Source organism: Myxocyprinus asiaticus, chromosome 29 (assembly GCF_019703515.2).
Source record: "Myxocyprinus asiaticus isolate MX2 ecotype Aquarium Trade chromosome 29, UBuf_Myxa_2, whole genome shotgun sequence".
In the NCBI taxonomy this organism is placed as follows: Eukaryota; Metazoa; Chordata; class Actinopteri; order Cypriniformes; family Catostomidae; genus Myxocyprinus; species Myxocyprinus asiaticus.
This window is the reverse complement of record NC_059372.1, coordinates 38653491-38923241: the sequence shown is the minus strand read 5'-3', so window position 1 is coordinate 38923241 and position 269751 is coordinate 38653491. Positions and strand designations below refer to the sequence as shown.

Here is a 269751-nt window from a genome sequence, read left to right as displayed (position 1 = left end):
ATAACAGGATAACAAGACAATAAACCAATGAAAACAAGACACATGAACATTGAGGGAAAACAGGACATCACCTGACTAGGGAAACATAACATGAAACAGGAAATAAACTTTTCAAAATAAAAGACATGAAAAACATGAATCAACAAAATACACGACAACATCCCTCTCTCTGAGTTACTTACATTTTCTTCTCAACACAATTGTAATACAAGATGGAAGGAGGATTCACAACCATTGCATTTATTTTTTTTTATTTTTATTTTTTGTAAATATAACTTTATTTTCAAAACATGTTTTTTATTCTCAACATCTAACTTAGAAGGTTGTGGTAGACTGCCCATGCCTTCTACTGAGTGTGGGGATTATTCTGCGCCATTGAAAATCACTTTGTTTCCCCGAAGCACCCACTAACCCTCCACTAGTCCTTTAGGTACTTTGGAGGATCTCTTTCTCTAATAGAGAATCACATCCTCAGCTCTGGGGAATTTGAAAGAACAGGAACTTGCCTTTGACTTTGTCCTTAGCCAGCAATGAAGTCTAGTTTTCAGGTTCAGGTAATTCAGGTCCTTTTTCATGTGACACCACTGATTTGGAAACCAAATGTCTTCAGTTGTGGTGCAGGATACCCCGGGGTGAGTCCACGAAGTAAGATCTTGGAGTCTCTGCCAGTGTGAGCACTGTAGCTTTTTCTTTTGTCTTTTTGGTGTTGACACTTTGCAATGAAGTGTGGAACATTATCTGTAATGACTACCGTTGGGATACCGTGTCACGCAAAGATGATTTTGAGATGGTCTATCAATGGCGATGATGTCTCAACATAGCTAGAGAAGTAATATATTACCAGCAGAAAGTGGTTGTCTTGCCACTGAAATAGACCAACCCCAACTTTTGCCCACAGTCTAACTGGGATGTAAGTGGGAAGCAGTGTCTCTTTGGAATGTGTGTGCTCGCGTGAGCAAATGTCAAACCTCTCCACAATCTTCTGGAGCTGTGCACAAACTGATTGTTTTGCCTGCATTTGACTGTGCCCTGGTGTACCATGTGTAATTATTGAATTATAATTTTTATTAATTATATTAATTTTTTAAGTTTTGTATTAATTTGGGGATTACTAGTCTACTACTGTACCTTTCAGCAACAGTCTATTTTCACAGTTAGCTCCCCGAAAATGGGTAGTACTGTTGCACCATGGCATCCACTCTGTGTTTACTTGGCCACCCATCACCAGACTGATAACAGGTTCAGCCTCCTAATGCTGCTGAATTTCCAGAAACATTTTCTCTCTTGCAGATAAGATAAGACTGTGTTCACATATAAGTTTATCTCCTCCTCATTTTGTTTGTCTCCTTTCTTGTTTACAGGGTCTCTGGAGAGAACATCAGCAGTGGCACTGTTTTTGCCTGGAACGTGGGAGAAAGTGTATGTGAATTTCATAAGTCTTATGTGCAGTCTTTTAATGTGTGGGGGCAGTTCGTCTAGGTTTTTCCCTCCTAAGAGAGTTACCAGGGGCCTGTGGTCAGTCCTCACATGAAAAGGAAGTCCTACCAGCACTTACTGGCCCACGTAATGGCTAGAGCCCCCTTTTTCAATTTGTGCATATCTACATTTTGTGTCTGTGAGAGCTTAAGGTGCGGACGCTATGGGTTAAGGCTCTTTAATCTACTGTATTTGAAGCAATACCGCTCCCAGCCCAAATGAATAGGCATCCGTGGAGACAATTGTGGCTGCTTTGGGCTCATATAGAGCAAGACTGGGTGGTGTACTGAGCTACCTCTTTATGCCAAGAAATGCTCTCTGCTGTGACTCTCCCCAGGGCCAAATTTTATCCACTTTTTCCGCAGTAGATCTCTTAGGGGCTGTGTCTTTTCAGCAAGATTTTCCAAGATAAAGTGGTTTATCATTCCTGAGAATCTCTGTATTTCACTGGTATATGATGGCTTGCACATGTGTGTGACTGCTCTCGCCTTATCAGGATCTGCATGAACACCTGACCCATGAACGATCTGACCTAGGAATTTCACACTTGTCTTGGAGAAATCACATTTCTCATTAAGTGGCACTCCTGTTTTTATAGATTTTCCAGTTCTGCAAAGATATGCTGATCATGCTCTGTTTGAGTTGCACCAGACAAAAATATGTTATTCATGTGACAGAGAACCCCTTTCAGGCCCTCTAGTATATGCAACCTTCTTTTTTGAAAGTGTTCTGGTGCTGAATAAATTCCTAAGCACATCCTGTTGAAGCAGAACATTCCAAATTGAGTATGGAAGGTTGTGAGCAGGGAGTTCTGTGATAACAGGATCTGTCAGAATCCTGAGTTTGCATCAAGTTTAAGGGTGTGTTCACACTTGTAGTACGGTTTTCTTGGTCCTCTTGGTCCGGACCAAAAAAGAAAATGATACATTTAGTCCTGGTTCGCTTAGCGTTCACACCGGCATTTTTAACACCAAACCTAACGATGCAAAACCAAAGGCATCAGGAAAAAGTCACAATCTGATTGGACAGTTTTTATGGCATAAATTTTGCGACGGAGCTTGCCGATCATCCAAAACAATGCTGGCTGCTGGGCGAAATGTGCTCGTTATATTTATATATGTATATATGGTGGTATTTTTACCAGCTGAGAACAAACAAAGAGCTAATAAAATGTATAAAGGAGTCAAAACAGCAACAGGAATTCCTCCGTTGTACACACAAACGAAGATATGCTGCAAGGACGACTGACGGTGGTTCCGACGCCTGTACCGAGCTGTAATGGGCAACACAGCTCCTATGATGAGAAGAACCAGGTATGCTTGAGGTCAGTATTAGGCAGATTACTTCCTGTTTTTGGTCCGCTTAGACGTCTTTGGTCCATGCTGCGTTCATATATCAATCGAACCTCACCAGAGTTCATTTGGAAGCAGACTGAGACCCACTATTCAGGCGGTCTCAGTCCGCTTGTTTGGTGCGCACCAAGGTTCGGATGGCAGCATTCACACTTGTTCAAATGAACCGCACTAACAGAGCAATCGCACCAGAGTTTGTTTTAATCGAACCAAACCTGCAAAGTGTGAACACACCCTAAAAACACTTTCACTCCCTTCAATTGGCCAAGTGTATGTTCCACAGATGGAAGTATATGTCTTTCACATTTTACTGCACTGTTCAGTTTTGTTAGTTCCACACATATACTGTGTGTACTGCACCACTGGGTTTTGGGATGACCACCATACCTGCACACCAGTCTGTTGGTTGTTCCACTTTGGAAATCACTCCTAGCTGCTGCATGCATTCCAGTAGCTTATTTTACTTTTGGTATTAGTGGCAGTGGAATGTGATGTGGGGTGTACAGTGAAATGACTTGGCATCCGGTTGTAGAGCAATCTTATTCTTGCCCTGTCATTTAACAAGACTCTCGAATAATTTGGGGAACTGCCTCTTTACTGACTCACTGCTGTCCAGATTTATTGTCTATTCTAGCTATTATTTTTAGTGCTTGGATTGTACTTTCAGTTTTAACAGCCAGGGAGTATAATTTAGGCCTGTACAAACAGTGCCAAGGAATGCAATGTCTCCCTCATCTGCATTATCAGTCACATTCACTTCACTGATAGTCCCAGACCTGCAAACTTTGGCATAATATCCATTCTTTCTGCAGTGGCCGCAATACACTCTTTATCTGGACAATGTTGTTTGCTGTGGGATGGGTTTTCTCGAATCTTTTGCACAAAGTGTCCTTTTCTGTTTGTTTTCCTGCATCATTCACTGCATTATCTCCTTTAAAGTTGTATTTTAGCACCTCTTGTTGCTTTTTCACCAACTCTCTTTGGTCAACATGACTGACAGCATTCTCTAACGGTTTTGTTCAGGGTCCATCTGGAGTGGCTCCAACAGCTTTTTGTCTTTCAATTCTACAACTAATATAATGATTTCACTTTGCAACTATCCATAGCTGCAGTGCTCAGCCAGGCAATAAAATGCAGTGATTGTTTGCCGTTATCCCCACTTCCTGATACCTCATATTAAACTTTGCACATTCAAAGATTACATTTAGTTGTACCACAAAGTGTTCATTTAATTTCTCTTTGACAATCTCATACTCACTCCTTTCCTCTGTTGTTAATTGCAACAATGTAAAAATGTCCTCTGCCTTGTCTCCCATGGTGTTAATGAGCGTATTCACTTGGTTTTCCAGTCCAGATGCAACTCTAAATCTCTCAAACCTTTTAATCCAGTTCGGCCATTCCTCAGGTTTTGTGAAGTTGAACTTTTGCAGTGGGGGTACTTGAAACCGGTCCATCTCACTGCTCCACTATGGTTTGTCACTCTTCGCATGTGGTGCACTTTTTCTGGACTTTCAGTTACCTGTCTTTTCCATGGTGGTAAAAACTCTCAGACTCTTGCATCACCTTTTATAAGCATAAATCTGACACCATGTTGTGTTAGGATGGCTATCATAAAAGGTTTTTCAATCTTCGTAAGAACCACGAAGACAGGACTCTATCTCATTCACTACAACATAAGCCATGTTCTCCAACAGAAACCACCTTTAACATCATTTAATCCGTGCGTGAACCAGCTGGCTGGTGTTTTTACGGACATTTTCAACCTTTCCCTCTCTTTGTCTGTAGTCCCCACATGCTTTAAAACATCCACCATTGTGCCTGTACCAAAACAATCAAAAATAACTTGTTTAAATGACTGGCGTCCTGTTGCTTTGACCCCCATCATCAGCAAATGTTTTGAGAGACTAATCAGAGATTACATCTGCTCTGTATTGCCACTCAATCTTGACCCGCTGCAGTTTGCTTACCACAACAACCGCTCCACTGATGATGCCATTGCATCTACAATACACACTGCTCTCTCCCACCTGGAAAAAAAGAACACTTATGTGAGAATGCTGTTTGTAGACTACAGCTCAGCATTCAACACCATAGTGCCCTCCAAGCTAGATGAGAAACTCCGGGCTCTGGGCTTAAACAGCTCGCTGTGCAGCTGGATCCTGGACTTCCTGTCAAGCAGACGCCAGGTGGTTAGAATAGGCAGCAACATCTCCTCATCACTAACCCTCAACACTGGAGCCCCGCAGGGCTGTGTTCTCAGCCCACTCCTGTATTCCTTGTACACACATGACTGTGTGGCAACACATAGCTCCAATGCCATCATTAAGTTTGCTGATGACACGACGGTGGTAGGTCTGATCACTGACAATGATGAAACAGCCTACAGAGAGGAGGTGCACACTCTGACACGCTGGTGTCAGGAGCACAACCTCTCCCTCAATGTCAGTAAGACAAAGGAGCTTGTGGTGGACTTCAGAAGAAAAGACAGAGAACACAGTCCCATCACCATCAATGGAGCACCAGTGGAGAGAGTCAGCAGCTTCAAGTTCCTGGGTGTCCACATCACTGAGGAACTCACATGGTCCGTCCACACTGAAGTCGTTGTGAAGAAGGCTCATCAGCGCCTCTTCTTCCTGAGACGGCTGAGGAAGTTTGGAATGAACCGCCACATCCTCACACGGTTCTACACCTGCACTGTGGAGAGCATCCTGACTGGCTGTATCTCCGCCTGGTAAGGCAATAGCACCGCCCACAACCGCAAAGCACTGCAAAGGGTGGTGCAAACTGCCAGACACATCATCGGAGGTGAGCTTCCCTCCCTCCAGGAAATATATACAAGGCGGTGTGTGAAAAAAGCTCGGAGGATCATCAGAGACTCCAGCCACCCGAGCCATGGGCTGTTCTCACTGCTACCATCAGGTAGGCGGTATCGCAGCATCAGGACCCGCACCAGCCGACTCCATGATAGCTTCTTCCCCCAAGCAATCAGACTTCTGAACTCTTGATCTCCCACGATCAAAATACATCAGCACTGCACTTTATTACCCTTACTCTTATATCTCACACCGGACTGTCATAAATTATATTATTATTATTATATTATGTTCTCTCTTAACAACTGACTATCAACCGACAGCCAGAATGTCAATACAGTACAATACTGTACATTCTATATATATATATATACACTTTTTTTATATATATATTTGTATTTTTAATTTTTATTGAATAATGTGTATCTATATAGTAAAAAAAAACAAAAAAAAACAGCGTATTGTATACTGTACAGTGTATGTTATTATTTGTATATTGTTGTGTGTAATTATGTGTATATCAGACTTTAAATTGTGCTGTGTTAATTTGGTGTTATTGTAAATTGGTACTGTCTCATCACTGTCACGACTGCTATGTTGATCGGAACTGCACCCAAGAATTTCACACACCATTGCACTTGTGTATATGGCTGTGTGACAATTAAAGTGATTTGATTTGATTTTGATTTTTCCCTTACATGGTGTAATGAAGACAGCATTTGCGTTTACATTAAGTTTCAGAAAGCCACTTTCTGCAAAACCCTGGAATAAGCTGTTTTCTTAAGTGCATGTAAATGTGGCCAAAGACTTAACAAAATGAAAGATATATATGGAATGAAAGATATAGAAGCCTTAGCAAAGTCAAATGATGTCCGTTCACACAGCAAACTAACAAGGAACTTACTTCTAATCACAGGTAAAAAGTTGTAGTTCCAGCCACACAACTTTGTGATGTTGTTTGCGAACATTCGTTGGAACTAAGGTTTTGGGGAACACAAATCGTTGAACTATGTTGGTAATGATGGAACTTGGACCATAGTTGGCTAACAAGGCTTTTAGGAAATGCACTCCAGGTCTGGAAAAACAAGCTCAAAATAAGAGACTTGCCTTAAATGATTAAATTTTTTCCTGTGTGAAGATTGATCAGCATTGAAGTATAGAAAGCATTGTAGCCTATATAAAATAACATAAATGTATTCTTAATATTAAATAAATCCCAGAAAATAATTAAAATATTTCAAATAAACAACTGGCCATCTAAAATCAATTAATAAATATCTCTCCTGCACGCACACACTGCAGGGCATGTATGGGCTTAACACTGCCTTATATGGGCAGAATTATATTTATTCTTTTAAACCTTGGTGTACCCACAGAGAGTGCATGCACAAACCATGGAGCTAAGTCCTGAACCAACTTTATACTATTTAATAGCCAACACTGGGGTAAAACAGAAGGGAGTACACACTCATTGCTCTTGTCTTTTTAGATCTAGCAAGCCATATGAAACCGAACATTATCACAAAGTAAGGCCAAAAATCAAGCATGGCATCAGTTCAGCCAGGTCAAGTGAGTAAAGCTGATGCTCAGCTGATCATGATGTCTACCAGTACAATTCAGACACTTATCAGAGTGTCTGCACTTAACACCATCCTCAGCTCCACCTCTTGCAGGGCAGCTGCCTTTTAGTTTTTCTCTACATCTGTGTCTTGTCGTACTGTGCTCTAAGTCTACAATTGATTGCTAGTTGGAATTTCTGTCTTCAATGTGATATTGCGCCTTGTTCTTGAATTATCAACTTGATATACAGTATTTTAAGTTCTATTAAGTGTACATTTAACCTATTATACAAATGAACAATTGTACCATGTAGCACTATTAGAAATGTAAAAGAAATGGAACAATGTTGTAATACATTTTCTGGATCTGTTCTGTTACCCCTGGGAGGGTTTAATTGCTGCACTCCTTGCTCTGTCCATGCGCTGCATGGATGGGCTGAGAATTTTCCCAGAACAGAACCGCCAACACCAACAGATTGCTTTAATTGTCCATAAGTGAGTAAAGTATTCATTCAAAGTATTCAAGTCAAGTTTTCATTTGAACGAAGTGGTCCTGACTGAAAAAAAAAAAAAAAAACTAAAAAAAACTGTATGGATCATTTATTTTAATAACAGGTCTGCTTAGTTAAAATCCAGCAGCATCAAACCTGTATTAATGCAGTACATTTAACAATAATTCAGTGAAGACTTAGAAACAACTGAGAAATTCCTAAGTGCGGTGAGAGGTCTATACTCAAATCAGCATTGCCCCTTGCAACAGTAATCACTGGCACAGCCCAGGTGGATGAGACACACCTGCAACTCATCTCCCTCATCAAGAGAGGGAGATTTAAGTGAGAAGAAATGCAGGAGAATGCTCTCACTCCTTTACGTGGTGACTAACATTTGCTTCTCTTAGTTTGCCCACAGGAAGTGACTGAAGCTGTACTCTCACGATACACTAACTCTACGGACTTCCTCACTCATCCACCCTCACAATCGCTTGCACGGATTCAGCGATCACACTCACCTTCATAGACTGTGTTGCTCCCCGGATCTTCTCCCTACACCAGCTCACGCTCACTTTAAATCTGTAAATAAAATGCCCTCCGTTGTAATTTCACTGTCTCCCTGTGTGTCATGTCTCATTACCCTGCAACACTGGTGGAGAATTGCAGGTTTTTCTCCCTGACACGAAACAGTGATTTACACCATTTCATCTGTTTGCTGCAGGTTCAGCCTTCTCTCACATGGTGGAGGAGTTCTTGAGACAGCTTGCTGGAGTCACATTCCGCCAACAAGGGATCACGGAACAACTCGCTGCCAGTCAGCATCGCACTGAATAAGAGCTTGCTCACCCTTGCGCAGAGGTGCTGGTGGCTGTGCCCTGCCCTGAGAGGAGACGTGATGCCCAGCTGTTTTTGGTAAAGCTTACAGAACAGGATGATGTTGAGGCATATTTACATACGTTTGAAGTGATAGTCGAGCAGGAGAGATGGGAGACCGAAGAATGGGCGCGTATCATAGCTCCCTTTCTAACGGGAGAAGTGCAGCGGGCTTACTACTCTGGCCGATTCCACTGATGTGTATCCAGAGCTGAAGTGGGCGATCCTTGCCTACATTAGGGAATTGGGTAAGACCCAAACGCAACGGGCAATCTACTTTACAGCTCCGTGTTACCGGGTTGGTGGACATTTCCGTGCCAGCCTGGGGGTCCACCAGAGGTGATGGGAGGCGTCCCTGAGCAGCTGCGCCCCACTGTAGCCACACTAGGAGCCATCAAAAACGGCCCCCCAAAAAGCAGTTCAGCGATCACGCACAGGGTGGCAACACCACGTCCCATGGCAGGTGTATAGCAATGGGTGATTTCTCCATTCACATACATTGCAGGTGGACACCCGGTGGGTTAGGGAACACCCCCCAATGTTCCACAGACCGTGTATTTGTCCCTTTACCTGCTATTTGGGGGAAGAGCCCCCCAGTGTCAGGCTCCGATTGGCTGATGCCAGGAGTGTGTCTGGGAGGGGGCAGGACTGTCCATAAACAAAGTATTTGTCCACTTACTAAGTATATTATGCCATTTCATCCCTGTGGGGCCCCGGACCCCAGGGGTGTGTCTGGGAGGGGGTGGGGCTGTCCATAGACAGATTATTTGTCTACTTACCAAATATATTATGCCACTTCATCCCTGGGGGCCCCGAACCCCGGCGGTGTGTCCTTGAGGGGGCGGGGCTTCCATAAACAGAGTATTTTTCCACTTACCAAGTATATTATACAACTTCATCCCTAAACACAGGAAGATCCCACGTGCAATGTATTTAATGTCTGCCAAATACTAGTTTTATGGACATTTAATTTAAATGAATTTAGTTATTATTTACAATAAATGTTATTGATTGAAACACCTGTTTTGCACTCAGGGCATACAAATAAAAATATATACATAACTTTTAATTCTAAAATATATACAACATGTATAAAACAGGACTGTCCACAAAGAATGTATTTGGCGGCAATTGAATACATTGCAGGTGGGACCTTCCTGTATGACTTGATGTCCTGAGGACTTGATGTCCACCAACCATGTCTTCTACACCAATTACATACATTGTAAATGAGATGGTCCCTTGTGCAATGTATATAATGGGTTCTGAATACCTGGTTTGTAGACATCAATTTTTATAAGGTCCATAATCAAAATATTGAATAAAAAAACATATTTAGGTGGCTTTATGACTCCCCCTGAAGAGTATAGACCTTTTAAAACTTCAATTGCTTACTGTCCACGAAACATTTTTGAATGCTATACATGCAGGTGGGAATTTCACTCTCTCCCTGTGAGTCATGTCTCATTACCCTGCTACACTAAGCAAAAACAACATTTTGAAAAAATAACTCCTCTAAGAGCTTTGCATTTACATTTAATCATTTAGCAGATGCTTTTGTCAAAGTGACTTTTTTTTGTATATTAAGTGCAGCTTAAGTGCAGTAGTAAGTGCAATTAGTGTGGGTTGGTTAAGTGCTCACAGAACAGATGGTTCTTGAATGTTGAGAAGGTAACAGCAGATCGTGTGGAGGTAGGGAAGTTCATTCCACTACAGAGGAGCAGAGAAAGTGAAAGACTGTGAAATAGACTAAGCCTCTTTGTGATGGGACCACCAGGCATCGCTCGTTCATAGACCTCAGAGAGCGAGTTGGAGCAGAGACCTAAAGAAGTGAATTGTAGTAAGATGGTATGGTTCCATTGGCTGTCCTGAAAGCCAGAGTCAAAGCCTTGAATTTGATGCGGTCAGCAACAGGTGGCCAGTGGAGTGAAATCAGGAGTGGGGTGACATGAGCTCTTTTTGGCTGATTAAAGACCAGACGTGCTGCTGCATTCTGGACCATCTGCAGTGGCTTAACTGTGTTAGCTGGAAGGCCATATTAAAATTAACAGAGCTTGGACCAGGAGCTGTTTAGCATATACAGACAGGAAAGGTCTGATTTTCCTGATGTTGTAAAGCATGAACCTGCAAGACCCGGCGGTTGATGAGATGTGTGCAGTGAAATTAAGCTGGTCATCCACCACCACTCCCAGGTTCCGGGGCTGTTCTGGTTGGTGTTATTGTAGTTGAACCAAGATGAATAGTGAGGATGTGGTCAACATATAGGTTGGCTAGAATCATGAAGAGTTCTGTCTTGGCTAATTTGAGCTAAAGGTGTCATTCCTTTATCCAGCCCGAATGTCCAAGAGGCAGGCAGAGATACGAGCAGAGACAGTAGGGTCATCAGGCTGGAACGACAGGTAGAGTTGCGTATCATCTGTGTAGCAGGGGTAGGAAAAGCCATGTGCCTTAATGACCGGTCCAAATGATGTTGTGTACATCAAGAAGAGGAGGGGTCCAAGCACTGATCCGTGAGGAACCCCATTGTTCAGCTGGTGTGTCTTGGATATCTCTCCTCTCCAGGAGACCTTGAGAGATCTGCCAGTGAGATATGACTCAAACTATCGAAGCGCAGTTCTTGTGATGCCCAGGTCAGAGAAGGTGGACAGGAGGATCTTGTGGTTCGAAGGCAGCAGACAAGTCAAGGAGGGTTGCAGGGTTTCAGCTACTGACAAGAGGGCAGTCTCTGTTGAGTGTCCTCTTTTGAAGCCAGACAGATGTCTGTGAGTAGAGTCAGAAGTCAGAGAAGTAGTAGGATTTTGTGGAGAAGGATAGAGAAGAGATGAGAAAGTTGAAAATAGTTTATAGGAATCTGAAGTGATACTGATCTTGTTCTGGTAATAATCAATTTTAGCAGAAGCTCTTTCCGCAGCCCTCAGCTCAGTTTGTGATCAAGTGTCTCTGACAGCCAGGGGCTGGAGTGTGTGGCATGTGCTGGCCTAGAGGTAAGAGGACAGACAATATCAAGGCAAGAAGTTAATGTTGAGAAAAGTGCATTTGTAGCTTCATTTAAATCAAGTGAAGAGAAATGGTTAGTGGAGGGAAGGGATGCCTAGACTATGGAAGATAAGTGAGTGGGTGAGAGAGAGTGAAGGTTGTGATGGAAGGAGACCATAGGTGGAGTAAGAGGTAAAGAAGAAGGGAGAGTAACAGAAAACTGGATGAAGAATTGGTCAGAGATATGTAGAGGGGTAACAAGGGGATTATTGGAGATACAACTATGTGTAAGGATGAGATCTAGCTGTTTTCCTGCTCTGTGAGTTGCAGGGGTGTGCAGTCTTGTAAGGTCAAATGAGGTCAGAAGAGCTAGAAAGTCAGCCACTTGAAGTTTTTCCGGGTTGAAGTTAAAGTCCCTAAGGACCACCAGTGGAGTGCCGTCCTCAGGGAATAAGGACAGCAATACATCTAGCTCTTCAACATAGTTGCCTAGTTGACCTGGGGGGCAATAGATGACAAAAAAGTGGATTTTAGCAGGATTAGTGTCAGTAATGGCATCGGTATCCAAAAGTAATGTAATTGCAGAGAGAAGAGAGCAGAGTAAATTTCCATGAGTTTGAAATTAGCAAACCGGTTCCCCCACCCCACCCAGTCAGACGAGGGGTGTGGGTGAAAGTGAAGTCAGCTGAGAGAGCTGAGGGAGTTGCAGTGTTGTCTTTGCAGAATCATGTCTCAGTCAGAGTCAAAACATTGAGTTTTGACTGACTGGGAAAGGCCAGAATGAAGTCAGCTTTGTTGACAGCTGACTGGCAGTTCCACAGTCCAACAGAGATGGAGAGAGGTGTTAAATGACCTAAGGTGCTCTGGAGTGCGTAGTCTATAGCATGTGCGTGTCGATCTTCGCCTACATGAGACAACAGGAATGTACTGAAAACACATTTTACAAGTAGATTAAAGAATAACTATGAGAAAATGAGAGAATGGGCAAAACTTAGCATAGTGGCTGGCTCCTTGTCGGTGTCCTTGCTCGGTGAACTTGACACAGGTAGACTCGCAGGTCTTTACCCAAGATATGTCTTCACACGAAGAGGGCTGCACACAAGGGATGCCGCTACTGTTTTCTCACTACTTTATAGCTACATCCACTAAAACCTGGTATAGACCTTCAGACTGTTCTGAAATAGTGTGCTATCTCTTTTATAATTGATCAGACATATGGTTTTCACACAGCAGAGAATAAAAATAAAAAAACTGAAAAATCCCATAGACTCACATTGAGGGATATTCAAACAATTCAAACAGAAAGTCAAAAAATTCAAATGTAAATAAACCCACAGAAGTACTTTGATCTGCTTTAAGTTGCTCTGTCTATATTATCTATCTATCTGATGGTTTATCTATCTATGTGATGATCTCTCTCACTATCTAGCAAGCTAGCTAGCTGGTGTTTTGTTTTACTGTAATGTCTGTATAATTATCAGTCTTCAAACTTTTAAAACTTGTTTACATTTTCAGAAAAGAATTTGTCCAACCAGCATCAAGTTTGTCTTAAACTTTTCCTTTCTACTTATTATTTAATTTTTTACTATATCTGCTGACTGCCCTTTTTCACACAACATACATTTTAGGCTACAATCCCTTAGGGTAAAAGTACATCTGTGTGAGAAACATTTTGGATCTTGAAAATATTGCAATAATGCTGCATTCCAGACGAAGTCAGAGGTGGGAATATCCAAGTTGAAATGTCCCACTTAGTGCATTCCAGTTTGGTAGAGCTCCACTCATGTGAAACATTTTGTGGTCCACAATGGCTTTTTATACTGCGTGGCGACCAGGTGGGGAGAAGAAAAGCACCTTCTAGTAGTTCCCTGCTCCAAAACAGAGGCAGTACTCATGCTAGCTCATGCACATCCCATGGCAAGACACCTAGGAGCAGAGAACACTTTACAAAATCTGTGTGACCGGTTTCACTGTCCAGGAATGGACACAGGGGTACAACATTACTGCCGAAGCTGTGAGACATGCCAAAGGAACACTCCCTGGAAGCTGCCACCAAGCCCCCTGGTCCCACTGCCAGTCATTGAGGTGCCTTTCGAGCACATAGGCATGGATCTTGTTGGGCTGCAGCCAAAATCCACCCGGGGGTATGAGCACATCCTTTTAATTGTTAACTATGCTACAAGATATCGCAAAGCAGTTCCCCTCCAAAAAGCTACATCGGTGAATGTCGCCAAGGAGTTGTTCATGCTGTTTAGCCAGGTGGGAATACCAAAGGAGATCCTTACAGACCAGGGAACCCCATTCGTCTCCCGGCTGATGGCAGAGCTGTCCAAGATGCTGCAAGTCAAACAGCTCTGCTCCTCTCTATACAGACTGATGGGCAGGTGGAACGGATCAACTAGACTCTGAAGAGGATGCTCCGATGCTAAAACTGGGACCTCATGCTCCCTGTGCTTTTTGGAATCTGAGAAGTTCCCCAAGCCTCCACTGGTTTCACCCTGTTAGAACTGTTGTTCATTAGGCAGCCTCAGGGCCTTTTAGATGTAGAAAAAGAGGTGTGGGAACAACAACCCTCCCCGCACCGCTCTCTCATAGAGCATGTAAGAGGCATGAGGGAGTGGATCGACAGAGTGATGCCACTAGTTCAGGAACATCTGAAGGAAGCTCATCGTGCCCAACAGTGGGTCTACAACCATCCAGCTCAGGCACATGAGTTCCAAATAGGAGACCGAGTCCTTGTCAAACTGACAAATGTTAACTGCAAATTCTTGGCTTCTTGGCAGGGACAGTACACTGTGGTGGAATGGTTGGGACCCATGACCTATAAGCTGAGAAAGCCGGGACGACGACGGGCCGAACAGATAAATATATACATTTGTTGAAGCAGTGGGTGGAGCCTAGGAAAAACCCCATGCTACTCGCCAAGGAGGAAACACCGGTGGTAGATCTAGGAAGCTATCTGTATTCGGCCCAGAAGAACAAATTGGTGAACATGGTCCATCATTTCAAGGACATCGTTTCCCCAGAGCCTGGGCAGACTAACGTGATCTCACAACAACCGTACACCTCCTGTAGTCGTCATTAGGCAGCAGCCCTACAGGGCCCCAGAAGCTCACCAGCAGGCCATAGTGGAGGTAAAACAGATGCCGGAGCTAGGAATTAAAGAAGCCTCCAAAAGCCTGTTGTCCAAACCTATAGTAATGGTCCCGAAGAGCGACGACACCTTACGTTTTTGCAACGACTTCAGGAAACTGAATGATGTGTCAACCTTTGACAGATACCCAATTCCCTGAGTAGATGAGTTAGTGGAGCAGCTGGGGCAGGCCCAGTTCAGATCAATTCTAGACCTCACCAAAGGCTATTGGCACGTACCATTGGCTCCAACCACCAAGTAGAAGACCGCCTTTTGTACCCAATCAAGACACTGGTAGTACTGGGCCCTTCCCTTCGGCTTACATGGGGCACCGGATACTTTCCAGAGAGTGATGAACATCATTCTGCATCCCCACCGCCAGAATGCAGCAGCTTACCTAAGCTGGGAGGACCACCTTGACTGGCTTCGTAGGGTGCTGTCGACACTGTGCTGAGCAGGACTCACTGCCAACCCACGGAAGTGTCACCTGGGACTAGAGGAGGCACGGTACCTGGGATGCAGCATCGGCCGAGGGTTAGTATTGCCAAAGGAAGACAAGGTGGCTGCTGTCCAGGACTACCCTCGGTCCACCACCAAGACTCCGGTACATGCTTTTCTGGGGTTGGCAGGGTACTATGGGTACTTTTATCCCAGGTTTCTCTTCTGTAACCTGCCCTCTCACAGATATGACCAAGAAGGGACAGCCTGAGAAGTTGCAGTGGACAAAGGAAACAGAAAGGGCATTTCAACAACTCAAGAGGGTGCTGACATCTCAACCGGTCCTGCACACCCCAGACTTCTCGCTGCCCTTCATCCTGCAGACAGACATGTCATACATCAGCCGGAAGCTAATCTCGGCAGACACCCAGTATGCTGCGGTAGAAAAGGAGGCACTGGCGATCAAGTGGGCAATCCTGGAGCTCCGATACTACCTATGCTCCATTACAATGGATGGCCAAGGCGAAGGACACCAACGCTCATATCACACTGCTATGTAGAGGGGTAACAAGGGGATTATTGGAGATACAATTACGTGTAAGGATGAGATCTAGCTGTTTTCCAGCTCTGTGAGTTGCAGGCGTGTGCGGTCTTGTAGGTCAAATGAGGTCAGAAGAGCTAGAAAGTCAGCCGCTTGAGGTTTTTCCAGGTTGAAGTAAAAGTCCCTAAATACATCTTGCTCTTCAACATAGTTGCCTAGTTGACCTGGGGGGCGATAGATGACAAAAAAGTGGATTTTAGCAGGATTAGTGGCAGTAATGGCATGATATTCAAAAGTTGTGTAATTGCAGAGAGAAGAGAGCAGAGTGAATTTCTATGAGTTTGAAATGAGCAAACCAGTTCCCCCACCCCACCCAGTCAGATGAGGGGTGTGGGTGAAAGCGAAGTCAGTTGAGAGAGCTGAGGGAGTTGCAGTGTTGTCTCTGCAGATCCATTTCTGAGTCAGAGCCAAAACATTGAGTTTTGACTGATTAGCAAATGCTGGAATGAAGTCAGCTTTGTTGACAGCTGACTGGCAGTTCCACAGTCCAACAGAGATGGAGAGGGGTGTTAAATGACCTAAGGTGCTCTGGAGTACGTAGTCTACAGCATGTGCATGTAGATTTTCGCCTACATTAGACAGCAGGAAAGTATTGAAAACACATATTACAAGCAGAATAAAGAATAACTATGAGAAAAAGAGATTGGGCAAATCTTAGCATAGTGGCTGGCTCCTTGTCGGTGTCCTTGCTCGATGGACTCAACACAAGTAGACTCGCTGGTCTTTACCCAAGATAGGTCTTCACACAAAGAGGGCTGCACACAAGGGCTGCCGCTACAGTTCTCTCGCTACTTTTAAGCTACAGCCACTAAAACCTGGTATAGACCTTCAGACTGTTCTGAAATAGTGTGCTATGTCTTTTAAAATTGATCAGACATTTGGTTTTCGCACAGCAGAGAATAAAAAATAAAAATAAATAAAAAAACGGAAAAATCCCATGGACTTACATTGACGGAATGTTCAAACAGTTCAAACAGAAAGTCAAAAAATTCAAATGTAAATAAAAGCACAGAAGTACTTTGATCTGCTTTAAGTTGCTCTGTCTATATTATCTATCTATCTGATGGTTTATCTATCTATGTGATGATCTCTCTCACTATCTAGCAAGCTAGCTAGCTGGTGTTTTGTTTTACTGTAATGTCTGTATAATTATCAATTTTCAAACTTTTAAAACTTGTATACGTTTTCAGAAAAGGCTTTGTCCAACCAGCATCAAGTTTGTCTTAAACTTTTCCTTCCTACTTATTATTTTATTTTTTTACTATATCTGCTGACTGCCCTTTTTTTACACAACATACATTTTAGGCTACAATCCCTTAGGGTAAAAGTACATCTGTGTGAGAAACAAACTGACATTTTGGATCTTGAAAATATTGCAATAGTGCTGTGTTCTAGACGAAGTCTGGAATGAGGTGGAATATCCAAGTTGAAATGCCCCACTTAGTGCGTTCCAGTTTGGTAGAGCTCCACTCATGTGAAACATGCACAAAACTATGATGAACACAAAAGCATGAAAGAGCAGCGATTTTAATCTGGTCCACTGGGTTGTAAGATGTAAAGTTAAAGACCTTTCATTATCTAGAAATTTGCATGCAAGGAAGACTGCATAAATAGTAAAGGGTGTGAGAGATGCTGATATACTGGTTCTGAGATTTTTATTTTGTTGTTTGACAAACTTAGGGTGTGTATCGTTCAGCAGTCAGGGCACTGATGTCATGTAAATAAGTCTTTTAGAAAAGCTTTGTTGCCCATACTCACATGAATGCTAAAAAATCTGCTTTCAAAGTCAGAAACAAATGCTTTGATGATGTTTTTGCAAAATAAAATAAAAAAATCCCCATGCCCCTGGACCCCCTACTAAATAAGATTACACTATTTAATTTGATGGGGAACCTGTGTCTCAGTACTAATAAAGGCCAACAACACTCCTTGATTTGTCAAAATTTAAACAGACATTTAAATAATTCACAGTTCAATGACTGTCAAGTAGAACATGATTGAAAATAATCTGTGGTATTTGTACAATGCTAAACACCAAATATTCTAACATCTTTAACATTTATTTACGTGTATTATGTACATACCAGGGGTGGGTAGAATAGCAAAAAACTGTACTCAAGTAAAAGTACAATTACTTTTATATATATATATATATATATATATATATATATATATATATATATATATATATATATTATGCAAGTAGAAATAAAAGTACTACCATAAATTATTACTTGAGTATGAGTAATAAAGTATCCAATTATAAGAGTACTCAATTAGTGAGTAACTCGTTACTTTCACAAATGACATAATAGATGTGAACTCCCCTATATTCCAATACATAATACACATTTAACATGTATTACATAATTATTATTATTATTCATGGAAATTCTGTCATCAATAACCATCATGTTGTTCCAAACCCATATGATTTTCTTTCTTCCATGCAACAGAATAAGGAAATTTTAGGCAGAATGTTAGCCTTGGTTACCATTTACTTTCAAAGAATGTGTTTTATATATATATATATATATATATATATATATATATATATATATATATATATAGAAAGTAAATGATAACCGAGACTGTCAGTCCCTAACATTCTGTATAACATATTTTGTGTTCCACAGAATACAAAGGGTCACACGGGTTTAGAACATCATGAAGGTAGGGAAATGATGATGGAATATTAAACCACTTTAAAGGGGTAGTTCACCCAAAAATGAAAATTCTCTAATCATTTTCTCACATTCATGCCATCCCAGATATGTATGACTTCCTTCTGCAGAACACAAATTATGATTTTTTGAAGAATATTTCAGCTCTGTAGGTCAGTACAATGCAAGTGAATGGGTGCCAAAAAATTTTGATGCTCCAAAAAGCAAATGCAGTCACCATAAAAGTAATCCATACAACTCCAGTAGTTAAATACATATCTTCAGAAGTTACATGATAGGTGTAGGTGAGAAACAGATCAATATTTAAGTAATTTTGTCGCCACCCCAGTAAGGGGCGATATGCAGAGAAGAATGTAAATCACCAAAAACAAAAGAAGAAGAATGTGAAAGTGATCTGTTTCTCATCCACACCTATCACATCACTTCTGAAGATATTTATTTAACCACTGGAGTCTTATGGATTACTTTTATGCTAATTTACGTGATTTTCAGCTTTAAAATATTGGCACCCATTCACTTGAATTGTATGGACCAAAAGAGCTGAGAAATTCTTCTAAAAATTGTAATTTGTGTTCAGCAGATGAAAGAAAGTAATACACATCTGGCATGAGGGGGCGTAAATAATGAGAGAATTTTCATTTTTGGGTGAACTATCCCTTTAAGGGATCTTGTCAGATCTGGATGAATTTGTCAATAAGAAGAGAGGTTTTGAAACCTTTCTAGTAATTATTATGGTGAAAACGTGAAAATGTCCCACAGGGACATTATATATAATGCTGAAATATAAACCAAAGCAAGATCATGTTTTATTAATGCCTTTTGTTAATTTCGCTATTTCATAGCTTTTAGTTCTTAGTTCAGTGTAGTTACAGTTTTCAGTGTCAAAAGAATTTAGATAATTAGTTCTGTACACAGTACCACCACTCCCTAAACACAGAGTACGCAGCCTGCGTAGGGCACCGCGAGCAGAAATGCTGTCTGTTTGCGCTCCAGTTGTCAATTACACGTTTGGCAGAGCAAAACGACAGTAAAAGTAAAAAGTACCCACTTTTAAACCTACTCTATAAGTAAAAAAAAATTATAAAAATTTACTCAAGTAAATGTAACGGAGTAAGTGTAGCACATTACTACCCACCACTGGTACACACGCTCTGTGCGTCAAGTGAGAGGAAGTGTAATCGAGCTTCAAATCATGGTCGTCAAAGCGACTGCAGATGTCAAGATTATAGTGAAAAAGGAGTTACATTTTGATCTGTTTTCACCCAAAACCGACTGTATCACCTTTATGTCCTTTTTGGAGCTTTAACCTCCTTAGACCCCTGCGTAACTGCTGTGTGCATTTTCCATTACCCTTTTTGATTTGTAATTAGAAGCCCCTAAGGAACATGCAAAAATAATTGATGTCCACATTTGTGGACAGTGAAATTTCAAATAATAACAAGCTATAATTTTTATCAAATTGTTTATTATGTATTCATCATCTGCAGCCCGAAACTTAACTTTAAATAGGAAGTTTGAATTGAATGCACTTAGCTGCTTAGAGAGTTATAGTATGCTCCCTTGCTCCTTATTTAGTAAATGATCTCACCTCCAGTGTGCTGTCTGTCTGCACTGGTCTCAGAACAGTTTAAAATGCACCTTATTTTCATCTTAACTCCATATAAAGCCTCTGAAAGCAAAATTTTCCAGTTTTTGGATGCATCCTTTGATTCTCAATGTGACAATGCACAGTGAATATACAGTATTTTAACAGAAACTGATCATACAGTCCACGAATTTGGTCAGTGTGCCTTTTCGTGATAAATCACTCAAAAAATGGCATATCGTATGAAACTAGAGACTCAAATCTTTTGACTCAAACAGGTTTCAATGTACAAACTTAATTAGGTTTCTTACCAGATGTAATGTTGCCGTTCCAACTAAACACAATCTTCACTGTGATCGGCCTCATGTTGTTCAACCATGCAAAGAGTAAAAACAATTTTTAATAGTCCCATCTCGATTTAATTAGGAAAACATTTGTCATTAAAAAGGTTTTTCTCTGACAAAGTTTCACCATCGTTTACTGATAAATGATAAACTTGTTTACCTGCATCGCTACTCTTGCAAAGGCAAGTTAGATCCAGCAACTTCGTTAAGATTTCAACATCTCTGAGGGAGGGAGGAAAACATTTGTCATTAAAAAGGTCTTTTTCTGACAAAATTTCACCATTGTTTACTGATAAATGATAAACTGATAAACTTGTTTACCTGCAGTACTACTCTTGCAAAGGCAAGTTAGAGCCAGCAAATTTGTTAAGATTTTAGCATCTCTGAGGGAGATAGATAGATAGATAGATAGACAGACAGATAGATAGATAGATGATTGACAGACAGACAGACAGACAGGCAGACAGATACTACTGCACTAATACAGCATGTTCTCGTTTCTTTAATCATACAATATGTTACTAGTAGCTGATTAGCTTATTTTACAAATGTCTGTCAGTAGCATGGTAGGGGTTGAATAAGGACTGCTAAAACTCCCTTTGCTTGTGTTAACTTGCCAAGCCTGTTCTGTGCTCAGAAACCTTAGACAACAATATTATTGTATGAGTGCCAAGCAACAGCAGAGATATTATCTGAAAATGCAGTCATCTCATTACTGGTAATTAGGTGTCTTAAACTGAAAATATTTGTCATCATTTACTTTTCAAAACTGTTTCCAAATAATTTGATTAGTAGCAGTTAAAACTTAATGGACTTACTGAATTATTATCATTATTTTTTTTTTTAAATGACAGTAACAATGGAAGCATTCCCATGTCCTTGCAAAACCTTGTCACACAACGCTCTTCATTTTGTGGACAGAAACGGAAAAATTCCCTTTTCTACACTGTAAGTATTTTCAACACACTAAAGTTGAAAACTTATGTCTACTTGCTTCCTTTAAGATTTAATTAAAACCAAAATGGCAAAAATACATCTTGCAGTGTTAAGTTTAACTTTGTCAACCACTTTGAATTTTTGATTACTGATGAAGTCAGTAATGAATTCATCTCTCTGTCCTTTATTGGTGATAAATTAGTAGTGCAACAAGCACACACAGCATCTCGTTCCCTCCTTTCAGGGAACCAAGGTTAAAGACATAAGGCGTAACCAAGGCGTAACCAAGATATTCCCTTCTTAAAACCGTCACTTAGACGCTGCGTCAGTAGCTGATGCTATGGGAATAATATACCATAACATCATACTACATATTTGCACGCACTAGATCAATGCCCACTAGCCATCCCTTCATATTGATAAATAGGGAGGAAGATGGGGAACATAAAAGTGTTCTGGGTAGTGAAACATTGGTAAGAAACTCTCTTTCGCATAGCAATGGTAAGTGAGGGAAAGCCAAGGTCAAACGACCTGCAACATATACAATGACACTAGCCAACAGGATAGTGAGACATTGATATATTAGCCCTCCTTCACAGTTAAATACTGGGAAGAGGGGGAGGACATATCCAAGTTCAGTCATGACACTTGTAAATGAAATTATTACAGATCATAGTTTGGATGAGCTCCAGTTGACCAAAACTTGGCTTAAACCGGATGAATAGTTTAAATGAATATACTCCCCCAGGTTATTGTTATGAAGGTGAGCCTCACCTGAAGGGTCGAGGAGGTGCAGTGTTGCTGCAATTTACAGTGAAGTTTTTGGTGTTACTCAGAGGACAGGGTATAAGTTTAAGTCTTTTGAACTAATAATGCTTAATGTGACACTGTCAGATACAATTAAATAATCTCTGTCATCTTTTATGCTTGCTACAGTATATAGATCACCTGGGCCATATTCTGATTTCCTTGGTGAATTTGCAAATTTTCTATCAGATCTAGTAGTTACTGTGGATAGAGCATTAATTGTTGGTGACTTCAACATTCACACAGATAATGAAAATGACACATTGGGATTAGCATTTATCGATATTCTAAACTTTCTTGGAGTCAGAAAAAATGTTACAGGACCAACTCATCGCCATAATCATATGCTAAATTTAATTCTGTCATTTGGAGTTGATATTGATACTATAGAAATTCTGCCGCAGAGCGATGACATCTCGGATCATCACCTCATTTCTTGTATGCTGCGATCAGATAATGTTACTCAATCTACACCATGCTATTGTTCAGGTAGAATTATTCTTTCGACCACTAAAGCTTCACTAATAATCTTCCAGATCTATCTCATACACTCAGTAAACCCCAAAGCCTAGAAGAACTTGATAAAATAACAGAAAATAAAAATACAGTCATCTCTAGCACTCTTGATAGTGTCACCCCCTTCGATTAAAGAAAATTTAAGAAAAAAGCCCAGCACCATGGTACAATGACCACACTCATGCTTTCATGAGAGCAGCTCGGAAAATGGAGCACAAGTGGAAGAATACAAAATTAGAGGTATTTTGCGGTGCATGGAAGGATAGTGTCTGTAGCTACAGACAGGCACTAAAAGCAGCCAGGTCAGCATATTTTAGCAAGCTCATAAAAAATAACCACAACACTAGGTGTTTATTCAGTACTGTGGCTAAATTGGTTAGGAATAAAGCCTCGACTGAGCTAGATATTCCGTCGCAGTACAATAGAAATTATTTCATGAATTTCTTTACTGATAAAATTGAAATAATAAGAAATAAAATTGGACTTATGCAATCGTCTGTCACAGTACCTCAGAAAACAGTGTCTCATAATTTCCCACATGAGCAACTTCAATCCTTCGCTGTCATAGTTCATGAAGAGCTAACAAAACTTATTGAAAAATCAAAAGCCACAACATGTATGTTGGATCCAACACAAACTAATCTCTTAAAAGAGATATTCCCTGTAATCACAGAACCTCTTCTTAATATTATTAACTCCTTGCTATCCTTAGGACATGTCCCAAGAAACTTTAAAATTGTAGTTATCAAACTGCTTATTAAGAAGCCACAGCTTGATCCTGGAAAATTGGCTAATTATAGACTGATTTCAAATCTCCTGTTTATGTCGAAAATACTAGAAAAGGTAGTGTCCTAGAAATAGTATATATGAACAGTTTTAGTCAGGATTTAGGCCCCATCACAGTACAGAGACTGCACTTATCAGAGTTACAAATTACTTGCTCTTATCAGCTGATCGTGGCAACATTTCTCTTCTAGTGCTTAGTGCTGCCTTTGACACCACAGATCACGACATTCTCTTGAATAGGCTAGAGAATTATGTTGGCATTTGTGGACTTGCATTAGCATGGTTTAGGTCCTATTTAGCAGACTGCTACCACTTTGTCTGTGTAAATGAGGAATTGTCAAATCAAACAAAAGTTAAGTATGGAGTGCCACAGGGATCAGTTTTAGGGCCTCTGATTTTCTCCTTATATATGCTTCCCCTAAGAGATATTATCAGGAATCGTAGAATAAGTTTCCACTGTTATGCCAACAATACCCAACTTTATATTTCTTCGAAACATGACGAAATTTCACAAGTGAAATTTCATTAGCAGAGTGTATTAATCAAATCAAAGACTGGATGGCCAGAAATTTCCTTCTACTCAATTCCAACAAAACAGAGGTACTAATTATTGTACTAAAAATCTCTAAAAATACTTGGTGGATGTCCTACAAGTTCAATAAATAAACTTAAATTGGTTGAAAATGCAGCAGCTAGAGTGCTGACTAAAACCATGAAATATGATCATATTAGCCCCATTTTATAATCGTTACATTTGCTACCTGTTAAATTTCGTATTAATTTTAACATTTAGCTAACAACAAGGTCTGCTGGAACCAGAAACATTTATCATGCTCTATAACTCTGCAAAAAATTTAATGGCATCTACGCTAATATTATTCTATTTGTTTCACTGTCTCAACCTCGGGATTCATATCCATGTATTCATATTCATCGGACTCCACTGCTATGTGTCTCTGAGTGATGATGACTAAACGCAGCCAGCCAGACATCACTTCAGTCTATTACGATGGACTTCAGGGGAAGAACTGATGCCAGCTCCAACCATAATACATGGGATACTTCATGTGCCACTGCCTGAACCTTGGATTTAGGAGACACCTCACCAAAATGATCTGCTGGTTGAACTGTGATGCACCTCACAGATCTTTATGTTGGGCCTCATGTATTCAGATAGAAGACAAAGGCAGGCCTAACACAGTCGTAAAACCTAACTCAGGCCCACAAACCAAGTCATAAATCTTACTGATAAAAACCGTGCCAAAATCAAACAAAGGGAGTCCAAAACAGACTACAAATCCCATGAAGCCTTGCTCACTAAAGGATCGAACTCTCAACTCCTATTGGATGAGGCACACGACAGAACGCACCTCAACCATGACATCATCAGGAGTAGAAATACCTCTGAAATGCTTCCGGGATTTGCTTCCAGCAACTTTGCTCGCCGTGCGTAGACGCAGCTCATCACTGCTCTCAGGTGTAGCCTCGTGGCACAAGGAAGTAACGTACGACTTGAAACTGTGGCCATACAATCTCCATCTCGCTGGATGAGTTGAGATTACTCTGTGTTCCACCGAACACTCTAACGGATCTGAAGGAGACTGCTGAGCAACCGCATCTTCATCCGTTTGCCTGCAGAAGTGAAAGATTTCTCTTCCATCTTCAATCAAGTCGACGCTGCTGATTTCTCCACCAGCCCGCCGAGAATCAGCAGTCGTACCGCCCGCCGACAGAGCGAGGAAACGGCCTCCCGTCATCACCCGAGCCTCGAGGAACCGAGTCGGAGTTAAAGGACGGATGAACACACTTTCTGCGTCCTCATGCGATTTAAGTAAGAGGTTTAAGTCTGGGCAGAGATAGAATATTATAGTGTGTTATTCTTGTGTATCAAGGTTATTGCTTGTACAGTTTACGGACCACCGAGTCCACTCATTGCGATGAATACTCAGGGTATTAATTATCACGAATGAGATTTGCTGTACTGTAGTCCAACCACATTGGACTGTTGTGAATTTCCGCCATGAGACCGGCAAACTGAGTTTATCCATTAAAGAACCAAAGACCGCGGGACAGTTTACGAGCCATCCACCGCGTCTCTGAGTGATAAACTAACAGCTGCTTTCTCTCCCACGACCGCGAAACCGGCTTTGGGGCCGTCACTTAATTCTCTCTCTCTCTCTCATACTAACTACACACACAAACGCGACCCCTCACAAACATTCTCGCACACATTTTTGGCTAGTAGACAGCTTTGTGATAAAGCTCAGCTTTATCCCTAAGCTATCGTACAAGCGGATACACGCGGTAACTGGTAGATGCCATTGACTGGTTTCTCTCCGCCCACATTCGCGGCCATATTCTCTGGCCGGAAGTCTCGCGTGACATACTCTCCATGAGAGTCACGTCCGCCATTTTGTGCACATCACTCCTTACACACACAAACACACACACACACACACACACACACACACACACACACACACACTCTCGCTCTCACACACACACACACACCCTCATGTGTTATAGGATTATTTTGATTTCCATATCTAATCATATCACTGTTTAGTCTGTTGTTGTAAGTCGGAAGTTTATTGACTGCATTGTATTAATTATTAATTGATATTACTGCATAAATAAATTTTGTTATATTACAAAGAGAAGTGTTTTGGTTTGTTTGCATACACCTGTGTCATGCTGACGGAGTCAGTGCTTGGATTCAAGCCTTCATTCATTGTTTTTTTTCTGAAAATCGATATTCTTCGGATGTCGATTTTCCTAAGAAAACAATCTAATATTGAGACTGTTATACTATCTGGTTATTAGTCCCTGATTCCAGGGTGGTGCCCCGGCAATATTAATCCTTATTAATACTCTATTGATTTTTGATAATTGATAATTAGCTTTGATGATTGTTGAATTTGAATGATCAATAAGCTATTGTTGATTTTAATTAATGTTTCATCGATGTTAATGATTAGTGATTATCTTTGATAATTGTTGATTTAAAGGGTTAAAAAAGCTAATATTGATTCTCATCAATGTTCTATTGATTTGAATAATTAATAATTATCTTTGATAATTATTAATTATTGCTAATAACCAAACCCACTCCTAAACGTAGCACACTACATTTACTGGAGCCCCATATGAGGTTTTAATGAGTTAGATTCAATTTTTTAAATATTAATTAATAACTAAAGAAATAATTACCAATTATTTCTGATAGTAACACTGATCTAAACAACAAGTAAAGCCCTACATCTGCCTGCATCTCCTTGCACATAAATAACTAATATTGGCATTATATTCATGCTGGTTAGCCAGAGGGGAACTGGCCCACACAGTGAGCCTGGTTTCTCCCAAGGATATTTTTCTCCATTAACCAACATCTTATGGAGTTTTATGTTCCTTGCCACAGTCGCCTTCAGCTTGCACACTGGGGTTCTAAATACAATTACATTTAATAATTTAATTATTTTATTTTATACACAATTTACAATTATATTTAATCAAACTACACAATGATGACTCTAAGACTTTATAGATATTACACTTTTAATGTTCTGTTAATGCATGATTTTCTGTAAAGCTGCTTTGAATCTATGTGTGTTGTGAAAAGCGCTATACAAATAAAAATGACTTGCCTTGACTTCTTGGAATGAAGTTTTAAAATGTTTATTATGAAAATGACAGTTAGTAGGTTTAGTCTTGGCAGGCTAGATCTGCTTACGCTGCTGCTTCTGCAGAGCAAGTACAAAGACTTGCTAATGCTAGACACGCTATAAAAAGCATGTAATTAAATGCTGCTGCGGCTGAAACAAGACATGCACATGTCCTCAACAATGCAGTTAAGCTGCAATAATGGAAGACCCTTCAAGCATTTATAAATTTTTGAGCTTCAATTATATCTTTTGAATTAGGTCTGATATAACGTTCATAGGCAGCTGAAGACCATCGACCCATTTCTATTATCGTGGTGGTGGGCACTTTGGATGCTGCTGTCGGAGCTGCTGCGATCCTAAAAGAGTGGGGGGTGTAGGCCTCAGGATTGAGGCCGACAGAGTTGCTTCAGTTTGGAAGCAAACCAGGAGCTCGGCATTCGTTTGCTGTCAGCCATGAGGAACAGAAGATCATTGGGTAGGGCCGATTGCTGGGATTGTAGATAGCGGGACATGGAAAGCAGAGGGCAAAACATTGTGTTAGTCTTGGCTATGACAATGGGGGGTTCCTTTATTAGATTTGTCAGTCTTAGTGTGTTTTAACCTATAGGTGAATTGGTGATTATCTAAAATGATATCAGACATGGTGAGATCATGAGCTGGGTTATTTACTGGAAGGACAGAAATGGAAAATGCTGCACACAAGAGAGAAACATAAGACCATGCTGAGTCATATGTCTTTAAAGTAGAGTGTGTCATCCCAACCTCATATAGTGGGCAGCTACCATCATGCAGGAAGAAAGAGGTTGTAATCTAAGACTGTTTGGCAGAACAGAGGGCAATTCATTTCGACTGGTTGAGCATCTGGGCAGAGAGCACAGAATTCCTGAAATGTAAAATGTGAAAGAGCGTTAGCTTTGTCGTTATTTAGATCTGGAATGTAAGAAGCTTTCAAAATGAATTTTTTTATGACACATGTCCAACTAAGATTCCTAATTAGTCTATTAATGGAGGGAATAGTGGAACAACCTTTGTTTATTATGTGAACTGCTGCCATGTTATCGCAAAAAACTGTAATTCTCTTCCAATGTGTATTGAAGCAAACAAGCCCAAAAGCGCAGGTCTGACTGACAACCCTTATTCAGGACCAGTTTGTCGTGAAGGTTAGGGATGGATTTAGACAAATCTAGAAGTCTGAAAATGAAAGAGCACCCTTGAGATATATAGTAATTCGCATGGCATAATTTAGATGTCCCGGCAGCGACAACAAATCTTGTTTGGTTATGAAACCTGCTGATTTGAAAGATGACATAATCTGACAGATGCGATTGAGTTTATCTAGTGGAAGACAGGCTGTCATGGACAGGCTATCGAGGGTAATGCCCAGGAATTCTAACGATGTGGTAGAACCAGACACGTTCACAAGTCCCTGAGGTCCAAGTCAAGTCTCAAGTCTTTGAGGTGGAGTCCAAGTCAAGTCTCAAGTCTTTGAGGTGGAGTCCAAGTCAAGTCTCAAGTCTTTGAGGTGGAGTCCAAGTCAAGTCTCAAGTCTTTGAGGTGGAGTCCAAGTCAAGTCTCAAGTCTTTGGTCACAAGTCCAAGTCAAGTCTTTTTTTTTTTTTTTTTTTTATTGGCAATAGTTCTTTATCTGCAGCTGGTTAGTTTAATAAACACTGTATAAGGCTAATTACATTTTGACCCAAAGAGGATATTCTTTTGCCTGAAAATGCTATTTAATGTTATCATATTGGACTAAAAGTTACTGACTTTGCTCACACGGGGTTTCACAACTTCCCAAAGAAATTTGGATAATTTTTTACATTTTATTAGGGGTTTGTTCACCTCATTACACTTATGGTGTTCCCAGTCAAAAATGACCGGCCTACTAAAAATTGTTTATAAATCTCTCATTATGACATATTATCACCAAATATTGGATTAAATCTTTTGTCAACTTGTTTTCTTTCAATTAACATAGCTTTTGTATTTCTTTTTGGAACTTATTGATCGCAGGCCTCATTGACCTGAGCTTATACACCTCTGTTTTTGAGTGAAAAAAAGCATTATTTGTGGATAAGTTTGGCAATATTAAATAAAATATGAAAACATTCTGTACAATTTATCACACTAGTGTGCTTTAATGTTTAACCAGAATTTTTTTTTTAAATGCATTTATTTTGTACAAAATGGCACAAAGTCACACTTGTGGTGTTCCCGGTCAAACATGACCAGCCTTTGAAAATTAATGGGGAAATATTGAAAAAAATAAGAGAACAATTGAATGCTCAGGAGCATGTTCATCATGTTCATGTTCACATATGTGCATGTGTGCTTGCAAACATAAAGGCCTCGGACATGTGCACATACACACACACACGCGCACATGCACACACAAACACACACATGCTCACGTGCATGCACAAACTCTTTTGAATATTACATGCTTTCTTTTTCAGAGATTAAATTTATCCTACCCTGAACTGCATCCAACATCTATTCAACCATCCAACACTACCCCCACCCCCCCACACACACACAAACACACAAACACACATGCTCACGTACACAGACAAACTCTGAGTTTTACATGCTTTCTTACATGTTTGTGTTCACATATGCGCATGTGTGCTTACAAACGTAGAGGCCTCGGATCTGTGCACGCACACATACACATGCGCACTAACACACATGTTGGTGTGGCTATCCTTATGAGGATAGTTTAATAATATTTTTATACTGTACAAACTATAGATTCTATTCCCTAACCCTACCCCTAAACCTAACTCTCACAAAAAACTTTCTGCATTTTTACACTTTCAAAAAAACATTGTTTAGTATGTTTAAGCGATTTGAATTATGGGGACACAAGAAATGTCCTCATAAACCACATTTATAGCATAATACCCTTGTAATTACCAGTTTGTAACCCAAAAAAATTTCCTCGTAAACCACTTAAACCTGCCCACACACGCGCACACACACACACACACACACACACACATGCGTGCACACATGAACACACACATACTCGTGTACACGCACAAACTCTTTTGAGTATTACATGCTTTCTTTTTCAGAGATGAACTTTTTCCTACCCTGAACAGCATTCAACATCTATTTATCCATCCATTATTACCACACCCACACAAACATGCATGCACACACACACACCAGAACTGTCTTTTCCCCACAGTGACCCCTCTCCAATAGAATCAATAGAATTGTGGTGTTCCCCGTCAACGATGAATGGGGAAGATAAAAAAAAAATAGGACTTTTGTTTTTAAATGCTTTTATTTTCTGAAAAGGGGCACAAAGTAACATTTGTAGTGTTCCATGTCAAATCTGACCATTGTGACAAAGAAAACTGGCCTAAGCCTATTTACACATTAACACTATCATATAAAATATTTCATGGAACACAGATACCAAGACGGTTCATTTTTATGTTATTTTTCTAATCAACAACAAACCAAATCAACGAACACCTGGTGGTTTTGTGTCTTCATGCACATGACTGACAATAGCTTTTTGCAAATGCCTTGCAAATGTGTGCTCTGCATTTGAAACACACAATGCTTATTGAAAAAAAGACCATCAAAGAAAGATTCTATTGGAGAGGGTCACTGTGGGGCAAAGACAGTTCTGGTGTGTGTGTTTGTATGTGTGGTAATGTTGGATGGACGAATGGATGTTGGATGTAGTTCAGGTTAGGATAAAGTTAATCTCTGTGAAAAAGCAAGCATATAATACTCAAGAGTTTGTGCGTTTACGTGAGCATGTGTGTGTGTGTGTTAGTGTGCATGTGTGTGTGTATGTGCATGTGCACAGGTCCGAGGCCTTTATGTTTGCAAGCACACATGCACATATGTGAACATGAATATGATGAACATGCTCCTGAATACTAAATTTTTCTCTTATTTTTGGTCTCCCCCATTCATTTTCACTTTTGATGGGGAACACCACAAGTGTGACTTTGTGCCATTTTGTACAAAATAAGAGCATTTCAAGACAAATTTCCTGGTTAAACATTAAAGCACAATAGTTTGCTAAATAGTACAGAATGTTTTCATATTTTATTTCATATTGCCAAAATTATCCACAAATAATTCTTTTTTTTCACTTAAAAACGGAGGTGCATAAGCTCAGGTCAGTGAGGCCTACAATCAATACGCTCCAAAAAGAAATACAAAACCTATGCTAAGTGAAAGAAAACAAGTTGAAAAAAAGATTGAATCCAATATCTGGTGATAATATAGCATAACGGGAGATTTATTAGCAATTTTTCATAGGCCGGTCATTTTTGACCGGGAACACCAAATTAGGTAAAAAAATTTCAACACAGCACAAGGGTTAAGGGATTGCCTTGTTTATTTATTTATGTCTAATAAAGTACGTTAGGTTTTACTTTAATCATGGATTTTATTTTTATAGAGGAAACAATCAATTAACCATCCATTTATTTATTTTGTTGCATTAAAAGAGAACAGATTTTACACAGAAGGAAAACTAGGTTTGTCCATAAATCTTTAGGGCTTTAAAGGCCTTTATTCTATCTCGCATTTGCCCTTATGAAAATGTACCATAGTTTTTATTATTTAAACTGTGACCATGGTTACCTCAAGTAAAATCAAGCATGGATCATCACTATCATGGTCAAATGTAATATGATTTCTATAAAACAAACTTTGGCATTTTTGTAAAGAAAAACAGTATCATAAACACATTTAAAACTATAAATACAAAATTAAAATAAAAACACTTATAAACTGCCTTATAAACTTATAAAGTTGAAACAAAAATGTATGATATTCCCTCACTTCCATAATGTAGCCTATTATAATTTAATAGAGCTATAGTAGTAATATAATAATTATTATGAATATATTTCTGCCTAAAATAATACAGTCAGTACAGTTAGTGTTACTATAGTAAATTCATGATAAAGGTGGTGATGTGTGAAAAGCCTGTTTTTTAAGTCTGTGCATGTCACAGTGTTTTCTCAGTGTCAGTGTCAGTGCTGTGTTGTTGGGTGGTTTAATGTTTGCTCACCAAGAGGTTTGCACCAGAGAATTCTGTGCCATATTCAAATGTTTCCGTGACTCACACCATGGTTCTCACTGGTCGTTGCAGTGCTGTAATGTGAGCTGTGAGGTTGAGAGCTCTGCGCTCGGGCTGCTTTGTCCATTATTTCGGGCAACGAATAGTGCTGTTTCATTCCACTTGATGCATATGCCATTTGATATCGCATTTGAAAACGGCAGCACATAAATGGAGAGAGAGAGAGAGAGCGGTGGGGGGGGGGGGGAAGTTGGCCAACTCTGTAGTCACGCCAGCGGGAAAAACAGTTGCAAAATGACTTGTGTTTTATCACGAGTCTATGATTTAGAGTCCAAGTCACGTCTCAAGTCAATTGTTTACAAATCCGAGTTGAGTCGCAAGTCATTTATTTGTGACTTAATTGAAACACAAGTTTCCATCTCTGGGTAGAACCAACCGTTTTCTCTTCAGATAGAGGTACAGAGAGATTTTGGAAAAGATCCTTAAATTTACTGATGCAGTGATCTGGTTGAGAGCTTGGGAAATCAACTAGCAAGAAATCATCAAGCAAGTGTAAGACGAATAGATGATAACATTTATTAAGAATAATCCAGCAAAGTGCTTCTGAAAGGGTATCAAAACATTTTGGACTACTGCAGCACCCAAAAGTTAAAAGCATGGCGAAGTATATTTTTGATCTCCACTTAATACCAAAAAGGTGCCATTGAGAGGGATGGAGGGGCATGACTTTCAAAACATCTTTTATGTCAGTTTTTGCTAGCCAAGCACCTTTACCTGCTTTACCTGCTGTTAAACTGAATTGCATGATTGACGGTAGCGTATCACAGAAAAAACATGTCTTCGGGTATGGGGCTGTTAATACTAGGAACTATGCTGTCATGCATTTTTTTTAAGCTAGTAGCTACACAGTCTTCAAGGAGAGTATGCCTAAGATTACCACATATAATGACTCAAACGGATAACCCGTAAACGTATTTAACATCAGCGCTATGTCCCATACCACCTGCACAGGGTAACGTGCTGGGTCCTTGACTTGGGAGGAACACCAGTTAACAAAAAAGCGCCATTTCAGGATGTAGAGCTGCCTTGTTAAAGGGGCTCTAGCCTGTAGTAAAGTGTTAAGCTCTGGCTTGGACAACCCCTGAGTGTCAGATGAGTCCTGTTCTGGGGCCAGACATGAAGTCTCCACAGCTACAACTAGGGATTCCAGATCGTGCCCGAGCTTATGTGAGCAAATCCCTCGAGGAAATTTCCCATGGAGGAGCATCTGAAACACCAAGAGCCAATATCGGGTGCAAAAAAAGTGCTGTCTATGTGGATCAGAATGTAAAAGCCTTGCACATCTGCCCAAAAAGCTCTCAGAGCCAGGAGGACTGCCAGCAGTTCTAGGCAGTTCTCGTATGTAACAAACCCAAATGGGCAATAGCAACCGCGGTGGCCATCGTAGCGGTAAGGCTACTCCCAGCTTGAATTTTGTCAAGCACTGGAGAATAGACTGAATGTGAGCATCAGTCAGATCTGCTGACATGGTCACTGAGTAGAGTTTCATTCCTGAGAAGGAAATCTGCCGACTAGGCACCAAAATGCTCTTCATCCAGTTGACTTCGAGGGCCAAGTGCGTAAGCAACCTGTGCTTGCACACTAGTTCCTCCGATTGCACTTAAAGCAGCCATTTATCAAGGTAGTTCAACACACAGATGCTGCTTAGCCTCAGCCGAGGGAGCACCATGTCAACACAGTTGGCAAATGTTCAGGAAGCCAGGGACAAGCCAAACGATAGAACTTGTTAACTGACATGCCGTCTCCTCGAAGGCGAATCTTAAGAATGGCCTGTGGTGAAGGAATATTTAAGCATGAAAGTATGCATCTTTCAGGTCAATCGACACAAGCCAGTCTACCGGACGAACATGAGACAAAATCTCTGAGTAACCATTTTGCAGTGTCCGGTTCAAGTGTGTCAAGTCCAGTATATACCACAGCCCACTGTTCTTCTTAGCAACCAGAAAATAATATATGTCGCACGCAGGCATGCTTTCTATAACATCTTTGGTGGGCAGACAATGTACAGTTGAAGTCAAAAGTTTACATACACTTAGGTTGAAGTCATTAAAAATCATTTTTTAACCACTCCACAGATTTCATATTACCAAACTATAGTTTTGGCAAGTCGTTTAGGACATCTACTTTGTGCATGACACAAGTAATTTTACCAACAATTGTTTACAGACAGATTGTTTCACTTTTAACTGACTATATCACAATTCCAGTAGGACAGAAGTTTACATACACTAAGTTAACTGTGCCTTTAAGCAGCTTGGAATATTCCAGAAAATGATGTCAAGTCTTTAGACAATTAGCCAAATCAAATCAAAATCAAATCAAATCACTTTTATTGTCACACAACCATATACACAAGTGCAATAGTGTGTGAAATTCTTGGGTGCAGTTCCGAGCAACATAGTAGTCGTGACAGTGATGGGACATATACCAATTTACAATAAACATCAGATTTACACAACACAATTTAAAACCTAATATAAACAATTACACAACACAATATACAAATAATAACATACAATGTACAGTACACAATACACACAATATAGAATACACATTATATGATAAAAAAGTATATATAGTATATATAAAATATACAGTAGGTTGTATTGTACTGTATTGACATTCAGGCTGTCGGTTATAGTAAGCTGCCAGTGTGTTGTTAAGAGAGAATATAATATAATAATAATATAATTTATGACAGTCCGGTGTGAGATATAAGAGTAAGAGTAATAAAGTGCAGTGCTGATGTATTTTGATCGTGGGAGATCAAGAGTTCAAAAGTCTGATTGCTTGGGGGAAGAAGCTATCATGAAGTCGGCTGGTGCGGGTCCTGATGCTGCGATACCGCCTGCCTGATGGTAGCAGTGAGAACAGCCCATGACCCGGGTGGCTGGAGTCTCTGATGATCCTCCGAGCTTTTTTCACACATCACCTGGTGTATATGTCCTGGAGGGAGGAAAGCTCACCTCCGATGATGTGTCTGGCAGTTCGCACCACCCTTTGCAGTGCTTTGCGGTTGTGGGTGGTGCTATTGCCGTACCAGGCAGTGATGAAGCCAGTCAGGATGCTCTCTACAGTGCTGGTGTAGAACTGTGTGAGGATGTGGCGGTTCATTCCAAACTTCCTCAGCCATCTCAGGAAGAAGAGGCACTGATGAGCCTTCTTCACAATGGCTTCAGTGTGGATGGACCATGTGAGTTCCTTAGAGATGTGGACACCCAGGAACTTGAAGCTGCTGACTTTCTCCACTGTTGCTCCATTGATGGTGATGGGACTGTGTTCTCTGTCTTTTCTCCTAAAGTCCACCACAAGCTCCTTTGTCTTACTGACGTTGAGGGAGAGGTTGTGTTACAGAGACGGAGAGTGAACTAACCTCTGTAGCTTCGGCCACGAAAGCTCTCTCCGCGAGGATGGTGTTATTTCCCTCGAAACGAGCATAAATGTATTTAGCTCATCCGGGAGAGAGGCAGCGGTGTTTACGGCAGAGTTTTTATTCCCTTTAAAGTCCGTGATGATATGAATTCCCTGCCACATGTTTCTAGAGTTGGTGGTGTTGAACTGTCCTTCAATCTTGTTCCTGTACTGACGTTTTGCTGTTCTGCTGTTTTTCGGAGGGCATAACTTGCTTGTTTATGCTCCTCCGTGTTCCTGGAATTAAAAGTGGAGGTCCGTGCATCAAGTGCCGCGTGAACATCGCTATTAATCCAAGGTTTCTGGTTCGGGTAGATCCGAATTGTTCTGGTCAGAACGACGTCCTCTACACACTTTCTGATGAAACACGTTACGCTATCAGCGTAAAGCTCGATGTCGTCATCAGAGGCGGACCGGAACATCTCCCTGTCCGCGTGATCAAAACAGTCCTGTAGCATAGAGTCTGATTGGTCCAACCAGCACTGGATCATTCTGATGGTGGGTGCTTCCTGTTTTAGTTTCTGCCTGTAAGCGGGCAGAAGCAGAATGGAAGAGTGGTCCGATTTGCCAAATGGTGGGCGGGGGAGGGATTTGTAGCCGTACCGGAAGGGAGAGTAGCAATGGTCCAAAACCCGGTCCCCTCTTGTGTTAAAACTAATGCGTTGGTGGTATTTTGGTGCGACTGATTTGAAACTCCCCGGAAAGTCCCCGGTCACAATGAACGCGGCCTCAGGGTGCGCGGTTTCCTGCTTGCTTATACTCCCATACAGTTCCTTGAGTGCCCGGTCTGTGTCGGCTTGTGGAGGGATGTACACAGCAGTGATAATGACCGCTGTGAATTCCCTCGGTAGCCAGAATGGTTGACACAGAAGCATGAGAAATTCCAGATCAGGAGAGCAGAAAGACTTGATAGAATGTACGTTCCTCTGATCACACCAGGATTTGTTGATCATAAAACATACACCACCACCTCTGCTTTTACCTGAGAGGTCTTTCGCTCTATCCGCTCGGTGCACGGAGAACCCTGCGGGTTCAATGGCTGAATCTGGAATCTCAGCAGATATCCAAGTTTCCGTAAGGCAAATAATGCAGCAGTCCCTCGTCTCTCGTTGGAAAGAGATCCACGATCTCAGCTCGCAGAGCTTGTTGTCCAGAGACTGAACATTTGCCAGTAGAATACTGGGTAGCAGGGGTTGATTTGCACGACGCCTTACTCTGATGAGAATGCCGGCTCTGTTTCCCCTTTTCCTTTTGCTTTTCTGCGGCCGGGCAGCCCAGACAAAGGGCTCCGCTGGTGTGTTTGTAAACAGCGGGACGGCATTGAGGAATTTGAAGTCCGGTTTACGGTGTGTAATTGCAGAACCAATGTCCAAAAGTGTTTGTCTGTCATACACAATAAGGTAGACAACATCCAAGACAAAAAACATAAGAATTGTAAACAAAATAAACAAAACACTACAATGTTGTATCGGAGCTCGCAACGCAGCAGCCATACTCGGCTCCATCTTGAGTCCTCCTATCAGAAGCCAATTAGCTTCTGATAGGAGGTTTACTGAACTGGAGGTGTACCTGTGGATGTATTTTAAGGCCTAACTTCAAACTCGGTGCCTCTTTGCTTGACGTCATGGGAAAATCAAAAGTAATCAGCCAAGACCTCAGAAAAAAAATTGTGGACCTTCACAAGTCTGGTTCATCCTTGGGAGCAATTTCCAAATCCCTGAAGGTACCACGTTCATCTGTACAAATAATAGTACACAAGTATAAACACCATGGGCCATCATACAGCTCAGGAATAAGACGCATTCTGATGAATGAGATGAATGTTGTTTGGTGTGAAAAGTACAAATCAATCCCAGAACAACAGCAAAGAACCTTGTGAAGATTCTGGAGGAAACAGGTAGGCAAGTATCTATATCCATAGTAAAACGAGTCCTATATTGGCATAACCTGAAAATCTGCTAAGCAAGGAAGATGCCACTGCTCCAAAACTGCTATAAAAAAGCCAGACTACAGTTTGCAAGTGCACATGGGGACAAAGATCTTACTTTTTGGGGAAATGTCCTCTGGTCTGATGAAACAAAAATTGAACTGTTTGGCCATAATGACCATCATTATGTTTGGAGGAAAAGGGTGAGGCTTGCAAGCCGAAGAACACCATCCCAGCTATGAAGCATGGGGGTGGCAGCATCATGTGGGGGTGCTTTGCTGCAGGAGGGACTGATGCACTTCACAAAATAGATGGCATCACAACAAAGGAAAATTATGTGGATATATTGAAGCAACATCTCAAGACATCAGCCAGGAAGTTAAAGCTTGGTCGCAAATGGGTCTTCCAAATGGACAATGTTGGGCCTCATGTATTCAGATAGAAGACAAAGGCAGGCCTAACACAGTCGTAAAACCTAACTCAGCCCCCCACTTACCAAGCCATAAATTTTACTGATAAAAATCGCGCCAAAATCAAACAAAGGGAGTCCAAAACAGACTACAAATCCCATGAAGCCTTGCTCACTAAAGGATCGAACTCTCAACTCCTATTTGATGAGGCACACGACAGAACGCACCTCAACCATGACATCATCAGGAGTAGAAATATCTCTGAAATGCTTCCGGGATTTGCTTCCAGCAACTTTGCTCGCCGTGCGTAGACGCAGCTCATCGCTGCTCTCAGGTGCAGCCTCATGGCACAAGGAAGTAACGTCCGACTTGAAACTGTGGCCATACAATCTCCATCTCGCTGGACAAGTTGAGATTACTCTGTGTTCCACCGAACACTCTAACGGATCCGAAGGAGACTGCCGAGCAATCCGCATCTCCATCCGTTTGCCTGCAGAAGTGAAGAGAAAAGATTTCTCAAAAAAGAAAGTCAACGTCAACGTCGCTGATTTCTCCGCCAGCCTGCCGAGAATCAGCAGCCATACCGCCCTCTGACAGAGCGAGGAAACGGCCTCCTGTCATCACCCAAGCCTCGAGGAACCGAGTCTGAGTTAAAGGACGGATGAACACACATTATGTATCCTCATGCGATTCAAGTAAGAGGTTTACGTCTGGGCAGAGATATAATATTATAGTGTGTTATTCTTGTGTATCAAGGTTATTGCTTGTACAGTTTATGGACCGCCATGTCTGCTCATTATTAATACTCAGGGTATTAATTATCACAAATTTGATTTGCTGTATTGTAGTCCAACCACATTGGACTGTTGTGCATTTTCGCCATCGCGGGTGAGACCGGCAAACTGAGTTTATCTATTAAAGAATCAAAGAATGTGGGACTGTTTACGAGCCGTCCACCACGTCTCTGAGTGATAAACTAACAGCTGCTTTCTCTCCCACGATCGCGAAATCGGCTTTGGGGCCATCACTTAATTCTCTCTCTCTCTCTCTCGTACTAACCACACACACACACGACCCTCACAAACATTCTGGCACACATTTTTGGCTCGTAGATAGCTTCGTGATAAAGCTCAGCTTTGTCCCTAAGCTATCGTACAAGCGGATACACGCGGTAACTGGTAGACGCCATTAACTGGTTTCTCTCCGCCCACATTTGCGGTCATATTCCCTGGCCGGAAGTCTCGCATGACATACTTTCCACGAGAGTCACGTCCGCCATTTTGTGCGCATCCCTCCTTACACACACACACACAAACTCTCACACACACACCCTCATGTGTTATAGGATTATTTTGATTTCCATATCTAATCATATCACTGTTTAGTTTATAGTTGTAAGTCGGCAGTTTATTGACTGCATTGTATTAATTATTAATTGATATTACTGCATAAATAAACTTTGTTATATTACAAAGAGAAGTGTTTTGGTTTGTTTTGCATACACCTGTGTCATGCTGACGGGATGTCAGTGCTCGGATTCAAGCCTTCATTCATTGTTTTTTTTTACCCGGAAATCGATATTCTTTGGATGTCGATTTTCCTAAGAAAACAATCTAATATTGAGACTGTTATACTATCTGGTTATTAGCCCCTGATTCCAGGGTGGTGCCCTGTCAATGTTAATCCTTATTAATATTCTGTTGATTTTTGATAATTGATAATTATCTTTGATGACTGTTGAATTTGATCAATAAGCTAGTGTTAATTTTAATTAATGTTTCATTGATGTTAATGATTAGAGATTATCTTTGATAATTGTTGATTTAAAGGATTAAAAAAAAGCTAACACTGATTCTCATCAGTGTTCTATTGATTTAAATAATTAATAATTATCTTTGGTAATTATTCATTATTGCTAATAACCAAACCCGCTCCTAAACGTAGCGCACTACATTTACTGGAGCCCCATATGAGGTTTTAATGAGTTAGATTCAATTAATTAATTTAAATATTAATTAATAACTAAAGAAATAATTATTAATTATTTCTGATAGTAACACTGATCTAAACAACCAGTAAAGCCCTACAACAATGACCACAAGCATACCTCCAAAGTTGTGGCAAAATAGACTATGGACAACAAAGTCAAGGTATTGGAGTGGTCATCGCAAAGCCCTGACCTCAATCCAATAGAAAATTTGTGGGCAGAACTGAAAAAAAAAAAACAGTGCGAGCAAGGAGGCCTACAAACCTGGCTCAGTTACACCAGTTCTGTCTGGAGGAATGGGCCAAAATTCCAGCAACTTACTGTGAGAAGCTTGTGGAAGGCTACCCAAAATGCTTTACCCAAGTTAAACAATTTAAAGGCAATGCTACCAAATACTAACAAATTATATGTAAACTTCTGACCCACTTGGAATGTGATGAAAGAAATAAAAGCTGAAATAAATCATTCTCTCTACTATTATTCTGACATTTCACATTTTTAAAATAAAGTAGTGATCCTAACTGACCTAAGACAGGGAATGTTTTCTACGATTAAATGTCAGGAATTGTGAAAAACTGAGTTTAAATGTATTTAGCTAAGGTGTATGTAAACTCCTGACTTCAACTGTACCTCTGAGAGTAAGACTGTTGCATCCCACTAATTACTGATTAGCAAATAGTGAACTACCACAGTAATCATTTTGCTGTTACTTACTGATTAGTTAGTAGTGACTAAAGAGTTGATTTAGTACTACTCATTTGTAATGCATTTATACCTGCATGTGTAGTTATCTATTAATCATGGAATAGTAATATACACTGTTACCCGCTCATCATTTACTCACCCTCATGCCTCGTATGACTTTCTTTTTCTGTGGAGCACAAACAAGGATTTTTTAAGGATGTGTGAGGTGGTTTTGTTCATGCTGAACAATTTAAGTCAATGGGCTCCAAAACGTTTAAGCTCCAAAAAGTACATCAAGGCAGCATAAAGTTAATCAATACCACTCGATTGGTATAATCCATGTCTCCTGAAGCGCTACGATTGCTTAGGGTGAGAAACAAAGTAAAACTTTTGTCAAAATTCACCAAAAATCTTCACTTCCTCCCAGCTCTATGCATGTTCATGAGAAAAGCTTGTTCACTCATCCTCATGCTTGATGCATGCTTATTTGCATGTTATCGTGAGGACTGACGTGTACATGATACAACCGGATGTTCTTGAGAACATGCAAATGCACAATGTGTCATCATTTAAATCAGCGTTTCTTAAACTATGGGTTGCAACCCAAACTGAAATGGCTAAAAGCTTATTCGTTCTGCTGAGTCCATTCTTCCATGCTCTTGTGCTGGCAGGGACTGTCTTTGGGCTCTTTTTTATGATTGTATCCAGGGTAGGAAATTAGCACCTGCCACTCATCGGATGCGGGTAATTTTGCTCATCCACCCGCCACTGTGGCATGTCACATGTAGACAGTGTCTCAGAGTGACATATGACAAGAAATGCTGTTTTACACAAAGACGTGCATTTGAAGAAGCACACTTGATTATATTTTGAAGAACAGATGGCTGAAAAGCCATCAATGTGCGTGTCTGATTCTCTGTGTTTAGAGGTTTTTTGGTGCTTACAAGCATGGCGCAAGCTGTCTCGTGAAACATGCACATATCACAAGTTCTCACTATTTCTTCCATGTCAGTCATCTAGGAACACTAGGGTCACGTGCTTATTCCTCCTGCTGGCTGGAGTTTGTTTTGTTGAGTATTTTTACTCATTTACATCATTTAAATTGGAATGATTACGTCCTCCGTTGAACTCATAACAGCCGGCTCACTGAACATATCTAAACGGTTTTATATCAGCTGGAATTTGTTTTGTGGAAGATCACACCTTTGAGACAGTTCTGTGAATGAATCTACACGTTCTTTGTGTTCATTCTTCCTATTGGCTGTGGTTTATTTTACAAAGTATTTTCTGTTATGTAATTTTGCCTCACAAATTTGTGAGGCAAAATTGAGCAATCCGATGGCAAAGTTGTCGTGGGCGTTCGTGGACCTTTTGAGTTTAGAGGGATTGTCGCCGGTTGGCGCTTTCATGCGCAGGGTTAATGTGCACGTTTTTCTTTTTTCTGTTTGTTTTGTTCGGGGGAAGTTCGGGGTTTGATTGTTTCACTAATGGGGAATGTGGTGTGTATAATTTTGTTTTTGACACACAATTTATTTTTTCTATTATATCAAAATATCAAATGTTAATATGAGTGTACTATCTCTCTCCACATGGAATGTAAACAGGTTGGGGCACCCCATAAAAAGAAGGAAGGTTATTACTTTTCTTAAACGTAAGAAATATGATATAGTGTTTCTTTAAGAAACACATCTCTCCCCGCAGGAAGCTGAAAATTTTTTAAGATATGAGATGGACATGTTTTTTTTAGTGCTGGCTCAAGTAAGAGCAAGGGAGTCATTATATTGATTAATAAACATCTACAATTCAAATGTCTCAAACAGACTAAAGATAAATTAGGGAGAGTCATTATTGTTTTAGCTGAAATTCAAGGGCAAAGGTTGATTTTGGCTAATATTTACGCACCTAAGGCTGATGATCATGGCTTTTTATAGATCTTGAAGGAATGCTGCAAACCGCTGGCACCCCTCATGATATAATATTTGGAGGAGACTTTAATCTTTTGATGGACTCAGTCCTTGATCACAGTGAAGCAAAAGTGTATAAACCCCCTAGAGCAACACTGACACTTCACAGGATGTGTAAAAATCTTGGTCTTATGGATATTTTGAGACTTTTTAACCCATCTGGTAGGGACTATACTTTAATTTCATCAGCCATAAGATTTATTCTAGATTAGATTTTTTTTTTTTTTATCCAAATCTCTCATTTCAACTGTTGTTGATTATTCAACTGGAAATATCTTAGTCTCAGATCATGCCCTGGTGAGTTTAGAGATGTTGCCATATACAGAGAAAAATAAATCATATAGTTGGCACCTTAATGTGTCCCTTTTGCAAAATCCTGATTTCCAACAAATGTTAAAGACTGAAATCAGTGTTTATATGGAGACCAACTGGTCCTCAGTATCCTCTGTGGGCGTGGCTTGGGAGGCACTTAAGGCGGTTCTTAGGGGTCGGATCATACAGTATGCCTCATTCATCAAAAAATCCAAAGCACGAGAACTCGTGGAGTTGGAAGAGAATATTAAAAGTGCAGAGGCAGAGCTGAAGCGCCATATGTCAGCTGATGACCTCAGAGAATTGACCTGACTGAAATATAGATATAATACAATTTTGTCGTGGAAAGTGGAGTTTTGGTTATTCAGGGCAAGACAGTCATACTTTGAGTGGGGTGACAAAACAGGGAATCTTTTGGCTAAATATATAAAGCAGAGAGAGTCTCTTTCTATCATTCCCTCAGTGAAATCTGCTGGTGGTGAACTTTTTACCACAGCCATTGATATTAATAATGCCTTTAAAGAGTTCTATCTTGATCTTTATAGTTCCACGTCTTTGTCTACTGATGAAGAAATTAGAAACTTTGTGGAACCATTAGAACTCCCTAAACTGACGAATGAGCAAAAAAACTCTCTTGATTCTGAGATAACCTTGGAGGAGCTCGACGAGGTAATTAAGTCCCTACCTACTGGCAAGGCTCCGGGGCCAGATGGTTTTGCCGCAGAATTTTTTAGATCCTATGCTACAGAACTGGCTCCACTTTTGCTAGAAGTTTATACTGAATCATTAAAGAATGGAAAGCTTCCTCCAACCATGACACAAGCCCGGATCAGTCTGATTCTTAAAAAGGACAAAGATCCAAGTGAGTGTAAAAGTTACCATCCAATCTCCCTGATCCAACTAGATGTAAAAATTTTGTCAAAACTTTTGGCTAACCGATTAAGTAAAGTTATGACATCACTTACACATATAGATCAGGTGGGGTTTATTCATTGCCGCAGCTCTTCTGATAACATCAGGCGTCTCATCAATATCATGTGGTCAGTAGCGAATGATCAGTCTCCGGTCGCTGCCATCTCACTTGACGCCAAAAAGGCATTTGATATGGTAGAATGGGATTATCTTTTTAAGATTTTGGAAATATATGGGTTTGGGAGTACATTTATTGGTTGGATTAAGTTACTTTATAGACACCCTGTAGCAGCGGTACAAACAAATGGATTAATTTCAGATTATTTTACTCTGGATAGGGGCACTCGGCAGGGTTGCTCTCTTTCCCCATTATTGTTCTGTCTTGCCCTGGAACCATTAGCAGCTGCGATAAGAAAGAAGGATGATTTTCCAGGGGTGGTGGCAGGAGGTGTGGCGCATAAGCTTCTGCTTTATGCAGATGTTATTTTATTATTTGTCTCTGAACCTACTAGATCTATGCCTTGCCTCCACAGAATTATTAATTCCTTTTCCAAGTTCTCAGGATACAAAGTAAATTGGTCTAAATCCGAAGCTTTGGCTCTGACAGCGTACTGTCCAGTAACGGCTTTCCAGCCGGGTGACTTCCAGTGGCCCAAACAGGGCATTAAGTATTTGGTGATTTTATTCCCAGCAAATTTGTCTGATTTAGTTAGTGTTAATTTTGACCCTTTAATAAAAAGGTTTTTGAGTGATGTGGGCAGGTGGGCTTCATTACATTTATCGATGATTGGGAAGGTTAATGTTATTAAAATGAATTGTATTCCAAAATGTAACTACCTGAAACAATTTCTCCCTGAAGATGTCCCTCTCTCTTATTTCAAGCAATTTGATAGCATAGCGAAGTCATTCATTTGGAATGGTAAACGTCCCAGATTGCATTTTAATAAGTTACATAGGCCGATAGACAAAGGTGGGCTAGGCCTACCCAAGATTTTGTTTTATTATTATGCGTTCAGTCTCAGGCATTTGGCTGATTGGTCACTTCCACCTGAGAGAGCCCCTCCCTGGTTTGTTATTGAACAGGCAGTTCTTGCCCCTATTTAGCCATTACAAAGCATCTCTATCAAACTAATCGGAAAAGTTAAGTTACACCCCATTATTTCGCATTTACACTCGGTATGGACAAAAGTGTCCAGATTGTTTAAATTGGACACTTATTTAAATGTTGCCACGAGCATATGGCAGAACCAAGATTGTGTATTGGCAAATCCCCTTTCTGCTGGCCATAGAGGATTGTGAGGGGGGTTGCTACACTCGGTGACCTATATGAAAGTGGAGTGTTGAGATCATTTGAAAACTTGGTCCAACATTTTGGGATCCCCAGACCTCAGTTTTATAGGTATTTACAACTGCGCCACCTGCTTTGTACTATTTTTGGGAGTAGCACACCCGCCCCTAAGGAGGCAGATGCTTTGGGAGAGGTGATTGCAGCTTTTGGAAAAGGTCATGAGGCATCAGTGTAATACTCCCTGTTAATTCAGGGTCTGGGGGATGGAGCCTTAACTTCTCTCAAGAGAGTATGGGAGAAAGATTTCAACTTGGCATTGGAGGAAGGAGTGTGGGCTAAAATTCTTAAAAACGTTAAGTCTGCATCTAGAGATGCAAGGGTGCGTCTTATACAATTCAAAATTTTACATGATTTTATTGGACCTCCTCTAGACTGTATAGGCTTGGTCTTAAAGACACACCCACCTGCTGGAGATGCCAGTCGGAGGATGGAGTGTAACGTATGCTGGAACTGCTGACAATGATGACGATGACGAGGACGTGAAGATGAAGAACCCAAGTGCAGTTTATTTTATAAGTGAACTCCAAAAACCCTAACCATAAACGTGATCTAACAAGAACATGGACTTGACTTGACTTGACTTGACTTGACTTGACTTGACTTGACTTGACTTGACTTGACTAACACATACCATCACATACAATACTCCACAAATAGACAATGCAAACATGAGGGCTTAAATACAAGACATGGGAGAACATAAACCAATGAACAAACAGAACTGATAACAAGACAATAAACCAATGAAAACATGACACATGAACATGGAGGGAAAACAAAAATCACATGACTAGGGAAACAGGAACACATGACATGAAACAGGAACTAGAATTTCAAAATAAAAGACATGAATCAACAGAATACACCTGACATGGAGACATGGCCCATGTTTTTTGGTGGTGTGTCGAGATCCAGAAATTCTGGCGGAAGGTTCAGAATTTTGTGTGCGACGTGGTGGGCACTCGGGTTTCGTTTTGCCCCAGACTTTGTGTTCTGGGTGATGGGGCGGTCATCAATGTGGGGGATGACCATATTGAGAACTGGGTTCTGACCTGTGTGATGATCGCCAGGCAGGTTATTTTGAGGGGTTGGAGGTCAGCTGGTGCGCCCCCATATCCGGAGTGGTGCACGGAGATGGGGAGGGTAGCGGCTTACGAGGAGGTGTCATTGGGAAGATGGGGTGATTTAGATTTGTTTGTCTGGAAATGGGGCAGGTATCTGGAATTTTTGGGGGGCTCTCGGGTGGGGTGTGGATAGAGTATTGTAGTATAGTTTTTAAGTGAGCATGATTATTATGTGTGTATAGGTATGTGTATGTATATATTTACTTATGTGTGACCACATGATTGTTTTTTGGGGAGGCGGGGTTTGGGGTTGGGGAGGGGGTTGGGTTGTGGGGTTTAATTGTTGTGTGTGTGTGTGTGTGTGTGTGTGTGTATATATATATATATTTATGTGTGTGTGTGTGTGTGTTGTTATTATAATATTTAATAAAAAATGTGAATTACAAAAAAATTTTGTTGTCTATGGCCACGCACAACAAAGTTTCGGGTTTGACAACCACTTTAAATGCAGGAGTGAATCTATGGAGATAGAATAGTTGCATATTAACATAAAAATGAAAAGAGATTTACAATTAAAAAGTTGGTTTACAAATAAATTGAATGAGGTCCACAAATAAATGTAAGGAGTTTCACAAAAATAAAGTAAATTCACAAATAAATAAAATGAGATTTGCAAATAAAAAAAAGATGAAAATATTTTTAACTCACAAACACAACTCCAGCATTCATTTGTGAATCACGCACATTTATTTGTGGATTGCGTCCTGTGCATTTGCAGATCGCTACATGCATTTGTCGATTTTGAAACAAATCTAGCGTCAAGACGTGCACACAAATCTACAAATAGGTGGACTCCACCCATCATCTACTCAGCCACATTACTCGGACCAATTGTAGCACATTCTATCTTCAACCAGTCAGGCTTTGTTTTACTATCAGGGCGGGACCAGAGTCACAGCGCTCTCATGAGCATGGAATCAGTTACATACAGATAAGCTCCAAGGCCGCAAACTTTTAAAGAAATGGACGCCATAAGATGAATACTGTGATTTAAGGTTTATATTTTAATAAAATGGTTGGCATAGCAGATCTTGTACACTGTGTAATATAGGGTATTAATTTATGGTTTGTGCTCCTAAGATAATCTAATATGATTCATGTTTTATAAAAGCACTATCTGTATTATTGATCTTTTGTAGTGTCTTGTAGTGTCTGTTTGGATCTGCCATGTAACATTAAGAGTTAAGGTTTTGATGACACATTTCAGTCAAGAAACTTACTCATACAGTCAGCCATGTTAGCTATTAAGCTAATGATCAGGACACTCTACAAATAGGCCATTTTCAGCTGTCGACATTTAACAAGACACTACACATGTTTATAACTGAGAGAAAATGATACAAACCTTAAATCACAGTATTCCTTTGATGACGTCTGTTTCTTTAAAAGTTTGCAGCCTTGGAGCTTATCTGCATGTGCTTGATTCCATGATCATTAGAGCTGTGACTCTGGTCCCAACCTGATAGTAAAACAAAGTGTGATTGGCTGAAGATAGAACGTGCTATGATTGGTCCAAGTAATGTGGTCGTTATCTGATTCCCAGATAGCAAGCACATTTGCGCCAATTCCAGCAGAAGTGCGGCACTGTCGGCTCAATGCCGATATCAGCGAATAGGTAACTGGCCAGAGCCGTGACGACTGTACACACCACTTCTGGCTGACAGGTGGCTTTTCCGATGTGGGCCAACCTCGGCTGAAAGCAGTTCTACGATGCAGATCCATACTCGCTGTGTAGTTGTGTATATCTACTTGTGGCCTGAGTCTGATACATCACAAGCGGCCCACTGCTAAAATTACGGAACACAGCCGACTGACGGATTTGGTGGTTAGTTGCAGAGCCCAGCTATTTTTGACACTCGGATCCTGCTTGGTGTGGATGCAGCAGGTATAACCTGACTCTATTTTGAGAGGATCAAAATCATTTGCAAAAGGTAAGTCATGGTACTTTATGTTCCGTTTCCAGTCTTGTTTTAACTGTCAAGTGAAGTGGAAAATAATTTTCTATATCTACAGTTGAAGTCAGAAGTTTATATACACCTTAGCCAAATACATTTAAACTCAGTTTTTCACAATTCCTGGCATTTAATCTTAGAAAATATTCCCTGTCTTAGGTCAGTTAGGATCACTACTTTATTTTAAGAATGTGAATGTCAGAATAATAGTAGAGAGAATTATTTATTTCAGCTTTTATTTCTTTCATCACATTCCCAGTGGGTCAGAAGTTTACATACAATTTGTTAGTATTTGGTAGCATTGCCTTTAAATTGTTTAACTTTGGTCAAACATTTTGGGTAGCCTTCCACAAGCTTCTCACAAGTTGCTGGAATTTTGGCCCATTCCTCCAGATAGAACTGGTGTAACTGAATCAGGTTTGTAGGCCTCCTTGCTCACACACACTTTTTCAGTTCTGCCCACAAATTTTCTATCAGATTGAGGTCAGGGCTTTGCGATGGCCACTCCAGTACCTTGACTTTGCTGTCCATTTTGCCACAACTTTGGAGGTATGCTTGGGGTTATTGTCCATTTGGAAGACCCATTTGCGACCGAGCTTTAACTTCATGGCTGATGTCTTGAGATGTTGTTTCAGTATATCCACATAATTTTCCTTCCTCATGATGCCATCTATTTTGTGAAGTGCACCAGTCTCTCCTACAGCAAAGCACCCCCACAATGTGATGCTGCCACCCCCATGCTTCACGGTTGGGATGGTGTTCTTTGGCTTGCAAGCCTCACCCTTTTTCCTCCAAACATAACGATGGTCATTATGGTCAAACAGTTCAATTTTTGTTTCATTTGACCAGAGGACATCTTTGTCCCCTTGTGCACTTGCAAACTGTAGTCTGGCTTTTTATGGTGGTTTTGGAGTATTGGTTTCTTCCTGGCTGAGCAGCCTTTCATGTTATGTCAATATAGGACTCATTTTACTGTGTATATAGATACTTGTCTACCTGTTTCCTCCAGAATCTTCACAAGGTCCTTTGCTGTTGTTCTGGGATTGATTTGCACTTTTCACACCAGACGATATTCATCTCTAGGAGACAGAATGTGTCCTTCCTGAGCAGTATAATGGCTGCGTGGTCCCATGGTGTTTATACTTGCTAACTATTGTTTGTACAGATGAACATGGTACTTTCAGGCATTTGGAAATTTCCCCCAATGATGAACCAGACTTGTGAAGGTCCACAATTGTTTTTCTGAGGTCTTTGCTGATTTCTTTTGATTTTCCCATGATGTCAAGCAAAGATTCACTGAGTTTGAAGCTAGGCCTTAAAATACATCCACAGGTCCACCTCCAATTCAGTACACCTCCTATCAGAAGCTAATTGGCTAACTGTCTAAAGGCTTGACATCATTTTCTGGAATTTTCCAAGCTGCTTAAAGGCACAGTTAACTTAATGTATGTAAACTTCTGACCCACTGGAATTGTGATATAGTCAATTTAAAGTGAAATAATCTGTCTGTAAACAATTGTTGGAAAAATTGCTTGTGTCATGCACAAAGTAGATGTCTTAAACGACTTGCCAAAACTATAGTTTTCTAATGTTAACTCTGCAGAGTGGTTAAAAAATGATTTTTAATGAATTCAACATAAGTGTATATAAACTTCTGACTTCAACTGTATATAGCCTAATGTTAGAGTGATAGCCTGTTAGGAGAAAGAACATATAATGTTAGAAAATCCATTCAGTCCTGGAGACTGTTACACCGACTGTTGTTGTGAATCTTTAGAAAAACATTCCTTAAATGACAATATATTAATTTTAGTTAGCTATCTAAATTTTACAGTGTCTACTGAACTTTATAGCTAACTAATTGACTTTCCACGAGCAGGGTTATATTAGCTATCTCGTTCTTTGCTGTCTCGTTAATTAACGTTAGCTAAATTATCTTGAATTAGCCAGCATTCTGTAATTAATCAATTCATTGATTAAATTAATTATACTTCATGGGAAAATTAAATCTTGTGTGGATTATTTTGTGTAGGCTCCAATGATGTTCGATGTCAAGGCAGTGTATCGTATTGCTGCCAGAAGTTAATGTCTTTGATTTTTCTACTTATGTTCATTAGATGCTGTCCGAAAGTATCCCTTGACACCGAGGGCAACAAATATAGAAATCGAGTCAGTAATGAAATGGTTACTGCAGCTGCATTCAGACCGCGAAGGAGAAAGGAAGAGACGCAACAAGGAGGAATAACCTGCCCTTACCATGCACTCACACATTTACATTTATAAAATCAGTAAATTTATCAAATTAATTGTAATTGATAAAATCAATAATTGATCAAATCAGTCAGTGAACTTTATTAGTAAACATCCCTGTTTTGAGTGTACAAGAGGTAAATATATCCACTCCATTCCCAATCTATTTCTGTTCTACACATTAAAAGATCTGTTTTATAAAAGGTAATTTATGCCATAAGTAAATGTATGCCTTGTTAAAAATAAATGAATGTGTTTAAAGTATTCACAGAGCTGCTTTTATGGGTTACAACATCATTTTGTAGCATTTTAATATTCTCTGAATTGACAGCTGATGAACGTAAAAATCATTCATTTAAAGGGATAGTTCACCCAAAAATGAAAATTCATTCAGTCATTTACTCACCCTGATGCCATCCCAGATGTGTATGACTTTCTTTCTTCAGAAGAACACAAACAAAGATTTTCAGAAGAATATCTCAGCTCTGTAGGTCCATAAAATGCAAGTGAATGGGTGCCAGAACTCAGAAGGTCAAAAAATGACATAAAGGAAACACAGAAGTAATCCATAAGACTCCAGTGGTTCAGTCCAGTGTTTTTGGAGCTACTAAGGTCTGATAACCATTTACTTGCATTGTATGGACCTACAGAGCTTAGATATTTTCTAAAAATCTTTGTTTGTGTTTAGCAGAAGAAAGAAAGTCATACTCATCTGGGATGGCATGAGGGTGAGTAAAAGATGAGAGAATTTTCACTTTGGATGAACTATCCCTTTAAACTATTTTGCACTTCTCAGTATTGACAACTCATTAACTTCAACAAAAATAAAAATCATTAATTTCAACTGTTCTGCATTTCTCTGTATTGACAACTCATGAACTTCAACAAAAATAAAAGTCCTTCATTTCAACTGCTTGTTGTCATTTTATTTGAATATGACAGCCCAGTTAACATCATGTGGCATTACCACCCACATCTGAACTACAAGGTTAATATTATCAGCTTTCTTTGGGCCACTGCTTGTCCACACCAGTTCCTCTTTCAATTTACACACTGTGGGCTGCATCTGGGCCAGAACCATTCATTTAACAGTCTCTAGACCAAATATGGGCCACACTCATCATTTCTACTTACAATAGTGCTTGGCCCAGATCTGGCCCACACCCATTAGTTCTGCTCACTTTATGGTGTGTGGGCCAGAAAAGGGCTGAGGTCCCTGGCATATACTGGGCCAGAACTAAGATAAGTATGAGGCCCACAAGTGGGCCAGACAAATTTTGCTAACTGGGTTGGCTTAAGTAGACGATGGATGGAGTCCACCTATTTGTAGATTTGTGTGCACATCTTGACGCTAGATTTGTTTCAAAATCAACAAATGCATGTAGCAATCTGCAAATGCAACAAATAAATGCACACGATTCACAAATAAATGCTGGACAAAGTTGTGTTTGTGAGTTAAATATATTTGTAACTAATTTTTTTTATTTGAAAATCTCATTTTATTTATTTGTGAATTCACTTTATTTGTGTGAAACTCCTAACATATATTTATGAATCTCTTTCTTTTTCTTTGTGAAGTCATTTCATTTTTGTGAAACTCCTTACATTTATTTGTGGATCTCATTCAATTTATTTGTGAACCAACTTTCTATCTGTGAATCTCCTTCCATTTCTATGTTAATATGCAACAATTCTATCTCCATATGAATCCCATAATCTCATTCAATGTACGTGTACGGTTCACAGGACTGACTCCCGCAACTGCGATGATTGACAAGTGATAACCTTAGCAACGGTGCAGCATCTCACGCCTGTGAACAAGACACATGAATGCCACCTGCTTAACCTGTTTTGTATTTGCTATTTTTGAGCAAAGAGATTACACACCACAGATGTATTATCATCCGGCAATGTTTAGCTAGCTGCCGTTTATGAAATGAAGTCTTTTGTTCACACACGTCTAAGCGGCTGCTGTTAAAGAGCGTGCATGCTCTTGCTGGACAGTAAATAGTCTCTGCTGTAATGTACCGGTTATCCCGAGACAGCAGGGCTGATGAGAGAAACTATAGAGGAGTGACAGTGACAGACTAGAAAATATGAATGAGAGAAGACACGCACATCTGTGAGGAATAGACGGACACATATCTCACATGCGCCACTGATCATGTAATTAACATTAACTAGTTGTTCAGTTAGGTTCTGTAGGCTACACACTACATAGAATTCATGAGGATGCGGTTGTTACTACCTGAATTTTTCGAGAGTTAAGTTGGTTGTAGAATATGGTTGTCACTCCCGTATTTAATTGAACTGTGTGTGTATAGAACAGGATTAAGCACTAAAAGGTGAACTGATGTCCATATTTAGTTGCCGAGTGTACGTGTGTAATCTGAATGCTGCATATTATTTCAGACCATCTCAGGATGAATGAACAGTTGAATCGGGATATGTGTCATAATTCAGTACAACCTCAGAAAAGGTACTTGAACAAGAAGATTCTCTTCTGTACCTGTCTACTCTTTAGACTCCATTTGAATATTGCAAAATTATCATTATTATAATAATTATAGCTTGGTATTATATGTTACAGTATTGTGCAAAAGTAATGTTTGGGAGTCTAAAATGTATTTTTCCTATTGACACACTAAAGCTGAAGATATAAATAACCATCTTAAGACAAATGTTTTTGTGAAACATCAAAGTGGCTGGTAAAATTGTGCATTCACCAACCATTGTGGCTGGTGGACAAAAAAGCTAATTTCATACCCTGATGGTATCACTCCGCCACATCATTTGATAGGCACACTCTCTCAAGCGAGGCGGAGGTGCTTTTAGTTTGGCAGAAACTATGTTTGCCATGATAAATGGCTTTCCAGTTCAGACTTGATGTAAATGATTTTATCATTTAATTAATCAGTGTATCCTGTCTTGTGTAAATGGCCTCTAAACTGTAAATCTACCCCAGACAGACTGAAAAACTAGATTGTAAAAAGATTGCTGAGGACTGGAGGCTAGTGATAGACTTCTGTTCAATGATATGAAAATAAACAGTAAATTAATTAATTGATGAATAATTTCATTTAAAAAAAAATAATTGATTGAGGGCCCTAAAAACAAGTAAAATGACAAATGGTGCATTGTTGGGCTATTTTAATAAATAATTACTTTAGGACAAAGTTATAATCGTATTTGTCAAATTGATAGAATTTCCGACCTGTAGTTGGTGCTGTCAGCAAACTTTGCAGGTTTTTGCAATTCAGAGTTGCAATGAAAGCTGCCAAGCAGGGCTGGGTGATAAAACTATCTCGACATTTATTGCGATAAAAAAAAAAATCCACGATATCGATGATACGCTTTTGAGTAATTTTTTATATTTAGCCTCTGTTCTACATCTAGACGATGAGGTATGTGACACTAAAACACAATCAGTTCACCTTTCTCAGACTGTATGAAGTTGCTAATGTTAGCTGCCTTGCTAACGATTAGGCTACGGCAGTCACCGCGGTTTGATTCCATCTGGACCAAAAGACATTATGTCGGTGGTTGCGCCCTCTCATCATCTCTAGTGAGCAGCGCGACAAAGAAACAGTGCTGTGCACACAAGATCTGATCTTTCTGCGCTGTATTCTTCAATATTTTTCTGTAGCACCAAACACGCTTCATTTATGCCCTGTCCTGCTCCGCATGCATTGCCTCTTTCCCATATGTGAGTAGACATGAAGAGCTGTATAAGTTAAAGTGGTTCCAGAACACCTTTAGACCATAATGTTTTTTTATTCTAAATTTAGCTGTATTAATCAGCATGTTACGAACCTTTAATTATAAACAAACTGAACATTCTGTTCAAATTTTGTGAAATTAATCAGATTAGGCGTAGAATATGCGATGGGGGGGGGGATGCAGGAGACATGTCCAAAGTTCGTCCCCAGCACTTTTACACAGGGAAAATGTGTTTACGCTGTGTCTTTCATACAGCAAATGTCTAAATGTGTAAAAAGTTAAAATTCACTGGTCAATCATGTAATTAATTCAATATAAAATTGTAACTGATCGTGAGCCTTAAAAATACATCTTATATATTTATGTTTGTTTTGCGCTAATCATTCTGTCCCCCTCACTTTTGAAATAATTGCTACTTCCCTGGATGTCGTCATCTCTTGCATAGATGACAAGGAAAGACAATAAAATTACTAGTTTGTAGCCTAGTCTTTGTCACTTAAATAAAAAAATAAAAATGGTCCATTCAGACTTTTACATTTTCGAAATTTTCTCACAGGGGATACCCCTGAACACCCATACAGTATCATTCCTCAGTCACAAGGGCTTATATGCCGTGAAGAATCCCGTGATATGGTACTATTGCAGGTTCTTTCTTTCTCCACCTCTCTTTAACTTTACATGATTTTTTTTTTTTTTTTTTTTTTGATTAACCTTTGGAAACATCATAACCGGTAACGCCGCGTCTCTGCTGTAGTTCCCTCCTCTCCCACCTCTACCATATGAGCAGTGTAGAAATACTGTGAGAGAAAGGAAAACTCTCTCAGTCGTATTAAACTGCACAGCGATCACATCATATCCCCTGCTTCAACATGAGGACCCTTCATGTCACTATTCTCCTGGCACTGGTGAGTTAATGGACTGTTTGATGTGAAACAGCTAGACCGAGCACACCTGCTCATGTTTGTCTTTGTGTCCAGGTCATATTTCAAGACAGCAAATGTTTGTTTCAGGAACTAAGCTAAAGTGCCTAACACACTGTAATAACCCAGGTGAAATCGAGGTTTATGTACAATGGATGGTTGAATGTGTTGTTTCATTAAAATATTAGCTAATGTGATCATTTGCCATGTGTAGATTACCACCACAATGAGAACTAAAGGTAAATTTAGGACATGCTTCAGTTGCTTATGTTGACTTGGGGGGTATATATTAGCATCAGTGGAGTGTGGAGGAATGTTTTCCTTTTATGTCTTTCATGACATAAGTACTGTACATTAGTACGTACTGAAAGAATTGTTTGCATTGTGAGGTTAACCTGGATGCCTTGAGGTCATGGTAAAATCCCAGGACAAGCAAATTGGTAAAAATGTGTTTTTTTAATTATGTGAATTTTACATTGGCAATAAAGAATCCTTTATGCAATATTAAATGTTCTCCACATTCTCTCTTTTGGCATCAATTAATCAACCTGTATATAATAATAATTGTTATTGAACCTCAACAAAGGTTTGTCTTATGTCCCTCCAACATCTACGGATCCCTTTCAGCTAAAAATTGAAATGTTTAAATTCTATAGATCCATGAAATTGAAATACTTTTACTATAAAGATGTTGTACAGAGACAAGATCAGCCAATGTCTGGGGATAAATCCTTTAGAGCTAAAAGTTATTTTTGCCCTCTTGTTAATAATGCAGCAATTGAAACTTTTTGTAATTTGGTTGATGCAGATATTGATAAAACTCTGAAGATACCCAAGCCCGAGTATTGTGGCTTGAAAGAGCAACAACTTTGATGCAGCTTCAAAAGAAACACGATGTAATATGGAAACCTACCGATAAGGCCAGGGGGTTGGTTCTAAAGGATAAAAACAACTATACCTATGAGATTAAATCACAACTTTCAAATTATATCTGTTACACGAAATTGGACTCAAATCCAACTTCAAATCCAACTTTCAAAAAAGAGATTGATGCCTTTTTGCATGATGCATGTGATAAAGGTTTAATTACCTCAGTGGAATTGAAGTATCTTATTAAGGATTTTCCAGTAACTCCTGTCATGTATGTCTTGCCTAAAGTTCATAAATCTTTGATTCATCCTCCTGGTCACCCTATAGTGGCTTCCAATGAAAGTCTTTTGGAACCCAATGGAATTCTTAAACCTTTGGTGGAACAACTTCCATCTTATTTGAAGGATATGGGTGATTTTATACAACAGCTAAAAGATGTTATCTTTGAAGGTTGGGATGCAAATATCTTTCTGGTCACATTAGATGTCGTTTCTTTATATACCAACATCCCGCATGATATGTGTTTGGAAGCTCTCAAGCTTTTGCTTGGGTCAAGAATTGATAAAACTCTACCATCTAATTTTATTCTTGACATGACATCCATGCTTCTTTTTTAGAATTTCTTCTTATTTGAGGATCACTATTATCTCCAGAGAGCTGTGATGGGTTCAAAATTCAATCCAGACTATGCCAGTTTGTTTATGGGTTTTCTAGAAGAAAAAAAAATTATATTTGGAATAATAACCCTTTTTCCAAATAAATTTTGATGTGGAAAATATAGGTCGATGAAGTTTTTTTTGCATTTTCAGGGGATCTAAAGAAAACTTTGAGGATTTTTTGAACTTCCTAAATAACATGGCTGATTCAAATTCAGTATCCTTTTTGGATACAAGAGTCTGTTTACATTTCGGATCAATATATACGACATTATATACAAAATCCACTGACAGAAACAGTATTTTGCATGCATCCAACATATTTAAAAAAACAGTTTACTATACACACAGTTTTTGAGTGTAAAGTTTATCTGTACAATGGAATTGGATTTTGAGACCGAGGTAGTAAAACTGTATAAGCAATTTCACCTCAGGGGCTATCCTAAAAAGTGGCTAGATTATGCTCTTTACAGAGTTCGTACCATTTCTCCTTCGCCCAAAAGCAACAGAAAAAACATCTCTGTGGTTTGTACAACAAACTTTTCTCGACACAGCCAAGAAATGTAAGAAATAATCAAAAAAACATTGGTATGTTTTAAAGAGCGATCCTATTTGTTCCAATCTTTTTCAGGATCCTCCACTTTTTGCACATTATAGATCTAAAAATATTAGAGATTTTTTTAGTTGAAGCAGACACTTTCACTTCATATAATAAGAATGATGGGCGATTGGATGAATCCATTGATTTATTTCCCATGTTTAAATTGCGCCGCATGTAAGAATAACAACAGAAAAATCAGCTTGTTTAGGTGCTGTATAACAGACAGCGTATACAGTATAAAACAGTTTGTCACTTGTAGTTCTAAGAATGTCATTTATCTAATTTCTTTTCCATGCAACAAACAATATGTGGGAAAAACCATTAGACAAATTAGAACACGTATATTTGAGCATATGAGAGCCGTGAGAAAGAAAGAAAAAATCTCCAATTGCACACCACTTTTTAGAAACTGGTCACTCGGTATCTGCTTTAACTTTTTTGTGGGGGGGGGATATAGAACGGATACTCCTATAGAAAGAATCCCGATGGATATTTCATTTAAAGTCTTTACATCCCCTGGGAATGAATGAAGATTTGTCCCTCAGCTCTTTTCTATAGGATTATTATGACGCATCTCTAATTTGCACATGCTTATGATTTGAATCATGGTATGTTTGCAAATATAACTATATACAGTTTACTTTTGGAAATATGTGTAGACATTTTTGAATATCGGGTGATTGTTGTACTATGCCTATGTTTTTGAATTATGCATGATCAACATTTGTGTTGACATAGTTGACATTTCTCGAAGTATAATGTATATATGACACAAAATATAATTCCTTACTGATTTGTATGCATACAACAATTCATCTTTGAATAATGAATATTATTGGTATATGGTTGTGATACAATAATATAATGGGTAATTTTGTATATGTAATTTTTCTAACTTCTTTATCTCCTGATATATACACGTAGATTCTTGATAACTTGTCTTTGTTACTTTAGTAATAAATGTGAATGCTATGTTATACCATATTAAGGGGCAATATATGTCTATAACATTTAGCAAACCTTTGTATATTTTTAAGTCTATTCTATTGGAAATATAAGCCCTTTCAGTACTTGGCGCAGACGTCTTTACAGCTTTTGTTCTGATGTTGGTTTACTATAATAATAATTGAAAATTATTTTAATGAGCTTTTTAGCAAAGATATACCTGAAATGAATGTATCATACAATTTTGTATTTAATACAACTTTTATTAATTTGGCCAAGATCCATTGAAATATGCTTCATTTATTTTAATACAACGTTAACATACTTAAGTTATATGAACAATTCCCCTGGAGAAACCTAGGGTTGATAGTATTGCTGAAAGGTTAAAATTACTGTTGTTGGTCTAATATGTATGTTAGGGTCATTTGGCCATGTTGCATAATAATTTTGATTTAAACAAAACCATTTAATTTAGTTGTTACCTCATGAAGCACATATTTTTAGATTATTTGAGAAATAAAAAAATAATTTTTAAAGTTTAGATTTTAGCCCCAGTCTCCCATATATAATTTTTTTTTTTTCATTACGGTAATGAGAACGTGTATAAAACATGTCCTAAACATGAGCCCCTTTCACACATGCAGACAGGTAAATTACAGGAAAATTGCCTGTACAGGTAAATGTTGTTCAAACATACCATCAATATGGAAATTTATTATACAAAATTGCCAGAGCAAAATTTAACAGTATTTTCAAAAAGGCTGTGTTCACACATGATCTCTAACCTTTAATAATAATAATTATTATTATTATAAATTATTATAATTATTATTATAAATTATAAAAAATTATTATAACCTGACAAATGCAGTTAATTGTCTGGAAAAGGCTATATGTGTGAAAAGGGCTATAGTCTTCCCTTTTTTAAGCACAACATAAAATGTCTTGCATGTGATGTTGGGGTGAAATATGACTTGGACATGTTATTGATGAATTTCATGAGATTCACTCAATGAAATATACACTCAAAAATATACTATATACAAAATATACACTCTTTGGCAGAACATGATTCAGTCATGTACAGTGGTTCCACGTGTTTGAAATATTTTTTCTTAACTTAAAATTACTATGTATTCTCAACTCAAACACTTTGTGTAAAAAGAACCTAGCTGAATTGGGTACCTGACGAGTCCCATGCAAAGCATGCTGGAAAATGGAAATCCCCTGTCCAGATTCATCAATGCTACATTAACACCACAAAAAGTATTCATGTAGTCTCAACTCAAATGGATTAAGTTAACTTCCATTTTACAAATTTAAATGGATAAAATGCAATTAAATCAAGTTGTGACAAAATATTCTAGAATTGTTTTGCATTAGTTCTAATGAATTAAATTGAACAAGCAGGAATTTTTTTTAAAAAAATTTATTATTATTATTATTATTATTATTTTTTATTTTAATTTTTTTTTAGTGTATTTTGGTTATGTGTTTTGGATAAGTCAACAAGATTGTGAATAGAAACCCTGGTGTAAGCTTATGGTCACTTCTTTTTAACTCAGTTTATCTGGACCATGTATGCATTGGCTGACACAGGAAAGATAAGACAGAAACGAGCTTGGATCATTGATTCTTTCTCTATTGAAGAAGAAAACCCTGGTCCATTTCCATATATACTAGGCAAGGTAAGTCACTGCTTTCAGTTAAAGATACTTAATCCAATTTTCAGTTACATTTTATTTGTATAGCACTATTGACATTACATATTGTATCACGTTAAAAAGATGGAAACAAAGATGTTGTTATAACATGTTGAAAACATTTTACAGTGTATTTATAGCATATAAGCATGCAATTGCATTTCACACTGCACTGATGGAAAAAATAATAGAGCAGTACAGTTTTTACACCTTTGCCAATGAATGCTTATTATAAATGATTGTGAAAATGTATTGTCAAATCGTTTTTATTTGTATAGCGCTTTTCACAACACACATTATTCAGAGCAGCTTTACAGAAAATTATGTTTCAACAGAAAAAGCTGTAATATAGTAATGTCTTTGAGTCATAATAGTGCTGTTTAAAAACAAAAACAAACAGAAAACATGATTGTAAATTGTGCCTTAAAATAAATAATAGAAAATAATTATATTTGTATTTAGACCCCCAGTGAGCAAGCTTAAGGTGACTGTGGCAAGGAACACAAAACACAATAAGATATTGGTTAAAGGAGAAAAACAAACTTGGTGGAATCCAGGCACTCTGTGGGAGTCAGTTCCCCTCTGGCTAAACAGCATGAAAATAATGCCAATATTAGTTATTTATGTGTAGTACAAGTCAAGATTTAAAATGAGTAAACTAAGTAAGTGTTAGGGGCCAATGTAAAAAAAAAAAAAAAGAAAAAAAAAAGATTGCGTATTAAGTGTAAGATTATTGACTAAAATCTTAGAATTTACATTATTATCTAACTGCGGAAATGCAAACAGATGCATTGTCTTTTGTTATTTGGCTGTTGAAGGCTGCAATTAATTGATTATCTACGTATTCTATTTTAAGAGTGTAGTCCATTCTGCAAGGTGATGCAGGCAGAGGTTAGTAAGGTGCACTGCAGTTTGACTGTAAGCTTGTGGCAGATTAATTTCCGGTGTTGTCCATATTAAGTCCAAGTTTCAGGCAGTGTCCAGTGAAGTATCCCATGTCTGATAGTTGGTGCTGGCATCAGTTCATCCTCTGTGAAGTCCATAGTAGTAGACTGAAGTGAAATCTGGCTGGCACAAGTTGCAGTTAGTCATCATCACACAGCAATACTTAGTAGTGGGAGTCGGACATTAGGCAGAACTGGAGTCAGACATCAGGCAGGACTACAGCTGGATCTGGCAGGCTATGTTAACCTCAGGATATGTATCCCGAGGTTAAGACAGGAAACAAATAGAATAATATCAGGGTAGATGCCATTCACTTTAAAACAAAGTTATAGAATATGAGACATGTTTCCCGTGCCGGCAGACCAAACTAATGCAGCATAACTTGATAGTTGATAGATAAATTAGGTGTATGCCTGGCTGAAAAGATGAGTCTTTAGTCCAGACTTAAACTGAGAGAGTGTGTCTGAGTCCCAAACAGGAAAAAAAATCTACCTCCTTTTGGGGATTTTGATATTCTAGATATTATTAACAGGCCAGAATTTTGCGATCTTAGTGAACATGATGGAATATAACATGATAGAAGGTCACATAAGTATTGTGGAGCTATATCATTCAAAGTTTGTGAGTAGTTAGAAGTATTTTAAAATGAATGAGAAATTTAACAGGTAGCCAATGTAGCGATTATCACATCTAGATGTGTTCATGTTCATGTTTTGTGTTTATGTCTTTTATTTTGAAAAGTAGTTCCATGTCATGTTATTTCCTGTTTCCCTGCCATGTCATGCATTCCCTGTTTCCATGTCAAGTCATGTGATCATCCCGTTTCCCTTTTGTTCTTTGTGTCTGTTTCCCATTGGTTCATAGTCCTTAAGTCTCATGTTTCCATTGTGTCGGAGTCAGGTACTGAATGTTTGTGTAATGTCGTTCCATGTCAAGTCAGGTCAAGTCCATGTTTTGTTCTCGTTCACGTTAATGAATAAACTGCATTATGGTTTTACACTTCATCGTCTGCCTGCCATTGCCTGCCATTGCCTGCCATTGCCTGCCAGCCCACGTTACAGAATACCTGAGCCCGACACAATGGAAACATGAGACTTAAATACATGGACATGGGAAACATAAACCAATGAACAAACAGAACTCTGAACAAGATAACAAGACAATGAGCATAAACCAATGACATGATAGAACCAATACCAAGACTATGAACCAATGGGAAACAGACACAATGAACATGAGGGAAACAGGATGATCACATGACTTGACATGGAAACAGGGAATCACATGACATGGCAGGGAAACAGGAAATAACATCACATGGAACAACTTTTCTAAATAAAAGACAAACACAAAATATGAACATGAACATGAACACATCTAGACATGACAGCGATGCTAAGACTGGGCTGATATGATCATATTTCTTGGTTCTAGTCAGCACTCCAGCTGCTGCATTTTGAACTAACTGAAGTTTATTTATGGAACTTGCAGGACATCATCCCAGTCATGCATTACAATAATCTAGTCTTGAGGTTATGAATGCATGAATTAGTTTTTCGCCATTAGAAACAGAGAGCATATGTCGAAACTTAGGACAAGATTGCTATCAAATATAACACCTAAGTTCTTCACTGTAAAAGACAATGTGACAGCACATCCATTGAGAGTCAAATTATATTTTAGCATCTTATTTTTAGAGGTTTTTGGTCCTATAATTACATTTACATTTATTCATTTGGCAGACACTTTTATCCAAAGTGACTTACAAAAGAGGAATAATACATTATAAGCGATTCATCAAGGAGAGAGTGGTACGAAAAGTGCTGCATTACAAAGTATCACTAGGATCAGAATAGTGGTATCCAAGACAGATTAAAGTGCAACAAGAATATATATAATTTTTACACTGGTGGCCAAAAGTTTGGAATAATGTACAGATTTTGCTGTTTCAAAGGAAATTGGTACTTTAATTCACCAAAGTGGCATTCAGCACCATAACTATTTGAAAAAAGTCATTTTTGATCAAATCTAGACAGGCCCCATTTCCAGCAGCCATCACTCCAACACCTTATCCTTGAATAATCATGCTAAATTGCTAATTTGGTACTAGAAAATCACTTGCCATTATATCAAACACAGTTGAAAGCTATTTGGTTTGTTAAATGAAGCTTAACATTGTCTTTGTGTTTGCTTTTGAGTTGCCACAGTATGCAAAAGACTGGCATGTCTTAAGGTCAATATTAGGTTAAAAATGGCAAAAAAAGAAACAGCTTTCTCTAGAAACTCATCAGTCAATCATTGTTTTGAGGAATGAATGCTATACAATGCTTGAAATTGCCAAAAAAAACTGAAGATTTTGTACAAAGGTGTATACTACAGTCTTCAAAGACAAAGGACGACTGGATCTAACAAGGACAGAAAGAGATGTAGAAGGCCAGATGTACAACTAAACAAGAGGATAAGTACATCAGAGTCTCTAGTTTGAGAAATAGATGCCTCACATGTCCTCAGCTGACAGCTTCATTGAATTCTACCCGCTCAACACCAGTTTCATGTACAATAGTAAAGAGAAGACTCAGAGGTGCAGGCCTAATGGAAAGAATTGCAAAGAAAAAGCCACTTTTGAAACAGAAAAACAAAAAGAAAAGGTTAGAGTGGGCAAAAAAACACAGACATTGGACAACAGATAATTGGAAAAGAGTGTTATGGATCTTAACCCCATTGAGATTTTGTGGGATCAGACTGTAAGGTGCGTGAGAAGTGCCCGACAAGACAGCCACATCTATGGCAAGTGCTACAGGAAGTGTGGGGTGAAATGTCACCTGAGTATCTGGAAAAACTGACAGCTAGAATGCCAAGGATCTGCAAAGCTGTCATTGCTGCACGTGGAGGATGTTTTGATGAGAACACTTTGAAGTAGTTTAAGAAGTTCTGAACATTTTTTTCAAATTGTAATAATAGTTTTTCATGTTATTAATGTCCTGACTATACATTGTGATCAGTTGAATGACACTTTAGTGAATAAAAGTACCAATTTCTTTCCATAAGATCAAAATCTGTAAATTATTCCAAACTTTTGGACACCAGTGTATATATTTATTTATTTTTTACAAGTGAATGGTTAAGTGCTCATGGAAAAGATGTGTTTTTATCTGTTTTTTGAAGACAGCGAGTGAGTCTGCTTCACGGATGGTGTTGGTAAGGTCATTCTGCCCACGTGATATAGTGAAACCGAAAGTCCGGGAAAGTGTTTTGGTGCCTCTTTGTGTTGGTACAACAAGGCGCTGTTCATTAGCCAACTGCAGGCTTCTTTTGGGAACTTAGCTCTGCAGAAATGATTTTAGGTATGCTGGAGCACACCCAGTGACTGTTCTGTATACCAGCGTCAGAGCCTTGAATTTGATACATGCATCAACCGGCAGCCAGTGAAGAGAGACAAGGAGTGGTGCAACATGTGCTCTCTTTGGTTCATTAAAGACCAGACATGCTGCTTTATTCTGGATCATTTGCAGGGGTCTAAGTGTGCAAGCAGGGAGGCCTTCAACGAGGGCATTACAGTAGTCCAGTCTAGTTATGACAAGTGACTGAAGAAGAAGTTGTGTAGCATGTTCAGAGAGGAAGGGTCTTATTTTCCTGATATTGTGGAGTGTAAATCTATATGATCTTGCTGTATTTGAGATGTGGTTTGTGAAATTGAGTTGGTTATCGATGGTTACCCCTAGATTTCTGACAGTTATGGAAGTCGTTACTATAGTTGAACCCAGCTGAACGGTGATGTTGTGTTCAATAGCAGGGTTGGCTGGAAAGATGAGCAGCTCAGTCTTCCTTGGGTTAAGTTGCAGGTGGTGTTCCTTAATTAGTAGTAGCAGGTGGTGTTCCTTAGTACCTCTGTTTTGTCGGAATTGAGAAGAAGGATATTTCTAGCCATCCAATCTTTGATATCACTGATATACTCTGCTAACTTGGAGAATTGTAAAATTTCATCGGGTTTTAAGGAAATATAAAGTTAGGTATTATCGGCATAGTGTCTCCCAGGAGAAGCATATATAAGGAGAAAAGGAGAGGCCCTAAAACTGATCCCTGTGGCACTCCATACCTAACTTTAGTTTGACCTGACAATTCCTCATTTACACCGACAAAGTGGTAGCGGTCAGATAAATAGGACCTAAACCAAGCTAATGCCTGTCCACAAAGGCCAACATAATTCCCAAGCCTATCCAAGAAAATTTCGTGATCTATGGTGTCGAAGGCAGCACTAAGATCTAAAAGCACTAGAAGAGAAATGCAGCCGCAGTTAGATGATAAGAGTAAGTCATTTGTAACTCTGATATGTGCAGTCTCTGTACTATGATGGGGTCTATATCCTGACTGAAATTCTTCATATATATATATATATATATATATATATATATATATATATATATATATATATATATTATTATTATTATTTTATTTATTTATTTTTTTTAATGAACAATAATCTGAGATTAAAAGCTTGGTCGGTATTGAATCTAACATACATGTTGTTGATTATGTTGTTTTGATAAGTTTGTTTAGCTCTTCCTGTCCTATTTGAGCAAAGGATTGAAGTTGCTCATGGGGAATAATATGAGACACTGTATTCAGAGCTGCTATTGCAGATTGTTGCATAATTCCTTTTTTTTCTTATGATTTTGTATATGTATAGATTAATGTAATGTGTGTTTGTATGTATGTGTGTTCCAGATTGAGCTCACTAGGGCTTATTTAGTGTCTTTCGAACTCCAGGGCCAGGGAATTGATAAAGAACCAAAGGATGTTCTCTCGATTAATAAAGATACAGGTGAAATTTATGTTCATGGGAAAGTGGACTATGAAGCTGTGGACAAGAGCAAGAAACTCAAAGTATGTGCTAACATTTATTTAATGTCATTTTAGGTGGCATTCACACAGGATGTTATTTTGGCGCATGTGCCATGAGATGCGTTTTATAGTTTTAGATATTTTTAACCGAACACTATGTCTTAAAAACTTAGTGCTCATGGTTCGAGAGTCAAGAAAACAGCAAGCCACAATTGTCAAAGACGTCTGTCTAAGGCGGTGGTTCTCAAATTGGGGGGGGCAAGGCCCAACAGAGGGCCTCAGTACACTTCCAATTGGCAAGATAATTTATATTAATAATATTTTTTTAAATCATATTCAAAACAAAATAACTTTAAAATTATCTACCATGACAACATTTTCTACCATACATAGCCAATATATAAGGTGGCCTTCATGCCAAGAAGTTTGAGAACCACTGGTTTAGTGCATAGATCATATATGTTTTTGAGACCATTTAAAAATAGCGCAGTGGAACGCAAGAATGCATCCTGTATGAGTGGCCTCCAACTCTTCCATATGTCATTTATTGAAATATATTGCAAGAAAGCCATGTTTTGACATTCATCTGACCCAATTACAGTTACAATTTGAAGCAAGAAACAAATCCAATAATGCATTGGACACAAGGTTTGGGGTTGAAATCAAGATACTGGACATAAATGATAACCCCCCATTATTTCAATCAGCCAAATATGAAGTAACTGTGGATGAGTCACATTTGCAAGGTAATCTATTATATCTTGCTTTCTCAGAAAAAAGTGGTACTGGTCAAGGGACAGTACACATTTTGTTCCTTTGGGCTGGGAATATAAAACATAACTTTTTGTCTCCTTAAGGGCAAACATATGTATCTAAACCAAGGGTACTACCCCAGTGTGACTTCCGTCTTACCTTAAACAGTACCATTTTTTTATTCATTTTTTTATTTGACCCCTTTTCTCCCTAATTTGGCATGCCCAATTCCCACTACTTGCTATGTCCTCGTGGTGGCATGGTTACTCACCTCAATCCGGGTGGCGGAGGACAAGTCTCAGTTGCCTCCACTTCTGAGATAGTCAGTCCGCGTATTTTATCACGTGGCTCGCTGTGCATGACACCGCAGAGACTCACAGCATGTGGAGGCTCATGCTGTTCTCCACAATCCACGCACAACTTACCACGTGCCCCATTGAGAGTGAGAACCACTTAATTGTGACAACGAGGAGGTTACCCCATGTGACTCTGCCCTCCCTAGCAACCGGGCCAATTTGGTTGCTTAGGAGACCTGGCTGGAGTCACTCAGCACACCCTGGATCGAACTCGCGACTCCAGGGATGGTTGTCAGCGTCAATACTCACTGAGCTACCCAGGCCCCCTAAACGTCATATTTACTTTCATAACCTCCATTTCCTGATGGAGGGAACGAGAAGTTGTGTTGATGTAGGGACACTAGGAGTCACTCTTGGGAATACCTCTGCTTTTTTGAAAAAAGGCCAATGAGAATTGGCGAGTGGAATTTGCATGCCACTCCCCCAGACATATGGGTATAAAAGGAGCTGGTATACAACCACTCATTCAGGTTTTGTGCTGAGGAGCCGAGACCAGGTCCTGGCCATTTCAGCGGGTAGTTCAGCATTGTGGCAAGAGGGACACAACATCTTGTTCCCTCCATCAGGGAATGGAGGTTACGAAAGTAACCATGACATTCCCTATCTATCACTCACTCAACGATGTGTTGAAGTAGTGACACTTGGGGTCCCTATACAAAACGCCACAACTAACTGAATGGTGTTATGTAAAGTGGCAGTGTATGACGGGCAGACTGCTGTGTGCCTCATAGCCAGCGCACCAGGCCATCACATAACTTCTCCTAACGCTCTTTATGAGCATCGAACAGCCTTCAGGAACAAGTCGACTGCCCAATGAATAGGTAAACTTAGGCCTCTTTTCCTTCTCTTTTCTCCCCAAAAAGAGTGGAATTTGTTAACTGACTGGGAGCCCTAAATGTCTACATCGGGGGGGTGTCACTCCCAAGGGGAAGACACTGCGGAGACCACACCCCGCCCAAAAAGGGGGGGGGGGGGTTACTTCAAGTGGAAATACATCACATGGTCTTACCAAGTCTTGTTGGAAGTATGTCATGTGGATGGTCGCATGGTAGGTCCTACCCAAGGGGAGAGGAGTTTCTACAAGCATGGCGACCCCAGAGGGCCCTCTGCTCAAGGAAGACGTAGTTTACCAAGAGGGAAATGATTTTACGGAAGATATAACACATGGGGTTACCTATGGGGAACCACCGCATGCGGAGCACCTACCTCAGTACAGGGCCTTACCAGCACACTTACTGAGCCGGCAGTGAGTTTCTCTGCAAACTCAACTGCCATAGGGCTAAGGAGGAAGTCATCCAGGGATCACAGTCTGTGAACACTACTGGGAGTCAAAAGCGCACGTCTTCCACTCAAGGGAGGGGAAAAGCACTATGCGCAAGTGGTACACCCGGCCAGCTGTCCTGGAACTTACCTGCTTGTGCCTGCCACTACACGGGATGAAACCAACTCAACCCGGAGATTGTAGAACCTCGCAAAGGTGTTGGGTGTTGCCCAGCCCGCTGCTCTGCAGATGTCTGCCAAAGAGGTGCCACTGGCCAGGGCCCAGGAGGCCGCCACACTCCTGGTAGAGTGGGCTCGTAACCCCAGTGGGCGATCCTCTGTTTGGAGACAGCGCTTCCTTTCCGCTGTCCACCAAAGCAGACAAAGAGCCGCTCGGAACTTCTAAAGCTCTGCATGCGATCCAAATAGATGTGTAGAGCTCGCACCGGACACAGCAATGCCAAGGCTGGTTCTGCCTCCTCCTGGGGCAGCGCTTGCAGGTTCACCACCTGATCCCTAAAAGGGGTCGTGGGAACCTTGGGCACATAGCCCGGTCGGGGTCTCAGGATCACGTGAGAGTAACCTGGACCGAACTCCAGGCATGATTTGCTGACAGAGAACGCTTGCAGGTCCCCTACCCTCTTGATGGAAGTGAGCGCAGTCAGGAGGGCAGTCTTAAAAGAGAGTGCCTTAAGCTCAGCTGACTCCAAGGGCTCAAAGGGAGCTCCCCGTAGACCCCGAAGGACTACAGAGAGGTCCCACGGAGGAACGAGGCGCGGTCTGGAGGGGTTCAACCTCCTAGCGCCTCTCAGGAACCTGATGATCAAGTCGTGCTTCCCCAAGTACTTACCATCTACTGTATCGTGATGAGCCAAAATAGCGGCTACATACACCTTCAAGGTGGAGGAGGACAGCCACCCCTCCAACCTCTCCTGCAGGAAGGAAAGCACCGATCCAACTGCGCATCTCTGGGGGTCTTCCGGAAGGGAAGAACACCACTTAGCAAACAGACGTCACTTCAAGGCTCCAGCCATCAGGGACGACGTAAACCTACAGGACCTGGACGGGAGTCTCAGGCACCCACAGCAGGTGGTGGCGCTCTGCGGACACAAGTGCACCGCGAGCGCCTTGTCCACCTGGGGGATCAACGAATACCCCCTGGCTGCTCCACCATCGAGGGTAGCAAGAGCGGGGGAGCTGAAAGACCAGGACCGGGCAGTAAAAGGTGCCTCCCACGATCTTGTCAGTTCCTCCCATGATCTTGTCAGTTCCTCATGCACTTCCGGGAAGAAAGGAACGGGGGTGGGGCGTGGTCATGGGTGGCACCCCGTGCCCAGGAACCGATCATCGAGCCGCGAGGGTTCAGGGGAGAGTGGAGGGTTCCACTCTAACCCAACGCTCACGGCCGCCCGGGAAAGCACGTCCGTCATTTCCGCATCGGCATGAGGCTGGGCGACTGTTCCCGAAGGAGGAAGCTGAGCCGAAGCCTCTGCATCAGACTGGACGAGCCCGCTCTCTGATGCTGTGCTCGTTAACTCATTGTCTTCCAGAGCTCAGAACGAGAAGTCGAACTCTCGCTGAGACGAGCCGCCAGTCTCGTGCGAGAGCCCGATCGGGGCAAGCGAGCATGCTGGGGAATGGGATGTCCGTGGGGGGATACCCGGCGGAGGTGGTCCCATTGATGTCCCCAAATCGCCCCCAGTGCTAACCGATGTGTCCTCAAACCCGTAGGTAGAAGGACCGGTGCGGGGAGCCGCTGGGGTGGCTTGCTTTCTAACAAACAAGATCTTATGAAAGCAAGCCGCGACCGCAATGTTACCATGGTCATGTTCTCGAACGATGTCTCCACATGGGCAGTGCCCAGACGCGTAAGACATCAATCGTGGCCATCGGAAGTGGAGAGATAACGACCGCAACCAGGAATAACACACAAACGGAAAGGCATCTTTAAAAAGATGCGTCTTTAAAAAGACATTCCGTGTGTGCCGCTCTTTCAGAAAGAAAATATTCTCTTTTAGAATATACTCTTTTAAATGTTCTGCCGAAGAGCCCAGGGGCGTTCTCTGCAAACCATAGATGGAGAGGGGGGAAAGCCACTGAAATGCACCGTAAGATCCAGCAGAGAGAGGTGAATGAACTCGACGGATGAATTCAGCTCAATGAATAGAACCGCTCGGCTCCAAAGAGAAAATCTGAATGAGTGGTTGCATACCAGCTCCTTTTATACCCGTATGTCCGGGGGAGTGGCATGCAAATTCCACTCGCCAATTCTCATTGGCCTTTTTTAAAAAAAGCAGAGATGTTTTGGGCTCCCAAGAGTGACCCCTAGTGTCAATACATCGACACAACGTTGAGTGTGTGACAGATAGGGAACAGTACCAATTTTTTATGTAATTTAATGTAATTCACTTATTCCTTAAACAATTATGATTTTATTAACCTTTATCTAGGTAAAGAGGTACTGACAGTGTTGGCATCTGATAAAGATGATCCGAGTACAAAAAATGGCACCTTATTTTTCACAATCAAGTCTGTCACGCCAAAGACAGACAATGCTGAGTTCTATATCCAACAGCAAGGAGAATCAGGGACAATTTATTTTAATGGGTGTTTGGATTACGAGGTATGAGCTTGTTTTGTCTTTCACAGAAGTTAATGAACCATGACTCTTTTTTGTGCCTTCAAATAGACCTGTTATTCCATTCAGAAAGCTTGTCTTGCATTTTGTACTTAAATACTTCCTAATTCCCACCTGAATAATATTTTTAAGTAACATTTTATTCAGACGCTAATTCTACTAAATTATTTTTTTTTCTCAGAAAGCTCAGAAATACACAATCCTGGTTGAAGCAAAGGATGACGGAGAAAAGATCAAACTTTCAAGTACATGTACTTTGATAGTCAAAATCTTGGACAAAAATAACAACCTTCCAGAATTCTCAGGCAAAACAGTGAGTTTCTCAATGGACTGGAAGATGACATGCTTTTATGCCTGCTATGTTCTGATATACTGGTTTTTATTACAAGGCTCTTTGGAGCACTTTCTTATATTTTTGTATAACAACCTTTAAACTGTATATTTAACTGTTGTCCCTGGCAGCAAATCAACTTCACTGTGCTAGCTGTAGCACTCCATGGTCTCTTTTCTTCTCACATAATACAATTATTCCAACTCAAATCAATATTCAATGTTTATTTATTTATTCATCTGGTAAGTAGCCATGTAATAAGTTGGATAACTTACTGTCAGCCCATGATCTGTGTGTTGTTTGTTTTTTAACTGACAGTACATTATCAATTACTTATCATTTATGTTCTAAGAAAGTTAACAGCAGGTTAGACATATTGGGCCCTATTTTAAGAGCACTAAGTGCAGTGCTATACCATAAGTCACACACGCAAAGTCAATGGTCATGGCTATGAAGTTCTGGTATTTTCGTGCAAGCATGCACTAAATCTAGGCGCAAGTGGGTTTGGCCAAATTGCGCGCAAAGTGTTAATGGGCTGGGTAAAGTGACATTTAATTCTGAGATTCTTCTCTGGCACCTTCTGCATCCTATTACATAGTTCATTCCCTGTCAAGCACCAGAGATATACTGTAAACAAAAACAGCACATTCATAAGAAGTTAGTAGTGTAAATGAACTGTATGCAATGAATCAGAAGAATAGAAATATGGACTTTTTTGCATTAACTGCGACACTGTTAAATGACAGGCATACTTCTATGACAGTGACACACGCTCCTTTTATACGCATGGAAAATGTGGTTCTCGTCAGGATTTTGATTTGTGATTTGTTAAATTTAAAGAGAATGTAAGTATAATTAATCTTTCGACTACTGACACACAATTCATGGCTAGTATTAACAGTGCCTGTATCGGAACACACTTCACATCTACCGGTCGATTTAGATTTTTTAAAAAGTCAATTCATTTATTGAAAAACGAAATGAAACCAAAAATATTTCTATATGCAAATAACACTGTGATGAGGAGGAGGGCGGGGCCAAGCTGTGAGTGTGCATGGCCAGCCACCAATTGGGCTAATCAGCTGAAGGAGGGATAAGGCTGAGCCGAATGCGGCAGTTCAGGGGAGAGAGAGCCACACGTGCCTGCCATGTTTTTATGTCTTTTTAAGTTTTCATAAAACATTATTTTGACTGTTCAGCCAGTTCCCGCCTCCTCCTTGCCCATTTTAAACCATGTTACATTGGTTCCGAAACCCGGGAAGGAGGAGGGATGCGCTGTTGTGGAGTCCTTGCCACTGCCATTCACCCAAAGGAGCAGCCGCGGTCGTCCACCTGGGGATGGAGGAAAGGCTGCCATCAGCGAGGGGAGGAGGGGCTCTCTGCCAGCCACCTGGAGTGGTGGAGCCACTGCCAGGGGTGGAGGGGCTCGCTACCGGCCGCCAGAATGTGGAGGGGTTGGAGGAATGGCTGCCATCCGCAAGGGGAGAAGGGGCTTGATGCCAGCCGCCTTGAGCAGTGGAGCCGCTGCCAGGGGCAGAGGGTCTAGCTACCAGCCGCCAAGATACGGAGGGGTGTTCCATCCGCCAGGGGTCGGAGGACTCGCTCCGGTCCACCCGGGGAGGAACAGCTGTCATCCGCAAGGGTGGAGGAGTGGTCGAAGACCAGACGACGATGTGTCTGGGAACCAGCGAGCAATTTTTTTTCTCTCTCTCCTCTCTTTCTCTCACTGTCGCTCCGCCTTGCCCTTTCCTATTTTCCCTTCCCTTGTCTTCGTCCCAGGTCTCGAAAGGCAAGGAAAGCCTGCCGGCAGGTGCAGCCGGAAGGGCAACACACCCCCTCCCTCGGAAAGGGTGGGGGGAAATATGTCATGTCGGGGGTTCCCTGGCCTGAGGCAAAGGAGGGAGGAGTGTGATGAAGAGGAGGTCAGGGTGGGCCTGGGCCGTGAGTGTGCATGGCCGGCTTCCAGTTGGGCTAATCAGCCGAGGAGAAGGATAAGGCCGAGCCGGATGTGGCAGTTCGGGAGAGAGAGAGCCACACGCAGCTGCAGTGTGTGTGTTTATGTCTTTTTAAGTTTTCATTAAACATTATTTTGACTGTTTAGCTGGTTCCCGCCTCCTCATTACCTATCTCTATACTGTTACAAACACTTCAAATGAAACAAAAATATAATCAAAATTGAACCAAGTCCAAACATTTTACTCTATCCAACTTCTTCCACCGGCCCCTTTTGCAGTGACTTAAAAATCACTCTACCACAACAAGTAGAAAAATACCAATACAAATTAGATCATAAATACAATTGTAAATATAAACATAATAATAATAATAATAATAATAACTGAAAAATAAACCATGAGCTAAAGGTAGTTTAACACACATCTCATAAATATTTGTTTCATAAAACGTCTACAGTAGTGATTGTCAGGGAAATGTGATGTTCCACTATATTTTCAGAGTTTGGAAATTAATTTTATTGCCACCTGCAGGTGGAATCTCCAGACTGCAAATGCAGGAACTGAGTCTGGACTTTGTGCTAAAAACAGACGTCTCTTTAAAGTGTTTTTGCACAATTACAGTGATGTGAAAAAGTATTTTTGTTTTCTTCTATTTTTGTTTATTTTTCATACTAAATTGTTTTAGGTCTTCAGACAAGATATAACATAAAACAAAGGCAACCAGAGTAAACACAAAATACAGTTTTCAAATATATATATATATATTATTTTATTTATTTATTTTATTGAAGCAAAAAATCCCTTACGAAAATCAAGAGTTCATGTCAAATTTGCCACAAACTTGCTCCATATTTGCAATTGATAATTTTCACATTCAAATTAGCTTTGCAGTAAACGTGCGGCAGATTGTCCATTGTTGCCAAAAGTTTGCCAAAGGTTCACCACTAAAGGCAAAGAGCTGCAAACTTCTGGCAAACATTTGCATGTGAAAATAACGAGCTGCAAATTTGCTGCAAATTTAAGGCAAGATAGTGGCTAGTTTCGATTTTTTGTAAGGAAAGATATCCAACACCTACAGTATATCACCCATGTGAAAAACTAACTGCCCCCTTAAACTTAATAGCTGGTTGTGCCATCTTTAGAAGCAACAGCTGCAACCAAATGCTTCCGATAACTGGAGATCAGTCTTTCATAACACTGTGGTGGAAAATTGGCCCACTCTTCTTTGCAGAACTGCTTCTTTGGCAGAGAGCAGATTCCTTCAACTATTGCAAGTTGCCATGGCCCTGAAGCAGCAAAGCATCCTCACACCATTACACTGCCACTACCATGCTTGACCGGATGTATGATGTTCTTTTTGTGGAATTCTGTGTTTGATTTACGCCAGATGTAACAGGACCCCTGTCTTCCAAACAGTTCCACTTTCAACTCATTAGTCCACAGAACATTCTCACAAAAGGTTTGAGGATCATCAAGGTGTGTTTTGGCAAAATTCAGATGAGCCTTAATGCTCTTCTGGGTTACCAGTGGTTTTCGCCTCACAACTCTTCCGTGGATGCATTTTTTGGCCAGTGTCTTTCTGATAGTGGAGTCATGAACAGTGACCTTTTTTTATGCAAGAGAGGCTATTTCTAGCAAGGTTCACTACTGTGCCAAGATTTCTCTTTTGAAGATAATGGCTCTCACTGTGGTTCTTTGGAGTCCCATAGCCTTTGAAATAGCTTTGTGACCCTTCCCATGTAATGTATTTCAATCACCTTTTTCTTAATCTTTTCTGGAATTTCTTAGTGGCATAGTGTGCTACTGGGTGAGACCTTTTAGCCAACTTCATGCTGCTGAAAAAGTTATATTTATGTGTTGATTTGATTGAACAGGGCTGGAAGTAATCAGTCCCGGGTGTGTCTAGTCCAGCTGAACCCCATTATGAATGTAGTTTCATAGATTTGGGGATTTAGTAACTAATACAAAAATACTTTGTCACACAGGCCCAGTTGGTATTGGATAACATTTTTGCTTTAATAAATAACATTATAATTTAAAAATCTAATTTTGTGTTTACTCAGATTGCCTTTGTTTTATGTTAGATTTTGAAACAATTTAGTATTTAGTAACAATTTACACAAAAACAGAAGAAATCAGAATGGGGGCAAATACTTTTTCACAGCACTGTACCTATTTCTCAGGAAAATAGAAAATTGCACTTTGCTCCACTTCATTTACATACAATACACCCACAGTTTGCGCGCATACACCCACAGATAGTGCGAACACTCCCACCCACACCCACTTGCGCTCAGTAGTGGTTTTAACCACCACACAAACCACGCAATTGCATGGGACCCCGGACGTTGGGGTGGGGCCATGGTAGGAAACCTCCGCAAAAAAATGCTTGAGGGGTGACATGATGTTCTGGGTACATGCAAACACGCTGTTAGTGCTCTTAGAGCGGTTCACGTTAGAAGCCGCCGGGGTTGGGACAGCTGAGTTTTTTTAAGTAGGGTTCGGGTTTCATCCGAACTTGTTTCGCGCACACGCTCTCACTCACAGATACGCACAAACGGATGAGTTAGGGGCCGTTCACACCGAACGTGTTTTTGCCTGCGTCTGCTCTGTTTTTCCATTGTTTTTCATGTAAACATGCTGGATGAACGTCCATACATACTGCACCGCTTCTCGCTGTTTCTTCAGTGTCTCACGGAGGACTGGCAAGTTTTTAGACACTGTGTCAAGTTAATAAGAGCTTCAGGTTTCAAAAATGCATGCCGAGACACCTGCGTTCTGTTTTAATCGTTACACTGTGTCTAGATTGTTGTTTTTTAGCACAGGTGTCACAAAGGTTTAACGTTCTGAACAAGTTCAGGTTGCAAAGAGGGGACTGTTACAATTTTTCACATTATTCCAGATTGTTCTGCAACAAGCAAAGTTTCAGTGCTTGATAAACTGCAATGTTTTTTTCCCTTCTGCTCTAGTGTGCCGAGGGGCTGCCATGCTTTGTATGTTTATTGTTACAATACGAACGTTGCCTACGATGCTTACATAAAATACAGCCTCAGCATCAGAATATAAGCTCCAGGTGAATGTAAAGTAAATCAGACATGAATGTATTACTATTGTATACAACAAATCCTCAAAGTAATAACAATACTGTATAATATTATAATGACAAACTGGACAACAATAAATAATTGTTAGGTTATAAAATTAATAAATAACAACTGAATTCCAAAATGTTACTGGGTGAAATAGTAGGTTTTGTACACACACAAAAAAAAAAGTTAAAATATATGTAGGTAAATATTGTTTTTTATCACTGTATTTTGGAAAAACTGGAAAACCTGCATTAATTATCTTTAACAAGATTTTTCTCTTATTAAACATTTTGAATGTACTTGGCTACAATGGTTGATAGGATGAATTTAAAATGATGATTTAAAATACATTTTATGTAATTTTTTAAGCAAACATTTTTGAAATGGGGTGCCAGCTTGGTCGGATGCATGGGGCCTCAGAAATCGTAAACCCGCCCTTGCTTGCGCTTTGCCTTGTCCTGAAAATTGTACTCAGAATTAGCACTCTTACAAATATTAGATAAGACATTGAGCATGGTTGTAGCACTTTGCACACTTAAGAGCCCATTGTTGCACAAATCTTGACAATATATTTTTGTTTTTAGGGCCCTGGGAAAGTTAAGGAGCGAGAGACTGGGTTTGAAGTTTTGCGACTGCAAGTAACAGACAAAGACAGCCCTAGTTCAGAAGCCTGGAATGCCAAATATACAATCCAGAATGATAAAAAACAGTTTTTTAAAATAGAAACAGACCCCGTTACAAACGAAGGCATTTTAACAGTTGTTAAGGTAGGCTGATGCCACAATTTAAGCAAACCTTCCCGAATTTAGTAAAGGATTTTCTTACTCACCCTCATGTTGTTCCAAACCTGTATGACTGTCTTTGTTACGTGGAACACAAACTGAGAAATTCTGAAGACTGTGTTGGTATTTCTTTCCCACAATATTTGTGGTATCCAGTTTAGTGAAGATGTGCAAATTTGTGTGTATACATTAATTTTATTATTTCTGTTTTCGGTTGCACTTTATTTTACAGTAGTGTACTTTCAGTATACTTACAGTGTACTTACCCAAGAAAGTATTGAGTAATATTAGGTAACTACATGTACTTAATATGGGTTACGGTGAGGGTTAGGGTTAGGTTTAGGCTTATTACCTAGTCATTACTATAGTTGTTGTAATTATATAGTACGTAAATATAGAACAGTTCTGTAAAATAAAGTGCTACCCTATTTTATTTGATTTCTATTGTCATTTTAATTTTGTTTAGTTTTAGTTTTTAGAGTTTTTACTCTGTGATTTTTATTTTGGTTCAAGTATTTTAGGGCTTTCAGTGTTAATGCATTTAATTATATAATTTAAATATGTTTAATGCTGTTATTTCTCAGTGCCATCTTGTCTAGTATATTTTATAATATGTTGTGTATCAAAAACTAAAATGGAAATGATTGCATTTCTATTTTATTTTAGTTTGTTTGATAGTCATTAAAATGTATTTTAGTTTTAATTTCAGTTTTTGCAGATATGTTCATCTTTATTTGATTTTATAGCTAACGAAAGTATTTTCATTTATGTTTTGTTTGTTTTTGTTAACGATAATAACACTGCTTCTCACTTCTCTTTTTATTATTTGGCTTGTTCCGAACACCTAGCCAATGGACTATGAGGAGCAATCATACCAAAATCTGACCATCAGTGTGCAAAACGAGGCTCCCTACTTCTATTGTAAGGTTAAGAAGCATGTACCTAATACCATGTGGGAGCTGGAGAACATCAAAAACCCTGGCACAAGTTTTCCAAACCTCTATAAGACCATTCAAGTGTCCATTAATGTTGAAGATGTCAACGACCCTCCAGTTTTTATACCCCCTTTAATAGAGGTTGTGGTAATGGAAAATATAAAAGTAGGCACATTTATAACAACCTTTACTGCTAAAGACATGGATGGAAGCCACATAAACACATTTAAGTAAGAGAAGCTGAAGCTGTATAAGACTAATAAAACTGTACTTTATGGTTGGGGGCCATAAATCACATATAAACAAAGATTAATTTATCAGGTCTTTCTTGTACTCTCAGATTTGTGAAAGGAGAAGATATTGGTGAGTGGATAACTGCTGATGCCAAGACTGCCCAAATTTCCACGGCTAAAATTCTGGATAGAGAGTCACCATTTGTGGTAAACAGCACCTATAGAGCAACACTGTATGCTGTGGATGATGGTAAGAACTGACATCTATAATCATGGTAGATGTTGTTATAGTCTGAAGTGTACCTGGCCATGTAATTAATTTTCATTTTATTTATAAACCACACTCACTGATAACTTTTTTAGGAACTATATGGTCCTAATTAAGTGCCTGAAGTGGTCTTCTGCTGTTGTAGCCCATCCGCTTCAAGGTTCGACATGTTGTGCATTCTGAGATGCTATTCTGCTCACTACAATTGTAAAGAGTGGTAATCTGAGTTAACGTAGCCTTTCTGTCAGTTCGAACCATTCTAGCCATTCTCTGTTGACCTCTCTCATCAACAAGGTGTTTCTGTCCACAGAACTTCAGCTCACTGTATTTTTTTTTTTTTTTTTGGCACGATTCTGAGTAAAGTCTATAGACTGTTGTGCATGAAAATCCCAGGAGATCAGCAGTTATAGAACAACTCAAAGCAGCCCGTCTGGTACCAACAATTATGCCACGGTCAAAATCACTGAGAACAAAGTTTTCCCCATTCTGGTGGTTTGATATGAACATTAACTGAAGTCCTGGTAGGTGGCACTGAAGTCCTGACCTTTATCTGGATGATTTTATGCATTGCACTGCTGCCACACGATTGGCTGATTAGATAATCAAATGAATATGTAGGTGTACAGGTGTTCTTAATAAAGTGCCCAGTGAGTGTATAATTAATTTCAGATACATGCAAGCATCGTCCAAAATTAGCACTCACTAGCACCTTGAAACACCTTTTCAAGGTTTACATTACTTTTGGTGTACATAACATGCATGAAAACTCTTGAAAGTTTGCACACACATCAGAGTCATTGGCCATTAGGGCTTGGCAAAGTTGTGGGGGGGGGGGGGGTGAATGCAGAGTGGGCTGTCTAGCACCGCCTAGAACATGGGCATGTTCGGGGGGCTCTGTAGCACATCCCTTTTGAGCTACAGTCACCAAACTTTGTACACATATAGATCTCATCAAGTCAGACAACTTTCGTGCTGACAGTCATAAGCTCTGCCCAACAAGAAGTTGGCCATTTTGGATTGTTTGAAAAATGCATGCTCTGGAATTCGAAATAATTCTTCCAGGGTTTTCATGTCACAGGTACAAAATGTGGGCGACATCATGCCAAGACACTGACCATGCTAAATTGTGAAAGGATTTTTGATATATCGAACGGTGTTGCTATAGTGACGTGATAAAATAACGTCAAACAATTGGAATATGGAAATGTCTCATATCTTCTGTGTGCATGTTGTTATTTACATCAAAATTAAGCCAAATGTTTGTTCTTGCAGGCTGATCACATTGATGTGGCTATTGCGGGTCACGGTCGTAGCGCCACGAACTGGCGGAAGGAAGTGTGTTACTTTTAACAGACTTTGAAATATCCCTATTATGTTAACCTAAATTGCTTCAAAATTTTTAAGAATAATGTCAAGACAGTGCAAATTTTAAATTCTGAAGGTGTTCTTGATATCTTAAATACTGTTGCCATGGCAACGCATTAAATGTCATCATTCCTTTTTGTGTATATTCACATGTTTTGAGGTATTTGGCATGCTTGAATTTTCAAGTTTATTGTTAATAAACATATTTCTTATTTTTTTATATTAATACAATTTAATAAAAATATCAAGTGAAATGTCAAAATACTAGAAAATCATGCCATATGTCTAACCCAGTTCTGAGTGGCAATTACAAGAAATGTCCAATAGAGGGCAGCCAAACTCCATTGTTGAATGATTCCCAACTCTCAGCCCTTTCGGATCTATAAAAGTGATCCCTCTTTCGTCAACTTCTCACACATGCGCAGTCTGTTATGTATGTCTAAATATGTGTAACTACATTCTTCAGTTAACTTTATTTATCAAAAGAATGGCAGATAAATTTAAAGATCCATTTAAGATGGCTAGCAAAATAACAACGTCTGTATCTTAGAAATAACAGCTTGTATTTGGGAGTCCAAATTGCTCCGAAACAGTGTGTCGTTCATTTGTGCTGATTTGTGTCATTAAAAGAAATACAGTGACTATTTATCTTCCTTAGAAATAGCATGAAACTTTTCGGGAGCAGTGACATCACTCCAAATCACTCCAAACCGGTGTCATTCGTTTGTGCTGATTTGTGCTGTTAAAAGAAACATCATAACATATTCCTTTATTTGTATTTAACAAGATAGCTTTTGGGAGCCGTGAAATTATTCCAAGTTTTTTCGCAAGTGAACAGCCACAGCATTCAGCTCTGAATGCATTTATTAGTTTTAATTCTGCTAGAAGCTGGCGCAACTTGTGTTGACGGTGTTTGTGTAATCGCATAGTCCTATATGTTAGCTAATATTCAAAATATTTATTTGAAATTTCAGCGCAATGTTTGAAATCATTTTGCGTGCCGTTCACATGCTTGAATGCGTTTGTTTTTGCATTAAAATTATACACAGAGCAAAGAGCAAAACGTATGTGTCTCGAGTAGTTTAACAGTTAAGTTAGTTTTAACTTGACATGGCATCTAAAAATAAAAACAAGCCGTCATAGATGTCTATCTAGCGCACGTTTACATTGAAATAATTTATAAAACAATGCAGATGGACACATAAACACGCATAAAACCCGCATTTATACAAATAATCCCTAACATTCACTTAAAATCCCCATTAGTTGTGTAATAAAATGTGATTAAAATTTGAAGTGCTATTAATACAGTAGGCTACGAATCTGAAAATGGCAATATATGCTGAACATTGGTATGCTGAAAGTAAGCGTTCATAAATGTTTTTACTGCTATAAAATTGTCAATTATGTACAGTAGATATATGCAATTTACACAATATGACAATATGACAAAAATGACAATTTTCATATATGTAACACGTTTTTAAACACTTGTGGAATTTAAATGTGTACATAAATACTCAAATATATGAACTCTAATAGTATTTGTTCGTATATGGCCAGTTGTGATTTCTCAGGGCCAGCAAAGCCTTCTCTGCTGGAATAAAGTGCGTAATAAATAAATATTTTTTCATTCTTTCATTCTCATTGACCTTTTTGCCAATGTATTTTCAATAGCTTTCCACTCCTAATTAATCTACAAAGGAATAGCAAAAAAAAACAAAATTATAATAATTTATCCAATTCCTCGATGCTTACAAGCAAAGTGTGACAACTGTTTCACAAATCGAATGCCCGAAGCCATGCTCGTTAGCTGAAGCAGTGCGTGAGTTTGAGCTCCACCCTGTCAGGCCTTCAGAACTTCCACAGAATCCCTCAACACTGCAGTGAATAGGCATCTAAAATTAGATTGTCAGATTCATCAGCCAATCAGATTGATTTATTTGTTCTTATAATAAGTGTGTGCTTTGTGGAAGTCAGGAACAATCCGAAGAGAGTCTGTTGAAGCTGGTGTGTTGCAAAGCAAAGCCCAGATGATATAGTCCCCGAGACGCAGGCAGAGACCGAGGAATCCTCCTCCACATGAACTGGGTACAGAACTGGCGAGGGTGACAGCAAGCAGGAAGGTAAACGCACCTCTACAGAGGGGCAACAAACACGAGCATGCTCCAACTACACAAGAGAGCACAGTTAACATGACAGTGAACAATAAATGGGCAAATAACAAGGTGACACACAAGGAATAAGTAGGGAGTGCAATAAGAGTGAAGCAGATGGTAACGGGTGAGAAAATCATTGCTGTTCCCATGGAAAAGCTGATTGCATGCCGGCTCCACCTTTGAGACACAAGGGAGAGAGAAAAACAAACAACAGTATGAGCCAGCACAAATGCTGGAACCATGACAAATAGTTGTTTGTTGGTAACCATGTTGGTATTTTTTGCTTTGAATATTTATTCTATGGGTGAACATGCAGTATTCTAAACTGTCCTACATTAATTTAGAGGCTATTTAAACAGTTGTGCGTATGAATAACGTATGGAGACTCAAATTTAATGTACTTAATTTATTTTGACAGAGAAAAAAATGCAACGACAGAATTGCAATGAAATTACAAGCCTAAATTACTTCTGTGCTCATATTAAAATCTACTTAGGCTATCTTAACACCTAATGCCATGAATTACATTTGTTAATTTAAAGCCGGTTTACGGATAAATAAAAATGGTAAATAAATTCATTACAATATAATCTTTAGATCTACATATTTTTTCAATAAATAATTATATTAAATTATAGCAAAACATTTTTAAATTACAATTAAAAATCGATAGATAGATAGATAGATAGATAGATAGATAGATAGATAGATAGATAGATAGATAGAGAGATAGATGCTCTGAATTCTCTGAACAGTTAAATAGTCCTCCTAGGTGATTCATGAGACTGTCACCACATTTAGACAACAATATGCCAAAACATCAAAGATGCTAAATTGTGAACAGATTTTTAAATATCGAATGGTGTTGCCATGGCGATTCACTAAATTAAATGCAAAAATAGGGAAACAGGAAGTGTCTCATATCTTCTGCGTGCATTGTGTGATTTAGATTAAAATGTAGTTGTATGTTTTTTCTTGGGGGCTAATCATATGGATGTGGCTATTGTGGGTCACAGTCATAGTGCCACCAACTGGCAGTAGGAAGTGTGGCACTTACAACAGACTTTGAAAAAGTTCTCTTACATTTAACCAAATTGCTTAAATTGTTTAAACACTGCTGATGGAAAATTTTGAAGGGATGCTTGATAGCTTTAATTGTGTTGTCATGGCAATGGATTCAATTATATGAAGTTGTAGTCAAACTGGAATGGTGGCATATATCTATTACTTTGTATGATTAGGGTCCAAGTTTACATTAATGTTGAGTTGTTGCTGTGTCCATCATGCATTTTTTCTGAAAGCCACCAAGCAGAAATGGACCCATGGTGCTTGGGCCCGTCATTGTTGCTTGCAGCTATATTTGTTCTTGTTTTTTTGTTGCTGTTGTTTTTATGGTAAGATTGTGAGCATACTTCCCGTTCAACTGGGAAAAATTTGTTCAACCCAGGAAACCACACTTTGGTGTTGATTTGGTGGACCCATGAGTTGCATATGTTGCATACCCAGTTTTTGCGACGTGCACTGACACGATAAGTTTATACTGGTCATGTTCCCGTTCAGAAAAAAAATACTTGACTGACTGTGAATAGTGCATTTCTCCATTAACTGAGAACTTTTGCGCAATGATGCATCTACAATACATAAATTGATGAGCCAAAACACTATGACCACCAGCTTATATGCAGTTGGTCCTTCACGTGCCACCAAAACAGTGCCGACCCACCAAGGCATGGACTCTACAAGACCCCTGAAGGTGTCATGTGGTATCTGGCACCAAGACATAAACAGCAGATCCTTCAAGTCCTGTAAGCTGCGAGGTGGAGCCACAGTGGATCAGACTTGTTGGTCCAGCACATCCCACAGATGCTCAATCGGATTGAGATCTGGGGAATTTGGAGACCAGGGCAACACCATGAATTCTTCATCATGTTCCTCAAACCATTCCCAAACAATGTGTCCAGTGTGGCAGGGCACATTATCCTGCTGAAAGAGGCCACTGCCTTCAGGGAATACCTTAAGGGGTGTACCTTGTCTGCAACAATGTTTAGGTAGGTGGCACGTGTCATATTGACGTCCACATGAATGTCTGGACCAAGGGTTTCCCAGCAGAGCATTGCCCAGAGCATCACACTCCCTCCACCAGCTTGTCATCTTCCCACAATGCATCATGGTCTCATCACTTCCCCAGGTATATGTCGCACACGTACACGGCAGTCCATATGATGTAAAAGAAAACAGGACTCCACCCCCCCCCCCCCCCCCAACATATGGAGAAATGAATGGAATTTTTTCCATCCAGGACTGTACACTTGTGATCTATTCCCGAACTCTGTTCATTTTGGACCTTGAATGTACAGATATTATGTGATATGGTAGTCAACTGCCCAACAACACCTCACTGTACATATCAGCCATGCTTCATTTCAGTGTTTTGCACTCTCTTTATATTCCTGTTAATTTAGTCTTGTTTTTTCCCTCTGCCTCTGATTGGCAGGTGTACCACCGCTGACCGGAACAGGAACTCTGATTATTCACATCAACGATCAGAATGATAACGTACCAATGCTGGTGGTTAACAATGTTGATATGTGTCTGTCAAAAGAGCCCACAATGGCCAACATCACAGCTGTAGATCCTGACCTTCCTCCATACAGCTCACCCTTCTACTTTGAGCTTCTGGGAGATGTTAAGGAAAAATGGAGGATTGATCCAGGTCATGGTAACACCGCCTTCTGCAGCCTTCACTAATTTAGCAGACCGACAATGAGACATTGAGAAGCTTAAAAGGTAACACTTTACAATAAGGTTCCATTTGTTAACATTAGTTTACAGCATTAGTTAACATGAACTAACATTAAACAATATTTTTAAAGCATTATTAATCTTGGTTAATGTTAATTTCAACATATAGTAATACATTTTTTAAATGAAAAGTTGTATGTTCACATTTAGATAATGCACTATGAACTTACATGAACCAACAATGAGCATTATAATTTTATTATCTATCATTAACAAATATTAATAAATTATGTAAAATAAAAATATATTGGTAATTGTTAGTTCATTAGTTAATTAGCATTAGCTAATGTTAATGAATGGAACCTTATTGTAAAGTGTCCTTGGAGCAGCACGTGATTTTAATCAGCAGAAATTGGTTGTTTCAGAGGCAGAGCAAGTTATCACATTTTGGTAGAAGATTAAGACAAACTTCTTTTTTGAATAATGTGCAGCAATGAATTGTGCACAATAAAACTATAAATGTGCATTAAAAAAGTAAAGAGGGTCCATTTTGTTTTCATGTTGACTTGCATTTTGTTGCTAGTGTTACTGTAAAAAAATTAATCTGTGCACGTAAAAAAACAAATTCTCCATAATCTTCTAGTAAAATGTAATAAATTGTTGCATCTCTTTAATGGCTTTCCTTTTCGGCTGACCAAGCCCTCTTTATTTTCAACTCTTGCCCTCCAACCACCTGTCATAAAAAACCACACCCAGCTAGCATCTAGTCCATCCTGATATGAAATGCCCACTTTTCACGATCCAATCAATTCGCAGCGGATAATATGAAGTCCCACTCTTAATTTGTTTCTCATCAAATATCCCATTTCACCTTGAAATATGCGTTAAAATACAGAAATAAACTAGGTTGTGAGTGCTGTTTCATGTTGACTTAAAATAAAACTTTAAAACCATTACCTTAAGTTAAGAACATTTAAGGTCATTACTTCTAAATTCATTTGAAAGAGAGTACTTTTCAATGATCTTTGCCATACTTGAGGTTGTTTTCTTTGTAGATTGCAAGAATTGGCTCTAATTTTATCATCTTTCTCTCTCTCTCTCTCTCTCTCTCTCTCTCTCTCTCTCTCAATTAAAGGGACAACTGTGAACCTTGTAAAAGAAAATAGTGTATATTCAGGCTATCACCTTCTACAGATCAAGATATCAGACCAGCAGGGATGTCATGTCATACAGAACCTGTCGGTCACAGTGTGTGACTGCTCCAGTAATCCTAATTGCCATGTCACGATGGTGTCGGGGGCCCGGATAGGTGCTGGTGCTGCCTTGATCTTTGTCATTGCAGTTTTGGTCCTCATAGGTAAGTTGTGGAATATATATTGGAATAAATTCACTAAACAGTTGCAGCACTTTGCATTGTGAGCTGTACCTCAGCACAAAAACCTGCGTATTATACACTAACCACCTTCAAACCAACTTAACAACGTGTTAAATAGCGCTATGAGCTGAAAAAGCGCAGCTCTGTAAGTATTTAAACTACATCATTGTCATTCTTTTCAGCACAAACATACTTTAGATGTAAATTAGACTTATTAGAGATTGTGCCTTATTAAAAAAATAAATAAAAAAATAAAAAAACGGCGCTACTTGCTTGGCATAAATAATTAATCATTAATCATGGCAGCAGCAATTCATCCAGTGATAATCAAATGATTGAGATGAACATCATAACCAAGCATGTATCCAGATGCGCAGTGTAGTCGAGCACACTTTCAGCATTTCAAAGAGCCCTCAATTAAGGTTGCTGGATCACAGCACTGGAGTGATAATGTACAGTCCCGGCAGAGTCCATAACCTAGCACTCAGAACTTACCCACATGACTGGAATTGTGCCATGCAATTCCTTGAGTGACTTTGCCACTAAAACATGTGCACGCAAATAAACTGCTACCAGGTCTGTGCAATTTATTTGTTGTGAATTTTTGTATTTTGTATAATTGTATTTTTTAAATGTTTTATTTCAGAATAACCCTAAGCCCTAATAATACATGAAACATTTTACAATTAATTATTTTCGAGCACAGCCTTATAAGGGTAATAAAGCTTTGCAAGAATTTCATAATTGTTAAAACCTGTCCCTCTATCCATCAATTCAAGGTGTGTTGTGTTGTCTTTCAAAACTACACTTAATAAATTTAGTAACTGGGGACACACCTAAAATAACAGAAATATGCTGTGAAAACCTGTATAAACCTGTGATAGCTTTGTTTTGAATAACACATGTGACAATTTTTAAATATTATTTTTATCAGCTAGCTTTTTTGTGTGTTTGCATCATTGCAGTGTGATAAATCCATTGTAGCATTTCATGTAAATGATGTGAAGAGACAGGTTGCAATGCACATAGATTTTCAGAGTTTTGATTTTTTTTCAAATAAATCACTACAACCTAGAAAGAGGTCCAAAAGTCCAGAGTCCAAATTTTTTCATTAAACCTTTATTTTTAATTTACTTTTTTGATTCTGAAAATGGTATGATGCAAAATGTTATGATATAAGAAATTTACCTTTACATTTATATTTATTCATTTGGAACTTTTATCCAAAGCAACTTACAAACGAGGAAAACTACATCATAAGAAATATTTAAGTTTCTGCACTATTTCTATGTCAATAATCAAATTTAAGCAAATTTGTGATATTGACCATGTTAAGTACAAAAAGGTCAGATTTCCTTGATTCGAAAGGTTTGGAAGACCCTTTTTGAAAGTTTTATGGAAATGCTAGGTATCACTCACAAGGTGTCCAGTGCATACCACCCTGAGAGTCAAGGTGCACTGGTACATTTTCACCAAACTTTAAAGTCTATGCTTCGAAAGTTTTGCCTTGAGTCTGGTCAAGACTGGGATGATTGTGTCTCGTTTGCCCTGTTTGCCATTCATGAGACAGTTCAAGAGTATTTGGGTTGTAGCCCTTTTGAACTTGTCTTTTGTGGTCCTCTCAAGGTACTGAAAGAACAGCTCCTTTTGGATGAGTCCAGTTCACAGACTACTCTGTCCGATTATATATCTAAATTTTGTGAACATCTTTTACTTGCTTGCTCTTTGGCAAAAGGGTCCTTGTTGTCCACCCAAGATTGCATGAAACAGTGATATGACAAGAAAACGTAATGGTTACTTGTGTAACCTCCGTTCCCTGATGGAGGGAACGAGATGTTGTGTCGATGTAGTGACACTAGGGGTCACTCTTGGGAGCCCGAGACACCTCTGGTCTTTGATAAAAGGCCAGTGAAAATTGGCGAGTGGTATTTGCATGCCACTCCCCCGGACATACGGGTATAAAAGGAGCTGGTATGCAACCACTCATTCAGGTTTTATGCTGAGGAGCCGATATAAGGTCCGGCCATTTCAGCGGGTAGTTCAGCATTGTGGCAGGAGGGACACAACGTCTTGTTTCCTCCATCAGGGAACAGAGGTTACACAAGTAACCATGACGTTCCCTATCTGTCACTCACTCGACGTTGTGTCGATGTAGTGACACTAGGGATCCCTATACGAAACGGCACAATTGGCTGAACTGTATTATGTGAACTGCTGGTGTGTGGTGGGCAGACTACTGTGTGCCTCATAGCCAGCACACCAGGTCGACACGTAACCTCCCCCAACATAATTATGAGTGTCGAACGTCCCTTTCTGGGGACAAGTCGACTACCCAAAAGATAGAGACAGGCTTAACCCAGTCGTGGCCTCTTTTCCCCTTCTTTTTTTCCACTCCCTAAAAAAGAAGGGGGATTATCCGACTGGGCCGCTAGGTCTTGTCGGGGGGTGTCCCTCCCAAGGGAAAGACACAGTGGAGACCACACCTCGCCCAAAGAGAGGGGGGGATATTTAAGTGGAAAAATACATCACTTTCCAACCATGTGGAGAGTCTTCAAGGTAGATCCTGCCCAATGGGGGAGGAGTTACTACAAACATGGAGACTGGGGCAGGGGGGCTCTGCCCAAGGAAGATGCAGTTTGCCAACAGGGAAACGAATTAGCGGAAGATATATAATCGCATGGGGTTAGCCTTACAGGAAACTGCCACATGTGGAGCATCTACCCCAGAGCAGGGCTCTTAGTTAGCACGTGTACTGGGCCGGCAGCAAATCTCTCCGAAAACTCGACTGCCACAGGGCTCGGAGGAAGTCAACCAGGGAACAAAGCTTGTGAACACTACTGGGAATTAATGGCGCATGTCTTCAGCTCCAAGGGAGGTGGAAAGCGCTATGTGCAAGCGATACACCTGGCCAGCTATCCCGGGCTTATCCGCTTGTGTTGCGTGCCACTAGCTGGGATGAAACCGGTTCCACCCGGAGGTTGTAGAACCTTTCACAGGTGTTGGGTGTTACCCAGCCCACTGCTCAAATGTCTGTTAGAGAGGCACCCCTGGCCAGGGCCCAGGGAGCCACTACACCCCTGGTAGAATGGGCTTGTAGCCCTACCGGGGCCAGCATGTCCTGGGCAACATATGCCATAGTTATGGCGTCAATGTGCCAGTGGCGATCCTCTGCTTGGAGACAGTGCTTCCTTTCCGCTGTGCACCAAGCAGACAAAGAGCTGCTCAGAGATTCTAAAGCTCTGCGTACAATCCAAATAGATACGTAAAGTGCACACCGGACACAGCGACGACAGGGCTGGGTCTGCCTCCTCCTGGGGCAGTGCTTGCAAGTTCACCACCTGGTCCCTAAAGGGGTGGTGGGAACCTTGGGCACATAGCCCGGTCAGGGTCTCAGGATCACGTGAGAGTAATCCGGACCGAACTCCAGGCATGTTTCGCTGACAGAGAACGCTTGCAGGTCACCTACCCTTTTGATGGAAGTGAGCGCAGTCAGGAGGGCAGTCTTGAGTGCCTTAAGCTTGGCTGACTGCAAAGGCTCAAAGGGGGCTCTCTGTAGACCCTGAAGAACTACAGAGAGGTCCAATGAGGGAACGAGGTGCGGTCTGGAGGGATTCAGCCTCCTGGTGCCTCTTAGGAACCTGATGATCAGGTCGTGCTTCCCTAAGGACTTACCGTCGACTGCGTCGTGGTGTGCTGCTGTGGCGGCAACGTACACCTTCAAGGTGGAAGGGGACAGCCTCCCTTCCAACCTTTCCTGCAGGAAGGAAAGCACTGATCCGACTGCGCATCTCTGGGTGTCTTCCCAATGGGAAGAACACCACTTAGTGAACAGACGCCACTTAAAGGCATACAGGCGCCTCATAGAGGGGGCCCTAGCCTGAGTGATCGTGTCTACCACCATAGGTGGTAGACCGCTTAGGTCTTCCGCGTTCCGTCCAGGGGCCAGACATGGAGATTCCAGAGGTCTGGGCCAGATGGTGCCCCATCCCTGAGAAAGAAGATCCTTCCTCAGAGGAATTCGCCAGTGGGGGGGCTGTCGCGAGGAGCGTGAGGTCCGAGAACCATGCCTGGGCGGGCCAGTAGGGTGCTACCAGGATGACCTGCTCCTCGTCCTCCCTGACCTTGCACAGGGTCTTTGCAAGTAGGCTCACTGGGGGAAAACGCATATTTGCGCATGCCAGGGGGCCAGCTGTGTGCCGGTGCGTTTATGCCGAGGGGGTCTCAGTCAGGGCGTACCAGAGCAGGAAGTGGGGAGGATTCTTGGGAGGCGAACAGGTGCACCTGTGCCTGTCGAATCGACTCCAAGTCAGCTGGACCAACTGAGGGTGGAGTCTCCACTCTCCCCTGAGGGTAACCTGTTGTGACAGCGCATCCGCTATAATGTTGAGGTTGCCTGGGATGTGAGTGGCTTGCAGCGACTTAAAGTGCTGCTGACTCCAAAGGAGGAGACGGCGGGCGAGTTGTGATATACAACGAGAGCGCAGACCGCCTTGGCGGTTGACGTATGCTACCGTTGTCGTGCTGTCTGTCTGAACTAACATGTGCTTGCCCTGGATCAACGGCCGAAACCTCCACAGGGCGAGCAGAATTGCCAACAACTCGAGGCAGTTGATGTGCCAATGCAGTCGCGGACCCGTCCAGAGGCCGGCGGCTGCATCCCATTGCAAAAAGCGCCCCAGCCCGTTTTGGAGGCGTCTGTCATGACCACGATGCGCCTGGAGACCAGTTCTAGAGGAACGCCTGCCCATAGAAACGAGAGGTCTGTGCAAGGGCTGAAAAGATGGTGACAGACCGGCGTGATGACCACGCAACGTGTCCCGTGGCGCCATGCCCATCTCGGAATTCGAGTCTGGAGCCAGTGCTGAAGCGGGGTGGCCACCGCCGAGGATGCCATATGCCCCAGGAGCCTCTGAAAAAGTTTCAGTGGAACCGCTGTTTTCTGTTTGAACGCCTTCAAACAGGCCAGCACTGACTGGGCGCACTTGTTCGTAAGGCGCGCCATCAAGTAGACTGAGTCCAACTCTAAATCGAGAAAAGAGATGCTCTGAACCGGGAGGAGCTTGCTCTTTTCCCAGTTGACCCGAAGCCCTAGTCGGCTGAGGTGTGAGAGTACCAGGTCCCTGTGTGCACACAACATATCTCGAGAATGAGCTAGGATTAGCCAGTCGTCGAGATAGTTGAGAATGCGAATGCCCACCTCCCTTAACGGGGCAAGGGCAGCCTCTGCAACCTTCGTAAAGATGCGAGGAGACAGGGACAGGCCGAAAGGGAGGACTTTGTACTGATACGCCTGACTCTCGGAATCAAACCGCAGTAAGGGTCTGTGTCGAGGAAGGATCGAGACGTGGAAGTACGCATCCTTCAGGTCTACCGCAGCGAACCAATCTTGATGCCGGATGCTTGCCAGAATGCGTTTTTGCGTCAGCATCTTGAACGGGAGTCTGTGTAAAGCCTAGTTCAGTACTCACAGGTCCAAGATTGGCTGCAACCCACCGCCTTTTTTCGGTATGATGAAGTAGGGGCTGAAAGACCCCTTCTTCATCTCGGCTGGAGGGACAGGTTCTATCGCACCCTTCCGTAGGAGGGTAGTGATCTCTGCGCAAGGTAGCAGCATTTTCGTCCTTCACCAAGGTGAAGTGGGCACCACTGAACCTGGGCGGACGCCCGGTGAAGTGAATCACGTAGCCGAGTCGGACAGTCCGGACCAGCCCTCGCGATGGATTGGAAAGCGCAAGCCATGCTTCCAAGTTCCGTGCAAGGGGGACCAAAGGGACAACATCATCGGACATACCGGCAGGTAGGGCCTTGTGGCGGGGCGGAGCTCAAGATGCCACACCACGTCGTGGCCGTGCTGAGTCTAAGGACATCGAAGCACTTACCTGGCTCCTTGTGACCACCCCTGGAACAGCCTGGGACGGGGGAGGAAGAGGCCTCTCCTCGTGACTCGTTGAGACTGTCACATCGGGGGTGGATTTGTGCCACAGCTGGGCGCTCAGGGGCAGGAGACCACCGCTGGAGCACCAAACCTGCCAAATAGAGTGGTGGTAGGTGGTCGTGATGATGGCCGTGCACACCAGGTACGTGACCCAGGGAACAAGGAAACCGCTCTTGCTGAGCTCTTGAGTACTGCAGCCACTTGGGCAAGCAGCACAATTAAATGCAAAAGGTAACAAAAAGATGGAGAGATCTGCTTACCAGCTCCAGAGCAGCAGGTTTCGTTGTCCCTGGGTCGCCTGTCTCAAGGGCGCTTTGAAGCCTTTCACGGGTTCTGGGCGGCCGTGAGACGGGTGGCGTCTGCTTCCTGCGGTGGGCTTCACGCCGGGGCCGGGCCGAAGGGGCAGGCTGCGGCGGAGCCGGTGCAGTCACCGCAGGGGGACGCCCTTGGCGATGAGTAGATGGGGTGCGGGATCTTGAGCCATGCCGGGGCAGGATATGCCGGCTAGCATCCGTCTACTGCTCTACCATCGAGAACTGCTGGGCAAAGTCCTCGACGGTGTCGCCAAATAGGCCTGCCTGGGAAATGGGGGCAGCAAGGAACCATGTCTTGTCGGCCTCGCCCATCTCGACCAGGTTGAGCCAAAGGTGGCACTCCTGGACCACTAGTGTGGCCATCGTCCGCCCGAGAGTGAGGTCGGTCGCCGAGCGCAGTTCCTGCATCAATCCTGGGGCGGAACTACCCTCGTGCAGTTCCTTTAGTGCCTTGGCGGACTTGCAGGAGAGCCATGGCGTGCAGGGTGGAGGCGGCTTGTCCAGCGGCACCGTAGGCCTTGGACGTCAGAGACAACGTAAACCTACAGGCCTTGGACGGGGGCTTTGGGCATCCACACCAGGTGGCGGCACTCTGCGGGCATAGGTGCATCGCGAGCGCCTTTATCCACCGGGGGATTGCTGAATAGCCCTTGGCCGCCCCACCATCGAGGGTAGTGAGGGCGGGGAAGCTGAAAAGATCGGGACCGGGCAGTAAAAAGTGCCTCCCATGACCTTGTCAGCTCTTCATGCACTTCCAGGAAGAAAGGAACGGGGGCGGGGCGTGGCTTTGAGCAGCGCCGCAAGCCCAGGAACCAATCACCGAGCCGCAAGGGTTCAGGGAAGAGCAGAGAGTTCCACTCTAGCCGACGTTCGCAGCTGCCTGGGAAAGCATGTCATCATCTCCGCGTCAGCCTGTGACTGGGCAATCGTCCCCGAAGGGAGGAGCCCAGCTGAGGCTTCTGACTGGACGAGCCCGCTCTCCGATGCTGTGCTCGAGAGCTCATCACTTTCGCGGGCTCCGAATAAGAGGTCAAACTCACCGTGAGACGAGCCGGCGGACTCATCCAGAAGACTGATCGGGGCAGACGAGCGTGCTGGGGAATGGGAGGTCCGCGGGGGGATACCCGGCAGCAGCAGTCCCATTGGGGTCCCCAAATCGGCCCCAGTGCTAGCCGTGCTGGCCTCATACCCGTGGGTAAAAGGACCGAGGCGGGGAGCCTCTGGGGTGGCTTGGTTTCTTACGAAGGCGAGCCGCGACCGCAACGTTGCCATGGACATGTCCTCGCAATGAGAACATGACCATCCACGAATGCTGTCTCAGCATGAGTAGCACCCAGACACAAAAGACAGTGATCGTGACCGTCAGAAGGCGAGAGATAACAAGCGCAACCAGGAATAACACACAATCGGAAAAGCATCTTTAGAAATACGCATCTTTAAAAAGACGTTCCATGTGTGCCGCTCTTTTAGAGAAATATACTCTTTTAGAGAAATATACTCTTCTATTTCTGCCGAAGCGACCAGGGGCATTCTCTGCAGTGCACCAGTGCAGAGGGGGAAGAAGCCGCTGAAATGCGCCGTAAGATCCAGCAGAGGTGAATGAACAGTCGTGGGAATTCAGCTCAGTGTCCATGACCGTTCGGCTCCAAAGAGAAAATCTGAATGAGTGGTTAAATACCAGCTCCTTTTATACCCGTATGTCCGGGGGAGTGGCATGCAAATACCACTCGCCAATTTTCATTGGCCTTTTATCAAAGACCAGAGGTGTCTCGGGCTCCCAAGAGTGACCCCTAGTGTCACAACATCGACACAACGTCAAGTGAGTGACAGATAGGGAACTGTCTCGAAGTTTCCACTCAGGGGACAATGTATTGGTTCTGTTGCCCATTCCTGGGTCTACATTGTCTGAGAAGATTGTTGGTCTTTTTGAGATCCAAAAGAAGCCAGTGATTATCTTGTAATATCTTGTGATATTAAGGTGAATGATGCCAGGCCAGTTAAGTAACATCCATATTCAATGCTACGAAAAAGGTAAATAATGAAACAAGAGGTGTATTATTTGTTGGGGAATGGTTGTGCAGTTCCATGTATTAGCCTGTGGTGTTCTTCTTGTGTTCTAGTGCCCAAACCAGATGGAACATTCAGGTTCTCTACCGTTATACAGTAGATGAGTAAATACTGTTACTGTGCCAGATTCTTTTTAATTGCCTTGTATGATTGTATCCACAATGTAGGCTCTGCCAAATATGTAAGTTAGATCTAATAAAAGAATATTGGCAGATTTCACTAACACATTGTGCTTCTGTAATCTCCGCATTTGTTACATCCGATACCTTTCTCCAGTATACTGTTATTCTGCTTGGAATGCGATATACTCCCACATTGGTTAACAGGATCTTCTCTGACATTCCTAACTGTACAGCTACGTGGACAATCTTGTTGTTTACTCTTCGGAGTGGTCTGAACAAGTTCAGATGTTAAGGCCCTGATTTACCAAAGGTTTGCATGTATAAAAACACACAAAAATGTCTGTTCAAAATAGTCTTTTAAAGGATTGCATCTTTAAGATGTGCAAAATAAAGGGTGGTGCCAATGTAAATGGATTGAATTGCACCCGCAAAGTGATTTAACAAGCCCGAAAATAATTTCAGAAATGGAAGCTGTGAGAGAAAATTAGTATGATTGAAAGGCAGGAATTTATCTGATTTGCGCTGTTTACCATGCTGTCATTGTGGCAAAACAGAGTGTATGACAGCACACACGTAACATAATCCACACAAAAACATATAATGATCACACAAAGTAGTGAGAAGAGAAACACCATGTTGCCGTAGGATGGCACCATCTTGGAAAAATGCTCTTGATATTCAAGGTAAGATTGATTAGGCCAATTAAAAAGAATACAACTCTGATAACTCTTGGATAAAAGTAGCCTGCAAACAATTTATGTCCAGATTATTATGTCGTATTTCAATGTTTTAAACATTGTTTTTAACTGGCAAATATTGCAAAAAAATTAAATTAAAAATATTTTAATTGGCGGTTCTCTCCAGTCCTGCTGGCCAGTATGCACCAGTACGCAAAACAGGTCACACGAAACATTCTCAAGTCATGCTGGATAACATGGATCATCAGGTTTTGCACAAACTTGTAGAGTCTTTGACAGCTTGAGTGCATGCTAGGGGTGTAAATCACAAATTTCATCATGATATGATACCTCAAAATCTGAGAGATCACACACAAGTGATCACCAATCATGTAATGACAGCTCACTTCATGCCTTGTGGAATGAAGTAAACTGGAGAATTGCTCCATGGCGGTTAAAAATAGAAAATTCTCATGTGGAATTCAAATGGGTCATATGTGCCATGATATCGAGGGAAGCCCACTTTAATCGTACATGTGAGCCACTCTATGCTATCCTGTCACAGGAGCTCACATTTCGAAGGAAGCTTGGTTGATGCATGCACACAGATAGAGCAGAGCGCAACTTCAGGAACATTCAACATTGCAACATTCCCGCGTACATCCGTGTCCCAAATGATAAGTATATTGAGCACTCATAAAGCTAGATGAATATCATAAGGTTGCTCCATCTCCTGAAAGAAATGCATACGGACGTGGCTGGCATGAGAGTGTCAAAATAACTGTGCATCTTAAAAATATATACATCTATGTTTGTATTCAAACATTGACAATCATTGGCTATTTGATCGATGCATCGATCCAGATAGATGGATCGTTACACCCCTAGTGCTGTCATTAAAGACTCCATGCAATCAAAACTGGTGTTTTGTGGCATTCAGTGAATGTTTAGTAGCTTTTAAGTTATATGCAGGTATGTGTTCAGTACCACCGCTTCTTATACGCATATTTATGTAGGGCACCAACTGCCAAGGATGGCACCATCTTTCACTCGGGGGACACCAGAAACAAGGGCATCAATTTGTCACGCGCCAGCCCGGTATGTGCTGGTGTATAGTACTTTAAATCAAAATAGTGACATGCCAAATAATACAAAATTCTAAAATGCATGTACATTTCAGTACCAATTTTCACTCAAATTGTTATTCTGATATAATATGTATATATACAGTTCATATCAAAATTTGCATACCCTGGCAGAAATTGTGAAATTTTGGCATTGATTTTGTATTTTATTTAAGGATAGTGCTCATATGAAGCCATTTATTACCACACAGTTGTTTGACTCCTTTTTAAATCATAATGATAACAGAAATCACCCAAATGGCTCTGATCAAAAGTTTACATACCCTTGAATATTTGACCTTGTTACAGATCAACAATTTTTTAAATTGCAATTAGTGTATAAATATTCAATGAGTTTGTTAGCTCTCACGTGGATGCACTGAGCAGGCTAGATACTGAGCCATGGGGAGCAGAAAAAAGTGTCAAAAGACCTGTGTAACAAGGTAATGGAACTTTATAAAGATGGAAAAGGATATAAAAAGATATCCAAAGCCTTGAAAATGCCAGTCAGTACTGTTCAATCACTTATTAAGAAGTGGAAAATTCGGGGATCTCTTGATACCAAGCCAAGGTCAGGTAGACCAAGAAAGATTTCAGCCACAACTGCCAGAAGAATTGTTCGGGATACAAAGAAAAACCCACAAGTAACCTCAGGAGAAATACAGGCTGCTCTGGAAAAAGACGGTGTGGTTGTTTCAAGGAGCACAATATGATGATACTTGAACAAAAATGAGCTGCATGGTCGAGTTGCCAGAAAGAAGCCTTTACTGCGCCAATGCCACAAAAAAGCCAAGTTACAATATGCCCGACAACACCTTGATACACCTCACAGCTTCTGGCACACTGTAATTTGGAGTGACAAGACCAAAATAGAGCTTTATGGTCACAACCATAAGCGCTATGTTTGGAGAGGGGTCAACAAGGCCTATAGTGAAAAGAATACCATCCCCACTGTGAAGCATGGTGGTGGCTCACTGATGTTTTTGTTTTATGATTGTGCCATTCTGTTATAACCGACAGTTGAATATGAATCCCATAAGAAATAAAAGAAATGTGTTTTGTCTGTTCACTCATGTTTTCTTTAAAAATGGTACATATATTACCAATTCTCCAAGGGTATGCAAACTTTTGAGCACAACTTTATATTTATTCATTAAAATAGAAACAATTCAAAATAGAATAATTTTCACCACTGGACTTTTGGACCCCACTGTATGTACATATATCGAAGGTTAAAAGAAATGATCTCTTCTTTTCAGCAATGTTCTTAATGGCTTTGCTGATCTCCTGCAAGACGGAGAAAAAAATGATTTTGATGGATGAGGGCCTTGGATATCTGGTCACAACGAATACTGAAAATCCTGGAACAGATTGCATGGTAATTACATCACATAACTGAGAGTAGCCGTTTGTCAGTAATGTTAGAATTTGTGACTTATTTCTATACAACACCCACTGTTGCCTTGGCAAGTACAGGATGACTTTCTATATCACAATCTCTTCACAAAGGTGCCTGCTGGTGTAAATGTCAATCAGACTGATTATTCCAAAGAACAGAACACTGTCAAAGTCTCTAGCCAAGCAAATGCAGTACAGAGCATACCATCAACTGTAAGTTACGTAAATTCAACTCTTATGTTAAGGAAAAATATTTTTCGTATTCATATTAATTTCTTAGGTTTGCACTTTTGGCAAGCTTAGCATGAAGGCAAAACAAAGTTTCTGGAAAATTCTTTCATACCAATTTGTGCATACATTTGAAGTCTGGAACCTAGATAAAGATCAATTCTGTTATAAATAGCATGACAGCAACATTTCTTAAGCTCAACAAAAAGTACTTATGATATTAATAAATAGCAGGGTTGCAAGAAACTCCTTAAAAAACTCTAGTGAGTATACTTTTACAGATATAAGGGAGTTGTAACTTGAACTGAATTGGCCACGCACCAGTGGTTGTTGAATTGGAGTGACAGGGAGGAATTTACTGAATCACAATGTAAAGAAATTAGAAAAATAATTTGTTTGGTCGAGTTGAATTTGACTAGTCACGACGTCATCATCTCCCCACTGGGTGGGGCAGAATTGCACTCCCCTACCCATTAAATTTCAGTATACAGTAGATTGATCTATGTTCGCTACAATGCAATGGGTTTTAGCTAATTATATGTAATAAAAAAGTAGCAATTTAGCTACATGTCATCAAGTATTAGATAGCGGGCTAGGCTGTGCCTGGGGTCCTATAGGTTGCTGTTGGATTGTGTGCAGTTTAACCCTAACCCTAACCTGCATACTGTATATCGGAGGTTACAGTCTTCCCTTGCCATCCTACATTATGGAAACCTGCATTTTTTAAATCATGTGAAAAGTGACTAGTCGATATTAGGCTGACAGTGTCGACTACATTAGTTAAAGTCGACTAGTCTGTGTAACCCCTAATAGATGGTATTTTAAACATTGTTTACTAATATAATTTTTTTTTATATAAATACCCAGTTTGGTATGTTGTATGATAATGCGTTTATGGGTGAGTCATACTAAACAATGAAATGTATTTACAACTACATTTACAGTGGTTATATTAATTTCTGTGAATTTAAATTAGAATTACAACTCTGTATCCTCAATTAAACCCTACATTTTCAACCTCAGTTAAAGTTTAGAAATTCAGTTGGAATTTAAAAAGCATTCTCAATTTATTTCTGAATGTCCCTCATAAATATTGTTAGAAATAGGGGACATTTACCAAGTTTGCAAATAACACTAATTACTGATCTGTAAGTTACTCAAAAAAAAGTAATATACTCAACATATCTACTCAACTAATTACTTCTCTAAAAATTGTAATCAGATTACTTTACTGATGACTTTTTCAAAAAGTAATCCAATTACTTTAAAGTGTTTCCTCCTTGTTCAAGTCATAAACTCAGCACCTCATATTTTTCCCTTACAAAGACTGTTAGGGAGCGTACGCCCTTCAACTGTCACAGAAAGCAAACAGACATACATATGAACATAATTCATGTTTTACATGTATTCTGCATAAATAGTATTATTATAGAAATTGTGAAACCCAAGTAATGCACTTAAAAAAAAAATTTCTTTTTAAATCAGCAACTGTAATCTGAGCATTTAAAATGTAATGTATCACACTACTTTTATTAATAAAAATACTCAGATTGCAGTAACCACAGTAACACTGATAATAATGATAATTTTCAGAATATCCAGGTTGTGTGTAAAGGACAACAGGCTGTTTCACAGGTTCAAATGCAAGTCCGCACTGACCAGACATTCCAAAGGTCAATACGCAGGGTGAGTATGTACTTCCTTTGTGGCTACAAAAATAGTTTTAATTGGTTTTTGGTACATACTTTAGTCATTTTCTTGTGCATCTTTCAGAGTTCCACAAGAAGTTCATACAGAGGAATTAGAAATGTTCAGGTAACAATACAATGACAGTAATAAACTTTTGTTACACCATATGCTCATCACAGCCTTTCTCACTCCATCTGTGCTGTTTTCATCCAGCCATCAAGTATGAGATCAAGTTTTAGGAGTGTCTCTTCCCAAAATGCCAATAATCCTTAGCTAAGGGAAAACCTCTTGGTTCTCATCAACCAGGTGATTATATGTCCCAAAGTTATATTTTTGTGACTTTGCCAACGTACACTACCAGTCAAAAGTTTGGGCACACCTTAAGCATGAGCATTTAGATAAAAATAAATCTTACCTTACACTTCACAGCAGATGCATTGGAGGACAGATTATATGTTATCAAAAAAATAATTGTATTTTTAGATGTTTATGATGATGATTTATTATGATTGAGAACATCTTGGTTACTGTCGTAACCTCTGTTCCCTGATGGAGGGAACGAGACGTTGTGTCGATGTAGTGACACTAGGGGTCGCTCTTGAGAGCGAACACCTCTATTCTTTTGAGAAAAGGCCAATGAGAATTGGCGAGTGGAATTTGCATGCCACTCCCCCGGACATATGGGTATAAAAAGAGAGGGAATGCCCACTCTCATTCAGGTTTTGTGCTGAGGAGCCGAGACAAGGTCCGGCCATTTCAGCGGCTAGTACAGCGTTGTGGCAAGAGGGACACAACGTCTCGTTCCCTCAATCAGGGAACGGAGGTTACGACAGTAACCAAGATGTTCCCCTTCTGTCACTCACTCGACGTTGGGCGCCATGCCCATCTCGGGCTCAAGTCTGAAGCGAGTGCTGAAGCGGTCTCATATGCATCAACCCGAGTGGCGTGACCGCCGCCAAGGAAGCCATATGCCCCAGGAGCCTCTGAAAGTGTTTCAGTGGAACCACTGTCCTCCACCTGAATGACTTCAGGCAGTTCAGCACCGACTGCGCACGCTCGCTTGTGAGGCGTGCTATCATTGTGACTGAGTCTAACTCCATGCCGAGAAAAGAGATGTTCTGAACCAGGGAGAGCTTGCTCTTTTCCCAGTTGACCCGAAGCCTTAGACGGCTGAGGTGCCTGAGCACCAGGTCCCTGTGCGCATACAGCAACTCTCGAGAGTGTGCTAGAATCAGCCAGTCATCAAGGTAGTTGAGTATGCGGACGCCCACTTCCCTTAACGGGACAAGAGCTGCCTCTGCGAATTTCATGAAGACACAATGGGACAGGGAGAGGCCGAAGGGGAGGACCTTGTACTGATACACCCGGCCATCGAAATCAAACCATAGGAAGGGACTGTGTCGAGGTAAAACCGAGATGTGAAAGTACGCATCCTTCAGGTCTACAGCCGCGAACCAATCTTGATGCCGGACGCACGTCAAAATGTGTTTCTGAGTTAGCATCTTGAACGGGAGTCTGTGTAAGGCCCGGTTCAGAACTCGCAGGTCCAAGATTGGGTGGTATGATGAAGTAAAGGCTGTAGAACAGTTCCCCCATTTCAGCTGGAGGGACAGGCTCTATCGCGCCATTGTGAAGAAGGGTCGCGATCTCCGCACGCAGGGTGGTGGCGTTCTCGCCCTGCACTGAAGTGAAGTGGACGGCGCTGAACCGGGGCGGGCGCCAGGCGAACTGAATTGCGTAGCCAAGTCGTATGGTTCTGGTCAGCCACCATGATGGGTTGGAAAGCATTAGCCACGTGTCCAAGCTGGGACGAGGGGCACTAAAGGGACAATCGCGTCTGACATACCTGGAGGTGGGGCCTCGCAGCAGGGAGGAGTAGGTGACGCTATTTCGAGAAGCGTTGCTTCGTGCCAAGGTGGCTGCATTGAGGGGGACCTCGAAGCACTTACCTTGCTCTGCGTATCCGGCATAGAGCAGGTTAGCGACTGAGGAGGAGGACCTCTTGGGTTGTCCTCTAGAGTCGTCACAACCGGATGGCCGTAGGCATAGCGCAGCTGGGCACGCGAAAGCGGGGGGACCACGTTCACGGGGCCCTGGCTGCGAGTGCTCGGTGTCTGGTCACTGGGACAACGGGGGTTGTGAACACCGATTATTTAACCCAGGGAGTGAGGAAACCGATCTTTTTTTGACAATTTGGCAAACAAAAAAGAGAAGGAAACAAAAGATTTACCTCCCGGCCCTCCACTGGGGTATGGAGTGGTCTGGATACCAGCTCCGTAGTGGATGTCTCGCTCCCCGGGTCGTCTGTCTCAGGGGCACTTAGGAGCCTTACGGGGCCTCGTGCTGGCCTGAGAGACTGGGGGCATCATCTTCCTTCCTGGGATGCCCTCAGCGAGCAGATGGGGTGTGGGATCTTGAGCCGCGCCGGGGCAAGATGTGCTGGATGGCCTCTGTCTGCTTCTTCACCGCCGAGAACTGCTGGGCGAAGTCCTCAGCGGTGTCGCCGAAAAGTCCAATCTGGGAGATGGCCACGTTGAGAAAGCGTGCTTTGTCGGTGTCCCTCATTTCAACCAGATTCAGCCACATGTGGTGCTCCTGGACCACAGGTGGACATCGCCTGCCTGAGTGCTCACGCCATGACCTTCGTCGCCCAGAGGGTGAGGGCGGTCACCGAGCGCAGCTCCTGCAGCACATCAGGATCAGGACTACCTACGTGCATTTCTTTTAGTGCCTTGGTCTGGTGTACCTGCAGGAGGGCCATGGCATGCAGGGCGGAGGTGGCCTTTCCAGCGGCACTGTAGGCTTTGGTCGCCAGAGACGACATAGTCCTACAGGCTCTGGAGGGGAGCGCTGGACGATCCCGCCAGGTGGCGGCATTTCGCGGGCACAGGTGCATCGCAACTGCCTTATCCACCTGAGGGACCTCCGTGTACATGTGGACCGCCCCGCCAACGAGGATAGTGAGAGCGGACGAATCCGGATGTCTGTTTCGGGCAGCGAAAGGTGCCCTCCACGACCTCGTCAGTTCGTTGTGCACCTCCAGGAAGAAAGGAACCGGGGCGTGGCCGTGAACGGCGCCCCAAACCCAGGAACCAATCATCAAGCCGCAAGCGCTCAGGGGAGGGTGGAGGGTTCCAGTCCAACTCGATACTCGCAGCGGCCTGGGCAAGCATGGCGGTCAGCTCTGCATCAGCCTCTGACTGGGCGGACAGACCCGAAGGTGGCAGCCCAGCCGAGTCCTCAGCATCCGACATCACCAGTGCGCTCTCCAATGCAGCGATCGAAGATCATCCTGCTCGCAGGCCCTGAAAGAGACGTCAAGCTGGCCATGAGGCGGGCTGGTCTCATTTCGAAACTGGACGGGAGCAAACGAGCGCGCTGGGGAACGGGAGGTGAGACCGCGTCCATTGAACTCCCCAAATCACCTCCAGTACCAGCCGGGCCGACCTCATACCCGTGGGAAGAAGGCGCAGCACGGGGGGCGGCTAGAGTGGCTTTCCCGCTTCAGAAGAAGGAAAGCCATGACCGCAACATTGCCATGGTCATATTCTTGCAATGAGAACATGAACCATCCAGAAAAGCTGCCTCAGTGTGATCGCTGCCCAGACACGTGAGGCAGCACCCGTGGCCATTGGAGGTGGAGAGATAACGACCGCTTCGAGGAATCACACAAAGACGGAAAGGCATCTTTATAAAGACCCATCTTTAAAAAGACGTTCAACGTCAATGTGTGTGCTCTAATAGAGAAAATATACTCTTTAGCAGGAATATACACTCTTATAACACTGTCGAAGCGCCCAGGGGCAAAATCTGCACTCGTCGTGCAGAAGGAGAGAAATCCACTGGAAATGCACCGTATACCCAACAGCATACGCTTCGCAAGAGGTGAATGGAACAGCAGTAGTATTCAGCTCGCTGATAGTACAACCGCTCGGCTCCGAAGAAAAAATCTGAATGAGAGTGGGCATTCCATCTCCTTTTATACCCGTATGTCCGGGGGAGTGGCATGTAAATTCCACTCGCCAATTCTCATTGGACTTTTCTCAAAAGAATAGAGGTGTTCGGGGCTCTCAAGAGCGACACCTAGTGTCACTACATCGACACAACGTCGAGTGAGTGACAGAAGGGGAACGCTATTGCAGACTGTGTGTGTGGCCATATTGTTTAAATCACAATGCAGCATGGGATTCTGAGTTTGATAAGCATAGAATGTTCTAAAAACCTATCCCTTCCACTTTTAGTGCTGGAAGTGGTAAGAATGTGTGACGGGTGGAACAGGAGAAGGCTTGAGTAGACTAACCACTTTACACATTTTTTGCTTGATGTCAGAAAACTTGATGTCAGCTCTGACGGTAACAGCTTTAAACTTTTATTTAGTTACTGTTTAAATGTTTGTAACACAAAAAATAAAGATATTGTGATGTTGAAAAGACTATTTGAGCAGCTGGTTCATTATGACAACCACTTCAATCCCTCTTTTGCTGGTAAACAGCAGCATGAATGCAGATCGCACCAGTTTGATTGTACGCCTCTGAGCCCAGCCTAGTGTAATCACACTATGTGCGAATCTGTGTCAGATCATATGTGCGAAAGGGTTAAAGGTAATAAGAAACATAAATTCAGTCAATTCAAGTCTATCCAAAATTTTGGCTGGTAGTGTGTGTGAAGCAAAAGGAATGGTGAATTTTTTTTAAGGCACCTTTCACTTTTTTTTGTATTTATCTCTGTAGAGACTGCTGGCTCTCCAAACTAGTGACAAGGAGCTTGATGTTTATGAGCCACACTGTTATGCGGATGAAGACAAATTTACGACCTCGGCTGAACTGGATGCAATCTCGATCCCAGAGAATGACTTTCATCCTGCAATGCTCAGAAATCTGGACACAGGTTCAACCACCTAGCAATCATCTCCAGACCTGACTTGATAGGAAGGTGGCAACTGTTTGTGTGGAAATATAGTGTTTTTATTTGTTTTTTAATATGACAATAAGATGCTGTATGAGAACTTGTAATAAAATAAAATTAATATCCAATTGTAAATGATCAGGGATGTCGGGTGCAAAATTACAGGACAAACTGAATGAGGGTCTTCAATGTTTTCTCTACTGTTATATGAGGATTAATATAAGTGATAAATATACTAGATTTGTATTTCCTGAAGCGAACAGCAGTGCTTGCAAGGTAGCAAAAGGTAGCTTAGGTTTTAGGCATTGGTTCTGTGTAAATTAAATGCCACATCAGAGCTTCTTTGTCGCTGACATTATGCTAAGACTTTAAAATAATTATTTATTTAAAGTCTGTGCTATTTGCCCAGGTAAATCCACATTGCCCTATTAACCTCTTCAGCTCTGCACTACTCTTCAGACCTGCCAGAGGGTCCCTGGGCAGAGCCAGATGTTCACATAAATAGTCGTTTGTGGTACCATTTAAAGGTGAGAATCCGAACATTGCACAGAACTCCATCACTTTTGCGCTGACTATTTTACATAAAAACAAAATAAGACCTGAAAACCTCCATGTCACAAATAAGCGCCACCCTATGGTAATGTAAGTATATAAATACAAAAATAAAAGCTTTTCAATAGCACTAAAATAGACAAATTGTGTATTAAATGAAAGCTCTCGTTCTCAGGAATGTGACTATGCAGTTATGTTTGGCAATTTTGTTGCTCAAACACCATTATTTGAATGATTATTGAGAATCACAAAGCAAAATATAATCTTTTTATGATGACAAAGACAAATGTCTCATGTCTGTTCTAATTTCTTCTTCTGCAAGCCCCAAGTAGCCACAAACTCTATATCAGCTCTTACCTTAGGCTGTTTTCTTAAAAAACAAACAATTTTTTACTTGTCTGTGAGCTTGCTTTGGTACTTAATCCAATGTTATGTCTCAGATGTCCAGAAAAAGCATGATAAACAAGTCCACTGCTAAATATGTTCTCAACAACTGAAGTATTATACATCACTGCAAAGCTGAGAATCACAGTTTTCCAATGACAGAGCCAGCATCAAAGGCTTTCAAAGACAGGATAAAATAAATAAATACATATATATTTTATTTTTATTTTTATTTTTATTTATATTTTTTTTTAATGGACCAACATTTTGCAGTTTGTACACTGTATGTGTGAAAGGTTTAAAAAAAAAGGAGGCAGCAGTCAAAATATGCAGCAGATCTAAATAAGTTTAAGCAGGAAAGAAGGGTAAAAATAATTTTATTTAATAAAGATATTTGTGCAGTTGGCAGAAATGATTCATCAAATTATAATCAAATGATGGAGAAGAGCATTATAACTGAGCATATGCCAAATGTACAGTGTAGTCAAGTGCATCTTCGGTATTTTAAAGAGATGATGGCTGGATCACTGTGCTTTACAGTGCTAGCAGAGTGTGCCAGATTGTGGTAGTCTTCCACAATATATGACTTAAAACCAGCCCGCAAGATTGGAATTGTACCATACAAAATTGTGTTCAGCTCAGATTTTGTGGCCGTGTTTGTGCCACTGGCTGATCTGCATAATTCCTTAAGTGAACCAGGCGCTACAGCAGTGCAGAGAGCACATGCAAATAATGATGATTTGTGCAATTCATTCCATTCTTTGTGAATTTTCCCCTCAGATCTCTTGTTGGCTATGCATATGGCAGATTTTCAAACTTTAATCATCGTTTTTTTTTATTTTTATTATTATTTATTTATTTTTAATAAAATTTACACACAAAAAAGAAAAAAAAAAGCTAATTTAAAGCTCAAATTATCTATATACCAAAGTATGAATGGAGTCTGTACAATGCAGTTCAGCCTTAATCAGTCCCTCCAGGATTTTGCAAAACATGGTAGATTTAACCACTCTGCGCATTATTTGCTGTATCTTGCAATTTTGTATAATCTCCAAAAAAAATTCACATAAACCACGAATCTGAGGTATTTCGACCACTTTTCTTCATGTCTGACAGCAGCAAAACAATTGTTCAAAAATCTTGAAGCAGTCGAGACATATCCAACTGCACAGCCCCCATTCTATCATCTATCATATAGTTGCCAACTATCCAGTATTAGCTGGGACATGGGTATATCAGCTGAAATACTGAGTGTGGTCTGCAGTGCGGTTCAGAGTTCATTTGGAATGCTCACCTAATGCACTGTTGCCCTCGTAGGCATAAAATTGTAATAAAAAATAATTAAAAGTCTGTTATTGAACTGATTCATATCATTGACCAATTACACGGGTTTCACCTTTTAAATGTATGGTATTTTTGTGTATATTTATTAATTCATTTATTTTTTTGCCTGCTAACTGCATATTTAATTATTATGCACTAAAACATTTACAGATAATTGCACTTACCTGCATACTATGATTATTTGTGGATTTTACTGTCAAAACAACACAACAAACACCATATTGATGCAAAAAATTCAGTCATTTTGGACTGCAATAATCAAGAAAAGGTACAGTACATGACTGCTTAATTAATTGCAGAGGTGGAATACTTTGGGTTAAGGAACAAATCCTAACCAGAATGTTTAAGGAATATAAAGCAATTGCAAGCACTGTAAGAATTTTATTTGATTAAAAACTCCACTGAGAGTAAAGAAAACACCTACCTGCAGGGGTGTAGATTTCTGGAATTTTTGGAACTACTTTTTTACACCACACAATCTGCCACTGATTGTAAGAAAGATGCGCCCAAACCTCCGTTACTAATTCGAAAACATCACTTTAAAACTAGTAAAAACAGCTTGGGCTGTTTCTAACAAGTAATTGGAGTAACAAGGACGTGTGTGTGTGAGAGAGAGAGAGAGAGCGAGAGAGAGAGCAACTGAGCATGTGTACCTACGTCTGTTCCAGTGATAAACAGTAATGAAGCTATTAGATTAACTCTATTCCTCAACTGTAGTGTAATAGTAATCCACTCCGATTGTGGAGTAATGCTGCCATACGTGCTATATGAATTATCCTAGAAGTATTTCACACATGTTCAAGTGTTTTGTTGTCGGAGAGAAAACATAGTTTCTTTCTTGTATATTTCTTGTGGAACTCTTATTTTGACACTGACACAGAAAGCATTCTCTCCTCCACCATGTTAAAAGTTAAGTTATCTACCAACTTGGAAACTTGTATCAGGTAGGCACCCTGAGTGTCTTACTCCATCTGTCGCAACTCTCTGCTGTGATCGGCAGTAATGCTGAAGCTGTTACTTTAACTCTATTTCTCAGCTATAGTGTAGAAGTAATCCAAGCGATCATGGAGTGAGAGACAATTCCAATGACTTCAAAGTAATTTGTGCACTGACACATTTTGTCAACGTCAGCTCATTTTGCTCATAACACACACAAGACACACAAGAGTCTTTTTCTGCCACATGCTGGCACAAATCTTTAATGTCACATGTATAAATTATTATTCACACATCTAGCTACTCTTACACATCTGCACTGAATTTAAGGCAGCTTTGTATACTTGTATACATTTTTCTGCATTCCATATCAGAACGGTCGACTGTGTTGCATTCAGCGCATGCACACTTTAACTGATTTGTGATACACTTACAGTACATGCAGAAGAGGACTCGTGTCATGAAAATCTAGACTGCACACAGACAGTCCATGCAGACTGTGCTGATCATGAAATATGCGTCACGCATAATCAGGTTTAGAGAGTAATGGAATACATGTAACGGGATTACCCTTTTTTAAAATGCAAAATATTAGTGACCGTATTCCACTACAGTTACAATTTAAATCGTTGGTAATCCAAATACAGTTACATTCAAAAAGTATTTTGATTACTGAAGAGATTGATTTGCAATTTATTGTCATTTGTTTCAATTAATGTTTAGACTATTTAACTGAAAAACATTTATCCATATAAATTATGCAGTCCAAACAGCGGTGAAACACTTTCTTAAGATGTGTTACATTCATACGAACAGAAAGAGAAGTAAGTTTGAATTAAGTTTGGCTAATTAAGCAGCAGAAATAAACCTTGTGTGAATTATCATGTGATCATTTAGCTTTATGCTGAGCTAAAATGCTTTTTTAAAATTTTTTTTACAAAATTTCTTACCATTTTACATGTACATGTTACCAGGCATGATCATATTTTTTTATCAAGAAAATCCACGTTAAAGAATTTTTTTTTTCCTATAGTAATGCCTTTGATATTAGGGCAAAAATCGTATTCTTGATGAGAATTGTTATATTGATTTTCTGTAAAAATATCCAAAAAATTCTTAGAAACTAGATCAATTTGGTTTATCTTGTTTAGAATCAACACTGCATAAGATATTTAGGTTTTTCAGAGAATGTATTTTTAACATGTGTATTTTATCTTACTGAGTTTTTATAGTCAAAACAAGTGAAAAAATCTACCAGTGCTGAAGAAGTAATCCAAAGTATTTAGATTACGTTACTGACCTTGAGTAATCTAACAGAATACGTTACAAATTACATTTTACAGCATGTATTCTGTAATCTGTAGTGGAATACATTTGAAAAGTAACCCTGCACATAATGTGCACGGAGCGATCATCAGTGTTGATAACCAAAGTATTCTTTGGCCTTTACACATTAGTTTGGAATGCTACAGACACAAGCGGATTGATACAAACAGTAAAGTGTCCCAGTTTCTTGTTCTACCACAAATTCAGATTGACAGTTTAGCAATGAAATAGGTTTTCAACAGACCTGAAACTGATCTCCAATCACATGCAACCAGAATTTTTAATCAAAACACACTCAAACAATTCAAAGTTATGCTTTTCTAGTTATATTTTCAGTTATTTTAGTTATTTGATCACATCCCAATATGGGGATGCACAATATAACTTTAATAATTAATTAACAAAAGTCAGTAAATATTTGGTGACATTGAAAAACTTTAGTTTTTTTACCTAAGAATGTAAACTTTCATTTCCTGTTTGGGTTGTCTTAACGTTTGTTCCACTAGAAATATTCAACAAAGAATGAAAAGTGTGCTAACCAACCCCACCCTTATGAAAATTGAGAGTTCATGGCAAATTTGCTGCAAACTTGCCGCAGATTCACCACTGATAATATTCACATGCAAATGAGCTTTGCGGCAAACTTGTGGCAAATTGTTCATTGTTGCCAAAGTTTTGCTGGAGGTTTACCACTACCGGCGAAGAGTTGCAAACTTCTGGGTAACATTTGCAGTGAATCAAAAGCTTATTTGCATGTGAAAATAACGAGTGGAACATTTGCTGCAAATTTGCGGCTAGTTTAAATTTTTTGTAAGGGCGGTTGCCCGTGTACACTACCATTCAAAAGTTTAGGGTCACTTATTCATTCTTTATTTTATTTTATTTTATTTTATTTATTTATTTATTTATTTATTTTATTTTATTTTTTTCATATTTTAGAATAACAGTAAAGTCATCAAAACTATGAAATAATAGATATGGAAATATGGAAATTATGTTGTGACTAAAAAAAATCCAAAATAAATCAAAACTATGTTATATTTTAGCATCTTCAAAGTGGCCACACTTTGCCTAGAATTTGCAGAAATGTACTCTTGACTTTTTCTCAACCAATTTTTTAAATACAATTTTAGTTTTGTAGTTAAATAAATTAATATGTTGGCACAATTATATTTGTGGCATATGCCTTCAGATCAAAAGTTTTTAAGATCATGAGAAACATTTCAGGCAAGTGACCCCAAACTTTTGAATGGTAGTGTATATACTGTATATACAATTCACACAATATGCAGGAAGCAGTAGGCTACAATTCTATTCCAAACATAGCTAAGCTCTTCCTAAAAGCTCAGATCAGCACATGTAGTCAGTTCATCTGGCTGGGATTCATTTCTAGAAGTGGCCTAAATACTGTTGTTATGATGCTGTACACAAGACGTTTTTGTTAAATGACAGTGTAGCTGAATACTACGATATATTCTCATAATTCAGCATACAAAAACCCTGTTGTGTTTCTATTGTAACACCTCCAGATTTTTAACCATAACAGCTTAAAACAACATGACTATTATCTAAAATATTCCTACTCAACACATTCAGATTCACAATCAAAATTTTGCATTGGACATCATGTGGCGACCCAACGCAGTACCAAAATTCTTTATGGTTATGGGATAACCCTTTAAACTCTATGGGGACGCTATATTGCAAAAGTTTACACTTAAAATGTATACATAAATCAGGCATATGAGGTATCATTGGAAAGCTTAGAATCTGAACTTTTCAGAGTTAACCATCACTTCTGCATTTATATTACATAAAATAACAAAATATGGCCTCAAAACATTTCCGTTTAAAATTAGCAGCCCCCCGCCCCCCCAGAGGTAATGGGGTATAAATATATATAAGAAAATAAAAGTCCTACACATAGCACTGAAATAGACAAATCATAAATCAAATGAAAGCTCTCATTCTTAGGAATGTGACTGTCCAGTTAATATTGCCCTTCGAAAGATTTTCAAAGGAATCACAAAGTGAAATATGATTTCTGTAAGTCTTCAAATATATACATCTCATTTATGCTCCAATAACTGCTGCTGTAAACCCCAAATAGCTAAAAAGTTTATATCTGCTTATACCTTAGGGAGTTCTCTAATAAATGAGCCTCTGTTTATTTGTCTGTGAGCTTGCTTGGCTCAATAATCTAATGTTATATCTTAGATGTCCAGAACAAAATATTTCATCCAGAAGGAAAGCATGCAAAACAAATCTATTGATGATAAAAAATAAAAAATAAAAAATAAATATATCAAGGTGAGGATTAAGCTTCTAGTCCACTCTAAGAAGCTAAGATATTCAATAAGGGTAGTGCTTGAACTGAAAATTAGACTGAATGTCTATGGACGAACACATCTTTGAGGGCTAAATTGCATTAGAGCGCCACCTACATTTCTGATCCGTATATTGTGATGGAATGAGATAGAGAAAAAAATCTTTTTTCTAGTGCTTTCTGCTATCTAGTGGAATAAAATAAGACTTTTCAAAGTGAGATTGAGTGAACAGAACCAGAATTACATGTTTACAAATTTAGGACAACAAAAAGAAAGTTCTTTTTTTTTTTTTTTCATAAACAATTCTATTTATTATAAGATTATAAACACATACAATATTATTTATGAATAATTGGAGTCTTTTTTTATTATTATTTGGGCAGTTCTCTGAAAAATGAGACCAATTTTTTGCAATTTGTCCAAAGTATGTGTGAATGGTGAGTTTTTAAATACGAGAGTGAAAAATTGCAGGCGGCAGTCCAAAAATGCACCAAAAATCATTAAAATCACACATTGAAATTTTTTAATATTATCATGAACTGCACAGGCCAAACAATTTACACAATTATTAAACATGGCATAGGCTGAATAGGAAAACAGACAAATTTGTAAAGCATAAACAACAGCAGAAGTGTAATTTACCAGTATAACACATGGAACAAACATTTGGCCAAATATTGTATTAGTATTTGTATTATTAAGAGATGAATATGGACTAAAATACCATGGAGTTTGATTGGATGCATAGACAGATTTTTCATTGCCAAGGTAACTCAGTTGTTTCTGGTATGGCCAAGTTTGCGAATATGTTGTAAAGTTAATAAAATTTTATATAGTGTATGCTGGTTGTATCTTCATGATTTCATGACGATGGTTTAGCTGGTATAGTACATTATTTGTCTACATGCCTTTTCGTTATGGAGATTACGTTAGCTACTGTAGCTCATTAAAACTCATGTAATACATCAATATATTACTCGTAGAATATATATATACAGTTGTGCTCAAAAGTTTGCATACCCTGGCAGATATTGTGAAATTTTGGCATTGATTTTAAAAATATGACTTATCATGCAAAACAACTGTCTTTTATTTAAGGATAGTGATCATATGAAGCCATTTATCATCACATAGTTGTTTGGCTCTTTTTCAAATCATAATGATAACAGAAATCACCTAAATGGCCCTGATCTAAAGTTTACATACCCTTGAATGTTTGGCCTTGTTACAGACACACAAGGTGACACACACAGGTTTAAATTGCAATTAAAGGTTAATTTCCCAGACCTGTGGCTTTTTAAATTGCAATTAGTGCCTGTGTATAAATAGTCAATGAGTTTGTTAGCTCTCACGTGGATGCACTGAGCAGGCTAGATACTGAGCCATGGGGAGCAGAAAAGAACTGTCAAAAGACCTGCGTAACAAGGTAATGGAACTTTATAAAGATGGAAAATGATACAAAAAGATATCCAAAGCCTTGAAAATGCCAGTCAGTACTGTTCAATCACTTATTAAGAAGTGGAAAATTCGGGGATCTTTTGATACCAAGCCAAGGTCAGGTAGACCAAGAAAGAATTCAGCCACAACTGCCAGAAGAATTGTTCGGGATACAAAGAAAAACCCACAGGTAACCTCAGGAGAAATACAGGCTGCTCTGGAAAAAGACGGTGTGGTTGTTTCAAGGAGCACAATACGACGATACTTGAACAAAAATGAGCTGCATGGTCGATTTGCCAGAAAGAAGCCTTTACTGTGCCAATGCCACAAAAAAGCCCAGTTACAATATGCCCGACAACACCTTGACACGCCTCACAGCTTCTGGCACACTGTAATTTGGAGTGACGAGACCAAAAGAGAGCTTTTTGGTCACAACCATTAGCACTATGTTTGGAGAGCGGTCAACAAGGCCTATAGTGAAAAGAATACTATACCCACTGTGAAGCATGGTGGTGGCTCACTGATGTTTTGGGGGTGTGTGAGCTCTAAAAGTCATGGGGAATCTTGTGAAAATTGATGGCAAGATGAATGCAGCATGTTATCAGAAAATACTGGCAGACAATTTGCATTCTTCTGCACGAAAGCTGCGCATGGGACTCTCTTGGACTTTCCAGAACGACAATGACCCTAAGCACAAGGCCAAGTTGACCCTCCAGTGGTTACAGCAGAAAAAGGTGAGGGTTCTGGAGTGGCCATCAGAGCTTCCTGACCTTAATATCATCGAGCCACTCTGGGAAGATCTCAAACGTGCAGTTCATGCAAGACAACCAAAGACTTTGCATGACCTGGAGGCATTTTGCCAAGACGAATGGGCAGCTACACCACCTGCAAGAATTTGGGGCCTCATAGACAACTATTACAAAAGACTGCACGCTGTCATTGATGCTAAAGGGGGCAATACACAGTATTAAGAACTAAGGGTATGCAGACTTTTAAACAGGGGTCATTTCATTTTTTTCTTTGTTGCCATGTTTTGTTTTATGATTGTGCCATTCTGTTATAACCTACAGTTGAATATGAATCCCATAAGAAAAAAAATAAATGTGTTTTGCCTGCTTACTCATGTTTTCTTTAAAAATGGTACATATATTACCAATTCTCCAAGGGTATGCAAACTTTTGAGCGCAACTGTATATATATATATATATATATATATATATATATATATATATATATATATATATATATATATATATTTTTTTTTTTTTTTTTTTTTTTTTTCATTCATACTTGAAAAGAAGTCTTCTTCATTATCTGGTGACTGGGAGGTGATCTCTCTTCTTTATGGTCTTTGATGTAGTCCTGACCTGAAATGTAACAATGCATTTTCCACATTCAAATTGTAAAATGCTACAGCATTACAAACACTACAGCAGTAGTAAGTATGGATAAACTAATGCAACTTGATATGAATGCAATGGTATGATTATTTAAATTATATATCCTTTTTAAAGAAGATTGCATTAGTAACTTAACAATGATCCTGCATTACCTTGCAAACTAATTTGCATTGGCAAGAGTGCATTTATGAGGCATTTGTGGCAGTTTTATTAATACAATATTAAAAATTACTTGATATGGCTATTGCCATTTGGGTGTACTACTGAAATGATGTAAGTTGTATGTCAATTTAGACTCAATAGGTTCCTGAGAAAATATAAATGTGTAGCTTTCTAAGAACTATCTTCATTTTCTAAGTTATTTTGCAATTACTTTTAACCAACTGGTGTCGAGGTGATTTCAGTGTAAGTTCACAGGCAGAGTAGAAACTATATAACTGGAATGTTCTACATTGTTCTAATGTTTGATGACCAGACAGAGTCCAAATACATTTTGTCTTAATTTTGAACAGTATATCTGTTGTTTTTTAAATGTTGTTTGTGCTATCTTTCTTTGATATATATGCCACTTGGTTTGATATTTTGTTGCAATGCAAAGACATTACTTTTAGGGCCATTGCATTTGAAGCATCAAGTCATTATTTCCCACCTTTACAGAAATGATTGATATTTGCTTCATGTCGAATATACAGACAGATTCATCAGCTTGTGGAGGATAAGCACACTCTCTTTAATGAATAGTTTACCCAAAATGAAAATTCTGACATTATTTACTCATTATAATCTCGCTCCAAACCCATATGACTTTCTTTTTTCAGTGGAACACAAAAGGTAGGTTTTTAAAAAGTCTTTACATGGTTTATTTGCCATATAATGTAAGCAAATAGTGGCTCCGGTTTGTCAAGCTCAAAAAATAAAAAAATTAAACCCACCACACTATAAAACCACAGTAAAAGTAATCAAATGACTCATGCACTATATTCCAAGTCTTCTGAAAGCAGATAATTACTTTGTGTGTGTGTAACAGAGCTAAATTTAAAATGGTTTAATGTCATCGACATAGGCGCCATATTTTATTTTGAGTTTCTTAATGATTTGAGAGTGAATAAAGACTTAAATTTCATTCTGTTCACTACACAAAGTGGTTGTATGTCTTCAGAAGACTTGGAATACCTTACAACCAGTGTTGGGTGTAATGCATTACTAAGTAATTACTGTAATTAAAATGTTCATTGAAAAAAAGGATTACTCTTAATTTTTCAGTAATTTAATTACAGTTACTTCTGATGTAATTGTGTTAAATACTGTATAGACTATAGAACAATTCATATAAAACAATAGTGAATTTAAAATCGAAATTTAACATCTAATGTTAAAATGTTTTCTAATTTAATGCTGCCCCCTTCAATTCTTTGGCCAGTTCATGAATAATTTATTAGATTTTACATGATTTATTTGAAAGAATTAAAAGAACAGTTTCATGTCTATCCTTGTATTTTTCATCTAGTTGAGATTGATCAGGGTTTTAGAAAGTAATTAGTAATAAGTAATGTAATTATTTTTCAGAGAGAGTAATTAGTACAGTAATCTAATTACACTGTAGAAGATGTAATTAGTAGTTAGTAATTAATTACTTTTTTGAGTAACTTACCCAACACTGCCTACAACGTACCCCAATAAATAGAAAATAGTTACATTTGGCAGATGCTTTTATCCAAAGCAACTTACAGTGCCCTGATTACAGGGACAATCCCCCTGGAGCAACCTGGAGTTAAGTACCTTGCTCAAGGACACAATGGTGGTGGCTGTGGGGATTGAACCAACAACCTTCTGCTTATCAGTTCAGTGCTTTAGTCCACTACACCACCACCACTCCAATTACAGTTACAATATGAGAAAAAAAGACCCATGTTACACAGTTTGCAATGTAACAGCTTCAATAGGCAAAAAGAAGAACAACGTGACAACAGTGTAGGTATGAGCTTTTTCTATGATATTGTAAATAGTATGTGGTGCCAATGATTCACCTAATATGCACATTTTCTGATCTATGTTAAAACATTTCACAAGTTATCAATAAGTTATACTTAGCAAGATAGTTCAGACTAACCTCAACAGATATTTTTTTGCATTTTCTGCACTGATTTTGTAGCCACACACATAAACTTGTATATTCTATTTACTTATTTTTATTTAATTTTATTATCTGTGTCTTGTTGTTTTTCTCTGTGCACTGGAAGCTTTTGTTGCCAAGGTAAATTCACTTTGTGTGTTAGCATACATGGCAATAAAGCTCATTCTGGTTCTGAAATACCCAAACTTCATGGCTATGGCAACTGACTTTGTGCAATGTGCCGTATTTCACCAAGCAGATCCAGTACGACATCCAAACACACACTAAATAAAACAAAGAATGTCAAGACTCAAGAGATAAATGTTACAAACACAGAAGAATACCATTGTGGTGTGCAGTTAACATTAAAGAGCAAGGCTTCACACTATAGAGCAAATTGTATTTTATATACAATACACAAGCGGCCATTGCAGACAGGTGTAAACAGGGCTGTAGCTATGCATTTTAGGCCTCCTGACTAATATACTGATCCCACAGTTCACCTTGTTAGCTATGGCCTTGGTTGTAAATTATTACAGGTTGTCATAAAAGTGAAAGTAAAGACTGACCTCTTGTGGTTACACTGTGAACGTTAGGCTTTTATCTTCCTGTATCTAGAAGTATCAAAATCAAATGAGGTACATTAATTTACATGAATTACATTAATTTATCATGGTTACATTTGAAATCTCTTCCACATGAAACAATAAACACAGTTATTAAACCAATCTCTGGTGTACTTAATTATGATTGTTTCATTTATAATTGGCTTTGGAGTTATTGTACTGAGAGTTAGGGGGTATGTGATTAACGAAACAACTTTATAATTCTCAATAATGTGAATTTGTTTACAGTTTTTAAAGTGTTCATAACGTTAGGCAATACAAAACACATCCTTATACACTAGATATATTTGAAGATTATGAAGGATGGGCTTTAATAGTGATGTCAGACTTGTGTATGTGAACACACAGCAAACAAGACAGTTAAAGGAATAGTTCATGCAAACATGCAAATTCTCTCATCATTTACTCACACTCATGCCATCCCAGATGTGTATGACTTTCTTTCATCAACAGAACACAAACACACACTTAGAAAAATATTTAGAGCTCTGTAGATCCATATAATGAAAGTGAATGGTGGCCAGAACTTTGAAGCTCCACAAAGCTCATAAATACATAAAGCAGTTCAGTGATTCTGTGTCAGTGATCAAGTGATGGGGAAATGACCTCTTAATGCTATTTGATGTACAAAATAAGCCCAGATGGAACTTGTGACAGAAATCTAGTTCTTTGCAGCCTCTGTAAAGTGCAATTTAATTACCACAGAACCACATCAAGTCCTAACTCTCACGAAAATGACACATTGTTTTCAAGCACTTTTCAGGTGGAGTTCAAAGCGGCGCTTGACACTGGCTTTGACGCCCTGAAGTGAATCATGAATGCGGTTTTATGATTGCTGTAACAAAGCGGATAGCCACAGTCTGCCGGTAGATTAAAATTGTGGAGGATGAGAGTTTAAGAGTTCCCTATCTGTCACTCACTCGACGTTGGTGTTGATGTAGTGACACTAGGGGTCACTCTTGGGAGCCCGAGACACCTCTGCTCTTTGATAAAAGGCCAATGAAAATTGGCGAGTGGTATTTGCATGCCACTCCCCCGGACATACAGGTATAAAAGGAGCTGGTATGCACCCACTCATTCAGATTTTCTCTTCGGAGCCGAACGGTCATGCTCACTGAGCTGAATTCCCATGACTGTTCATTCACCTCTGCTGGATCTGACGGCGCATTTCAGTGGCTTCTCCCCTCCTCTGCACTGGTGTACTGCAGAGAACGCCCCTGGGTGCTTCGGCAGAAAAACTAGAGAGTATATTTTCTGAAAGAGCATTTTTCTCCTCTAAAAGAGTATATATTTCTCTAAAAGAGTGCACACACGGAACGTCTTTTTAAAGACGCGTCTTTTTAAAGATGCTTTTCCGATTGTGTGTTATTCCTGGTTGTGCTCGTTATCTCTCACCTTCTAACGGTCATGATCACTGTCTTTCGTGTCTGGGCACTGCTCACGTGGAGACAGCGTTCGTGGATGGTCATGTTCTCACTGCGAGAATATGTCCATGGCAACGTTGCGGTCGCGGCTCGCCTTCGTAAGAAAGCGAGCCACCCCAGAGGCTCCCGCCTCGGTCCTTTTACCCACGGGTTTGAGGCCAGCGCGGCTAGCACTGGGGGCGATTTGGGGACCCCAATGGGACCGCCTCCGCCGGGTATCCCCCCGCGGACCTCCCATTCCCCAGCAAGCTGGTCTGCCCCGATCGGGCTTCCGGGTGAGTCCGCCGGCTCGTCTCACGGCGAGTTCGACCTCTTATTCAGGGCCCGCGAAAGTGATGAGCTCTCGAGCGCAGCATCAGAGAGTGGGCTCGTCCAGTCGGAAGCCTCAGCTGGGCTCCTCCCTTCTGGGTCGATCGCCCAGTCACAGGCTGACACGGAGGTGACGACATGCTTTCCTGGGCAGCTGCGAGCGTCGGTTAGAGTGGATTCACCGCTCTTCCCTGAACCCTCGCGGCTCGGTGATTGGTTCCTGGGCTCGCGGCGCCGCTCAAAGCCACGCCCCGCCCCCGTTCCTTTCTTCCCGGAAGTGCATGAAGAGCTGACAAGGTCGCGGGAGGCACTTTTTACTGCCCAGTCCCGATCTTTTCAGCTTCCCTGCCCTCACTACCCTCGATGGTGGGGCGGCCAAGGGTTATTCGGCAATCCCCTGGTGGATAAAGGCGCTCGCGGTGCACCCTTATGCCCGCAGAGCGCCACCACCTGGCGTGGGTGCCCAAAGCCCCCGTCCAAAGCCTGTAGGTTTACGTCGTCTCTGACGGCCAAGGCTTACGGTGCCGCTGGACAAGCCACCTCCGCCCTGCACGCCATGGCTCTCCTGTAAGTCCACCAAGGCGCTAAAGGAACTGCACAAGGGTAGTTCCGCCCCGGGATTGATGCAGGAACTGCGCTCGGCGACCGACCTCGCTCTCCGAGCGACGGAGGTCACGGCGCGGTCTCTCGGGCAGACAATGGCCACACTAGTGGTCCAGGAGCACCACCTTTGGCTCAACCTGGTCGAGATGGGTGAGGCCGACAAGACACGATTCCTTGCTGCCCCCATTTCCCAGGCGGGCCTATTCGGCGACACCGTCGAGGACTTTGCCCAGCAGTTCTCGATGGTAGAGCAGTAGATGGATGCTAGCTGGCATATCCTGGTCCTGGTAAGCACCCTACTGGTCCACCCAGACGTGGTGCTCGGACCTCACGCTCCTCGCGACAGCTCCACCCTGGCAAAATTCCTCTGAGGAAGGACCTTCTTTCTCAGGGAAGGGGCACCATCCAGCACCCGCGCCCAGACCTCTGGAATCTCCATGTCTGGCCCCTGGACGGGGCGCGGAAGACCTAAGCTGTCTCCCACCTGCGATGGTAGACACGATCACTCAGGCTAGGGCTCCCTCTACGAGGTTCCTGTATGCCTTTTAGTGGCGTATGTTCGCTAAGTGGTGTTTTTCCCGTCGGGAAGACCCCCAGAGATGCACAGTCAGATCAGTGCTTTCCTTCCTGCAAGAGAGGTTGGAAGGGAGGCTGTCCCCTTCCACCTTGAAGGTGTACATTGCTGCCATAGCAGCACACCATGACGCAGTCGACGGTAAGTCCTTAGGGAAGCATGATCTGATCGTTCCCTCAGCGGACCTCTGTAGTTCTTCAGGGTCTACAGAGAGTCCCCTTTGAGCCTTTGCAGTCAGCCGAGCTTAAGGCACTCTCCTTGAAGACTACCCTCCTGACTGCGCTCACTTTCATCAAGAGGGTAGATGACCTGCAAGCATTCTCTGTCAGCGAAATGTGCCTGGAGTTCGGTCTAGGTTACTCTCACGTGATCCTGAGACCCTGACCGGGCTATGTGCCCAAGGTTCCCACCACCCCTTTAGGGACTAGGTGGTGAACCTGCAAGTGCTGCCCCAGGAGGAGGCAGACCCAGCCCTGTCGTCGCTGTGTCCGGTGCGTGCTTAACGCATCTATTTGGATTGCACGCAGAGCTTTAGAATCTCTGAGCAGCTTTTTATCTGCTTTTGTGCACAGCGGAAAGGAAGCGATGTCTCCAAGCAGAGAATCGCCCACTGGCTCGTTGACACCATAACTATGGCATATCTTACCCAAAACATGCCACCCCCAGTAGGGCTATGAGCCCATTCTACCTGTGGTGTAGCGGCTTCTTGGGCCTTGGCCAGAGGTGCCTCTCTAACAGACATTTGCAGAGCAGTGGGCTGGGCAACACCCAACACCTTTGCAAGGTTCTACAACCTCCGGGTGGAACCGGTTTCATCCCAGGTAGTGGCACGCAACAAGCGGATAAGCCTGGGATAGCCGGCCGGGTGTATCGCTTGCACGTAGCGCCTTCCACCTCCTTTTGAGCTGAAGACGTGCGCTGTTAATTCCCAGTAGTGTTCACAAAACTTGTTCCTGGTTGACTTCCTCCAAGCCCTATGGCAGTCGAGTGTTCGGAGAGACTCACTGCCGGCCCAGTACACGCGCTAACTAAGAGCCCGGTTCTGGGGTAGGTGCTCCGCATGTGGAGGTTCCCTGTAAGGCTAACCCCATGCAATCTATATCTTCCACTAATTCGTTTCCCTGCTGGCAAACTGCGTCTTCCTTGGGCAGAGCCCCTCTCCCCAGTCTCCATGTTGTAGTAACTCCTCCCCCATTGGGCAGGATCTACCTTGAAGGCTCTCCACATGGTTGGAAAGACCATGTGATGTATTCTTCCACTTAAATATCCCCCCCCCTCTTGGGGTGAGGTGTAGTCTCCGCGGTGTCCTCCCCTTGGGAGGGACACCCCCCGACTAGACCTGGCGGCCCAATTGGATAATCCCCCTTCTTTTTTAGGGAGTGGAAAAAGAGAAGGGGAAAAGAGACCATGACTGGGTTAAGCCTGTCTCTATCTTTGGGTAGTCGACTTGTCCCCAAAAAGGGCCGTTCGACACTCATAACTGTGTTGGGAGGTTACGTGTCGACCTGGTGTGCTGGCTATGCGGCACACAGCAGGTCTGCCCACCACACACCGCCAGTTCACGTAACACAGTTCAGCCTTGTGGCGTTTTGTATAGGGACCCCTAGTGTCACTACATCAACACCAACATCGAGTGAGTGACAGATAGGGAACGTCATGGTTACTGGTGTAACCTCCGTTCCCTGATGGAGGGAACAAGACGTTGGTCCCTCCTGCCACAACGCTGAACTACCCGCTGAAATGGCCGGACCTTATATCGGCTCCTCAGCGTAAAACCTGAATGAGTGGTTGCATACCAGCTCCTTTTATACCTGTATGTTCGGGGGAGTGGCATGCAAATACCACTCGCCAATTTTTATTGGCCTTTTATCAAAGACCAGAGGTGTCTCGGGCTCCCAAGAGTGACCCCTAGTGTCACTACATCGACACCAACGTCTCGTTCCCTCCATCAGGGAACGGAGGTTACACCAGTAACCATGACGATTTAATGCCCATTGCAATGAATAAACAACCAATGGGGACTAGTTCTTTAATTAGTCAAACTCCCACTGAGACTTTGGGAAACGTTTAATGTTTCTTGAATTGGTGATATTTTAGTGCATTTCTATCTTTATACTGTGGAAGGCTTAGTTTAGAAAATGTCAATAAAGTATTATATTGTTACATATCTTTTTGTTTTCTTTTCTAAAATTCTTTCTTTCCCCTCATCAACATAGCAATAGTTATGGCAAATAGATGTTGGCTTGCCCTCTGTGTTTTCTTCATGCTGTTACATTCTTTTTTGTAATATTGCTACAAAATTAGGCCCCAAAACAAAACATTTGTAACTTTTGAAGGAGAGATAAACTGTTTAACATGATTTTAATTATTGCAAATAAAATTACAACCCTAAAACCAAACATTAAGACACTCAAGACACTCAACAAAAGCACTATAGAATAATTTCCTACCTAGTCTCATGAGAAAAACGTGACTATGCCACTCAGTGGACATTATGTTTGGAAACTGCAAAGAAGCATACAATGTGGCACAATTTTTGCTTTTGCAAAACTGTATGCATAGTTGCATTTGTCTTGTTTATATTCAATTAAATCAGCTTTTTAAACCGCCTTGAATCCAGTTCATTTATTGCACTGCTTGCAATTTAAAACAACCCCAAGACATTTGTAGTCTGTGACCATCTGTGTAGGCTCTGCTTTGATGATAGGCCAATTGATTATTGATTTCCTAGGTAATTACATAATGGCATGATTGACGTTCGCATTGAGATGTGTAATGTCCGCAAACATAAAGTTTCTTGACCAGTACTAACAAAACAATAACCATTTTTTGGACATGAGCCCATGGTAATACCATATTTTACCAGGTTCCATAAAAAAATAAAATAATAATAATAATAATAATTCTGCACTATTTTGAGGTTATTAAACAAATAAACATTAGCATAAATTTGACAAATGCAAAAGCTTTTTCACAAGTGGACTCAGACTTTTGAACCCCACTGTGCTACTTTGGAGTACCATGTAAATACCTTAATATATAAGTATGATAATTATTCAGAACCATGGAATATATCAAACTACATTGGTATTACCATCTGACATCATCACAGATGGATGTTTCTTCAACAAATCATGCTGAAGAATTAATTTAAATCAATATCAAATAATTGACCTGTATCTAAATAAATAAATCCATACTGACACACATACAGTATAGCGTCTGGTTTAACTCAATAATAAATATGTTTCAAAATGAAACATTAAGATCACATGATATTTACACCATCTAGTTAACCATTAACCCATGTAAAGTTCACCTGGATCTAACAGAAATATTTAAACTTATGAGGAAATGACTTCATGAAATGCATATTTATGGTGGAGAAGAACTGATATTCTACAAAACATTCAAAGGAAATGACATTGAGTCTTTTGACATTCGACAAATGCTTCTTTAGTATAATTGAAAGTGTGTAGTTGACATGACATGTCGAGTGACAGCGTTGTTTTGCAGTGTGACATGCAATAGCCTATGTCCTCTTAAAGGAATAGTTCACCCAAAAATGAAAATTCTCATATTATTCACTTACCACGATGCCATTACTGATGTCTATGACTGTCTTTCTTCAGTAGAACACAAATGAAGATTTTTAGAAGAAGATAGAGCTCTCTCAGGTCCTTATAATGCAAGTACATTTTCTTAGAATGCAAGTCACATTTATGATTATTGTCAGCATAGTCAGCATAAAAGTAATCCACACAACTCCAGTCAATCTATGAATGTCTTCTGAAGCGAATCGATACATGAATAAGTAAATTATTAGAACGTTATTAACTTTTAAAAAGCGCTTCCTGCCAGCAGCTGACGCATCATGTAGCTGTCGCATGATGTAAGTGCGTCTACAAGTTCACGTGAGAATTCGGAAGCGGTGCTTATTTACGAACGTCACACGAGAGTTCGGCCATTTCAAACAGCATCAGAGCCCTGGATGGAGCACTTATTTAAAGTTAAAAACGTTTTAATTATCGAATTGTTTCTTACATAAACCTATCAATTCACTTCAGAAGACATTCATTGATCGACTGGAGTCGTGTGGATTACTTTTATGCTGCCTAAATATGACTTTTGGACCATCACCCATGTACTTGACAGAGGACCTGACAGAGCTCTGTCTTCTTCTTCTTTCTCCCCAATTTGGAATGCCCAATTCCCAAAGCGCTCTAAGTCCTCGAGGTGGCGTAGTGTGCAGGTATCAAATTTAACATGCTTTATTCGTGGAAATGAGGTTTATGTGTGTTTATTTATAAAGCTTTATAAATGCACAATAAACTGAGGCTTTGTCCTTAATGATACAGTATATATATATATAGATATTTATATTATTATTTTATCATTTATATAATTTCATTACAAATGATATAATCAGTGTCACATAGGCCTAAAGTAAATATCACAAATTTGCTTACTTGTGACCTAGAAATGCTGTAGAATTGTAAATTATTCTTATTCATTCATCATCAGAAGGTTTTTTGTTTGTTAGTTGGTTACTTGGTTGGTTTGTTTTCATTTAATGGTGACTGTTGGCCTATTATCTGCCTGGAAGGAATATAAAGGGTGATTTATGATTCCAGAGATATAGAAGGATATCTCATACATTGTAAAATAAAAAAATAAATAAAAAGTATTTAGGGCTTTTTATAGCCTACTAAGGAAACTGAGGCACGTGCCAATCTAATTCCTTTAAACAATATAATGCTGTCCGTTTTAACATGATGGCATCTACATGGAGTAATATGTAACTGTTTAAATAGAGAGTTCTTAGAAACTGCAGCATAAAAAAAACATGCTAACTTCTCTGTGCCTTAAAGGGTTAGAAAATGTTGTCTTCATTTACTCAAACTTTTATGACTTTCTTTCTTGCGTGGATCACAAAAGGATACGTTTGGCAGGATGTCACCATTCAGTTTCACTGTATGGAAAAGAGCAGCTTGGAAATACTGCTAGATAACTCCTTTTGTGGTTCACCCAATAAAGAAAGTCACTTGAGTCATTTTTAGAATGACATGAGGGTGAGTAAGTGGTGACAAAATTATCATTTTTGGTTGAACTCTTCCTTAAAGAGGATAGATAGCCAATGTACATTGAAATTAATCTATTAATAGCAATGTGCATAGACCATCTGTCCTCTTAAAAGGGGTTGTTCACCCATAAAATGATCAACATTTACTCACCCTCATGTCATTCCAAACCTCTTTGACTTTCTTCCATGAAATACAAAAGGAGAATTTTTTATAATGTACCATCTAGTCGCTATTTTTCATGTAGTTACAATGCATGTCACAGTTGCATGTTACAATGCAAAAACAATTTACCTAAAAGTGAAAAATATTTGTTTGCCCCCTCATGTCTTTTGGAATTTATATTACTTTTTTCCTTCCTTGTTACAAGTTACATTTCCATGGAATGAAAATGACAGGTGACCTTTGCTGTCTAGCAACATTTTTAAGACCAAAAAAATGTTTGAAAAAAATTGCCATTTAAGTTTCAGTTTGTCACACAAAGCTATCATATGACTTCAGAAGACTTTACATATAGCCCACAAATCATATGGACCACATTTATGATACATTTATGTATCATAAATGTGCATCAGTCCCCATTCACTGTAATTGCATGCAACAGAGCGACCAGTACATTCTTTGAAATTTCTCCTTTTAAGAGTTGCACTGGGTCAGATGGGTTTGGAATGACATGAGGGTGAGTGGGATAATGAAAATGTTTTCTACACCAAACCATATGTCCAAATACTTTCTTTACACAGCTTCCATTTACTGAAACAATCTAAATATTTTTATTGTATTTGGGCCTCGTGTAGCATGAAATATTTTCTGCTTCCTTTCACTTGAACTATGTCTGGACTTTCCCTGCAAACTTTAAAGCATCGGTTCCTTACAAATAACCAGACAATTGGTTGTTAGATAGCAATGCATCTGTTTGAATGAATTTCCAGAGAAATTCTCTCAAATCATCCTCCCAGATTTGCTTTAAATACAGCCAACCTGTCTCACGTGCATTTATTTAAAGGCAAGAGGAAGCAAAGATCTTTAGCGGTCAATCTCACTGCTTAAAATGAGGGCTATTGGACTTGTTTTCCTTGTTGCAGTAAGTAACATTATTGATTTTGAAATGTCTTATCAGTTCAATTATGCCATTTTTAGCAGTCTAGTGAAAATCTAAGCTTCCACTGGGGGGAGATTGTAAAATGTCTACTTAAAAAAAATATATATGCAAATATTTACCTTAGTTTAGAAAAAAAATAAAAAATTAAAATGTGGCATAGTAACTAGGACTATATTTCAATAACTGTAAGGTTTTTTTAATCAAAAGACCAGTTGCACAAATGCTTGTCTTATCTAGCAGTTACAATTAGTTTCACAATTCGTAAAAAATTTAAGTTAGTATCATTGTCTGTCCTCCAAGCTAAAATGTTCTATTGCATACTAATGTATAGCTGTTGGGTAAACAATGAAAACACACTGGCATACATTCAACTACAATATAATGAAGATAGATTCTAACCCAGAGTTTGAACTGGGTTTTTTGTTTTTCATAAATGTCAGGTTAGTGCAGGTTGTCACATTAGTTTTAAATATTGTAATTTAAAAAAATGTGAAATATAAAACATAATGCAAACAATGGTTTGATCAGTTATATGTAAACTTTTAAATGTTTTGCTGCTCCGTGAGTCTTCAATAGTTTGAGTGCTTCAATATAACTTCAAAACAACTTACCCTGTATTATATACTTCATCTCCAAACGTGTTTTCCCGAGCAATAATGGCTTAAATGTGTCTGAGCTGAAACTGTGGATTTGTTTACAGTGGTGGTTCAATAAGGAAATTCGATTCAGATTATTAAAATAATATTAAAAGTAATTCAAAGCTAAAATGCTGTCCAAATGTCTAAATAATCCTATGAAACGATTATCTGATACAACATTTTGTGTAATATTTTCCTTTCTTTTCTCAGAGTGTCTGTATTCATTGTGCAACCCCATCAAAACAAAACCTACGCAAAAAACGTGCCTGGATTGTGAATACACTGTCTATGGAAGAGGAGCAAAGTGGTCCTTTCCCATATAAACTGGCAGATGTAGGTTACACACTGCAACATTTTTGCAATATTCAGCCATCTCTGGTGTCCAGCAGATTATAAATCAGATAAAACATTGAGAATAATTATTTTTATGAGGACATTTTAGATCCTTAAAAACAAGAAAAATTAGAATGGAAAATGTCTTTTGAGTGCATAAATGTCCTTAACCAGAATGTTTCTTTTCTCTCAGCTAAGTATTGAGATGAATGTTATCAGGGAATACTCCATTCACGGACAGGGTATTGACAGAGATCCCAAGGGAATTCTGTCTATTGACAAGACTGACGGTTCTATTTACGTTCATGGGAAAGTCGATTATGAGGAATACAAGAAATTAACAGTGAGTCTAGTAAACAACATTACCTTTTTAATCCTTTTTTTTAGTTTCCTGCATATTTTAATTACAAGCATGTTGAAGGACTGGTTTAATAATTAATGTAATGGCGTTCCAAACCCGTATGACTTTATTTCTTCCCTGGAACACAAAAGGGGAAAACAATGTGAAGAATATATGTTCCTTTCCATGTAATAACAATGAATGGAACTGGAGCTTTCAAGCTTTTAAGGGCTGCTAATGGGGCATGCTGTCACAAAAGATCATTCAGACCAGTTTTGTGAAGCGGATCAACCGATTTGTAAGATCTGACTCAAAAGAATGATTTGTTGACTACTTCTCTGATGAGCGAGCCATGGAGAGTGGATGTCAAGATTTTAATTTACTGTAATAACAACTTAAATGTATTCTACTCAGTCACACAAAGCTATAGTATGACATCAGATGACTTGGAACACAGCGCAGAAGTAGTATGGACTACTTCTATGATACTTGTACTGTATGGTGCTTGTGTGCCCATTTTGTATTTAAAAGCTCCAGTGCCCATTTATTGTAATTGCCTGGAAAAGACCGACTACTACCTGTGCTAGCATACATTCTTTAAAATTGATCCTTGGTCAAATGAGTTTGGGACTTTTCGTTTTTGGCGGAACAATTTCTTTTACTGCATATGAACCCATTTTTCCCATTGTGTTCACCTCCAGATCACATTTGAAGCTGACAAAAACCCAGACTCTAAGCTTGCTGTGGATATTGAGATTCTGGATGTTAACGACCACGCACCTTTTTTTAATAATCCAGTTTATGAAACCACAATAGATGAATCAACACCACAAGGTACTGACTTCAACATACAATTGTTTTAAACCAACTGGTCTCCTTGGTGAAAGAGCAACATTTTCCAAGCCCCTCTCCTTGTTTTCTTTCCCGCAGGTGAGCATGTGGTCATAATACTTGCAACTGATTTTGACCGGGATGGCTCGGCAAATTCATTGTTCACTTTCAGAATTGTGTCAGTCACTCCCACTCCCTCCAACGCTGAGTTCTTCATTCAACAAACTGAAGGAGATACAACAGGGAAAATATATTTCAAGGGTTGTCTTAATTATGAGGTAACAAACAATTATGTCACGATTCAATGCTAATTTCTTAATGCAAATATAATTCCTGACATTATTGTAAAAACATTTCTGCACATTTGCATGTGAATTATTTTTTTATTTTTTTATTAATGTTTTTGTGAACTCAAAAGAAAGGGAAAGTTCTGAATACTAATTCTTGAACTAATTTGTATGATTTAATTTTTCCCTTCTCAAAACGATTAGTTATTTTGAGCATTAAGATTTACAGTGCATGTATACATTTTGGAGTTTGCAGAATTGAGATTTAGTATTTAAATTGGTTTTACACTTTTCAATATAGGAGGCCCAAAAATACACTATTCTGGTTGAAGCGAAGGATCATGGGGAGAAGGTGCAACTCTCAAGCATGAGTACAGTGATAGTGAATGTTATCGACAAAAACAACCATCTTCCAGAATTTGTAGGTAAAACGGTAAGTAAACACGGTGTAAACTTGTTTCAGTCTTCTAACCTGTTACCATTTAGCTAAGTTATGCTGTTTGACTAGTTTTTGATCAGAGCTATTTACAGTAGACTATCGCTGAGCTGATAACAAAAAGCACAGCATTTGCTCTAAGGTAAAAATATGTTTGATGGCTGTTGTCACATGTGCTGCAGACTTGTGAGAAGGTCAAAGAGGGACAGTATGGAGAACTTGTTTGTCGGCTGCAGGTGACAGATAAAGATAGCACAGGATCTGCAGCTTGGAGGGCCAAATACTCTCTGCAAGGTGAACAAGCACAGCACTTCAAGATAAAAACCGATCCTTTGACCAATGATGGAGTCATAACTGTCACCGAGGTAAGATATATGGGTCATAAACGGTCATTATGTGGAAACTGTGCCATTTGTGTCCCATGACTTACTGAAATTTGTCACAATATTTGATAGATTTGACTCGGTTTAGTGGCCAATGCAGAAGTGCAAATAAATAAATAAAAATAGATTAAAATACCTAAAATATTGTCCTAAATTTTGCTATTACTGAAATTGAAATATGGCACTTTCACTGCATGTATTTTTATGTAAAATGTCTAGCCGTTTTTCTGAGAAAATGCAGAATATGTCTGTCCCTTACTTTCTGTTCAACCCTGTTATGCTGTAACATTTGTCACTTTAAACGAATAACATCATATTGACACATGGTTCAAACAGAAGTAATTGTCTCTTAAAATGTTTATAATTATTTCTAATATTATATTAACCCCCCTTTTTGGGGGGGCCTTGTCAAGCTCAATACTAGTTATGAAGAAAAAAACTTTTTTTGCCTTTGTTTTTTCTTGGCACAATGTAAAAAATATTCACAGTGAATAATATGTGGTGCAATGATACTTGCTAATTAAGGCCGTTATAACACAAAACAAGTTTTTGAAAGAGAATTGTTATGGGTTATTCATATTATTCTTTAGTTATAATTTGCTATTGCAAGGCATGCTGAAACCGAGGGATATTACCAATATGTACTCAGTTATCTATTCAAACTGCTGCATAAGTATAAAGTAGCTTTAAAGTTAGGTTTTTAGGATTGGGGGTGAGAATCAGCCATTGAAAACCCATATTTGTTGACTAATATTGGAAAATTTTGGAAACTAATGTGAATACATTAGGCAAGGTCATCCGCCAGTGTCTATGGCAGTTTTCACCCTGGTACTTTGAGCCTGAGGTGGGAACATCTAATTTCTTGAAAGTTAAACTTCAGCAGTACCCTTTTCAAATTAAATGATAATAATAATAATAATAATTCATGAAGGCACAAATGGCACCATTTCTCAGAATGAACCTCCCATTTTAGGGAGCTGGTCATGATGCAGAAAGCTTTAGAAATGTTACATCATCATCAAATCTTACTAGATACCGAGTATATTGGTAGCTGTAATAAACAAAAAGTATCCATGTTCATTCTTTCCCCAGCCACTGGATTATGAAGAAAGGTCCAGCTTGAAACTGACAGTCAGTGTGGAGAATGAAGAGCCTTTCTTCTACTGTAGAGTCAACGGGCGTCCCAAAAATGGACTGTGGAATATAGAAAACTCCAGAGGCAGGTCCAGTTCCACATCGGTATCTCTTCCAATCAACGTTATTGTGGAAGATGTCAATGACCCTCCGGTATTCATAGAGAACATTAAACATGTGAGTGTTATGGAGAACATGGAAATTGGACACAGCCTGTGGATGTTCAAAGCTGAGGACCAAGATCACCATAATTCAAATTCAGTAATGTAAGTTTGTTTTGATTTCCTGTTTTAATCTACCAGCCTTCTAAGAACATACATTCCCACAAAAGTTAATTGCACAAATGTTTTACCTCTCACTTCTTATCATTTCCATTCTTGTAGGTTCATCAGAGGAGAAGATGTAGATAATTGGGTAACTGTAGATTCACAAACAGGTCTTGTATCTACAGCTAAAGTTTTAGACCGGGAATCACCCTACGTAAAGGGCAATACTTACACTGTCGTCTTATATGCTGTTGATAATGGTGAGATATAAATCACTTTATTTTATTTGTTGTGCTTTGCAAAGACTAAACTATTACAGCTCATTCTTAGGGTTAGTTGAACAAACCTCTAGCCCAAAGTATTAAACTTTAGCATGTAGCTTGTCCCAACACCGTTTGTGGTACAAACATTAATGATATTTCAAACTGTGTTTATGTTGAAGTTGTACTATTACTTTCCTAAGCAGTTCAACATAAAATCTCAGACTTCCATTGAAGGAGGGACCCAATCCATATCTAGCAACCAGAATATAAAGACTAGGGGTTAGGGTTAGGTTAGGGTTAGGGACTTAGGGAAGCAACTACCTACCAACCACTGATAACTCCCTAGCAAACACTTAAACACCACAAGATAATGAGCAGAATACCTTAGCAACAGCATAGCAATGCCCTGGCAAACACCCTGGCATCATGGTGGCGAGTTATGCATGGGCAAGCACCGCTCACACTACCTTTAGAAATGTTAAAATATAGTTAACATTATACTTTAATTTGCTTTTCTCTGGTTTACAAGGCTTCTATAGAACAAGCATTTCCTCTGCTGCTAGTTATGAATTTATGCTAATTTGTATTGGTAATTTGCAGGTACACCACCAATGACTGGTACTGGGACTTTAATTATCCATCTGAGAGATGAGAATGATAATTCACCAATGCTAGAGGTAGACAAACAGTACATGTGCTTTTCTGAGAGGGCCATTGAGATTACAGCTGTTGACCCTGACCTGCATCCGTACAGCGCGCCATTCCGCTTCGAGCTAATGGGAGATGTTGATGGAAAATGGAAGCTTAATTCCAACTATGGTAAGAAAAACTCAACATTTAATCTCTTGGTTAACATTAGAATATCAACCAAATGCACCTGGACCTACAAATTCATACTGTAAGGCCGTAACATACTCTACACCAGTATGTGAATGTATATGCTTCTAGGCACCCAGGGCTGCGTTTCACGATAACGATGAACCTTAGCTCTTAAAGGGTTTATGAAGTGCTATTTTTTATAATTTTATTATCTTACCTGAGGTCCACTGATAATGTTATAAAAGTTTTTTTTTTTTGCACCAAAACAGTCACAATTTAGTAATATATGATCATTTTCCACCCTGTTTTTGGCACTCTGTCTGAAATGCTCGGTTTTGGCTTAAGCACCTCCTTAAAACTTCAACATAAATACCCACTGTTATGATTGGCTAACATCATGCAGCCCCTCAAATTCAGCAAACTCAATCGGAAGAGAAGGCACAAGGCACTCAACATTATAAAACTAAATTGTGAGGTTTACACATAATGCGCATCCAACACATTGCATCTGAATATATTCAACTGTTCATCTCAAGAACAACTATTAACACTCAGTACCATAAACTATCAAACAGTCATGACATCTGAAATATTCATGAATGAAACGGTTTACTTACATTTTTTAATGGGTCCTAATGTTTTTAACTACCGCATCCTATAATAACAGTTCCTTTGCAAAGTCTGAATCGTATTATGACCGGTTTACAAGCAATCCATGCTGGCATGAGCTGAAACAAAACGCACATACATAGTCCAAAGAACTGTGAAATGACGCACACACATACTGAAGGTGCACTGAGGTTCACATCGCCGGAAACACATCAAAACGGTCAAAGACATCCATCTAGCGCATTTTTTCATACACCAACAATTAAAAATAGTGCAGATGCTCAAAACAACAAGAGGCAGCAGCTGAATGAGAGAATTGCTTCTCCCTTTCAGAGTTGTAGCTTGACACCGTGTCTTTTAAAAGTGGTGAGATACATGGCAGCAGTTAAAGAGTCTGTGTAGTTCATGTTTAAATACAAAATAATTCAAAATAGTCCAGATGGGTCCCTTTTGGTGTTATGTTAGGAATAGTTCACCACACAAGGCCTGCTCTCTTGACTTGAATTGTGCGCCAGTTGGTGGGGCCACGGGTGCGATGATTCATGTTGTGGGATGTGTAAATACAAATGAGCAATGTTTCATGACGTCACAAACAGACAGATTTCAAAACGAGAAAACAGTCTTTTTAGACTGGGGAGGAAGATTTCAGTTCTGAAATGTCCAGTATGTTTTTATAATACAGTTACCTCTTATATGTCTAAATATCAAGGAAAATTTCATTCTCCATTTCATGACTCCTTTAAGAGCGTTCTTTACTTGTAAATGGGTAGTGAATGTGTGTTCCTTTTCTAGGTGCATTTCCCAAAGGTGCACTAAAAATGAACGTGGGAGAATGCGCTTTTCGTGCTACTTAAGTGTCCCTGTCATTTGTGAAGTGCTGAAATGTCACCTTAGAAACACTTGCCAATGTAACTTCATTATAGCTTTTTGTGTAACTTTATAAATACTTGGAATTTATCTTGCTTATGGAACACTATAAACCCTAATAAGTTGACTTTACTCAATTTGTTGAGTAAACTCGTTACCTCAATTGAATTGAGTAATGGCTTCTCCAAAACTTGTGTATTTAAGTTCACCTAACTTTGTGATCAAATGAGAATGAACTTAACTATTTAAGTTAAGGTAACTAGATGCAAGTAGACTTAACTCATATTTGTTATTTAAATGCTGTTGTTTCTACTTAATAAATTTATTGAGTGGAAACATATTTAGGTTATACAGTAATACTTATTAAAAAAAGAAGATTATAACTAATCCTAGGTGAATTATTAATTAAACTTATTTCATAGACACATGGAATTCACATGTGCACATGCATTAGGCAAACTGAAATGGTTTTAACAGGGTCCAAATTGATCAAAGGGGACACAGATCACCCTAATTGTGACATCAAACGAAACAACTACTAAATAACAAAAATAATACTACAAAAGAGCTAAAACCTCTGTGAATTCTTAAAAACAACTATTTAAATGCCCCCATATGTTCACTTTGACCAAGGAAACATAATTAAATAATTAAAGCACAAGGCATTATGGGTATTTCCCATAGCCTCAATGTTTTATTCAATAGTTTTAGTTATTAACACTTAAAATCTTAAGTCTATGGATTTTTAAGAAAAATAAGTTCAAGGAACATAGATATTTGAGTTATGAGCCCAAACCTTGGCATTTAAGTAATGTTTAATAAAGACAACTTGATTTTTAAAGTAATGACAACTTTTGAGTTTACAGTGAAGTTATTTACATAAATATTCTGCCAAATTCTCTACATAATTAAACATTATGTGCAGAACGATCTTTCAATACTTTCAATGATGTCATGGCGGAACAAGTGTTTAAAGAGAATCTTGTTGAGAAATTACAGTCGACATGTTTACTGCTCGCTACGTGAATAATAACATATCCAGTTAAATGGCACAGACATTAAACATTTGAAGGTAACTATAACACCCCCTTGAGTACTGAGGTTTGTTACCACTACAGTAACACAAGAACCCTACATTAAACGAGGCTGTGCACTTGCAATGCACTGTCAAGGATCCGCGTCTTCGTGTGCATACTTTAAAAAAATATGTTTCTTTTACATTTGCGTACGTTTAAAATATGTTTCTGGCCTAAGTTTCTGTTGTGTAAAGATTCACATGTAATACTTCTTACATATGTTTTCTCTTGTGTGGATAGGCACAACTGTGACATTGTTCAAAGAGGGCATTGTACAAGTGGGCAGTCATGAACTCACCCTGAAGATCTCTGACAGCCAGGGCCAGTTTTCTCTCCAGACCCTCTCAGTTCATGTTTGTGAGTGTACCATTACTGCAGAGTGTGTTGCAATGCAGCTAAACGTCACTGCCATCATTGTCATAGTCATCAGCATCTTAATATTACTGGGTAAGTACTGGGTGAAGTTAAATGCTGTTTTATGATGTTTGCTTCTGGGAGACAACTAAAATTTGGACAAACATGTTTGTTTCCTCTAATGTATGAATTATTAAATCACAAAGGCAAAAATATCTCCATGTGTCTTTTTACTTCAAAACAAGAATGTGATGATTTCATGTCGTAGCATTTAGATCTTCACTGGAATTAAAGGGACAGTATAGCCAGACCCAAAGTGGGTGTCCACAGTACTTTTGGCCATGTAGTCAGTGTTTGTCCCTGAAGATGTAAATCTACTAAACCTTTTTGTGATTGTGTGTGATTAAACTTAAAACAGGTATCTTGCTGATGGGTTGTCTGATCAGACATAAGCTGAAGAAACCTAGAATGATACAGCTGGAGGGATCTTCACAATCTCTTATTCCATACAACACAGAAGTCTGTGGAACTGACTGCACGGTAAAACACTGGAACGTTACTTTTTCAATGTTTTCTTTATTAGACTTCTGAATTGAAACTGAATCGAATTGAATTTATGCACACAGATACCATTCATTTACTCAGATTGCATGCTGACAAAGGCATCTTCAAGTGATGTCACTTTTTCTGATTGCATGTACACAGACATTGGAAATGTTAAGGTATGGCTGAAGACTTATCTTCACTGTGTGTTTGTAAATGTGCCGTGGTCATGTTTTTAATCCTTTAATGCTTCTGCTTAACGAAAGATAATCAGGTAACACTTTACTATAAGGTTGTATTTGTTAACATAGTAAATGCATTAGGTATCATGAACTAACAATAAACAATGTATTTTTACAGCATTTTTTCATCTTAATTCATGTTAATTTATGAAACTACAATTAATAATGTTACAATTCATATTAATCAAGATTAATAAGTGGTGTAAAAGTATTGTTTATTGTTAGTTCATATTAACTAATGTCGCTAACTAATGTTAAAGGAATAGATTACCCAAAAATGAAAATTCTCTCATCATTTAGTCAGACTTACAGTGTGTCATCTCAAACTCATATGACTTTCTTCCGCAGAACACAAACAAAGATATTTTAATGGAGATATGCTGTCTGTTTGTATCTATCCATAAAATGCAAGTGAATAGTGACCAAATTTTCAAGCTCCATAAAGCACATATAGGCAGCATAAAAGAAATCCATATAACTCCAGTGGTTTAATCCATGTCTTCTGAAGCGATCCAATCAGTATTGGATGAGAATAGACCAAAATGTAACTCCTTTTCCATTATAAATCTTGAGATCAGCAGTCTTCTTGGCGATCATGATTTCAAGTTCGATTACACTTCCTACAGCACCATCTAGCGCTCTGCGCATGCGTCAAGCTCTAGGAAGTGTAGTCGAGCTTAAAATCAGAGACTGCAATGGCAAGATGTACAGTGAAAAAGGAGTTATATTTTGGTCTGTTCTAACCTAAAACCGATTGGATCACTTCAGAAGACACAGATTAAACCACTGGAGTCTGGTGGATTACTTTTATGATGCCTTTATGTGCTTTATGGAGCTTGAATATGTGGTCACTATTCACTTGCACTGAACAGACAAACAGACATCATATCTCCATTAAAATATCTTCGTTAGTGTTCCGCAGAAGAAAGAAAGTCATACGAGTTTGAGACGACATAAGGCTGAGTAAATGATGAGAGAATTGTCCTTCCTGGGTGAATTATTCTTTTAAAAAATTTAACCTTATTATAGTGTGACCGGAAATCAATACAATAAGCGCCTCAGAAAAGATAATTGATTATGTATTGGAAAATGCATGGAGACATTTAAATATTTTAGACTTAAGTTTAGGGTTTTAAGCTATATTGTGCAAATTGATGGACACTTAGTGTTAGTTTATTTTGTCCTCCAGGGCTGTTCCGATGAACATGGTGTTTTTGAGCCCTGTCCATACCTTGAGGCTGATGTTCAGACTGATGTCTTCTGTAATCGAGACAGCAGCATTACTTCAGTTAAACTCCAAGAGCCAGAGCTGGGATTCAATGGCTTTACAGCGATTGCACTTCCAAACATAAAATATATGCCACTGAATATACTGTGAAAGATGAAGGACACCAAAAGATGAAAATCTGCAACTTAATGAAGGTCACAATAAAGTGCTATAGATTCATGAAGGTTTGCACTATGTGTGTAAAAGTTTAATGTGTATATAGTTTATACACTAGTTTACACATTGTATACACTATAGTATTGTGTATTTCCATGGTCGGACAGAAAGACTATGGGATTTTTAAAACAATCAACGTGAGATCAAAATGTGAATAAGCAACACGTAGTTTGGGTTTGTGCCTCATCAGACTTTGTCTATGAACCTGAAGAATGCAACTAATGTCTGGATGTTTACTTTTGAACTGTAAATTAAATGGCAGAGCTGTCTTTTTGTTCTAAAATATACAAATATACCAAGTGAAAGACTTTAGGTATATAATGAAACATAATGCAATGAACATACAATTAATTCAGCAATGTATATGCAAATATATCTGCTTATTCAGAAATTCAACTCATTCATGCTCTAGTCATTCATAAGGGGTCCTTATCACATGCTCAGAGTGGGTAGAGATGACGTTAGAGGAATATAAGCGGATTACAGTTCTCTTACACTTATGTTATAAAGGATTGCTTGTTATATGAGTAAGAATTAGTTTGTGTGTTGTGGTTATGATTTTTATTATTATTATTATTATTAGAATTAACTGTAACTTTTATTTATTGTACTCCAATAAAAAAATGTGTGAATAATTTAACAATATTTTAAAACATTTACACCATGACCTCAATGATTCCATTCATACATGGAGATAAAACATCTGACGTGTGTGGTACAGAAGAGTTACATTCTTTCTAAATCTAATGTCAGATCAACAAAACAGTTTGGAGGAATGGCAGAGAAAGGGCATACATATATTGTAAAAACACAACACAACAAGATAACACTGCTTTGTTGTACGGAACATATGAATCAAATGACTGGCGTAACTAGATTTAGACTACATGTCTGTATAACAAGGGGGAAAATTGTCAGGTATATCACTGTTCATCATGAGCTATTGAAATATTTGTCAAGAAAAAAAAAATGGAATGTTTGTTTTGGAAAAAGATGACCATGCACATGTGACTATCAAAGCCACAGCAAACCTTTGAATTATTTTGTCATGAACTGTGCATAAATTATCATTCTATAATGCTTTCATTAATTTACTAGTTAAATTGTAACTACTTTTTTTTATTTTTTTATTATTATTGTCCAAAATATAGTCCAAAGTCCATTACTGATAGCACTAAATTGGCTAATTTAAGATGTTTGTATATTATACTGTATATTAAACCTATATGGGTGAATCTCAAGAAGAAATGTCTGTCCATCTCATATTTCACAAAAATAAATCAATAAATAAGAAATTTAAATTAAGAATAAATAAGTATATACTGTAACTCTACATACCTTGAATTTAATTCAGTACAGCAAATACTACCATTATGCATTCATTATATGAAAGAGATTTTTGACATACACTTTGGGGAAATGTACTTCATAAAACCATTTTCATCTCATTTATTTTATAATTTGCAATCTGGGTAATATGAGTGTGTACTGCCTTATATCTGTTACGAACACTCCCCTCGATAACCACCAGAGAGCAACGTCACCCGAGTATTAACTGTTCTTATGAACTACAATTCCCATCATCCTCAGCGGGACTGATTACCATACACCTGTACCCAATTCATTGACTATTTAAGCACTGCAAACACAGGGCTCAGTGTGAAGTCTTGTCCCCCCCCCCCCCCCCCCACAAAGCTCATGACCAGTTTGGACCAGCTCGGATCAGCTTAGGACCAGCTAATGACCAGCTTGGACCAGCTAATGATCAGTTTGTACCAGCTTTGACCAGCTCATGACCAGCTTGGACCAGCTAATGACCAGTTTGGACCAACTTGGACCAGCTCGGATCAGCTTAGGACCAGTTTAGGACCAGCTAATGACCAGTTTGTACCAGCTTTGACCAGCTCATGAGCAAAATCAAATAAAATAAAATCACTTTTATTGTCACACAACCATATACACAAGTGCAACAGTGGATGAAAGTCTTGGGTGCAGTTCCGAGCAACATAGCATTCATGACAGTGATGAGACACATACCAGTTTACAATAAACATCAGATTTACATAACACAAATTACATATCTAATATACACATAATTACACAACACAATAATAATATACAATGTACAGTATACATACAATATAGAATACACATTATACAATAAAAATAGTATATAGTGTATATAAAATATACAGTAGGTTGTATTGTACTGTATTGAGATTCAGGCTCTCGGCTGATAGTCAGAGGCTGTCGGTTGATAGTCAGCTTGGATCATCTTAGGACCAGCTTGAACCAGCTAATGACCAGTTTGGACCAGTTTAGGAGCAGCTTGGACCAGCTTAGGACCAGCTTGAACCAGCTAATGACCAGTTTGGACCAGCTCATGACCAGCTTGGACCAGTTTAGGAGCAGCTTGTACCAGCTTAAGACCAGATTGAACCAGCTAATGACCAGTTTGGACCAGCTCATGACCAGCTTGGACCAGTTTAGGAGCAGCTTGGACCAGCTAGGGACCAGCTACTATGTTCCAAAACACAGCTACCAGTTTAAGCTGGATTTTCCAGCAGGTAAATGATACAAGTAATTGAAATTGTACATTCAGTTTGAATTTTATTTGATTGAACTAAGGAAGTCAAATGTACTTAAATAGACATTAAGCACATTTAACAAGTTATTGATTTAAGTCAACTTTATATTCTGTTTAAACAACTTTCCCAAGTTACTTATCTTTTTTTTTTTTAGTTGAAACAACAAGATGTACAGTGATATTCGAATTCAAATTTACTTTGTATTAAACAGGGCTATAGCAAGATATTTTGCTGTATATTGCTCCAGGGGCCTTTCCTAATAAATAATACAGTTTAGAATTTGTTGTGGGGCCCCTGGATCTGTGGGCCCCTAGAATTGTTACCACTAGCTACAGTTCATAAATAAAGAAGATGGACACTTCCAGATATAGGGAGTTTACTGGAATCCCTGAAACGGATACAATGACAACCAGAATAATTTGACAAACTATTCAGATTTAAAACTGAAATAATAAAACATTCTTAATAAACACAATAAAATTCAGCTGCTTGGTAATGAGCACATGAACAGTCCGGGTGATGTAGTGCTGTGGGTCTGGGAGGGTGTTGTGAAGATGGGCGGACTTTAAAACACAGCAGGAAAAGACAGGAAAGCCGATCCTTCCCCGGAGCACAACAAAAAGAAAACGGTAACGATTTAGAATCTTTCATTTAAATACATTACATGTAACGAAGATAGACAACAGTGTTTGCTGAGAAAAGCATGATATCGTGTGCGTTTTCAATGATTGTTGGATTTTATTTCATTTTACCGGCCTGAAACTGTCGGACTTACTGACTAAATGTTTTTTTTTTTTTTTTTTTAAAGCGAGTTGCATCATTTTGAAAAAAAAAAAAAAAAAAAAAAATATATATATATATATATATATATATATATATATATACATATATATATTACATATGATTCATGGCAGCTTGTTAGATTAAACGAGTTTAGATGGTCAATATTGTAGATTCAAGATAAAACTGATCTGTTTTCTGTAGCTGCATTTCACAACTGTACAGCTTGGCTTTTAATTTCACATCAATTAACGTGAAAATATGAACCGATCTGTGTTTGAACTGTTCTGACAGTTGTTTTAATCAATGTATCAGATGAAAGCAGCTCTTATTTCGGTTTCATTTCTTATTTTTTCATATCAAACATAGTGCCGTTTGGTCTATCGGTTGCAAAGCCTTTCTAAATGACTATAGTGTGTTCAGAATTATTTATTATTTATTTATTTTGCACGTTATGTTTATTGAAAGCATTTATATCAGTATGTAAAGTTGTGTTTGAGGTTTTATATTTAACTTTTTTTTTTTTTTTTTTTACTGAAACATGTCAGCTAGTGGCTAATTAGCTTTTACACGCCAGACCTTTTTTTAATCAATAACAAAGCTAAGCGACATTTGTAAATATATAATAATAATTTCACTTCGTGTATTTATTTAAATATGTGCTATTGTTTTAGTTTATTCTTGTTATTTCTTGAAATAAATGTTGTTTTGACTATCGGGTGCGGTATCTCAGGCCTCAGGATGTGACGGCCTCGTTGTTAAGATATCGATTCCACGAGCAATAACGTGCACAGATGATCAGTAATGTTATGCTCTATGTCATTTGGTCAGTCATTTTGGAAAGTGTTGTTTTTCCTTCTTTTTTTCCACGACATAACGACACGGATACAATGATACTTCCGCAGCTGTTTCCGGTTCATGTTTACATTAAAAATGATTCACAGAACATTGTAACTTCCACTTTTGATCCTCTCACGTGTGCAGTTATTTCCAAATAATCACCATTTCACTATTAGGACTCGAACAATAAGGCTTTTTAGCTGATGTTTGGAGTATCTGAAATCTCTTCACTTCAAAAATCTTGCTCTTTATTTCCTCAGTTAACTAGCTACTTCCCAATCATCTCCCTCAAAATGCCTTGTAGTTGTCTTGTTCTAGCAAAGCAAACAAAAGCGCTAATATCTTTGACCATCTCTCTCTTCTCTGCAGATGGCTGCCATCCGTAAGAAACTTGTCATAGTGGGTGATGGAGCTTGTGGAAAGACCTGTTTGCTGATTGTTTTCAGTAAAGATCAGTTCCCTGAAGTCTATGTGCCCACAGTGTTTGAAAACTATGTAGCGGACATTGAGGTCGATGGAAAGCAGGTATGAAAGCTGCTGATTCATTTAGGATGCTGCACACTGATGTACACGTGTATTTTGTGACTCACTTGTAGTGTTTGGTGGTTTTTGTGATACTGTTGCTTACATGCATCAATGCCTGGGTTTGTTTTCTCTGTTCTTCTAGGTAGAACTGGCCTTATGGGATACTGCTGGACAGGAGGACTATGATCGGTTAAGACCACTGTCCTACCCTGATACAGATGTCATTCTTATGTGCTTTTCCGTCGACAGTCCTGATAGCTTGGGTAAGGCTTTGTCAGAAAAATTTTGACAACATTTACTTGTGGCTTAAATACAAGGCTTTCACATCACAGTGACAAATTAAAGAGGGATCAATATAGCTATCAAGTAGAACTGGGTATTGAAAGACTGGGTTTAAGAATGCTACTCACTGGTTCTTTGGTAATTTTGCTCTAAAGTGTAAAAGATTACTTAAAAAGAAACATTTTGCATCCATTTGAGATAGTGAGCAGTTCTCAGCTTTGTTTTCAAGGGTAGCGATGCACCGATCCAACTTTTTCAGTCCCAATACCGATCCGATACCTGGGCTTTGGGTATCAGCCGATACCGAGTACCGATCCAAAACCAGTGTTAAAGTGTTAATAAGCTGTATTCCTCACAGTGAGGAAGAGATTAGGAATTATTCTGTGTAAGGATTCAGGCTTGACTTAAACATTGCTTTCCTAACTTTGTAAATCAAAATGTAACAAATAAATGTATTCAAATTTACTGAATTGTTATTTATTATTAAAATAATTGTGCACCAGCAACCTGGTAAAAACAATTCAAAATTAACAGGAATTACAATTCAAGTGTAAATCATGTAATGCAGCAACAAATTGGTCAGGAATTAAAATTCCAGTATAAAACTGCATCAAATGAGAACAAAATGTAAACATTAAATCACCGCACTGTGAGGCGTACAACTCGTGTCCAACCAGTATACTGTTAAACTTTAAAAGTGACAACGGGCACACGTCGGAGCTCCAGATATCTGTGGTGAAGCTCATATTAGCTGGTACATCTTTTAACGCTTCTGATAAGTGTTTGCACACTTTCTTGTAGTGTGCATGTAGAGCAGTCTCAGAAAAATATTTCCGTGATGGCAAACTGTACCGTGGTTCCAAGTGTTCAATCAGCCAACAGAAGCCCTCGTTTTCAACAACTGTCAGGGGTTGCTCATCCAGAACAATGAATTCGAGAACCTTCTCTGTTATTTTTGTCGCTTTCACACTATCACTGGGAAGTTTCTTGCTTCTTTGCAATGCACCTGACAAAGTTAACTGATTCTTCGATGCATCCGCTTTTTGGGTTTGGTTGAACTCATCGTGTTCTTTAGCATGATGCTTTTGGAGGTGCTTGATTAAGTTAGTTGTTATATTTTGTTACCGCCACCCCTCGAAACATTGCTTTGCAGATATTGCAAGTAGCCGTAGAACTTGTTGGCCTAGCAAGCGTGAAATATCTCCAAACTACAGACCCTCTGTAGTTAGCTCCCTCCATGCTATGTTAGCTAGCTCTCCTTCTAGCAAAATGTACGGGTCTACCAGCACACTGCTGATGCTGTACATACAACGTCATGCATAGAATAACATAGAATTGAACTGAATAGATCGGCCCCATTGTCACACGTACCTGATCCAGCTATTTGAGTCGGTATCGGATTGGTGCATCCCTATTTAGGGGCCGTATGTATGAAGCCGCTTGGAGTAAAACTTTAGTCTTAAGAGTTTCAAATATCTAATAATGACGTAATTTTGCTATTATTCCTAGAATTAAGAAAGAACACCATTTCGGGCATTTACATGACCGAGTTATCAAGCATAGCCTTATCGTTGTATGAGTGTTTGATGAACTTTAAACAGTATTATATATTGAAGCCATTTTTGTCATGATTTAAATGTATTCTAAATTTGACAAATAACTTGAATTGCAGTAAGTCAATAAAATTGATTATTTTTCTTTCCTTTTAATGCATTACAGAGAATATTCCAGAAAAGTGGACACCAGAGGTGAAGCATTTCTGTCCGAATGTACCTATCATTCTCGTGGGTAACAAAAAGGATCTCCGAAATGATGAGCACACACGAAGAGAACTTGCCAAAATGAAACAGGCAAGACAGTTTTACTTTCTAGTATTTATCATATTTAACTCTCGTGTTCTGTTTGGGATTTGAGTAGTCTCAGCTTCCGACAGCATGCCTACGGATCACCTACAGTCCGTGCTCTCTGATGCACATAGCATACAAAACTGGAAAACACTTTCTGAAGTCCTAATCTGATTGGCTGGTTTGATGGAACTTCTACAAATAAGAGCATACAGAACTTATTGTCAGTCCGCCTGGAAGCAGAGTCATGTTCACATGGTTCTGCGTTGATACATCGAGCGCTTTTGAGGACAAAATAATCACCAGATTTGCCTAAGTTTTGCCAGGTTAGAGACAAAGATATTCAGGATGTCGTTTTAGGTATATTGCAGAAAATAAAGCGGATTATTCACAATCAGAGCTGCATATTCTCCTTTGTTTACATGCCATTATATCAAATTATTTCTTTTATTATGATATCGTAGGTCTCCAATAACCCGCACGTAATGGTTAAACCGTCTGTGATAGATCGCTTTACATTCCAGGCTAAGTGGGCGGTTCTTGGCCAATCTAAGCTACTATACGGTCCAGACCTTTAGTGTTTTAGTCAAAGGTCTGGCTACGCGAGACTAGGATCTCTTAAGGGCTGAAGCATACTTTACGCAAGTACGTAAACTCAGACTCATCTTGCAACACAAGCTCGATTTCACGCATCGTTGCATTCTGAAATGTGTCAGAGCGCAATTCATAACTTAATGCAACTACGCTTTGCATTCTCATTAATTTTGAAATGACAATTATTATTTTTTTCTCCTAAATCATTGGGGTCTCTGAGAAAAAGTCTCAACAGAGCATGTGGGTTAACATTTAAAATACTTAATGTTGGACCATAAGCAGTCACTTTTAATGTCTCTAATATATATTTATAATACATTTCTTCATGTAGGAGCCCGTAAAGCCAGAGGAAGGGCGAGATATGGCCAACCGAATCAATGCCTTTGGATACTTAGAGTGCTCTGCCAAGACAAAAGACGGAGTGAGAGAAGTGTTTGAGATGGCCACCAGAGCTGCACTACAAGCAAGGAAACGTGGCAAAAAGAGTGGCTGTCTGCTGTTATAGAAACCTGTAGAGGAGAGGATATCAGTTAACACAGCCCAGAAGACTTAAAAGCAGGGAGGGGAGGGATAGATTGGATTGGACAAGCCTAGCATTCATATCCCAGTACAGTTGGCATATAAGACTGATACTGGGACAACGTGTCAGACAAACCATGAGAGACCAATGGAAAGACTTTGGGAACAGTTGGGAATAGGATGGCGTTATTTCCTGTCATCACAAAGATTTTGGTAAAGCGATTTCTGGTAATGTCAAGCAAAAACTTTGAGATCAAATGTATAAATGGACTCTATACCCTAGGATATTTGATGTAGAGTTATTTTTTTCTTTTACTTTTTAGCCCCAAACTGTTATATGCCAGTTTAAAATGTTCTCCTGTATGCGTCTCTTTTAGGTTTACCTTCCTGTCTTTAACAACTGTTTTATGTGTTGGACAGATTGTATGTATGTTTGTTTGTATATGTATATGAATGTTTGTTAAAATGAGTGCATGTCCAGGTCATTTCTTTGTACATGAGTATATCTGGCCAGCTTTATTCTACTCAACTAGTTCAGTGGACACACAATGAACACTGAAGTGGGGTGTATTGTGTTTAACCTCCCACTAAAGGCATTTTCCTTTTTATAACTGATGTCTCAAGAGTCTGGGCTCTACATTAGAGATCTAAACCATTTAGCGATACTGAAGCATAATTATTATTATTTTTTAAATCATTGCATTTAGAAATGAAATTTAAGAAATTCAAATTTCAGTTTGAGGACTCGTTTTTAAAGGGGGGTACGTTATTGTGGTGTGAATGCAGCATCACGCAAAAGCAAACTTTTTTTTGGAAGCAATTGCAGGGTAAGATGCAGTCTGCCTTTTTTAACACCAAAAATCTGCAGAATTCTGTGGCATGGATTTAAACATGGTAAAATATGTTGAAAGTGGTCATGTGGTCACTAGGAAGGGGCTTACCTGCTTAATGTGAAATAAAAAAAAAAGTGTTTTTAAGGTCAGTGATATGACCTGAGTCTTCATCATGTACATCTTTTTAAACATATTTTAAAAGTACTTTTAAGTTTGTTTTTTAATGTAGAGAAGCTTTGTGCACCTTAATTTTTAATTTTAGCAGTAAATTGATATATGCTGTAAATTGGACTAATAACACTATGTAACACCATTTTGGTTCCTGGGTAGTGTGTTATTTCCTAATTGCTTATGCCTCAAAAGTATAGAAAATGGCTATTATTACTCACAAACTTTGCTTTTGTGACCAGGACAGTGATATTTTGAAATGTACCTATTTCCAATGAGAAAACGGACGAATGCGTGTCTTTTCCTTCATAAAGTCAGAAAGAAACATGTATTTATACTAAAGTAATACAAAAATGACTATAAAAGATTAAAAAGTGAGTAGTTTTGAGATTTACGATTATACTGTAAATCACTTTCACGAATCAGTCCCCAAATGTAGTCTCACATCATGTTCTCATTATACTGTCCTTGGTAGCGGCGTTCAAAGTCCAGTATATCCTGGTGGAAGCACTCGCCTTGCTCTTCCGAGTACGCTCCCATGTTGTCCTTGAATTTATCAATATGAGCATCAAGGATATGGACTCTAAGGGACTTCCTACAACCCATTGTGCCTTACCGTGCGTTCAGACCAGAGGCGAGAGCGTTAATAAGAACAAAACATACAATTTAATTTACATACAAGAGTACATTTAACCATACATGTCAGGGGTAAAAAAAATTAAAATAAAAAAAAAGCATTTTACAGAAAAAACATAACTATTAAACAGCTGTAAAGTTTTCCTTGCTTTTAAGTTTCTACTTTTGGATATTGTTTCTAAATATATTTTAACATCGATTTTAAATTGTTCAAAATTTGGCATTTTTTCATTCCATTTGACTTTATGAATATAATAACGGGCAATTATAATAATTAAATCAAATATAAACAAAATATTTTCATCACCATCAAATGAAATTTTTTTCAGCATAACATCAACTTCTTCAAAGTTAACAAGAATCAGCTTTTCTTTGTAAGCCCTGACAACAACGCTATCGAAGATTCGTGGACGCTCTGACGTAGTTGAAATAGGCGGCAACGTTCGTTCAGAATGCTTGGTTTTGTGAACTATATCCAGACATGTCGGCCGGTATCTTTTTGCCGACCTATCACAAGTATATATATCCTCATTAAATCTTTTAAATGTTAAAGTAAGAAATCGATCGATGGCAGAAAGTAATTAAAAATAAAAAGGCAAACGCTGATGGTATAAATGTGTTACCGACTGATCAGGCAGCACGGTTTTGCATGCTATGGCGCCAAAATTAGCATGTAATATATATATATATATATATATATATATATATATATATATATATATATATATATATATATATATATATAATATTATTATATAAACCATAATATCCACTTAGTCAACTCACCTGGCACACCAACAATTTCAGACACCTTTGTCCGCGCATAGTTTTATTTATTTATTTATATCCCTGTAAGCAAACAGAGACAGATCGTATATTACGGGAAAACCCGCCATGGCAATTATTAGTTTCTCCTCCATTTTGTCTTCGGAACTATTGTTTGGTGGGAACCAAAGTTTACTCTGTTGTGTTCTCTAGACTTCGCTAGAGCGGAGCACTTCTATATTCCAATAGGTTGCCGCTGAACCGCGTCAAAGCTCATTACCATAATGTTGCCCGCCATTGAACTTTCCTCTGACGCCCACAACGGCCAAGACGCGCCGGCCACAGACGTAACGCTTCTCACCGCCGAGAGACGATGGCTTCCATAGAAAATGAATGACTTCCGGTCGATCTGACGCTCTCGACGCCTCTGGTCTGGACGCACCATTAGTTTCTCAACCAGCTCCACATAGTTTTCGGCCTTGTGATTGCCCAGGAAGCTCCGAACCACTGCGACAAAGCTGTGCCGCTTTCTCCTTACTAGTGAGCTTCTTGGGGAATTCATTGCACTCCAGGATCTTCTTTATCTGTGGTCCGACAAAGACACCGGCTTTGACCTTTGCCTCAGACAGCTTAGGGAAGAAGTCTTGAAGTGCTCGCAGGTGAAATGAGGTGCCAAGGGTTTGCCTCACACATCTTAGCAGATGCTTCCACAGAGTACTTTTTCGCTCTTGTCTTGATAAATTGGCCGCAGACATAGCAAAATACATCTGCCGGTTGCGTGCAGTCTCTTGATGCCATCTCAGAAAAATGCAGATATGTATCCACTTAGGCAGCTGGAACTAAACTGAACTGGTGGGCTTAAGGCTCCTGTATTTTTACTACTATTTATATTACTGGAAAGTTCTAGAAAGTTTTAGAAGTTACTCCAAGTTTACTCAGTACTGAATCTACCTGGAATGTTCTGGAAAATAGGTACATTTCAAAATATCACTGTCCTGGTCACAAAAGCAAAGTTTGTGGGGAATAATAGCCATTTTCTATACTTTTGAGGCATAAGCAATTAGGAAATAACACACATTAAAGATATTGCAAAGGTTCATTAGGTCTATATCTACTGTAAATCCACATAATGCTAACTTATCAAGCTGGTTACAGTACAAATGTTTAAACAGACAAAATTCTCTCCAATAAGAGTGACAAACTTACTAAAAATGTACTCTTTTATTGTATGCACATTAACATGAACAACATTAAGAGAAATTATTACAGTTATACAAAACTATATTGTGAACATGCATAAAGAAACATTTATGAAGAGTAGTAGGTCATACCTCAGGTTCCCTTATCCAATCAATTTACGCATTGTTATCACAGCGTCTCTGAGCCAATCAGCTTGAGCGACCTGTCCCCGCCCACCGGACTGTGGCCATTTTACACTGAGCTTTGCTGTGAAGCGTCAAACGTCATAAATGTACATTTCAGCGTTGTACCTGCTAGTGTAAAAGAGGTAAGTTGCTGCGTGTTTTATTGTGCAGTTAAAATGCTTTTATTGAATGCATCTGCAGTTAAATATTGTTTATTTTGTTTGTGTGCGATGGCTTGCAGTTGCGCTTTGCGAATGTAGGCTCGTGCCCTTTGAACTGAACCTGACTCTAGCCTGAAATGCGCACATTTGCATTTTCTATTAGTTTGACAGGTGCTATTTAATTAGTTATGCAAACATATAATATTCATTGACGGTTGTCGTGTATTTGTATACGTATGTTTTTCTCTAGACTCGGTTTGACAGCTGCGGGACAGAACAATCCTGCAGAAAGTCAAATATCAGATCTAACAGGGGTATTTCTATCTTCTTGCAGTTGTCCAAATGGCGTAAACAGGTTCATGCAGCGATATGCAAATGAGTTTGTGGCGCTGACCAATCCTGCTCATTGCATATGTGCAGTGGGCATAGCATCAAATGTTGGGCCTCTCTTTCAAACACATATTCTTTGAATCAAGCAATAATAATAATAAACTGCCTACAAACTGCCTGTAAATTTATACAGCATATAAATGTATACATTTACGAGTTTTCTTGTTGACAAAGTCAACATAAAATGTCTGAAATTAGAGGTGTTTCAGGTTGTTCAGTGTTTGCTGACGCACAACTATCAGGTAGTTTTAGAAAGTCTTAACTTGCTAACTGATATTGACACAGGGTCCAAAATTAACGTAAAATATCACAAATGTTAATATTTAAAGTATTATGTACTTAAGCATTTGATACAATGTACTTATTATGGACATACATGTTATTGCATTATACTTATATTTAAAGTACCTGCATTTAATTATATTTGTAGTTACACTGTTAACCTTACCTCTAACCCTAAACCTAACCCAACCCTTTCCCTACTCCCAAACTTACCCATCAACATGATTTTGTTCCACACATATTCTTTTGGTAGCTTGATGTGAGGAATATTCCACATGTGTCTCTTGGAGTTCCGGAGAAGGAAAAAAAAAACAACTCTAGGCATCCTAGATAAATTTCTGATGGAAAATTTTCCACTCAGGTAAAATGACTGATGCGCGTTTGATTCGCGCATGTAAATTTATTTAGCAAGGGTCAGATTATTGTTCAAATTAAGTGTTAATGTTACAAGCCAACTGGGGAATAATTCAGTTTTATTAATTTGCCAATTACAATTTATTCTCACATTTGGCACGTGCTGAGTCGGTTAATTTTGCATTTGGCACGTGCCAAGGGTTAATTCTGGATCCTGTTTGCAGACATATATCTAACAAATATTTACCTACATAGGCATACATTGACACATATGGCTGACCTTTCTTCTGTAAGAAACTCATACATTTTCTGCTACCTCTACAGTGAGGGCCCCTGTTAATCAGGTCCACCATTTCCCCCTGTTTGACGCCCCTCCATATATGCTGTCAGCAGCACACACTACTGTATCTGTGAATCTAGTGTGTTTGACAGCTGTAAAAAACAACAACAACAGTAACAGTCAACTCGGCAAGAATTCTTTTTTATATAATTATTTAACAATGTTAAGTTTGCTAATTGCAAATGTATTTAATGTGCAAGTTGATCATTGCATGTTTTGTCAACAGTTGTAAATGAAGCAGGCTGAATGAAAGGTGGGCGTTTCTCTCGACTTGCACTGAAGCATGGATTATGAGAGGAGGTGGGTCAAGGGTCCTGCAGTCTGCAGCGTTGTTTTCTCTTTTTAATACCGTTTGCATTCAGTACACCACAGAATGAGTTCATGCAAAAATGTTCTGACCCTATTATGTAACATTTAGTCTATGTACAGTACATGATGAAGGCTCTTTCATTGGAGACATACTGTAACTTGATGGCAGCATTAATCTTAAACAAGTGGACTAGTCTTGAACTACGTGTTAAAAAGTGCCCAAATTTATCTCTTTTCGTACCTAACAGAGGTGGCCGTGGTGACCGTATGGGTCGCTATGGAAATAAGGCTAACGATCATGACTACAGGGACATGGACTATCGTGGCTATGGACAAGAAAATGGCTTGGGACTGAATAGCAGCCTGACAAATGCCAAAAAGCATGAAAACATGAGAGATTTTACTTCAGGTCATTTTGCAACTAACCGACCAGGATTCAGACAAAACCGTGGGAACCGTGGATCTGAGAGCAACCAAGCTAGAAAAAGTCTCCTCCAAAGTCCCCCAAATCCAAACATCCACTCAAGATTCCAGCAAGAAGATAGAGATTATGAGCTTGAATCAGAGTATGAGGCCAGGAGAGAGATGCAGTCATTTAAAGTAGGACAGAAGGTCTATCTGGATAATCGAAACCCAGATGAAAGTGAAGAAGATGAGGACAACATGTGGAGCAGAATCAGGGGACGGAAAAACTCTCAAGAGGAATATGCTGCAGAATGGAGAGCTGAGGAAGAACAATATACCAGACGTCTCAGTCAAAGACAGGTAAATATGAATATAGATCATTTATTTTATACAGTGCAACCCTCTTCGTACACTTCGGAGAAAGAACCGGCATTGGCCTGGTTTATGGGGCAGGGCTTTGCACAAGTTTTTAGCAAACCCCTGCATAGATGCTTGGAGCCTATTTGTTAAAGTTTTTAATATTTTTTTCAGTGTTGTAACATGGTTAAGGTTGGGAAAGGAGGAGGCGGGAACCAGCTGAACAGTCAAAATAATATTTAATGAAACAAAAAGACACACAGAACAAACACACACATGGCAGCTGCATGTGGCTCTCTCTTTCCCGAACTGCCATGTTCTGCCGCATTTATCCCTCTCCTCGGCTGATTAGCGCACGCCCGGCCCCGCCCTCCTCCTCATCACACTCCCAGCCTGAGGGGTTGCCCTTCTGGCAGCAGGCTTTTCCCCACCTCTCTAGGGCTGGGGAGGGGGACAAATGGAGTGAAAAAACAAAACAAAAAAGAGGAGAGAGAAAGAGCAAGGCGGAGCGACAGTGAGAGAGAGAAAAAAAATTGCTTGCCGGTTTCCCAGACATGCCATCGCCTGGTCCTCGATCACTCCTCCACCCTCTGGCGGACGACAACTGCTCCTCCCCGGGTGGACCGGAGCCAGTCCTCCGACCCCTAATAGATGGAGTGCCCCTCCATGTTTTGGTGGCTGGTAGGGAACTCCTACGCCCCTGGCAGTGGCTCCACTGCTCCAGGCGACCGGCAGCGAGCCCCACCTCACGGGCGGCGGCCGTTCCTCTGCGTCCAGGCGGTTGGCAGCAACTCCTCCGTCCCCCTGCGGATGGCCGCGGCTGCTCCTTTGGGAGGATGGCAGTGGCGAGGTCTCCACGACCGCGCATCCCTCCTCCTTCCTGGGCTTCGGCACCAAAGGAGGAGGCGGGAACCGGCTGAACAGTCAAAATAATATTTAATAAGAACTTAAACAAAAAGACACACAGAACACAAATGCACACATGGCAGCTGCTTGTGGCTCTCTCTCTCCCGAACTGCCTCGTACCGCAGCATTTATCCCTCTCCTCTGCTGATTAGCCCAATTGGGGGCCCCGCCCTCCTCCTCGTCACAAATGCGTCTCTACATTAGCGGCAGATGTGGCGCTGTTGTGCAAAATGTGTGGCAAAATCATAAAATAAATGTAAAAAATAATATATTTTCCACATCTTGAGCTTGTTTCATGTCCATTAAACAACACAACAGTAGATATTCTTTTGAGAAATTCTATAATTATTAAGGTCTGAGGTATTTTATTAAGGTATTCAGAACATCATTTATTTTTGCAATTCAGTTTGGTGGCAGTAGTGGCATACCTCAGCTTTAAGTATCCAAATACATTTTGGGACCAGTGTATATTTCAGTAGGTCGTATTACTATCTGACACCACCAAAATACCATGGGACTATTACAATATTTTATTATTTTTAAGAAGTTCTTAAAGAATAGAGAAAAGTAATATATCATTGTTAAGGAGTGTTGTCCTCCTGATATAGAGTTTTGCTGACCAAGTCCAGTCAGGTAGGGAGGAGATGAGGGATGGGAGCTACCACCATGCCCTAGAAATGAGCCAGGAGGAGCCAGAATCCCGTGACCAGGACTACAGGTCTGATACCGAGCAGGCCCAGAAGCCCAGCAATATTGTCATGCTGAGAATGCTCCCACCCAACGCCACAGTCAACGAGGTGTGCTTCCTCTGGCATGAGTGCAATAACAGTTTCATTAAACATCTGTGGCATGGTTTTCGATTAACAAAAATAATAAATTAAAAAAATCCCACCGTTACAAAAACTGTGTTGACATGGAGGTCTATGGAGCAAATGTACAAAAATTGCCCCATAGAATTCCACTGTAAGTGCATTTCAGTAAACATTTTTAGTTTGTTTAAAACAAACGGTGGGACAGCATGCCACAAATTCTGTCAATAGAGTTTAACTTGTATTGAACCATAATATTCCCTAAATCACTAGAGACTGCCATACACAAGAGATTGAATAAACATGATTTTTAAGATCCTGTTAAAAGGGTGAATGTAGTTAAGCATTTTGTGTTTGCTCTCCAGATTCGCGCTCAATTGCAGGAGCAGGGGATCCAACCCAGGGAGGTTCGCCTCATGAGGAACAAGTCTTCAGGTGAGCATGCTCTGACACTGGGGCCTTCTCTGTACCCCAGACTGACCTCCAAGTCTTTATTTCACTGTCTTCCATAACAAACCTTAACTCACTTCTGCATCTTTCTAGTTCAGTGTTTTATTTCAAGACAGACTCTCTCTTTCTAACTTCCCGCCTGGTGTAGTTGAGAAAAGTTTAGAGTCTGTTAAGTACTGGTGCTTTGAAATCTTCATGCGTATGTCTTCTTAACCCCTTTCACATCTTTTACGTTAAATCCATTACTTCTGTTTATTTCCTGTAAAATTTTCTTGTACCTCTGACTTATGCCTATGATCTTTGACCAGACAATTTACACAAACACATTCACTTGATACAGTGGGTAAGCAGCCAGATTGAGCCATACTACCGCGGTAAGTTCCGCCGCAACTTCAAATTCTCACACGTGAGACTCATTCGTGCAAAGGGACACTTGTCACCATCGTTTAGTAGTGTGAAGAAAGTGAGAGTTATTATGATTAAATTGTTAATATTATTATTTGTATTGTATTTTTTACATTTTGATGTAGAAGGCGATCTAACAATGCAAAATGAATGGCAGCATTAAATTTATAGCTTAGTTAGCTCATGGATTGATATACAGAAAAAAAGCATGAATGTCAGCCTTTTTCAATAAATTAAAACTGTTGCTTCATAGATATTAGCCATTTAATTATCTTCCTGAAAATCAAAATGAAAATACATTGTGAACATTCATAATTTTGTTAGCCCTAATGAAAAAACAACAACAATGCATGTAATTAATGGTGTTAACCCATGTTATAATTGACCCAGCTTGTTAGCAGTGTTAGACTAAATGTGTTTGACCTGCTCATATTTATATATATATATATGTGTGTGTGTGTGTGTGTGTGTGTGTGTGTGTGCGCACGCTTATTTTGTTCTTTTTAACCCTTGTGCGACCTTCGGGACATTTCTGTTTTTTCGATCATTTTGGCTGTGTTAATGCAAACAGCATAAATTTTGCCAGCGGTGTGCATTTTTGGGGGAATTCTTATATTTCAACCTCAGTTCCTATAATATATCTATAATACACTGTGTACACAAAATAGTTACACTCAGGACCTTAAGGACAAAAATTTCCCCACTGAAACCTATTAAAACGGCAATATTTGATCCCAGTGCCATTAAAGCATAAAATCATGAAATCTATGATATTATGCTTTCATTCCGGAGCCCTGGCTTCAAAATTTTAATTTTTAATATTTTCCACCAGATGGTGCCGTTTTTCTCATGTGTAGCCTATGGAGCAAATACATGCTTTATATATATAGATATAGATATAGATAGATAGATAGATAGATATTAGATAGATATTTTCTGTTTGCTGTATTATAGAGCACTGCAGGCCAGTTGAATAAATGATGCAGCTACAATTGTGTGGGTGTATTGGTATGGATGTCAGAGTGTGTTTTGCATGTGTGTATTGAGAAATGTGTGTGTGTGTGTGTAAAAACAACAGTGGCATTGTGTTAACAAATTGGCATTTAAAGGGTTAAAATCTTGAAAATGAATATTTGGTAGTTATGATCTGGACTGATGTTGGTTAAAAAAATTAACTCATTGAAAGTGGAAAATAATATTAATATATAATATTATTATGGTAGTTTTTTGATGTGGACATTTTTGTCCTTGAAGGAACACTGAGTAACTTTTTTTTTTATTGACACACAAGGATTAAATAATGTTTCTTAAAGTTACAGCGGTTGGTGTCGAGTAGTTAGAAACTGAAGTTCTTTGTAAGTCACATGTGGACTGATAGCTCAAAGACTGTGCGCTTGCATACTGTTACTGTCCTTTCCTGCTAATCATGGGTTCGAGACCAGCTTTACTTATTATCTGTTTGGATACATGTAGAAAGTAAACTATATCCAGCAGATACACAAAAAGCCATTTTGCGCTGTGGCTGCTACTGACACTGTGTCCTGTAAGATCATTGTTGGTAATTTGTTCATATTATACTGTATATATTTTTACATGGTATTTAACTTAAATTTGTCGCCACGATTGTGTTTTAAAGGTAAAATCATTAGCGATACAGTCGCATAGGGCGGCAGCGTTCGTGATTACATGAAGTTTATTATTCAACTTTATTACATTATACAGTAGCCTACAATAGTGTGTGTAGTTCACAGTAGTGACGAACATTATTGCTTTTTGTCACATTGTATTGCGCAAGCTGCAGCCGAGCGAACCGAGACAGTGAGCCCTGCGACGCATGTAAATAACGAACATGACATCTGAGCAAGATTTGTTCTCCTTGCTCCACTTTATTTCCAAATCTTCTACAGTTGCTGGTGTGTTTGTTGTTTTATTTTCATCACACTGCTGTGACAGTATGGGTTCCCTCTACATCATTCTCCAGTGTTACAGTTTAACTGGGGCTGAGTTCTGAATAAACGTTCTACAAAATTTTGGCATCCTTGTACAGATTAAAATAAGTGGTCTAATTAGCTTGAATGGATACCGAGGCAGGAGATTCGATCTGGTTCAAAAACAACATGATCAGCGCAACTTCACACAGCGTTATCAGTTAGAGCTCTTAGGCGGTGACAACCGTAATTAGCATCTTTATGTTCAAATGAGGTTTCTTTATTCGGTGTGAAATGGTGCACATTATCAAGCAATGTTAACGCCATGTTAACTTGTGCTTCACGTTCACAATATGATGGTCTTGTCAGATTATGATATTGTATGAAATCAAACGCATGTATTGAGACAAATATTATACAAATAATGTGGTCACAATACTTCTACCCTATTTCATATAATGGAAAATTGCAATTCTTTTTAAAATATTTTCTAATATTTCATTCGATAAGTATTCTGCTCCCATAAATAATGATTCTGTTCACCTTTTCTATCGTTTTTATTGCCAGGAGAATATAACATATGACACAATGGTATACATATAAATTAATTAATTCACATTTGATAATTCTGTTTAAAAATAGAAAATATGGGCTAGCCTATTAGAAGAAAGCACATGTTTAGAGTCTTAACGGTTTTTGGAAGTCACAATTGTTTGAATATGCGGCCTAATGTTCGCTCATAACATCTGTGCATATGTATAAAACTACTCACAAATGATAATTCTCTCTAATGAAATGTGAATTAATAAATGCAAACAAATAACTCTCCAATGCATGGACGTCCTCGTGAACGCTGAATCTGCAGTAAAGTCTTTATCAAGCATCTCCATTGTTTAGCCAGAAAATAAATGTTGTGGTGTTTTTAAGTTTGTTGATCTTCTTCCTTATCCTCGTTTTTCTTTTTATGGCAGTTGGCAAAAAACAAGATTAACTCTCCCTTAACTTGCCATTACCGCCTCCAACTTAATGGTCATTACGTTGGGAGAAAGAGCTCCGAGGCGTTCAGCTCTGGCCTGTTGAAATTCTATGGTTATAGTACCCCTTAGATCTGCTAATGACCCATTCACGCGGTAATCGCGGCGGTAGAAAGACTATTCTGAATGGATACCCACTGTACATCCACTTTAGAGAAAGCATGGAAAGAACAGAAATGTTGACTCACATGTGAACACAAGCACACAAGCAGAAATACAACTTCTCCAAGTGCCAAGCTTGTATCACATGTCCTGCCCAGCGTTTCCTTTTATCTCACTTTGATCACTCTTGTCCTGGAGTCTGTGGAAGATCTCTCACTACGTAAGTATTTTGCAGTAGTGGTGTTGAGAAGATAAGTGTGGCTGATCAACAAATGCAATTTCAATGTCAGCATCTCTTTGATGGGCTTGAAAAGGTTTTTATTTCCCAAGGGGTGGAAAAAATAATGTAAGCACCACGTTAAAAGGGGTTTAATTTCATAGTCATTTAATCATAATTACAGCTGCAGGTGTGTCAAGTTGCCAATTAGCAGCATGTATTAAGGCCTATTCACACAAAGTCAATTTTTTTCGGTGCAAATGTTTGGTCCGATCAAGCTTTTGACACGGAACAATGGATTCCCATGGCACTATTCAAACCTGGTACAACAAATCGTCCAACCAACAATCCATAGTTTTTTTTTATGGAGAGTGGTCCGTGTTTTTTTTTTTTTTTTCGGACTGTGATTAAAACTGACTGACCAATGAAATAAGCTTTTTCTACGTTGGTGGTGCCCATTATACAAAGGTGCCTGGCTTTGTTCCTGGCAGGCAGCAGATGCCCTTACCCTGCCCCCATCCCTAATCCTAACCTTATGGAACCTGTAAGGCTGAATACCCTGACAGGAACAACCTGAGTCACCTTTCTCCCATCGCGGTTGGTAGCGCTAATTAACTGGCAAACACTGGCTTTGGACATACAGCTGATACAACCCCCCACCCCCACAAATAATTCAGGTCTGTTTTTGAAAGTCTGCTTATAATATTATAAGCAGTACTAGAATAAAGCCTATAGCATATAGTATTATAAATAGTAATATAAAGACTGAAGCGTATTTCTGTGCTCTTTTACTCGTCTCACGCACAAATACAGTAAATGCAATGCAGATGTGCAGTAAATAACATACAAGCTGTACACACATTCTTTATAGAATATTTATGTAACGTGCTGATACCTCATATTTTTTTAATATACCTGGTGTTTTGTCTTCATTTTAGATTTAATTTGTATAACACTGTGCCTGTTGTATTTTCATGGCATTAAAAATAGCTTTGGCAATTAATCTGCACTATGCTCGTAGTAAAATATCCCATAATAAGACTCTTTACATGCAATATTTTAGACCAGTGAATTGCAGAACAACACTATTTTTATTGCAAGGATAATATAACAAAGTATTTCTGGAACTGTGCTCTTTTCTATCCACGTACAAGAAACCCTGAATTCAATACAATTGTGCAATAATTTAAACAAAGAAAAGACCACAAGCCAAAAAATATATATTTTCTTTTATATTTAATATTATGCATCATATTTTATACTATAGGCTACCTGTTATTCTTAATGTACATTATTCCACATGTATTTATGTCACTTTGTGTTATATTATCCAGGCATTTTAAAAAGAGAAGTTGGGTTCTGGAGTTCTTTTGGAATGTACTGGTAGCAAAATAGATGTGCAAACAGCGCTCTTTACTCTTCTCACTCGCATAAAAACACAGATTATATACTCCTTAAAATGCATTAACACCATGGAAAGAACATAATGAAACAGTTATGCCAAATTAGGTAAATCAGTTATTTAACAGCATTCGAGATATTCAACTCTTGCATTGATATCTGAATGCTGAAGGGTCCGGCCAGGAAGCTAGTATAAATATATTTGTAGACCAGTAACAGTGCCGCCTTTGTACAGGGGTGAAATAGTTTTTTGTTTTATTTTTTTTACGGTCTCTGTCTGAATAGACCTTTTGTTGGAAGTTTGTCTTGCAAAATCATCACGGATTTGGTGTGAAAAGGCCTTTTGGTATAAAAGAGATCTTAGTACATCTATACAATGTGCAATTTGGTATAAGAAGCTCAAAACCTGGGATGAGTAAAATGGTTAAGGAAGTCATCTTTTAACCTAGTTTCCACATTATATTTGAATGGGTTACATTTGGAGAAAGTCAAAGGATGCCTTTAAACCACAGGAATGTTTGGCAACTGTTTTTTGACAACAGTATTGTGGATAATCAACAAAGGTATAGGAAGCTGTTTCATGGGAATCAATATGTCTGATGACTGTAATACATAGTGATAGAACAGCAAGACTAGTTGTCCCCTGGATGGCCGCCGCTCCCATCTTGTGTAGTGAAAATACCCACTCATGTACTCGTAAACTGAGAATGACTTCATGAACAGCAGGACGAGGTCAAATGCCCTCCATGCCATTTGCCAATTGCCAGGAATAAATGTCATTGTAAATGTCTTCTGTAGGAAGTTCTGGAGTCATTCTGATAATCGTACCCCCCCCCCCACAATGTTGTGGTGCAATACCCCACAACAAACTGTTGAGGATTTGTAAGACAGCTTTCCAAGGAGCTGTTCTGAAGGCAATCAGGGGCCCTGTTAATGTAATGCCAGGTGTTACCTTTATTTTATCCACCCCATTTATATTTCAGCTGTATGTGGCATGAAGGTATTATGGGTAAAAGATTAAAATTCAAGATAATCTCAGCTATCGAAGACTTGTAAGGCACATGGAAACTACCTGAAATCCCATGTTGTGTGATGGAGCTCTTCACTGTAGTTTCAGGATTCGTTAATGTAATGTGTATTAAAAATAGTTATGCTTCAAATGTAATGTATTCCTATAAAACATGATGCTTACTTTTTGTCTGCAGCAGGAAATGATTCATAGTGTTCTGCTTGAAATGCTATTTCAGATGTCTTTTTTCTTAATCCCTTGTAGGGAGTTTGGCTTGAGGCTTTGTTAAACACAATCATTTGGCATTTGAAACTCAATGGTATTATCCACCTGTACCATTCCATCTGGTGTGGTTTCAGACTAATAATACATGTGGTTAATATCATAAACTATCAATTTCTTGTCACATATAGTCAAATATCATACAATATAAGAATGGAGGTATTACAAGTTTGTCTCATGCGCATGTGTGAATCAGGCAGTGAGATTTCAAAAAGGTTAATTTTTAAAAAGAAAATCCAAATTTAGTTAATACATACATTTTTGGTGATCAGATACATACATTTTGAAATGACTATTTTGTGCACCTCCCTGCTGTAAAGACCATCTTAGACCAGCATTATCATACAGGTCTAGGCTAGTTTATGTTGGTTAGTACTGGTTTGGAAATGCATAGCAATGCTGGTCACCATCCAAACTTAGTGAAGCTGTTTAACCAAGGAGGTCTTGTTGGTTAAACAAGATAAGAAGCTTTTTGGGGACACCAGTATACCTGCATCCAAAACAAAACATAAGTTGGCGATTAGCTTTGCTGGTCTTTTCAGCAGGGTTGACTGGTGCCAATAGCCTAGAGATGAAAAGCTCCTTCAATTACAGCAATGTTGTGTGATAAATGGTTAGAATACAGCTATCCCTCTATCCACCCTCTCTCTATCTATCTCTCTCTCTGCCTATCTCTCTCGATATGAAAACACTAACCCCTCACTGCGTTGTTGTTGTTCTGTCATTGTGGCCCGGCGACGGCTGTGTCTCCAGGTCAGAGCAGAGGATTCGCCTTCGTCGAGTTTAATCACTTGCAGGAGGCCAACCGCTGGATGGAGACCAACCAGGTCACTTCACACTGCACACACACATACACACTACAAGTGCACACGTGTATGGATATATATGCCCTTTATGGCTGGATTCCTTATGATTTCACAGATTTCGTCATCTCTTAAAAAAGTGAGGTCTGTCAGTTGGGTTTTTTGTGGAAACGCTGAAGTTGGCAATATTTGAATCTACGAGAAATTCGACAGCTTATTGCGTCTCTTTAAGCTCCGCTTGTGTACGCTATAATTTCCTAATTTCAGTCAACTGCCGTTGTTGTGTCTCATGATCCTTGGGTGATACCTGCCCTATGTATTGTGTGTCTCTAGTTGAGCCCAAGTGGCCTTGAAATGTTTCCGAGTCATTGAAATGCCAGAATTGTTTCATAAAGCATTGGAAATATATAGTTGTGGAGTCCTCCACAACTGTCTTCCTTTTTTTAATGTGTCTGTTATCTAAAATATTTTAATATTGAGTCCATAAATGAGCGGAACAACCTGAGGTTTAATGCCTTGCTCAGGGGTACATTAGTGGTAGGTCATAGCTAGTCTTGCTCGGCCAGACTTTTGGCTATCGGCATGAAATCTGGTCCACAGTGCACCTTATTCTGGCCAAGAATTGCCCAATTACACAACATTAGACTTTCTAACTGACACGTAAAGCAACCAACCATTTAAGGGCAGGTAAATCCTAAATTGATGAAACCACAATAAACTCTTAAAAATGATAGCACTGCAGTCTCCATCTACAGTTTTTCAAAGCTGAGACAGGGTCATGTCTCGATCCTTATGGGGTTTGAACCTACAGCCTTTCAGTTCTTTAAACACTATACCACACCATCTCCTCAGTAGACTTTTGATTTTAACCGGGCAGATAATTGTTTGTATTTTTTGGAATTGATTGTGGTTATGAATGGATGCCACGGCAAAAAGTAAAACTAGACTAGAACTAAATGTTTTAAGCACAGGGCCATTTTGGATCTTTATTTATTAAGCCATTGAACTGCTCAAAATAATTTTAAGTGTCCACTAACATTTGGGATGTTTTCTTAATGCCAGTGTGAAGGATAACTCAAATGAGGGGAGCTGTCAGTGTTTGTTTTTAAGCTTTGAGGCCCTAAAGAAATAATTTTTGGCTCAGGTTCAATGTTCAATAATGTGTTGAGTCTTTATTCTAAGTGTCCTGTCATCGCTATATGAAAAGGAGTTTTCTTATATGAAAATTCTGTCTGGATGTTTTATATGTGGCTTAATGTGGGTTTCAAGGTGGGCAGAAGTGAGCTGGACTTTTGTTCCCCTGAAGGGGGGAGGTTGAGGGTTCTGGCCCAGAGAGCGTGTCCACACACACACTCTTACAGACAGGCCGGTGTCTTTCTTACTCTTCTCAAGCTGATGGTGAAATCTGTCTTCCCCCCTCTCTCTCTCTCTCTCTCTCTCTCTCTCTCTCTCTCTTATCCAGTCTTATCCCGTCCCTCCTCTCTTCTCCCCTGCACTCTGACCATCTTGTGTGAGATGAGGTCTCAAGTGTGCCCATTCCACCCTGAAAAGGATATTTACCCTCTTTTATTCTTTTTCCCCTCTCTTGCTGTGTCTCACTTTCAGAGAGTGCTCACTATATTGGGACAGCGAGTTTCTATGCACTACAGTGACCCAAAGCCCCGTGCTAATGAAGACTGGCTTTGCAATAAGGTAAGTACATTACACTTTAAAGTCCCCATGAAGCACCTTGATGAGCAAAGTTCGATTTGGTGTTTTCATGTATTTCCTATTAAAACAGGAAGTGGGGGCGGGACATGTCGAATGACTCGTTCCATTTTTTAAAATAGCCAATAGGCTTTAGTTTACAGTCTCACACACACACACACATACACACACCATTCCTCCATGCTGCTCATTATAGAGCCTCTTAAGGCCTGGGTAAACTTTGCTTTTCCGTGTTCCAGATGGGATCGTACCCGGTCAACTGCATTGCACTGCATATGGTTATACGCTTTTGACCGTGAGCAAATACGAGCGTGTTCGACCCATGCGCACAAGGACTGCTTTGTGATACTCTTTTAGGACAGTTGCCGACGATGCGCGCGGACAACGGAAGTATACTTTGGGCTTTGCGGGGAAACTTAAGAAGCAATCTCAATACTGGCCAGCTTTTCCAAAGACTTCAGAACCGGGCAATGATCTAACAGCCCACAAATGCACACAGCACATTGCAGTCTTTTGTTATGATGAGGCTGGAGCCGTTGTGCAAGTCAAATGCAGTTGAACGAGAAACAAGCGCGTAAAAGATAATACATCCGTGTTTTAAATCACAACACACTAGGGGCCTGGGTAGCTCACTGAGTATTGACGCTGACTACCACCCCTAGAGTTGCAAGTTCAAATCCAGGGCATGCTGAGTGACTCCAGCCAGGTCTCCTATGCAACCAAATTGGCCCGGTTGCTAGGAAGGGTAGAGTCACATGGGGTAACCTCCTCGTGGTTGCTATGTGTGGTTCTCGCTCTCGGTGGGGCACGTGCTGAGTTGTGTGTGTGGATGCCGCGGAGAATAGCGTGAAGCCCCCACACGCGCTACGTCTCCACGGTAACGTGCTCAACAAGCCACGTGATAAGATGTGCGGATTGACTGTCTCAGACGCGGAGGCAACTGAGATTTGTCCTCCGCAACCCGGATTGAGGCGAGTCACTACGCCACCACAAGGACTTAGAGTGCATTGGGTATTGGGCATTCCAAATTGGGGAGAAAAAGGGAGAGAAAAAAAATCACAGCACACTAAGCGTAAAGAATAAAGAACACTTACTCGAGCTGTACATACCAAGATACCACCGGCTGCACAAAAAATATAAATAAACTCCAGCAAATTTCCTCACGTCCAGCTCCTGCGTTGGTGCATTCCATTCAACAGTGATCATCCATATGCCCTATTCCCTTCAAAGACAATAACCCTCCACTCGGACCGCTTCAGATAGCTGAAAGGTGATAACGGTCAGTCAGAACTCACTTTTTAAGTGATTCCTATTGGAAATTCTGTTTGGAAAGAACCTACAGCATGGATTGTGCTCCCTTGGTTTAGTGTAAGGATACACAAAAGTACCAAGAGTCCTACCATTTTTTTTGGACACATACTCTGGCAATATCATGGGTTTCAGACTTGTAAATACCATGGTACGTGAATATGGTAATCATTTATTGCCATAATATCTAGGGATGCACTAATGTATCGGCTGCTGATATTTATCGTCCAGTAAAAAAAAAGCTTTTGTACATCTTTGTAAATTTTTAAAGGATAATTCCTAAGTGAAACAGTGATTTGATGACAAATAAGGTGTGGCAAAATATCGGTATTGACCTGTAGGTTTTTGGGTAAAATCAGTAACGGACAAAAAATTTCAAACCGATGCATGCCTAATAGTATCATTTTGCCATGCTATTATTACCTGATACTATCACTGTACCATTGGACTGCCACAGTACATGATTTTAAAGGGTTCATTTTTGTGTGTGTGTGTGTGTGTGTGTGTGTGTTTTACCAAATTCTGATCCTTTTTTTTACTTTCAAATGGAATAATGATCAAAATAATGGATCTTGCTTTTAAGTATGTCATAGTTGTCATAATTTTTAAACAACATTGATCATTAATACTATTTCTTTGCAAAATACAAAGATTTGTGTGGTGTGTTTAAAAATGCAAATCTGAATCGAGTTGAATCCTGTGGAATTATATCTTCTGAATATTTGCATATTTACAGGCAGGCAATGTCCCTCATGCAGCTGTGACTTGTACATGGTTTGTAGACATATGATGTGGTCATTTGTTTTGATTGACAGTGTGGTGTGCAGAACTTCAAGCGAAGAGAAAAGTGTTTCAAATGTGGAGTTCCAAAATCAGGTTGAGATCAGTTTGTTGCCCTTGATCCATGCTTTAAATGTCAAAACATTAATATTAATGTAAATCTAAGCTAATGTAAATCATATCGGCCTCCCTTTTCAGAGGCCGAACTCAAACTGCCCCTGGTGCCAAAGAGTTTACCCATGGGGCAGTTAAAGGACTCTGCTCAGGGTTTACTGCCCCTCCCTGCCATATACCAGACTGCAGCTCCAATTCTCAACATTAGTTCCTCGTCCCAGGCTACTGAGGTGGCCAATGACAGTAAGAAATTTGCATCTTCAGAATTTACTATGACACACTCTTAATGTGGCTTACTCTGGTTAGACAAACGCACAGCTTTGGCCTATAACAACACATCTGTTTTTTTCAGCTCTGATACTGAGGAACCTGGGACCCCACACCTCACTGGAGGCCATTTTATCTGCTCTGGCTCCGTTTGCCACTCTCTCCCCCTCCAATGTGCGCCTCATCAAAGACAAACAGACGCAGCTCAACCGAGGGTTTGCTTTCCTGCAGCTCACAACTATTGTGGTATGTCAGTGACACTACATGATTTAAGATCTAAGAGCCGGAGATGGGCCTGGTGTCCAGCTTCTTGCTGGTTGATTGAGCATGAGATAACATTAACCATTAAAAATACGTTGAAACATCATATCCTGTCCGTTGTGTTGTCTGAAATATTTTCGCATGCTTAAAGCCCCTGTAGTCTTCAGAATGGGTAAATGGCAGTATGCAAATGTTAAGCTTGCTCAGTTGGGACTGTAGGTTGTGGTCATAGTATATCTGTGTCTGACTAACACTAACAGGTGTGTTTTGGTTTGTGTTTTAGGAAGCTTCTCAACTTCTTCAGATCCTCCAGTCCCTGCACCCTCCACTCTCTATTGATGGAAAGCTTATCTCTGTGGAGTTTGCCAAGGGATCCAAACGGTAGGAGTTTCTACGGTTCTAATGCCTTTCCTGTAGCATTACACTAATGTCACTGTTGTGTAATAGTTTGAGAGAATGTGTACAGAGAGCTTTCAGATGAATTAACTGTGTTGTAAGTATATCTCTCTCTTTCTCTCTCTCTCTTGCACTCTCTCAGGGATGTTTTTCTGACAGATGGGAGTCGGGTGAGCGTGGCAACAGTAGCAAGCACAGCTATAGCAGCAGCTCAGTGGGCCGTTACTCAGGTAACCACATCACAGCCAGATTACAACATAGTTAAAGACTGATATTTAAAGAATAATTGACTCCAGACTGTTGAAATATTGAAAATGAATATTTAGTTCTAAAACCCAAGGTGCAATGCCTCCACGATGCAAAGCAGAGTGCATTAATATGCATTAATTTTAAATAATTCAATGGCCCAGTTATTCCACTTATACAACAATCACCACATAAACATACATAAAGTGTTTATCTCAAGACACTTTTCATGGTCTTATGTGTAGAACTACTTCCTTGCATCACTCTTCTATTTTGATATTACTAAGAAACAGGACAAGCCACCCAGTTACTAGTTCAAAACTTTGTAACCAGGGTATGAAATGTACAGCCAGGCAAGTGAATGCCCAATTTTACCAGCCACTTGATTTTTCAGACAGAAAATATTAATTTAAATCATAATATATACTTCTAAATCTGAATATATAAAAATAAATCTGAATATATAGTTGTAAGTCCGAAGATATAGCTGTAAGTCTAACTGTTGTTTTACACCATGATTGTCACAATCAGCCAGCATAAATCCTTAAATGGCGAACCTGGCAGCACTGTGTCTGGTTCGTGTGCAGCGCTCTGCATGTGTGTAAACGAGCTTCTCTCATGAACGCATCAAGGAGACTGTTAATGTCGAGATTTATTGTGTATAAGGACTGAAATTTTGGATTCTCTTGCACTACGTGTTGATAAACCTCTTGGTATTCTTCCAGAAAGAGCAGCATTCTCTTTCTTTCTCCACACAGACGGCCCAGCTCTCAGGTGCAGCTCACAGTGGTGATTTCAGTGTGCACCAGCAGGGAGCAGCAGCTTCTGTGTTTGGGCAAGCAGGTATACAGGGTTTCAGTGTAGAGCTGCAACCCTTTAAAGAGCCAGCAGCTGCTTTAGTCACCGGCCACGCAATATCAGGCTCTTCTGAGGGAGGAACTGCCTCTACGGGTGAGCAGATGCACAGGATTATCACAGCTAGGGGTGTGCAGTGGAGCCATTATCTGTATTTGTATCTATCTGTTCATATGACAAAATTATCTGTATCTGTATTTGGATAGAATCGGGTGTGGGCGGGGCTAAAACCGGAAGTGCATCAAAACTAAATGAAATGCCCATTTTTAAATGTTACTCTTACATTTATAGTTTCTATTAATAAAATATGCCTTGTATATGCCTTTTCATAATAGTGGCCTAATAATAATAATAATAATAATTATTATTATTATTATTATTATTATTATTATACAACTATTATTTTTAAAAAAAATTCTCACCAGATGAAGCTGAATTTGTAGGCTACATTAACTGTGGAATATGTTGTGGTTTCTCCTGGTATTTCAGATATTAATATCTGCATGAAACAGAATTTTTGCATGAACAATAAATTCATAACCAATTAATTATCTTAATCGCTGATGTGGTTATAAATGTGGTCAACTTTAAGAGACGGATAGATGAGCTCCGACGTGAAATCATCTCTTCAGGTCAGGAATTTAACATCGCGCTCAGGTTTAGGCTATAAATAAATACATGAGAATCACGTGTGAATCGTGATACATTAACATAAACATTTTAAGAAGTGGAAAGTGTATATGATGTCAAATCTTAGTTAATGTTACGCTTGACAAGCTCCAGACACGCACAATTAACAGAGACCGCACCCATCCGATCTGAAATCACAACGTGCACATTTTCATTCAAAAGGTTTACACTTTAGTAATATTGGCTGCACAGATTCATACATTTGTTGTAATTTTGGATATGTTTATTTAAAATGCCACTTTATCCTTGTGACTTGGATAATCAGTCATACGAATATTTTTTTATTTTTTTCGGATTAATCCGTTATTCTCTTTTAAGTCATTATTCGTGCCTTTCCAAATAAGGTATTCGGCTTCGGGCACAATCCTAATCACAGCCCAGTTACATCTACTGTCAGCCCATCTCAGGGGGGTTGCAAGGGGGTTATCCCTGTTCTGTCTGTTAGGATCTTAACACATTGATAACTGGTTCATACAATAATTTGAATAGTCACATATAAGGACTTTCTTAGGCGTAGCATATGCCAGATTTTGATTTGGTAGGAAAAATAGCATTCTACTGGAGCGAATGTATTCAATGTTTCTTCCTTTAGAAACAAGTGTCACCTCCATGCTGACACTCACAGCATCCCATCCCCAGAGCGTCACCACGGCAACCTCCACCAGGGCCAATCAGGTATTCAATTATTAAATTTTTACCCTTGTTCATTTACAAACTGATTCACTGCATAACTCTCTCAATTCAATGAACAATTACTTAAAAGTTATTCCTGAAATGCTAATGGACGGCCTCTGTACTGTATATGTGTGTCTGTATAAAGGCCCCTGTGGAGATCATTGGGAAATTTCAGCCTGCTCACCTGAGTCAGCCAGCCACACCTGGAACCGCTCGGGAGTGTCAACAATACCGTGAGTTCACCTGCACACCATTCAGAACCTGTCAAAAAAAAAACCCCAGAAGAATAAAAACAGGCTTTTCCTAAAACTTTAGGATGACAATTGTACATTTTAAATCAGCTGTATATATAAAACATACACTGGCAGCCAAAAGTTTGGTATAATGTACAGATTTTGCTCTTATGGAAAGAAATTGGTACTTTTATTCTTAACCCCACTGAGCTTTTGTGGGATCAGCTAGACTCTAAGGTGGGTGAGAAGTACTCGACAAGACAGCCACATCTATGTCAAGTGCTACAGGAAGTGTGGGGTGAAATGTCAGCTGAGTATCTGGACAAACTGACAGCTAGAATGCCAAGGATCTGCAAAGCTGTCATTGCTGCACATGGATGAGTTTTTGATGAGAACTCTTTGAAGAAGTTTTGAAAAAACATTTCAAATTGTAATAGTAATTTTTCACGTTATTAATGTCCTGACTATACATTGTGATCAGCTGAATGCCACTTTGGTGAATAAATGTAACAGTTTCTTTCCACAAGAGCATCTGTCCATTATTCCAAACTTTTGGCCACCTGTGTGTGTGTGTGTGTGATATATATATATATAAAATATACAGTTGTGCTCAAAAGTTTGCATACCCTGGCAGAAATTGTGAAATTTTGGCATTGATTTTGAAAATATGACTGATCATGCAAAAATTAAAGTCTTTTATTTAAGGATAGTGATCATATGAAGCCATTTATCATCACATAATTGTTTGACTCCTTTTTAAATCATAATGATAACAGAAATCACCCAAATGGCCCTGATCAAAAGTTTACATACCCTTGAATGTTTGGCCTTGTTACAGACACACAAGGTGACACACACAGGTTTAAATTGCAATTAAATTTTAATTTCCCACACCTGTGGCTTTTAAAATTGCAATTAGTGTCTGTGTATAAATAGTCAATGAGTTTGTTAGCTCTCGCATGCACTGAGCAGGCTAGATACTGAGCCATGGGGAGCAGAAAAGTCAAAACTGTCAAAAGACCTGTGTAACAAGGTAATGGAACTTTATAAAGATGGAAAAGGATATAAAAAGATATCCAAAGCCTTGAAAATGCCAATTAGTACTGTTCAATCACTTATTAAGAAGTGGAAAATTTGGGGATCTCTTGATACCAAGCCAAGGTCAGGTAGACCAAGAAAGATTTCAGCCACAACTGCCAAAAGAATTGTTCAGGATACAAAGAAAAACCCACGGGTAACCTCAGGAGAAATACAGGCTGCTCTGGAAAAAGACGGTGTGGTTGTTTCAGGGAGCACAATACGACGATACTTGAACAAAAATTAGCTGCATGGTCGAGGTGCCAGAAAGAAGTCTTTACTGTGCCAATGCCACAAAAAAGCCCGGTTACAATATGCCCAACAACACCTTGACATGCCTCACAGCTTCTGGCACACTGTAATTTGGAGTGACGAGACCAAAATAGAGCTTTATGGTCACAACCATAAGCACTATATTTGGAGAGGGGTCAACAAGGCCTATAGTAAAAAGAATATCATCCCCACTGATGTTTTGGGGGTGTGTGAGCTCTAAAGGCACAGGAATCTTGTGAAAATTGATGGCAAGATGAATGCAGCATGTTATCAGAAAATACTGGCAGACAATTTGCATTCTTCTGCACGAAAGCTGCGCATGGGACACTCTTGGACTTTCCAGCACGACAATGACCCTAAGCACAAGGCCAAGTTGACCCTCCAGTGGTTACAGCAGAAAAAGGTGAAGGTTCTGGAGTGGCCATCACAGTCTCCTGACCTTAATATCATCGAGCCACTCTGGGGGGATCTCAAACGTGCGGTTCATGCAAGATGAACAAAGACTTTGCATGACCTGGAGGCATTTTGCCAAGACGAATGGGCAGCTAGCTATAATACCTGCAAGAATTTGGGGCCTCATAGACATTGATGCTAAAGGGGGCAATACACAGTATTAAAAACTAATGGTATGCAGACTTTTGAACAGGGGTCATTTCATTTTTTTCTTTGTTGCCATGTTTTGTTTTATGATTGTGCCATTCTGTTATAACCTACAGTTGAATATGAATCCCATAAGAAATAAAATAATGTTTTGCCTTCTCACTCATGTTTTCTTTAAAAATGGTACATATATTACCAATTCTCCAAGGGTATGCAAACTTTTGAGCACAACTGTATATAATATATATATATATATATATATATATATATATATATATATATATATATATATATATATATATATATATTAGTTGGCTTGTTAAATACATTTGCTATGCATGTTTAATTTCATATAAATTAAATGGATAAATTGTGTTTTCTCTTCCTCCAGCGGATCCTGATGTGTCTACATACCAGTATGATGAGAACTCTGGTTATTATTATGATCCTCTCACGGGTCTCTACTATGACGCAAACTCACAGGTAACATTATATATATATATATATATATATATAGATAGATAGATAGAGATATAGATAGATAGATAGATATTAGTGCTGTCAGTCAATTAAACAATTTTCACGACTAATTGCATTTTGTTTTTTGCAGTTAATCGCAGATTTTAAAAGTGCGGAAATTTGACACTCTATATTCTTTTCTTGTCAAAATGCATTTATTTCCATTTAAGGAAAGAAAACAAAACAAAACAATATGTAACAATATAATGCTTTATTAACATTTTCCAAACAAAGCCTTCCACAATATAAAGATAGAAATGCACTAAAATAGCACCAATTCAAGTCAAATTAAAAGTTTCCCAAAGTCTAAGTGGGAGTTTGACTAATTGAAAGAACTAGCCCCCACATAGGTTACATATTCATTGCAATGGGCATTAAAACTACCATCCACCACAATATTAATCTGCCGGCAGACTGTGGCTATCCGCTTTTTTTACAGCAATTGTGACGTTGCGTTCATGATTCGCATCAGAGTGAAGCGGTGTCAGAGATTTTTTATTTATTTATCGAGATAACAACTTCTCTTAAGAGAGAGCGTAACGGTCAGCTGGCATGTTACGAGAGTACAGCCCATAGAATGTCTATGGGACTGCTGCATTAGCTGCTTTATGCTAAGCATGAAGGCTCCTCTTGGTAGAAGGGCTCTGGCGCTGTGGCATGTGCCTCCTTGTAATGACTCCGGGCAGACACATTACAAAGGTTCAAGCCCTTCACACCAGTGTTTATGCTGTTTTAACGGTCAATGCGTTAATCCCGATTAAGAAAAATGAGCGTGTTAAACTTTTGTAATTAATTGCATTCTTTAACGCGTTAATTCTGACAGCTCTAATATATATGTATATATATGGGTATTTCTTCAACTTTGGGTAATGTCCAAGGGGTTGATTTTGAAAAGTGGGGACTTTTTACAAGGCCTTCATCATTTTATTTTTGTTACTTTTTAAATGCCTTTTATCTACAGATTTGATTGTTTTAGCCATGTCCCAGATCTAGATTTTCAATGTTAAAGGAAAATACAAATCATTATGTGTTTAAAACTATGATAATCTAAACAAAAAGTGTAAAAAAAACCACAATATTTCTATCAATATTTCTAGTTACAGATTTCTATCAATTCTTTTTTTAAATTACGACTGTCCTACTGTTGTGGATTCATTTCCACCACTCCAAACAATTTTGCCCCTAATACAGTTTTTTCAAAAGTTAGTGTACTTGTTAACCAAATCGGCAAAGGTGTCAGTGAAAGAGCATGCTTGAGATGAAATATGAGACAAGTGATGTTTGAAGAAAACAAAGAAATTTCAACCTAAATATTTCTTTGTTCTGAAATTGTTTTGCGTGCCCTTGCAATAAATTTACCATGGTTTTAATTCAGTAACCATATTTTAACCTTGATATTCATAGTGAAACCATAGTGAAAGTACAAGAAAATAGAACTACGGTAATAGAAATTAAACTATGGTTAAACTATGGTATTTGTTTAGTTATAGTAAGATTGTAGACTGTAGTAACCATAGTTTGTGGTGGAAAGCGCGGTTTTACGATAGTAATATTGTAGAAACCATGACTGTTGTAGGCTTACCATGTTTTTATTTATTTCTTTTTTGAATAGTTTTACTATAGTAATATTGTAGTTACTATGAAAAGTAAGTTAAGTAACCATGTTTTTTTTGGCAGACACTATGGTTTTAATGCAGTATACTGGATCCATATTGTAAGACTAGAAGCTTAGGCTACTGTTTTGAACCAAAAGTCGGAACAAAAACAGTTGAAGGATGATGTGTTCTTAATTTAATTATTTATCTGACTCCATTAAAATAAATATGACTCCAATTAAAGTTGTTGTAAATTCAGAATTGTATTGATTAAAAGGACAATACTTCTAAGAATTAGATGTTAGCGTAGGATTAAACTTTAATGAATCAAAGTTAGAATCATTACTTAGCAAGTAAAGTTATTTATTAAGTTACGCAATTAAATATACAAACAGTATAATGGAAAGTGTGTTCTATTGAGCTAGGAAATCGCATCGATAACAGTTGTCACACTGTTCTGCGGAAGAGGCCACGTAAACTGTCTCCCCGATCAACTGCTAAGTTTCCTTCTTATATCCTGAGCAAGAGATTGTTAACATTGCAAAGAGAAGGCAATCAGAGTGGGAGCAATAACTGAGACAAAGGAGAGGAACTAAAACCTGATATGCAAATGTGTAACTGATTGGATTTTGGTAAGCACATTAACATTATACAGAGGTGAATTGTCACAGGTCTGGATGGGGAGAGGCATATTACCATGTTCTCCTAAAATGATGATCAAGTGAAAGACTACAAATAGTATTACAGAATGTCCAAACATTTCCATTTACTTCACCACATTTCTATTCTGTTTGTAGGCTGTACTATGAAAATGAACATGATGAAAAAAATGTCCTGACCTCTATGTGGCTCTGTAAATTACACAGTGTTAAAGTATAATTTAATTGTGTATATTTAGGACACATACAGTTAGATATGTATTTAGCCAGTTAGTATGTTAGTTGTTAATGTAATACATCTTAGCAAGACAAGAAATCTTCCCTCCCAACCCCAAAAAAGTAAAAAAATGCCATTTTCATCAGCGTAATTACCAGCACAGAATTCTATTAAACACAAAACAGAATTTGAGATGTGCTGAAAATGATAATGTGGTAGGAATTTTTGTGACTTTCAGGAAAAACTTCAAATCTCCCGTGATGCATATGCATTCACTGTTAAACATTGTGATTAGAAAAAAAACATTGTGAGTGTGAATGTTTTTAAAAGACTTTCTAGAAGTCCACAGTGATAAACATGCCCATATATATATATATCACACATACACTTGTCTGTATTTTTAAATTCCTGCCAGCAATGTTTGCATTAGTCATCGTTCAGTACAGTGCCCACAAGTCTTCTACTCGAGCAGTGTTATACTTGGTTATTTTATATTATACAGCCACAGTGATGCCTGTAATATTTCTGTTTGTTTTTCTTGATGTTCTTCTAGTACTACTATAATCCTCACACGCAGCAGTACATGTACTGGGACGGGGAACGACACACATATGTTCCTGCTCCGTCTCAGACATCAGAAGACACCACAGATTCGGGGACCTCTGATCTTTCAGTTACACCCAACAAGGACAAGAAAGACAAGCCCAAGAATAAGACAGCACAACAAGTATGTCGAACATCTAGTGAAATTAAAGGGTTGTTTAAAAAAACCCCCAGAAATGTTCAAGAATTTATTGGCCGCTATTTTCCATTTAAGGAAAGGGAATGGGAACTTGGGCCGACGAGCTCAAAAAAAGCAAAATAAAAGGATCCTAATAATAATTCATATGACTTGCACTATATTCCAAGTCTCCTGAAGCTTTGTGTGAGGATCAGACCGAAATTTAAGTCGTCATTCACTGAAAATCATGCCCTCCGCTCTCAGCATCCATTTAAATATGGCGTGTTTACATGCAACATGTCAGGTTTCACGTCAGTGTTGTCGTGATGTCAGTTCGACATAACCAATCATCACTGACAACCTAATGTGATGCATCAAATGTCTATTTGATTTGTGTGCTTCAGTAGAGGGAAATATTTTCAGTGAATAACACTCAATTTAAATGTAGGCTTCAGAAAACCTAGAATATGGCCTAGTTGTATAGGTGTATGTCAGTGACTATTTAGCAGAGATGGGCCACCTCTTTTAAAATGAATGGGAGAAATTGGAACGCCCAACGGCAGCCAACGGTCAATGGATGTAGAAAGGAAGTGTAATCTGAGGTAAAGAAGTACAATTTATTATTCCAGTGCTGTCAGATTTTACTGCCGATTTGAAATTTCTTTGATCATGATCTTGACCAACCGTTCATGAGATTTCGGTCTTTTCCCATTCAAGTAGATAGGAGCTGCACATTCGTGACTGGAAATAGCTTCCTGAGAGCATTCCAAAGCTGGCCGACAGTGGAGTTACTGACTAGAAAGACTTTATTTATGTGCATACTGTATATGTAAGAACATTTTTGTGGTACATTTTGTTCCATTAGGAGCTTGAAAACCTTATGCCACTGTGTACTTTCATTGTATTGATAAGAGCAGCTAGAAGATTCTTCATAAAATTAAATTTTGTGTTCCGTGGAGGGAAAAAAGGTCATGCAGGTTTGGAATAACATGAGGTTGAATTAATGATGACAGACTTTTAATTTTCGAGTGATCTGTCTCTTTAACAGTTTACTATTTTTGTTGATGTAGGTGATGTAATGATTTTGGAAAATATTCTTATATATATCATATATTATTATTTTATTTTGATTTTTTTTCAGATTGCCAAAGACATGGAGCGGTGGGCCAAAAGTCTGAACAGGCAGAAGGAAAATGTGCGATCGTCGTCCTCTTCCTCACTCAACACAAGCTCTCGGCTGCAGGGTAGACCTGATGACCAGCGGGAATCTGCCAGTGCTGATGCGGGCTATGCTGTTCTGGAGATGAAGGTTTGTAAACCTCAGACTGAGAATGTCCTGCTCTTAAAATGCTAAACAAAAGTTATAAACAGGTCTAACTGGTGTTGTTTTGCACAGGGTGCCTTGCTGGAGAGACCTCAAATTCTGATCGAACAAATGAAACATCTGGAAGAAAGAGAGGTGTGTTTTTGTTTTGTTTTGTTTTCATTTTGTGTTTTTGATGTGTTTTGTTTTCATTTTGTTTTTGTTATGTGTTGTTTTTTTGTTTAGGTTTGTTTTGTTTTGGTTCTTGGTGGTTTTTGTTTCATTTGTTGTTGTTTTCATTCCTGTTTCATTTCATTTAGTATATTTGTTCTGTTTTGTGTTTTAGGTGCATTTTGTTTGTTTTTATATCAATTCATTTTGTGTTTTTATGTTTTGTCTTTTGGTGTTTTTTGTTGTTGTTGTATATCAGTGTAATTTATTGGTTTGGTTTTTATGTATTTATTTTTTTTTTTTTCATTTTTTTATTCATTGTTTTTGTTTTTTTGTTTTGTGTTTTGTTTAGTTTCGTATTCTGTTTTTGTTCCATTTCTTTTGTTTTTGTTATGTTTTGTGTTTTGCTGTGTGTTGTGTTTTGTTTTGGTTCTTGGTGGTTTTTGTTTCATTTGTTGTTTTCATTCCTGTTTCATTTTATATTTTTGTTCTGTTTTGTGTTTTTGGTGCATTTTGTTTGTTTTTATATCATGTCATTTTGTTTATTTTATGTTTTGTCTTTTGGTGTTTTTGTTGTCATTGTTGGTTTAAATTTTTTTTTGTTTTATTTCATTTCTTTTTTTTGTGTGTTTTCATGTTTTTTGTGTTTTTAGTTTTGTGTTTTTGTTTTGTTTCGTATTCTGTTTTTGTTCCAATTATTTTTTGTTTTTGTGTTTGTTTTGTGCTTCTTGACTGCCTGCTAATGTCTTTTTTTTATATACCCTGTTGAAAAAGCATTTCTATTACTGGCAATGCAATGTTTTAAAAACAAAATTCTTCTGCTTCGGTCTGTTAGAGGAGTCCTCCTCAGGGTCTGGTGGCAGGATACAGTGGAGAGACAGACAGTGAAGATGAAGGGGGAGACCGAGAGGAGAGACTGACAGACTGGTCTAAACTGGCCTGTTTGCTGTGCAGGAGGCAGTTCCCCAGTAAAGAGGCTTTGATCAGACATCAGCAGCTCTCTGAGCTACACCGAGTGAGTGACACATGACACAGGATGTGTGCTTCACTTTGTCAATGAGACTGTCATTTTCATTAGTGTCTATTCTTGTTGTTCCTCTCCAAAGTTTATAGATTCTATTCTATTTGTCTTTATTTTGGAGAAATATTAGCAAAAACTAGTTCAAATGTGCTAGCTGCACAAACAGCAAAGGAATTTCATAACTGTATATGAAACAAACAGTTAAATTTTTTTAGTTTGTAAAAACACTAAATGAAATAGCAGAACAAGATATTAAAATTTTTGTCGTCACATGCACAGCAAAATCTAGAGCAGAGGAGAGCCAGACAAGCCCAGCCCGGAGGTCAAGAGCGATTAGAAACAGAGGTAAGCTCTATTGAGTCACCTATTTCTTATTTAATCTCAAATGTGTCTAAATAGACTGTTTACAAAGACAGCATTTTTTCACCCACCCGGAATTTCTCAATAGTTCTTTATCTTGATACTTGTAGTAGTTGTGTTGAACTCTCTGTGGTGTTCTCTATTTCAGCTGAAATACAGGGACCGGGCAGCAGAGAGGAGGGAGAAAGGGTCTGTTCCACAACAACCTGATGCCAAAAAGAGGAGATACAGCCCTATGTAAGAGGAACAAAGCAGTGCCTCATACATCATGCACTTTTTTAATAATCTTTATGAATTAATTGTGAAATGACACAGCGCATAATATAAACACAGGGTGCTTTAGTTCATTCAAGAGACAAAAGTACGGCTTTTTCCGTTGTATAAATTAGACTTAAACATGGAATTTGATTGTGAATAATGGCTTATTTGTCTTTTTTCACTCATGGCCAGCAGTGATGTTGGATCTCAGATGCGAACAGGAGGAATGGAGAAAGGCTTTTTCATTCGGAATCTCCCAGTGGAATAAAAGAGTTGATCTTTGGACTTCCTTTACTATTGGACTGAATGCCTCCATGAGCTTTTTTAAACTGGTGGTGCAAAACATAAACAGTGTTTGTGCACACATTAAAATTGCAGCTAAGAGATTTACATTAGGATATGTTACAGAAGAATTAAGATCATATGGAAATGTGCAGATTTTTTATAAAAACAAAATAGTTTATTACTTTTTTGGATTTATCAAATCAGGTGGGTTAAAGAGGAACCCTTAGGAACCATTAACAAGGAAATACAAAAAAGCTGTTGCACAACTGTTGCATGTGAAATTATTGTACATTATCACATCGTCTACAGCCATTACTTCCCAGAAAGCAATTTGTGTTCACGAACATTATCGTTGACCCATAAAATATGCTTTTGTGGACTGCATGAATTTGTAAAAAATAAATAAATAAATGGAATGGGATTCTGGGAAGCAGAAAGAATGATGTTGCGATTGAAAATAGGCATAGTTCAAAAACTCTTTCTAGTAGTTTCTTTCAATTCTTTACAATTTATTTGTCCCCTTTAAACATGATTTAAGCAACAGCCACTGACCATCAAACTGTTTCGGACTGATTTGATAAGGAGTGTGCTATGCATTTTGCACGTCTTATTTGACATGGCAGTCTATGCAGAAAATTACAGACATCCGTTGTCTGTGATGACTTTGAAATGCACAGTAGATTATATTTTAGCGATTATCTTGGCAAAAGGGCATAGCAGATGATAATGGTTATATGAATTTATTTGAAACTGAACCACATTATATATGTGTTAGACTATATAAGCTGTCACATAATTTTTAAATGTGAATTTAAGCTGGAAATAGTGAGTGAAAGAATATGTCTTTAGGAGCACCAAGTGCTGTTAATGTTGTTTGTTTATACATAAAAAAAAAAAAAAAAGATTTTCAAATGATAATTTTCTCGCTCTCTCTTTGAAATCTTAACCACAGAAGGATAAAAGTCCATTTTGTTTGCTAAGTTTATTTGAGAAATGTATTCCAATATGAATTTGCCCATCCTTTCTTTGTAAACATTCTGTATAAGTGCAACTGTGAAGCATATTTTGAATGCAGAGATTATTTTTTTTTATATTGACATCTAAATGTAAAAGTATGAGTTCACAAAATCTGTCTGAAGAACATCCCACAAAAAAAAAACAAAAAAAACATATATTTTGCATTAAGAAAATGAAGCTTATTTTATTAACATTACGTTTGCATTGTTCCATTATTTTCATCACTGTAATGTAAAAACAATAGTAAAATATTAGATCATGGTAGTTCTTGTTGTACTGCTTTTAATTTACACTGATTTTAGTAATAATAATAAAACAATGCATTGCAGTACTTTTTTTTTTTCACATAATTTGGGGGAAACGTTCTTTATTGTCATGAAAATAATGTCCCAAAATAGTATAATTTGAATAATATAATGTAATAATAATATTTAGGGTGAAATATGACTTGGTCATTTCTTTGCAAGATTCATCCATACATTTAATTGTTTGATACAGTGACCCCATATCATACTAGGACATTTGCAATGAGTGAATTTGTCACCCAACCCCCACTATGTGTGTTAAAAGAATGCATTTGCACAATACATCTGCCTGTTTCAACATCTGCCTGGTTTGTTTGTTTTTTTTTTTCATATTAATTATGGGCCAAATACAGAATGAATTCATTAAGGGTCTCCAGTTAAAGTAACAAAGCTTGTGGCATAAAGAATGCCCTTAATGTTTTACTTTTTAAGCGAGTATTCTCAACTGCCTTTATCTTGCTATTTCAATACATTTTAATTGGAATATGTCTTGTCTTAGATTTTTGTGGCAAACCTGCAGATTTATTTTATTGCTCTCTGAAATATGTGTACTGCATGGGGAGAATCATGCCTTTACCAAATAAACTGGGCCTTGTGCCACAACACAGGTTGTGTTAGAGCTAACGTGGGAATTTTTTTTTTTTTTTTAGGACAAAAATATTATACCAAATTGAATGCTGAAATGATTAGATTTCTAGCCATGCAAACTTAGTACATATATATTGTTGTACATATATATTGTTGACATGGCATTAACCTCCTGAGACCCGAACGTGACTGCTGTGTGCATTTTCCATTCCCCTTTTTAATTTGTAACTAGTAGCATCTAAGAACCATGCTAATAATAATAATAATAATATCAGCATATAGATATGCATATACAGTATATATACATATAGTGTATATATAGGTTTTATATATATATATATATTTTAGACCAAATAGTTTTCTTTAAAAAATGTATGTCCACATATGTGGACAGTGGGACTAAGTTGTGAAATTTTAAATAATACCAAGCTATAGAAAGTCAGATTTATTACAAATCAAATTGTTAATTATGTCTCCAGGAGTGTTGGTTATTCATGTTTTTGAGATGTTACAGACATTGAATCAGAGTTATTTATGCTAATTTCTGATGTAAAGTAATGGCCAGCATCATCCAATCACTGCCAACCATGTTAAAATAAAATGATACATTATAAATTCTGAATCAATATACTGATTATCATTGCCCCATGTCTGGCAAACATGTTGAGTGGTCCAAACATCATCTACAGCCTGAAACTGAACTTCTGACTGAATGTTAGGAGTGAATGCACTTGGCCATGCTCACTAATTAGGGAATGACTTAACCTCCAGTGTGCTGTCTGTCTGCACTGGTCTCAGAACAGTTTGAAATGCACCTTATTTTCATCCTAACTCCATATACAGCCTCTGAAAGCAACATTTTCCATTTTTTGGATGCATCCTTTGATTCTCAATGTGACAATGCACAGTGAATATAAGATATTTTAAGGAAAATGAGCCTATAGTCCATGTACGTGGTCATTGTGTTTAACAGCGTGCCGTTTCGTGATAAATCAGTGATATTTTTTAAATGGCATATCTAATGAAACTAGAGACTCTACTCTTTTGACTCAAACAGGTCTTAATGAGGTTTCTTACCAGATGGAGTTTTGTTGCCATTTTTTCCCAAAGACAAACTCAGCTGAGATCGGCACCATGTGGTTTTGTCACATGACTCTGTGCGTCGAAAGTTTTACCCTTTAATGACAGCCTAGAGTCTCCTGAACTGAGATCAGTCAGTTTAAATTAAATGAAATTATGCACAGCCTATAGTAAAGCCAAAACGTAATGTCCACGTATGTGGACGCGGGGTCTCAGGAGGTTGTAAGAAGGCATTAGCATGTGAAAGCTTGTGTGATGTCTTGCTTATGCTAGAATCTATTGGAATCTAAATTGGGCCATTTTACCATTCATTCTGGTTTAAGCAAAGGCACTTGGGAAATGCTCATTCAGTAACCCTCCCTGTACTGAAGGATGAACTCTGGCAAATTATGTAAAATGCAAACAGGGTTGGGAGGGTTACTTTTGAAATGTATTCCACTACAGATTACAGAATACATGCTGTAAAATGTAATTTGTAATGTATTCTGTTAGATTACTCAAGGTCAGTAACGTATTCTAAATACTTTGGATTACTTCTTCAGCACTGGTAGATTTTTTCACTTGTTTTGACTATAAAAACTCTGCCAGTACAGTAAGACAAAATACACATGTTAAAAATACATTCTCTGAAAAACCGAAATATCTTATGCAGTGTTGTTTCTAAAACAAGATAAACCAAACTGATCTTGTTTTAAGGATTTTTAGATAGTTTTTACAGGAAAACAATACAAAAATTATTATCAAGAATACAATGTATGCCCTAATATCAAAGGTCTTACTAGAAAAAAGAAATGATGATCCAACGTGAATTTTCTTGATAAAAAAATATGATCGTGTCTGGTAAAGTGCATGTAAAATGGCTAGAAATAGCATTTTAGTTTAGCGTAAAGCTGACAATTTACAATTCTATTTCTTCTGCTCCAAACTTACTTCAAACTTCTCTGTCTGCTCGTATGAATGTAACACATCATAAGAAAGTGTTTCACCGCTGTTCAAATGCACTTTAGATCACATCATTTATATGTATAAATGTTTTCCATCTGAAAGGATTAAATATTAAATGAAACAAATGACAATAAAATGCAAAGTAATCTCTTCAGTAATCAAAATACTTTTTGAATGTAACTGTATTCTAATTACCAATGATTTCAACTGTAACTGTAGTGGAAAACAGTTACTTATATTTTGTATTTTAAATACGTAATCCCATTACATGTATTGCGTTACTCCCCAACCCTGAATGCAAATCACCCAAAAGACATGTTGCAACATCTTCTGTGAATTCATGGACTTATAAATCTAGTGTTGAGTTGTTTATTGAAGGCAGCACATAATGACGTAAAAGGTGCATACACACTTCATTTTTATTCACATCCTTTTGGAAAAGGAAAGACTACTTGTTTAGGTATGGAAATGAACACAGTTAATGGTATGTGATGAAACGTATAACTGTTGTCAAAGGTCACTTTAAAAAACACCAAACATTATTCTAAACGTGTGCTTTTACATCACATGCTCCTAAGCCACATAAACAGACAATACAGGAAAATACAACTACAATCTGTACAATCAGACTGACACATTTAAAGGAGATCGACAGGAAGAGAATGAACATTTGTGTACTCCAGCATGGCACATGGCGATTTTGTTGACTTAAAGGGATAGTTCACCCAAAACATTAATATATGACATTATTTACTCAACCTAATGTCAATCCATTCCCTATGAATTTCTTTATTCCCTGGAACACTAAAGGAGATGTTTTGAAGAATGTCCTGGCCGCTTTTTTCCATAAAAAGAAAGTTAATAAAAAAGTTATAAAAGTTATATTTTTATTTCTGGGTGAATTATTCCTTTAATAATTTTGATGACATTCTTCCCGCATTCACCAGTAAAACACACTCAAAAATGTTGGGCTGACATCTTTTTTCTTACTCGAAGCAGAAATATAAGCGCAAGCGTAGTTCTAGCAGGAAGAGCTCGGGATTCATTCTATCAGGCATCTCATCCAATCACAATACAGCCTCTGTTTTATAAGCCCACTCAGCTGTCTCTCATTGTTTGCATACTTCTGTTGTTTTCACCCCCCTCCACCCCATCACCACCAGTTTAGGTCCCGTCCTGGGCAGGGGTAAGCTCCACTCCCATGACGCCATAGCCTTCTGGCAGGATCTGACGGTTCAAGCAAGTATCCGAGCTCTGAACCATAGGACGGGACTTACGAAAAATGATACAAGTATTTCTACGTTCCTATTAATCCCAATAATCCTGAGTCTTTTCTGATAGAACAAGCATCCTGATTTTTTCTGGTCTTGTATCAGCAGTATGGTCGAGCTCCAAATTGGACGAAAATTCCCCAATTTGATTATTTTTTCATTGAATTCTCTTCAATCAAGTGTTGCTATTGTAATGCACAGAAGTTGTGCGAGGAAAAGTATCTACATCAATATAAAGAGAGCGAAAAACTCACTTCCGTCTAATGGTCCATAATCAGACATGATCACTTGAAGAAAGTGCATTCTTATGCCATTGACAATTCAATAAATTACATTACAAAAACATCCATAACAATATTTACATTATTTTGTTGTTGTAATGGTTTGAGATTTCATTATTTATTTGCGTTCAAATCTGTCACTGTTTTCAGAATAGAAGACGGCAGTGGAACATTACAGTGAAAACACAATATATGAAATAAGAATGTTAAATGAATGGACTATCCAGTAATAATGTGTCTAACGGAGTAAAAAATGTCAGAAAGATAACGTGATATGGCTAGTTTTATTTACCTTCTCTCAAAATCCTGTTTGAAATGACATTCACTATATTTACGTGTGCATTTCTTGTTTAGTTGGTTTATTTATCTGTGCTACAGTACTGAATATAAACACTGATGCCGACATTTGCCAAGTCGACATTTGCCAAATGGCCCCACCAACATGGCCACAGCTCTTCTCCTGTCACTCTGGAACTGAAAGATCACATTCCAAGGCACGAGAGAATTTAGGTCCATGGTGTCCACATTCATCTGTGAGGTGCTTCTGTTTCCTTTCTACTGTACTTCCTGTTGTGCCAATGTGTTTTCTGGTCCTCCAGAAGCTGGGAAATACAGCAGCCGGTATCAACGTATGCTCTGTGACAGAAATGGCATGTACGTAAAATGAGCTGTACTCAATCACTGAGAAATAGACACTTTATATTATAAAATAACATTTATTATAAAAATGGATAGTTCTGGTCCTGGAGGCTGACTGGTCAATACAGAATTCCAGCTGTGTTAGTTTATAGAATATATAGGCAGGGAATATATCTTGAAGTAGGATGGCACTTGGACTTTGCTTGATAAATGTTATATTTCTTTATTTTTTTATTATGTAGCAACAGTCCCGTTCACTTTTCCAGCCTTCTTGGTTCTGGAAGTATTTTTCTCATTCCTTTTTTCCAGAAGGATTTCAAGTTCTAAGTTATGCACCAAACCAACCAACCAGCTCCGAGGTAAATCACAACATTACATACTTTGATTTGAAGCTAAATAATTATCTGAAAATCAGACAAAAAGACAAAGGTACAAGACTGTGTACTTAACGTCTTCCATGAGGGAATGAACTACAATCTCATAAAGCATTTAAAAGGATAGTTCACCCAAAAATGAAAATTCTCTCATCATTTACTCACCTTCATCCCAGATGTGTATGACTTTCTTGCTTCTGCTGAACACACACACACACGCAAAAAAGTTATTTAGAAGAATATCTCAGCTCTGTAGGTCTATACAATGCAAGTGAATGGTGGCCAGAACTTTTATGCTGCCTTTATTTGCTTTCTGGAGCTTCAAAGTAATCCGAAAGACTCCAGTGGTTAAATCTATATATTCAGAAGCGATATGATAGGTGTGGGTGAGAAACAGATCAATATTTAAGTCCTTTTTCAATATCAATCTCCACTTTCACTTTCACATTCTTCTTTTGTTTTTGTCGATTTCGCATTCTTCATGCATATTGCCACCTACTGGACAAAGAGGAGAGTTTAAGTAAAAAAAGCACTTAAATATTGATCTTTCTCACTCACACTTTATATTGCTTCTGAAGACATGGATTAAACCACTCATGTGGATTACTTTTATGCTGGCTTCAAAGTTCTAGCCACCATTCACTTGTATTGTATGGACCTACAGAGATGAGATATTCTTCTAAAAATCTTAGTTTGTGTTCAACAGAAGAAATGAAGTCACATCTGGGATGGCTTGAGGATGAGTAAATGATGAGATTATTTTCAGAGCTATCCCTTTAAAAATGAAATATAAAACTTTTGATTTAAAGTTGTTAATTATAAGTATAAAAACAATATATTTAAAGTTTATTGCCAAATATTCACATATTTACAAATATATACCGGTAAGTAGTTTGAGGATGTAGGAAGACTGACTCGATTGCATCATTCACAGTGAATCATGGGAGTGGGCGGTCACTGTAGAGCTCTTTTGGTACACTTTTTTCACCGTGATTCACTGATTGGTGAATTTTGTCCCTCAGGATCATAGGTAGTGAAGATCTTGACCAGGAATTCCACAATTAAACAAGATTTTTAAACAATGAGGATGAAATAATGTGGACTGATGGCTGCAACAGAAGCATTTCCCATTGATAAACAACCTCAGAGTTCACGGTAGATCGGTCTTTAAACGTTTATAAGTTATCGTTAAAAATCAATGGAAAAAATGAATGGGATTTTTACTTCCAGAACCAGACCTTTGCACTCTATTGTGAATATAGTCACTCCACTGTGCGTCTTGCCTAACAACGCCCTTAAGCTGTGAATATATTCACAATATTACACAGCCTCTTGTACCATATGGCTTAATTTTCATTTGCAGTCTGTAGTTTGCGACAATGCATTTTGTCGTACTACATTAGGAGTGCAATATTCTATTGTATTATTATTATTACATAATTACATGTAAAACATTGATGCCATCTCATAAAAATCACAAGTCACTCTCTCATTGACTTTATTGGTTTATAAGAATTTTTGTATTAACAATTTTTATTGATTCCATTCATAAAATAAATAAACATAACATAAAATACAGAATCAAATTATATACATTAAGCCCCTCCCCCCGAACACGATACTTTTTAAATGTCTATCCCCTATATTAATGACCGCCCCATTGCCTAAGATACAGAGTCTGGGGCAAAATGAAAATTGAGTGTCCAATACATCACACATAAAACTCTGAACCCTTAAACAAAATTCTTGGATCTTAACACACCACCAAAAACATGGGTTGTGTCTTCATCTTCTGATTGGCATCGCCAGCAGGTGGGTGTGTCTTTAAGACCAAGCCTATACAATCTAGAGGGGGTCCAATAGAATTGATGTAAAATGTTAAATTGCATAAGGCGCACCCTTGCATCTCTAGATGTAGACTTGATGTTTTTTAGAATCCTAGCCCACACTCCCTCCTCCAATACCAAGTTTAGACCTTTCTCCCATAATCTCTTGAGAAATTGAAGCTCCATCCCCCAGACTCTGAATTAGCAGGGAGTATTACACTGATGCCTCATGACCTTTTCCAAAAGCAGTAATCACTACCTCCAGAGTATCTGCTGCTTTAGTGGGGTGTATGCTACTCCCAAAAATAGTACAGAGCAGGTGGCGCAGCTGTAAATACCTAAAGAATTGAGATCTGGGAATCCTAAAATGTTGAACCATATTTTCAAAGGATCTCAACACTCCACTCTCATATAGGTCACCGAGTGTATTAACCTCCCTCACAATCCACTCTGACAAGTAGAAAGGGGACTTATTACAGTTTTTCTCGATTGCTTAAACACTTTAACCAGGCTTTTGAACTAAAATGTCAAAACCATAACGCCATTTATCAAAAAGTACACCCATTTCCCTAAACTATAAACACTATTCCCCTGTTTTGACACACGAGTCAGATTTGTTGAACTGTCACTGCAAAACTCTACACACAAATCCCTTCATTTCTCATTGCCTACACCATGTGGTCATTTAGAAAGCACTAGCATTCAATATTGTTCACTCAAGTCAGCACAGCTTGAGCTCAGTTAGCACACAATTACCCAGGTGGAAACACTAAGAGTCAAAATTGATCAGACACCAATCAGAACCTTCAATAGATAGATAAAAGGGCCCGAGTCAGTTCATTCAGTTTTGGAACAATGGATCCAGAGAGACGTGAAGGAAGAGGTCGAGGACACTGGAGAGGAGGAGGAGGAGGAAGAGCAGTAGGGAGTGGAGGAGGAGGAACATAATTGGCCATCGGGCTATTGTGAATGTCCCTGGCCAGCGAGGAGGGAATGTCACTATGTGCACGGCCATCAGCCAATGAGGGGTACTCCACCGACATGCCATTCTTGGACCCTATAACACTATGCTCCTCCTTGGTTTCCTTGATGGTCTAAGAGAGCGTGTGTTCCAGCTTGACCAGAGAGAGCCAGCACAACCAGAGCAGCCACGCTACATTGTTGTTTGGGATAACGTCAGCTTCCATCATGCTGCTCTGGTTCGTGACTGGTTTACCAATAACCCGAGGTTTTCCGACATCATTCTGCCTGCATACTCTCCCTTTCTAAACCCGATAGAGGAGTTTTATTTGGCATGGCAGTGGAAAGTGTATGACCAAGAAGCTCACATCTGTGTTCACCTCCTCCCGGCCACGGAAGAAGCCTGCCTAGTCATTTCAGTTGATGCGTGCCAGGGGTGGATCAGGCATGCAAGAGGATTTTACCCCCACTGTCTGGCTAGGGCCAATATAGCCTGTGATGTTGACGAGATTCTCTGGCCTGTCCCAGACCAAAGACGGGATGCTGGGGCAGAATAATTTTGTTGTTGTTTGGTGTACTGTACTTTACATTAAGGAATAAAAAAATATGCAAATGTATACATTTGTTGTGTCTTTTGTTGTGTTCATCATGTGAAAAGGTTTTTGAGGGGGAGAACCACAAGCAACATAACTTATTACAGGTTTTTGTAGTATTGTTTTGAATTTATCTCACCAGTGTGTAAGGCTATGTTGTAGTGTGTGTGTTTTTGAGGGCTTGTGTGTCATGTCTGAGGGCAAAGTTTGGTTTTTCAGCAAGATTGAATGGTTTTGAGTGGAGAGCTTCATTTTGACCTGAAAATAGGAAGTTTGGGGAATTGGGTGAAAAGTTCTGGATTTGTGTTTAGAGTTTTGAGAAAATAGGCATAATTTCAAGTAATGTGTTTAAGCAATCGAGTAAAACTGTAATACATAATTTTGGGTTCAGCCATATGCTCGAGGCAACATTTAAATAAATGTCTGAATTAAACACTCTGGACACTTTTGTCCATACCACATGCAAATGCGAGATAACAGGGTGTGACTTAACTTCTCTGATTAGTTTAATAGAAAAGCTTTGCAATGGCAAAATAGGGGCAAGAACTTCCTGTTCAATACAAAACCAGGGAGGGGCTCTTTCAGGTGGAAGCGACCAATGAGCCAAATGTCTGAGACTGAATGCGTAATAAAACAAAATCTTGGGTAGGCCTAGCCCACCTTTGTCAATCGGCCTATGTAACTTACCATTCCCAAAGAAGGACTTCACTATGCAATCAAATTGCTTGAAATAAGAGAGGGGGACATCTACACGGAGAGACTGTAGCAGGTATTTGAATTTTAATAACATTAACCTTCCCAATCATAGATAAATGTGATGAAGCCCACCTGCCCACATCGCTCAAAAACCTTTTTATTAAAGGGTCAAAATTAACTCTAACTAAATCAGACAAATTTGCTGAAAACACAAAAAGTGCAAAAGCGACCTTCCGTTGATGTAAGAGTTTCTTGCATTCCTTGAAATCGATCATGTTTCTCTCTTGCCGAATTCGCAAAGTCTGGGAACAAGAAAATGCTTTGTTTCTTTCAAGAAAGCCTTCTTTTACTCCTCACTTCACGTAACACGAGATCTTTATCGGATGATCTCAGAAATTTGGCCAGAATTAATCTGGGCCTGTCTCCCTCAGCGGATCGCCAAGCCGGAACCCTATGAGCTTGCTCGATTTCCAGCTTATGGCCTGTTATGTCGAGCAGACTTGGAAAAAGCCCATCCAGGAATTTCACCATATCCCGACCTTCTTCATTCTCAGGAATTCCAACAATTTGGAAATTATTCCGCCAGTTACAGTTTTCCATGTCCTCCAACTTCTCCCAGACGCGCTCCAAATCCACCTTGGTCGCTAGCAGATTAGCAGCTAATTCCCTCTACGATGACTCCAGATAATCGATCCGTTTCTCGACATCCCCCACTCTTGTAACTACCTCAGTATATTTCGTCTCCATGGCCGTGATCGATCGACGTATTGCAGCAAGATCCTCCAAGTCAGCACAACAGCCTTCATCAGCATTGCCGACATGTTCAACAATTCTCGCCGAATTTCCTTCACTTCACCGGCCAAATCGGCTCCCGGGCTTGTGGCCTGTTGCTCGGGGGCGTCAGCTTGAGCATGTAAGTGTCTTTTAATGTCTCCAGAGCCCGAGCATTTTGAACAGTTAAAGATCAGGATGTATCGAATCTCACTGGTTTATGACATAAGTATTAAAACCAGCAAAGTGCACAGAGCTCGCCGCTCACACGTCCGAAACTCACATGGCGTCACGTGATTCCCGGTTTATAAGAATTATTTAAAGTGTAAAGAGACATTCTGTAAGGTTATAAACAGAGCTTTAACTCAAAAGTAATATCAGTGTCTCTAATATGTCAATAAAAGGACAAGATACACCACATGACAGCACTGATAAATGACGAGTTGATGGCTGACCTGTCCTCATCTGCTGTTTTCAGTGGTCTGCATCTGAACAGCCGGCCACAGCACCAAACACTTCTACAGTCTCTGATGTGTGTGGAGATGCACATTCTGCCGGGAACCTGCCACAAGAAACAGCAAATAAATACTTTACCAAACACCAGTACATTGCAATTGATGAATGTGAAGTAGACCTATAACAATAAAGTTAGACCTACAAAAGTTCCCAAAAGCCTGAAGACTTTATTTGGTTATTCCAGTGGAAAAGGGAATCATATGCACAAAATAATGTCTATTGAACTATTTGTCAGTGCTAAACAGAACTGATACAGTTCACATGGGGTCTAATTAAAGTTTAAAATAAAGTAGCATTTGCAACTACATTATTATTTTCTCAAAGTTGCAGTTTTTTGGTAATCCAAATACATAATCTTGGCGTAATGTCTTACGGTTACATTATTTGTTTGCCCTTTTTTATCAAACCAAAAAGCAATATTATCCAAATCAGCAGCAAGCATGTTGCGAAGTAAGCACAAATTTTCAATCTCACCTGTCGTGTGAAGAACCGCAGCTGTATGAAGGACTGTAGGCCCCTTCACTCAAGGGAGCGTCTGGTATTTCACCATCAGTCAGGCCCACGGCTAAATTATTCTGCCAATTTCCCCCTCCACTGGCAGTAGATGACACTAGTGCGGAAGAGAGGTGTGATATATTAAGTGTAACCTAAAATACATTGGATAAATAACACTAGCCAGACAATATAACACAGGGCAAGAGCGAATTGACAACAAATCAATAACTTAGTTCTCAGTGGTCTCATTTCCACCGTGCAATTTTCTAAAAACAAAGAAAAATATTCTTGTAGTTCTTTAAAATTCCTGTCAGCTTATGGAGTTTGGATGTAAGGCCTGTTTCATCTACAGTGCATCAGAAATGCACATTAACGTTGCATAGTATTTTTGCTGCTCATAAGCAAAATATGGAGTAAATGCATTTATGAACACAAACTTTCACAATATGGGCTTTTATGAAGAAATATTAAATAAACTACTCTGTCAGGCAAGTTATAAATTTTTACTGACCCTAAAGTCATTCCAAACTTGCATGCTGTTATTGTTTCTTTGAAGCACAAAAGTAAAGATATTTAAAGAATCTTTACTTTGAATGGGAGCCGTGGGGACTTTAATGGTCCAATGTTTCCAATTTTGATTCTTCTTAACAATTCTGGTTCCATTCACATATGTTTAAATACTTTTGTGCAAGAAATATTTGGAAATAAGAAATGCAATTCCTATTGAATTTACTGTCCTCAGCAGCCTGATACCGAAAGATGACAGGCTGATTTGAATAGAGACTTCATTTAAAAGTTAAAGGAGCAATATGTAATATATTTACTGTACTAAAGCATAAAATTATCATAATATGTTATCAGAGATTTAGGAAACATGCTAAGTTGAAATATTGGCTTCTCCGAAAACAATGCTAAGCCAGTATATTCTACTTTGAAATGTCTGTTCCGGGCCAGAATTTCTGTTTGTGTTTTGGCCTGTGTGATCCCGCCCACTGCACATTTCCCAATAGTATTTCGACACCCCGGGTTTGACAGATTTAAAACAAGTTAGCGGGCAAACACAGCACGCTGCAGCCATGGAAGCCAGCAATACATCTAGCTAACAAAATCCACATGAGCTGGTTTATAATTTGCAAACAATAAAAACATTGCAAACGTATACATTAGCTGATCAACTTACAGTGTAAGGCTCGTCGCTTGCCATTGTCAGTTTGCTCGTTCCTGTTGCGTGTCCTCAACCTGGCAACCTGCATGAGTTTCGAGTCTGGGGAGGAGGGGGCGGGGGAGACATCTCTCTCCAATAATTTGAATTTGGACTCCAGTACCCATTTTAAAACGCTTGATATCAGTGTTACATTTTGCTCCTTTAAATGAATAACTTTTTAATTAATATATTTTATTCAACTACAAAACCTAATTACAACAAAATTCAATGTTTATCTTCTACACACTGTGATATAAACAACTAGTCAGTAATTACTCTGATTTAAGACTCACGAGTTGGACACAGTGAAATTAATGACTTGCAGTTTAGTAACTTTTGTATTCCGTAAAAAGAACCGGATAATAAAAGTAATTCATTTAGAGGGTAGCATTGTATGTTTTTATTTTGAAAATAAAATGAAGAAAAAAAACGCTCATAAGAGTAATTTGTTTGGGAATCAGAATACACTGGTAACACCTTATGTTTTGCGTTATAGATTCAAAAGAACTGGCTGCTAAGAGTCATTCGCTCAGGACTCACTGATCACGCTGTATTTTTCGTGCTTGAGATTCAAAAGAACCGGCTCAAAAGAATCATTCAATCAAGAAATAGACTGCACTGGTCGCACTCTATGTTTTGCGGTGTAGATTTAAAAGAAATGGCTCTTAAGAGTCATTTGCTCAGGAATCAGACAACATTGATCGCGCTATATGCTTCAATCTGGAGATTCAAAAGAACCGACTCATATGAGTCATTTAATCAGGAATTAAACTACACTGGCACTGTCTGTTTTGTGGCGAACAATCAAAAGGACCGACTATTAAGAGACATCCGCCTGGGAATCGGACTACACTGATCGTGCTGTATGTTTTACACAGTAGATTCAAAAGGACCAGCTAATTAGAGTCATTAATTCAGAATTAGAGTACACTGGTCGCACTGTATGTTTTCTGCTGTAGATTCAAAAGAACCAGCACATAAGAGTCATTCAATCAGGAATTAGACTACACTGGTCGCACTGCATGTTTTGTGGTGAAGATTCAATAGAATCGACTCTTAAGAGTCATTCGCCATGTCTCGCTGTATGTTTCGCACTGTAGACTCAAAAGAACCAGCACATTAGAGTCACTCATTCTGAATCAGACTACACTGGTCGGGCTGTATGTTTCACACTGTAGATTCAAAAGAACCAGCTCAAAACAGTCATTAAATCAGGAATCAGACTATACTAGTCGCGCTGTATGTTTCGCACTGTAGAGTAACTACGGTCTGAGTAACTGTAGTTACCTGATGAGAATGAGTTGGTTCTGCTGGAATGGCTGAAGGGTGCGGGGAGGGTCTGGTAGCCCAGGCTGTGCTGTGAACCTCGGTCATATTTGTAGGTATAAACCAGCTGATATCCACCTGGGTCCCTGTTCCCAGCGCTACGATTGTACCATCCCTTTAGGTGCTCTGCCACCAAAGCCTTATACATGTTCTTCGTTAGCACATCATTCAAGGGTCCCTGCCTTCCTCTTGGAGGCCTTACTGTTGCGTAAGGGTTCTGCGACAAATTATCTGACCCCTCCATCCCATAATGTCTATTCCGGCTACGCCCATGGTAACCATGCGCTGGATAAGAGGGATTGATATTATAATGACCCTCAAGTTCACTCTCGTAAACGTAAGCTCCGTTCGAACAAGGCTCATAGTCAAACGCGGGATATCCTGTAACGTAGTACGCATTCGGGCCGTAGTGATTCTGCTGGTAGCCATAACAACTGGAGTTTTGAGGGACCAGGTTGGGCATACTGCCTGTGTTGCCATAGATCTCCACTTTGCGATTGAGGCGATAGTCGTGGGGCGAGTCCAGTGTGCGGTAGGGGGGTGTGGCCGAACGTGGGGGACAGTAGTCCATACTTGACATGCTGGTATAGGATGAGCAGCCATCCAGCACCTCAGTGCTGTTGCTACGGCGAGAAGGAGACAGCGGGAAGACAGACTTGTTTGGACAGTGAGAGTGGAGAAGTTGCGACTGAGATTCTAAACTCCCGCTGCGGTGCCGGAAACCTCGGATGTGACTTTCTGACCTGTAAGACACAAATTAACATCAACACATCTTAGTGTTTATAGTGCAAGAGAGTAGGCTGCATAAATTAAACTACTTAGAAATATACATTAAACTATTAGTTCAACATGCCTGGGAGGAACCCACAGATTTTTGTGCATTTTATGGAATATCTGCAGAATTCCACCGATTGGATTTGAGAATACTACACTCTTATTCTACATAGTCTCATTACAAAAAGTGGGTACATTTTTGAAAAAGTGATAAACATTACATTGTGTATGTATCGTTTCCTTCGGAGACAAAGCACATGCTTATCATGTTCAACTAAAAAGAGAAGCCTAATTTTTGGGGCAACAGGAAGTGGTGTAGTTCTGAAAATGTACTGTAATAACCATTTAGACTTTGGCTTCGTGAAAAAAAATATCGGAACAAAATCAACTGGTTATTAACTGGTTACCAACATTAAAAAATAACATTTTCAATCTGGAACAATTGAAAGGAACTTCGTTCCTGTTTTCGGTTACGTTCTGCAAAAATAAATAAAAGATTCTCGTTCCTTGGAATGTTTTCAGTCCCTGGTAAAAGCATCAGAAAATGTCATGCTCTTCTCTGAGGTTTAATTTTGGACTTACATTTTTAAATACACAAAGGGGTAGGTCTGGTAAAATATGTATTAATGATTATAAATGAACTAGAATTATCTTTAAAATTAACTAGAATGAAAATCTTTCTAGTAAGTCAGTCCACTGGCAGCCATCTTTGGAACGTTCTCAGGAGGATATTTCCAGTCATGCCAGTGCAGCTCCTATCTGCTTGAATGGTGAAAGACCGAAATCTCCAAAACGGTTGGTCAAGATTACGATCAAAGAACATATTTCAAATCAGCAGTAAAATCTGACAACACTGGTATCATAAAATGTGCTTCTTAACCTCAGATTACGCTTGTATAGCTAATGCGCATGCGCGTTTTCGAGTTGATTGACAGGCGATGTCTGTATCTAAAAGGTGATTGGCTCTTTTACCTGTAAGGCGGGACTTTCTTTCTACTTCCGTTGACCATTCCAATTTTTCCCATTCATTTGAATAGAAGTGGCCCGTCACAGCTAAATAGTCTTGGCTAGAATTTGGAGCTATACAGTATACTGCTTTTTAACCTTATAAGTGTATAGCCTAGTCTCAAACTTAATTTTGGAACCACTTAGTGGACATTTCAACTGGAAACTGAAATAAATACTACATTGATAGTTTTAAAACTTTGGCAAAAATGAAGCTATATTCCCATTTGGTAATGAGACCAGGTTGCTCTTATCAGCAGATGAAAGTTTCATGAAGTTAGCTAAATGTTTTAATAAACACACAAGGGACAGGGGATGGTTAGGCATTTCACAATGGTTTTCATTGTGGTCACAGTTTTGAGAACGTATTGCAAACTAAGAAACCAATTATTTAAATTTCAAAATTCTGTTTAATTTCCGCAAAACTCTGAATTCCTTTCAGTGCTGAATGACTTACCTGAGTTGGCTGCTGCTGTAGGCATTACGGGGCATGACAGGGGTTTGGGGTAAACTGAGGGGATTCCTCTGCATTCCTGTTAAGGTTTTACATGGACTGCTTTGTGCAGAAAACACCTCTCGAGGAGTGTAGTACTGTCCTGACCCCTGACCCTCATGATCTAATCTGAACTCAAACAGAGAGAGACTGTTTATGAAACAGCAGAGATGCTAAGCAATGGCTAAGTCAAGAGGTCACATGGGTCATGTATTTGACAAAATTAAAGGATAGAAATTATATAATATTTTCTATAAAGCAAATGAAGCCTATTAATTTACTATTCATTGTGCCAGTATTCTCATGACAATTAAGCACACCCCTTCCCCCATGCAAACAAATCTCATTTTGTACCTTAATCTTTATAAATACTTCACAATGGAAATAATATACAGAATACATTTTCATATTACAGTAATGGTATTTTTTTTTTTTTTTCACAAAAAAATCTTTATGTAAATATAGGGCAAATTTTCTGTCCCTTTAGGTGATTTTTAAAAAAATTATATAATCATAATATATACACTGATGAGCCAAAACATTATGACCACTCACAGGTGAAGCAAATAATGTTGATCATCTCCTAACAAGGCCACATGTCAAGATCTGTGTAGATTAGATGGTTAGCGAACAATCAGTTCTCGTAGTCAATGTGTTGAATGCAGAGAAATGGGCAGGAGTAAAGACCTGAGCGACTTTGATGACTGGGTCAGAGCATCTCTGAAATGGCAAGGCTTGTGGTGCTCCCGGTTAGCAGTGGTGAGTACCCACCGACAGTGGTCTGAGGAGGGACAAACCACAAACCACTGATGCGCGAGGGCAATGAAGGCAATCCTGTCTGGTCCGAACCGTCATAAGGTCTACTGTGTCACAGAAAATGTTAATTCTGGTTATGGGAGGAATGTGTCACAACACACAGTGCATCACACCCTGCTGCGTATGGTGCTGTGTTGCTGCAGACCGGTCAGAGTGCCCATGATGACCCCTGACCACCGTTGAAAGCCCCTATAATGTGCACGTGAGCGTCAGAACTGGACCTTGGAGCAGTGGAAGAAGGCTGCCTGGTCCCGTTTTCTTTTACATCACATGGACGGCCGTGTTCATGTGCGCCGTATACCTGTGGAAGTGATGGCACCAGGATGCACTGTGTGGAAGACGAAAAGCCGGTGGAGGCAGTGTGATGCTCTGGGCAATGTTTTGCTGGGAAACTCTGGGTCCAGCCATTCATGTGGATGTCAATTTGACACGTGCCACCTACCTAAACATCGTTGCAGACCAGGTACACTCCTTCATGGCAATGGTATTCCCTGATGGCAGTGGCCTCTTTCAGCAGGATAATGCACCCTACCACACTGCACACATTGTTGATTGAGGAACATGATGAAGAGTTCAAGGTGTTGCCCTGGCCTCCAAATTCCCCAGATCTCAATCCGATTGAGTATCTGTGGGATGTGCTAGACAAACAAGTCTGATCCACGGCGGCTCCACCTCGCAACTTACAGGACTTGAAGGATCTGTTGCTTATGTCTTGGAGCCAGATACCACAGGACACCTTCAGGGGTCTTGTAGAGTCCATACCCCTGCAGGCTGGCATTGTTTTGGCGGCACGCGGAGGACCAACAGCATATTAGGCAGGTGGTCATTATGTTTTGGCTCATCTGTGTGTGTGTCTGTATGTATATATATATATATATACAGTATATTATATTATGATTTTGTATCACTCTCAGCATTCACACCTGTTAAGAGGTTCATACCTGCTGTCTAGGTGTGTGACACTGGCTGAGGATCGTCTCACTGGGTCAAACTCCAAACCAGAAGAAGACAGAGGAGGAACAAGACACGGGGAGCACTGGACCGAGCGAGAACGTGGTCTCTGGCCACCATCAACCTCTGAAGAAACACAACAAGAGCATTTTTTGGGCTTTACTACATCGTTTCTCTGAGATATTTTGAGCTGCACATCCCATTCAATTGACAAATGAACTATTATTGATGTGTTAATGAACATGAATCCTGGGGTATTTCTACATTAGGGAGCAATGCTTTGAAAGAACAACTGGAAGAGATGTTAACTTATAATAAATCATAATTACATAAGCATAGAGTTAATAGTGGCTTTAATTGATCTTCTTACCATCATCAAGCACAAGACTATTACAGAGTGAGCTGCAGTCGGACGGAGCCAATTCATCTATGGAAGAGAAAGAACATGTCCAGTACGTTGATCAGAAACCTTGTTAATATTTAAAGGGATGGTTCATGATTTACTTATTCTACCTGGATGACTTTCGTTCATAATGCCCTATAGTGAGTGAGTTTATTGTATATCTGTCTTATATACCTGATATGAGTAATGAAGCTCTCTGTGTGGGTTTTTGTCCTTTCTTCAGTCTGTACTGGTTCATCTCATCTTCAATCTCTTGCAGCTTCTGCATGGCATCCAGACAGTTTCTCCTCCTCTTCTTCCTCACTAATTTAGAGATGTCAGGATCAGCTGCCAGCTTCTTCGCCGCCTCCACAATCTTCTGCTGCAGCGCAAAGCGGCTCTCCAGGTTCCTGAGGTACGGATCCTGGGAAAAGTATAGTCAATTAATAAAAAAAAGAAAAGAAAAACATAACAGAGATGTGAGCTATGTTCACTAAAAATAACTCTTTACTAATCTAAACTCTAAATAATATTTATGAAGTATATAGTATTTTACTGTAGTATAATACATTTTCTGCAATGTGCTCGACCTTCCATGTCCAGTGTGATGAATGAACCACAAGTAATCTATTTCTTGAATCAATATTTGACTGGACTGCAAAATGTTAAGACAATATTAAACAAAATTAGTTAAAAAATGCAAAACAGCCACATTTATTTCCAAGATCAAACTGGATGCCACATACTAATTTAATCATGCAACATGCAATGTGACAACAATGTAGCATACTACAGTTTGAAATGTTTTGCATAATGTGTTGTTTCACATACTATTTGTAAAATAATAGTAGGTAGAGTATCACTGTAAACTCAAAGACCCAATGGCATGTCTTGTCATGCTCAGTTTCATTTCCTTTTTTGACGTATTTCCTATTAAACAACTTAAAGTAAATTGAAATAACTTTTCTATGACCCTTCTAGATGTTTGTGGTTATTGGAAAAGTATTTTCACAAATAATATTATGAAAATTGCACCCACAAAGAGCAATATCTTGATGATAAAATATTTTAGAGCTGAAAATAACTAATATATATATATATATATATATATATATATATATATGCAGTACTGTGCAAAAGTCTTTGTTTTCAAACAGTAATTTTATATATTCTGTTCTTAGTGTATGAGTAGGAAATATCAATTTTAGATTTCAACATTCCCTTTGCAAATAGAATTCAATAGAAGAAGAACATGGAGCCCTATAACAGATGGTATGGCCTGTATCTCAACATCATTGAGTCAGTCTGAGATTACATAAAGAGACAAAAGCAATTGAGACAGCTTAAACAGATAGAAGAACTGTGGCAAATTCTCCAAGAAGCTCAGAACATCCTATCTGCCAACAACCAAGAAAAACTGTGTCCAGATGTACCTAGGAGAATTGGTGCTGTTTTAAAGGCAAAGGTGGTCACACCAAATATTGATTTAGCTTTTATATGTTTACTGGACTTTGTATGACATTAAGTGATAAATGAAAACTATTTATGTCATTATTTTTGAAGACATCCTCACTATGCAACATTTTTCACAAGTGCCTAAAACAAATGTGTACACTACAGTCTTCAAAGACAAAGGACAATTGACTCTAACAAGGACAGAAAGAGATGTGGAAGGTCAGATGTACAACTAAACAAGAGGATAAGTACATCAGAGTCTCTAGTTTGAGAAATAGACGCCTCACATGTCCTCAGCTGACAGCTTCATTGAATTCTACCCGCTCAACACCAGTTTCATGTACAACAGTAAAGAGAAGACTCAGGGGTGCAGGCCTTATGAGAAGAATTGCAAAGAAAAAGCCACTTTTGAAACAGAAAAACAAAAAGAAAAGGTTAGAGTGGGCAAAGAAACACAGACATTGGACAACAGATAATTGGAAAAGAGTGTTATGGATCTTAACCCCATTGAGATTTTGTGGGATCAGCTAGACTGTAAGGTGCGTGAGAAGTGCCCGACAAGACAGTCACATCTATGGCAAGTGCTACAGGAAGTGTGGGGTGAAATGTCACCTGAGTATCTGGTCAAACTGACAGCTAGAATGGCAAGGATCTGCAAAGCTGTCAGTGCTGCACGTGGAGGATTTTTTTGATGAGAACTCTTTGAAGTAGTTTAAGAAGTTCTGACATTTTTTTTTTTTCAAATTGTAATAGTGATTTTTCATGTTATTAATATCCTGACTATACATTGTGATCAGTTGAATGCCACTTTGGTGAATAAAAGTACCAACTTCTTTCCATAAAGCAACATCTGTACATTATTCCAAACAAAATATTAATCAACAAACCTTTCAGGCCACAAGCTTTTAAATTCACCCTGGGTTTGTTCTCAATCAAAACTTGTGGCTGCAACCACCAATCAATAAGCAGAACTATTTGTCCAAAAACAAGTGGCTGTTTTCCAAGACAAATCCAAACACAAGCTAAAAATGGCATGTTGGCATTTAGATAGCATAGGACAGTCTCATACCAGTAGAGTCTAATATATGATTCAGTCCTCTGCTTGGCAACATTGTTGTTTGTGGTGATGATTCAGACTAACCTCATTATATGGGAAAAGGTCATCCAGTTTGAAAGCGGTCCCAACTCTCCTCCGGAGCCGAGGAGGGGTCTCGCCCTTAATGAGAGGATACTCTTTTGGGAGTTTGCCAGTAAGTTCCTGAGAAAACACATCAAACATGCATTAAATGAGCAAAACCCCATTAAGACATGTCTGTGTTACTTTACCACGAAATTATATTTTGCAAAATGAAGCCTATTTTATGTCCATACAGATGTTTTTGATTTGTAATATTATTTCATAAAAATTAAGTACATTTCCCCCTCCAATTCCCATTACTATAATGTGTCTGGATGTTTTCCTTTAGAGTTTGTTTGTAATTCTAATTACTCTAAATGAAGATTCTCATTAGATTCTCATTACTGTATCACATCATCCTGTCTGACACAATAAAAAAAAAATAATAATAATAATAATAATAAAAAATCAGCATATAAAGGTTAAGTGTGTAATTTCTCCGCCACTACCAGCATCAAACAGAATTTAAAAAAATATTGCCAAAAGGTTCCCAAAATTATCATGACATTTTTTTTTCACAATGCAGTTAATAATTAATGGTCCAGGAATTGACTTAATTTTCGTTATTATTTCATAACATGAAAATATAAAATATTATATACGTACAGTATATACAATATATATTAGGGCTGTCAGTTGATTAAAACTGGTAATTACGATTAATCACATAATTTTTCATAGTTAATCACGATTAATCGCATATTTTGAAAGTAGTGAAATTTGGCTCTATATATACTTTTTTCCCTGTCAAAATGCATTTATTTGCTTCTTAGGAAAGAAAACAAAACAAAATGTACCAATATAATGCTTTATTAACATTTTTCAAACAAAGCCTTCCACAGTATAAAGACAGAAATGCACTAAAATAGCACCAATTTAAGTAATGTTAAACGTTTCCCAAAGTCTAAGTAGGAGATTGACTAATTAAAAGAACTAGTCTCCTCCATAGGTTGCATATTTATTGCTATAGGCATTAAATCTCTCCACAACATTAATGAGCCGACAGACTGTGAATACAGCAATTGTAAAACCGCGTTCATGATTCACGTCAGGGCGTCAATGTCAGCGTCAATCGCTGCTCTGAACTCTACATAAAAAGCGTTGCAGACAAGGATGGATAAAGAACTGAGAGGCCCATGGGCCGGTACACCATGGCCCCCATCACGTGACTACTTTCACCTTTATGCGCTACAAAACGCTTGCCAGATTTGGTTGGATTTTTCAAATTGAAGGAAATGCATTTAAACCAACATCTTTGTACACAGCCAGAGTAAACTGCACTGTATCTTTGTGTTTGGAAGTGTAAATTAGATGCTGTTCTCTGTAGTCCTTCAAATAAACACGCTGCACCTGTGAGACGCAGATTCCATGAGTGCGCACTCGAGTGTCTGCGCTCACGCTGTTGCCGTCCAGAACGCATTCGGCAAACAAATGGTATTTCACATAAGGCTGACATTTATGTGGATTTATAATAGATATCTCAAAATAAATAAATAATTTATTTAGAGCTCGGGGCCCTTTGGGTTTAGAGGCCCCTGGGCAATGGCCCAATCGGCCCGGTGGTTAACCCGTCCCTGGCTGCAAACAATGTTTTTGTGATAGTAGAGTCTTGACGTGCTTCTGTGGTAATTAAACTGCCCGTAACAGGCTGTAAAGTACTTGATTTCTATCACAAGTCCTATCTGGGCTTATTTTGTACAACAAATAGTGTTAAGAGGTCATTTATCCATTACTTGATCATTGACATGGAATGTGTGTGTTGTGGCGTGACTCCGGGCGGACACATCGACACATCACAAAGGTTCTGCTCTGGTTCGACCAGTGTTTATGCTATATTAACGGTAAATGCGTTAATTGCGATAAAGAAAAATGAACGCATTAAACTTTTTTAATTAAACGCATATGTTAACGCATTAATTTTGACAGCTCTAGTATATATATATATATTAGGGCTGCCAATTTAACGTGTTAATTCAGTGTGATTAATTACACTGTTTTAAAAATACCATGTTAAAAATTTTACGCAATTAATCATGTCGCCAGACCGTAATAAGGAATATTCCTTCCATATAAGCAATTCAAGCATGGAATACCACCTTTTTTTTCTCCAGGGGGCAGTAAGCGGCAGCGTGCAGCTTATACAGACAGAGAAGAAACCAACCCTTCAGCAGACAGCTCAACATGAGAATAGCTCTTGCGTTCAAAACACAGCTTGATGGGGCGCAAATCCGAATTTAGGGATCTCAAGATGTGTTGTTCTAAGTTTCAAACTACGTTTAACTTGACACAGCAACCTAAAAATGGTATGTTCATGACGCAACGCAACCAAAGTGAGACACTAAGTAAAATACTTAGACCCTTATAATAAATCTCGGGCTGATTGGCGAATTCAGTTGCAAAATGGATTGCTGTGAACTGTAGAACAATGACTGGCTTATGTTCAATAATATGCACTTAAACAATATATTGGATTCTAAAGCCACTTTTTTGTTTCTTATCAATGCTTAACTTTTCTGCCATAATAATCTAATGCATTTTAATTATCTGAATATATATATATATATATATATATATATATATATATATATATATATATATATATATATATATATATACATACAGTACTGTGCAAAAGTCTTAGGCACATAAGATGTTTCACAAAAGCATTTGCCTTCAGATGGTTATTTATATCTTCAGCTTTAGTGTGTCAATAGGAAATATAAATGTGACTCCCAAACATTACTTTTGAAAATAGAAAAAATTAGAATAGAAGAACAGGGAGCCCTGCAACAGATGTCATGGCCCCCACAAAGCCCAACACTGAACATCGTGTCAGTCTTATTATCGTGTCAGAGATTACATAAAGAGACAGAAGCAATTGAGACAGCCGAAATAGACAGAAGAACTGTGGCAAATTCTCCAAGAAGCTCAGAACATCCTATCTGCCAACAACCAAGAAAAACTGTGTCCAGATGTACCTAGGAGAATTGGTGCTGTTTTAAAGGCAAAGGTGGTCACACCAAATATTGATTTAGCTTTTATATGTTTACTGGACTTTGTATGACATTAAGTGATAAATGAAAACTATTTATGTCATTATTTTTGAAGACATCCTCACTATGCAACATTTTTCACAAGTGCCTAAAACTTGTGCACAGTACTGTATATATATATATATATATATATATATATATATATATATATATATATATATATATATATATATGATACTGTATATTCTAATAAATACAGTAAAACATAGTTCTTCATTCATCCATGTTCTCAGAGGCATACTGAATATTCTGTTATACTGTATATGTATGTAACAGCATATGCAGAAAGAACTAAGTATATTTAACTGTATTTATCAGAATGCCTGTAACAGTCTAATCAGGAAGGAAAAATACTGTTTTTGCTCTTACAGCCTCTCTCAGGCATATTTCCTTCAGTTCAGTCAGTTTTTGGCTGAGAATATCCTGGATATCCCGCTCCTTCTTTCTTAGCTCTGCCAGTTTCTCTTTTTTCTGGTCGTCATTCATTTCCGAGTCAGCCGAACCTATGAAGTCATGAATTAAATTATGAATATGAGATTACACCATGGGTGTGTAGTAGCACTGAATGAAATGACAGGTAATACAAGAAAATGTCTGGTCTGAGAATATAACCACAGTGAACTTTAATGATATTTCACTGAGTCTATATCAGTGCTTCTCAACTGATTTTGCGTCAGGGAACAGATTTTACATTGGGCATCAAGTGATGACCAGTGTTGGTTGTTACTTTAAAAATAGTAAACCACTACAAATTACTATTACTATTTCCTCTAAAAATTGTAATCAGATTGCTTTGCTAATTACTTAATTGAAAAAGTAATCACATTACTAATTACTTTACTTCAAACTTTCTTTCTAAAACACTTTTCCGCTCAACAAATTCTAAATAATGTTTATATTTCTATCTTGTTCATTGTTACACACAAGTCACACACTCAGCACCTCATATTTCTACTTCACAATGACTCTTTGAAAGTCAGTATCTGTAATCTGATTACAAGAATTTTAAATGTAATTAATTACACTACTTCTCTGACTAAAAAGCAATTAGATTACAGTAACTAATTACTTTGTAATTGGATTATACCCAACACTGGCTATGACCCAGTATGGTACCAAAATGTTTTTATCATACAAAAACAAACAAAAAATGTCCTAAAAATCAAACTTCAACACAATCCTAAAATATTAAACTAAAATAGGTTGAATTAGGAAAAATGGACAATTTTGGTTTCTAAATATCTATTGAATTTTGATGGTTTCATGCCCCCCACCTTCTGACTTTGCATTTAGCATTGTTTTTTTCCTGCTGTCCAAGACCCAAGAGAAGATCTGATGTACCTGTTGACACAAGGCTCCCATTACTGGCCATGATGAGCTGATTCTTCACTCCTGCACTCAGTTTGTTCATTTTTGACGCTCCGTTCTCTGTCAGGTCAGATGCGATGTCTCCTAAACTTCTGGCTGTGGTGATTTTTGCCTGTGTATTGATATAAATAGGATATAGATCATGGGTATTACAATATACAACTCACCAGAGGAAAATTCTAATGTTCAGTGCGAGGTTGCTCTTTAATAGTTCAGGAGTTCTCAATGATGTTTCACAGAAGTATCAACTTTGTCTCCTAAAATTCCTCAGGAGAAATAAAAATAGTTGTTGACATACAGCATCCTGTTGTGTTTAGTTGAAACAAACACTCAATATAATTTCAGCATTTTAAGCTAAGCAGATGTGACTTGAAAACACGTATACTCATGAAACACACACCTTTGCTGTGATTTAACAAAACAATACATGTACAATTACTCTTTATAAGCAATAATTCAGGAATAAAACGCCTGACATTTTTTGGATTCGGGTGCATTGATTTTCTTAAATCTCTCTGCATTTACTGTCCTTGTATGGCCATTTAAGTGATTCAGACTTTCATAAAAAAAAGATGTGTCTACGGTGACTTACCTTGCTCTGTTTTCTGTTCAGGTAGAACTGGTGTTGGCTGATGGCCATGATCCAGATGGTTTTGATCAACGAATGACTGGCATACCAGGTGTGGATCACCAACCCCGTCTGGCCAAAAGTGCGTTTTGTCACTGTTCGTCTACACGCACGCACACACACACACACACACACACACACACACACACACACACACACACACACACACACACACACACACACACAGCATGGTCACTGTACTGTAAAACCACTGCGATACACTCTGTAGAAACTATAACTAACAAAACACATACTAAGATGCACTTTTTAAATAAGAAATTAATAATATATTGTCAGCCTAATTAGATCGTAGAAACAGTTATATTAAAAATGACAAACAAATTATTGTAAAAGTATTGCCTCCATGTCTCCACTGACCCTGGAGCTTGCATCTCGCCTTACAGATGACTTTGTAAACACTAAACATTGTAAACACACAACAGATGAACGAAGGTGATTGCGTAAAAAGTGACTGTCTGAAAGTAATATATAATTCTGCACAAAATAATGTTTAATTTATAGAAAATTAGGCTGAATATTTAAGAAAATAGCTTTCAACATTTCAGTGGCAAGGTAATACCAAGTATTTACGAAGATATGCAAAAAGCTATAATGAAGTTACAATGACCAGTGTTGAGTAAGTTACTTAAAAACAGTAATCCACTTCAAATTATTAATTATTTGTCTAAAATTGTAATCAGACTACTTTACTCATTACTTTATTGAAAAAGTAATCACATTACTAATTACTAGGGGTGTGCAGTGGAGCCATTATCTGTATTTGTATCTGTATCTGTTCATATGACAAAATTATCTGTATCTGTATTCGGATAGAACCAGGTGTGGGCGGGGCTTAAACCGGAAGTGCGTCAAAACTAAATGAAACGCCCATTTTTAAATGTTACTCTTACATTTATAGTTTCTATTAATAAAATATGCCTTGTATATGCCTTTTCATAATAGTTACGTAATAATAATAATAATAATAATAATCATATTGTTGCACAATTATTATTTAAAAAAATATTATTTTATTCTTTTTTTTTCTCACCAGATGAAGCTGAATTTGTAGGCTACATTAACTGTGGAATATGTTGTGGCTTCTCCTGATATTTCAGATATTAATATCTGCATGAAACAGAATTTTCATTTGTCTGTGCATGTATAACAACAGTATTCTGGAGGCAAGAGGTGTCAAGCAAAATGTGAAATGTCAAGCATCCATACATTCACTTTTGCAGTGAATAATAAATACAAATTCATACATTAAAATAAATTAAAATAAAATTAATATAGCCTACAAACAGGTGAAAGTCCCATAAGTCTATCAGGAATTTTACAACACCATTATTTAGTTAAATAATAATAATAATAATAATAATAATAATAATATAATGATGTTAAATTTATATAGCACCTTTCCAGAGTTCAAGAACACTTAACATTCTCACATTTAGCACAGTTTAAAGAAGAAGAAGAAATGCATGTTTCAGTTTCTTCATTTTACATAAGGAGGAATATTCCAGATAGATGAATACTCTATGGACCATTTAAACCTTTATGGAGCATTTTATATTTTTTTCAGAATAAAGTCTTAAGCAGTTAATTATCTTAATCGCTGATGTGGTTATAAATGTGGTCAACTTTAAGAGACGGATAGATGAGCTCTGACGTGAAATCATCTCTTCAGGTCAGGAATTTAACATCACGCTCAGGTTTAGGCTATAAATAAATACATGAGAATCACGTGTGAATCATGTGATACATTAACATAGACATTTCAAGAAGTGGAAAGTGTATATGATGTCAAATCTTAGTTAATGTTACGCTTGACAAGCTCCAGACACGCACAATTAACAGAGACCGCACCCAACCGATCTGAAATCACACATAAGGTTTACACTTTAGAAATATTGGCTGCACAGGCTCATAAATTTGTTGTCATTTTGGATAAGTTTATTTTAAATGTCGCTTTATCCTTGTGCTTCTTGGATAATCAGTCATACGAATATTTTTTATATTATTCAGATGAATCTGTTATTCATTTTGAAGTCATTATTCGTGCCTTTCCAAATAAGGTATTCGGCTTCAGGCACATCCCTACTAATTACTTTACTTTTAAGTTTCTTTCTAAAACACTTTTCCACTCAACAAATTCAAAATAATGTCTATATTCTTGTTCATTGTTACACACAAGTCACACACTCCGCGCCTCACATTTCTACTTCACAATGACTTGTTATGGGGCCATAATTAATGTAATCTACATAAATATTGTATTAAAAATCGCCATAACCTGTACTTAAAAATAATTAAATCAACTGAAAGTCATTAACTGTAATCTGATTACAAGAATTGAAAAATTAATGCATTACACTACTTTATTTGACTAAAAATAATTAGATTACAGTAACTGATTACTTTGTAATTGGATTACACCCAACACTGACAATGACAAGCAATTCTAGGTAACAATTTAGCACGTTACAAACTGACAGTGACACTTTAGTAGCATGTTAAGCGCATTCTCAAGTGTTCATGTTAAATGCATTTTTAGGAAAGGCACATAGAAAAGGTACAAATGTTCGTAACCTCACACATAGAGAACACTCTTGAGCTAAAATCCATCATGATCGTTAATGTACTTTAATTCAGTTAGAAACATCATGAAAATGTTATGCATATACTGTCATTCATTTTCAAATATAGTCATATTTGAATGTATATGAACTACTTATTTATCTTATCTATTATTACAAACCATTAGTGTAAGGAATAATTGACAACGGACCACTGAATTATTGAAAAATAATGCACACCCCGAATTGGTAATGCGGCCACGACGTGCAGTGGAGTTACATCACGGTGTTCATTATTTTTCAATAATTCAATGGTCCGTCATCAATTATTCTGCTTATACCACAGTTACCACAGCTTAAGACATTGTTCAGGGTTTTATATCAAGATAGTTTATGTTTTCTTCCCTAAAATGCTCTTTTCAGTGAAACTACTTTCTTCCGCCACAGATTCAGTGTCTTGCTTTGATACAGCTGAAGCCTTCGTTGCTAGTTTGAAAACGTCCCTTTGTGCTGCTGTTAAGCACTTATTGGAGTAAAGAGGTAGTGTGTGTATGTGTGTGTGTGTATGTGTGTGAGAGAGAGAAACAGTGAAACAGAGCGATCGCATGTGGAATTACCTGTGTTTGATGCGGCTCTTCTCAGCAGCAGCGAGTTTTGCCATTCTTGTATTTAGCTATTACTTTGCTAAACAACTGTTTGCAACCCCACTAAGTCGCAGGGATGTGCTGACTTTGCTCCCTGTATGTGTTTATGTCCATGTGTGAGAGTTTGTGTGAGAGCGAAAGAGAGGGGGAGGGGCAGCGCGAGGGTGCTTTCTACTATGGGAGGCTGATTAGGGTGAAATACATCGAAACACTTGCAAATATTAAAAGACAATTTATTTCGGAATATATAGAAACTGCTGTATTGATCAAGTCACGGAGGTGTTTGTTGGTTGCGACTCGAGTCTCTATGTGTGTGTGTGTGTGCACGTACAGTATGTCTGTATGTGCATGTACAGCATGTATCTGTGTCAGCATGTGTGAATGTGGTTGAGACGAGAGCGAAAGAGAGAGAGAGAGAGAGAGAGAGAGAGAGCAAGGGCGCTTTTCAACCGAAATTGAAATAAATGTATGATATTATAGACAATGTTTGTCATTCTTATATGATGTACTTAACGAGCGTCTTTGTTTTAATTGGTTATTTTGCTGTAGCAGCCTATACGGCTCTTTGAAATAACTTAAATAATTTGGTGAAGTGATATGGAACTGTTATTATGCGGTCAAGATCTGGAACTACTTCATAGCTGTGCGTTTACTTGAAAAATAATTGTACACCTTAGAACGTCAATCAACCAATCAGAATCAAGCATTCAATAGACCCGTGGTATAATCTGTGATAATGACTGGTTGATGATATACACTATCGGTCAAAAGTTTTGAAACGCTTGACTGAAATGTTTCTCATGATCTTAAAAATCTTTTGATCTGAAGGCGTATGCTTAAATGTTTGAAATTAGTTTTGTAGACAAAAATATAATTGTGCCACTATATTAATTTATTTCATTATAAAACTAAAATGTAATAATAAAAAAAAAGTTTTTGAAATGGATGACTTGGACCAAATAATAAAGAAAAGCAGCCAATAAGTGCCCAACATAGATGGGAACTCCTTCAATACTGTTTAAAAAGCATCCCAGGGTGATACCTCAAGAAGTTGGTTGAGAAAATGTCAAGAGTACATGTCTGCAAATTCTAGGCAAAGGGTGAGTACTTTGAAGATGCTAAAATATAACACAGTTTTGATTTATTTTGGATTTTGTTTAGTCACAACATAATCCCCATAGTTCCATTTATGTTATTCCATAGTTTTGATGACTTTACTATTATTCTAAAATGTGAAAAAAATTATAATAAAGAATGAGTGTTTCAAAACTTTTGACTGTTAGTGTATTATCCCACTTATTACATGGCTACTTACCAAACACTAAATAAATGGACTTTAAATATTGATTTGAGTTTAAATTGTTTTATAATAATATGTTGCCTAGGCAGGGACAAGTCAATTATACAGTCTAGCGGTCATTATATACAAATACTGCATAATGTGATTGACGAATCACAATGAAGTATTCATTAATCATCCACGTTATAATATTTTTATCTATAAACAGCCCTAATACTCATTTACATCAAAAATTTTCTGATGTCTTTTTTTATTTTATGAACATATGAATGAATTTTAAGACATATGATTCAAACTTGCAAGTTGAAATCAGGCTTTAAATAAAGAAAGTTTAAAGAAAGTGACTGTATGATGTAATCACATGTGTAATATATAAATCAATATTTCTAAAGTGTAAACCTTATGTGTGATTTCAGATCGGATGGGCGCGGTCTCGACTCTGTTTGTGGTCTCTGTTAATTGTGTGCGTCTGGAGCTTGTCAAGTGTAACATTAACTAAGATTTGACATCATATTAACTTTCCACTTCTAAAAATGTTTATGTTAATGTATCACATGATTCACACGTGATTCTCATGTATTTATTTATAGCCTAAACCTGAGCGTGATGTTAAATTCCTGACCTGAAGAGATGATTTCACGTCGGAGCTCATCTATCCGTCTCTTAAAGTTGACCACATTTATAACCACATCAGCGATTAAGATAATTAACTGCTTAAGACTTTATTCTGAAAAAAAGATAAAATGCTCCATAAAGATTTAAATGGTCCATAGAGTATTCATCTATCTGGAATATTCCTCCTTATGTAAAATGAAGAAACTGAAACATGCATTTCTTCTTCTTCTTTAAACTGTGCTAAATGTGAGAATGTTAAGTGTTCTTGAACTCTGGAAAGGTGCTATATAAATTTAACATCATTATATTATTATTATTATTATTATTATTTAACTAAATAATGGTGTTGTAAAATTCCTGATAGACTTATGGGACTTTTACCTGTTTGTAGGCTATATTAATTTTATTTTAATTTATTTTAATGTATGAATTTGTATTTATTATTCACTGCAAAAGTGAATGTATGGATGCTTGACATTTCACATTTTGCTTGACACCTCTTGCCTCCAGAATACTGTTGTTATACATGCACAGACAAATGAAAATTCTGTTTCATGCAGATATTAATATCTGAAATATCAGGAGAAGCCACAACATATTCCACAGTTAATGTAGCCTACAAATTCAGCTTCATTTGGTGAGAAAAAAAAAGAATAAAATAATATTTTTTTAAATAATAATTGTGTAACAATATGATTATTATTATTATTATTATTAGGCCACTATTATGAAAAGGCATATACAAGGCATATTTAATTAACAGAAACTATAAATGTAATAGTAAAATTTAAAAATGGGCGTTTCATTTAGTTTTGACGCACTTCCAGTTTAAGCCCCACCCACACCCGGTTCTATCCAAATACAGATACAGATAATGGCTGTGCTGCACACCCCTAATATATATATATATATATATATATATATATATAATCCCTCATGGAGACAAATAAAAAAACTATTTATTAAACTTCTGTTTCTCCTCACCTGTGCGGGTCATTCACCTCCACTGCAAACTTCTTCTCTCTGAAGTACAAGTTCTCCAACTGCTTCCACTGGAAGAGCTAATGAATGAAAAACATAATAGCGTGTGAGTGTTATGAGGTTTCAGTGAGTTCCAGCAGACAGACGGTTCTCTACAGCAGCTCACAGTGTTCCAGGTACTGCACTGACTGATTCATCAATGGAAAATGACTTACAAAATCTCTGAAACTTCTCTGACACAGTATGTTACCCAAAAAATCCTGAATTTACTCACATATATCTATTATCTACTCATATCTAGGATCTATTTTACACTGTAAAAAGTGGTAACCTGCTGTTGTTACCTTAAAGACCCAGTGAAAAAAAAATCAGCAAAAAGTTTCATATCTATTAACTTTAAAGTCATCTATATGCTTATGTAGTTCTAAATGTTGACAAAATTTGTTTTCTGAAGATAAAAGCATTTAAAAACTGCAGTCTCTCTCTTCCGGCTAAAACGACTCCACAACATCACATAGAGGTTCAGAAACTTTGTCCAATCAAATTTTCGTAAAACAAAAACGCACCCTCCCACTGTTCAGTGCATCTGGCTGTGTTCTAACTGCTGCTGATCATGTCTTCACAGGGCACTTCAAAAGGGAGCACAATCCATGGTGTAGGGTTGTTCCAATCAGATTTGCCAATAAAAATCACTTAAAGTGCACCTATTATTTTTTAAACGTGCCTAATTTTGTTTTAATGGTCTCATACAATAGATTTACATGCATCCAAGGTCAAAAAACACTTTAATTTGCTCATCATTTAAATTGCAGCATTACCTTTTTTCCCAGTGTCAAAAACGACTCGTTCAATGATCCGTTCTAAAGGATTCATTCTAAACTCCTCCTTTCAGAGAGCCTACTCTGCTCTGATTGGTCAGATGTCTCAGTCTGTTGCAATTGGTCTACCGCTTACAGCGTGTCGGAAAGGAAATGCCCACTACCATATCTGAGTTTCAGCTCCGTCTGAAAAAATGTCTGTTTTACCTTACCAATTTGAGCCCGAGTCCAATAGTGATACATCAGAAGATCAATCTGAACCACCATCACAAGCACGACGAGAACAGGACGTTTCTCAGTGGTAATTTTATATGTAGTTTGACAATAACGTGAGTTAGCCGGTTAGCAGAGGCTAACAGCTAACAGCTAACAGGCTAACAGCGTGCACTGGCTGTACATGTAAACAGACCAGAGGCGGGTTTTTTGTTACCAAATTATATAGGTTAGTACAGGAAGTAAGTCTGGAATTACTAACGACTCGTTTCAGGTGTTCAGAATCGGTTCTTTCTTTTGGGAGTCCATATTTCGTGCACTTTGATTTTTGAAACTTTGCAGACTTTTTTACATTCACAAACAGTTATATAACACGCTACATGAAAGGTAATATTTGAAAAACCGTACTAGATGCTCTTTAAAAAGTTCTGATTGACCATTATCACCTTCCAGCCATCTGAAGCTATCACACTGAAGAGTAATTGTCTTTGAAGGGAATAGGGTATAGGGATGATCACTTCTCATTGGAACACACCAACGCTAGAGTTGGATGTAAGGAAAGTGGCTGGAGTTTATTCATGTGTTTAATGCAGCCGTTTTCCTAGGTTTCTTTCGATGTACATCTCGAGAAAGTGTTTTTAATTTGTTTATGCTTTTTTAGTGTGTTGTGATTCAAAACATGTATATATTATCTTTTAGTCGCTTGTTTTTCATTCATCTGCATTGGACTTGCACAACAGCTCCAGCCTCGTCGTTAGCAAAGACCGCGATGTGCTGTGTGCGTTTGTCAGTTGGTTATGGATTAATGTTGTCATTTTATCATCGTTCAATTCTCAAGTTTCTGTATTGAGATTGCTACTCAGTTTTCCCGGCTGAACACTGGCTCTGGCATGAGAAGCAGCAGAGGTATGTTTGTGTGTCTGTGGCTTTGTCTGGGGCTGCAATTTAAACTAAAGCCTATTAGCTATTTTTTAAAAAGGCCATTTGACCAGTCCTATGTTTCAGTAGGAATACCAAAGAAAACGGTGCTCGAGGGACTTTAAGGATCTACTGTACTCTACGTATTTCTTCTACGCAATCAAACCCTTAAAATTAGTTTGTTAGTGCAACTTATGTTCTCAGGTTGATTCAGTCATGTTAAAAAATATTTTTGCCTTTAATAAAACCAGTTAATTTAAATGGTACCACACAAAGCAAATTTTTAGTTTAATGTTCCTTCCTATTTTATTCTATTCTATTTTATTTTATTCTACAATAATAATTGTAACAGATTTTATTTGATATTAGAATATAAAGTTATAGCAATACTAAGATATGATATTGACATTAATCATCTTTAATCATAATAATAACATAATATTATTAATATTATTAATATTAAGATATCTATGATTATTCATGTTAACTTTATTTAAACATATTAAATAATTTCCCTTCTTAATTTACTTCACATTATTTATTTTTATTTGTAATGAATTTTTTATATTGTCTATTTCTGTATTTTAATTCTATATATACTGTATGTATGTATGTATGTATGTATATATATATATATATATATATATATATATATATATATATATATATACACATATACATACAGTATCTATACATTTTAATTTATATTCTTTGGCAATATTGTAAATATTAACATATTAATCATGCCAATAAAGCTTTATTGACTTTATTAGCTTTATATATGTGTATGTATGTAAGCCTCATTACAACACATCTTTTCCAACAATGTACGACATCATAGCGTTCAAGCAAAGACAGCAGTTTGCCAACATGAATATTCTCCAGTTTTAACACAGTCTCTGAATAGTTTGCGTGTGAAATTTAATTATCGAGCTCTCAGAGCCACTTACCAGTAGTTGAGAAATCGAAATCTTGGTGTTAATCAAATCCTGAGGTTCTTCATTGTGTTACAGTCTACTCTGTTCTAGCTGTCTTTACTCACTGTCCCTGACTTGTTTCTTCAGGTTCCTAAAACCCTTCAGGCACAAAGTTTTGGCCCAGCCTTGCTGACTATGACATCACTCAGATACCAATGCAACTCCTCACAGGACTGAAGCATCTGTGTCTCCTCCCTGCTGTGTTTATATTAGCGATCTGACAGCACTCGGGTAAAACTGGTCTAAAGCCCAGGGTGGATTGCTCTCACTGGTTAAGTCACTGCTCCACCTGTCCTGTCCCAGCAGGAGGAAAATACATAGATTCCTAAACTATTTGTTCAATTAAGAATGTGATGATGTTACATAATACTTTAATTACCAGTATTATTTAGATGACCAGAAATGCCATGTCATGATGAATGTTTTACATTATTATATACATTTTTATATGTATTATATACATTATTATATACATTATTTGTTAAATATTTGTCAGAGCCATGGCCAGTGGTTAGTGCACATTCTTGTTACGTTGAGTCATGGTGCTTATGTGGGCAATGCAGGGTTAAACCCTCATGCAACATTTTCCCATTTCACCTCTCCCTAGTAGAGAGTGGCAGAACAATTTCCTGTAGAATAAAAAGAGGCAATACTCCCCAAATTGTTTATTTGGAAAGTTGACATTAGTGCCCAACCGATTTATCGGTATCGGAATATATTTTACCGATATGCGCCGATATGAAAACTTTTTTCAGAACATATAATGCAGAAAACAAGGCTTTAGAATTGGTGTCATAGCGTAGTTTGTCCAGCAGAGCGAGCTCCGACACGATTGTTTACAGAGCTGGGCTGACGGTGGCTCTGCAGACAGGGCGGAGTTAAACTATGTGTCGGTAAGTTGCTAACTAGTTTGTGAAATACATACTGGAAACTTAATAAACAATGACCCCATAATTTTCCCTTTTCAATATAACTAATATAACGTTAACCCTGTCCCTGACAACCATGTCACTCATGTCTCTTTGCTGTTAGCCAGCTATAGTTTGTCAGTGCAGTCAGTAAAGTAGCAGATTGAAAGGTAAACATCAGAGTATCTTTTTGCAGCTCAGTAGGCAACGGTGAGGTGGTGGATTGTGTCTGTTGAGTGTTGATTTCACGCTATGTTATTACCTAGTTGGTGATACACAATGCTGGAAAGTAAATAAACAACGTCCATCTCTGTGACAACGAGCTTATAGCTAACTAGCTAACCACGTAGCTACTTTCATTGTTGAGTGGAAGCTAATGAGTAAACATGTATTCACCAAACTGTTTTTTTCAGGATTCACAGTTTGGTACCCCCTTCAGCTGAACAATTCCAGTCGTTGCATTTATAAAATGTAATATTTAAAAGTCCACCGTTGAAAGTCCACCGGTTTTCCACCGTTGAAAGTTTCCCCTGAACTTGTATAGCAGAATATGGTGTAACACTGCTGCTTATCTGTTTATCTTGACTCGGCAATATTAATATAGTCAGCATTAGTACTACTAATGTTTATTTAGCTATTTATTGTATTTTTATTTATTCTTTATTTTAATGGGCAGCATTTGACTGATACTAAACAGTACTGATCTACCTGTGTCGTTCGGGTTATTCATAAGCCTTTTATGGCCTTTACACCGATAAAGGAACACAATTTATTGTGTTTACATGACCCCACGCGTTGTCGGCTTATCAAGCATAACAGTGTAAGAACGTGTATGTTCAGTGTTGCGCTAATTATTTTATAATTATAATGCATGCGGCTTTAATGACCTCATATTAATTTAGAGACTACATCAAATATTTGTACTTTAAAAAAATTATTTTTCCCACCACAGGATCATTTAAAAAGAATTAGTGAAGGCATGAGTGATGAGTGAAGGTATTCAAATAGTGCAAAACTGAATAGAAATGGTGACTGGTCACAGCACTTAAAACACAAATACCCTTATATATTCATATAAATTTGAACCTAAAATCTTGATGATGATGATGATAAAAAAAAAGTTAATGGACATATTATGTCAACTATATAGGTATTTATTTGCATGCATGTATTTGTTGTACATTAAAAACATGTATGCTATTCATGTAGAAATTAAGATAATTGACCCTTTGCTATGCCCCACCTTAAAAGTGTTACTGACCAATCCTATCTTAGCAGCTGTTACCGTCTGCCATTTTATATGACAAGTGTTTGCTTTTTTCTAGTGAGAGTCTACTGGTGTCGTGTGTTTGAGTAGTTTTAAACTGAATTTTATATAAATTATTAAAAAATATGGAAAAATATGGTTGCCGGGTTGCTTATTATAGTGACTCGAGCCATTCGAAAGGATACATGTGGTATTTTAGTTTATACTTTTTTTTTAATCTTTATCTAATCTTCAGAAGAGTATGATATGGATTCAAATCTGTGCCAGCCCTAATTCCCAAATGAACATGTATAACATCAGCAAGGACCCCTAAATTTGCTCTAGGGGTGGGTATTTTGGAGTAATTTTGTATTTGAGTACTCTAACCCATAAAAAAACGAGTAATCGATTACTCGTAAATAAAAATACAAAAAAGTATGACATGTAATTCACAAATGTTACCAATAATGGTTTAAAAATAAAATAACTTTAACAAACTATGCTTTTCTTTTAGGAAAAAATAAATAAATTACAATTTACAATATGCTTTAACAAAAACAACAACAACAAGAAAAGATTTAAAAATAACGGTAAAAAACATTTTCAATCACCCTGAGCTTACATAGAAACCATTGCTGACAGCATTAGAGTATTGCACAAATATAAAACTCTGAGGGGGCTTTCACACTAGGCATGTTTGCTGCGGTCTGATTCCGAGTGCGATTGTTCCCGGTGGCCCCCGCAGCATTGGTCTGTTTTCACACTCACTTGATTCTATTGAATCATTTGCTTTCATCTTACGTCATCACAAACACGCATGGAGAACACAACGCGACTCATCATACTTTTTGTTTTTTTGTTATTTTGGTGCCATTATGCACAGCAGAGTGAACGACAACTGCGTATATGTGTGCTTCATGGCGCAACTCATCAGATGTCCAGGGGAAGGTGGCTTGCTGCTGCTCGCAAATGCCGTTTTTTTGAGGAGGCAGCTGATTGCAAGGAATTCATTTGCATCTTTGTTTACACTGCACGCTTACGCTCGTGTCCAATGTCAAGTTATCGCCACCGTCATCTCCTATTATACCCTATATTTATTAGTCAAAACTAATGATGACGTCATCGGCTAAATGCATGCGCAGGTTACTTTACTTCCTGAACGAGTGCGCACATCCAAGTTGTTTTCACATTCATGCGAATTGCTTTACAGCTCCATTGCAACCGAACTCAAACCACCTCTTACAGGTAGTCTCGGGTTCGGTACCGCAGTCCGCATGACAGCTTTCACATTACCAATTTTTCATGCAAACCATGCTCTGTTTCAAACTAAACTGCCAGTGTGAAAGCACCCTGAGTCTACAAAAAGGCCATCCCATTTTTATAATTTCACGTTATTATTCAGAAAAACAATTGTGAAAATTGGCTTTTTATAAAATTTGCTAAGAGATTTAACGCACATAGAAACATACTGGTATGATAAGCTTCTGAGTTTCTTGTACCGCTTCGCATTTTCTTTCCACCATAAAAGCAGATCCTCGTCCGTTGGTATACAAGATGGGGCAGTAAAAACACTTGGACCCAATCAAAACCGTAAGTAAACCGTGAATATTTCAAATGTCATGACTGTTTGATAGTTTATGGTGCTGAATGTTAACAGTTGTGCTTAAGATGAACAGTTTAATATATTCAGTAAATTGTAAATTATATATGTAATATTGTAAACGCTGAAATATTGTTTTAATATTGTGGAGCTTGTTCATTTTCTTCCAACTGAATTTCAAATATGGCTGATTTTGAGGGGCTTCACAGTGTTAGCCAATCATAACCATTAAAATAAATAAGCCAATTAGCCAATAAATGTTTTAAGGAGGTGGTCAGGACAAAACCAAATGTTTCTGACAGAGGACCAGAGATAGGGTGGAAAATGATCATATTACTAAATTATGCCTGTTTTGGTGAGTAAAAAATACTCCTCAGTGAAGGTAATAAAATTGTAAAAAAAAAGAGTCATGACCCCTTAAAAAAAAAAAAAAAAAGAAAGAAGCTTAGCAAAGGGTCAACTGAGTGCAGCAATAGGGTTTTGGAAAATGATCGGACATTAATTTTTAGTGCTAGCAAGATTAATTTGCTGAATTCCCAGTGAAGAACTACACTACCCATAATCCTAAAGAGAAATCCACCAATCAGGTTGCTGTTATTATGGAAACCTTAATATGCAAAAAGATCTCAGCAGTGAATGCCTACAACCATATAAAGCAATGATGTAACTGAGACGGTCTAAACACAATTTATATATTTTTTATATTAGAACATTTTGCAGTAAACTTCAAATCAATAAACAGAGCTGCAGTAGTAATAATAAAAAGGGCTAGATGCTATTAGACTGACACCTTTACATTGTACGTAACGAGTTCACACTATGTACTCTGGGGTATTCTTGAAAAGTACATGTGCTAAAAAAGTGTTATTTGTACATTCTTTTTAGTCATATGTATACATTTTTTATACCAAATAATGTACTGGGTAAGAGCTTCTGTTACTTTCACTGCCCTTGGTCATGTGATAAAATTTGTATCTTTATCTTTGATGTCCATTCAGTGTTTCTGCAAAGCACACTGAAGAGCTGAGCAAATATTGGTCTGACACATTACACTAATTAGAATCTGGTTAAATTTTTCTGCTATGAAGTAACAAGATAATTATTATTTTTATTTTTTTAGTAATCCAGTTACAATTTCTGTACTCAGGTGGGTCAAGCTTATTCTGACACCTGCATATCTGTGTTTGTTTGTGTGTTGCTGCTTTGTAGTCAGTTCTAGGTGAGCTGTGAAGAGTCATCAGTCCGGTACATACAGCAATGGTCTGTACCCCTGTGTTTCATCACCACATCTCACACATAACACTGAGTTACATAACAGTTCATGCAGACATCCTGTACAGACAGCACATCCTTATTATAACACCTCATTTACATATCATAGTGATCTGTACAGTCAGGGTAATGATGCGTGCTATATGTTGCTCTGGATAAGATTTCCTGCTAAATGACTGAAGTGCAAATGGATTTGTCAATGCAAGTGCCGACATGTCATGAGTCTCTTCTACTTCTAGGAAAATCAAAGCCTTATTTCATAGGATATTGAGCATGATACATACAATTACTTAAGATTTGATCTAAATAACAGATATTTCTAAAGTGAAAACACAACATACCTTTCGAGGTTTTACTTTGTCTTGGTGGTCATATTGCCCAATGCCTTTATAACTGATCCCCAGCCACCATGGAATACCTTGCTTATCCTGTTGGGACAAGAAAACAGTTATCATTAATTATACATCAACAACTGGAAATAGTTTGATATCCATCAGGGAAAATTATGTTGTTTGAGTTGCTCTCTTCTTTGCAAATACCTAAATGACTGTGCAAATGTTTTTTATAGTAAATTTGAACAAAATGGGTTTATTTTTTATTTTTTTAACATGTAACATTTGCTAAACTGAATTGAAAAACAATTATTTTAAAGACATTAAGTTTCAGGAGACTAGAAATTTCCCTCCCCATTAGGAAATGTTTTATTTTAAGTAAAAACCTCACTAAAATTGGATGGATTTATGCTTAAAACAATTTGGTTCAATTTAAATATTTGACAATGGATTGCATTCTGCATTTTAATATATGTTTAGTAAAAATACCCCTAAAAATGATTTCCTGTGGGCAAATTTAATAAATAAATAAAAATTATACATAAAATAAATACATTTAAAATAATGAACTTAATAAATAAAAGTTAATAAATAATAATAATATACAGTAATAATATATATATATATATATATATATATATATATATATATATATATATATATATATATATATATATATATATGAATATATATTATTTAAATAAAAAAATAAACTTTATAAAAAAAGTTACATCGTAACACTGGTATGATCCATGCTTAAAGAGTTTTTTTAGGTCACCTCCTGCCTGCATACTAATTGGTTTGATCATCAAACATTGTGAATAGTTTTTACCTTTACTTCATAATAATGCACTCCATATGTGGGCAAGGACTCTACAAGGGTCAAATACCTGAAACAGACATAATGATCAATTACATGTTTGCTTAAAGGGATAGTTCACCCACAAATAAAACAATTTGAGGAAAATTTTGAATAATGAAAAAATGGGGTGGTGAGTAAATGATGACCGAATTTTCATGTTTGGGTGAACTATCCCTGATGTTTGACAGCCTCTCTAAGCAGCCCTGAAGTGTTAGAGTTAGGGAATCAAGCAGCCAATTACAAATCACGTCTCCCCAGAAGACCCTCCCCCCAGAGGCTAATCGTTGTTTTTGCGATACTCACTGCACAATGGCCTTGCCTCGGGAGAGCCCTTTCAACAGCTTGTAGTGCTCAATCACTCGCTCCTCGCTGCAAAAGAGAGAGATGATGAAATCTGCAGAACAGAGGATATATTCCCCCACCTGTGAAACGAGGCAACCCCCAGACCTCAGTGTGTCAACATAAAGGCAGGAGAGCACAGATCATCAACCATAAAGCTATCATAAAGGCCAGTCAATGCAGCTTCAACATCACTGACTCATCTACTATAAATGCATAGCTTGTGTCGTTCTTAAGCTCGGTGAACACTGTATGACTTTGGCCACGATTCTGCCGTCTGAGACAAATTTCAGGAATCCTAAAGGATTTCTGTCGTCTTAGGGCAAAATCGGCAATCTTACAACGTTTGGTGTGACATGTTCACCGACGGCCGATTAATAGCCAGCAGATACAGTAGGATACAATTATAGAAATCTATGTCTTGTTTGTGCATCATCCATAGGGAATTTGCAAGTGCGATATATTATCAGCCTATATGAATTTTCGAAATTTTGCGTGGCTGATAGGTTACTAATCTAAAAGAGGAGAAAGACGTACTATAGCCCACCTTCTTTGTTTTCCCAAATGTGAACGCAGAACTTTGTCATTTTTCGGGCCACAAGTCTTCTTTTTTCCAGAATGAATATTTGCTTTTGGTAGATAATTATTACTGTAGGCTACCTCCCGCACTCGCGTTCATTCTCAACATCTGTAATTTTGTGGATTTGTGGTCTTCTTATAGGCCTATTTGACAAAATCCATCTTTCTTTTTACATGTTAGCCTATGCTCGTGATGGAGTGGTATTGGAGCAATGGAAATGCTGATGTCCTGACTTTCAGAAAAATAAAAAAAATGCAGTTTCGCTTCTATTCCGCAACGCTCCCGCATGTCGTTCACTGATCGGGACAACTGGGACCACAGTCGGCTACGATGTGTATCCTACAGTCTGACAAGCAACAATCCTAAAGGACTGTAAAAATCCTACAGTGTATAGCGGGCTTTAGCCGCTATACCTTAAAGGAACAGTTACTCAAAAATTATAATTGTCTTATCATTGACTCACCCTCATGCCATCCCAGATGTGTAAGACTTTCTTTCTTCTGCTGAACACAAACAAATATTTTTAGAATATTTCAGCTCTGTAGGTTCATACAAAGCAAGTCATCAGGATCCTAAACTTTGAAGCTAAAAAAAAACACATAAAGGATGGGTGAGAAACAGATTAATTTTTACGTCCTTTTTTATTATAAATTCACCTCCCTGCCCAGTAGGTGGCGATATGCACGACGAATGCAAATAGCCAAAAAACAAAAGAAGGAGAACTCTTAGGAGAGAAGAGTGCTTAGGAGGGCTTCTTGAAAGTGGAGATTTATAGTAAAACGGACATTTACATTTACAGAAAGTAAATATTGATCTGTTTCTCACCAACACCTATCATATCACTTCTGAAGATATAGATTTAACCACTGAAGTCTTATGGATTACTTTTGTGCTGCCTTTTTATGCTTTTTAGAGCCTCAAAGTTTGGATCTTGTTGACTTGCATTGTATGGACCTACAGAGCTCTAAATATTCTTCTAAAAATCTTTGTGTTCAGCCATAAAAAGGTCAAACGCATCTGGAATGGCATGAGGGTCAGTAAATTATGAGATAATTTTTATTTTTGGGTGAACTATTCGTTTAAAAGACAGATGCGATTGGGGAACTTCAGTGATGGCAGTCAATGACCAATTAAACATCACTAGACTAAACAGCATACTGAGCAGGCTAGTTCCTAAGCTAGTTCCTATTTGGTGGTTCTCAACTGGTTTAACTTCAGATTTTACATTGAATATCAAGTGGTGAAACAAAACAGTACCAAAATTGTTCATCATATAAAAGTAAACAAAAATGTCCTACCAATCAACCACTGAATTTCATTAATATTAGCATGAACTGTTAGCTTTTATCTTTAAAGCCACCTATATGCTAGTGTTTTCCTAAAAGTCAATTAAATGATCTTTTAGCTGATATACACATTTAAAATATACTTTAATTCATGTCTTTAAGTCTTCAGACTTTATTTATGGTGAATATGTACAATTATTTACTCAAATAGTGGTCTTAAAACATGTATGTTACCAGTATGCTAGCGATGGATGCTCTTGCAGTACTTTAGTAGGCAGTGTTGGAAGTTTCTTCAGGTCTGCTCTGGTGTTTTCATCACTAAAATTGAAACAAATACGTGCATGCTTGAATGACAAACATTAGTATAATGTGTAATGCTTCATTGGTACATAATGTAAGATGTAACAAGATGCATGTAAAAGGGTACAGAGATGGAACAACTATGATTATATATCACAAAACGACTAATAAGGCAACAATTAAAAAATAATTCTTATGAATGGGCTGTCTTTATTTATATCAACATTGCTTGAAAGGGAATGGTAAACAATAGTACGCAGATGGCACAATAACTTGAGAAGAACCTCTGAATTAAATTGCACCGTTCCAAACCCATTCACGCATTGAGTGTGCTATTTCGCAAACCCACTAACGCCAATGACTTGAAGTCATAAAATGAAGACTTTTCCAGATTTGCAAAATTGCATTTAGTGAGGTCAAATTGAATCCTTACCTTGTATAGTCTCCTTTAGACTCCTGCAAGATAAAATGTTATAAGTATACATATTTAAGACTTAACAGTGGATTATAAAAAACGTGATATATCAAAGCTTTAACTATCATACCTGCAATGCATGAGCAGCTAATTTAAAAACCAGCTCACTCTCCACCTCTATATCACCCTGCAGACAAACAAGCAAAACTTCATTTCACGCAATTACACTGAATTTTGTTTTATTATGTCTTGCGAATGTTGAAGGTTCTGTATCATAATCATCCTATTAGTGTTAAATGTATTCATTAAAAATGTGCCACAGACACACAAACAGTATTTCAACTACTGTATACATGAGATATTCTTGGCATTTCCAAATAATCCTTATGTTGATCATGATGGTTATGAAGAGTCTTGCAGGAATTGCTCAAGCTCTCTTATTCACGAGCAAATCAGGGAGTGTCTCACTCATATACCCCTCTCTACGCCCCTGGAAAGCAACAAGTTTTTGTGGCACAGGCAGATATTGGCTGTCTGAGGTCTGTGGTTTTCTAATTGTTTATAGAGGCAAGAAATGAGAGACATGTCTGTACTCACGCTATAAACAGCGGACTTTGCATTCAGAAAAAATAACTCCACTGTTGTGTGCTCCTTCAGGAGCGAAATGCTCTCAATATAAAACCTGTAAATCAGAGAAAGCCTTCAGTTAAAGGGATATTTCACACAACAATGAAAATTCTGTCATCATTTACTCAACCTCATGTTGTTCCAATCAATTTTCCCCCCATGAAATACCAATGGTAAATTAACTGGGTCTGTTAAGCTCCAAAATAACAAAAATGCACCACAAAAGTACAATAAAATTAGTCCATGTGACTGTATTTTAAACTCTTCTGAATCCATACGATAGCTTTGTGACAATATGAGTAAATGGTGACAGAATTTCCATTTTTGGATAAACTAATGCTTTAATAGCAAATTTGTAGCGTATATGCCAGATAAACAGGGCTTGTAGTTTTGAGAAAACATTCTTCAACTCTTACCCACAAGACTTACCCACAGGACAAAAACCTTACTCAAAATCCTCAACAAGGTGCCTTTTGGAGCAGCACCACAGTGAACTATGATTCAGTCGAGGAATGTACACTGCATTCTGTGGTTGGTGTGGTCATGTGACTAGACATCATGAGGTAGCGATCACATACCTCACCAGGAACTGTAGAGCGATGGGTCCTGATTTCTTGGAGAAGTCGTGTTCCAGGACTTTGCGGTCCAGCTGCAGCCATTTGCACTGACCACTGCAAGAGGAAAGTTAATTTGACTGAAGTGTGCAATCCAACATTCTTACCCAACCCAATAAAAGCTCTCCAATTCAACACTAAATTGCATGTAAAATACATAAAAAAAAAGGCTTGCATCAGGATTGAAGTTGTAATAAACAAAACTAAACTGAGATTATTTGGATTATACTTAAGTCTGATTTATGATTCAGGCTGAACCATGAATCGAGCGTTTGTAAAGCACCTGTAAGGAAGAACTCTGCGAGTAAAACTGTGAGGTGGAAGGAATGTTGAAACAATAACACTAACCAAAAAGTGCCATGGGGTTACCATGTTGTTTTGTACATGGTACCATGGTAATACCATGGTAATGGGATATTCTTTGAAGAAGCTTGGAATACAATGCACTCCATGGTGTATGAATATGGCAATTATTCAGCACCATGGTATCAAAGTATCAATTTATTACCATCTGATAGCGAAATGGTCAAGAAGGGTCCTGATTGCAGAATTCAGTAATAACACCTGATAGTAACCCTTACAAAAAATCGAAACTAGTCGCAAACCGGTCATTATTTTCACATGCAAATTAGCTTTTGAAACATTTTGAAACATGAAAAAACATGGTTAATTTTCGTAAGGGCAAACTGGAACACCCAACGGTCAACGTATGTAGAAAGGAAGTCCCGCCTTACAGGTAAAGGAGCCAATCACCTTTTAAATACAGACATCACCTGTCAATCAATTCGAGAATGCACATGCACATTAGCTATGCAAGCTTAATCTGAGGTAAAGAAGCACATTTTATGATTCCAGTGTTGTCAGATTTTACAGCTGATTTTAAAATATGTTCTTTGATTGTAATCTTGACCAACGATTTTTGAGATTCGGTGTTCCCCCATTCAAGTAGAAAGGAGCTGCACTTTCATGACTGGAAATAGCTTCCTGAGAGCGCCAGTGGACTGACTTACTAGACAGATTTTGACCAGAGACTATTTAGCAGAGATGGGCCACTTCTTTTAAAATGAATGGGAGAAATTGGAATGCCCAATGGCAGCCAACGGTCAATGGATGTAGAAAGGAAGTCCCGCCTTACAGGTAAAAAAGCCAATCACCTTTTAGACACGACATCGCCTGTCAATCAACATGACAACATGCCTGCACATTAGCTATACAAGCCGAGAATATTTTTTTTGTGTGTGTGTAATCTGAGGTAAAGAAGTACAATTTATTATCCCAGTGTTGTCAGATTTTAATGCTGATTTGAAATATGTCCTTTGATCAGGGGTGGACTGGGAAGAGAAATCGGCCCGGGATTTTACATTTTACATTTCGCTGTCATTTTTGGCATATTTCGGCGCAGTTTTGTGGCCCATTCTGCATAATGCAGCGGCTCATTTCAGCTTAGTCCCGGTTCTTCCAATGGCCAGTCCGCCCCTGATCGGCCCCAAAGTGTGACAGCCCACCGGGAAAATGCCCAGTATGACAGATTACCAATCCAGCCCTGCCTTTGATTAATCTTGACCAACCGCTAAGGAGATTTTGGTCTTTTCCTGTTCCAGTAGATAGGAGCTGCACTGTCATGACTGAAAATAGCCTCCCGAGAGCGTTCCAAAGATGGCCGACAGTGGAATGACTTGCTAGAAAGACTATGCTTTGACTTACATTGACATCTAGTGGTGTGGATGCAGCATCATTCAAACACAATAGTGTTTTAGAAATGTACTATTCACAGTCAGTCATGATTAATTTAATCCATGTGTGAAAGTGTCAAATAACAGGACGGTTACTGAGATTAAGCGAGAAGTATTCAGCTGGTCATGTGATTCTAACATGGCCGCCCCCATGAGGAGACCCTCTCCATGTAGAATAAAACAGCTTTTGTAAGATTAATGACAAGACTAGAGTCTTCATCTCATGCGAGTGCTCATAATTTTATACATATGTTTCAAAATTACAATTAATTTCTTAAGGAGTACAACCATTTTAATGATGAAAAAAATCACTGCCCCTTTAATACACACAAAGTCCCTTTGAAGCTGCGTGGGGCTCAAGCGAATCAGTGAATCAGTTATATAAAAGAGGTTCATTTACAAGAACCATCCAAAAGAACTGAATCACTAAAATTATTCAGAGGTCCCAACACTAAATATATGGGTCCAGGGAATCATTCATTTTAATCAGTTCTTTTACCTGAAATTATTATTTTTGTCCAAAAGAATCGATTTGGTTCCCCCTGTGCTAAGTGAGCAAGTTCAGTTACACCCTCGACTCCATTGCTGTGCTCGGAATACAATTTGACAAATGTTGCATTTTGTGACGCTACAGCTCTACTTGTCAGAAAATGTAAATTACTGGAAAAGCTATTATGCAAATTGTTGAACTACAGTGACGCTACAAAACAATTCAGTTTAGTTCGTAGTGTCACTACATGTAGTTACCTACTCCCCAATACTGCACCACAGTATTTTTTCGTTAGAGAAACAATACATGATTTGATGTAATATAAAAACCTAATCAAAAACATTCCAATACACAGTCAGAGGCCCTGGGACACTGCCCCCCAACCGGTCCATAATACATGCTTGACCCCTGTAACTGTTATGAAAAGCAGGATTTTACCAAATTTTCTATGGGGAAAGGGGAACTTCTACAGACAACATCATTAAAAAGAGGTACTCACGTGTCATCCACATATGTGAAGCCAAAGTACTCCTTCTCTTTAAGGTTAAAATGGGATGATACCAAATCCAAGAGTTCACGAGACAATAGCTTTGGCTGCGAGAGAAAATCCGTCAATTTTATATGCGACTAAGTTTTACTGAGTCTAATATATATTCTTGTGTGGGCATTAAAACAGACTACACATTTTAAAAACTGTAAGCTATTAAACTGAGACATTTTACCTGAACCAAAAGTTCCAGCTTCCTGTCGTCCAGGAGTTGCACCTGGCAGAGTCGTCCCTCTGTCATCTGTGGACACAATTATGACATCAGAAGATTTACACAGCAGCACCATGATCTATTCTTCAGTAACTACAATGCCAAACTGAACACTTCACATAGGGACAAAAAACATGCTTTGTACAATATACTGCTGCACACTCACGTGTATGGGAAAATAAACAGATCCAAATATTTAACTTCCACAGAAGCTTATTACTGTCATCTATAGCAGAGCTATGAATCATACGATGTCTCTCAGCAACAACCAAAACAATACAGAAATAATCTGTTATGGCAGCACATTCTTAAAACTTTGCAGATGCAATGTTTCATTTTGTTTCATTTCAAAAGGTTGCTGCTGAATATTCTGGACATCATATTTTTTCCTCCTCAGACTCAAATATGAATGTTTAACTATTACCCCTAATCTTAAATATGTCTTTACTGTCTTACTATGGATGTCAAAAGAACTGAAGATATTAAAATACCATGTCTGTGCATTTTTACTTGCAGTGTAAATCAAATAACAGACCTAATAGACCTGCTGACGCCTTTTATGTCATTAATATTAACCAAACAACAATTTTCAAACATTTGCTCTAGGCTGGATAACTAAGTAGCTTTTTTTCTATTAAATTTTTTTATTGATTCAAATAATTGACAAAGAAAAACAAAACAAATATACATTGAATCAACATTTAACTCCCTCTTACCCCTCCCCCTCCCCAATGACCAACCCCACCCGACCCCCAAGGAACATCCCCTTGGTCACACATAAGTACACACACACACACACACACACACACACACAAAGTAAGAATAATAATTAAAAAAAGAATATAATAATCACACACAGCTAAAACTACGGCTCTCTCTCCACAGCCCCTCCCCGAGAGTCCCGCAAAAACTCCAAATAACTGCCCCAATTCCCATCAAATGATCCCCAGCCTTCTATATGGCACCTCCTCGAAAGCTGCCACCCTCCCAATCTCTGCGCACCACTCCCGAATAAATACGCTTTAAAAAAAAGTATTAAAGTTACATCATATGGTCAAGACTTTACCAGTAATTTATGTAGTTTTATGTTACCTTTCATTTCTTTTTTGATTTCTGAATCTTACTTTAATAATTGATTCTGCTGTTAAATCCTTCAAACATCGTTTTCCTAATTTGTATCTTTGTTCTATTGTTGTTATTCGATCTATTGTTTGTAGTTAGTTTCTTTGTTTTTGCTTTATTACTGACTCTTGTCTTAAATAATCAGTTGAGAACTTGAAATAATGTTTGCTTAATTAAACCTTTAAGCTTTGAGGGTGTTTTGAAATATTCCCATTTTCAGTGGCACACCCAAAATGAAGGCTTATAGCTCATTAAAAAAAAAAAAAAAAGGAGGGTCGAGTTTTTGGTATCATTTTAAGGAAAACTCAATTTTTTTTGATATACGTTATGATAAATTCTGAGACTTATTTTTCTAATTTGACATTATATACAGTGGATATAAAAAGTGTACACACCCCTGTTAAAACAGCAGGTTTTTGTGATGTAAAAAATTAAACAAAGATAAATAATATCAGACTTTTTGCAGCTTTAATGTAAAAATTACAACCTATGCAATGCCACTGAAAACCAAAGTGACACATTAAAAAAAAAACAAAACAAAAAAAAAAACAATTCGAATAACTTAACTGCATAAGTGTGCACACCCTTATAATTGGGTATGTGGCTGTGTTCAGAATCAACCAATCAAGTTCATGTGAAATAGTACACACCTGTCTTCACCTGAAGTGACTCTGATTAACTCCAAATAAATCTCAGCTGTTCTTGTAGGATTTTTCTGACATCTTCTTAGTTGCATGCTACTACAAGAGCCATGGGCCACAAAGAGCTAATAAAGCATCAACGGGATCTCATTGTTGAAAGGTATCCCTCAGGTGAGGGCTACAAAAAGATTTCCAAGGCATTAGATATACCATGGAACACAGTGAAGACAGTCATCAACAAGTGGAGAAAGTATGGCACAACAGTGACATTATCAAGAACAGGACATCCCTCCAAAATTTATGAGAAGACAAAGAGAAAACTGGTCAGGGAGGCTGTCAAGAGGCCTACAGCAACATTAAAGGAGCTGCAGCTACTTCTGGCAAGTACTGGTTGTTCCCTACATGTGACAACTATCTCCCGTATTCTTCATCTGTCTGGGCTATGGGGCAGGGTGGCAAGACCAAGCCTTTTCTGATGGAAAAAAAAAACATCCGAGCCCGGCTAAACTTTGCAAAAGCCTATATCCAATCTCCCAAAACCATGTGGAAAAATGTGTTATGGTCTGATGAGGCCAATATTTAACTTTTTGCCCAAAATTGTAAAAGGTATGTTTGGCGCAAAAACAACACAGCACATCAGCAAAAGAACACCATGCCCACGGTGAAGCATGGTGGTGGCAGCATCATGTTTTGGGGCTGCTTTTCTTCAGCTGGAACTGGGGCTTTAGCAAAGGTGGAGGGAATCATGAATAGCTCCAAGTACCAGTCAATTTTGGCACAGAACCTTCTGGCGTCTGCTAGAAAGCTGAAAATGAAGAGATCTTTCAGCATGACAATGATCCAAAGCACACATCCAAATCAACAAAAGGATGGCTTCAGCAAAAAAAGATTAATGTTTTGGAATGGCCCAGCCAGAGCCCAGACCTGAACCCTATAGAAAATATGTGGGGGGACCTGAAGAGTGCCATACACAGGAGATGCCCTCACAATTTGACAGATCTGGAACATTTTTTTAAAGAATAGTGGGAAAATATTCCCAAGTCAAGATGTGCCAAGCTAATAGACTCTTATCCAAACAAACTGAGTGCTGTAATAAAATCAAAGGGTGCTTCAACTGAGTATTAGTTCAGGGATGTGCACACTTATACAGTTAGGTTATTCTAAGTTTTTTTTTTCTCTCTCTGAAATGTGTCACTTTAGTTTTAAGTGGCATTGCATAGGTTGTAATTTTTACATTAAATATGCAAAAATTCTGATATGACTTATCTTTGTTTAACTTCTTACATCACAAAAACCTGCTGTTTTAACAGGGGTGTGTAGACTTTTTTATATCCACTGTATCTCTGGTTTAAATAAGGTATCTCTGAAAAATTGCTTTTTTTTTTTTGTTCCCAATCATATCACCTGTAACTGAGTAAAATGTTGTGTTGATACGACAATCAAAAGTTATAGCATTACCAAAATAATTTATCCTGTGTCCAAAAACATCTCCAAGTGACCAAAAGCCTCTCCAAACAAATAAAAAATAATAATTGTACATAAGAACTAATTACATATGCAAATACAACAATGACTAATGCCATGAGTAATGAGATCTCATTCAGTTCCGTTCTGTGTCATTTGAGTCATCATTGAGTCTGTGTCATGTACTTGGCGCCATCTTCTGGTGACCATATGTAATTAGAGTGAACAATCCTCTCTGCCCATATTTGGATGACTTCCAACTCTGGTTCAAGCAATCTGAATACTAATACGATTATCTAATGAACTGTACATCCGATTACGTTGTGTGTTGGCTCGTTGTAAAGATAATCACCTCTGTAATGGTATGTGATATTTTATGTTCCTTTTATATTTTGTGAAGTTATAAGCAAAAGTTTGGCATATAAACAACCTGTTTACATGTACCATGTATGTCAAACACATATACTTAGCTAACACTCATTATATTTTTGTCTGTGATAGGCTGGTTGTATTCCACTTTTAGGGAGCTTTCCAATGACATATGACATATGGCTATTTGAATAGTTTGATGTTTTTACCGATTACAATAAAATGTGCAGTGCAAAATTATTAATAAATTATAAAACACAACACTTCTGATTTGTCTGCAAATTTCAATGCACTTGTTCAGTTTTGGTCATAATGCTTACATGCATTGTAAAGTACATCTTCTAAGCTTTAAAATGATACCTATTGTTGGTCAAATTGCTGCATTATTTCGACCCTGTAAATTTGTTCTATAATTAAATATAATTAGAATATATAACTGAGATAAAGTCCTAACTATAAGTGTATCTTGAAATAAATATAAATTTAATCTTTATAACCCAATATAGTTCTCTGTCAAAACATGTTTCAGAGTTGAAAGAGACATTGATTTGCAGTTTTCACTACATAAGGACAGTTACATTTGTTTGATGTTTGTTTGTTTAAATTTCTCCATGAACAATATATGATTTCATGTTCTTTGTAAGAGCTCTTTATTTGGGTGTTTTTGTGTAGATTTTCAATGCATCTGAGATACTAGAAGGCATACAAACAGATATAGATTATTGCAGAAAAACATGCGGCAAGCAGAACGAAATAAAAACTCATTCTTTTTGTGTCACTAAATATCACAACAGGACATTGCTTGGGTGAAAAGTTAGCACATTTTTTAAATAGATAAAACATCTGTTAACAAACCAGTATGTTAGGTAACCACAAAAATGGTGCATAGCTATGTGTGGCTATATACACAATTGCTTTGTTTTTCAGCTAAACTTCAAAGAATACGTGCTATAAACCGAAGACCAATACCAAAAATGTCACTTTACAATATATTGTGGTGGAGCTGATGTACAGTTTTATGTCACTGTCAAGTTGTTCATTATGGAAAAGTCCAGTCCAAATGATTCGTTTTTTCAATTCCACAGACTATTTTGTGCAAGGGATTATTGCTATGGGAACAGGCTTCATTACCAGCATAAGCTTTTGAGAGTTAAACTTCTGTGCAGCAATTCTGAGAATTATGGCATTATGTGACCTATTCTCTAAATGTACTTTCCACGGCTACAATTTTCGTATGCATGAGCTGTATTCTGAGAGTAGTAACTTTTCATTGTGTATAACAATGCAGTGACTTACAGTACAATAATATGTGCAGTGTGGTCCAAAAGTCTGAAAACAGTAAGGAAAATGCTTCTATTTGGGATTTTTCTATTTTAATACAGTTTATAAGATTACAAAAAATAGACTATTGTTAACAAACAGTAAGAGCATAGAGTTATAAAATTAATGTGGATAGCATAGCTCAATTTTTTTGGGGGACGAATCTGATGAGAAATGTTTGAGTTCTTAGCAAATACAGGAAATAAAATGCAGACTTAACACTATACTTCATAGTTAATGACTCAATCAAAGCATAAGCCACTCAAACAGACCTTTACAAATGACTATGCAGAAATCCCTCTTCATTATAATATTGACTAAATGATTATATCATGTAAAAAAAATCCAAGATTCAAAGCTTGTTTCAACTTCCGACCCAAAGCCAATCTGAAAGTCCCCCATAGACGATACCTGATAGACGTTGCCCAGGTAGAAGCAGGTTTGTAGGCACTGCTGACATGACCTCATCCTTTGCAGGTAACACCTCTGAATTATCCACAAAACGATCTGCCATATGAATGTGCCGCTCCGCACCAGCAGTGCTTCCACCCCGCTCACTAAGCCCCAAGCCATGGCTGCCCCGCCACCAGCTGGTACCCGGGTCGCCCCCATTTTTACGTAACTAGCCCTAGTCTGGGTCAGATTCTAAACAGACCATTCTTTTACCACTGCCTAATCTTTGCTTCCTCGCGTAAGATCGACAAGTAGGTGACATGCGTTTTGACTAAATTCCCCACATGTGTGGAGAGTCCGCTTTGCCCCTGACGAGACGAGGAGGGGAATTTTTTTTCAGAGTCTGTGAGCTGAGGTTAGAGCCGTAGACTCTGGGAGGGTCGCCAGGCCATGGAGGAAAGAGTTGAGGTTTTTGGAGACTGCAAGCCACAGTTTTAGCTCTTACAGGCCCTATTCAAGCACACATGGAGATGTAAAGGGAAGATTTGCACATACACACACTCAAACACTCACTTCTGGCATTTTGCTTCCAGAAGCGAACTTGGCTTTGTCACATAGCTTTCTCCATCCTGTCCACGTGTATATGTGTCCCATGTTAAGAGTCCAAAAGGTGCTACCAGCCATCCTACTTTACTGTTTGACATGAAATGAAAGGAAATGCACAGCAATGTATATTTAAATGAACAGTACACAACTATTCTAAAGTTCCATAAAAATGTCTGTGGGATCTATTGGTGAAATGTTGAGGGTTGATTTATTGCGTGACAGCCAAGAGAAAACAAAATAGTTCTCTTTAACACCTCAGTTGTTTCTCCTTGACAACAAAGAGATTAAATGGAAAGCAAATTGAGACTTATGTCTCTAGAGTTTCAGACAGAACTCAACAATGTCTCAAACTGTGCTCAGATTGACAAAATATACCTGCAAGAACTCCAATTCTTCAACCACTCGTAAACAGTTGTTTCAATTGTGTCCATTTGTATTTCTCCTGAGGAGAAAAACCTCAGTGAGCAACCTCAGAGACAAGGCATCTGGTCCCCCGGGAATCAGGAAGTAATCACAATCACATAAACAATAGTGAGCATGGTTCGGAGCAGGGACTTAAAACAGTTCAAGGAATGAAAACCAAAAATAAACAAAATATTTAGCAGAACATAACCAAAAACAGAGTGAAAACGTTATTTTTAAATGCTGGAAACCGATTATTACCGGTTAATAATGTTCCGATAATTTTTTCATGAAACTAAAGGCCAAAGTATATTTTTGGAACAACATCACTTCATGTCGCCCGAAAAAATGAATCATGTGCTTTGATCCTGAAGGAAACTGCTGCATCACACATTTCTTTGCCTAATTGTCCGTTGTGGATGTCGTATTCTGTGAATGAAATCCTTTTTAACAACTATGTATAATTACAACATATACATGCACAGCTAATCCAGATACAATGAAAACATTATTAGAGGTAAAAAGTACTTTTCTCAGTTGTTTCCAAGTCTTCACTAAATTATTGTTAGATATGATGCATTAATACAGATTTGATGCTGCCGGGTTTTGACTCAGAAGCAGATCTTTAATCAAAATTGTACTTAACTGTTAATTAACTGTATGCTTGTTACAATTTATATTGTGATAAATCGCAACTGTATTTTTTATTTTGAGGCAAGTGGCTTATTTTTAAGCTTGTTTTTCCAGACCAGATTGCTTGCTTCTCTTGTGAGATCTGGCAACGCTGCAATTGGTTTCACCCACCCCTTAGCACAGAGTACTGTCATTTTAAAAAGAACGTTATTACCATTCTTTTATTTTGTTCTAACCGGTAACCTTTTGGAAAGGTGGCTGCGGAACTTTTGAACCGGAATGACAAAAAAAACAGTTTATACTCAGAACAAACCAGAGCTGATGAGGCACAGCAGATGGCAGTCAAAAGTTTCAAAGGTTTTTGTACTTTTGTAAAGCGCCAGTGATGAGTTTGCAGGTTAGTGTATGAAACTGGTGTAAATGTCAAACTGAACTATTAGAAATGGCAATTTTATTATGCAATTTCTCTGGATGTAGCATTGAATAGGTTTTATTCAAGCTGCCAAACCACAAACGACATACTTGTAACTGAATATACATTGTGTAGGCTCTATGAAAGATACTTATACACAATATATCATCCAGCAATGGCTAGAGTAAATAATCTTTGTCATTTGATAATGAATTGGGTCCAATTTAATGAAAACTATGCGAGTTGTGGAATTTTGCGGAATTTTGATGCTGCGGTGTGGTGGTGTGTGCTTACTTTCTTCCAAAATTATTGTTTTGAATTTTAGAATGCCCGTCTAGTGTGTGACACCCTTTAATTGACCCTGCCGCTCACACTTTACCAAAATTGTGTTGGGAAATATATTTGAAAAGACAAAGATTATTGTGCAACGAGCAGCCCTATTTATGTCTGAAAAAACCCTGATATATATTTATAATCTTCGGGAAAATGTTCTGATTATCAGTGCACGAAAAAGGTATCGATCCCAAGCCTATTAATAACATATCCATTCCTCTTCACTGTATTACATCATTTACAACTAAAAAATACAACTCACTTTTGGTGCCACTCTGTGGACATTTCACAACTGGAGTTTACTTGTGCCCATACGCCCATCATCAACACTTCTAGCTTTTGGTTTCGGGGGCCTGGGTAGCTCAGTGGTAAAAGACACTGGCTACCACCCCTGGAGTTCACTAGTTCGAATCCCAGGGTGTGCTGAGTGATTCCAGCCAGGTCTCCTAAGCAACCAAATTGGCCCGGTTGCTAGGGAGGATAGAGTCACATGGGGTAACCTCCTCGTGGTCACTATAATGTGGTTCGTTGTCGGTGGGGCGCGTGATGAGTTGAGCGCAGATGCTGCGGTGGATGGTGTGAAGCCTCCACACGCGCTATGTCTCCCTGGCAACGTGTTCAACAAGCCACGTGATAAGATGTGCAGGTCTCAGACGCGGAGGCAACTGGGATTCATCCTCCGCCACCCGGATTGAGGCGAATCACTACGTGACCACGAGGACTTAAAAGCGCACTGGGAATTGGGCATTCCAAATTGGAAAAAAAAAACCCAGATTGGTTTCATCGAACTGCTGTCGCCAAATTAACAGTGCGATCAGTCTGGGAATTTTATTAACAATATGCAAGACAAAGTTGATGAACTTTAAACATAACTGAGAAATCCATTAAAGGATTAGTTTACCCAAAAACGTTGATGTTGTCATAAACTCCATGTTGTTAATATAAAGAAAATGAAGGGGGACTGAGTCATTCAAGCTCTGAAATGACAAAAAGCACCATAAAAGTTTATTTAAAAAAAAGTAGCATAAAAGTAGTCTGTACAACTTAAGTGCTATATTCCAAGTTCTTCTGCCACCAGCTGATAGCTTTGTGTGACAAAGCTGTTATTTTGGTAATTTTCATCTTTGTCAAAGCTAAAATGGACTAGAAAGGTCATATGGATTACAAAAACAGACTGATGACACTGTGAATTTGGTGAAAGGAGAGCGCTGAATCGGTCTGTGCTTACCAAAACTTGAATCACTGCCCCCAGTGGCCGAAGCTGGAAGGGTTGTTGAATGTATATACATGTGTGAGCTCCAGTTTCCAGATGAAATGTCCACATAGTGGCACCAAAAGAGAGTTGTATTTTTACTTGAACATTTTTTTATACAGTCACCAGGTAAAGCAGATTTTATTTACCACATTCCCTTACCCAAACCCAACCCTAAACCTAACCATCAGTTGAGTAAACCTTTATTTCAGAGCAAAAATGCAGCCTCAAATTGCGCTCACCACTGTTTATGTTGTCATGGGACCAGAACCCGTGTCTCTGAGATTGCTCAGTAGCATCACAGGGAAAGGTGAACATGTTGGAATTGATGCAAAAATGTCTGATGGGGGATGGTGCTTGTCAGTAATTCAGCAGAATGGGATCAATTTCAGGGTACATGAACATTCGGAAGCAGCATGTAAATTTCCCGTGTGATCATGTTGACAAAAGTGATACATTAGGTATGTTCGACTTCATGCAGCACTGTGCAGACTGATCGGCCTGGACTTGAAGGAGTGCATATCGGTTAGAAATGTTGTCTGACTTTAGACGGCGCCACCATGAAGTATGCCATCAAAGCACCGCGACAGCGATTCGAGACCAGCCGGCTGGCTCAGTCGCTGCAGTTGCACCAATGCAGCTGCACAAGCTCTGATGACAACACAGCTTATTCGCAATTGGCCAGACTCACCGAAGACAATGGTGACATGTTTCATGGACTGAGTTCGGAATGGCATACTACACGTACTACTCTTATGTCAGTCTATGGCAGAAATAGTAAAAGTATTATGGTAGTATCCCATTACCAAGGTGTTTATTCAGACACCTTCTGCTCCACTCTCACAAATCCGTGTTCTTATTACAGTACATCATGTTTGTCATATTAATATCATGTCTATTCATACAAAATCATTCAAAATGATTACAAATACTGACTTTTTTATTGGTATTAAAATACAGGCTTTTGTTGGACTTTCTTCTTGTACCCACAATTAAGCAGCAGATAACCCTTTCAAATGAAAATGTTTCTGATTATTATATGTAAAATTCAAACATCTATCTATCTGAAATCCACTTTGTCTGCTATAAAGAAAGCAAACATTGCACGGTTTTTTTGGTGACTGATGCAGGTTCAGCACACGATGGGAAGCGCAAAGTGTCCAGCTTTCACAGCTCTCTTTTCAACTCCTCCCCCGACCGCAAGCGGCAAATCTTTTTGACAGGTAAGGCAAGGCACAGTTCAAGTTGAACACACCTATTGACACCAAACGCCATTGATTCTCACGCTCTGTGAACAAACTTCATTGACACCAATGGTGCCTTAATTGATTTGAGTGCTATAGCTGATGGCATAATTGATTTTTCAGTGAACAACGACTTTTATTTCGGTCTGTTCATCACCAAAGCCCCAACTAAGTCCCCTTTTACTTGCATTACATGGACAAGAGCAGACAGGATATTCTTCAAAAATTCCCCTTTTAATGTTCCACAGACGAAATACAGTAATACAGGTTAAGAACATTATGTCTCCTGAGTTACGGAAGAGAAACCTCAGAGCAATACAATTGTCCTCTGGGTGCCTCAACAAGATTTAATGTAATTTATGCTTATATAATGCAACACAAATGTCTTGCTGTTCAGAATTTGTTTTTTGTTTTTTGGACTGTAGATTATTCCAGAGAGATGGGACGTGTTCAAATCAATCTGTTTTGTTTGAGCAAATTCCTTCAGTTGAATGACTCGGCATGTCACAGCACGAAGACTGTGTGAAATAAAGGACAGAAGAGTTTAACCCTGCCTAATATGACTCATCATACCTTATTAAGCAGTGCAAAACAACTAATCTGATTGTTATACTTCTTGAGTATCGGGCAATACAAGAATAATTGCAGCCATCTACACCTACTGTAAGTAAGTGGGTGCATTTAAGGCGGAGAAAGAGACAGAAATGTTTTAAATTGACTGCTTTATCTTTGGAATGGGAGTGCATGGAAAAGTAGCATGCTGAAATTACAACCCGTCCTCTGTTATTAGGAGAGCACCAGCGGAAAACCAGAAGAACGGCAGCAAACACAAGCTGAAGTGTTCACCACTTCACCAGATCAGACTTGCATATGGAAACAGTGTGGCATTAGTATACACATTAATAGACAATGCTAGTATCTCATACCTAAAAACGCAAATTACAAAACATGTGAGGATTAAAATGATAAATCTGTGAGCAATATGCTTTTCAGAAATACACTCACTGAGCTCTTTATTATGAAAATTATGGTCCTAATAAAGTGCCAAACGTGGTTTTCTGCTGTTGTAGCTAGGGCTGCCCCCGGTAGTCTACCAATTGTTAGTCAATGAGAAGAGTCTTGGTCGACCATGTTTTGATTGTTATGTTGGTAACAGAAAAAAAAAAAAAATCCACAGGAAACGCACGAACACCGGTATTAGCGTTGGTTGGATGCTAGGTGGTACTCTGGGGTAATTTTCTTTAAGCAGGGTGAAGGTTAAGCCTACACAATAAAGCAAGACACTTTGATTTCAAACTTTGAACTTTATTTTTTATTTATTTTAACTAAAAATTTAAATGAAACTGCAAAAAAAGTGCAATTAAAAAGTGTTTTGTTCAACTTTTTGAAAGATGGCTTTACAACAGTTGTCAACATCTCTCTGGCAAAGAAACTACTTTATCTGTGCATTCTCTACCGCTCGGGTATTTCGCTGTCCAGGAAAATACATCATGTGTGTGAATACATTTGTTTTGTTCCCTCCTTCACGATATACATATATATTGCAATATCCAATTACATCGGCAACCCCCGGGCTGAGGGATCGGTGAATATTCTTGCTTTAGTGATTTTGCATTGAAAATTAAAACTTAAATCAAATACATTTCTAAATTCAAATTGCACTCTAAATGAAACGAAAAAGCAATTAAAATAATGAAGTGATAAAAAAAAATTCTATACATATAAGTAACCTTCCATTTACTGTCAGGCAAGTCTCCGTCTAAACATGAAGGCGGAAAATTACTTACACAAATGAAGACATAAAAATAATTATAAATGATAATTATAATGATGATAGTAATCACTGAAATATAAATCATGGTTCGAGTTGAACGTGTTTTTGTATTATTTTATGTTTTAATCACAGATGTATAGGCTGCAGAGTTGTGGTCACAATGAACTGCTCTGTGGAAATAAAGTGAACTGAACTCAAAGCACCTCCTGAGCTGAGATGTCTGAGGTCATTTGCAGCACTCATAGACGATACTGTTCTTGTGACAAAAAAAAAATTCAGAAGACAGAAACAAAGAAAGAGGGAGAAACTTTTATATGCGCATGTTCCACAAGACTGCACGACTCCGTACAAACAGCGTGTCATCTGTTCTTAATAATATAATAAAGTGTTTCTTCAAGCGCGTGTCTGTGTGTCTATGGGCAAATCGTCGATCCACGAGATCATCGTCTGTTGACACAACCCTAATGTGCATTTCTCTATAAATCTTCTATAAATTAACAAAATGTTCAGACCGTCTCCTTGCTGGTTTTTCCGACACATTCAGAATCATTACTGCTTTTGCCGGTGTCGCTGCAGCTCGCTTCATGCGTGCGCTTGTAAAATCTATATTTTAAAGGCTCATTATTATGGTTTAGTATTCAGAATCACAATCAGAATCAGAATGAGCTTTATTGCCAAGTTTGCTAACACATACAAGGAATTTGTCTAAGTGACAGGAGCTTCCAGTACACAACAATACAAAAACAGCAACAAGACTTTAAAAAATGTATCTAAAAAATAGATAAATATTGAAAAGAAAAAAGTATATATAGAATACATAATAGACAATATATATATATATATATATATATATATATATATATATATATATATATATACACACATACATACATACATATACATAAATATATATATATATATATATATATACACACACACACACACACACACACACACACACACACACACATATATACATGCATGCATACATACATACATACACACATACATACATATACATACATACATACACACACATACACACACATATACGCATATATGAATATATATATATATATATATATATATACATATACATACATATACATACATACATACATACACACACACATACGTAGTGCAAATCTAAATACAAATCGGTTATGTACAGTGGAAGGGAATGTAATGGCAGAAGAGGTAGGATGTGTTGGATAATATAAAAAGACTAAGCTGTGTATTGCACATTAATTATTGCTCAAAGGGACAGTTTTAACTGTTCATGTGTTGGATAGCCTGGGGGAAAAAACTGTTCCTATGCCTGACGGTTCTGGTGCTCAGAGCTCTGAAGCGTCGGCCAGAAGGCAACAATTCAAAAATTAGTCGGCAGGGTGAGTGTGGTCCAGTGTGATTTTTCTCACTCTGGAAGTGTATAGTTCTTGAAGGGGGGGGCAGGGGGCAACCAATAATCCTCTCAGCATTCCGAACTGTCCTTTGTTGTCTTCTGATGTCTGATTTCATAGCTGAACCAAACCAGACAGTTATTGAAGTGCAGAGGACAGACTCAATGACCACTGAGTAGAACTGTATCAGCAGCGCCTGTGGCAGGTTGAACTTCCTCAACTGGTGAAGGAAGTACAACCTCTGCTGGGCCTTTTTCGCAATGGAGTCAATGTGGGTCTCCCACTTCAGGTCCTGTGAGATGGTAGTGCCCAGGAACCTGAATGACCCCACTGCTGCCACAGTGCTGTTTAGAATGGTGAGGGGGGACAGTGTTGGGGTGTTCCTCCTAAAGTCCACTATCATCTCCACTGTTTTGAGTGTATTCAGCTCCAGGCCGTTTTGACTACACCAGACAGCCAGCTGTTTAACCTCCCTTCTGTATGCAGACTCATCGTCATCTCGGATGAGGCCGATAACAGTGGTGTCATCTGCAAACTTCAGGAGCTTGACAGAGGGGTCCTTGGCGATGCAGTCGTTGGTGTAGAGGGAGAAGAGTAGTGGGGAGAGCACACATCCCTGGGGGGCACCAGTGCTGATTGTACAGGTGCTGGAAGTGAATTTCCCCTGTCTCACAAGCTGCTGCCTGTCTGTCAGAAAGCTGGTAATCCACTGACAGATAGACGTGGGAACAGAGAGTTGGTGTAATTTAGTCAGGAGAATAGCTGGGATGATGGTGTTGAAAGCCGAACTGAAGTCCACAAAAAGGATCCTTGTCTGTCCAGACAGATGTCCCTGGTCTGTCCAGATGTTGCAGGATATGATGCAATCCCATGTTGACTGCATCATCCACAAAACTGTTTGCTCGATAAGCAAATTGAAGGGGATCTAGAAATGGTCCAGTGATGTCCTTCATTCTCTCAAATGACTTCATGACCACAGATGTCAGGGCAACAGGTCTGTAGTCATTAAGTCCTGTGATTTGTGGTTTCTTTTGGATGGGGATGATAGTGGAACATTTGAAGCAGCATGGGACTTCACACTGCTCCAGTGATCTATTTAAGATCTGTGTGAAGATGGGGGCCAGCTGGTTAGCACAGGATCTAAGACATGCAGGTGAAACGCCATCTGGGCCCTGTGCTTTCCTTATCCTTTGTTTTCGAAAGACGTGGCTCACATCATTTTCACAGATCTTAAGTGCAGGTTGAGTAGCAGGAGGGGGGAGGAGGGGGGTTGCAGGAGGTGTTGGTGTTTGTGTGAAGTGAAGGTCAGAAGGTCAGAAGGTCAGTGTGGGGTGTGAGATTGGGCCTTTCAAATCTGCAGTAGAACACATTCAGGTCGTCAGCCAGTTGTTGGTTCCCTTCAGGGTTGGGGGTAGGAGTCCTGTAATTTGTAAGTTGTTTCATGCCACTCCACACTGATGCAGGGTCGTTAGCTGAAAACTTGTTTTTCAGCTTCTAAGAGTATCTTCTTTTAGCTTATTCAGTGTGTTCCTGGCCTGATTGTACAAGACTTTATCCCCAACTCTGTAAGCATCCTCTTTGGCCTGACGAAGCTGCCTGAGTTCCGCTGTAAACCATGGTTTGGTGTTGTTAAATGTTAAATAAGTCCTAGTAAGAATGCACATATCCTCACAGAAACTGATATATGATGTAACAGTATCTGTGAGCTCGTCCAGGTCTGTGGCTGCAGCCTCAAAAACACTCCAATCAGTGCAGTCAAAGCAGGCTTGTAGTTCCAGCTCTGCTTCATTGGTCCATCTCTTTACAGTCCTTAATACAGATTTAGCAGATTTTAATTTCTGTCTGTAGGTTGGAAGAAGATGAACCAGACAGTGATCAGAGAGTCCCAAAGCTGCTCTAGGGACAGAGCGATATGCATCCTTTGTTGTTGTGTAGCAGTGATCCAGTATATTTCTGTCTCTGGTTGGGCATGTAATGTGCTGTTTGTATTTGGGCAGTTCACGTGTGAGGTTTGCTTTGTTAAAATCCCCAAGAATAATAATAACGGTCCAGGTATTGTTGTTCTGTGTCTGTGATTTGATCAGCCAGCTGTTGCAGCGCCGTATTCAAACACGCATTTGGCGCGATATACACACTCACCAGAATAAACGAGGAAAAAACCCGTGGCGAGTAGAAAGGCTTACAGTTAATAAAGAGCGCTTCCAAATTAGGTCAGCACATCTTCTTTAACGTTGTTACATCTGTACACCAACTTACATTGATGTAAAAGCATGTTCCACCGCCTCTCGTTTTCCCCGTTAACTCCGCAATGCGATCCGCTCTGAACAGCCGAAAGCCCGGCAGATGTAAAGCACTGTCCGGAATGGCTTCACTCAGCCAGGTTTCTGTGAAGCACAAGGCAGCAGAGGTTGAAAAGTCCTTGTTTGTGTGGGTAAGGAGATGTAGTTCATCCGTTTTGTTAGGGAGAGAGCGGAGATTCGCAAGATGAATGCTCGGCAGCGTTGTTCGAAAGCCCTGCCGACGGAGCTTGACCAGCGCGCCTGCTCGTCTCCCTCGCCTGCATCTCATAGCGCGTTTAAACAACACAGCCACGCCTCAGACTAAAATGTCAAACAAAACGTCCGAATATTCAAAATCCGGGAAAAGATTGACTGGTATATGCTGTTGAGTGTTCAGCAGTTCGTCTCTGGTAAAACTGACTGAAAAAAGATTACTAAACACAGGACAAACAAACAAAAACAACAAAACAATAGAAGCGCTCCACACCGAGGCCATCATGATGTATAAAAAATCTATATTAAAAATGTATATTGCTCTGTAATGTAGAACAGTGTTAGCAATGTTACTTATATAATGTTATCTGAGTTACTGTAGCATTTCAGTCAGCTCAAACCAGTCTGGCCATTCTCTGTTTACCTCTCTCATTAACAAGGCGTTTCTGTCCACAGAACTGCTGCTCACTGAATGTTTTTTTGCCGCCATTCTGAGTAAACTCTAGAGACTGTTGTGTGTGAAAATCCCAGGAGATCAGCAGTTACAGAAATACTCAAACCAGCCAAGACAAGACTATATGAACCAGTGAACTCATGAAACAGAATGATCCAAAAACACTGATTTGCTTAAAGGAATATTACGAGTTCAATACAAGTTAAGCTCAAATGACAGCATTTGTGGCATAATATTATTTTTTTGTTTTGTTTTTTTAAATAGCAAAAATCTGGGTTACAGTTCGACAATTACAATGAAAGTGAATGAGGCCAATCCGTTACATTAATTTCAAAACTATAGCTACAAGACATAAAAGATAAGCGTGTAAACATGGTTTTAGTGTGATAAAATTGCTTACTAAGCTTTTCTGTGTAAAGTTATAGCCAATTTTACAACTTAACTGCCATTACGATGTAATGTCAAAAAACTCTAAAAGGACTGTAAAAATGACAATTTAAACAACTCTACAGTTCAAATAATACACAAGTTTTAACAGAAGAATTAATGTAAATGCTTTTACAAAATTATAAGATTCACATATTTGCCTTTAAACCCTTCAACAAATTGGCCGATTTCACTTCCATGTAAAAAAAGATCAAAAACAAATAAGCTTTCAAAAATAGTGGGCTACATTCAGGCTGATCAGCAACAGAACTTAACAAAACCTGTCCTGAAAAAAGTATGTGAAAGTGTATATTTACATTTTAATACTTTTGTCATCATTATTATACTCAGAATTTTAATTTGTAAAAATACAAACATTTATAAATAATAATGTTTACAATTTACAAGTAATAACATTGAGTTTACATTCATTTGTATCAGAAACACTAAAATGGTTACTGTCACTTTAAGAGATGAACAAGTGACTCACAGTGTTCCGGTTCAGCGAACATCAACAAGAATCTCTCGGTTTCTTTTGTGCATCCATGCTGTGTGAGATTAAAATGAATATTTCTTTCTCCTTTTTTATCTGACTGTAAAGAACAGAAAGTATATTAAGACACATTATTCAATGAAAGTGGAGTGCGCCTCTTCTTTGATGGACACACATTACACGGAGGAAACGATCTGCTTTATCTCAAGCACTTTTCATCAAAACAAGGTGATTTTCCAGGTATTCCAGTTCTTTAATATCTAAAAGCTAAATTTAAGCATTTTAAGGACCTTGTGTGAACCCTGTAAACAGTGTAGGAATAAGTGCAGTAGGGGTAAAATCAAGCGATAGAGAGATTATGATGTTTGACGGGTCATTGCATTTATGATCACATGGACAGAAAACAATGTTGCAAACTTCAAAATATTGAGTTATGCCATGATATAGTTCATAATTTTTTTGGTTCACGATATATCGAAATGCATTATTATTAAGCTTAACTTGTATTGAACCCGGAATATTCCTTTAAGAACAAGACACCACTAGTTCAAAACCGCTAGTTTTTTGTTTTTGTTGTACTTAGGCCAGTAAGCCACCACCAGGAACACCCTAGAAACCATATCACAATGTTCTAAAAAACATTAAGAACACCAGCAACTGCTTATCAGCGCCTTGGCAACCACCCTGAACACACTAGCACTGTGGCGAGTTTTACATGGGCAAACAGAGAGAGGAATGAATGATCAGTCAAACACAGGTTGGTTAAATTGATTTATCCCGTCCCATAAGAGAGGCCTCACACTCACCCTCACTGATCACGTGACCAGAATTACGTCATCACATCAATTAACACCCCAATTTAAACGCCATCCAACCATCTCACAATCTCCAGTCATATGCAAGGCTTTCTTTTTCATCCACTTTGAGGAGTGATTGTCACCTACATACTCAAGCAATCTTTCTTTGGGTTAATTTCACAGAAAATGGATTCTTGTTTTTCATTCAATTTTATATTCACAGAAAGAACTTTGAGCAAACAGAGAATCTATTTTGGTTTAATAATTTCCAGCTCTTCCAGCAGTTGCCTGCCATTCCATTTTTATTGGCTTTCTGTGGAATTAGCTTCATAAAAATATGACTCACTGCTTTTATTCAATGGCTTGAATCCAATACGTTCAAATTAAAGCCACTGGAAGTGAAGATAAATCTGTAAGGGTTTTGAAAGCGTGGATGATATTTGCCATGACAGATATTAGATGTTTATCTCTGACATTTGTTATTTGCTATTTATAAGGCTCTGTGGTCATCAGAGCTCATTTCCCGTCGGCCCTCTGCTTCTGTTCATGCTGTAATTACCTGAGCTGCCAGCAGAGGGCAGAGCGACTCACCTGCAGTTCACATAGACATTGCAACATTTGCTCGCTTGATTTTCCCACAACTCATCTTCACATTTCTTTCGGCACAGTCTGTATGTAATGTCCCCAAATGAAATAATTATAACTGTATTCAAAGACTGTTACTTTGAATTGACTAAATGTCCATGAATATTGACCGAAATCAATGCATGCCACAGTGAATAAAATTGAAATTGAGAAATACTTTTTTCTCTCATTTTCTTTCATTTTTCTTCTTGGCAGAGCACAGTAAAGAGAGAACTGACAGTCTCTCTGTATTCTTTACTACAGTTACATCATGTGGCTGGTGACCAAAAGCTCAATACATTCACAATAGGATCAAACTAACGTGAGGTGCTAATAAATGGAAATTTAATGTTGAAAATGAAACATGAAGTTTTGAACATTAACTCAGTAGAGTGCTTCACTGACTGTCCACTTTTTCTGCAGCCTTGGCCCATTAAGTATTTATCCCATTCATTTTCTCCATAGGCATTTAAAACAATTCTTCACTGAAGCCTTGAACCAAACCAACCAACCTGCGAATGATGTAATCAAACCAGAAACGACTATATTAAATTAAACTATACTAAGCTACACACTATATAATTATTGACTGTGTAATTGATTATAAGTATACAATAAAATATTTTATATGTTATAATTTTACTGTATAATATAGATAGATAGATAGATAGATAGATAGATAATATACTGTATTTACAATGTGTCTAGACTGTGTAGGGAGAATTTAAAATATATTAAATAAAAACAAATATAGTAAGATATAATATTTTTTATCATATAAAATACTATATAGTGGCAAGAAACAGTATTGGTCATAAAATGTGATCTAATCTTCATCAAAGTCACAAGTATAGATAAACACAATGTGATTATGCTAACAACACAAACAATTATAATCTTTCATGTCTTTATTGAACACATCCCATTTAACATTCACAGTGCTGTGGAAAAAGTAAGTGAACCCTTAGATCTAATAACTGGTCGATACTTCTTTGGCAGCAGTAACCTCAAACAAGCGTTTCCGGTAGCTGCAGATTAGACCTGCACAATGTTCAGAAGGAATTTTGGACCATTCTTCCTTACAGAATTGCTTCAGCTCAGCCATTTTCTTAGGCATCTCTATTAGGTTAAAGTCTGGTCTCTGACTGGGACACTCCAAAAGGTGGATTTTCTTTTTTTGAAGCCATTCTGTAGTGGATTTACTTTGATGTTTAGGGTCATTGTTCTGCTGCATCACCCAACTTCTACTGAGCTTCAGCTGGTGCACAGCCACCCTGACATTATCCTGTAGGATATCTTGATAAACTTTGGAATTCATTTTTCCCTAGATGGTGGCAAGCGGTCCAATCCATGAAGCAGCAAATTAGCCCCAAATCAAGATGCTCCCTCCACCGTTGGATGATGTTTTCATGTGGGTATGCGGTGCCCTTTTTATGCCATACGTTTTCTTCCCAAACAATACAACCTTAGATTCAGTCCACAAAACATTTTCCCAGTAGCGTTGTGAAGTGTCAAGGTGGTCTCTGGCAGACTTCAGGCGCGCAGCAATGTTTTTGATGGAAAGCAGCGGCTTCCTTCATGGTGTCCTGCCATGGACACCATGCTTAGTTAAAGTTTTCCATATAGTAGATTCATGAACAAAGATGTTAACCAGTTCTAATGGTTCCTTCAAATCTTTTTTTTTTTTTTCACCCGATGCCCAATTCCCAGTGCGCTTTTAAGTCCTCGTGCTCGCGTAGTGATTCGCCTCAATCCGGGTGGCGGAGGATGAATCCCAGTGGCCTCCGCGTCTGAGACCATCAACCCGCACATCTTATCACATGGCTTGTTAAGCGCGTTGCCACGGAGACATAGCGCGTGTGGGTGGCATCCGCGCTCACCTCACCACGCGTCCCACCGAGAACAAACCACATTATAGCGACCACGAGGAGGTTATCCCATGTGACTCTACCCTCCCTAGCAACCGGGCCAATTTGGTTGCTTAGGAGACCTGGCTGGAGTCACTCAGCACGCCCTAGGAACTAGCGAACTCCAGGAGTGGTAGCCAGCGTCTTTTACCTCTGAGTAAAAGACGCTGCCGTCTTTTACCACTGAGCTACCCAGCTAAGGACTTGATTCCTTCAAGTCCTTAGCTGTCACTCTAGTTTTTTTTTTTACTTCACTGAGCATTCTGCAGAGTGCCCTTTGAGTCATCTTTGCTGGACGGCCACTTCCAGTAAGAGAAGCCACAGCACTAAATCTTCTCCATTTAAAGACAATTTGTCTAATTGTGGACAGATAAATATCTAAGCTACTCGAGATAACTTTGGAACCCTTTCCAGCTTTATGCAAAGCAACAATCCTTGATTGCAGGTCTTCTGAGATCTCTTTTGTGAGGCATGGTCCACGTCAGCAGATGCTTCTTGTGAATAACAAACTCAAAATGTTTGAGTGCTTTTTATAAATCAAAGTAGCTCTAATTCATTAACTGGATGCAGGCTTGCCAACTCCTGACTCAAATTAGCTTTTGTTGATGTCATTAGCTTAGGGGTTCACATACTTTTTCCAACCCACACTGTGAATGTTTGAATGATGTATTCAACAATTGTTTCAAACAGATTGTGTTTGTACATTATTGTAACTTAGATGAAGAACAAACCAGATTTTAAGACAAATTTATACATAAATACAATTCCAAAGGCTTCACATACTTTAACTTGCCACTGTATAATATGTAATATTTATATACAGTATAACATTAGGATATAATATAAAGTTACTGACTATGTCACTGATCAAAGAATACCTTTTTTATATATTTTTTGTGTTATATATACACTGGCGGCCAAATGTTTGGAATAATGTAGATTTTGCTGTTTCAGAAGGAAATTGGTACTTTAATTCCCAAAGTATAGTCAGGACATTACTGATGTAAAAAAAAACAGCACCATCGCTATTTGAAAAAAGTCATTTTTTATGAAATCTACACAGGCCCCATTTCCAGCAGCCATCACTCCAATACCTTATCCTTGAGCAATCATGCTAAATTGCTAATTTGGTACTAGAAAATTACTTGCCATTATATCAAATACAGCTGAAAGCTATTTGGTTTGTTAAATGCAGCTTAACATTGTCTTTGTGTTTGTTTTTGAGTTGCCACAGTGTGCAATAAACTGGCAAGTCTTAAGGTTAATATTAGGTCCAAATTCACAAAAAAGAAACCGATTTCTCTAGAAACTCATCAGTCAATCACTGTAAGGCTATACAATGCTTGAAATTGCCAAAAAACTGAAGATTTCATACAAAGGTGTACACTACAGTCTTCAAAGACAAAGGACGACTGGCTCTAACAAGGACAGAAAGAGATGTGGAAGGCCAGATGTACAACTAAACAAGAGGATAAGTACATCAGAGTCTCTAGTTTGAGAAATAGACACCTCACATGTCCTCAGCTGACAGCTTCATTGAATTCTACCCGCTCAACACCAGTTTCATGTACAACAGTAAAGAGAAGACTCAGGGGTGCAGGCCTTATGGGAAGAATTGCAAAGAAAAAGCCACTTTTGAAACAGAAAAACTAAAAGAAAAGGTTAGAGTGGGCAAAGAAACACAGACATTGGACAACAGATAATTGGAAAAGAGTGTAATGGATCTTAACCCCATTGAGCTTTTGTGGGATCAGCTAGACTGTAAGGTGCGTGAGAAGTGCCCGACAAGACAGTCACATCTATGGCAAGTGCTACAGGAAGTGTGGGGTGAAATGTCACCTGAGTATCTGGACAAACTGACAGCTAGAATGCCAAGGATCTGCAAAGCTGTCATTGCTGCACATGGAGGATTTTTATTCTAGTAGTTTAAGAAGTTCTGAACATTTTTTTTCAAATTGGAATAGTCATTTTTCACATTATTAATGTCCTGACTATACATTGTGATCAGTTGAATTCCACTTTGGTGAATAAAAGTACCAATTTCTTTCCATAAGAGCAAAATCTGTACATGTGTAGAGTTTTTTGTACAAGACTTCAATTATTGTAAACTTCTATCTGATTAGATATTTTACAGCTGAGCATAAATATGAATGTATATTGACCAGACATTTCAATGACATTTGCAGGCCTTGAAATCACCACTGTCATGTCAACCCTGTACTTGGTGATAAAAACACTTCCTTTGATTATTTTGTCACATGCACAAATATGAACCAAATGCCCACATACCCAGAACGCACTTTTACGAAGCTTATGTGTGTGTGAGAGAGACTGGTTATTTGATGTCAACAGTGCCACGGAGGAGGGTATACAAGACAAGACCGTCAGGCTCTATAAAGCTAAAAGGCCACATTTAAACAGTCTGTCCTGAGTAGAGCACACACACCCAGAAAATGCAGCCTTAAAGGGATATTTCACCCAAAAATGAAAATTCTTTCATTATTTAATCACCCTCATGCCATTCCAGATGTGTATGACTTTCTTTCTTCAGCAGAACACAAATGAAGATTTTTAGAAGAATATCTCAGTTCTGTAGGTCCATACAATACAAGTGAATGGTGGCCAGAACTCAGAAGGTCCAGAAAGCACATAAAGGCAGCATAAAAGTAATTCATAAGACTCCAGATGTTAAATCTATATCTTCTGAAGTGATATGATAATGTGGGTGAGAAACAGATCAATATTTCAATCTTTTTTTAACTCTAAATCTCCACTTTCACCTTCACTTTCAAAATGTGAAAGAATGAGAAAGTGAAAGTGGAGATTTCCACTCAAGCACAGTCACATTTTCTACAGAAATCGTAAAAATCTAGGTAAATGTCAAAAAAAAAAAATTAAATAAGAAACTTCATTGACAAGATCTAGCGCAAATGATAGCAAGTGGAGTTCTTACTATTTCTGCAAAAATCTTTCTTTCGTAACCTCCGTTCCCTGATGGAGGGAACGAGACATTGTTTCAATGTAGTGACACTAGGGGTCACTCTTGGGAGCCCAAAACACCTCTGCTTTTTGAAAAAAGGCCAATGGGAATTGGCGAGTGGAATTTGCATGCCACTCCCCCGGACATACGGGTATAAAAGGAGCTGGTATGCAACCGCTCATTCAGGTTTTGTGCTGAGGAGCCGAAACAAGGTCCCGGCCATTTCAGCGGGTAGTTCGGTGTTGTGGCAAGAGGGACACAACGTCTCATTCCCTCCATCAGGGAACGGAGGTTACGAAAGTAACCAGGATGTTCCCTATCTGTCACTCACTCGACATTGTGTCGATGTAGTGACACTAGAGGTCCCTATACAAAAGGCCACAACTAGCTGAACTGTGTTACGTGGACTGGCGGTGCGAGACGGTCAGACCGCTGTGTGCCTCGTAGCCAATGCACCAGGCCGTCACGTAACCTCCCCCAACACTCTTATGAGCATCGATCGGTCCTTCGGGAACAAGTTGACTGCCCAAAAAATAGGGTCAGGCTAGCCCAGCCGTGGCCTCTTTTCCTCTTTTTTCTCCCCAAAAAGAGTGGAATTTGTTAACCGACTGGGGGCCATAAATGTCTACGTCGGAGGGGTGTCACTCCCAAAGGGAAGACACTGCGGAGACCACACCCCACCCAGAAAAAGGGGGGGGGGGTATTTCGAGTGGAAATACGTCACATGGTTTTACCGAGTCTTGTCGGAAGTATGTCATGTGGAGAAGTCCTCATGGTAGGAGGGGGAGGAGTTTCTACAAACATGGTGACCGGGGGCAGAGGGGCCTCTTCCCAAGGAAGATGCAGTTTACTGACAGGGAAATGATTTAGTGGAAAATATCACATGGGGTCACCTACGGGGAACCACCACATGTGGAGCACCTACCTCAGTACAGGGCCAAATTAGCACATGTACTGGGCCAGCAGCGAGTTTCTCCGCAAACTCGTCTGCCACAGGGCAAAGGAGCCATCCAGGGATCACAACTTGTGAACACGACTGGGAGACAAAAGTGCAAGTCTTCACCTCATGGGAGGGTAGAGGCGCTATGCGCAAATGGTACACCCGGCCAGCTGTCCCTGAACTTACCTGTTCGGACCTGACAACACACGGGATGAAACCAGCTCAACCCGGAGTTTATAGAACCTCGCAAAGGTGTTGGGTGTTGCCCAGCCCGCTGCTCTGTAGATGTCTGCCAAAGAGGCGCCACTGGTCAGGGCCCAGGAGGCCGCTACACTCCTAGTAGAGTGGGCTCGTAACCCCACGGGGGGCGGCACGTCCTGGGTGTGATATGCCATCACGATTGTGACGGTTGACGTACGCTACCATCGCCGTGTTGTCTGTCCAGACCAACACATGCTTGCCCTGGATCAACAGCCAGAACCTCCGCAGGGCGAGCAGTACTGCCAATAACTCGAGGCAGTTGATGTGTCAATGCAGTCGTAACCACGACACACCTGGAGACCTGCTCTAGGGGAACCCCTGCCCGTAGAAATGCAAGGTCGGTCCAAGGGCTGAAGAGGCGGCGACAGATTGGCGTGATGACCTCGTGATGTGTCCCGTGGTGCCATGCCCATCTCGGGACTCAAGTCTGAAGCCAGTGCTGAAGTGGTCTCATATGCATAAACCCAAGCAGTGTGGCAACCGCTGAGGATGCCATATGCCCCAGGAGCCTCTGAAAAATTTTCAGTGGAACCATTTTCTTCTGTCTGAACACCTTCAGACAGTTCAGCACCGACTGTGCTTACTCGTTCGTGAGGCGTGCCGTCATCGAGATTGAGTCCAACTCTCAAAAGAGATGCTCTGAACCGGGGAAAGCTTGCTCTTTTCCCAGTTGACCCAAAGCCCCAGTCGGCTGAGGTGCGTGAGCACCAGGTCCCTGTGCGCACATAACACATCCCGTGAGTGAGCTAGAATTAGACAGTCATCCAGATAATTTAGGATGCGGACACCCACTTCCCATAGCGGGGCAAGGGCTGCCTCTGCGACCTTAGTGAAGACACGAGGGGACAAGGACAGGCCGAAGGGGAGGACCTTGTACTGGTACACCCGGTCCTCGAAAGCAAACCGCAGGAAGGGTCTGTGTCAAGGTAAGACCGAGACGTGGAAGTACACGTCCTTCAGGTCTACCGCCGCGAACCAATCTTGATGCCGGACGCTCACTAAAATGCGTTTTTGCATCAGCATCTTGAACGGGAGTCTGTGCAAGGCCTGGTTCAGTACTCACAGGTCCAAGATTGGCTGCAACCCACCGCCTTTCTTCGGTACAATGAAGTAGGGGCTGTAAAACCCCTTCTTCATCTCGGCCGGAGGGACAGGCTCTATCGCACCCTTCCGTAGATGGGTAGCGATCTCCGCATGCAAGGTAGCAGCATTCTTGCCCTTCACCGAGGTGAAGTGGACGCCGCCGAACCTGGGCAGGCGCCTGGTTAACTGAATTGCGTAGCCGAGTCGGACGGTCCGGGTCAGCCATTGCGACGGGTTGGAAAGCGTGAGCCACGTGTCCAAACTCCAGGCGAGGGGGACAAAGGGGATAATCACGTCGGATGTACTGGTGGGTGGGGCCTCATTGCGGGTGCGGAGCCTGAGGCGCCACGTTGAAGGGGCTCAAATCCCGTGGCCGTGCTGAGTCCAGAGACATCGAAGCACTTACCTGGCTCCTGATGCCCACCATAAGATTGGTCGAGGAGGGGTGAGGAGGAACATCATCCCCGCAGTCCGTCGGAACCAACCCGATGTGGGCATGTTTGTGACACGGCTGGGCGTGCAGGGGCGGGGGGTCCGCCGCTGGAGCGCCAAACCTGCAAAAATGGGATGGTGGATGGCGGTCGTGACGACCTGACATGTGACCCAGAGAACAAGGAAACCACTCTTTTGTTGAAGTTCTGGGTACTGCAGCCTCTTGGGCATGCGGCAAAAAATTAAAACAAAAGATTCTCCTCCCGGCCCTCCACCGGGGGATGGAGTGGTCTGTCTACCAGCTTCGTAGAAGTGGGTCTCCTCGTCCCTGGGTCGCCCATCTCAGGGGCGCTTCAAAGCCTTCCTAGGTTTCTTTGCAACCGGCTGTGAGACGGGTGGTGTCTGTTTCCTGTGGTGGGCTCCACGCCGGGGCTGTGGCGGAGCCTGTGCTGTTGCTGCAGGAGGACACACTTGGCGACGAGCAGACAGGGTGCGGGGTCTTGAGCCGCGCTGGTGCAGGATGTGTTGAATGGCCTCCGTCTGCTGCTTCACCGCCGAGAACTGCTGGGCAAAGTCCTCGACGGTGTCGCCGAACAGGCCAACCTGGGAGATGGGGGCATCAAGGAACTGTGCCTTGTCAGCCTCTCTCATGTCGACCAGGTTGAGCCAAAGGTGGCGTTCTTGGACCACCAGTGTGGACATCGCCTGCCCAAGAGACCGTGCCTTGACCTTCGTCGCTCGGAGAGCGAGGTCGGTCGCCGAGCGCAGTTCCTGCATCAATCCTGGATCAGAATTACCCTTGTGCAGCTTAGCGCCTTGGCTTGGTATACCTGCAGGAGACCCATGGCAGGGCAGGGCAGAGGCGGCTTGTCCAGCGGCACCATAGGCCTTAGCCATCAGAGACGACGTAAACCTACAGGCCCTGGACGGGAGCTTCGGGCGCCCATGCCAGGTGGTGGCGCTCTGCGGGTACAAGTGTATCGCGAGCGCCTTATCCACCTGGGGGATCACCGAATACCCCTTGGCCGCCCCACCATCGAGGGTAGAGAGAGCAGGGGAGCTGAGAGATCGGGACCGGGTAGTAAAAGGTGCCCCCCACAATCTTGTCAGCTCCTCATGCACTTCCGGGAAGAAAGGAACCAGGGTGGGGCACAGCCGTGAGCGGTGCTCTGGGCCCAGGAACCAATCATCGAGCCGCGAGGGTTCAGGGGAGAGTGGAGGGTTCCACTCTAGCCTGACGCTCACAGCTGCCCGGGAAAGCATGTCCGTCATCTCCGTGTCGGCCTGAGACTGGGCGACCACACCTAAAGGGGGAAGCCCAGCCGAAGCCTCCACGTCAGAGTGGATGAGCCTGCTCTCCGATGCGGCGCTCGATAGCTCATCATCTTCCCGGGCCCCAAATAAGAGGTCGAACTCGCCCTGAGACGAGTCGGCGGTCTCATCCGAGAGCCCGACCGGGGAAAGCGAGCGTGCTGTGGAATGGGAGGTCCGTGGGGGGTTGCCCGGCGGAGGTGGTCCCATTGGAGTCCTCAAATCGCCCCCAGTTCTAACCGACACGGCCTCATACCCGTAGGTAGAAGGACCGAGGCAGGGAGCCGCTGGGGTGACTTGCTTTCTTACGAAGGCAAGCTGCGACCGCAACGTTGCCATGGTCATATTCTCGCAATGAGGACAAGACCCATCCACGAACGAAGTCTCCACGTGGGCAAGCGCCCAGACAGGAAAGACAGCGATCGTGGCCATCAGAAGTGGAAAGATAACGACCGCAACCAGGAATAACATACAAGCGGAAAGGCATCTTTAAAACGACATTCCGTGTGTGCCGCTCTTTGAAAATATACCCTTTTAGAATATATTCTTTTTTTTGTTGTTCTGCCAAAGCGCTCAGGGGAGTTCTCTGCACTCCATGGGTGCAGAGGGGGAGAAGCCGCTGAAATGCGCCGTAAATCCAGCAGATGAGGTGAATGAACTCGGCGGATGAATTCAGCTCAATGAATAGAACCGATTGGCTCTGAAGAGAAAATCTGAATGAGTGGTTGCATACCAGTTCCTTTTATACCCATATGTCTGGGGGAGTGGCATGCAAATTGCACTCCCCAATTCCCATTGGCCTTTTTTCAAAAAGCAGAGGTGTTTGGGGCTCCCAAGAGTGACCCCTAGTGTCACTACATCGACACAACGTCGAGTGAGGGACAGATAAGGAACATGATTTCACAATCAACATGCTTCAGTATAGCAGGACTTTCGTCACGCTTACGGCCACATTAACATACATTTCTAGGACGCTGTACACTAACAGGACATATGACTGTTTATATGACCACAAGAGGAATACTTGGCAAACAGCATTAAATTACTGTGACACTCCCATATTTGCAAGAGAAGCCCAAGAATGTGAATTTGAATGTGATTAAGTAAAATTAATCTTGTCACCACAAGAATCTATTCTGCCACATGCTGTTTGTAATTCCATTCAGAGCTGTTTCTGGGAATCTGGTGGGACAGAGATGTATCTCTCAGAACCAGCATGTCTTTAGAGTTAGATCTCCCATGGCTATCATGTATGTGAGCGAACACAAGTGGGAGCTTTTATCAAGCTCTGTCCCGGTCTGTGTTCAGCTTATCTCTGTTTACTCCATGTGATGAATAATTTATCAGCACATGTGTCATAGTCTATCCCTGCTACGAGAGGAGACATAGCTTTCTGTTCAACTCTGAACGTGCCCTTCTTGAGTAAAAATCTTTCTAAGATAAAGGTTAAAGGTGCAAAAAAGGCTAAACTGCGTCAGCTTCAATTGTGTTAAAGGAAAAGCTCACCCAAAACAAAACAAAATATGTCATCATTTACTCACCCTTCTTTTGTGCCAGACCTGTATGTTGTTGTTTTTTTTTTTTGTATTTGGTACGCCGATGCGGATGGGACACCATGCTAAAAAATACTCTGCGTTTAATGCGCTACCATTCAACAGAACTTGAACACTGCTATTGAATCTTCAGCACAAAACATACATTGTGACAGTGTAGTACGATTCATGAACAAATGACTCTTATGAGCCAGCTCTTCTGAATATTTACAGCCAGCGTTCAACAAAAAGGCCCAGTGTAGTCAGACTCCAGGTTCTTTTGAAGTCCTCTGAAGGCATATGATAGGTTTTTTAGAAACAGACCAGGATTTCACTATTCACTGAAAAAGCTCTGAAATTTTATTCGCATTCAAGATCAAAAATCTGTGATATTATTGAGGCCAAAACGCCTTTTGCATATAGCACATGAGTCACATGGGCTACTTTTATGGTGTTTTTTGTACTTTTTTGGAGCTTGACAGCTATAGACACTATGAATTGTTGTGTAAAGGCTCAAAAATTTCTTTTTTTGTTCAACAACAGAAACAAAATAACAGCATGCGAGTTTAGGGTTGAGTAAACGATGAGAGAATTAAAATTTTTGCAGGTTTGAAGTCAACATTCTCCAAACTACTAGATAATTTACTGTTACACAAGAGTTTCTATATTCATCCCTCTGTCCAAGTGTTTTTTCCAGGTCATGAACTCACAATACAAACACACGTGCTGATGAGGCAGTTGCAAGGGTTATCAAGTCCCTGTCTCGATACAAAGAGAATTCCTTCTGGCCAAAACAACATCTTCCTGTCAGTTCACATCCCTGTCAACAGCCTCATCCACGCAGGATACTCTCTCTCAAACAGTCAAGTCCTACTCCAGCCAGGTCTCGTAAGCAACCAAACTGGCCTGGTTGCTAGGGAGGGTAGAGTCACATGGGGTAAACTCCTCGTGGTCGCTATAATGTGGTTTGTTCTCGGTGGGGCACATGGTGAATTGAGCGTGGTTGCCGCGGTGGATGGTGTGAACCCTCCACACGCGCTATGTCTCCGTGGCAACGCGCTCAACAAGCCACGTGATAAGATGCGTGGATTGACTGTCTCAGACGTGGAGGCAACTGGGATTCGTCCTCCGCCACCCGGACTGAGGCGAATCACTATGCGACCACGAGGACATAGAGCGCATTGGGTATTGGGCATTCCAAATTGGGAGAAAAAGGGGAAAAATCCCCAAAAAAACAACAAAAAAAACAGTCAAGTCCTTGTCATACATTTTGTGGCATCACATGTTTACTGCGAATTCTGATGAGAATCTCTCTCACAAAGTTCCACATGTGTGGTGTGCCTGCAACTATTTTCTTTTCATTTCTTTCTTTCAGTGTCTGTCTATCAGTCTCTCCAACACTCGTTCGGCTGTTGATGATATCAACACTCCATTGGTTTCTTCAAATGCCTGGTCAGGACATTACTGGACACTGGGTTGGACAGCTGTAATCTCAGTTGAAGCATTAAGGACCCTGGATGGTGTGAGGCAAAGAATTCCACTAGATCTTAATTCAACCCGAGCTCAATTCAGTCAGAGTTTATGTGCCCAACAGAATTAGTATTCCAACTCTATATAAAAAAGCTTTAGTGTTAGTGCCTTGTTTCGGTTACTGTATTTATTTCTAGCAGTGGTACCAGTATTAAATCACTGCTAATGTCCTAGGAGCACAGGTCTCAGTATGAGGAACTGCTCTACAGCAGCATAAGGAACTTCAGAGTTTCCCTGAGAAAAACCGCACTAGTTCTGCAGTGAAAGCAACAGAGATTGACTGCAGTCCTCAGGGGAGGGGGCTCTCCCTGACCAAAACCGCTCAAGCCGCAAATGAACTGATGAGGTGACTTGTCACCAGTTCAGAAGCAGAACATCTGTAACCTGTGCTGACAGTTCTCACTGCACATAGCAGTCTACACAAAGCCTGGACATGTTGCCTTTCAAGATTTATCTGCTCTGCGGTTCTGTAGTGTTCAAGCTTTACAGAGATATTTGTTCTTTTCAGAGATGACATTTAGAAAGATTACGGCGTGTCTTGAAACCTACAGTAGTGAACTGCCAGCTGAGATAGCATTTGTGTGCATCACAAGCGCAAAGGCTGTTTAAAATTGTGGGCAGCAAGTGACGCTGCCCTCTGCCCATCTTAAATCAGGCACTTACATGGTTTAATTTAAGCAAGGAAACTGTCTATGTAGACAGCAGTCCATATCGGCAGTAGACGCTGATAGACTTGAAATGAATAGTTTACCCAAAAATAAAAATTATGTCATTATGTACTCACCCTCATGTCGTTCAAAACCTGTATGCTCTTATTTTTTTCAGGGGAACACAAATGGAGAATTTTGTTTTAAGAGTCTTTACACAGTATTACATTTTGCAATACAACAACAGTTGTATGGCATATGGTGCATTGTGTTTGGTCACTACACCAATCACTGCCTTGTGTTTCTCACACAAAACTATCGTATTGTTTCAGAAGACTTGGAATAAAACACATGGAGTTGTATGGACTACTTTATGGTTTTAGTCCTTTAGGGCCCAGTGAAATCCATTTCATTTTTTCCCAATTGCCATGTTTTCCATTTTTATTTTTCTGGATTGAATTTTTTTTTAATTTTAATTAAATATTCTTATTAAAACAGTGTCTATGTCTATGAATAAAAAAAAAACTTTAATCAATATAATTATTAATTTTCAACAAAACATTGCAGTTTTTGTTGCTTGTATGTTAAAGCTTAAATATAATAATAATAGTAATAATTAATATAAATTATATTTAATGTAAAACATTTTCATGTTCAATTGTAATTAATTATTTTATTAATAAAATAAAATATTATTTATTATTTTTATAAATAATTGTTATTATATTTAATGTTACAAATATTTTATAATATTTTATATACATCATTTTCATATTAAACTGTTAGTAATTATTTATTATTATTCTATTGATATTTGTTATTAATTACATTATTATTATGTAATTAATGTTAATAGTAGTAATTGCTACTACATTTTAATGTCTTCAATTACATGTATCAATTTGAAACAAGCTTTTATTTTGGAAAGCTGAGTGAAAACCTTTGAGTTCCTGTGTTTAATTTAAATATCATACTTGGCCATATCACAATTTTAACTTGATTGTCAAATTGTCAATAATTTTGTTCCAAATTCATCCAAAATTTTCATCCAAAATTCCGTGACATTCTGCATTTTACTCTTTATTTCATTTTTTTTTTTTTTTTTTAGACTCAATTCACTGAATTTTCCACATCACAGAAATCATAAGGCCCTAGTCCTTTTTGTAGCTTGAAAGCCACTGTTCACCATGAACAGTCATTGTATGGCAATTGCTACATAAAGACTCTTTAAAATTTTCTACTTTTGTGTTCCACATGAAGAACAACAGCAAATAAGTTTCGAACAACATTCAGGTGAGTAAATAATGACAGAATGTTCATTTTTTGGCGAAAAATTCCTTTAAGTTGCCATAGATTTGAGCCGATTTCGTTTGAGCACAGGAGACACTGCTGGTGTAGTAGTGTAGCTACAGGCACTGAGTTATAAACTCCCTTGAGAGGCTGTTTAGGGGATTTAAGTGGCCCAACTAAGGGCACAACAGATGTACTTTCAGCAGGACTCTTTGAACTTGCATCCCTCTAGTTAATATTTCATTAATCCAATGGGCAAATGCGCCATCGTTTGAGAATTAAGGCAAAAACCCTTGGAAATATGGCAAAAGCACTTTACTGTTGCTTCATCTTAAGCTCTATAAAGCCAGTGGTTAGTGGTTGAATATGAAAGGTTTCATTACACAATGACATCATACAGCATTACATTAACCAAAAAAAAAACAAAAAACAATGGAACAAGTTATTATGGAACAAGTTAAATAAAAATGATGGAACAAGTGCATACTGTAATGTACACAAATGTAATTTACTGTACTGCTCTACTCTCACAGTTTACCTATTCAGATTAGGGTGAGTTACTGTAATTTGGCATGGCCTTAAAAAATGTGGTTCAAATAAAACTTGTGGAGGATATCCTCATGAAATGCTGATATTTCCATAAGGACAACAACTCTTGGTATCAAGACTCACTCTATGTTGAAAAACTACAGTTGAAGTCTTCAGCTTTTTTTGAAGCCAACTGATGCTCAACTGTATACAGGCCCTTATATTGCAGGATAGACCTCTGTCTCTTGTTTCTCTTCAACAATAGAGGCTGATATCATGTCATAGGATCCAGTTCTAGACTGACTACACACACACACACACACACACACACACACAGCTCCACCTGCAGCTCGTATCCCATGTGTGATTATAGCCGGTTGAGCATCTGCCAGGAAAACCTCAGGAAATCCACCTGCAGCTCACAGTCTAAACAGTAGCTGTTAGGCATGTCGTTTGTTTGGTATTTCGAAGGTCAGTGGTATTACGACAGTAAATTGGGCTGAAAACTCGATCTGATTATCGGATGTTTCTTCATAACAGCATATGTTTCTAAAACCTCATCCCTTGTAATGTCACCAATAGGGTGTGAGAACTTGTTCAATTTATCATCACACGGGAACTGGAGACAAATGCGTTTGTTTCAGCACACTGGCTTTTCTGGCTGTCTTAAATGTGAAGTATGTCATTTCTGTCTAACTAGTGGCATCAAATGGAACTGCAAAAATACTGACTGTTTTCAAACAGGCTTCTCAAATGCTACACCCCTCTCTTTCATTGGTCGATGAAACAGAAAGTCCCGCCCCAAACTCGAAGGCATTGATTGCGAAAATGAGCTAATTTACATGCACAATCTGACACTGATTATGCCGTCAATGTGTGAGGTAATATAATTGCTTTGAATGATTCTCTTTTATAAGGGTATGGTCATTAATGGTTTAAGCAAAAACTGATCGATTTTTGCCCATTACACCCTTACCAGTGTACTTTTTAAAAGGTGTACCCGTTTATCCCTTGTGCGCAAGTGTTGGGTGCATGACTGTCTATGTTTCGGAGGTCAAAGGCAGAGAATAACCCGATGATTCTCATTCTAAACACAGTTTTATTGCAGTGTCAGATTTTTTGAATAAGATGATTTTTGGTAATAATCGGTGAATTGGTGTGCATGTAAACATACTCAGTTTTGCAAAAAACAGAGCCACAGTGTTTACATGTTTCTGTGAAATGAACCTGGTTTACTCATGATCGACGCTACTCATTAAGCTGAGATATGAAAAAGCTTTTTAACAAAAAATAAACAAAATAAATGACACACTTCACCTTTAAAGGTTTGAAGCAAGGAAATGTTCAGATCATTTTTGTCAGATCATTTCACCCTAAAGTCAAAGAAAAATATAATAAATAATAATTTTGCATCAAGACAATTAAGCCAATTATAAGACCATTAAAATGTTTTGCATTGTGATTATATTTTCATGACAATTAAGCACATTTTCCCCCTCAAATTTAGTTAAAAAAAAATAAAATCATCCTGTCCAGACACATTTTTTAAATTAAAATTAGCATATATTAACTATATATATTTACTACACTGTAAAACATATTAAAATTGCACAGTAAAAAACTGTTAATTGGTAATCCTTACCATGTATGGTGGAACGTTATATTTTATTTAACAAGACGATACATGTAATTTTACTATAATATATTGTAACAAAAAAAAGAAAAGAAAAAAGTATGATTTAAAAGTAGGGATATCTGGCAACCACAGCTGCCTTTTTTTTTTCTTTTTCTTTTTAAACATATTCCATGACGTACAGTATAATTACAATTGTACTTTACAACAATATTTGTGTTTTATTTCACATTTAAGTAATGAGAATGAGATTTTTTAAAAATCCTGTTGTTTAAAAAAAAAAAAAAAAAAAAAATCGCAGCTGTGGTTGCCAGAATAAGTATGTAAAAAAATACAGTAAAAATGTAAAAAACCTTACAGAACAAACTGTAAATTTTACAGTTTAAATATGTTGTCATTTACATGAACACGCTGGCACAGTAAAAAAAAAAAAAACATCATAAACTTGATATTAACATTCTGAAACTGTACAAATCTGCTTTTAACGTTATAATGAATTGTTAATCATTGTAAAAATTACAGAAGAACACATGATGACATGAAGTTCATCAATAGTGGCTCTTCCAGAAGCAGTGAGCAATAAACATGTACAGACAGTGCTCAGTGTCACTCACACAAACACTAAACACCATCAGGGTAACACATGTGAAATTTAAATAATGCAATAAACATGAACTAAACTACATCAAACATAACACAGAACACCCCAATGTATGTAACTGATATTAAAAATAAGAAGAAACATAACTATTCCCATAAAATATAATGAAATATGATGGGTCATGCAGGGAATTGTGGGAACACCCGATTATTCTTTTTTACTGTAATTTTAACAATAATTTAATGTAAAAAGTACATGTACTCTCTTGTTAAACAATGTAAATTTTTACCATTAATTATACAGGAAAATCATACTTTTTACATCTGAAAAATTTAATTTTATTGTAAAAACTACTGTATTTTCTTTTAAAATATATTAAAAAATTGTACAGTATATTTTACAGTTAATAATCTTTAACCAATTTTCGTTTTTTCTGTAGCATTTTTACAGTCCTTTACTGTTAAAATTAGACATTTTTTACAGTGTACATTAGACTATGAAAATTAAGGATATGGGGTTTAAATGTGCTTAGCTGTCATGATGCAAAAAATCTTTATGTTTCTTAATTAGGTTTCATTTTGTTTATGCAAATATGTTGTATATCTTTACTGTTTATATCATTTCTTTACATTTTGAAGTGAAATATGACCCACACATTTATTCATGAGATTCACCCTAAAAAATAAAGAAGTTTGAAAAAGCTGAGCAACTACATACTATTTGCAAACATTCAGACACTGGCCACACTTCTGTGGAAGGCGTTTAGAGGATCATTTAAATATGAGGACGCACAGTAAAACCTTAAATAATGTGTCAATAAAATGTGTTATCAATGACTTAATGCCTCATTTTATGAGTAGAATTCACACAAGATCAGTAAAAGATGCTTTTTTAATCACTCCATTTTGATTTAAAGTAACATATATGCAGTAGGAAATGCGTAATTTGTCTTGTTTACATTCTGAATTCATAGCGCTAATGCGCTAACACGCAGTATGCGGCCATAATATGCACCGGTTACACTCTGTTATTCAAATTTATGATGACACTGATACTACTGCAAAGATGGGTGTATAAAAGAGTGTTAATGGACAGAATATAGAGAAAAGAATGATTATAAGAGGCATATCTTACTTTGACTGAACAGGAATTAGCTGTCGGCCTCCAATTAGGTGGACAATGACGTGAACCAATAGCAGTAAGAAGGTATTTAGCAGCCGATAAGAAGTTCTCCTAAAAGTTCGCCTAGACGAGCTGTTACGAACCACCGAAATGAACTCAAAAACACCTTCTTTTTAGCCAAATTTTGTTTTAAATGAAGTTACACCTGTTCGTTCTTCGATTTCATAGGAAGTATGCACGGGTCTTTAGATATACCCTAAAATACTTCTTACTCTGTGTGTTAAATATTACTCTCTAGTGGATAGCAGGGGGCCTCCTCGCATGGAGAAACCGGACAGCTAGAAATTGATACTGCTTCGGCATCAAACCACCAGTTAACAAGAGAAGAGAGAGGAGCAGAGCTTTCAAGAAGCTTCAGGACTTTCATAAGATGGAAAAGAGAAATGACACCAAACTAAAAATACAATCAGATACTAGGTCATCTGCTCTTAACTATATCTGTACCCAAAAAGCACCCTGAATGTAAGTTGTGCGCAATGTGAACATTTCTAGTGAAGAAGATACAGTAATTTACTGTGACGAAAAAACTGTCACTTCCAGTGGCTTGCTGTTTACAACGGAACAACAACCATTGCAGAAACAATGAGCACTATCTTCTCTGATTTGGTGTTTAAAATTAGTTGCTGTCTGTTTTTGACAACACTTCCTGAATGTGAATTCCTGCTGTTGCTTCTCACAGAGAAGTTGGCAGATAATTTCCACATCCAAAGGCTCCTCTTTAACTACCAGATCCTGTTTACAAGGCTGAAAAGCTAGTTGTACTCGTACGTCAAATCCAGTGTCTTTTCCTGAGAGGTACGAGGAATACAAAGAAGCAGCAAATAAGAGGCCTAAGAGACACATACAGCATATAAAATATATAAATAGGAAGGTCTTTTTTAAAGACCCAATGAAATCAAAAATGGACTTTTTTGGCTTTTAGTCCATGTCTGTTTGCTTTGAGGCCATTTATATGCTAGTACACTCCTAAAAGTTGACAAAATTCACTTTTAGCAGATATACACATATAAAAAATTATTTTTCTATTAAATAAGAATTGAAATATTGATGACTCATCTTGTTCGCAATGGCATATTGACATTTTTGTCCAGTCAAATGCTCACTACAGTAGAATGAGAATGTCAACTCTCCCTAACAGAGCGCAACACTCTGGTTCTGGAAGAACGGGGGACGTTCGCACTCAATCACCATGCACTACACAGACGGATTTAACCGTTGCGCACCTGTTCTGTGTTTACATCAGCGTCTCCCGCTGAACTTTTTTTTTTATGCGCGCCTTCCCAAGAACATCGACGGGGGAGAATACAGTGGAGGATGCCGCGACTGGCAGCTTCAACAGTAAGTGAATATGAGAAGCTGCTGCTCATGCACACTGTGTGTGTATTAATGACAAAGAGCAGAGCACTTTATTCACTGTGAAGCACCTAGCACATGCAGACTATATATTTGTCAAATTAAATCAAATTATTTGCAGTTTAATAAGCATAGTAGCCCATAGAGTGAACTGATTTTCCGCAGGTGAGAAGTGAAGCTGTCAAACACATCCGCTCCACTTAACTAGATGCGTGAAACTGAAAAAATGCGACAGCAATATATTACTTCTGTATAGTAAAATGTTATATTCAATGAACTATTAGTAGTAGTAGTAATAGTAATGATAATAACAATATATCAATGATAATTACATTTTATAAAAGCAATCTCTCAAGCAAGAGTTTCATCACTGCTTTCATTAATACTGTGATGCTTTACTGCAGCACTATATTTGACCAAAATAATAATATTAATTTTAAACAAAAAACTCAAATTTTGGGTTTTGGATTGTGCTGTGAGGATCAGTATAGATGCTCTTCATTTAATATAAAATAAAGCAATGGTATGTTGAAAAGAAACTGTTCTGTTTTCATTTGATTAAAATTATATGAATTAATTTGATTAGACTAGTTTTTTAATGATAAAATGTAAATAAACTTTAAAACCTGGAATTCAGGGGGGGGGGGGTTGGAAGAAACCTAACTAAATAGGGCCCTAAACTAATGGTTAAAAAACACACTAGCCCTTCAATATGCCCCTTCCAAACTTCCTGTTTCAACAGAAAACACTATATGAATTTCCAATGTATATGTTGAAATTCATGTCATACTGATTTCACATGTTCTTTAAAAGCAAAACAGCATCAGCTCTATTTAGAGCACCTACAGTACTGCATATTACATGCAAATACATTGATGCAAATTTGAACTCAACCTGACCTGATTTTACTTTCAGGTAAAGTGTGAAACATGAATGAAACTAAAAAAGCGAATCCCCATCTGGTCTGCAAGAATCGATCGAGTATGAAGGACGGAAATGGCAGTTTTTATTTTTTTTTTTTTTACATTATTTTTTATATACAGAATATAAAGTCTCAAGATTACAAAAGTGACCTGAGAAAGCCTAGTAACAAGACTGACATGTGTTTTATTGTTTTTGCTTTTGAAGCACTAGACCTAACACAAAGCATTTGGGATCACCTAGAAAAAAGTCACATTACATTTGCATCAGTCAGACAGGATTAAAAAATAAAATAAAATGAGGAGCACGTCATTCAGCAGCATTACAGAGTTAAGGGTGTTGAGCCAATGTTGACATGTTGCACTGCTCAAACAAAAAGAGCAATGTTGAAAGCACTGCAGATCCATCTATGAATCTATCTGACACAATTGTGCCAAAACATACCATGACATCACATGTGCTGGATATACTGTAATTTACTGTATTATGTGCTCATCAACCAATAAATGCTCATCTATGGTGTGACACAATACAGTCTATCTTCAGAAACACAGTATTAGATAAGGAAGGAACTAGACACATTGGTTGTGTCTCAAAACCTAGTGAGCTACCTACCTATACAGCATTTTAAAGCTTCAAAGGCGCGTGCGGCGTTTTTGGGCACCTATAACTGTCCTATAACGCATCTGATCTACTGTACCTCACAGATATGCAGTTTGCAATGCACTTCTAATTTACTAACGCACAAAGCTGATTCATACTATATAAACGACCATATTAAGTGTAATGAATGAATGCATTAATCTTACTTATCAATGCCGCGATGAATAGTAAATTATATATCCCACTTTTGTATTATCACTTAAGTAGGATAAAATAGCTAACTCAAATTTTGCTGAATGAATGCGTACTATTGAATGCAAACTGTATCTGAGCTTATCCAACCCTTATTTTTTTTACAAATAAAATCGCATAAACACCGCCCGGTTGTGTTTCACGTGCTTTCGGTGCAGCCTGTTGTCAAAGCCGGATGATAAAATGAACGAAAATACTAAAAACGAATAATTTCATTATACATACGCGAGGATACCGTACCTTTTTCTATAAGGGCGTTTCCGTGTAATTCAGATGGTCGCTGTCCAATATTACGCCGCACAGCTTTATTCCCTCATCATCGTTTCATTCTGTGATCAAACACTGAGGCGTTGAGCTCCACACACACAGTCACTCACCACGCCTTCCCAACACCGGCTACAAAGAGACCGGAGCCATGCCGTTATCACACACACACACACACACACACACACACACACACACACACACACACACACACACACACACACACACAAGGCGCTGCTGGGAAATATTGTGAAATAAAAAATCGATTACTAATTCAATTAGTCGTTTAAATTCAATTAACTCGATTAATAGCGTTATACGAAATAGAACAGTAGCTACATACCTTAAAGGTGATGTAAGCTGTGTTTTTATGGAATGGTATAAACATGTATACAGAGAAATATTCCTTCTCCCTGAAAGATATCACTGAAATAAGTGTCCTGAAATATCCCACCTGTCTCTGCGACAGCACTAGACAGTTTAAAGGTGCTGCAAGTGATTTTAATTGAAAGGTAAGCAAAACATTTTCCTACTCCCTGAGAGATATTACTGAAATAAATGTTGTAAGATATCTCATCTGTCTCTGTGAAAGCTCTAGACTGTAAACAGCAAACAAAAATGTGTCCGCAGACTGCTGACATTGATGTTTTTGACATGTCAATCATTTTGCGAGTTCTCACTGTATTGTAGTGAAGCGAATTATTGAGGCTTAATGCCATTTTTAAGCCATGTTGTTCATAACAGTTGTCAGTTGAGGGCGCTATTTTGCTGCTGTTGATTTTAACAACCGTTTTTGCATGGTGAGCTGTTCCGCTTGTAGTCCAAAACCCGGAAGAGAATTCACCATGGGTTCCCTCTGGATTTTCCTATGGGTTTTTATAATGGGGTTTTTGAATTTATGAGAAAAATAAGGTCTGTGGTAAACATTACTTGACAATACGTGGACGTTTTGTTCTACAACATAAATTACACACTGTCATACATCAAACGTGAATTTAAAAGCTGCTGTTCGATTTTTTTAAAACAGTATATAATTCAATACGTCTTCAAAATTCATGTTTGAGGTATGACTGTGTGCAATTTATGTTGTAGAACAAAACATCCACGTATCGTCAAGTAATGTTTACCAAAGACCTGATTTTACACATAAGTTCAAAACCCCCATTATATAAACCCATAGAAAAATCCAGAGGGAACCCATGGCGAATTAGACTTCCGGGTTCGCCTACAAATTGACTTCACGGCTGAACAGCTCTATAAAGCTCATTTGTTACCTTTGGAGTGCGGGGTTTTGGAAAGAGTGGGTGTGGCTAATCCAATGGCTCAGTCTTGTGGAAGTAGAATGGCTAAAATTGCTTACAGCACCTTTAAACAGCAAACAAAAATGTGACCGCGGGCTGCTGACACATTCTTTGACCAGCTAATCAGAAGACTTTGATGTGCTTTCTGCCTGTCAATCATTTTGCACGTTAGTGTAGTAGTTGAAGCGGAACATTCAGGTTTAATGTCAAATTTAATACGCTTAACTTCATGAAACATAAAAACAGTAGATGCTCCCGATTGAGACAACTGCTTTAATGGTCCTGAGTCTAAATACAATGTGATATAATGCATAGATATTAAAATAATCTAGGTAAAATGTGACGCTAATTCAGATATCGTTGTTGTCATCCTAGGGGGTGGTTTCTGGTTACAAAGTGCACCAATCACATCTGTTGTTGTCTGCGTCGACGCGACACACAGTAAAAGTTTTGAAGAGGTGCACTTCAGGCTACGGCATGGGATCGACAAGTATAAATCGGCCTTAAAGTCGCAGACAGAACCTTTAAGATACATGCTTAATTCAATTTTACAATCAATTTTTATACTAATCATTTAGTTAATCGTTCTTTGAACATTTGAAACATTAGTTTAAGGAAAATAGAAAGACAAGAGAGTGGGTTAATATCTTCAGATATGTGCTGATTAATTCAATTAATCATAGTGTCTCCTATGGTAGACCCATGGAAGTTGCAGCATTCAACAAAATAAAAAAACAGCTGGGCAAATTAGGAATCTTAGTATCTAATACCCTTAAATTAGGTATCTAATACCCTTAGATATGCACTGATTCAAATAGCTACTCGTTCGATTTATTGTTCTTTGAAAATTAGAAACTTTCTTTAAAGGTTTCAAGAAATAGAAAGAGGAGAGTGGGGTAATAACTTTGGTGATGTGCTGATTGTGACGAACTGGACATGGAGGCAGCTTTAGAATCATGTGCAGGAAGTTTATTAAACAAATCAGACAAACAGAGAGATGTAGTTGATATAACAGGCAGTGATTCAATAACAGGCAAGCAATCCAACAAGGCAAACAAAGCAAAACAGTGATCCAAAAGACGATATCCAGTTAAACAGGAACAATGGTCATAACATGAGACATAAACAGCAGGCAATGGAAAATGCTTGGTAATACAGGGGTTAGCTGGCAATACTTCCCAATGAGCAATGGAAATGCATGGCTATTTATGCATGTGGTGAACAGGAAATGAGCAGTGAAGAAATGGGCGATGATCAGTATTCAGGAGAGGGCTCCCTCTGGTGGTTGGTAGGAAGGGTAACAACCTCAGATGTTACAGAACCCCCCCCCCCACAAACAACTCCTGGTGTTCTTCTGCTGGGACGTCCCCTTGGCAGTTTTTTTTTTACATTATTTTTTATATACAGAGCTTCCTGCAGGGTAGCCGTAGTTTGAGGTCATGTGTGGACAACCAAAACCTCTGACCAGGCTGATAGTTGGGGTGGGGACGCCTCCATCGATCAGCCTGGATCCATTGGGTTCTGATAGCCCGTTGCAGTCTGACATGCGCACTGTCCCACACTCTTTCACTCCACCTGATCCAATTGTCCACCGCTGGTACCGTAGATGGTTCACCTGACCAAGGGAACATCGGGGTTGATAGCCAAGCACACATTGGAAGGGAGTAAGTCCAGTGGATGAATTGGTGAGAGAGTTTTGTGCGTATTCCACCCAAGGAAGGAAGTCACTCCATCTCTGTTGCTCCCGACTGCATTAGGACCTTAAGTATCAGACTATTTCCTGATTTAATCTCTCCACCTGTCCGTTCGCCTGTGGGTGATAGCCAGAAGTCAAACTCACATTAATGTCGAGTTGTTTACAAAAGGCCTGCCAAACCTTGGATGTGAAATGTGGTCCTCGGTCGGATACAATTTCTTCTGGCAGGCCATAGATCCTGAAAACATGGTGAAACAGAGCATTAGTAGTTTCCATGACAGTAGGTAGACCTATCAATGGGATGAGTCTGCATGATTTGGAGAACCGGTCGATGATACACAGGATGGTGGTAAACCCATTAGAGTTGGGCAGATCAGTCACAAAGTCGACGGACAGGTGAGACCATGGTCTTTGGGGAATAGGTAGTGGTTGTAGTAGTTCCTTGGGGGTC

The 269751-nt window shown here is 39.0% G+C and overlaps 5 protein-coding genes across 18 annotated transcripts; 4 read left to right on the top strand and 1 right to left on the bottom strand.

Moving 5' to 3' along the window:
- The first annotated feature begins 54937 nt into the window (after positions 1 to 54937).
- Positions 54938 to 106872, top strand: LOC127420030 (cadherin-like protein 26). Of its 4 annotated transcripts, XR_007893766.1 has the most exons (19): positions 54938 to 55053; positions 59706 to 59828; positions 65514 to 65672; positions 66232 to 66376; positions 70450 to 70622; positions 70819 to 70950; positions 76597 to 76779; positions 77643 to 77959; positions 78070 to 78212; positions 84249 to 84473; positions 85632 to 85853; positions 97370 to 97488; positions 97620 to 97721; positions 99330 to 99422; positions 99510 to 99551; positions 99639 to 99731; positions 103667 to 103777; positions 103918 to 104026; positions 104156 to 104271. XR_007893766.1 is itself a non-coding variant. In XM_051661962.1 (17 exons), the coding sequence occupies exons 1-16, from the start codon at positions 55018 to 55020 to the stop codon at positions 99696 to 99698; spliced, it is 2274 nt and encodes a 757-aa protein (XP_051517922.1). In that variant the 5' UTR covers positions 54938 to 55017; the 3' UTR covers positions 99699 to 99731; positions 104156 to 104299. The 4 variants fall into 4 exon arrangements, 3 of the variants coding, with proteins under 3 accessions (XP_051517922.1, XP_051517921.1, XP_051517920.1); XM_051661962.1 differs by lacking the exons at positions 103667 to 103777; positions 103918 to 104026 and having other exon boundaries at positions 104156 to 104299; XM_051661961.1 differs by lacking the exons at positions 99639 to 99731; positions 103667 to 103777; positions 103918 to 104026 and having other exon boundaries at positions 84357 to 84473; positions 104156 to 106872.
- Positions 106873 to 125682: 18810 nt separating this feature from the next.
- On the top strand, positions 125683 to 136736 carry LOC127420032 (cadherin-like protein 26). Its single transcript, XM_051661964.1, has 14 exons — positions 125683 to 125850; positions 126717 to 126839; positions 127033 to 127182; positions 127881 to 128013; positions 128110 to 128288; positions 128599 to 128730; positions 128916 to 129098; positions 130209 to 130516; positions 130634 to 130776; positions 131380 to 131598; positions 134391 to 134597; positions 134923 to 135044; positions 135131 to 135226; positions 136479 to 136736. The coding sequence occupies exons 1-14, from the start codon at positions 125818 to 125820 to the stop codon at positions 136665 to 136667; spliced, it is 2217 nt and encodes a 738-aa protein (XP_051517924.1). The 5' UTR covers positions 125683 to 125817; the 3' UTR covers positions 136668 to 136736.
- A 3104-nt stretch (positions 136737 to 139840) lies between these two features.
- LOC127420050 (rho-related GTP-binding protein RhoA-C) lies at positions 139841 to 145851 on the top strand. 2 transcript variants are annotated; one of them, XM_051661995.1, is made up of 5 exons: positions 139841 to 139950; positions 141311 to 141466; positions 141609 to 141729; positions 143468 to 143598; positions 144518 to 145851. In XM_051661995.1, the coding sequence occupies exons 2-5, from the start codon at positions 141311 to 141313 to the stop codon at positions 144689 to 144691; spliced, it is 582 nt and encodes a 193-aa protein (XP_051517955.1). In that variant the 5' UTR covers positions 139841 to 139950; the 3' UTR covers positions 144692 to 145851. The 2 variants fall into 2 exon arrangements, with proteins under 2 accessions (XP_051517955.1, XP_051517956.1); XM_051661996.1 differs by lacking the exon at positions 139841 to 139950 and adding an exon at positions 140010 to 140034.
- Positions 145852 to 148483: 2632 nt separating this feature from the next.
- Positions 148484 to 178626, top strand: LOC127420026 (RNA-binding protein 10-like). 7 transcript variants are annotated; one of them, XM_051661950.1, is made up of 25 exons: positions 148522 to 148614; positions 148883 to 148946; positions 149983 to 150126; positions 150225 to 150298; positions 150556 to 151072; positions 152584 to 152772; positions 153150 to 153219; positions 160366 to 160439; positions 162021 to 162107; positions 164246 to 164306; positions 164409 to 164567; positions 164677 to 164837; positions 165136 to 165233; positions 165391 to 165478; positions 166253 to 166445; positions 167632 to 167714; positions 167860 to 167947; positions 170289 to 170380; positions 173441 to 173614; positions 174750 to 174917; positions 175005 to 175067; positions 175918 to 176097; positions 176383 to 176448; positions 176612 to 176700; positions 176914 to 178626. In XM_051661950.1, the coding sequence occupies exons 4-25, from the start codon at positions 150282 to 150284 to the stop codon at positions 176987 to 176989; spliced, it is 2793 nt and encodes a 930-aa protein (XP_051517910.1). In that variant the 5' UTR covers positions 148522 to 148614; positions 148883 to 148946; positions 149983 to 150126; positions 150225 to 150281; the 3' UTR covers positions 176990 to 178626. The 7 variants fall into 7 exon arrangements, with proteins under 7 accessions (XP_051517908.1, XP_051517909.1, XP_051517910.1 ...); XM_051661949.1 differs by lacking the exon at positions 148883 to 148946 and having other exon boundaries at positions 148495 to 148614; XM_051661952.1 differs by lacking the exon at positions 149983 to 150126.
- Positions 178627 to 181342: 2716 nt separating this feature from the next.
- On the bottom strand, positions 181343 to 266427 carry LOC127420024 (FERM domain-containing protein 4B-like). 4 transcript variants are annotated; one of them, XM_051661943.1, is made up of 25 exons: positions 266280 to 266427; positions 226367 to 226432; positions 226144 to 226238; positions 223386 to 223478; positions 222778 to 222862; positions 222311 to 222367; positions 222199 to 222221; positions 221700 to 221783; positions 219564 to 219629; positions 219231 to 219288; positions 218408 to 218494; positions 210118 to 210194; positions 203960 to 204098; positions 203341 to 203479; positions 202369 to 202502; positions 198911 to 199027; positions 196510 to 196738; positions 196303 to 196359; positions 195923 to 196058; positions 194130 to 194294; positions 191855 to 192636; positions 190544 to 190627; positions 189343 to 189478; positions 188808 to 188914; positions 181343 to 183129 (listed from the first exon to the last, which is right to left on the bottom strand). In XM_051661943.1, the coding sequence occupies exons 2-24, from the start codon at positions 226430 to 226432 to the stop codon at positions 188827 to 188829; spliced, it is 2997 nt and encodes a 998-aa protein (XP_051517903.1). In that variant the 5' UTR covers positions 266280 to 266427; the 3' UTR covers positions 181343 to 183129; positions 188808 to 188826. The 4 variants fall into 4 exon arrangements, with proteins under 4 accessions (XP_051517903.1, XP_051517904.1, XP_051517901.1 ...); XM_051661944.1 differs by lacking the exon at positions 266280 to 266427 and adding an exon at positions 243630 to 243645; XM_051661941.1 differs by lacking the exon at positions 266280 to 266427 and adding an exon at positions 231730 to 231984.
- Positions 266428 to 269751: the final 3324 nt, after the last annotated feature.

What these genes read in the sequence shown, in the direction of transcription:
- LOC127420050 (XM_051661995.1), top strand. Translation starts at nt 141,311, where the DNA reads ATGGCTGCCATCCGTAAGAAACTTGTCATAGTGGGTGATGGAGCTTGT. An exon ending in TTGAGGTCGATGGAAAGCAG is followed by an intron (nt 141,467 to 141,608) that starts GTATGAAAGCTG and finishes CTGTTCTTCTAG; the next exon opens with GTAGAACTGGCCTTATGGGA. An exon ending in AACTTGCCAAAATGAAACAG is followed by an intron (nt 143,599 to 144,517) that starts GCAAGACAGTTT and finishes TTCTTCATGTAG; the next exon opens with GAGCCCGTAAAGCCAGAGGA.
- LOC127420024 (XM_051661941.1), bottom strand. Translation starts at nt 231,930, where the DNA reads ATGGGGGCGACCCGGGTACCAGCTGGTGGCGGGGCAGCCATGGCTTGG. An exon ending in ACAAAGTAAAACCTCGAAAG is followed by an intron (nt 210,195 to 218,407) that starts GTATGTTGTGTT and finishes TTCATTCATTAG; the next exon opens with CTCTTCCAGTGGAAGCAGTT. An exon ending in AAATATGCCTGAGAGAGGCT is followed by an intron (nt 199,028 to 202,368) that starts GTAAGAGCAAAA and finishes GTGTTTTCTCAG; the next exon opens with GAACTTACTGGCAAACTCCC.
- LOC127420032 (XM_051661964.1), top strand. Translation starts at nt 125,818, where the DNA reads ATGAGGGCTATTGGACTTGTTTTCCTTGTTGCA. An exon ending in CAGAATTTGTAGGTAAAACG is followed by an intron (nt 128,731 to 128,915) that starts GTAAGTAAACAC and finishes CATGTGCTGCAG; the next exon opens with ACTTGTGAGAAGGTCAAAGA. An exon ending in GAGTCATAACTGTCACCGAG is followed by an intron (nt 129,099 to 130,208) that starts GTAAGATATATG and finishes TTCTTTCCCCAG; the next exon opens with CCACTGGATTATGAAGAAAG.
- LOC127420026 (XM_051661948.1), top strand. An exon ending in ATGTGGAGTTCCAAAATCAG is followed by an intron (nt 164,307 to 164,408) that starts GTTGAGATCAGT and finishes CTCCCTTTTCAG; the next exon opens with AGGCCGAACTCAAACTGCCC. An exon ending in TCGGGAGTGTCAACAATACC is followed by an intron (nt 167,948 to 170,288) that starts GTGAGTTCACCT and finishes CTCTTCCTCCAG; the next exon opens with CGGATCCTGATGTGTCTACA.
- LOC127420030 (XM_051661960.1), top strand. Translation starts at nt 55,018, where the DNA reads ATGAGGACCCTTCATGTCACTATTCTCCTGGCACTG. An exon ending in ATGGGTGTTTGGATTACGAG is followed by an intron (nt 70,623 to 70,818) that starts GTATGAGCTTGT and finishes TTTTTTTCTCAG; the next exon opens with AAAGCTCAGAAATACACAAT. An exon ending in GAGGAATTAGAAATGTTCAG is followed by an intron (nt 99,552 to 104,155) that starts GTAACAATACAA and finishes TTATCTCTGTAG; the next exon opens with AGACTGCTGGCTCTCCAAAC.